Source organism: Carassius gibelio, chromosome A20 (assembly GCF_023724105.1).
Source record: "Carassius gibelio isolate Cgi1373 ecotype wild population from Czech Republic chromosome A20, carGib1.2-hapl.c, whole genome shotgun sequence".
Classification (NCBI taxonomy): domain Eukaryota; kingdom Metazoa; phylum Chordata; class Actinopteri; order Cypriniformes; family Cyprinidae; genus Carassius; species Carassius gibelio.
In genome coordinates, this window is record NC_068390.1 from 23,592,047 (window position 1) to 23,873,300 (window position 281,254).

A 281,254-nucleotide genomic window follows, 5' to 3' on the forward strand; every position below is an offset into this window, starting at 1 on the left:
TTTTGGAAATGATAGCAGTGATTGGTGCTTGATAGTTCATATTGAATGTCATTCCTTATACTTTATCCCAACCAGGCATGAGACTAAAAAAGCTAAAAGTTATAAATTACTTGTGTACGTTGCTAATTGGAGTTTCCAACCTGCTGCAAGAGAAATTGTGGAAAATCCTATTCTACAGCTGTATGTTAAACATCATATGCTCTGATTGCTGTAAAAGATGACTTTAGCAGATGTGTTGTGCCTGGTTAGAATGGAGTTTTATTAGGGTGCAATCAAAGGCAATACAACTGACATGCCTGACTGGAGTTCATTGAAAAAACTGTTCACTAGGAGCATGCTGGAGCTCTCTCTCTCTCTCTCTCTCTCTCTCTCTCTCTCTCTCTCTCTCTCTCTCTCTCTCTCTCTCTCTCTATCTCTCTCACACACACACAAACTCACACTCACTCACACACACACACACACACACACACACACACACAGGCACCACATTATAAAAGGGATTGTTCTGAATATTCTGACATCATTTTCTCACCCTCATGTCATTCCAAACATGCAGAAGAAATTATTATATTGTATTGGATAGTCTCTTTCATGAAGCTGCAGTTAATGGGGACTGAAGCTTTCAACCTTAAAAAGTACACAAAATCCATAGTAAAGTATCATAAAAGTAGCCCTTGTGACTAATTTGAAGTCGTATTATATATTCTCTTATTTTTATTTGCAAATGAAATGTTCTTTTCATTCTATTTTTTAGTCATGTAAAACCGAAATTTAGAACCTCTAACCAAAGTAATTTTCCCATGTCGGTTATTTCCTGTTAATACTTCCCCCTTAAAAGCATGTGTAGCCAGTCAGTGGCATAAAAGCAAAACACAGAGGTGAATGCCAGTTCAACACATAGTGATGGCGCGCGAGCGGTGAGCCTTGAGTCTTCACTAAACTTTGTCAGTTGCATTTATTTTATGGTTTGGACGTTCAAGCGATTAGACGATCGGATGTGTATTATTATATCGAGCTATCATGTTCACGAAGCTGCATTGTGGCACGAAAACTCATAGCTGTGAAGATCGCGCACACAGAGGAACGCAGTTGTAAGTGCTGTCCTGTGATTTATAACTAAAGTATCTTAGAATCTCAAAACTTATTATAGCATATTTTTCTACTTTTGAAGGAACTAGGCTATTTACAACCCCCAGCTTCACAATAATATAGAGATGGTATGACTAATTCACAAACTGATTAACTGAGTAGCTGGTTACTCGTGTGCTCTGTTCGGTGCACACGCGGAAAGAGAGTCGCTTCTCACAGACAGCAACACTGAACCGAGCTCTCGTTTGCAAAGTTCTCCTTTAAGTTCCTCCTGCACCTCAACGAAACAAAAACAAATCTCAGTTTGAACAAACAGAAAAGGATGTGTAAAAGCCCACTTCAGCACCACTGTGTTCTTGGTGTTCAGGCTCACGCAGAGAGAGGCGTCTCAAAACACTTGAACACCGAATTTGCCTGTTTTTGCTTTTGTACCGACAAATAAATAAAAAATATGTGAACATACCCATCTTGGATAGTATGTTCGAAAAAACTGTCAGTTATGTCTTAAGTTAAAGTAAACAGTTGAGAAAAAAATCGTATGTGTATTATATTGGATGCATTCACATTGTCTCTTAAAGTGACCGCGTCTAATAGGGCTTGGGCGCCGCGTTGCATTCTGAGACGTGGCGGGCATGTTGATGAACAAATAAACAGAACGAACATACAAATTAAACACTTTCAAACAGGGCTCACTGGTACAACCTGAACCGGGCTCCGCAAACCCCAACTATGGCCCTGTTTACAGTACAAACCTTGTAAGTGAACTATGAGGGCTAAAAAAAACAGACACAAAATAATCATTAATTAATCGTAATCGAGGTAAAATGTTCAATTAATCGAGGTTTTGACTTAGGCCATAATCGTCCAGCCCTACTACCACAATGCTAAAGAAATATTGTATTCATTATTTTATACTAAAATAATTTAATACACTATTTACTATACTATACTAAGCATTTATTAGTATTTTAATATTTTAATTAGTTTAATTTTATATTTGTAGTTTTTATTTCAATCTGAGTTTGTCCTTAGTAAAAAAAAATTGTCTTTTTGAGATATATATATATATATATATATATATATATATATATATATATATATATATATATATATATATAGCTTTATTTGAGTTTTAGAATTGCAGTGCTTAAATAAGAACTTAACTCATTTTATTTGTTTGCCAAGGCAACATTTAAATTTAAGGTGAATTATATTTAGAGTTTTTTTTACAATTAATGATTTTTTTTGCACTAATTTTGATAATTTCATTGAATCAGTGAATGTTATGATTCAGGCCCAATTTTAGCAAATAACTTCTGATCTTCAACTGATGTTTAAAGCTATCATAAACTACTTTTAGGATTCTTTTATGGTCCGTTTGTTTCCATTTGGAAGCTTAAAAGCCTTGCAATTGTGAAGTACACAAATCAAATTAATACAGTTTTGAAACAATGCAAGGGTGAGTAAATGATGACCGAATTTTCATTTTTGAGTGAAACATCCTTTTAACGTTGTTTTTCCAGAGCTTAAGAGAGAATGGTGTTTGTTCCTTACATCACAAGCAGTTCCTGACCCAGTCTAAACAATGTCATTCTGTTTGACCAGATGTTTCACTGTTGCCCTCATCTGTGTTCTATAACTTCCAAGTGTCGGTGATTACATGTGCATATATGTGTGTGTTCACGTGTGATTGTTAGTGTGTCTCGTTACTCTGCGTTCTATTCCTGTTTAGACATCCAGTTCTTCTTTGCTTTCCAAGCCATTCTTCTTTCAGTCTGCAATTTTCAACAGCCTCTCCCTCTGACACATCTCTTTCGACTCATTTTGATTTGATTGGCTGAGAGCGTCTGATGCTTCCTCTGCTGAGTGTTGCGAGCTTGATTTTCAGGGTGGGCGTTTGTTAGGAAGCGATCATTGAGAGAACCTCTTAAAAATGGAGCATCAAGCTCTCCCAACTTCCTTTTTTGTTTGCCTTTCTTGTCATCCTATGTAGCAAAAGCGAAAGAACGACAAATCAGCCACCCGATTCAGCAGCTCGGCCAATCTTAGGGCCAATGTGGAGGCTTCCGGGACAGGGAGCGGCCAGTCCCAGCCCAACCGCCTCGAGCCCATCCCTAACTCCCCCATTCACCAACTGGAGCCTAACACGAGCAAACCCCTGCCCCCACCAATCCCTCTCACCGAAGCCAAGAAATTGACGAGGTGAGGCGCACCTCATCACGGCAGACGCCTCGCTCTCTGCACCACAGGCCAGCGGACAGACACACCAGCACACTGACCGCCCACTCTTCTAGAGGCAGCTGTTGTATCCCTTTTATGTGCCAAGGAAATGCACACAGAAACTTCTGATGGTTTGCTTTGCGTTTGCATCTCCCAGGCTGCTCTCTGCCTAACAGAGAGTGTGAAATCAGGAATTACGGCTCCAGTCTCCTCTGAAACAAGTAATTAACTTGAATAATAAGTGCGTCGCTCTGATCTCAGAGTTGCTCTATGTTACAATTCTTATTTGGATTTGGTGCTATTTGAAGGGTTTGCTGCTTTTTGGGGTGACACATGGGATAATTTAAGCTGGTGAGCAAAAAGTTATTCACCTTGACTTTTTATTTTATTTCATAATCGATGCACTTGTTTGGAATGGAATACTACCATACTACACATGTTTAAAATATTTGTAGCAAGGAATATTATATTTTCCAAACATGTGCAGTATACAACAGAGCATATTATGCTGGGTGCTGTATCCCATCATGCAATGCTCTTAGTTTAAACTTTTCATTTCCATGAAAAATGTGTACAAATTTCTCTATTTCTTTTTAATAATTTCCATAATTGTATGGCATTTTACACTAAATGTTATTTTATTATATAGATTTTAATCATTTTATTTACATACTAATATAATATTAATATTTTTAATTATTTTTATATTTTTAATCTAATATATTATTAATATTTTTATATTTCTGTTTGGCTTTATTTTATTTCAGATTTAGTTTAAGTGACTTTAGTGCTTCAACTTTAACTTATTACAGTTAGTTGCAAAATAAATCATTTCTAATAATTAATGTTTTTAATTTCAAATGTAATATTTTATGTAAGCCTTATTTTAATTAACACAATTTTTATTAGATTTAGTTATATTTAGTTAAGAACAACACTGTTCTAATCAAATTATGTAATTACATAAAAAAAAGGTTTTATTAATTTCTGAGTTGCATACTGCTTGTTTAATTAAACATGCAGTGTAATGCAGTCATGCTAATAATGTAGCACTCTATATTCTAAATCATTCTCGTTGCATAGTGCATCCTATTTCATACTGTTTTCCAACAATAGTTAGTAATATACTGTGTACATAGTATGCAAGAAGCTAGAATTCCATTCCGAACGCAGCCAGTGCATCCACATCAGGCAAATAAAAGGGATACTTGAGCTTTTTTCCTAACTCTGATGTACATGTTAAATGTTATTTTCTGAAGTCCCATACTTGAGCTTTGGAAATGGCATTGGAATGCAAATGGGAGCATGTGTCCCCACTGTCACAGTGCATGCTGGGAGTTGGTGTCTGTCTCTGTGTTGTGTGTTCTGTTTGTGATGGAAGTTATATGACTCATCTGTTACGTAATGTCTTTTATTGTCTTTGAAGCCCACACTGCATCAGAGAGAATGAATATTTTAATTATTTGGAAAAAAATATTCATTTTCCATAATATACTGTTTTGCATCTGTGTGAACATGTAAATTACACTGTTTCAGGCTTCATAGATACTCTTTAAATACAAAATTTCCACTCTTTTTCAACAATAAAGCTTTACCTATGGCAGTTGGCATGTTTTGAGAGGTGACCGTATCATGCATGTTTTGCTGTCACTGTTACAGCTGCTCTTGACCCAGGAAGTATCATCTCATCTAAAGCACCTTTATGCATTTTTCCTTGCATGCTGGTGTGAATGTTAATAAAGTGGACTTATGCTTTTGTAATGGATCACTCATGTGGCTTTTACACACAGTTTATCCTGTTCAGTTCCTGTCAGGGTGACATATAGTCCACTTAGCAACTGAACAAGAGTAACTTTTTAATATTCAAGTGGGGTCCTTTCTTATATTCATAAATCTGTTGTCATTTTAAAAGAATTATGATTTAGAGGCCCTTCGCACTGGCACTTCAGCTCAAAATATATTTTTAAAAGTGCTCTTTGTTGAGTTTTGTGGCTTTAAGTCAATGGGCCCTATTTTAACGATCTGAAATGCAAGTGTCAAAGCGCGAAGCGCAAGTAACTTTGTGGGCGGGTCTCGGCGCTGTTGCTATTTTCCCGGCGGGATAAATGGCTCTTGCGCCCGGCGCAAATCCAAAATGGGTTGGTCTGAAGTAGCTTCATTATTCATAGGTGTGGTTTGGGCGTAACGTGAAATAAACCAATCAGAGTGTCATCCAACATTCCCTTTAAAAGCAGGTGCGCAAGTTCCATTATGGATTGCTATTATTATGGCGTAGCTATTTACCAGGCGCACGCCAGGAGCGGTTCACAGCCGAGGAGACTGATGTTCTTGTAAGAGCAGTGAAAGACAGACAAGTTGTGTTGTATGGGGATGGGAGAAACCCACCCAAAATAGCGTCGGTTAAACAGGCGTGGGAGAAAATAGCCACAATTGTTTCATCGATTTTTTTTTCCTGGTTCTTGACGGACAAACCAATTTGTCAGATGTCCTTATATACATATATGTCTTGCCACTATTGGGCAAACAGGTCTGATCCTTAATTACTACAATTAGCCTGAATAATTTGTAAGCTAGATTTATGCCTATTTTTTCACATCTTCGTGGCACACCACAATGATTTCCGTCATCTCATGTGTTAATATTTTTTTAGTGTAACAGTTTATGATTTGCAAAAATAACTGTTGCATCTGTGTAGATTACATGAGCAAAGTGTATGCGCGTTGTGCACGCTATACATTATGGTCAAGCATGCGCCCTTAAAATAGCATAATGAACAACGCGCAACGCGCCACTGACTTTAGACTAGGTTTTTTCTGGTCAGTGGCGCAATTGTTTAATGGAACAGCAAAATAGCACCAGGGATTGTTTGCGCCGGAACACGCCTCCTTTTTTGCGCTGAACCGCCCAGGGAGCGCAAGTTCATTCACTAGTTTAGCGACGTGCTTCTGTGGAGGGAAAAGCGCGCTTTGCGCGAGTGCAAAATAGGAATGACACATGCGTCGGTGTAAAAAGTCAATTGCGCTGGGTGCAAGATAGGGCCCAATATGTGTTTATATCCTTATGTGCTCCTAAAAGTTGACAAACTCACTTTTAGTAGACATTTGAAATGTACAGTCTGAGAAGATGGAAAAAATACTGATTACACATTTACTTCTAGTCAAATGCTCTCTCGAATAAGAATTAGGATATTATTTAAAATGTTTAATCAAAAATTTACTTTTTGATCTGCCCAAAGTCCTGTTTTTATAGGAAATATGTTAACAGTAATTTAATTTAATAGAATTAACTTTTAGTAGATATCAACATTTAAAATGTAGATAGAAACTACAAACACTGAATTTGTGTCTATTGAAATATGACGGATTTTGCGTACATAGTGCAAACATACACATGACATATTAATCAGTCCAAAGTTTCTAAAATTAATTGGCACTGTCACATAACATCAGATACATTCTAGATTCTAATCGCGATTACAATTAAGGATGCCACAATAATGCAATCGTTCAAAGATAAAATGAATTGTTCAAAGTCCATTTATGTTATTCTGAGTGCTAAAGTCTGTTTTTACAGATTATCTTAAGGGTGTTTCCATTGTTTTAATTTGAGTTGTATTAACGTTATAATAGCATGCATATTTTTACTTAATTCTGTTATTTAAAGAATAAACCAATCTGATGTATAATTAACATTTGAGGCATAATACCATGGAAAAGTAACAGTTTTTTTTGCTTCAGTTTTACTGCTTTCTTGTTTATAAAAAAAAAATGGCATGCAGTTGCTTCAAACAATGGAATAAACATCATTCAATATAAATTGTGATAAACGTAATTACAATTTTAAGAGAATAATCTTCAAACATGATATTTTTTGTCTTAATTGTGCAGTCCTAATATACATTCTCAAAATTAACCCTAAAGGGTGCATATTAGCACTTAAATGTTACATGTTATTTTTTGAATGGGTACCACCCCAGTGACAGCTTTTATACCTTTTTCTGAGTGTGTATTATGCACATTAACATCTTAAAACATCAAACCACAGTCTGATTAGCTTTGAATGATATCCAGAAGGCAGGGGCTACGGGTTTTGATCTTTTTGATTTCAGTTTAATTCCTGATTTTGAATTGTTTGAACAAATTCAAATTTGAATGTAAGGAGATTAAAATGAATTAAAGAGCCACACAGATGGGAAATCAAAAATTACCTGTATTACAGTGTATGATGTAGCTGTCCATCAGTGTAAACAATGTGCAAATAATTAAACCAAAAAGTACACGATTTATAAAGTTATTGGCTTCTAAAGTAAGGAGTCGACTCTGAATCGCTGAAACGAGTCGTTATAGATTTCAAATCTTTTGCCCATCTCTATGTACGTCACTAGAACACTTTGCATAATAATCTCCGCCTACCGTCTTGGGAGAAACGAACTCTGAACTGCCTCACCCCCACACACAGACGCTCTGGTTGGTGTGATAGCATCATGTCGAGGAGACAGTGTGTTTTTAATTGTAAAAGCAAGTTTGTTTTATTTTCAATGCCAAAGAATGATAATCAGAAGAACCAATGGCTAAAATTCATTTTCACCACAATACCAGAGCAGTACAACAAATTCCTTTTGTTGTGTTCACAACATTTCACTGATGACTGCTTTTCTAATCTCGGTGAGTACAAGGCGGGATTTTCAAAGCGTTTGGCCATAAAAGAGGGTTCATTACCAACTGTATTTAGACCAACGAGCATCTCCGAATCACAACTCGAAGTATGATTATGAAGTTATGTGTTTGTTTTCTCCCGAGCGTCTAATCAGTATGTGTGCTGTCTGCAGCCTTTCTCTGCGCTGATCGTCATGTACAAACACGTCATTAAACTGAAGTGTAACTCCGTGAATACTCAACGAAGATACATGAGAGAGATATCTATAGAAAGCTTGACATGTCTACTTTAAAACTAAATAAGTGCTGCTAACAGATATTCTGTGAAAGTAATCGATATGAAAACAACGCGATGTCTGTTTTTCATGTCTCCCTTCGTTATATCTAATGTGACCACGCCCCCGCGCTGAACGCGCTATTCAGATTCAAACTGAAGCGCGCGGCTTGAATACACCCACACAGAAGAAAAAGCAGCGAGACTGTTCAAGTTTTTTATTTTACTCTTTGGTTCGTGATGAGAGGAATAAGACATAATTCACCCCAAAAAGATGCTAACGCATTGTTTACCGTGAAGTTGTGTGCAGAACAACCAATCAAAACTGACTATGTCAGTTGACCAATCAGAACACAGTATGCTACCGAAAGGTGGGGTTTAAGGAAACTGAATCTTTTGAACAGCTTTGCGCAAACCGTTTGGGGATTTCTGAGAATTGAGGTAATTTTAAAATGATATTTTGACAAAATGACAATGTTTTTTAACCTTGGATGGATTTAAACCTGATGTACAGGACTTATAAACAGTGATAGGAAGCTTAGAATTTTCATCTTACTGGCTCTTTAAAGTTTCAAAGAAATCCATGTGACTTTGACTTTAAAGTTTAAAAATTTAAAGTGCCTTGTACCTTTTTGCAAGTTTAATGGGCTATTGATATCACTCTGTCCTGGGATATCACTAAAATAAAAACACTACACACACACAATAAAGTAAAATAAAATAGAACAAGACAATCATCTGGTTTGCTACACTTTTAAGTTTTCAAAACTGAGAAAAGCTGTAGTTTAGCCCAGACTAGTTAGCAGTGGTTTTGTAATTCTTTTGGTGTCTCTTACTGTCTTTTTTTTTTTTTTCTTTTTTTTTTTCCTCTATCTCTGTCTCTCTCTTTCTGTTTGTTTTTTCCTCAGCCCTCCTGAAGGAGAGGAATCACCCATCACCTCTCCAGACTCCCAGAGACAAGAATGGTTCGCTCAGTACTTCTCCTTCTGACTTTTGCAATTAAAGAGCATGTCGACCAAACCAAACAAAAAAAGACAAAAAAAAAGATATTATTTAACAAAGCATCCTTTCATTGATTTTTTTTTCTCCCCACTGTGAATGGGTTTCTTGTTTTTACAGTGATGATAGATATGTTTGACATTTCATTTACTGCAGTTTCTATAGAGTGGTGCATACGCTGCTAATTACTATTTGTTAAAAGAGAGAAAAACACCAACAACAGTATTGTCTCCTCTGTATCTAATTTTAGAATGCCACCGTAATGACTTTGTTACAGCTGCATTATCAATTTTGGTAGGATTAAACTGTTTGTATGGATGGCTCAACACAGAAATAATGATGTCTCACTAATTTTAAAATAAATGCATATTTTATATTTATATTACTGGTGTATGCGTAAGAATAAATAATTATTGTGACATTTAATGAAGTGTGTCTGTTATGTGAGTGAACTTTTACTGTTCAAGGAACCAAAAGCAAAGAACATATGATTTAAAATGCCTGTATTTTCATAAACATCAACACATATTGCTCTGAAACAAGGAAAAATAAACACTCTTATTGTCATTTGACTTTTTCTTTACAATAACATCCACAATGACAAATAGAAATTGGAGATGATAGGTGTGTGTGTGTGTGTGTGTGCGTGTGTGTGTGTGTGTATTATAATAATAATATATATAATGTTTATGATCTGCAGAATGGAACATAAAAGAGAACAAAAATAATATCATTATTTTTTTATTAATTGCATCAATTTAGTAGTAACAGTTTCAATATTTATTATTTTTGCAGAACCATTTAGGGTCATTCATTTACTTATTTAATGTTATGTAAGAATTTTTATAATTAGAATTTAAGTGAATGCTTTTCCCTTAAGATAGTCAAAAACACAAACATGGATAAGTGCATTATATACAGGATGTCATTTCATACCAACCTCCAAAAAACTTAAAAGGACTTTTATACTGGCGGCCAGTGGGCAATGCACATTTTCCCTTTTACTGGGTTGTACCAAGTTCAGAAACGGGGTGTATTATTTATTATATACTATATAATTGATCAGTGCCAAAAAAGACATAAAAGTGACAAATAAAACAGATTATATAGTATTATGCAGTGTTTAGAATGAGTTATCTTGTGCTAGAAATAGAAAATAATGCTGATTAAAGTCGTAGTTTTTGTTATTTTTGGACCAAAATGTATTTTCGATGATTCAACAAATTCTAACTGACCCTCTGATGTCACATGGAGTGCTTTGATGATGTTTTTATTACCTTTCTGGACATGGACAGTATAGCCCTACCTTACACACAGCTTCAATGGAGGGACTGAGAGCTCTCGGACTAAATCTAAAATATCTTAAACTGTGTTCCTAAGATGAACGGAGGTCTTAAGGGTTTGGAGCGACATGAAGGTGAGTCATTAATGACATAATTTTCATTTTTGGGTGAACTATCCCTTTAATTAATGCAGTGCCACAGCGCCGCGCTCAGAACAACTCACAGAATTTTACCCAATTCAAGACAGCAGTCCAACAGTTAATATAGACGTTCACTTCAGTTATTAACACAGTTTGCATTGATGAGTTTGAAGTTTTGAAGGTGTTTCACAAAACAGAGCAAACGGAAAGAGAAAGTGCAACCTATGGCTATTATTAGCTCCCTATATAAAGCATACAGACATAAAAATGTTGTGCGGTAAGATACACAATCTTCCAGTCTAGGATAAAGTCATTATGAACATTAACAATAATTTGGGACAAATATAATGTGATTTTATGGTAAAAAAAAAAATTAAATAAAAATTGTAAGTGGCACTCTGGTGCAGCAAGATTTGGAACAGCATCCTGAGCCACAACGGACAAACTTTAACTTTAAATTGATGTTGTTTAACAAATCAAATTTTAGGAGCTTACTTGGGTTTATGTCCCCACCGAAGTCAAACGCAAACCTTCGTCCTTGATGCCATGACCTTATTTGAGTGTTTTGATGCATTCCCCAGCCAGGTGCTGCTTATATTTGACAATGCCCTGCACAGAGTGGCCCAGATCATATCTCAGTCTTCTTCCTCACCGCAGGAGAGTTTCAAACTCAAGCACAATCTGCATGTTTGTATATCAGGTAAGCAAGTATAAGAACATCCACTCTTTTACAATGACACCTGTATCAGGACTCAACAGCCAGGATTTTATACAGTTTCTTTGTGTGTTTGTGCAACTTTCTGAACAACCTGAACCAACAACCAATAACATAAGTTTGGTGAGTTTTAGAAAAAAAACTGTTGTGAAATTATCTTTTCTGTTAAAGAAAAATACGTACAATACAATTACATCTTTCATTAACATGATTACATTTATATATATATATATATATATATATAAAACCTATAAAATTGTCTTAATATTGTGTTAACAATTATTAAATAATTAATATATAATAACTATATGATAATACTTTATGTAATGATTAAAGTTGTTTATAAAACTTATATTTTATTCTTAACATTTCTCTGTAAACTCTCAATTAATCTCATTAAGTAATTTTCAAAGCATGATTACATGATTGTTCCCTTAAATAAAACGTTATTATAGTGGATATCAAAGTATGTACATATTTAAAAATGTAAACGTTAAATTAAAAAAAATATTTTTTTTACTGACATTTTATATATTTCATCTATTGTATATATTCAGATAAATTAAGCATAATGACATTACCGTATTAGAGACAATCAGTGTTACCAACTTCACAATAATACTGTATGTATACTCCAGGGCATCTAGATTAAATGCTATAAATATTACAGCTGTAGCAAATTAAACTGTTAGGCCTGTTTATGCAGACAGTAAACAGTTCTTCTTTTGGCAATATGACATGTAACTCCCAGTGATCAGAAGTGGCTTGTATATGGTTGACTGTTCTCTTTGTGTAACTGGAAGATCTGTGCTGCTATAAAGCTGCAGAGTGCCTCTGACTGCTTGTTTCATTTGCTCATGAAGGCTTGCAGCCTATTAGTTTGTCAATGCAACGTAGAGGCTGTTTCTCTCTACAGGCAATTAGACCCCAGCACACCGTGGCAGACAGCTCGCTTGTCTGCCGTGAAACGTTATCTGTTATCATGGTCGCTTCCTCTGATCTAGTGTCGTATAACCTGCTGGATATGCTGATGTGTTTTTCTCTGTAACAACAGTCTCGTTACGCATCGGGATGCTGGCTCGCTGTGAGAGGGATCTGGAGAGAGATCAGATGAAGCTTTGAGTAGCTGGTCAGGTCTGAGTGCAAACACTGCATGATGTAACAACAAGATGAGCAACGGCTCTGCGGGAAGGGTATTGATCCGCATCTAGAGAGAGAGAGAGGACGTCTCATGTGAGAGAGGTCAGACAGACACATGAGCTGTCAGAGGAATGAACCGCTGAACGAGGCTCTAGAGGAATATGTCATGTAAATTCTGTCAGTATTTACTGATCAGACTATTCATTTACATTCAGACTGGTGCTTGGTGGCAACTAAAAATAAAATGTTTTTGCATGTTGTAAGAAAGTCAAAATTAAATATAAAGATGAAAATTTAAATAAATGCAATGTTAGCAATGTGGCCTAGGAAACTAATTGAAATTACTAAATGGAAATAAATAAAAACTTAAAACTGAACAAAAACATTAATTAAAACAAAAGACTTAAATCTAAAAATAAGGACAGCAATAATAAAAATGACAACGACTGCACATAAAAAAATTACCAAACATTTGAAAATATGAAAATAAATGCCATTTTAAAATATTATTAGTAATAATAATTAGTACTATTATTAGTAGTAATTATAACAACTACAAAAAAAATTAGTAATTATAACTATTAATAAATATTATTAGTAAAAACTATTTTTTGCCTGAAAATAAAATATTAGTACAAACTATTATTTGAATTAATTGCCAATTAATTAGCAATTTTATAACTAACATTATTAAACCCTAAAATTACTAAAATGGTCATAAATAAAAGTAAAATTAAAAATTAATTAAAACTAAATACTAATATAATATATTACAGCAATAATAAGAAATGACAACAACACATAAAATGACAAAAAAAAACAAAAACAAAACAAGACAATAAATGCTATTTTAAAATATTAGTAAAAACTATAAATAATAATATTTTAAAATAGCATTTTGTTTTGTGTGTGTGTGTGTGTGTGTGTGTGTGTGTATACATACTAAATACTAATATGAGCATTCAGGTTATATACAGAGACCTTACGTGGACTTCTCTTGGCGAGTTTGTAAGCAACTACATAGCAATGCACACTGAAATTGTTTGAAACAATCACATTGCAATATCATGGCATCACGTTGCTGACTTTTGTATGGGCAAGGAGCACCACTCATGTTAATGAACCCATGTAAATATTGTCCATCTCTAGATGGATGTAGCCAAGACTTTGACTGCTGTGTGTCAGGGAGTGTGTCAGCAATAATCAGCTGACTGACCTTTCCTGTTCCCTGGATGTTTTATCCCATTTGTGGACAAAGGAGAGATATAAATAGCCTGAGTGCAGACTCCACTCATAGATCCAGCGTGCTGTGAATATGAAAGGGGTCTGAAAATAGGACACATAGCCATAAAAAGCTCACAGAGCGTTGGCCTTATCACGATGAACAAGCACATCATGTGTCTGGATGCTTTCATGCTTTGGTGAAGGTCATTAGTCATTAATATTGTGCATCCAGGTGGTGTCTCTCAGCAAACCTGGTGGGTAAAATCATCTGTTGTCTTCCTGAAGAGGTGTGACATGCCTGTATTATAAAGAAAGACATTCAGTAAAGGTCAGGCTGGGTGGTTTAGCTGAAATATTGCCATCTTTTAGCTTTTTATATTCTATTTTTTTAGAATATCAAAGGAGCATTTCAACTGAATAATTGTTGGCAAGTAGATTAAACATGTTAAATACTATACAAATCTAGTTAAAAATCATTGAGGCATGTTTTCCTCTGTTTTTAATTAAACATAAAATATATAATTTTCATTTACATTAAAATATGTGCATATATGCAGCAATATTTCCCCACATATACTTCTGTTAAAAGGTTTGGGGTACTTTTTAATGCTTTTAAAATTAGTTTCTTATGATCTAAAATTCAGTAAAAACTGTAATGTTGTAAAATATTATTAAAATATTAATAATTTAATTTTAATATTAAAATGTAATTTATTCCAGTCATGGAAATGTTGAAAACAGTTTTGCTGTTTAATATTTTTGTTAAAATCATGTTTTTCTGGATTCTTAAATGAAAGTTTAAAATAACACCATTTATTTATTTTTATTTTTTTGTAAAAATGTAAGTCTTTACTCTCAATTTTGATAAATTTAATGTATCCCTGCTTAATAAAAGAATTTGCTTCCAAAAAAAAAAAAAAAAAATCTGAACCAACAATTTTAAACATTATTTATTTTTATCACTATTTCTTTTTACATGTAGGTAAAATATTATGGTAACACTTTACAGTAATGTTCCATTAGTTAATGTTAGTTCTTGTATTAACTAATATTGCTTAACAATTGCAATACATTTGTTACAGTATTTTTACAATATTTATTAACTTAAGTTAATAAAAATACAAATGATCAGTTAGTTAATGCCAGCTCAGGCCCATTAAACAATATTAATAGACAACTTTTAATTTAAATAATGCATTAGTAAATTAGAAAATTAACATCAACTAAGATTAATAAATGGATTAGAAGGGTTTTTTTCTCATTGCTAGTTCACGTTTACAAATATATTTAGCTAATTGAAAAGAAAATTAACCTTATTGTAACGTGTTACCAGCATTATTTTACTCGCATGTAAATAAAAATTGTAATGGATGAAAATGCATTTTTCAGTGATTATATATACGAGTTCAAACTTGAATACGGTTTGTGCTTCAGATGTTTAAATCAGAGAGACTGTTCCATTTAAAAATAGCCATTTCTAGCAATGGAAATCTTTCAGGAATTTTGTGTTTCGTCCGTCACTAATCTGCTTATCTAAAAACAGCAGACTGACGTAGAGAGGAAGAGTATGAAGATTGTTTTAGATGACATGTAGGCTGAGAGGAGAGGCTTGTGTTTGATCCCTGAGGTATGTGGGATGGATCGTATTGCATTGTGGTGAAGCCAAGTGCTTTTCTCTCGTGTCCTGTAGGAGATGATTGCCGTCTCCTGTAATTACACGCTCTTCATCTGTAGCCACGCAGACGTGACTCATCACACTTTATAGAAAACCCATTTTCTCCGCAGCCACTGCAGTCTATGTCTGTGGTTAGAGGGGAAAGAAAAACTGAGGGCCGTTTTATTGCCTAAGTAGCTTTGACATTTTTGATTGTTCTTTCTTTTATGTTTTTCTTTGATGCAACCATGCCAGGGCAGGTCATATTCAAATATTGAACGTGCTCCGATTAAAATTATTATGCAAGAAAGTGCAAGAGACTGTAACTCTGCTTTTGAACTTTTCATGAATGAATATGCAGCGCCATCTAGCAGTAAGAGACCATAACGTCCCAAACCAGAGTCCTAGAAGTCTGTGGTATAAATAACACTGACACCTAGTGTTTAATATAACTCCAATCAAGTACATTTCTTTTTGTCCTTGTTACACATTTGCAGGTTTACCTATGTGTCCCGAGCTGACCAGAGATCACATTCCTCAAGCTAGAGATGTTGGCCACTTCCTGTCCGTTACGGGCACGGTCATCCGCACCAGTGTGGCCAAAGTGTTGGAGTATGAGAGAGACTACATGTGCAATAAATGCAGGCACGTGTTCTCCATGCAGGCTTCTTTTGAGCAGTTTTACGCGTTCACTCCACCCACCAGCTGCCCTAATGAGGATGGCTGTAATTCTTTCAAATTCACCTGCCCCTCCAGCCGCCTGCAAGGGCTACCAGGAGATCAAAATCCAAGAGCAGCCGAGATGTTGTTGTTTATTCACAGGAACCTGAAGCATCTTGGTACTAAAGAAATAGTTCAGTTCAGATTTTTTTTTTTTTTTCAAGAGGGAGTTTGGCAGATTACGACTTTGAAACTCACAAAGCGCTGGCCCTTATGCAAGGGTGTAGAATTTAGTAGGGACACTATAGGGATAGACATAGTTTTGAATTGGGAAAAATGCAACGCTCAGTGTGGTCACTCTATGGAACGAAGCCCCGCCTTCTAAATCAAAGGATAGTCGGTAGTCAGCGCATCACTGCAGCTGCCGTTAGAAGTCCCGGTTGCTATGAAAACAGTCAGTGTAGGGTCATACTGCCCCTCTGGGTTAGTAGCTGCTAGGATGGTGGTCCTTGTGTCCAGTTTGCACACCATTCTACAAAAGAGGAACTTGGGACATTTAATGTGAAGCACACAAGCTTTTGGTTAATAAAAAAATAAATAAATGCACAGATTTTTTCTGTGAATTTTGAATTCATCGATGCAGCACAGGCCTCCATCAGAGAGAACGAGGGCTCCAGCCTCCAGGTGCCACTCTCCAGAGTCCTTGACCGCCGCCACTGTCAGACCTGACCAGCATCACAATCGTGCAAACTATGATGCAACGGCACAGAACTGAATAGTGCCTAGTATGTGTCAAAAATAGTATGTATAAGTAGAAATCTGAAGAGGACTGCAAACTGCACAGGGAGCAAGTGTACAACAATACTTAACTTCATAGGACATGGACAAAAAAAAATTACCCATTAGACACTGCACACTGAATTTTCTGCAGCCATTACTACAGTCTTACTACATGTCCTTCAAAACCATTCATATATGCAGGTTTTCGTACTATTACTATTTCGTACTATTTATGTAATGCGTCTTTAATGAATAGATATTTCAAAGTAAAATTTACTTGAAATAAAAAGCTTCAGTAATATTATAAATGTCTTAACCATCACATTTGACCAATTTAATATAATCATTTAAATGTATTTACTAAAGTATATTAGCTCTGGTTTACATTTTGAATGTGCATTCAGAAATTCTGCATACGGTGTACACTACAAATACCACACATGTAAAGGGATAGTTTGCCCAAAAATTCATATTTTCTCATCATTTGCTGACCCTCAAGTTGTTCTAAACCCATATGAGTTTCTTTCCTCCGTTGAAGACAAAAGAAGATATCTTTAAGAATGTTGGTAAAAAACATTTGCTGGTAGCCACTGATTTCCATAGTAAGGAAAAAATACCATGGAAGTCAATGGTTAATGTCATCTGTTTGGAAAATAAAACATTCTTTAAAATATCTTCTTTTGTCTTCAACAGAAGAAAGAAAATCATGAGGGGGGTGAGCAAATGACGACAGCAGTTTTATTTTTGGTGAGCTATACCTTAAGCAAAGTATTATGCTATTAAGTAAAGTATGCTTATTGTAAATGTTAATGAGATGGTGATGTGAGGTTCAGAAGAATGTGTGGGACCTGCATTAGTAGATCTGATTCCGGCGGTGAGCACAGAGCGTGACGTACTCCAAAAACTGTGACTTCCCAGTGCCTGGATCGCCCAAGAGCAACAGATGAGACTCTCCTAAACAGAGCGCATACTTTGATTCAGAGCTATTCCCATCTATTCACGAGAGCAATACACTTTTCAAGCACACCTCTGAACTTTGTTTCATGGAAGTCTGAATGTCAGACTGCCCATTACGTGGAATGTGAACCCATACCTCTCACCTTGGTTCCAGACGCATCTATTCTCTGTACCCCACCTGCCAAAACCATAGCAACAGCCAGCTTGACGACGTACATGCCGAACACCTGAGGGCAAAGACTCATCAAGATCTCATTCCTGCCTTCAGAATGTCAAGAGAAAGAGAGAGGGAAAGAACGGTCGGTAACTGAGTAGGTTACTATGGTGTTCTGAAATGTTGCTGGGTGGCTGTTAAGGTACTCTAAACAGTTGCTAGTCCATTACTACATGGTTCCCTACATTTTTCCCCACTTTTTAAAAAAAAATTAACCATGTTAAAATCATACATTTGACTATTTAGAAAAGTAATAAAACACTTTTGTTAAAAAAGCCACATGATTTGAAGTATTATTCATGCTCTCAGCACAAACGATACAGAATGAGTTCCATGCCTAAGTTTTATACTTGCAGTTAGGGATTTGTTCAAACCCCTAACCCTATAACCCTATGAGCAACAGTAGCCTAATAGTGATAGTGTGCCTCAGAAAACACCATTGTCAACAGATCACAATATGTTTCACGCTCCTAATCTACTGAACTTCCTCCACAGGGACCATAACTGAGTTTGGATAGCAATAAGAAAAAGAGAAATCTTTTAAATGCTGAGAAGACATTGTATTAAAAACCTTGTATTGTTTATTTGCACTACTAGACTGGGTTTCCCAGATTCTATATTTTAAAAAGACACCAACCAGCAATGGGGTCATGTTGGTGGTGACCGTCCCAGAAATCTTCAAACTCCTTCTGAATGTCTTCTAGCACCAGTGTTGTGGTGGATTGCTCATTATTGACCTTGACATAGTTTGTTTCAGCACAATCGCCACATCACAGTGGCAATACAGAAACATCGGCTTCCAGCGCTGACACACAACTCCATACACTGTGATGTCATCGCCTGCGAGAACCACATGACACAGCAGGGGTTCAGATAAAAAATCGGCAGCTGGCAGCAGGAAGTGGCTGCCATTGACAGCCGGAAGGCAGTAACTGACAGCTGGAAGGCAGTAACTGGCAGCCGGATGGTAGGCGGGACCTGCCATTCGGTGGGAGCCAATCAGTATCGACCAACGTGGGCGCAACCAATCAGATATAACTGCACCCAAACGCTTCAGTAATGGTTGCAATTGATCAAACGGTAAGTTCAGAAATTGGTCATCGGAGTAATTAATGTTTTTTTGCGTTGTAAGTTTGATTTTAATTGTTATCTTGGTGAACGACTTGGTAGACTTGGTGCCTACTTTGGTCTAATTGTTCAATGAAATCTAATTAGTGGTAGCAACGTTGTTTGTGTACCTTGTTAGGGGCCTACCATTAACTTCAAATTACGTTTGACGTACCATTAAATATTAACGTTTGTTAGCGTGTTAACAGTCTATTGAATAATATAAAAGAATGTTGTTTGACTGGAATGATAGAAGATAAATTTGCAACACTAACCATATATTTTTGCATGTTAAGTCTTTCAGGAGATTGTGTGATATACATTAACTTAAGAGTTCTTTTTTTGCACTATTGAGGTGTTTTCTCTAATACTATGCACGTGCAGAACTGTTCTGTGTACCAGTTGAAGTTGTAAGCATGTGAATGCAAAACAATTTTTTTATTTTATTTTATTTTTTTATTATCTATACAAAATATAATGGACCGGTTCATAATTCCTTATAACTTTTAGGTCTAGTTTCACAGACAGGGCTTGGATTAAGCCAGGATTAGGCTGTAGTTAAATTTAGAACATTGAAGTAGCTTTTGTAAACCATGCATTTAGAAAAAAAAAAAAAAAAACATTACTGATGTGCATCTTGAGACAAAACCATGGCACTGACACCTTTTTTTTTTTGTAATACCCAATAGTTGCCACATGCTGTCCTGTTGGAAATTCTTCTTTACGTGATCCTGGAGGAGGGTGATGCTACATTACTAAGTCCGTCTTTGGTTTGTTCCAAATTCAGAAGTCTGCTGTACTGTATACAGACTCCTTTCGAAAGAGGGCACAATCCAGCTGGCTTGACGGAGTATCTTCTTTTACATATTTGATTAGAGGTTTAAAAAGGTGCCATAACATTACATTTCTCAGTTGCCATGTCTGAATGTTTATCTTTGTAATAATGCTGTTTTCATGCTCCTAATCTCAATATACAGGTGGAACAAAATGGAGAACAAGTCTAAGCCATGTCAGGAATTCAACAAAATGTACACCCTGCAGACACTGCGACGAGGTTTACAACAACTGCTTACCAGGTGTGCAAATTATGCATGAAAATGTAATCACTGCTATGTACATGATGACAAGATGCAATGGGAATAATCATTAATATGGCTGTGCATGCATGTCTACTGTTAATAAAGCAATTTAGGTATTAATGTCACCATTTTCTTATGAATAATAAAATGCAGCAGCTAGAGTTCTTCCTAGAATCAGGAAGTATGACCGGATTAGCCCAGTTCTGTAAACCCTGTACTGGCTACCTATCAAACATCGTATAGATATTAACATCTTCAATTATATTAATCTGTTTCTTTCTTATTCGAAGGTCACTGCAGTCACCCGGATCGAGTACGTATCCAGACCAGATGGTGGATCGCACCTAGAAAGGACCTCTACACCCCTGAAAGACAGCGGCGCCCCAGATACAGATCCCCTGTAAAGACCTTGTTTTTTCTCCATTTTGTCACCGGTGGAGTTTTGGTTCCTTGTCGCCTCTGGCTTGCTTCGTTGTGGTCACTTCATTTACAGTGATATCATTGACATGATTGCAAATGATTCCACAGATACTATTTAAACTGAACCGAGCTGAAGGATGACATCACTGAATTGAATGATAAACTGACTACAAACTGAGTTTACTAATGTCCTTCTGCATTATTGACTGACACACTATTTTCCTATTTAATACTGTAAAGTTTCTTTGCTTTGATCTTGCAAGAGGAAAATGAGGAGAGATGCACATCCACCCTGGGTTTTACAGTGATTGGTGCAAGATGCTGGAGAAGTATCTCTGTATACCTCATCAGTTCTGATCTAAGAGTCTTGAAAATACCACCGGATTGTTGTTAGTGATTCTGATTGATATTTTAGTCTGCTTGCTTACTGGATATATTTTATACGGTTTACATTGTAAAGCACTGACTTTGACAACTTACTAACCCAGTTACAAATTTAACAGCTACTTTATACTATATATATATATGTAGTTGTTTCTTGAAATACTACAAATATAACCGCAAATTATGATTTTAAATAAAGGTCTCTGAGACTTCTCTCTTTTCAGTCATTTGTGTATATAGCCTATAATAAATATACAACATACACCCAGTAAGTGCCACTCTCGTATATAAATATAAATTGTTTTATTTCACACAAACAATGATACATGCATGCATAAACATTCAGCTGGAAATTAACGTTTAGCAAAATGATCTTATTTCTTTGTTTATATTTGATCAATATTTTAAATCAAATAATATACAATACTGACATTTATACTTATTTAAAAAAGTATTAAACATAATCATAAGTGTATATAATTATTTATTTGTCTTGTTGCCTGTCATGAGAAATCGAGTCCGCCCGAGAAATCGAGTCCGCTTAGGACCCCGAGTGATCCCATTGGCTCAACGAACATTTAATGGGTATTATTTTTTAGCGCCTGATTACAATTCCTGCTAAATCGCGTTTTTATTTTTGTCGTTTGAACTTTGCTATAATGACCATTTATGTACTTTAAATTACATGTTTCATAGGCTAGTATATAGCCGACGAGCTATATGTTGTGAAATCAAACATTTCTCGTTTTTTTTTTTTTTGTTACTCGCGTATCAGTATAGCATACAGCTTACTCGGTGTGTGTGTGAATTTATATTGTTAATCTAAATGATATAATATCGCAATTGCTTGTGCAGAACCGTGTTATTGTTGTATTATATACAAATATATTATTATTTTATGTAAAACGAATGTCATATTAATTTTACATGAAAATGTAAAAGCAGCCTCCTCCAATTTCCGGGTATTAGCGACAGCTGCCATCCGGTTTTATTGGCAGCCACTTCCTGCTGCCAGTGACAGCCACTTCCTGCTGACAGCTGCCGATTTTTCGCTGAACCCCCTCTCACATGACAGCATCGTACAAGGGGAAAAGAAACATGATGCTGCCCTGAGGAATGTTACAATTATTATATCAGTAGAAAAAGAACACACACACTGTGATTAAAAATTTACGGAGCCCCGCACATGACATGCAGGAAAAAATAGTGGGCTAAAACGTGGGTACGATCTATTTATTTTTTCTTGCATGTCATGTGCGGGGCTCCGAACATAATTTGATGTTTTTTGAAATATAATTAAAATACATTTGAATTTAAATTAAGAAAAATTCTACAACATTCTACAACAAATGTTATTTGGTCTCTATTTTCATCAGAACTCAGCATTTACCTGATTTGCAGCTGTCCACAAGATCATCCTCCAGGATGATGAGCATCGAGGGTTACTGCCCACCGACAGTTTCTGTAACCTGTTGAAACGTCAAATTCTCTAAAACTGTTAGTCAAGCTTAAAGGGATAGTTCACCCCAAAATAAAAATTATACACCATCCTAGGTGTATATATCTTTCTTTTTTCAGATGAATCCAATCGGAGTTATATTAAAAATGTACTTCGATTTTCCAAGCTATTTAATGGTAGTCCAAAAAAAGTTAAATAAAGCGCATCCATTCATAATAAAATGTGCCTCACACGGCTCTGAGGGATATTTTAGATATTTATATCTTTATTATTTTTATTAAAATATGGATATTTTGAACAATTTCCATATTCAAAACATAATAACATAATCTGAATATATATTTGTAAATCTAATAATTAAAAACTATATATTTGGATTTACATAGCATTTTTATTTATGTAATTCTATAAAATAAATAATGTAATTATTAATATTATTACAAATAAATAATTTTTTATTGAAATCCTTGTGTATTTTAGATATAGTTTTTCTATATTATTTTACATAATATATTATCTGGAAAAAAATTGACTTTCTACAAAAATGTTATTTTATTATTATTTATTTTTTAATTTATTTATTTGTTATTTTCTTAAGTGATGCCACTTTGATAGGAAACCCTGTCTCCTCGAGGGCTGGATCACCCCTCATTGGCTAAGGATCTTTTCGATACTGACTAAGTTAATGGTTGAAGTCTTACCATTTATTGCATATTTATAAAATATTCATCTTAATGTCTCTCCCTTTCTCTCAGTTCTCTTCCTTTGTGTTTTTCCCCCAGGAGCGCCAAATGATTCTTCATGTTTATGGGAGTATGGAGAAGATGAGGGCCTATTTCTGCCTGATCAAGACTCTTAAGTGTATGACACAGGAAGTGAACACTATCCTCATCAGCTGCAGAGACAGAGTGACAGCTGTAACGCCGCCCCTGGACGACCATCCGTATGCTGGAGAGTCTCAGCTGTCTCTCTGAGGGTCAGATACTCACATACAGCATAATATCTGAACTTCCTCCCTTTGCTTTTCCACAGAATTTCAGTTGTTATTTGCTAAAAGCATCTGTAAAAACTGATGCCCATCTGACGTCTCTCTTAGTGTTTCAGCTCATGCCAGGCTGATGTTCAGAGAGACAGTGTTGTTGTGGTGTCTGTTATGGAGTGCTCCATGCAGGTTTGTTTATTACTACTCCATCAACCGGAAGCTATGTTCAATTGCTGAGAACTGGATGAGCATGTTTTTATGTTTGCCTCTGGGGGGCGCCCTACTTGGAAATGTGAATGCTCTGGACACCTCGTTTCCTGATGACCCCTGTGAAGAGTATAAAACACAGTGTGAGATTGTGCTTGAGAAGCTGGGATTGACTGATATCCTACACAAAGAACTGCAAAGACTTTCAAGGTAAAACTAAAATTATAATTTAAAATTACACTTTATTATATTTGAAAGTAATAGTGTGTGTGTGTGTGTGTGTGTGTGTGTGTGTGTGTGTGTGTGAATCTATGCATAAGAAAGACATGTATTTTTAAATACAAAAAATACAAAATAAAATGTATTAATGTGTAATATTATTTAATATGTTGTGTGTGTGCATATATATGTATATATATGTATATATATATGTATATGTATATAAATATATGTATATATATATATATATATATATATATATATATATGTATATATATATATACGGTGTGTGTGTTTGTCTGTATAGTGTGTGTGTGTAGTAGTATTTTATATAATAATATAAATAGTTAATTTTATTTCAGTAATATTTATTTTATGCTCATATCTTTTGATTATTAACATGAATCAAAATATAGTCAAAAACAAAAGTTAATTTATTAATATTAATATAAATGCTTTAATATATGCATTATAATGTTAAATAATAAAATAGAACAATATATATACAATGGTAGACCCAAAGTTACGCCCTTGTATATATATATATATATATATATATATATATATATATATATATATATATTGCCTAAAATTCATCTGATCCCTCCTAAGAACAGCTTTTGTGTTCCTCGTTAGGCTAAAGAACAGAAGACTGGATTCCGAACCACGTAGTGACCACACTAGTGATTGTCCAAATAGTCAGAATCACAGTAATGTTAAGATGACCACTGATTCAGACACTAGTCTGGACTGGTTCCAGTTCTTATCCAGCTCGACTTGTACCGGCTCCGTGGTCCACACCTTCCCCATCATTACTTCCACACAGACGCCACCACGACACTGGCCACGACGGTGTTGCCTAGCAACAGCCGTTCCTTACGCCACAAGGTTTCTGTGTGGGAGAAGGATGAGGATTAATCTGCGGTTGAGGCTGTGGTGGAGAGGGGCTCCAAAAAGCTCAGAGCCAAACGGCTGAAAGAGATGAAAGCATCCCTCCTGCTGAACGAGGAAAGAGTTTTGGGAGAGACAGGCGACGATTTAGAGAAGATGTTCTCCCACATTACACCCAAGACAGGGAAGAAACCGTCAAAAAGGAAAAACACAGCCATCAGTCCCCTGTCATAGACCAGGAGGCAGATTCCAGAGCTTTCAGGATTTATGAAGCAAACTCACAGACTTCACATTCAAGCCCAGAGAGAGAATGACTCACGCCGATCAGTCAGTTGCGAAATCATGTGCCTACAACCTACTGTACATCAGATACCAGAAACACAGGGCAAAAGAGGGAATCATTCAATTTATATCATCCAGCAGAGGGCAGCAGAGCTCCTAAAACACTCCGGCTAGGAAGACACAATAAAACCAAAGAAGTTTCCTCTGAGGTCTTGAATGATGAGAGCACAGCTCAGAAAGGGACGCCTGAGGACACCGAACATCAACAACAGCTGTTGTCCAGACTGAACAGCCTCTCTACGGGTGAGAAGAATGGCTGCACTAATAATCACACACAATCCACACAAAGGACAGACCACCCAAAGGTGAAGGTGGCCAAACATTCCAGATTCTCTTTTACCGTCTCATCTGAGGAAAAGACCGGAAATGAAATAATCCCAGCTACACAAATGATCATAAACGGCAGTACAAGCAAAGTGCCAACGAACCTGCTTCCTGAAGAGCAGGAGAACACAAGCACACAGATTAGAAAAAATTTAACCACAGAGGCAAAGACCAACAGACAAGAAGACTCTGGAGAGAGCGCTACAAAGAAGAGGAGATGTTTTGAATTGGGCTCGTGAGGACTCCTCAAAGGTGTTTCACTGTTCAGCTCATCTATCATAGACGATGAAGATCTAGACGCTGACTGGAACTGGTTTGTTGAGTGTGTTAGAAGTGTATGTATTTATTTTATTTATTTTTTTTAAATTGAAATGCAGTTTGGTGTGTCAAACAGATTCGGATGTCACAGTAAATAGTCTCTATATCAATTATATTGTTTTCTCAGTAATAATTATGTTTGTTTTAAAAAAAGTTTTTAGCAGTTTATCAACACAAAAATAAAGCAAGATCATAAAAACAATTGAACTGGATAATTTTGTTCTTTATTTTTTTAAAATGATAAAGAAATCACTTATTTTGCTAAATGTACTCGAACTTATGATCAGAACTGTATATTAAGAGCACCCAATTTTACACTTTTATAGCATTCTGTCCACTTACACTGGTGAATAAAGTTTTTAACCTAAACCTGAAGTTTAATTTTACAAGACAATTTTTCATTCTCCTTCGGAGAATTAAAATCAAACATAACGTTTTGGCTGCTGCTCATTTAAGATTTCTATAATTAAATCACCTCTGTTATGATTGCATTGCCACTGTTTCTGCTGAATACCAGATAGGTTGTAAACAGCTGGGCGGTGGTTTTGACCTCACGACCATGATGATTTATGAAAGACCCTTTTTTGCAGCTTATTTTTGTAAATGGTCTGGGTGGAATAGGGAGCCCTACATTTACCTTGTTTTGTTTCAGAAAAGCAAGCACAATCCTTTTCCCACTTTAAGTAAACAACCAATTCTAAACATACAGCAAAACTGTGCAAGATAATCAGACCAGTTAACTTAACAGTGAATATTTGAACATTGACATGCAGTGATTTGCTGTTCAACAATAGTTGTATTCAGCCAACAAATAGAAAACCAGGCTAAATGTGTCTTTCAACCCATGAAACGACAAATAACCATTAAAACGGATGGTTTGATGCTTATTGGATGCTGTAAGAGATGTTTTCAGGTTTGAACAATTCATCTCTTGAGAGCAACGAATGATACCATGGTGAAGAGATGTTGTCTGTCGTCATGGTGAAGGATTGCGTTCCAATGGGAGTTTAGGGATGAAGGTACTGCATTCGGTGATAGTAGGAACATACAAGATCTCCTACCGTCCCCAAGGTCAAAATCATGGATTAAGGCCATTAAGTCAAGTACATTTTACTTGTTTGTCATTCAAACCTCTTGAAAAGCAAGAAATTGCTGTTTTATAAGGAAATGAATCATCGTTTTAGGCTCTATTATTCTACTGCTGTGTGTGAGAGTGTATAGTGTTTGTAATAATGCTGTATTTCTTAAAATAAGGACGTGCTTTTATTGATGCTTATGTTAATATGTGACTATAAGCTTCTGTTTAGTCTTGAAGCGGTTATTTCCAATAACTGAATGAGCTGCTAGTGAAGCTGCTAACCTTCTGTTGGAGAGGGTCAAGGTCTGTACAGCTTTAGTATTTCTCTCTGAGGAGAACTGCGGTAAAGAGAGGCTGAAGGTAAGATGAGACACTAATGGATCCAAAACTTCCTGCAGATGGATCACTGGCCTCATCAATAATAAAGAATTATTGATTTAATGTCTCTGAATGTGCCACCAAGGATACCCAAACTCACCATTACATCATTCATTTGGCATCTTGGTGTTTTAGAGGATCGAATTCTGGACTTTGGCCATTTTAAAGATTTTTTGCTGCGAATATGGATAGATAGATGGATGGATGGATGGATGGATTTTTTTTATATATATGTAACTAAACGAGGGATTTTCCTTTTAGGCCTGAGCTAGAACACACTTCTTTTAAGGTAAGGAGGGAAATCTTTGAGTAACAGTCATTTATACTGCAAGCTGTAATTCTGTAAAGAATAATAAGTGGTTTGGTTCAGGTAATACAGGCGGCATGATCTTCTTCTGTTGCACATGATCATGTGACTAGGACAGAGCTGAACATGTTACAGTTAGGGGTGTAGCTAGATTACATAAACCCAGAGGTGCAATATGAATGCTGTTTTTGCAAGTCTTCACCTGGAACGCTTCAGGGGAAAAAACAACAATCACTGCAAATGGCAGGTTTATGCCATGAAGCAATCGCTATTCTGCTTTAGAAAAAGCAATAGTTAGCACTATTTCTGTGATAAATATAATATATGTTTTTGACACGATAGGCGTGCATTTGTCACATTAAATGAGAGTAAAGTTGGGCAACACATCCTCCTACGGTCAGCCATCGCCTGTTAACTGGAAAGAAATTTGCTGATCAAGAAACACTGACTCACACAGAATGTTTGTGAAATTTGCAACATCTTCTGGATTTCTCAACAGTGTTTGGAACATTTACCTCATTAATGAAAGTTCTGTTATTAGTAACTAACAGCAAAAGTTTTCAAGAATCATTATAAAGCGTACAGCATCAAAAAATATCTTTTTTTTTTTTTTTTTTTTTTAATTGGTCACTTTGAACTGCTATTGGTTGCCAAGAGCTGTGAAGCGATTCTTGAAAAAGATCCTCATTTGTTTTCTAGTGAAGGGAAATCAAATGGGGTTGAACACAATAAGATTGGGAAAATGTATACAATGCATTCAAGTTCTCTTTTAGTGCCAGATAATTTACTTTGTGTGGCAAATGTTCTGGAAGAGAATCTGCTTTAGTTCCACAAACACTTCATAAAGGTCCCTCTGACCTAGACAGGTATTGATCTTTGACTATGGTTTCTAGCATAGCTGTTGAGACTGGACGCCTCCTGCTGTGATGTGTTTAACAAGAGTCCCACTAGAGTCCCTCTAAAAAAAAATATACAGAAGTCCTGACCTTAGCAGTTCAAACAGGAGGAAATGGGCATCAAACAAAGACCAATATTTTTTTCACAGGTAATTCAGGGAAGCATCAAAACCTAAGAACCAAATGAACGTGAGTTTTAAAAACCACATTTAAACCATGTTTATTCAAAAGTGTCTGTGATGCGTTTCATGTGATCTCATTGGCCGACTGAGTTCCCCACAAGGTAACGTACGCTTAGCAAACACCACTTCCTCCCGCTACTTCTGCATAATGTGCATTTCCCATGTCGACCAACAACTGTAAGTTTTGCACTTGTACAACTATATTTCTCTTTATAATTTAACTGTGTAAGTTTCTCCTTTCCAGGCCTAGTAATATGGGGCATTGCTATTTGTGTTGGCACTTGATCTGATTTAAATTTTAAAAGGCTTTGTGACACTTAGAAATGAATGCTGTATGTTTGTAGATAAAGATTTTATTAAAAGAATGAGAGTTCAAGAATCATGTTGTGTGGAATATGTGATTGGTTGATGCATATTTCACATTGAATTCTGCTTAAAATGTGTATTTTTAAGAAGCAAAGACCTCTGTTTTGATCGTCCAGGTATTGTAAGCAGGAAATTGAATATATAAAGCAATTATATTTTAAATATGAAATGTACATTACACCATATTGACCAGTCATACTATGGCCTGGCTGGAGGCTGGTCCAGTTTCTGTGGACAGCATATGCATGTGTAGTTCCACTGTGTTCAAATGCAGCCGCTGGTTTCCTGGCAGCGAGACAGGAAGTGGGGACTGGGTGCAGATAACATGCTCAAAAACACTGATTCTTGATGCCCTGGTTTGTACGTCCCACTCGCTCCAAACCTCAGGGAATTATTCATGCGGTTCTCTCTCAAACCAGCCCCCTATCTGTGGCAAAATACAGGAGTGAAATTGTCAACACTGGTGGCATGGTGAACAGGTCTCTCTCGGTCCTCTGAGAGGAAATGTGTTGTTTGGGTCGAGTAGAAACAGCCTTCATTCAACTCCAAGAGGGTCAAAGACCTTTGTTCTGTAAAAACATGATTGGTGGTTAGAAAAAAAAAAATGAGACCGATGTTTATGGAAAATATTGTAGAAATATTATCTCACTCTGCACCAGTGTTGATTTTAATCGGTGCCAGTTGACTGTATTATTGTATTGTTTCAAGTAACATATTTTCCACAAATGCTCTTGACATGGACCATTTATCTACAAAATGATTTTTTTATTAGCATTTTCTGAATAAATTTAAGTAGAGCATTCTCTTGCAAAACTCGCCTGTTAGTGTGATGTAACGAAGGTGTTCTGAGTATGTTAATGTCTTTCTACGTGGTTGCATATCTGGTTGCTGAAAGACCTGTTTTTCTAATGCTCAAGTGTTTCTAGGTGGTTGTCAGAGCATTGATTTGTGGTTGCTAAGGTGTTCTAGGTGGCTGGTAGGCCCAAGCTAAGAGCCCACAATGCTATGGTTTTCTATGTCAGTGTCAGGGTGTTGCTGTGTGATTGCTAGGTTGTTCTGGAAGGTTACCAGGGGGTTCCTTACTGGCCCAAGTTAAGAATCCACAATGCTATGGCCATGTTGGCATGACATTGATGCAGTATGTGGTTGCTAAGGTGTTCAATGGTGTTATGTTAGCATGTTGCTATGTGGTTGTCAGGGTGCTCTGGGTGGTTGTTAAGGTCCTGGGTGGTTTTATACTAGTTGCGTGAAGATCAAACAATGCTAGGGTTTTCTAGGTGGTTGGCAGGGCGTTGTTGCTAAAGTATTTAATGTTTTGTGTATGTTAGTATGCTACTATTCAAATACCTTCAAATCTCTATTTGTCTCTAGAGGTGTCTTTACACAGTTGAGTAACAGCTGCACTGCGCCTGCTCAAAATTTAGTGTAAAGATGTAATATTGCATCAGTGCCAGACTAAATTATGCCTGCTTGAACCCCAGACAGCAAGCAGTTTTAGCCCAGAACCGGCCCACATCTGGCCCGCGTGAAATCAATGCGGGCCAGATGTGGGCTGTATCTGGGCTGAAACTGCTTGCTGTCTGGGACCCACCTTAGTCCCCAGTATCAAACTATACAGTGGTAATTGTTGTGTTAGCCACAGCATGAAATGGTCTTTGGAAAGATGCTTACTTCAGAAGTGCTTCTGTGCCACCTGTGCCACCTGCAGTGTAAATTTGGCACAGAATGTTTAGGTCCCACCTTTAGTGTAAGTATATCTTTTTTAAACCATAAGTCAGATCACTCATGCCTAATTTAAACTGCAAAGGTGGCACAGAAGCTCTTCTGTCTTTACACAGACTGATTAATCCTGCTCAGAGTTGGTATACATTCATTTACACAGATAACAAATACAAATCTGTTCTTTGATACCCGGGACTGAAATGGGTCAGAGCAGGTTTAAATTTAGTCTGGCTTTTATATAGCATTATGTCTTTAGTTGACATATTCCAAATTTACACGGCAAAGGTGGCACAGAGGCATTTCTGAAGTTGCATTTTAGGTGTATTTACACATACTGTTTAATGCTGCTTACAGGTGACATAAATATATTTGATATAAAGGCTGAGATGAGTCAGAGCAGGCATAATTTAGTCTGTTTTTTTATGTGATATTATGTCTTTACACAGAATTTTGAGCAGGCACAGAGCAGCCTTAATTCGACTGTGTAAAAATGCCTCTAGTAAATTAATAGCACAACTCTCCTCAATAAACTGCATGAGCTGAGCTATCTTTCATGTCTGTAGCACAACAGCCCTGGACAAGTTGTGTGCTGAAGTTTGATGAGCGGTATAATGATGCTTGCCTTAGCAGAGATTTGTTGAGTGCATTTAGGCACTACCACACACCATAGAAGTTCACAGTGGAGTGTGAGAGCTCTTTGTGTTGTGAAGTGCTGCTCTGTGAATGGAGTGAGTGGGCAGAACTGTGGTTTAGAGCTTCTGTTGTTTTGGAGACAGGCCTCAGTGTCATCCAGTACCAGGACTCTGTATAGTCTGCAGGAATGTCTGCTCTGTGTCTTTCTTCACTTCCTCAATATGGTTTCCATATACACAGGTAGCTGTTTAGCAAGTCCCAGCACGTAGCAGAAGCCTTTTTCAAAGTGCAGTCTTAGCCTCAGAGAACACGCCATTATTATTTACTTACTCTTTTGTTCCAAACTTGTATGACTTACTTTCTTCAATAGTGCACAAAAGAAGGATTCTAAGGAATGTTACTGTTGATGTACAGTTGCAATGAATGTGGGTGGAAGCTTTCAAGCCTCAGAAAAAATTTATTTCGTGAACTTCTGAATTAGATTTTTTATTTTTTTTATGAATCGGTTGATCCAATTCACAAAACCAGTCTAAAAGATTTGTTCACCTATCAGAATGATTTTGTAATGAGTCACTGAAGTGGAAGATTATCAACATTTATTAACTTTTTCAATCACACAAAGCTATTTTATTTTATTTGAGTATATAATGAATACATTTTAGGGTGAACTGTTCCTTTAAGAAACTTTACATTTTAAATGAAGTGTAAGTCAAGTCCTTCCCTTGCTGACAGGACTGCTTTGTCAAATTGGTGACTTGTAACTGTATGCATAATAAATCTGATGAACTAGCCTTGAGAAGAGGAAATTATTCAGCTATTGTGATTGTATGTTTTGGAAAAGGCTTTTTAAAACTGATTTGAGCTTTATCCCTTTTATCTTTAAAAATATATATATTTTATTCAGCTGCTGTAGAATATGTATGTTTGCTACCATTAGGTGGTTGGTGGGACATTGCTAAGCAATTAAGCACCAACATTTTGAATAATAATAATAATAGAAGTATAAGGAATAGTAAAACTTTGAAAAGCACCACTAATTTTTTTTGAACATTTAAAACATGTTAATTGACAGTGTTGTCTATGAGGCCATTGCAGTTGAATGCATGTTCATAATTGTGAGATCATAGGCAATTTAATCAGGATAATACACTGTTAACTATTTTCTTGTATTTTTACAGTACAGTACTGGCAGCACGGTTGCCAGCAAGTTACTGTATTGTGATTTACTGTATTGTAATTCAATTTACAGTACACAAGGCCAGTACTGTAATTGTACAAAACAGTATTTTACTGTATTTTTACAACATTTTCTCATTTTAGTCTGCTTCTGCTGTAATTAATACGGTATTGTACTGCAATATCTATATTGATTCATTACTGCTAAATATTACTATAATTTTCAAAATAATTACTAATAATGTTAATATTATGATTATAATATGTAGTTATTTCAGTATATAAATATATAGGAAGTAATATTATAATTATACTTCAGAATACCTGTCCAAATCAAAAGACAACCCAAACAATGTTCTTGTCAAAAATGTTTTATTCAATCAATTAAAACTATTACAACCATTTCATTTAAAACCATTGAATGTTCAGTGCATCAGCACATTCACAGATATTAATGGCTTTTAAAGGGATAGCTGACACAAAAATAAACATTCATCCAACAAAAGGATGAAATTCATACAGGTTTGGAACAACTTGAGGGTGTGTAAACAATGACAGAATTTCCATTTTTGGGTCAACTATCCCTTTAAGTTTGCACAAATGTAAATGAAACAAAAACATACAAGAAAAGAGAACTTGAGGATTGTGTTGAGTAAAATAATGACAAATGAGCAATAACAACTTAAAACAACAACAAGTGTCCCACTAACAGTGGGTGGTGAGTGCAGGCTTCAGTTTGAAGTTTTCCATTCAAACTCCATCAAGGACTGAATAAAACTATTAACATGTGGGTTGATGGCTGTCACCTTCCTCTGCACCAATTCTTGGTCCTCTTGCTAACTCCCTGACTGGCAGTACACTTTAACTGTCTGGCATTTCCATCTTCAGGGTTGATTCTGACCAGGAACCTGTTAGCAATATCATACCAGTTAATAAATATGTTTAAAAAAAAAAGACTAATGCACTCAACCTTTTTCTCAAATTCCTCCCGTCCTCCAACTTTTATTTCTTACTCAACTGTTGCACACATTATTTAAATACAATACAAAAGTGTAATGCAGAAAGAAATTCACTTGCCTCTGAACAAGCTCTAGTGTACAAGAAGCAGACTCCTGGTACTCGATGTTGAAGATGTAGTAGCTTGCGAAAATCACTGCAAAGGCGGTTATAAATGTGTCACTGCTTTCCAGTGTCAAGATAATGTTTCCCTCAATTGATAGCATCCACTTGGATGCTGTCATAATTGAATGTCCTGAAAATGAAAGAACACAATGTTAATTACCTAAAATGTTTTATTCCAAAAACAACATTGTCAACAAAGTCCGTGAATGACTTAACTCCATTCTTAAATGTTGCAATTTATACATTACTGTTTGTACACATTCATAGAGTATAATAAAAGTGAATAAAAATACTTATGTTGATACAGCTGTGTGTGTGAGAGTGGGTGTATGAGTGTGTATCTGTGAGTAGATATGAGTGTAGCTGTAAAACATCTGTGCGTGAGTATGTACAGTATGTGTGTGTGTGTAGCTGTACAAACATCTGAGAGTATGTACAGCATATTTACGTGTTTGTATGTGTGTGTGAGTGAGTGGGTGTATGAGGGAATATGAGTGTGTATAAGTATGTATATGTATATGTGTTTATATAAGTAAGTTTTTGTGTATGTGAATGTGTGTGTTTGAGTGAGTGGGTGTATGCATGTGAATATGAATTTGTATATGTGAGTGTGTAGCTGTACAACTATCTGTAAGTATGTACGTGTTTGTACAGGGTACCCCCAGGATCCTCCAAATGAAATTCAAGGCTTTTTAAGACCTTTTTAATACCATTTTAAATGAAATTCAATGCCAACTTTGTACCCATTCTGACAGAAGTATGACGGGAAAATGTCAAATCTGTATAAATTTTCAACCCTAGAAAATAATTATGTACAAGTACTACTTGAATTAAATAAAACATTTTATTTAAATTATCAGTTATATTTAATACATACGCAACAGCGTAACACATTTGATTTGTAAAAAACAAATATATTTGAACTTGGTGTTGAACACTACAGTCTTCGCAGCTCTGCTGCCTTGGTTGCAATTTTTTCGCCCAGGCTCTCAAGTTCTGTCAACTTCTGCTTGTAGCTTCTTCTCAACGCGTTTGACTTGGCAATTAGCTCTGCCATTTTGCTGCCTTGTTTGTCCTCAGCCTCCTCTGCCATCTTGTCTGCATCCCTCCTCAGATGCTCCGCAACTTCCTGGATGGTCTGTCTTGTCTTTTTTAGCTGCTCCAACTCCTCTTCAATTATTCTTCTTCTTTGACTATGTGCTTGAGATTCTTTTTTCTTTCGTTCACTTTCAAGATGCATCCTGTACCTCACCCTTGCTGATGTGACTGAAGACAGGAGCTCTGGTGTGAGGGGCACCTTGTTAACACCCCCATGCATGGACACGTAATCGCACACAACTCTTTGTGCAATGACAGTGTCCTCTTGGATATTACAAGTTTCTACTTGTTTATTGATAGAGAAGCCCCTCTCCACTGTAGCCTGCCCATGGGAGAGGAGCAGAAGGTTTCTGATGAAAGCCCAGAGCTGTGGGTAGGGCTGACTTATATAAGGATGGAGGAACACATCCAGCCTCTTCTCGAGGGGCTTGAAAGACAGGAACTTCTCATTCCTCACCTCCAGGGACAACAATTGTGAAAATTGCTGAATGATCAGATCACCTAAAGAAAGAGTGAAAGAAAAAGCACTCACATCAAATGTACACGTGTTTCTTTTGTAAATTGTACGCCTAACGTCAGGACTTAATCTTATATACCTGTAGCAACCCCATCTAACTGCTTGTCTTGAAGAAACCTTTTGACTAGACACTTCATCTGGCCCTGACACAATTCTGGATTTGAATACATCACAGCTGGGTTAAGACAAGTCATTTGCCTTACAGTTGGGAATTTCAAAGGGCTCTTCTCTTGAATCTTCTTCACAATTTTGGACAGACCCTCCATGCATTCCTTTCTGAACTGGAGGACAGAAAGCTCCTCAGTGGATCTACTCTGCTGCTGACGTTCCTAAGGATGAATGGGGACTAAATTAAGTAAATAGCTTCCTCTCCCTCCTCTTTCCTTCTATCCAGTGAGTGGCTGAGTAGACGGGTCTAACAACAGGGACAACCAGGAGCAGTCTGGTCACACATTATGTATTTCCTAAATACCTTTATTGCAGCCTCAGCTCCAATGCCAATATCAACAGCTCTAAGATGAACTCTGGACTGCATGTCACTAACATCAAGCCGGACCAAATGCTGAGGTGTGGCATCATTGAGAAGTTCTTGTTTGATGAATCGCCTCAGCAAACTCTATGAAAAGACAAAAATATAGATATTTGAGAATATAAAATATTTTACAATACAAAATAAGCACTCTGACTTTACAATGTTTCTTTTCTTCGGTATTATTAAATGAGCCTAATTTATCTGACTATACAAAATATTTGCATTTTCAACTCATTCAGTCTTAGCTGTTGTCTTAGCGTAACTGTGAACGAGAGGAGATTTTAAAATCACTATGACAATAAAATGAGAAGATTCACCTCACCTTCAGCAGTTCAGCCAAGTCATTACCAATGAAAGGCAGCACAGGCTCATCAGTCTGGTATCTGGTGAGGAAAGGTGTTACACTTCGACACACTGCCATGAAAAAGTGAAGCTTTGCCAGAATGAGAGGGTCTTTGGTTGCCGCCGCAATGGTATCATAGGAGGACGTCCCAGGGTTAGGAAGCTTTTTGGTGCTAACAGCCTCCACATACTTCATCATGTCTGGCCAGATGACAAGGGCCCTCTCCGCCACAGGGAGGTTCTCGACCCAGCGATGACCACAAAAAGGCAAAGCAAAGATTTTGGATTTTGTTAGATTACAGAAATCCTCCCTTCTTGCTGGCACATTGTGAAAAATTGTATGCAGAGCTCTTAGGAACTTCTCCATATGCCAGTCGGTGAATCCACATTTGACAGCATTATGGAGAGTATGCAGGCCACAACTCCCCACCACTGCCAGCTGCGCACCCCCAAAATGCTCTGCATGCTCCTGCTGCAGCATCTCAAAAAAACGCCAATTAACATTGGGTCCATCCATAGACACAGAGACCATCTTCCTCAAGTCAAGGTCACATTCACACTCCTAAAAGACATGAAAAGCAAAGACATTTAAACAAAGACATTATACAGCCTACATAATAGCTAGTGTGATGGAGGTTGGGGCCTCAAGGTTAAAGGTCTAAAGACATGCAAACTCACAACTGGGAAAAATAGTGACATGTTGTAGGGGGGTCTGGGGAATTATCCCATGAGACAATTTTTATGATTTAAACATGTAAATGAGGCATTCTGGTGCCTTCTGACAAGGAATTTCCTTCAAGTAAAAAAAAAAACAATAAAACCAATAATCAAAACAATTTGATATCATATTAATTAAGTTGGGGCCTATCAAGTACAGTACATAACAAGAATTAAATATCTCACTGTAAAGTAAACCATAAGGATCCCCAGATGGTACATAATTCTAATATTAAAGGTTTAAAATTATTTATTTGTAAGCTACTTCCATTTAAATTACACATAAGGAAGTTTTTATAATAATGTTACAATACATTTTTAATGACATAATATTTTTCTACTTTTTAAATAATGTCTGTCATAAATAAATCAAATTTATTTTGAAGCAATATTCTCATCAGACTTTACATACTTAAATCTGCATAATTCTGATTTTTACACCAGGGCATTATTGACTTTTATAAGGACAGTTTTTAAACCTTACTATATATGCACTCTCTTTCCTGTCAAATTCTTAAATTTGATCAAATTCAGTTTTAATAATAAGGCTGCCGTTATCAATCAAATTAAGTCATTTACACTGCAAAATTGCAACTGTAATAAATAATTTTATGAGATTGAGGTTTAAACAAATAATATAAAAACAATGATTCTTGTAAACAATAAACCAATAGGTGGCAGCAAGTGACCGTCTTAATAAATGAATAATTGAGTCATTCATTAAAATGATTTGTTCAAAATGCTGAATCATTCAATAACAGAACACAGCACTTTAGTGTTGCTTTTCTTTTGTAACTATTTTCAATGTAACGTTACATACAATGTAACATTTGCAATCGTGATATTTTAGAACAGCTCACTTGGTCGTGTTATGTTACTTTACTATATCATATATTATTTATAAATAAAAAAACTCAACATTTTGAAAATTCAGAATAAAAACTTACTTTGAAATGTTTGAGCAAGTCCACCGCCGTTGCATGACCCATGAACTGCGAGCCGAAGTATCGTGACTGGACGTGGTCGTCCACCCAGTAGCGAATATGAAGGTCCAACTGCTTACTTTTCGTCATCTTATTGAGACTCTCGTCAAACATGATCACAAACCCGTTGGACATATTGACATGGTCAGTCAGTTCTTTCGTTATGAAGGGAGCTAATCCGAATTTAGTAATATATGCCGTTTTGTTGCTTCCACACGAGAATGTAGCTGCAACCTCGGAGTCAGGAAACATGATTTTAAAAATCTCTGTAACGTTTTCATTTGAAGTGTAAGAGTGGTGCTCAGAGACTGTTTTAAGGACCCACATCACCTCTGCCCGCAGAGTTGGTGTCGAGCCACAGTACGATAGAATGTTCCTTGGCTGTGGTGGCATTTCTATTGTAGAAATGTCTTCATTATTGATAGTCAGAGCTGTTTCAGTAACCGAAGAGATCCGCGGTGCACAGAACGGGCCAATAGGTGGTTGGTGCTGGCGAGCAGTGCTACACGCGGTGTGTTTGGCACCCTTCATATGGGAGTCCAGGGCCGTAACACCCATTGTCGCTAGCTTAAAAGATTTCCTGCACCAACAGCAATAGGCCTCGCGGTCATTTCCTGGCACAGGCTTGACCCAAGCGTAATTCGGATTCCTTGTCCACAGCGGATTAAACCGACACTTTCCCATTTTAGCCGACAAACTAGGCTAGCTACTATCTTGTTCTGTAATTTACCTCACTTGCCTAGTAACCATAGTAACGGGTGCGCGAGCTTTCGCGCTTACTGCTATGACGTGGAGCGCGAAGTGCACTCGACATTACGCTGCATGAATTTTTAATTAGCCTACAATAGTAAAAGTTTATTTTGTTATGGTATGAACTTAATCCTAGGAAAAGTAAAAAAAATAAAAATAAATAAGACCTTTGTAACGAAATCCAAGACTTTGTATACCAAATTCAAGGCTATTAAGGCCTTAATTTTATATAATCAAATTTAAGACTTTTTCAATGCTTTTAAGACCCCGCGGGTACCCTGTTGTATGTGTGAGTGTGTGGGCGTATGAGTGAATATGAGCATGAATGTTTGAGTGTCTGTGAGAGTGTGTTTATTTGAGTATGTTTGTGTTTATGTGAATGTGTAAATGGGTGTATGAGTATGTGTGTATATGAGTGTAGGTGTACAAACATATGTAAGTGTGAATACTGTTTGAGTATGTTTGTGAGTATGTGTAAGTAAGTGAGTGTATGATGGTGAATATGAGCTTATGTGTGAGTGTCTATGAGAGTGAGAGTGTGCATATATGTAAGTGTGTGGGTGAATGAGAATGAGAGTGTCTGAGTTTGTGTGAGTGAGTTTACAAAGTGTGTGTTAGTGTGTTCCAGTGTGTATGATATGTTTGATATGTGTGTGTGTGTGTGTGTGTGTGCATAAATAATTAATTGTAGTGAAAAACCACATACTTACCAAGCATAATGAGCCTGGGTGTGTCTGGTATCACCTGCTGTGCCTCAATGTCTGCCTGGGTTGCCGTGACCTAAACATATTAAAACAACATGAATCAAAGTGCAGAATATGAAGTAGCTACTATACATAAAACATGAGTATAATGAGTACAACTTGTCAAATATTGGCAGTGATATTTTTCTTTCTTAAAATACTTTTCAACTGCTTATTTATTATTTAAATTTCCTATCTTAATAAAAATATTTAAAATATTGTCATTGCACAAAAACTCAGGGGGAGTACAAACTTTTTCATGTCCTTGTAGGCAAAATACAGTACATCTGCCAGTATGAACAGGGATTCCATCGCCTCCCTGAAGAAGGCCATCAAAAGCAGGACAACTGAAGTCGCCATCAGATCTTGGTCTTGTAGGGTTCTTGAGTCATTCTCCATCTCAGTCAGCAGAGACTGAATCTCCCCTCTCCACTTCAACTTCTGATGCTGGAAGAAGTCTCAATCTGTGTAAAAGATGAACCAAGGTCTTAGGGGTTTGGAGAGACGTGAGGATGAGTAATTAATGACGGAATTTTCATTTTTGGGAGAAGTAACCCTTTAAAACATTGTATTAAAATGGCTAATACTTACAGAAAACTCATTCCCAGGCTGCAAAAATAAGTGGCCCACACTGTAGAGCTGTAAGAAATCAAAATACATTTTATTCAATTATACGTTACTTGCCGTGGATGTATAAGTTAACACATCACTGTATTTCATTCATTCCAACAGTACATCTAACATATAGTAAAAAATTATAAGCCTCTGTTTCTAAATTTTTTTTACATTTTTACACTTTTTTTTTTTTTGGCATGCATGGGTCTTTGTTGACTAATAGATCATTATTAACTTTGATAAAGGCAATTTATACCTTTATTCATATTTTTAATTAATCATTATTTGTCATTGCAATCGCAATGCTACAGAACTGGGTCTCCCGCCTAAATTAAATGAAATCCCTGAAGCCCAAATCACATATTTAGGTTGCAGATGAAAATAACATATTTTTTAAGCCTTTTTTAGATGATTTTTTTTTGTTTCTGAACGACTTATTCAAATAGACCGCGACGCGCTGCAGCACGTCATCCGGGAAACAGTCACAGACTGCAAATCTGTTTAGCAGTTGGAGCACAGTGTCTATTATAATACTATAATTTCTTGGTGACAGGCTCGGATCGAACATTATGGAAAGGATCCCTACAGAGACATATTAGTTATTAATCCTACCAGACTCCATTAGCAAATATAGTAATTTTACCTCACAGACCATCGTAAAACACACTACATTCAAATTTGACATAAACAAAATAAAACTCACATTAACCATCTTCAACATTCACTAGGTCTGGTTTGGTCGAAATAAATCAGGTATAATTCGCCAAGTTAACGTTAGATGAAAATGACGGGACAAGAGGGAAACAGCGAGTAATGTTAGACATCTAAAGTTAACTCTCTAACGGTGTTTTTGCAACGTTCGCTGGCTAAACTTCCACTGTCATTTCACACTAAAAGCTATGTACTCCTTAAACCTAATTACAAAATTTTAAATAAACTTACCAAACTTCCAGATTTCCACAGAGAGAGACGTTCAGACATCTGTAAGTGAGCTGTCTGTGGCAGTTGTGTTGTGACGTCGTCTGTCAGGTGACGCGCTGTTTACAGCAATTCTGTATTATTGCCTGGCATATTACAGCCAAGTTACAGCTAGGTTACAGCAACACTAAAATATTCTGTAAAATGTTCCCGCTCAAACAATATTACTCAGAATGCAATGCAAATTACAGTATTTTACTGTAATATAAAAATGAAGTATTGTACTGTAGGTTTTTACAGTAATGTGCTGCTAAATCTACAGCGACATTTAACAGTGTACAATTGCTGTCTTGTTTTCTCTCTCTGTCTGAGACAGTTGATGCTAGACTCAATCAGAAAGACGACTGACCATTGTTAATCTTCCTTTTGTGTTGTGTGCAGTTTGACACACTTTAATAAAATTATGTGTACAAAACATGCATCATTTATTTTCTCTCAAGTTATTGTTAAAGCATGTTATGGTGTTGAAGTACCTTGACTTAAATACACATTGCAATTGTTTCCACAGCAATCGTAATAATTGTAGATGTTATGCAGTATTACACATGTGTAATGAAATATGGAAGTTGTGAAAAATCAGAGCAGCAATTCTTATGTTTTGTACATTTGTATGTTGCACAAGAGACAAAAGCAGAGTTTACTGCAGTGCAGACTTAAAAACTATCAATTTGTTCTCTCAGACTCTTGTAAAATGAACTGAAGTTCTCAACAGGGTAAATAGATGTGAATGCTACAAAGGAATGTTGAGAGAGGAATGGCCCATTTGGGCAGCTTGGACAATCACTCTAGTCTGTTAAACATGTGTGGAGTGGGAACAGTCCCAAACACCCTGAAATATAAATAGTAGTGCTGTGTTTCCCTGTGAAGGAATGTGCCATGTGAATGGGGGTGAGTGTATTTGTTGATTTGAACCATGGGCACATTTAATTTTATCCACGCAAGACCTTGGCAACAAATACCACTCTGTATCAGTGTAGCATTTTATAGTAATTTTAAATCATCAGAAGCATTACAGAATATTTACAAGATCCATTAAAATTATTAATGGATATTAATTATAATATTATTAGTTTTAATTAAAGTGAAAAATATAAAGTGAAAATAAAATGAACTTTAAATCATATTAATAATGCATTAGCTTATTTTTACATCAACTCCATCCATACTGTATGGGAGATAGATATTGTCACACTTTTAGTCCAGTATATGCTTTATATTTATTTCATATACATAAGTCAGTTTAACACATGACATATACATTTAAGTAGTTTTTTTTATTACATAAAAATATTACATATACAAAAGTTACATTACATGAGGTATGTTGTCACAATGGGAACCTGCCTTTAAAAAGCCCATTGGTAGAATTTTAAGCAAAATTTAAGCATTATATATATATATAAAAAAATAATAAAGTTTTTTATTTTAATTTTTTTAAAAGGTTATGAAGTAATGTTTTAAAAATATAGATAACATATATAGATAACATCCATTCTGATTAAAAAATGTTTTTTATTTAATTTCTTCATAAATCCCAGGGAAAATAAACTCTGCAATTGAAACTATCAGTTAATTAATTTTCAGACTTATTTCAGAGGAATTCTTGACCAATAAAGGGTTAAGACACTTTTCACCCGTGTGACAACTAGCCCCGGTCTTCTCTTCTAGCCCCGTGTCTTGGCTCCGCGTTTGGTGGGAGGAGTCCGTGTCGCTCGCCTGGATTGTGATTGCGTTTCTCCGCGAGGAGCTGCAGGCAGTGAGGTCACATCCTCGCGATGCATCTGCCAGCGAGTCAGAGAGCGATTACTAGTCCATAACTCCGGCTCAAATCTGCGACATACGCGCCAGCCTTTCAGGACTACGGCGTAGTGGCATATAAACGCGTTGATTTTAGATTCTGTGCGCAGGTTCTTCCAGTCTTTGGTGGCTATGGAATGCGGTTTCACTTAAATAGCTCCCGCTCTTCTTGGTGGGCTCGTGCATTTTATCTCGGCTCGTTGTGTTGGATCTATCCGTTTAGTGTGTGAAACCGAGCGCGATGTGGACCAGGAACGATTTTGAGGACGGATTCGACGCTTATAAATTAGGTAAAAGCCTAGCGCTTGTGTAATGGCACACTGTAAGGCAGATATATGTTCACAGGAACAGCCATGTTTGATGTTAGACTGGCGCGTGTAACGGAGCGTGTATTGTTCCGCGCGCGCAGCCTGGGATAAATTAGATATGTGATGTTCCGTTATGAGCGTTGTGATGTTATTGAGCTGTGATGGTTTGACAGCATCACTCGTGTCACCTTCAGCTTTGTCTTTGAATCAGATTATGGACACAAGGGACTCTAACGTGCTCTCTCTTTATTGGAGGGGTCCTTTTAATGCAGTGTTGTGGCACCTAGATGTAGCCTAATATCTGTGTACCACATCCCTGCATATACACATATATATATATATATATATATATATATATATATATATATATATATATATATATATATATATATATGAAGCAAATTATTATTTTATTTGTCTAGAATATTTATTTTGTTTCAGGTTTGTAGCTAGTACTATTAATGTTAATAATAAAAAATAAAATAGGAAAAAAAAACTGATTTTATTTAAGTATTTATAAATGTGTTATTTTATTTCATTAAAATATTTATGTAGGCATTTTTATTTACATAATTGTAGTTTTTTTTCTTATCAAATATTCAAATAAACTGTATCTTTCTTTCTTTTTCTTTCTTAAACAATTTTTTAAGTGGTGACTGTAAAATCCAAACAAACACGTGTTCAGTATTTAGTAGCTTGTGTTTTTACACTTTCTGTTTTCAAAGTTGTCTAGATACTAATGCCACAGATTCTGACAAGTCTCTCTGCCAGTGTTTTTAATAATTCATATCATGTTGCTTAACTGATGGTGGAAGTTTCTGGTGTCTCATCAACAACAAACCCTGTGTTTACCCGGGATATTTACAGATACAGATGACTCTGTCCCGATGACGATGGCTAATGTGGATCACTTTCATATGAACTGGTTTGAACTTGAGGTTTTTCTACCCAGGAATTATGGAGACCTATAATTTTGGTTCTGATCTTTTCAGCTGGATCTTGACTTCCAGCTGAAAATCTTGAACTCTTGTAGATTTGAGATTTTTTCTTTCTGTATTGCTGTTTCAGGGAAAATTGCTTCAAACTCAGTTTGTGCGTTTTCCATGATGTATGGCACATTAAAAATGAGTGTGGGTAGATTTTGCTGACTGATCTTGAAAAGAAAAGGACAATGTTGTTGCTTTCCAGTTTCAACTTCCAAGAAGTTAATGATGAATTTGAAAATATATTTGTAGTAATTTTTCACCAAAATATTGTATTATGAATCAATATATATATATATATATATAAAAAATGATCTGCTATTTGGAAGTATCAGCATGTTCCGAGATGTTGGCAAGAGAGATTAAATATCCCACTGCCTAAATGGATTATACTTCAGAATAGATTAGGTGAGCAGATATTGGGACGAGCCCTCTAGGGCAAGACTGAGCGTTCAGTTCACTGAACTTCACCTTGTTTCAGTGGTTTAGTAGTTTTTGGCCCACAAAATAGCAAACATGTGAGAGGTTGTATTTGTCATGTATAATTAATTTAGTTTGTGTATAGTTTACCATTCAAAAGTTTGAGGTCAGTATGATTTTTCTTTTTATGTTTTCAGAAGAATCTTGTATACTCATTTATTTGTTTTAAAATACAGTAAAAACGTCAATATTGTGAAATATTATTACAACTTGAAATACAAGTTTATTATAATATATCTTAAAATGTAATTTTTCCTAACAAAGCTGAATTGTCGCAACTATTTCTCTAGTCTGATGATTTTGTGTTTAAGAAATATTTCTTATTATTATCAATGTCGAAAGCCGTATTCTTTGATGAATAGAAGGTTCAAAAGCTAAGCATTCATTTGTAATGTTATAAATGTCTTTACTGCGACTTTACATCAGTTTAATATGTTAGTGCCAAATAAAAGTATTAATTTATTTAAAAAAATTACTTACCCCAGACATCTTAAATACAATGTATATTTAAGTGTATAAAATACTAAAACAAAACTATTAATTTGAATAACTATTAATAATAAAACATACTATTAATATGAGTTATATAGATTTAATTTCGATGACATTTGGTTTGCTTAGCAGTTCTTTTTATTTATTTATTTTAGAGCTGAAAGAACGAATCGATTTAATCGATTAAAATCGATTATTAAAATAGTTGTCAACTAATTTAGTAAATCGATTCGTCGCTAAATAAATTTTATTTGCCATAAGCGGCTCATTTCGTGCATATTTCAAATCTGCGGTGACCAAAGTGTGGCAGTAATGAGCCACCGGAGGTTTTACTCAGCCAGTACAGCAGGTGAAGTAGCGAATAGCCAATAGCTGGCCTCGTTTTATGTCACGTGCTTCCCGAACAGCGTCTCTGCAGCATTCAGCGGGAAGTGGGAGTACTTTACTTTGAGCCTTCAAAATGAAGAGTAACCTGTAAACTCTGCACTACTGAACTGTTTAAGGGGCCGTTCACATATCGTGTCTTTTGCGTGCTCAAGTTCGTTATTTCCTATGTAGGCGCGCAGTATGCACTCTCATAATGGAAGCGACGCGGTCGCGACACGCACGCGGTGCGATGCGGCCGTTTTTCCAGGCGCGTCCACACCGCATCCAATTATCCTTTGCTGAAATTTCCGGGTCTTCATGGAGAGGGCACGTCATGGAGAGAGCACGTCATGGTTGCTTAGCAAAGGCAGACGCCTCAGGGGCGCTTCTGCCCGAGCGCTTTGGAAAGAAGGAGAAAGCGGCGCGACTAGCGTTTTCCACGCGTTTTTAGGTGCGATATGTGAACGGCCCCTAAGAATTTTATTTGTGCAGATTCTCCAGTACAAGGTTGTTTGCAAATGTTTAGTCGTAAAAGCTGATAACATTGCTTTTTAACAGTTAACATTTAAAGCTTTACAAACATGTTATGTGATCAGTTTGTCGTTTACCAGTTCATAATTCAGACTTGCAGCCTAATTATGACTGAATGAGAGAGGTAAATGTTTCAGGTTTCATGCCATTGGCACTTTTTTTCGAAGGATTGTTTACAATTTCACAGCATAAGCTATAAAGCTTTTTCCCAGTAAATAATAAAATACAATGCACTGCAATTTTATTCTGTTTTATCCTTATACTTCGTGAAAATATGTTCTCAAAGATTCCTTAAGCTTTGTTTGGGATGTTAAACAACTTTAGGAGCTCTAAGGACTGCCATGGTGAAAACAATATTTGAAATCTCCTTGTGAATTTTGCTAGAGTATGGGTCAGTGTTTTGATTGCAGAAGAGTTCGACAAAGGATTACTAACATAATAAAACAACTCCAGGTATATTTTTGATGAGGATATGAAAATGCAAAATGGTTAAAATCTCTTAAAAATCTATGCTGAATGATAAAGACCCTTTATTAATAATTTACTTGGGGAAAAAATGGAAAAAACTAAAATATAAGTACATAAACCGATTAATCGATTAATCGTAAAAATAATCGACAGATTAATCGATTATCAAAATAATCGTTAGTTGCAGCCCTAATTTATTTTGTTATTAATTTTTTTAAGATTCTGAATAAGAACGAGCTGTTGATTCTCAACCCTTTGTTGGTTCACGTTCATCTCGTTTCATTGATGACGTTATGTGTTTGTAATGTCTGTCTGACATTTACAGCCTGGAGAGTTGCTGTTTGCAGTTTGCCGTTTCTGAATGCTCACGTAACTAAATGACTTTCACTGTGAATAAACAAAGTAGTTTAAATGCTGATACAGTTTGAAATCATGTGCTTGTTGGATATGACATCCCTCTTGTTTGTCTCCTCCTCTTCCATTGTAACCCTGTTCTGTTTGTCTCCTAGGTTCGAGCACGTCCTCTCCTGGATGGGTCCCAGGCTGCGACTCGGCATGGCAAGCTTCCTCTTCTGCCACTGGAATTAGCAGCCGCGGGCGACGTCACAGCGCTGCCTCAGACAGTGGTGATACCGGCATCGGAACCTCGTGTTCGGACAGCGTAGAAGGTACAAGATGCTTATGACGCAGCCTACTTTTGAACAAACCACATGTGGCCCGCTTGGCCCATCTTAATCTGTTTTTGTGAGGTGCAAAACGTGTCGCAGTCAGACATTTTCTTGCAAACTCATTACAAAATCAGCCCAAAATCATGACCCGTCTCCTTATGCTTCGCTTTAGTCAGACAAAACTTGAAATAGGATTGGCTCTAGTTTCGCATTGACCAACAAATACAGAGATTTTAATGCTTCAGCAAGATCAAACTGTGGCTTTCTTCCTGTTATTTGTCGACCACTTTGATTTTTGAGAAGTTACCTTGAGCAAGCAACGGACTTTAAAAGCCTCTAGAAATAGGTCACGCTTCGGTGTCTCTTATATATATGTAGGCCAGTGAGTGCAATGACTTCTGGGTAGAGATTATAAGATGATGAGTAATGTGCAGAAAATTCTGCCATGCCAAATAACGCTAAGTAGATTTTTGAATGTTCAGAAGAAAATGTGATCACAGCTTTCCTGTGGAAGCCAATCTGTATGTTGATATTCAGTTGCTAGGGTATTCTGGGTGGTCAATGTTGTTCTGCTTGTTACTAGGGTGTTGCAAGGTGGTCAAAACACGCCTCTATTGTTTTGTGGTCACTAGAACAATTTTGTTGTCTCTCCTTTAATGGAAATCTATGAGGTTTGTTCATCCCTGTTTTATAATCATAACTGATAGATTTGTGCTATGATACATCATGTGTTTTCCAGTGTGAGCTCTCAGTTGGAGGCACACGGTTCTGCCCTACATTTCATCAGCCAATAGCAAACATCCTTCTCTCGCCATTCTCACCCTACTTCCAATCCCACTGTTGTCTAAAGAGAGTTGACGTTTGCCTGGCTTTAGGAAGATGGAATCAAGCCTGTCCATCCTCGTATTGATTACAGCTCACTGCTTTAATTTATTACTTTATCATTAGCACAGTAAATACACCTCTGCTCAGGGCTCAAGTCAAGGTCAAGCACAGAGCCACAGGCTGTTCATTCATTCTATTGTGATTTTGGCTTTTACGAAAACTTGCGATTTCATCTAAATGCCCCAAATGGTACAAGAGTGAGTCTAGTCAAACATGATCTCAAGAGTTTGTCTCAGTGCCGATCTAGATGCAGGCAGCCAGTACGAGTTGGCTCCAGAAGTAGGGCAGATCTGACATGGAAACATCTGTAATCGCTGTGTAGGATGAGAGCCGTGATATCACCGCATGGTAGAGAAAATAACTATGACCACCCCTGCACTGCTAGACCTGATGACTAATCTCCAGAACTTCAGCTTTCGAAGCTGAATTTTAATGGCTGTCATTCAAAAGTTTCCATTGCCTGTTTGTTTACTTTGATTATTGTTAACATCTGATTATGCTTTCAATAATAATTCTAAAGATATTCCCACAAAAAACAAAGAAAGTTTGCAATTTGAATCATTTTTGCGCGACTATTTTAACAAATGGAATTGCGAAAATAAGGACTGTTCTCAAACAGGTTTCCTGAACACTCCCTTCAATTTATATTGGTTGGTCAAACAGATGTTCCCACCCCAGTCTTTCACCATTGGTTGAATCATGGTTGTTTAGGGGGTAATCAACCTAGAAATGTCTAATTAATAGTTTTATTTACACATTAAGTTTGAATATTTTTATCATTCTTCTGCTTTTTAATGATGGCTGTTTTAATGATCCAGCTGCTTTTTTTTTACCCTTTTGCACTACACATGGTTGAGCCTGTGAACAAGTTATTTATTGTTTGTGGTTTATTTTTGTTTAATACAACCAAGCTGAAGTTTCTTTTAAAGTATCACTGTTTTGCTGCAGTGAGACCAGTGTGATTTTACAGGCAATGCACTGTCAAGCTGAGCAGGACAGAGTAAATCTGATAAAGAAAGGCTTAAGAATGATTCTCCAAAATAAGCTTCTTTGTTTTAATCTGGCTGTGTTGTGCTGTGCTGAAGAATGGTTTTAAGCAGACCCGAAGTCGAAGTTCTTCTCTCCTGAATGTATTCTAATGAAGACTCACTGGCTGTAATCTACATGAAAATGAATACTATTTTGGGAGACTCACTATATGTAGTTTTCGGCGTACAATAGGCTTATTTCATTTTCACTCTATAAAACACTGAAACAGTCTAGTCTATTTAGCCATGATGTAGCTGACAGTTGGACCCTATCATTTGTTGACCTATTTTGATTTCATGAGCTGAAAGAGTTAACACATATGATGATGATGACAATAATCTGAAAGTCTGAAATTCCCCCTTATGTTTGGGTATCACTGATCTAGTTTTGCATGTCTATGCTATTGCTAACTGCTAATCAAAGGACTTAGCATTTGCTGTGTTTTTATACTAGGGGTTAGCTCTCCTCATGTGGATTTCATAATTAGTAGACGGCCTCATTACGGTTCATTAGAATGTGCCATATATCTGTGAGCCTGGAGACATGTCCTGCATTGAGGACATCCTGTCATATTGTACTCAGTCACTCTGAGCACATGTGACCTTAGATGCAGAGTCACCATGCCTCAAGACAACAGGCTTAAAAAGGCTTATGAATTCAATACATTTAGGTTTAGATACAATTTATAGGGAGATTTTATTTATTGCATTTATTTATGTAGTGGTTGATATGAGCTATATTGAGATTGGAAGTTTAACTGTTCTTTCTCATTTCTGACTGTTTTTACATTTAGATACATTTTAGATTCTATATGTGTCATCAGCTATCATCAAAAACAAGAATAATTTCATTATGTTTAATGTCGTCTATAAAATACCTAAACTAATAACTGTGTAATATTTTTTTAATTTTTCTATTGTTAGAACGTTCTTTAGCCTATAGCATTTAAAACTATTGATTTTATTTTACAAAGAAAACCCTTTAAAGTTTCTTCTGTTGATCTGTGAAGTTGTGTATATTTATATACATACATATATATTAATTTTATCAATCTAATGAATTAATTGTAACATGTTTGAAGGAAATTAGGTCGAAAGGTTGCTTGATGGTTATTATTTGTCATCTTGTCCTTTGGCCCCTGATGTTCTCATGACTTTTCCCTGTAAGATGTCTTCATTGTCAAAACCCTTTCCTACCAAGTGTCAGGTTTTCCTGTGACACGTGTTTAACCTTGAGAAAAGATGTCGCCTATTGAAGATTAATTTACCTACTTTCATTCACCTAAGGATCAGAATTTCCTCTTTCCCGAAGCTTCGTAATTTCCCCTGTGGGGCTCATGGCACCTTTCGTGGACTCCATTCTTGTTTCAACAACCCTTCCATGGGATTGATTTTATGACATAGCTTGACTTAATTCATCAAGAAACATGTTCATTGCCCCACTTGCCATACTCCTGATCTGTCTGAGAAATGATAAATTATCAGTAATCAAATGAATGCCCTTGATCCGTAAACATTTGTCCTTGAGCGTTGTTTTTACCAGGTACTCATGCATTTCCATGGAGCACTTACGCAATGTAGTACAGGACGGTCAGTGTCATCTTGTTGTGTGAGGATCAGCTGTGTCGAAAGGAAACCTGAGTCACTTGACTTATCAGCCAAGAATAAACACAGAGGTGCCCCAAGACTTGCTGGAAGGGATGCCTTGGATGCCACTGAAGCACCCATAAATACACAAGGAGCGACCTCAACACAGTGTCATGCATACTGCTGTATTTGTGCTGCTGTGCTTTTGCACTGTTTTTAGCCTTTTAACAGCACTATGTCACACATCAGTGCTTATTTATAGGAGTGAAGCCATTATCTGTGTATATAATGACAAACATATATATCTGCATTCAGATTAAAACTAAAAGGGTGTAAACTAAAGTCCCATTTAAGATGTAGCGCTGTTCCATTTAATTTCCATGTTTTAAATTTGCATTACATATAGTGCATAAAAGTATGATTTTTAATGCATATTTTTGAATGTTAAACCAAAAGTCTGTCAGAACTTAATTAACATCACATTTTTAGGTGTAGCTTTTTTTCCCTCGCTTTTTTCCATAGTGCAAATATGCATTATATATTTATTAAATTTATATCTTTATTTATGCTTTTTCAAAATAAGTATTCATTATAGTTTTTCGACTCTGAGCAGATCCCTATAAATACGGTTACTTTATTGTTCTGTTTCACATGGGTTTCAGTTTATCTATGGTTGAATAAAAATGTGAGTATATATTTACATTGACAGGTGGTAGTTTATTATTGTAATTGACAAATTAATAATCTTTATTATTTTTCAAAACTGGTTAACAATCTTATATAAGTTGCTCTGTAAAAGAAAAACTAGCATCAATCCAATGGTATTAACCAAATCGGTGTCTTCAAATCTGTGTGATCTTCAGCGAACATCTTAGTCCCAGGGAAATTCCTGGTCAAAATGTTACCCTCGATTAGATTTGGCCTAGATTAGCTCCTGGTATTGTCTGATTAGCCAGTTGAGACTAGCGTATTAGCATTTGACTAAGAGTTGGGTAATGCAGTTAGCATGATTAAGGGAGTATTGTTTGTTCAAGGCTTTCTGTGCCTTGTAACCCTTAACCCCATCCCAAAACATATTTCATATCCCAGCTGCTCTGAAGCCATCGCACTAATGATGGCTTAGACTCTGAATGAGGAATGAGATTTTACATTCTCTTCTTAGTTTACATGAGTGCCAAAAGCGTTTTCCTTTTAATTTTCAATTTAACTTTCAATTATGTACATTTCATTAATCATTAATCAAATAATCATTATTCATCATCTTTTTGAAAAATATTAAGTTATTATAATTGGAATAATTGTCAATGACTGAATTAATGATAATTAATGCACACCCGAGGTGGTAATACAGCCACAATGTGAAATGTTTTTTCAAAAACTAAAATTTCTTGATAAATGCCTAACAATCTACATAATAAAGAAAGCTTGTAGACTGTATGACTTAAGTCCTTTTGGGTCATTCTTAAATTCTTATTTTTTTTTTTTTTCATTTTTTTTTTTTGTAATGTGTGATGTTGTAACTTGTGAAGCCCTGACTTCCAGAATGATTTTTCACTGGCATCTGCTTTGAGACAGCTGGCATCTTCATTTACTCATCTGACATATTGTGTTGTTGTGTTGAAAGCTCAGTGTTGTCAACCAGTGTAAAAAATCCTGCCAGCTTTGGGTCATCCAGAACTAACCCACCGTTTCACCTTTTGGCAGAGGCGTCAGGATTTTCAGTTCATGTGAACGCTGGCTCAATCAATTCTGAATTAAGGGTCAAGTCTACCCAAATAGGATTTTCCATCACAACTTCATAATTTGGATAACCTAGTTTGCGTTGTATTGTATGTAAACGTTCAATAAGATGCCTTGTTTTTATAGATGAGAGCAGCGTGAAAGGATGGAGGTCTGTCTGTGTGAGGCTTTCTAATTACATTAGGAGTGCAGCCACACTCACTCTTGAAAGCTTCTGCCCTACCCTTTTTCATTTATAATCTCTATGGGTTTTAACCACACAAGCAGCATGGGCTAACTTCCAGTTTTTACTCACTGTTGAAAGCAGATCTGTTTGGTATCCAGCATATCTTGATCGTAGTATGGAGGAAAGAGAAATGTAAGGACTTGTGAAAATCACACAAAAAATATGCTTTTGTAAGGAAAAGACTAGTCAAGGTCAGCATTTGGAATCACATGGTAGACTCACTGTAGCTGTGTTTATGGAAACCATGCTCTTATTGGTTTAGTATCATTTTGCTTTTCTAGACATTTTGATTTTTTGTTTGGTTTGAATCATGAACAAGACTCTTAACTCACTTCTCGTCGATACTTAGGTAACTACAATAAACCACAAGTTTCCAGTAGCTTCTTAATGTGGTTTTGTCGTTCTTCTTCATTATTAAAGTGATTCATCAGTATTTTTCCATCAAGATTGGTTGACTAGATGACTGTGTATTAGTCGTCCAGCCCGCTATTTGATTAGTGAGCTTGACTATAGATTTTTTCCCTTTTGTTTTTCTACAAATTCATCTTTATTACAGCACCATCACAATCAAAGTAGCGCTTGGTTACAAATTCATCATCTTTAAAAATATATTTCAAGACGTGTTGTGAGTCCAAATAGTTTTAAGTGGAGATTCATGTTTCAGGCTTTTGTCTTGTTCTGTGTTGTTGATGTTGTTGCTCTGTGCCATTGCAATTAAAAAAAAAAAGTAAAAATGTTTTTTATTTATTTAGAGCTTTCTTATGACTAACTAGTTGACTAATTGTTCAGACAGTATGCAGACTAATTGATTTTCAGCATCCCTGATCATGGATGTAGAAGCAGGACTTTTGTTTACTTGTGAAACATGAGTCATATCGCCACCCTCATAGAAAACAGGACTAAATCTTGTAGAAAACAGTACATCATTCTATGAAACACCTCCTCGCTGAGACTGGGTAATTTCTCTAATTATGTACTAAAGGCAAGGCTCGCAAAAGTAGGTTAGCACCTCATCTGTAGAACATATAGTTTTTGACTGTTGAAAGATCACCAGTGCACTTTAGCAATTTAACATTATCCATAATTACATAATCTTATGAAACCTGTAGTCCCAGAGACCTTGCATACAGAATGATTCATGTTCAGTTCACTAAGAGGAAGGAAACTATTTGGGCTTAAGTGGCTCTTTCCACAAATCCCAAACCAAGCTTTGCTTGACTTTGCTTGACTTTTCCATAGTGGAATTCATTGAAAAAAGTAAAGGTCAGGTCTCAGTTATTTTATGTAATGTTGTTTTGCTGATTTGCAGACGCATTTCACACTGTTAAACTCTGCATTTTTGGTTGTTGTTGCTCAAGTCCGCTAGATACAGCAGACAGTTGTTAGTCAACATAGTTGAAGTTGAGCGCATTAATATTCTTTAAAAAATATTATGTTTCTGCTTAATTTTCACTACTGTTCAAAAGTTTTAGATTGTGCTCACTATCATTTTATTGAATCAGAAATGTAGTAATGTAAAATATTATTACAATTTAAAATCACTGTTTTCTATTTAAATATAATTTAAAATGTAATTTATTCTTGTAATTCAAATTATTATAATTATTATTATATTCAACTTATAATAAATTAATATTGAAGACAGTTGTGATCCTTAATAGTTTTTGTGGAAACAGTGATGTTTTTTCATGATTTTTGATAAATGGAAAGTTAAAACAGCATTTATTTGAAATGAAACTCTTTTGTTACATTTTTTAATATCTTTACTATATCATTTTAATGCATCCTTGCTGAATTAAAATACTAATTATTTGCCTTAAAAAAAAAAATCTGACTCCAAACTTTTGAACTCTAGTGGAAAAAGAAGTTTTTTTATAATGAATTTTAAGCTTTTTTAGTCTGTGAAATTTGTAGCTCTTTAATTCATTTGAGTTTATTTGATAAAAGACCTTGAATGTAAAAAAGAGAGCGGCTTCTGAATGAGGTCAGAAGCTAATCCTCTCTCTTCTCAACACCAGACTGGTTTATTCTCATCCAGACTGGGCTGTTTTACCATTTTATCCCAAACTGTTCCATATGTTTTCTGGCACAGCTTAGTCATAAAGGGACCTTGTACATAGAGCTTCCTTTATGTTGACCTCTTTTCATCTGTTTGGGAATCACATGTAAGCCATTACGGCTGTGATGATGGTCCTTTTGTGTGAATGTGATCCTGTGTGTTAGGTCTCTGTTATTGTGCTCCCCGAGGGCTGGAACGTCTGTCACCAGGCTCCAGCTGCAGTGCGCTTGACTGTGAGGTCTGGAGTGATGTTTGTGTGAAAACTGTATGATAGTTGCTCTTTACTTTGCAGGTCTGGCCAATGAAAGCTGGGCAATTCTGAGGCAGAAAAAAAGAAAAAGAAACAGACGAGAGACCGATCTTTGCATATTTAGATCTATCAAGTTGGACGACCATATTAGAGAAAAAATAATGCATGTTTGCTTGCGTTAGTTTATTTAATTATTACTTTTTTGTACATGTTTGCAGTAGTTTCTTAATTGCTACCTAATACTATAATCTTGTGTAATTGTTCTTTCATCATCTGCAGTGTTTTTCATGTGAAGGTCAAAGTGCCGCATGATGCTTCTGTTGAGAGGTACGTTGATATAAGGGCCTTTTAATTTTTCTCTTTTTATCAGTTTATCAATTTTTCTTATTTGTTGGTAGAGGAAAAGCTTAAATGTCAGCCTTTTTGGTGTGATTTTATGAAGTGGTCAAACAGTTGAACAGTTTTATTTTGAACAGCTGATATAAAAAAAATTAATATCACGTTTTCTTTCATAATGTTTACTATGTATAATGGCATATTTATATCCAGACACATAATAATTACATTTTAAATGAATGAAAAAGTAATTTAAAACTAAATTAAGACTTTTTATAAATGTTTAAAAAAGTTAGTCAAATTAATACTATATAAAAATAAAAGGTACTATTTGTTATATTTGTTATTGAATTATTGTTACTTTTATTTATACATTAACAAATGAACAATTAAGTCATTTTAAAATAATAAATAAAATTGAGTAATTCATTAATTAGCTTTTTTAGATGTCTCTGTGTTAACCTCATTAAGATCCAAAAACAACCTTTATTTTGATTGCCTCTCTTGTCCTGACATTTTCCTCACCCCGTATAGTAAGGGAGAACTCATGAATGAAATAAGACACGCTGTGCAAGGAGAGAGTGTATGAAAGAACATGTATGATGAATGAGAAACCACATGCTAGTACTATATTACACACTTTACCTCGAAGGAAGGAGGTAAACGGATTACACCCGGGCAGGATGTAACTCAGTTAGTGGGGCTTCACAGACTACTGTACAGTCTACTGGATAAGGATGTACTGTAGATCAATATGCATGCAGCCATAATGCTGCCTTTGCTTTAAAAGAAGCTGCTAATGGAAGGATGTGAAAAACCACACAGGAAGGGATAGTATCGTTGATGCTTTAGAGAGGAAGAGGAAGAGATGGAAATGGAAGAACTGGATCATGAGCATGAGCTGTCATTTATGTTTTTTTTTATGAATGTGTGTATATATGATTTATATAATTTAAAAGTTTAACAAAAATTATTTTAGGGCCCTATGTGATCCATTTTGTTTTCCAAAGTTATTTTTATTTTTTTATTCCATCTCACAATGACCCCTTTTAATAATTTCTGTATATTTTGATAATCAGATACAGTGTCTGATAAGTCGAATTCATGACTTATTAAAAATTTTATAATTTATTTGCAATTTATATGGTGATATGAGATTTAATATTTTAGAAATTCTGTGTAGTGTCTTTATTTGTAGTCCTTTTTTTAGTATTGGTACTTTGAAAAAGTACATTCTGCCATACAATTGTAATATATTTGCATCACAATTTCTTCAAATGTAGTGAATCCATATTGCACAATTGACATTTCTTTTTCGACAAGATCAAGTGGCATGTTAGCAGTCATTCCTTTGAGTACGTACAAATACATGCACACAGACACCTTGTAATGGCTCAGCATTTCTGTTCCCAAAGCTGATAATTAGCCTCACCGGTTTGAAAACACACTCTGCATCATTCCCAGTCCTCATTAATGCTCTGCTGAGGCCTGTGTTTTTTCAGCTTAGAGTTGAACTGCTGTGCTCCTCCTGGTCTTACCATTGTGACCATGTTTACTACTACACTGTGTTAAATTAATACTAAAGGCTAGAGGAGATTACACACTGCCATCTGTCTGTCTGCTCACTAACACCGTCAACAACTTTACCAAGCTAGCACACAGTCTCCAGTTACTTTTAGTGTATAGAAAAGGTTGAATGAGCTGGCAGTGTGAATATTCTGCTAAATATCTCCTTTTTTGTTCCATGGAAGAAAGACGTTTGAGGGAGAGTCAATGACAGAATGTTCCTTTTTGGATGAACTACCACTCTAAATGGTATACGGAGTGCAGATCTGGAGGGGTTTCTGTCAGTAATTGGCTGTCTGGAGCGGTTGAGCTCAGATGACATGTAGCCGTATTGCTGCACAGTGCTGCTCGTGTTTCTGGAGGATTGACCGTGACCTCGTCTCGGAGTCGTTACATCAACTCTCGTGTGTCACTGTGGAATTCTGAGCAGCTGATGATGCAACAGCAAGCTGGAAATACTGACTGCTGACAGAACTGACGTGTCAGGAAGAGCTTTCCAGAGCCTTGGCTGAGTAAGGATGTCTTCCAGCACATCTATCTATCGCTCAATCGTTCCATCTTTCTATCATTCTATAGTTCTGTATCTACTGTTTTATCTAGCGTTGTATCTAGCATTCTATAGGTCTACTTATCTATCATGCTATCGTTTTATCCATCTATTGTTCTATGTTGTGTTCTATCATTCTATCTGATGGGAATTCCAGCCAATCGCCTGTGATTGTCACTGTGCGTCACACCGCAGGCGTCGAGAGCGCCAAACTGGCCGGAAGTCTTCATTTTCAATGTAAGCCGGCGTCGAGCAGCGGCGATGAGCGGCGCTGCGCGACTTGGCGATTGAGAGCGTCGAGGAGAGTTGAAATGAAGGCAACTTTATGGTAATGAGCTATGACGAGGTTGGGCAGCAACCAATCGGAACGTAGAAGTCCACCGCTTGAGAGCATTCCAGAGAACGCAGCTCCGACCACATTAGATCCCAAGGACAGGTTGATTATTACTGTTTCCGGTTTGCAATAATCTATTATGTGTACCTGTTTGCGTATTATGATTATTTTCTGATTATACTTAAATTAAGTAATGTTTATACTTGATTATATTTACTTAAGTAGCATTTTCAATCCAAGACTTTTACTTGCATCAGAGTATTTTTACAGTGCTTTAAACATTATTAGGTGAAGGATCTTAATACTTTGTCCACAACAATATTTAATGAGGTTAACTTCTAACGTTACCCTCCTTATGGTTAGTCTGCACAAGATCAACAAGCTTGTTTGCTTTGTGGACGATTTAAATACAAAATAAGCATTCGATCTACGTCAGCGCCTGAGCGCTCACGAGTCTTTCTGCAGCGTCATGAGCAGAGAGCGGCCAGAGTGATTTTTGACGCTCTCGACGCCGACGGTGTGAACGCACAGTCATGTGACTAATTGAATGATGTCACCTGGGTTGTGCAGTGCCCAAATATGTTGTGAACCAGTAATAATCACTGTGCCTGATTTGAACTTGCCATGTTTGTCTCCATATTGCTGTTACCAGAAACCATCACTGATTCAAGAAGCACCCATCATGTCATTTATTTTTAATATGCCTAAACTTTTATTAGACGTGCCTTGGCCCGGGGCCTTTACCAGAATTGCTCTTGAGTTCCGTGTTGGTCCCCAGCAACCGTCTTTTTGGCGCCGGGCTAATGGTGATAGACTTGCCAGTGAAATCTAAGAGCAGCTGTTAAATATGTGCTAATGTAGTCCAAAAGCAGGCGGCACACGCTTGACACCTGATGTCAGAGTGTGTTGTGACACTCTAGATATGGAGTACTCACATGTACGCTTACTCATAAACATGTGCAGTTCTTCATTAATGTTGAGCGTAAATGAACATTATGTGCAACAGCACCATTAATTTAGCATAAAAGTGGAACATATGACTCATGTGCTACATTTCAAGCCATCTGAAGGGTTATGGCTGCAAAACAACATTTAACCTGCTTTAGGTTTTTATCTCTGAGCTGTGAAACCAAATAATTGACTGAGTTGAACTTGAGATTCAGATCAGCCAGGATCAAATGAACAAAATCAACCGATTTGTTGAATCAAAGTTTTCATTTGAAGTTTCACTTCAAACCAATGATTCGTTAATGACCACAATTTTTAATTCATTACAGTTTTCTCCAGGGGAGAATATGAAAAATATGTTTAATAGAGGAATCCTGTGAAAAACGCAGTGATCTTGATCTCATTGATCTGTCATGCTGTCTTTCTTTTTTTTTTTTTACCTCTCAAAGTCGATTTTATACTGTTACGTAACAATTTTGAGAACGTTCATTTTTAGCAAGCACTTAATAAAAAAATAAACGCATGTATTCCAGCTGTGAGGGGTTGATTGACTTGCTGAGAGGGCAGCTGCAATAACAGAACTTTCTGCTCACTCTGGGTCAGGGAGATGGAAGTGAAATCTAAGACACGTTTGGACACAGATTGCAGATGTTTTCTGACAGTGTCCGTGTGGACGTCATGCTAATTGATGTCACTGAGGAGGATACGGGGGTGGAGAGCTGTTGTGATGGGACTCTTATGACATAAGGGTGTTAAAACGCTGTGTGTGTTTGTGTGTCCGTAGCATTTCACTTTGGCGAGTTAAAACTCTATTAGTGTAGCCACAGAAGCAAACCAAATCGATCAACAGGATATATCCATCTGTCTGTTGTCTAACATTCTGTCTGTCGTTCCATATCATTTCATCCATCCATCAGCCTATCTATCTGTATTTCCGTGAAAGTATTTTTTTTTTCATCTGTCCATCCATCTTTTATTATACCACTTTTTCTTACTCTTCTATTACTAAATAATTACTATATATATAATATATATATATATATATATATATATATATATATATATATATATACAGTGGGGATCGAAAGTTTGGGCACCCCTTGCAGTATCTGTGAAAATATGAGTAATTTTCAAAAAATAAGAGAGATCATACTAAATGCATGTTATTTTTTATTTAGTACTGTCCTGAGTAAGATATTGTACATAAAAGATATTAACATTTAGTCCACAAGACAAAAAAAATGCTGAAATTATTAAAATGACCCTACTCAAAATTTTGGGAACCCTTGGTTCTTAGTACTGTGTTCTGTTACCTGATGATCCTCGACTGTCTTTCTGTTTTGTGATGGTTGTGCATGAGTCCCTTGTTTGTTCAGAACAGTTAAACTGAGCAGCGTTCTTCAGAAAAATCTTTAAGGTCCTGCAGATTGTTCAGTTTTCCAACATCTTTACATATTTGAACCCTTTCAAGCAGTGACTTTATGGTTTTGAGATGCATCTTTTCAGACTGAGGACATTTGAGGGACTCAAACACAACTATTTAAAAAGATTCAAACATTCACTGATGCTCCAGAAGGAAACAAGATGCATTAAGCGCTGGGGGGTGAAAACTTAAATCAGGTACGGAAAAAAAGTCAAAATCAAAAAAAGTTTTTTGATGATTTATAAATGGTTTGATCTCAGTAGGAGGAAGAGCTTTGTAGATTTGGGTGACCCACATTTCAGTCTCACAGGTACAAACACACACACACACACACACACGGCACTGCATTTATCACAGAGCATCTGACAGAAACATGGCAAGAAACCCAAATCACACGAAAGTGCACAGACTCTGTTCATTGACCTAAACACATCGATTCAGCCCTAGTGAGACGTCGACCAATCATAGATCAGCCCACCCTGATTCTCCCTCACCTTTGCTATGAGCTTCAAAACCAAATCGATTTCATTTGAAATCTTTTGAATCTGCCCTTAATCTGTACCATGCTAATCGATTTGTGTAGACTGATCTCAAACATGGTTGTCACATTTACTCAGCCCTGATAAATAGCAGATGCTCATCGGTGGGTTAGCCCCCCATCTCTCCCCCCCCACAGGGAGTTCTGGGAATGGAGCACCTCTAGCCCAAGGCTTCAGCAGTCCTGGTTTGCTCTGCCTCCCACTTTTCCACTCCAATGTAAATTGGAACCAGATGAGGTTATTTTGGGCAGATTAATCCAGCCTCTCTGGTATGGCCCGTCCATCCCGTTTTACGACAAGGCACTCCAAATATAAGGGGGTTTAGAGGCAACTTGACTATACAAGGATAGAGAGTGAACAGTTTTTCAGTATGAAGTCATAGTGTGTGCATAAAATAGTTCATTATGTCAGGTTTATGTTATATGTTTTCCATTTCCAAGAGCTGTTTGTGTGTCTTCCACATAACCCCTCAAGTCGTAAAGGTGAACAGATGTTTGGCTCCTCCACATTTGCTCCTTCAGAAATCAGCAGACAACTGCATTTGTATGTTTGCATTTGGTGCTATATAAACTAGAAACATTTCTTAGCTGTACTCTTGCAGTTTGTCACGGTTTCATATCGGAGTAAATATACACTGCACAAGTACTTTCACTTCTTTCTTTTGGTTTCACTTTACCTTTTCTAAGAGATGGTGAAGAAATTATGAAACCATGCCATAAAATTAACCATTTTCAAGGTCTTCGCTTGTTCATTAACATTGCATTTTGAAGGCTCAACAAAGACCTAGATTTAAAGGCCTTGAGATCCTCATTTACACCTGATATCAAAATACATCTCATCCATCTCAGGTGATCTTTGTGATCCAGTAGTCAGAAACACAAGTTGATGGCGTTGCATTGTAGTCAAAATGTGGTTGTTGCACTGGAAGCAAAAGCGAGAGTAGTCTTGTCAGTCTGGAAAGTCAGGTAATTCCCTGTGATTTGTTTAACAGAATACTTTGAGTTTACAATGCATGTGCAAGAGCAGCGTCTCTTCTGTAGAATGTGCCATCTCCGTTCTCCTTGGGGTCCAGCTGGTCTTCTGTTGGCAGACACTTTTGTGCCAACAAAGAGCCACATTGTACAGACCTGTGTAAAGATGAGCTCCAGTTTACTTTAGCATAAGAAGTTGGTCAAGAAAGTTGGTTATGTCTTAAAATTGATATCTAGAGTTCATTATTTGAGTATGATCACTGAAAGCATGTCAGGGCTTTCTTTGTATTCTTTGTATAAACATTATTATAAACCACCTTTGTGAGATAACCTAACATTGGAACATATAAATGAACTGATTTTATAAAAGTCAAGAATATTCATTTATTATTAATGGATCAATATGATGACAGTAGATTACACCAACTGAAGGAAAGCGTATTATATATATATATTTTTTGACAATTTTTTCATGAAAGTATTAAAAATATTAGTCCTCTTTTAATCAGCTTTATTATTAAAAACTAATAAAAATCGTTAGAGCTTTAGTAGAATAAGTATAGATTTAAATTTGCTGTCATGTTGTCAATTATGTAGAGATTTAGGAGAGTAAATAGAATAAGTATATAATGAAATTATAAAATATTTAATGGAATGAAGCAATAAATAAAATTGCTGTAAAAAGTAAGCATATATATATACATCATACTTTATTTGTTTATTTGTACTGACTTTTCATTATGATTATTTATTGATGTAATATTTAATTACATATTTATTTGCTCTGTTATGTGCTACATTTTACCTCAAGGTGTTATTTTATTTTGGATTTTGTGCATTTCGTTTTAAAGGATATTTAATGTGGTACTTCACATACATTATGTTTCCATTTACTAAATTAATTTACATTACAACATTCTATATCATTATTTAATTTAGTAATTTAAGTCCCTCCAAAGACTATTGTCGGATCTATGAAATAATAAATATAACATTCATAAAATTATTATTTTAAAATATTTATTATCGTTTTCTGCTTCAGCCATATTGGTGCATGCCTTATAAATGCAACTTAAATAATATGTGCAAACGACAATATATATGTGGCTCTGAATCCTGTTTTCATAGGTTTGAGGTCTGATGAAGAATTGTATATTTGATGTGTTTTTCTCCTGCAGTGACTCACAGTCAGATGAGTTCAGTCACTGTTTATCATGACGTGTTTGCTCCCAGTGTTTGTGGTCTGTTTTTAAAGCATGAAAGAGATGCTATGTGATTGGGAGAATCCCCAGTGCATGATGGGATATTGGAGGACTCTGGGCAGGGACAGTATTAAATTTCTTTCAGTCATTGCAGTCTCTCAGGAAGAATAAGAGTAGAGTGTGAAATGCTTCATTTGTGCTCCAACATGTCTCATTTCCTGAGATCATCATCACAGGACTGTGTCACTCCAAACTTTTCTGTCTGATACTTTTGGACAAGGGTTTGGAAAACAGTTCTGGGGGGTGGAGGTCAAATAAACGATTAACTTTCACTCGTCCTAATGAGACTTTTCTCTTTTCATTTGACTGTGAGAAGCATTTGTCTCTGATTCACAGTATGTTCAGTTTATATCCATATTACTGCTTGATTTAACATATGTGATCTCCTGCAGAAAGGTCAATAAATAAAGTTCATACTCAGTTGAGTCTTCATACTGACTGCAAAGCCATGATATCCAGAATGTGTTTACATTTAAATTAATGTTCTGTTTTCTAGTAACACCTGACATTAGCAGGAGCATTAACATTGTGAGTTAAGCCTAAAATGTCTAAATTTAGTGTCCCTTTCTGTCTGTCTCCAGACCACTCCAGCGGCACATTGTCCTTCCAGCCTCTGCGCTCACAAGGTCCCATCCCCACGGCCCACGTCATGCCATCTCCGTCCAGCTCCAAACTCAGTGTGCCCTCGGCCCCCACCAGCCCCTGGAGCAGCTGCCAGCTCCCTTCTCCCCTCGACAGCCCCCTGGACATGAAAGACCCTCGGCCAGTGCGCCGCTGGTCCTCCCTCACCCGTCTTACCAGCCAGGAAAAGTCCACCCCTCCCACGAGACCCTCGTACCGCATGGATCCGCATGGATCCCTGGATCGAGGTGTGCTCTACGGCTACAGACAGGACCCTGTTTATTCAGACGGCTTTCTCTCTGAGAGCCTGCACAAACTTTCCACCAGCTCTGACTTTACTAAGTATGACCTGGGCAGCAGTAACACCCTGGGTAAAACGAACTCGTCTTGCTCCTCTCCGCTCAAGCCCAGCACATTAGACCTCTCCTATAGTGCCTTACCAGAGAGCAAGACGCCGACGATGGGCCAGGCGGTGCCCGGGCAGAGAGGTCCCACACTCAGGCACCAGGCCGTGGGAGGGTCGCCCATCCAGCCAGCCGTAAGGACTCAGATGTGGCTGAGCGAGCAGATGGAGTACCGGCCGGGACCGGAGGGATGTGGCTCGTGGCAGCAGGAACAGCAGCAGCGAGAGCGAACACGACAGGAAGGAGAACTCCCCCAGGTCAGTGTGCGATTGCTTTGACAGGAAAAATGGACTGCAGAATTGATTTTACCGTACAAATGAATAATGCCTTGTAAAAGTAGGTTCATAGCACCCTCTGCTGGAGAGACAAGGTAAGGGCAAAGAAGCATAAAAAAAATGTTACGGCTTGCCTAAGCAAGTTTGCTTAGTTTATCAGACTCCTGTCTTTTTTTCAAATACCACATCAGTTTTTGTTTAAGGGATGTTCCAGATTTCATCCACACCAGTGTTATTTTAGTAATAATTATATACTCTTATAGCATTTATTAATTTTAGATTTTCGGGTTTTATTTTCATTTTACTTTAGGTTTTATTATTTTTGCTTACTTTTGTCATTTTCATCTTTTTGCATTATTTATATTTTTAACGTTTTGATTTAGATTTCATTTTATTTTATTCAAACTTATTTTATTATTTAAACATTATTTCAGTTAGCTGCAAAGGCAACATTTCTCATTTAATTTTGTATTTATTTTTTGAAGTTTTGCATCTAATATTTATATTTTATTTTATTTCAGCTGTATTTCAATACAGTTCATCCCTTCGTTTGTAAAAACAAACACTTACACCTTCAGTGGATGTCAGCTGGGCAGTCAGTGCACCGGAATAAACGTAAAAATCCACGCAGTTTCAAAATATTTTGAGAGGACTTCAACATTATCTGTGAATATGAGGCTAGTTTGATACAATCACTAGTGAACCTTGTTCAGGTTAAACAACAACAGCAAAATTTTCTCTCAGTTTGGCTAGTAGTTCAAATTTCTAACATTTCCAGGCCTCCTAACATTTTCTTAAATAGTGTCTGTTTTTAGTAGTAAAGACTTTTAGTGTTTGTTCCAAATGGACTCTGCGGGACTTGAATATATCTTTGATATTCTTTGCTCGAAATTTCTTATTCAGCTCACAAAAGATACACAAAAGCATATTGTCAACAGTGCAAGTGTTTTATTTGCAGTGCTTGCTTTATTTGTCCAAACTGCCTGCACTGCACAGTTATTCCTTTCCATTTATGAGTATTATTACATAAATATTTTCACACAGATATTAACAACAACACAGTGATTGTATGAATAATATATAAAGATTACATCTTTGGATTAAATTATAGGCAGACCAGTGTGTATTCTTATTAAAAGGACAACCGTGTCCTTCAATTTATGAAATACATCTTATAAGGAATGCACAACTTTTATTTCTGAAAAAAAAAGTAAATTGTATATGTAATAATCTATAGTGTCAGTGGTGTTGTGTGATTTGAAAGCTCACCTATATTTTCCACTGTACTTCATTTAACCATGTACTTAAATCTCATGGGATTGTGTTGTTATTTTTGAACGCAGTAAGAGTAAGCGACCACTAGAGGGAAGCAAAGCATGCATCTTCTTCCTCTCGCTGTTTTAAAGCTTTAGATTATTTTGAACTCAAATATAGCAGCATTTTTGATCTGTTATCAAGTTTTGAATTTTAAAGAATGTTTTACTTATTTGAGATTGATGTGGTGGCAATCGGTTTTTAGTATTTCCCTTACTCCTCCATTAAGCTTGAGCAAAGCGTGTATTGTAGGTTAACGGTGTTTTAACTGACCATTTTTAACACCAGACTTTCAGAACGTCCCTACTATTTGATTCAAATGAGCGAAATATATATTGTGTAATACTAAGTGCTTTACACCTTCCCAGAGACTTGTAATATTTCAAGTCTCTGTGACTAAAGCATTTAGTAAAATAGGGAACTACATCAGGAAACTAGCCAATCAGAAACGTTCTCTGCCTGTCTGGTGTGGAAGTCAGTCTAATGTCATGTAAGGCACCTTGAAAATGGTTTTGAAGGTCGAGAGAGTAGGAGTCTCTGAAACATACGTCTCTCTCATACCCATTACTCTTGTTTCTGGCCATTTTGGCATCACATGAGCTTGACCAGAATGAGCATGAGCAGTAGGGCCACTACAATAAACAGGAAGTTGAGCAGCAGGTTTAGTCCTCGGTTATTGATCAGATCCATAGTGATGGGATGGCGATTTGCAGGGTTGTCCGTGTTCAGCTGTGGCGTCGTGTGTTCGGCCCCAACTGGAGGTGGTTCTTGTTTGCCAGTGGTCTCTCACATGCCGTGGAAGGAGCTAAAGATGATTGACAGACTGCATGAGCTTTGCTGACAAGGCAGAGTCATATAAACACAACAATATCTGGTTCTCTTGGGTGTTAGGTCTCATTGACTATAGGAAACCAGCTTAATACTGGTTTCGATTGTTTAACTGAATTAGCTGAACTGAACTGCACACTTTTTATTGCACACAGATGATCGTGTAATGTTTTTATTAGGCAAGAATTCAGTTCAGTTCTGCACAGTGTGGAACAGAAGACGTGGCTCAGTCGAAATCCCTCAGGCCGGCAGGTGACATGCAGTGATGGGATGCTGACAGACACAGGGAGAGACACTTGCATGCAGCATAGGTTCACAGTGAAGGCTGGGAAATTCTTCAAATCCCCAGAAAATGGACCTCCAATCTTGTTTTACTAATTCCTGTACAATAATGTTCAAAAGTTTGGGGTCGGTAAGATTTAAAGTGCCCCTATTATGGCATTTTTAAGGTTAGCAATTTTGTTTTATGAGTCTTCTAAAACTGCTTTACATGCATGCAAGGTCAAAAAAATAGATTTAATTTGACCTCATTTCTAAATGATTCGTAAACGGCCCGTGCAAACCTCTTCCTTGCGTGAGCCTTCACTGCTGTGATTGGTCAGATGGCGCAGTCCTTTGTGATTGGTCTACCGCGTACAGCGTGTGTCAGAAACCAAACACTCATTGCCATGACAGAATGACAGCCCTGGAGACTTGTCAATACATAGAAAAGATGGTACCGATTATACCTCACCAGTTCGAGTGGCTGATCGACACGAGACTGATTCACAATCATGACTGGAGCAGGATGTTTCTCAGTGGTTAGTGTAATGTGTTTGTGGTAATTATAAGATGTGATCAAACTAATTTACTCTCACAGCGTAGGAAACAGCATCTTCTCAACATGTTAACGTTAACCACACGGAAATTTTACTGTGTTTGAGGGAAGGCAAGTTGGTGACTTAAAACATGGGCAGACATTATCCAAGAGCCGTGGGAACAGAAGCGAGGCCGGTGGAGTGATTGGAAATGAGCGACACCTGCTCGACCCACCGGTCACAATGGGCCTACTTTTCGATAGGCTAAATATGTCTGTAGGTGTGTAGTGGTGTGTGTCAATGCGCCCAGACACACACACACACACACACACACACACACAATTAATAAATTTTAAGCCACACAAAGTCAACATGTTGGTATTTCTTGCTCTGAATCTGCCATATATTGATTTTTAAAAAGGTGTACCTTTTAATGCGTTATTATGCTGTTATCATTATATTAGTTGAAACTGGTCTTAGAACGACAATATTATCGTTTATCACAATAATTTCTTGGACAATTTATCGTCCAGCCAATTTTTATCGTGACAGTCCTAGTTTCAAATACCTGACGACTCGTTTAGGCGATTGCGAGTTGACTCTTTTTTTCTTTTTTTTTTGATAGACAATAACTTTATTTATCGTGCACTGTCGGCTTCACAGCTTTGCCGTTAGTTTATGTTCACATACAGCTACATGACACATTGCATGAAAGGTAATAGTCGAAAAGGCATAATAGGGGCACTTTAAAGTCTCTAATGCTCACATATGTTGCATTTATATGACCAAAAAACAGTAAGAAGTAATATTATGAAATATTATTAACATTTGAAATAACTGTTTTAATATATTAAGCAAAATGTTTTGTTTTTTTTTTCCTATGATGACAAAGCTGAGTTTTCAGCAGCATTACTTCATTCTTCAGTGTCACGTGATCCTTCAGAAATCATTCTAATATGCCGAGTTGGTGCTCAAGAAAATTTTTTATAATCTGTTGTGCTGCTTAATATTTTTTTGTGGAAACAGTGATACTTGAAATGTCTTTACTGTCACTTTTGATACATTTATTGCATCAATTAAAATTAAAAATAAATTGAAACCAAACTTACTGACCTCAAACTTTTGAACAGCAATGTATTTTTGTCAATATTTTTTGTTAAATTAAATATTTGTTTTAATTATACTCAGTATTTAAATTTACTTCATTAATTTTAACTTTCTCACAATGGTACAGTGCATTTACAAAATTTGGCTTTTCCTGCTTAGGATACATGCATTTGGCCCAAATTAAATTAAATGATGTATTTAAATTGTGAGAGGCATTATCAAATATATATTTGCATTTTAATATTCTGACTTTAGTTACTGAAATTGGCAACTTCCGCTAAAACCCACAGTGTTTATACACTAGTTTATATCAGTATTTCCTTTCTTGTGTTACTCTGAATGTGCTTTTTATTAATAAATAGTTTAGACAGAAATCATGCCGTGTACGACCCAACTACTCAAAAACCTCTTTAAAATAATAAATAGCCCCGCCCATCCCACCCTTCAACGCGATTGGCTCCTCTGTACAGTCCTCTGCCCTCATTGGCTAGAGGGAAACCTGTGGCCCCTCCCGCTCACATTAGCAAGACAATGATGTAGATGAGCAGCAGGCAGATGAGGATGAGGCAGAAGTTGACGAAGAGCTCCTGTGTGTTTTGCTTGGCCTGCTGGGGGACCTCCATGATGGACGCCCGCCGAATGGCCTCCCGTGTCATGTGCTGCACCTTCTCCATGCCGAGGCGCAGTGGGGGGGACGATTAGTGCAGAGAGAGGAGAGAGGAAGGAAGGACAGAAGAACCGCGAAGTGAGGAGAAAGGAGTGCTAGTTGTTGTGGTGATGAAGGAGGTGATCCGGTTGCCAGTGGATGTGGAGGCTGAGGGAAAGGAGCAGGAGATGAAAGAGTGAATGTGCATGCAGATCCACACGAGACATGCAGGTTTGGTAGATGTTTCAGAAGATGTTGACACTATATACCGTATTTTTTGGACTATAAGTCCTACGTCATGACGAGGAAAAAAACATGTATAAGTCGCACTGGACTATAAAACGCATTTATTTAGAACCAAGAGAAAACATTGCCGTCTACAGCCGCCAGAGGGCGCTCTATGTTTTCAGTGTAGACTACAGTAGCACTGAGCAAAATTGAGCGCCCTCTGGCGGCTGTAGACGGTAATGTTTTCTCTTGGTTAATTTCTCTCGGTTCATGTCAAATTAATTTTGATAAATAAGTCGCACCTGGCTATAAGTCGCAGGACCAGCCAAATTATGAAAAAAAGTGTGACTTATAGTCCGGAAAATACAGTAGTGTCCTTAAAGCAATAGTTCATCCTAAAACTAAAGATCTATCATCATTTACTCACCTTCATGTTGTTTGACTAACTTCGGGATCATTAGGATTTTTTTTAAAGGAAGATGTATCTTATGCTCAACAAGACTGAATTTGTACAGTAAAAAATACAGTAAAAGTAGAAATATCGTGAAATATTATTGCTATTTAAAATTTGAATATACAGTTTTCTATTTAATTTTAAATGAACAGTTGTGCTGCTTAATATTTTTGTAGAAACTTATTTTTTTCCAATCCTTTGATGAATAGAAAGTTCAAAAGAACAGCATTTATTCAAAATAGAAATATTTTTATAACATTATAAATGCTTTTACAGTCTCTTGATTGCATTGAAATGCATTTTTGATGCTTAAAGCGATACATTTCTTAAAAAAAAAAAAAGAAGAAAAAATCATACTGACCCCAAATAGAACAATAGTGTGCACGATGTGACTTTTCTGTTGGTCATTGGCTGTGATTTAAAAGGTCAGTGGTCAAAGTAGAAATAGTTTGACTGATGCACACTGTGGCTCACACTTTTTAGCATTCAGTTCATTTGTAAACTTTGATGCAAGTCAAATGAAATGGTTTTAGTCTCAAACTAAGCATTTCTATGCCCTGAATAGTTTCAGTTTCTAATGTGTCACCTAAGGCAGATGCTTGACAGGTTCCTCAAAATTAAAACCCCAGGGGTTTCGGTTACTCTGGATTCTTCTTTCAGAGAGGATTTTGCAGTCTTCCTCTTGCTTTTACACCCAAAGATGCACTTGTACAAAGCCTTGGTCTATCATACTTCGAGCACAACCATTAACTTATTATTATTATTATTATTATTATTATTATTATAAACGCTTGCAAAATGAGACTTCAGCAGCATCTATTGTGTCTTTATGTAACCGCCATTGCCGTGTAGGAGTGAGCTTATTTATTTTCTCTGAGTATAAAAAGAGGTGGCTTCAGAAAAACATTTTATATTGGTGATTTTGCTTGTGTACAAAAGAGCCTAAATCGGGATTTAGCACTTCATCTCTGAAAAAGATTAGATGTAGCCCTGTTTTCAACGAGAAGATAAAGTGGCCTTGATGATAAATCTTTGCGTATTAGTGAGGCTCTCGTCTTAGACAAGCTTATCTCGCTCTTTCAGACTGCTGCTCATTCCAGTCTCCCCAAATCTGAAGGGAGTCCTGTCTCACGGATGCATGGAACATCCCGGACATGGAAGCACCTGTGTCCTGTGTTCTCATTGGCTGCTGTGTTGCATTATCTGCTTCACCCCCCAGTAAGGTTATTCTTAGGAATGACCTTTGGTGGTCACAGTATTTCATTGAAACCGTGGCCAGGAGCTTCATTTTGTTCACTGATTGAAGAAAAGCACCTGTAAAGTGTTAGGAAAATGGTTTGTTTCAAATGTTAATAATTGGACGGTTTGCATTGTGTATTTTCCTCACTATAAGTCTTAAGAGTCTCATCTCAATTTGAAAAGTCTTCAGTGTTCTTTTCAGCTGAATGATTGACACTTAGCTACAGAAAGGTACAACCTACACTTCCCCACTGCTTGCTTTCATATTGTTACTTATGTGCAGCTGACACTGAAGACCGATGTTAAGTGTGCGAGTGACTGACAGTGAAGCCTGAAGTAGAGCAGTCCATATGTCAGGCTGAACGTGAGACAGTGGAGATAAAGGCGCTGCTGGTGACGATGGGCTCTGGAGAGATGTTTGTCAACACCACAGGTCTGCAGCATTCCAGCATCCTAGTTAGCTAGCCAGGAGTCATGTCCGCCTTCACCGCTGGGAATGATAAGATCATTAACAATCTCCTTAGGAGGGTATCGAGCAGGTCATATGTTTAAGAGACCCTTCCTCATATGGCTATTCTGAGCAGATTTGTATCAACTCTCTCAAGCCATTCTTTGGGAAAAAATACAGCAACACATCTTCACTGAAATGCTCAGAGAGAGCCAAAAAAAGTTGCAACAAGTGGAGCAAAAATAAGATGGCACCAAAGAAGGAAATCATCTGAAAGGCTGGCTGGCTGGCTGGGAGATTTCCCAAGCCTGTGTATGTTTATGTGCATTTTTTTTTACCCTCTGCTGTACAAATAAGTCGACGTGAGGCTGAGCTAGTGCACTCAGTTGGCATCAACGCTGAACTTTCCATGATGACATACTGGAGCAATGCAGTGGGGTTTTTTGTGGCTTGGTGAGGGCATGACTCTTAACAGGTAGGACAGTGCCTGTTGAACTGGCTTTAGGACAGACATTATTGGCCATGCACACTAGGGCTGTGCTGATATAGTCACATATTGACATTTCATATTTATTTTTGTCACTTTATTGCTTTGAAGCTTCAGATCTTTCAGATATAGTATTAATATAATTTCTTACAGTTCAGTGAAGAAGCAAAAGTGGAAACTCTGAGACTAGTGTTTTAGAGATCCAATACTGGACAAAGGTGAATAAAATCATCATCTCATGTTCCAGATTCATTCTCTCACTGAGAGAATTTTTCATGTACTGCAGGTTCTTTCACAGCAGTTAAAAAATCGTGATGCAGAATATAAATGGTCACTTATGCTGAAAAAAAAAATCCAGCTCTTTCACCCTAAAAACTTCAGTTGCTACCTTAAAGTTTCTTAGGTGATAAAATTAACTTTGTTATGCAAGTCATTTTAACTTAGTATATATAGCTCTAAAATAAATTATATAAAATGTATTATATCTAAAATGTTTGGTGTGAAAAAAAAAAAAAAAATATATATATATATATATATATATATATATATATATATATATATATATATCATGCTTTATATGAAATTATAAAATAAATTATTAGTTATCAAATTAATAATAAAATTAAATAATAAATGAATGCTACGTTTATTAATAAATTAATAACAATAAATGATGCAGTCATATATTATGATGGTAAACATGTATTTGTAGAAGCCAGTAGCTACAAATGTTGGTACAAATACAAATAATGTATTTAATTTTTGTGTAAGCATCATAATTTCTTTCGTACATCTTTATTGCTTTGATCTTTGCCTCAGTCCTATGCAGAAGCCAACACAACTGAATGTGTGCAACCTTTAGTGTGGTTCCTGCTTTAACAGTCTTCTGTATGCAGCTAACCGTTCCTCCTCTGCAGGGCCGCAGTGGATGCAGCGAGCTCATTTGTGCTGAAATGAAGGGCTGTCAGAGTGCAAATGTGGGGTGTTGTGTATAGGTCAGAGTCAGTCTAGGTCACGTCTCCCCGATTTGCGCTGGGAGAAGAATGTGTCTGGCTCGCTGTTTATCGTGAGCACACAGAGCAGCTCTTAGAAAGACCAGCGGACAGATCCAAACATCAAAACTCAGATTAATCTCTGAAACGAGTCGTCCACTGCTGTGTAAAATATGAAAATAAAAAAACAACGGGTAACTGTTGATTAACCCCTTTAATTATTTATCACCAAATCGTCTGCATTCTCGCCTGAAGAAGTGGAAATGCATATGCATGCCTCTGTTTTTCTCAATGAGACCTTAAATCTTAAATAGCCTCGTCAACTAATTGATCTTAAGAAAGCCCTGTGATTTAAGCTGGTTTCAGATTCACAGATGCATTAAAAAAAACCTTGACATGTCCTAAAAATGCCATGAGATGCTCATCAAACAGCACTAGACACAATAGTCAAATGTGATAAATGTGCCACCCATTGTGGGCCATCCTGAAACTGATACAAGAAAATATTACCTACCTAAGCTGTAGATGGAGAGGATTGGGGTTCAGTCCTGTTGCTCTGGTTTTAGAGGAAAGAAGGGTCTGTGGCAGCAATGTGGTGTTCGGAAGTTTATGGCAGAAAAAGTGGAGGGGTAGAGTATAGGAGGAGAGGGAAAGAAAAGAGATGCGTAGGAGGGGTCTGAGCTCTCGCTTTCCTTCTCTCATTTTTTTTATTTGGAAGCAGATTTACAAGGTTTTATCCTCTCATAAGAACAGCATATTAAGAATAGGTTCTAATGGATAGTATTTATAATAGTATATCCTGCATTTGGATGCCAAATTTACTGTCAGTTTTAAATGATAAATTAATAATATTATATATTTATTTATTTTTCGGGTCAAATGTTAAATTTGAAGCAAGATTAAAATAAATGTATCCAGGTTTTTAAAAATATTTATTTATTTATTTATTAAATTTAAATATTTATTAGTTAATAGAGTATTAGTATTATTGTGTTATTGAAGATTTTGAAGGAAACTACAAAATGAAGGAAACTAGATTTCAAAAAAGTGTATTTATTTAATTTATGTATTGATTAACTTAGTTTACTCCTATTTTAAAGGGGTCATGAAATGAGAAACCAAATTTGCCTTGATCTTTTGGAATATAAGAGGTCTTTGTACCATTAAAACGTCCTGCAAGTTTCATAGCTTAAGACGTCCTCCCCATTATAAACGAGCCATTTATTTAATCAAGCTCTAAATACAGCTCGTTCTGGATCCATGGTAAGAAGTGACGTCACGGTGCGAAGTGACGTTCCAACCATTTGCATATGACCGCCTCCAGCACAAGACAACTACGCTCATTTCGGATCGTTGTCGCGCTGCGCGCCTCACAAGCGTCTATGCTCACAAGTGTTCAGTCGACGGACAGCGAGTGGGTCTGTGTACAGGAAAATTACAATGCCACGCAGATGTGCTGTTCCTGGCTGTGGACAAACAACATCTTTGAATACGCTGCCGAAAGATCCTGACGTCAGGGAAAAATGGATGCAGTTTATTTGTATAAGAGAATCTTGAAAATATGTCGCCTTTCTAGTAGGCCTACATGTAATAGAAGATTAAAAATGTTGCCTTATCAATGCTGCATCTTCAAATATGGCCTGTGCATGCATTTTTGTCCGCAGTACACCCTATCATTTCATTGAAATTAGGTAAATAATGTTGAACTGTTAGCATATTAAACTATAGAATAATTATGCAACAATAAACCGTTTTCAAGTGTCTCGGGTTACAATTTTTTTATTAATTCAAAATAGTTTCACTTTCCATGTGGACACGGGCTGATCCAGTCTTCGTTGTTGTGGTGATGGTTCATTTTCCTCTGATTCCTCATCTGATTCCGGCTCAAACATATAAGGTTTTATCATTGCAAGAGCCATCGCTTCGAATGCATCACTCGCTACTAAACAGTTACGCTCAATCCGCAAATGTTCCGTCAAATGTCGTTAGCCAATCATAACAGTGGGCGTTAACACTGAACTCTTAAAGGGGAAACAACCCAAAACAGACTGTTTGAATCAAAGGATGAGAAACAGGGTGGGAAAATGTCATAATTCACTACATTTTAAAAGTTTTTTTTTTTTTAACTATAGTAATACTATAATTGCACCTAGGGGACCATAATAATAAAATAAAAAAACCCATGTCATGACCCCTTTAATTTACTCCTGTTTAATCCTATTAAGATTTGAATGTACATGAATTAATTGTGCATGTATAAAAATGTATGAAATTTATACAATTTACTTTCTCCAAAGAAAAAGTGTTAACTTTAAAAATGTGCATCTCTTACTTAGAGATAGCTGTGTATCATGGGCTTTGTCTAAATTGAATGTCACTTGACAAAACTTGTGCATTTATATTAAGGTGGTGACACATTCTGCTAAGCTTTTTTTTCCTGCTGCACGTGGAAAGTAGGTTCACGAACATCTCAACAAGCAAAACAGAAATATTGGCAAACCATAATTGTGCTTAATATATTGTTTTTCTTGCATTTGCACACAGTTCCCCATTACTGAACTGTTTAGCCCTGGTTGAATTCCCTCTGTAACTGTATCCTGCAGCTCCAGTCGCTGGATTAATACAGATATTCTCTTGATGTTGTGGCCAGAACAGCATGTGTTCTAGATGACCGGTTTCATTGAGGAGATTGTCTATGAGACCTTTAAACTAATAGACTATTAACATCTTCAACCTGTGGTTTAAGAGCATCCTCAGGGGCTCTGTGAGCTTTCTTGCAGTTTTTAGCTTTTTTCCTCATTGTTTAAGTTCTATTTTGAGATGAAATCATCCCAAAGCTCTCTTCCTTTTAAGGAGCTGTAAGAGCTTGAAGAGGACATGAGGAATGGAGAGGGCATTGTGATGGTATCCGATTTCAGCATAGCCTTCAGCCATTGCCAAACCGTTTTTGGTTAAGTCTGGATGATCACCACTTGACCGAAACCATGTCAGTGACTAAAAAGTCTTTAAAATGCCAAATTTTTATGGTTGTGTTGTTAAGAATGATGTCCATGTGTTTCTACCAGACCTATGCTTCATCAGAAAAGGTTTTGCTGGTCTGCTTCTAAACCAGGATTAAACCAGTACTCCTTCATAAACCAGTTCCTCCGATCTTTTTCAACGTGCATTAGTTAGTGTGTTAGTTGTTGTCACTGCCATAATCCCAATGCAACAGGACAACGTGTGGCGTTTGGCTTGGTAGACGTGCTGTTCTTTTTGGACAAGCTCATTTAAAGGGAGGAGGTCGGTCCTCTCTGGTGACCTTGTCCGCCGTACCTCGTTTACAGAGTGTTTATGGCATGTAAATGCCTGGTTGCCATGTGCATGCATACACATTGTCCATTTGCCTGTGCCATGCCCTCTGGCCAGTGCTGGAAAGTTTGCTCGTTAGGTGCAATACATCCATGTCTTACCTCATCGTTCAGCTTAGCACACCGGCTCCCCGGATTCAACAGCTGTCACCAGAACACATAAACAGAGGTGCCTTTGGGTCCTGATGAAGTGTGTGTGTGTGTTTATAAAGTGATCCCCAAAATGGATTCAGACACTCAAGTGACACTTAAACTGTCATTTCATTACACATAAGTGGCATCTGTAAATAAGTGCTGCATGAGTTTTTCTCAGAATTAACTTTTTAAATTGCAATTTAAATGCATGTACTTTTAACTTTATGTACTTTTCAGCCATTGAGCCAAGTGGATGTATGAAGTAGTTTCTTCTCATGATTAAACAGTTGTTGAAGTGAAATATGTTTTAGTTGGTTTTCATTTTGGCCAATATGAAGGTCTTTCTCTCAAATAGACATCACTTGGTTCTGATTTCTTGCTAAATCTAATCTACAGTATGTCTGTGCAGTTCCATTTTAGTGTTGCTTAACTGACCATATTTTTTATTATTATTATTTTGAACGATGCACAGAAAAAATAGTTTATTACAGTAACAATTTCCGCTCAGTAAATTACAAAAAGAAACAGCAAGTAACACTGCATTAAACATGACATTTTGCCGTAGAAAACCTGAAATGGTATTTTCTTGTAAAATGTGCTCCCGATAATCTTTGTTTTATTTACTTTATATTATTTACATTATATATTTGTTGTTTTGTCATTGAAACTTTGAACAGACCTTTTTATAAATATTTTGCTGTCAAAAGTGTGCTTTTGCAATTTTCAAAATAAATATTATATCATTATGCTATAATAATTGTTGTCAAATCTAATGCCATGACATCACACATTTCAAGTGTCCAAATAAATTTTGTATTATGGACATTTTATATGTTGTTTTAACATGTGTATATATATATAAAAAAAAATGTTTTTATAAATATAGTATAATATTTATAGTATATGATATCATACATTTCAAATAAATATCACTTGGTTTTTAGTCCAGTCCAATGAAATCCATGTGAATTAAATGTCAAAATAAGCTTCATCTTTATTTTGAACAATGCATCTGTTGTTTAATCATTTAAACACCTAAAATGAAAGGTGTGTTTCTGCTATTTCTTCTTTCTAATAAAAATCACTTTTTTCAATATTTTGTTAGTTGATCTGATGCCAAGACATTTTTAAGCATAGCTTAATTGTCAAAATAATTTTTTGGCAAAGCAGTATGTTCAATTTTATATTTTTATATTCATAGTTTTTTATGCAGTGAGTATTCTGACTCTAGCTTTAAGTAAATACTTCAAGATATGACCTACCTGTGCTTAAAATGGACAGGTGATTCTCATATACTGTAACACACTGCTCAACTCCCCGCTGCATCACAGATGGCCACAGCACTCCCTTTATTGGCAATTCTGAGTACCGCCACCTCGAAAGGAGTCAGTGTGTCTCCCTTGTGTTGTCCCAGAATGCCAAGAGGTTGATGGACGGCTGTCTGGAGGGCCTCGGAGAGAGCGCTGTGGCAGGGTGTGATAGAGTTCAGGGAATTGGCACCAGATTAGCTGTGCAATGTGACGGAGTGAAACTGTTCAAGTGCTGTAGCCGAAAGGCATCAGACCTTTCCTGTGCTCTTTGCTGCATTTGAGAGAGTGGATCTGACTTTTATACTGTTCACCAAGGGCATCCGTCCTCTGTGGGAGAATCGCTCTTTTTAAAGGCTACCAGACTGAGCTAGATTCTGAGAAAGTCATATTAAATATTTTAGATTTTGCATCTTTTTTTTTTCATGTCTGATAGCTTTGAGGAATTTCTGTTGCTCCTAAACAATTAACCTATAGCTGAATTACATTTTTATTTAATTGTTTTCATTTTTTAATTTCATTTACAAGGGATGCACAATACATTTACAACCATATGTATTTTTATATATATATATATATATACAGTGGGGATCGAAAGTTTGGGCACCTTTGCACAATTTGCGAGTAATTTAAAAAAAAAATAAGAGAGATCATACTAAATGCATGTTATTTTTTATTTAGTACTGTCCTGAGTAAGATATTGTACATAAAAGATATTAACATTTAGTCCACAAGACAAAAAAAATGCTGAAATTATTAAAATAACCCTACTCAAAAGTTTGGGAACCCTTGGTTCTAAGTACTGTGTTCTGTTACCTGATGATCCTCGACTGTCTTTCTGTTTTGTGATGGTTGTGCATGAGTCCCTTGTTTGTTCTGAACAGTTAAACTGAGCAGCGTTCTTCAGAAAAATCTTTAAGGTCCTGCAGATTCTTCGGTTTACCAGCATCTTTGCATATTTGAACCCTTTCCAGCAGTGACTGTATGATTTTGAGATGCATCTTTTTAGACTGAGGACATTTGAGGGACTCAAACACAACTATTAAAAAAGATTCAAACATTCACTGATGCTCCAGAAGGAAACAAGATGCATTAAGAAAACTTTTGAACACGATGAAGATGGCCAAATTTGTCTTATTTTGTTGAAATATAATTTTTTTCCATTTAGTTCTGCCCTTGGTAAGCAACAGAAGATACTTGTATGTTTCCCGGTACACAAATTAAGTACAATTTACCTTGATCTTCAAATTCCAAAAGTTTTCACCCCCCAGCTTTTAATGCTTTTAATTGTATTTTATTTAATACTTTTTTATTTTATATTATTTCATATATATATATATATATATATATATATATATATATATATATATATATATATATACATTATAATTTTTATAATATTTTTACACAAAATACTATAGAATTGATGGAATAATTGTTAGAATTTAGAATAAGAATTATAGATTCCAGTATTAACTATAACATCAACATAATTATCTGCTTATTGGTATTGAAGATTCACTATATGTGCATCTTCTCCTGGAATATTGACCAAAAGCATGAACTCCTCGGTATGTCCTGCCCAAACCAGTTTCAATAGGAAGTACATCTGCGCTTGTATCAAGTGATTTATTGTGGTGTTTAATACAGACTTTGTTTTATTTATTGAGTTAATATGGTAGTTGTTAATAATAGAATATGCAGAGGAAGTTTATCCATTCTCATGAGAAGACCTATTCAAAGTTGTTGACTCTGCGGGGGAACGAGGACCAAAGGGAGTATAAAATTAAAGACACAGCATTTCGTATTTTCTGGCTTCAGTCTTCTGTAATGAATGAGGTTTCTTCCTCAAGCAGCTGTTCCTGTCTTAGACTATTTAAATGGCTGTGTGGAAGAGAAAAACAGTGCTGTCGCATGCTGTGAGAAGCAGGTGGAGGAACAAGTTTAGACTAACTCCTAACTCATAAAGCTTTTAGTTTATATAATAGCATAAAATTTGGTAAAGTTAGACATTTATTCCCAGTAGGTGCCCACTTACCAAGAGGACAGACGCTATGTTTTTTGTGCTGTCAGTGGTAATTATCTGCTATGATGCATGCTTTGTAGCTTGTTTAGTTATTAATAAGTAATATGTATCATAAAAAACACTGACACATTTGATGCCATTAGTCAGTGCAGACCTCTAACAGCCTGCATTTATGACAGATTTGTGGAGGCCTAGGGTCAGCAGGATCTTATGTAAGTGTAAAGGTCCTGGTCTTGATAGGAATGGTGCAGTGCTTCTGGCATGTGGTGACAACACCCTCCGAAGAGACAAGCTGGTGGGGAATGACAGCTATGTCCTGGCCTACACGCTCTCCGCTCTTCAACGTAAAGCCTGCTGGTCAGATGCATGGAGATGTCACAGGCCTGTTGACTTTCATTTGGTTGAATGGTTGGTCTATTTCTACCTGTCACAGTTGCTTCAAGGAAGCCAGTTAATATTATTAATCAAAATTAGGTTATTAATGTCGAAGTTCTTGTAACCCTCAGATACCCTGTCAGACTGCTCAGATTGCTTTTGTGTTTGTGTTAAAGGATTTTTTAATTAAAAAAAAGGGAAAAAAAGCATTTTGCCATTTAAGGGCAAAATAAGACATTTTAATGATGTGCTGGTCGGGCTTTTATGAATATTGTGCTATCTTTTTTTTTCTTTTTTTTCTTTTTTAGTAATAAGTTCTTGGTTTCATATTTTTTTGCCAAATCCAATGCAGTGATATTCATACATTTGTTAGTGTAGGTCCAAGCAATATGATCATTTGAAAGTGAAAAAGTGAAAGTGAAAGTGAAGTGACATTCAGCCAAGTATGGTGACCCATACTCAGAATTTGTGCTCTGCATGTAACCCATCTGAAGTGCACACACACACAGAGCAGTGAACACACACACACACACTGTGAGCACACACCCGGAGCAGTGGGCAGCCATTTATGCTGCGGCGCCCGGGGAGCAGTTGGGGGTTCGATGCCTTGCTCAAGGGCACCTAAGTCGTGGTATTGAAGGTGGAGAGAGAAGTGTACATGCACTCCCCCCACCCACAATTCCATCCGGCCCGAGACTAGAACGTACAACCCTTCGATTGGGAGTCTGACTCTCTAACCATGTGGCCATGACTTCCCTTTTTCCCATTGGAAACCTTAAAAAACATTAAAGAAACGTTGCTTAAAGAGTGCTAGTGCTGTCTTTCTTTAAAATGAACGTCCCTTTTTTTATATCATGTAGCTAAAATTAATACGAAATTAATACGATTGAGGCATTCAAGCTTTAAAAAATACTTTTTTGATTCCTTTTTCAAAAAAAACTTTTTTGATTCCAAGAATCAAAGTATTCAAGTGATTTATGTTGTTTATTATAAAAAAATATAAACACAAAATATGATTTAATATTTCTTAATAAATAATTTAAGACGTTGCTTTTATTTCTTCCATTTAATTTCATTATGATTATATTAATATAACTTAAAGAATTTTGGTATTTACATTTAGCGGACACTTTTATCCAAAGCAGCTTGCATTGGAATACATTCTTTATCAGTTCTTACTTTTACTGGGATTTGAACCCATAACCTTGCTGTTGATAGATCTATGTTCTTCTGTCTCCAGCTACATTAGGGTTTGTTTATTTAGTTTATAAGTTATCATAGACCTTTGGGAATTTCTGAATGATTAATTCACGAAGGCACTAGCTCAATAGCAACTTTACTTTCTATCTGTTATTCACTTAAATGTAGCTGTATAGACTACTTTTATGAGGTTTTTTTACAGTGGTTTTGCACCCGTTTTATGCAGAAAGAAAGAAACCCATTCTGTTATTCTTTTTTTGGGTTAAGAGAGAATAAAGCGAACCGCCTACTCAACTTCTCCCCATCCAGTCTCTGTCATCTGCTTCCCAGCCTGTGTTTTTTGTCGCTGCTGCCAACCACCCAACTGGTTATGGGCTCCTTCTGCACAGCTCCCTTTGTGCGAGTGGTTGGTGATTCGAGCGCACACACTGTGGAGATTTAAGCCAACTCATTGTGTATACCACACTCTGACTGTTAAATATATCTTCAGCTATGTGAAGAGGTGAGGGAGGCCTGGCAATGAAAGTGGCACCTGCTTCTTATCACTGTGCAGTTTGCTGCTGGGACTAAAACCTCTCCAGAGGCAAATAAAGGCATGTTTGCAGGCTCGAGTGCGCCACTGATATGTGTCACATTTGTGAGCCAGGCCAGGGAAACAATATGCACTATTTTAAAGAGTTATTTATGTAAATGAAGTTAATAGATCTGATATCTGGTTGTGTAACTGGCATCTTCTGTTGCTCCTTGAATGCATAGTCTAGTGGACGGCAGCCATTGGTCTCTGTGGATAAAATGTACCATTCCACATCCAGTATCCAGTGCACAAGGGCAGGACTCATAGGAGTTGTTTTGGTTCTGAAGAGTTTCTTGGATTTCAAAGAATCAATAACGAATGACTCTGGAGGCATCTTATGATTAAAGTAAAATAGGGAATATTTTAATTTATATTAATTGTTAATTATTTAACAAATTTGAAAAAATGAAATAAAAATAATTCAAATAAGTATAATTTGACATTAAAGAAAATAATATGTAAAATATTTTACAGTTTCTAAACTAAAATGAAATGAAAGTATAGGTTTAAAAAAAATAATAAATAAAAAAATAATTGTAATTATTGTAGTTCATTTGAAAATATACATTTCTGAAATTAAATAATTCGTTTAAAATTAATAAACTAATTTCATTACGAAAACATGCAAATCCTGAATATAGATATATTTATATTATATCAATAAAGTAGCAATTGTATTTTTTGGAAAATCTATTAATAATTTATTTATTTATTTGATCATAATATATCAATATTAGTAGTGATTAAAATATATAGTATTAAATAGTATTAAATACTAAAGTATTTAAAAATGTTTTTGTGTGTGTATATAAATATATATATATATATATATATATATATATATATATATATATATATATATTAGGGCCGGGACTCAATTAAAAAAATTAATCTAATTAATTAGAGGCTTTGTAATTAATTAATCGAAATTAATCGCATTTTAATCGCAGATAAATATTTGACCCGAGAACAGTGAGAAGTAATTTTTTTCACATGGATTTATAGTATACCATTGAATAATGACTGAATACATAAGCTTAAGCAACAAAATATTGTTTATTTTTGTTCAACCAAGTCTAGCAGACCAGTGCAATTTTTGCCATGAAGTGTAGCAATAGCATATTTAGAAACAATTTAGAAATGGTACATTTCAGAAATTCAGGAAGCTTATAGGTGCTGGAACCTTCTGTAAGGTGTTTTTTTTTTTTTTTAAGTAAAACACAATACTGTCAAGTACATTCAGAACATTGGAAACACTGACTATTAGAAAACCTCTCTCTGTAGCTTCAGAGGCCATAACATACTAAGTCCAACTCTCAATAACCTTGGCCAAAACAATAAAGAGTTCAACATAAACTGTTGCACCAACAAAATAATACATAGTTCAACATAAAGTGTAAAGTCCACGCTAGCTGCTATATGTTTTGCGTTGAGGCTCGATGTGCTGCTGCGGTGATATGCGAACGCTAGTTGGTGCTCCAGTATTATCGGTCCGCCGAAACTCATCCAGTGAGAAATGTTCCGCGGTGCAAAAATAAGTTATTAAAAATGCGGGAATTTTTTTCCTGTAATTAATTAATCTTAGCTGACGCGTTATTTTTTGTGTAATTAATTAATCTCAATTAACGTGTTAAAGTCCCGGCCCTAATATATATATAAAACATAAAATTATATCAAGTATATTTAATATATACACGTTTTTTTGTATTTGTATTATATATATATATAAAATATATAATATATATATATATATATATATATATATATATATATATATATATATATATATATATATAAAATATATTAAATATATATATACTAAATGGATATTAGATATGGATGTTTTATTACAATTATTTGTCATTCAGATCACATACTTTCAGGGAGTCACGCAGTTCTTCAGAAGAACCATGCAAGTAAAGTTATAAACAAATGCATAATTAGATTCGGTAGCCCAAAGACTCGCCGTCATCCTCGAGGCGGAAAGAGACCTTTACAATCCCCCTGGAGTTCTTCACTCGCTTTGTTGCTGGTGGTTATTATGAAGACAGAGTATGCTAATTACAGTGTGCTTACCATAAGTACACGCTAGCCTGACCCCGTGTGTTTACCAGATGAGGATTTCTAATGCTATAATTGATGTTTCACGCAGATGCTGGGTGGAACGTCTCTCCCTGTCAATACCTTGGTAAAGATTAAGGAGGGACTCCTGAGGCAGAGAGAACTGGAGATTGACCGGTGAGTAAACAAAGACATTTTTAGTGCTCAGTTGTGCGCAAAGAATAGGTAAATATTTATTCAGATGGAGTTAAAAATGATGCATGCATAGATAGTCTAACAATTTTTAAAAAAATCGCTCACCCTAGCCAAAAAAGGCAGTGTCACTTCTTTCACACATCATTTCCCGTCAAACAGACCTATACTGACCTCCCACGTAAACAGAGTAATGGATTCATCTGTTTTTGTCTGGAGGTTTGTCATTAGCTCCTGTTTCTGAGGAGGGGGCAGATGCTTCATTAATTTAACACGACGTTGGCTGTGTTCAGGGCTGTGACCCTGTAGTGACTGCTGTGACCTTGAGCAGTTGTAATTTTAGTATCACGCCGTCACCCATAGCGTTGCTTTGCTTTAGGTGAGCTCTGACAGACGGGGCAGTGCCACAGAGCAGACGGACACTGTCTGTGTTCAGACACAAACATAACGCGTATCTCTGCCAAGAATTACACATGAGGAGACGCTTGAGAATGCTTTTAGCTGGCCATCAGTCTGCTTTTGCTCTGGCTTCCACATCACACGACAGTTTTGCTGTCTGGTTGTGTCTCACTCGTTTACATTTTTATCCACTTTATTAAAGGTGCCGTAAGCAATGTTTGAGGAACTCCTGCCAGATTTAGTCACACCCCTCTTTTTCCAAAACCCTGCCCTACAAAGTTAAGTTTGAGAGAGGAGCAAAATAGAAAAAGCAGTAGAAAAAAATTAGTACAACAGACTTGTGCGAATATGGCATTAAACCTGAATAATCTTTAGGAACAATCACACTCACAGCTTCCTGTTTCACAAATATGGACTGCTCTGTGAACATGTGAAGTGATTGACAGGTAGAAAGCATCTCAGAGGCTTCAGATTGGTCTAGCCATAAAATATGAACACAGGTATATATTTTTCATGTGTAAAGACTGTGTGAGAATGATATTATATGATATTAAATAGACAATAAAATAATTAGCTTTTTATGTTGCCATTGTACTAAATCCTCCAAAAAAAAGGTTTATTTGTTTTTGTTATTTTTAAAAATGTATTAATATTTGCATTTTTGTATTATACACTCAGACATTTTCTCTGAAATAATGTCACATTCATTAATTAATAATATTATTATTATTATTATTATTATTATTATTATGCTATAATTATATTTTTAAACTTGTTTCCTCTTACATTATTATTATACGTGTATTAAATAATTATTTATTTATTTATGTTAGATATTACATATTCTTTGAATAATTTATTATTATTATTTTGCTTTTTTAATTTGTATTTTATCACAGACAGATATCTTTCAGAACATCAAATTCAGTGATTTCCGTCAGGAAAAAGGGACATTTTCCCAACAAATAGCTTGCAGCACCTTTAACTGTCTTTGCAATCAGTTCTCTGATTTTGCTGGAATTTTATTATGCTGGACTAAATCTAGTAATGTTTAACAATAACCACACACTCTTATTTGGCTCAGGGCAGAAAATATCCAAACCAAGTGTGATAACCACACTTTAAAATGTCATTACAAGTGTAAAAACATTTCTTCCGAAAGTAGTTCACAGCAGCTGCCTCCAGCGAGCATGTCCTTCTCTCAAACAGAATTTTTCAGTGTGCTTGTTTTTAAAACCACTTTCTCTTTTGGGGCATGCAACCCCAAAGAAGTGCTCTGAAGCAGCGCTGTGCACCAGACTGTGAATGCCAATGTCTTACTGAGTTGTGATTTCTAGGCAAAAGCAGCAAATCCTCCAACTTCATGCAAGGATCAGGGAAAATGAGTTAAGGGCGCAACAAGTCCTCCAAAACAACAGGGGGCGCTATGATGACTCATATCTGCTCAAAGCTAAGGTATGTCTGCTTGAATCAAATCATGCAAAATACTTTCCTAATGGCAGTAAAAAGGTCACTTACCTACCGCTGATGCCTCTTTCCACTTATTTAGGACTCTCCGTATGACAGTCCGGTATCCAGCCTGAGTCCGAAGTCCACGCTGCCAGAGCGCGTGAGTCCCCTGTGCTGTGAGAACGGAGAGCTGGGCCGGAAACTAGCTGCGGCAGAGCTGGAGGTCATCCACCTCAGCGAATTTCTCAAACAAAACACACAGAAATTCACTGAAGATATCAAGAAACTGGAGGAGAAAGTGAGAACTTTTCATTCAAGACATGTGAATGAGCATTGTGTGTAGTACTAAATATTTGAATAATTGCATGGATTATTATGCACTGAACAATTTACTTCATTTAACAATAATGAATTTGCAGCGACCTCATGCCTGAAGTTAGTTATTAGCATAAAATTCACCCAGACCATCAAAACTGATTACAGACCTCTCATTAGCCAGCTGTACATTATGCTATATGAGAAATATTATATGATATTGACAATAAAATAACGATAAAATGATTTGATTTTTTTTTTTATATGCATATTTATTTCTTACAGTTAAAAACTAGAAATAAAACATTTACAATTAATCTCACGATTTCAGATAGAAAGAATTTGTCACATTCATGGATTTTATATTTTTATTTTTATTGTTATGTAAGCATTTACACTTTTCAGAAATGTTCTTAGAAAAAATGTGACGTAGATTAGTATTTATTAATTTTTTTATGTAATTTTGACATACATGTGGTTTCAGTTGTTTGAACAACACATTTTAGCAGGAGAGTTATCTGTGAATTGTGATTTGTTTGTGTTATTTTTTATACACAACTAAATTAGTTTTTCCTCAGACATTTTCTCAAAAACAACATATTATTATTATTATTATTATTATTATACAGGCCATCTAACGCATGTGATTTTGGCGTATGTGTGGTTTCAGTTGTTCGAACCTTTTTCATAAATGTAAAGTTTATAAAGTTCTTGGTGAATTGAGATTTGCTTGTGGAAACTTTTGTACAGATTTCACACACAAATTTGTGCGTACGTAAAGCATTTGGTAAATGAGTAACAAGATGTGTTTTGGGTCCAGATGAAAACACGTGACCGCTACATCAGCAGTCTGAAGAAGAAGTGCCAGCGTGAACAGGAACAGAATCAGGAGAAGCAGCAGCGCATCGAGACGCTGGAGAAGTACCTGGCAGACCTGCCCTCGCTGGACGAGGTCCAGACGCAGGCTCAGCAGGTACGGGCCGTCCTCCAGCTTTAACTGCAAAACTAGCCATATGTTAGCCTGGTTTCACAGGGTTTTGTTTTTTGCTGATACCTCAAATGTCACTTTTTCCTAATTTATCACCATCCTGTTCAACCTTAAATCTGATTGTCCGCCCCAAACATCTAAAGTGATCTTAATCAAGTTAATCAGGGCATAATTAACGTCTACATTCAGTGCTAAACCAACATCAGTGTCAGTCCCCATGGCGTTCTGCTAACAGATAAGTGCAAACAGCTGCTCATGTGACAGTCGCAATCTTACTTGTTTTTCTTAGTTCATTGTCAAATAGTTTTGTTATTGCTATTTGCTGTTATAGTGTTCCTGTGGCTCAGTGGTAGTGCATTGTGTTAGCAGCGCAGAAGGTTGTGGGTTCGATTCCCATGGAACATGTTAGGTAAAAAATGTTAGCATGAATGCATTGTAAGTCGCTTTGGATAAAAGCCAATTAACAAGTAGCTTTTTTTTAAGAAGTGAAATAAACACATATATAAAATATACTAATTTGCTAATTTACTGACAAGTGGTGTCATCTTTTCTTCTCAATTAAATGTTTGTACCTAATTAAACACCAATTTTAAAACAATTCTTAAAAGCAAGAAAAAAATTCTGATCACGGCCAAAATGAAATTTCACATTTGAGTAGACATTAGAAAATGGTGATTATAAATGTCTTTAAAGTGGTGTGTAGTAGCATTACTGTACTCCTCTCTGTCTGTGTTGTGCAGTTGCAGGAAGTGCAGAGGAAGAAGCAGGCTTTGGAGGATACCGTCGCCCAGCTGGAGAAAACCCTGGAGGAAAACCGAACCCTGCTGCGGGAGAAAGATGCCCTCATTGAGACCCAATCCAAGCGGGAGATAGAGCTCATGGCTGCTGTTCAAAGGTACTGCACTTACACACTCACTCTGTTGAGACGAGCTCACAGCCAGAAGCATTGCTTTTGATTTGCTTCCTTTCTGAAAGCCACTTCTTAAATATAAAGTGCACAGTCCTTGTTAAGTGAGCTGAAGATCAAAGTGCCCAGTACTCTTATTAAAACATAGAAAACCTGCCGTAAACATGGGAATGAAATCAGGCCAATCATCCGCTCGGACTGAAAAAATAATGGAAGGCCACAGCTGCTTTGATATAAATAATGAGGATCTGTTAGGATTTTCTCTCTGTGCCTTGTTTCATTTTACTGAACCAATGATAAAACTTCTCTTTGTAGCCTACAAGAGAAAGTGGAGAAGTGCTTGGAGGATGGAGTACGGCTGCCCATGCTGGACCTGAAGCAGCTGGAGAGGGAAAACACTGGCCTGCTAGAACAACAGAGCCAAAACAGCCTGGTACTGATCTCCCATGATGCACCTAATGACGCTTAAAAATACATTATTGTAATCATTCGCTGCTTTTATTTCCAGATGTTTCTGTCTTGGATGTCTTATAGTACATTATAATTAATAAATCTCTGGGAGATTGCATTTTTATACTAAATACAGAACTTATAAACTACTGGTCAAAAGTTTGGATTTTAATAATGCTGCTCACGAAAATACAGCACAAGCAGTGATATTGTGAAATATTACAATTTAAAATTGTGTAGTTCTAAAACGAAAACTGGCTAAATGTTTGGAAACAATTCTATACTGTTAAATATATCCCACCTTTTAGAACATTAATGAGGTTATAAAAACCAGAAATTGAAATGAATCACATTTGGAAACCAGTTGGCTGCTTTTTTTTTTTTTTTTTTTTTTGCACACACACAAACATGCATATACAGTATGTACAATACTGTATATGTCTGACTACAATACTAATTTCAAGCATTTAAATTAAACCATTTTTTAGATAATGTGGAATTGTTTCCAGATTTTTTGGCTAATACAGAATGTTGTCTAGGTAGAATGTTTTAATACAAAAGACACACACTTTAAACAGTTTTAAACTAAAGTCATGTGAGATGATTCACTCTGTGATTTCTTTTGTTTCAGCTGATCGGCAATCAGAAGCAGCAGATTGACAAACTCACTCTAGAGATGTCGGTAAGACGTTATATTCTAGCTTTTGTAGTGGAAGCTTGAGGATAAAAATCCTGATTTGGATCGGATGGATGAAGTGGTGTCTTGAACGTTGATGATTATTTTAAATTGTGCAATCAGAGCATGCTTGCTTAAGACACACATGCACTAAACGCCCTTTGTCCTCTTGCAGACCCTGGAAAAGAAGTTGCAGAGGGAGAGGGGAATCACGCAGGAACTTCGCAAGCAGCTCTTGGAATGTGAGGAGGAACTTGAAACCCTCTCCAAAACTCTTCAGCAGGTATGACACTCCAATCCACCCACAAAGGGACTCTAAAGTGCCGCATGAGGTTTTTTCATCCTAGTAACGGAAGTTAAAATCTTTTTGGAAGGCTCATTTTTGTGCCATTAAATTCCTTGCCCTGCTTTTCCATGGCAGTCGAGTCATGAATAACCCAACCGGCCCTCGTTAGAATTCAGGACATCATTTTTCACCACGCCGTCTCAAGGTGAGGGAGAGCCGCAGTCATGCGTGATACAGCCGCACTGATCCACAGAGAGCCATACATCACACCGCTGCCACAGAGAAACCAGATTATTAGCAGAGATGCTCTTACTTGCCTTCTCATGCGAAACCCGCCGAGTATTGTTAAGTTTGATTACCAAGTATACAAGATCCCATGTTAGGGATGCGTGTTTGGTTCCCTCGTAATACAGTTCACAACTGCTTTTAAAACCACAGAACCTGGAACCTTAAACAAGAAGTATTTCATTTCCAAGCAGCTGTTACATAAGAGTAGTTTTACAACACATTCCTAACATTTTTCGGTAGGTTTATATTTTATAATCAATTAACCAAGTCTCCATTGAACACAGAAAAGTCTGCGGTCGGTAAGCATTTTATAGTCTTATGCTCACCAAGTCTACATTTATTAATATTTAAAAATACAGTAAAAAAAAAAAAAAAAAAGTAATTACAGTAAAAATTAGTTTTTTATATATATTCCATTTGAAAATATTTATTAATTTCTTATTATTATATATACTGTATGAACCTATTTTTGTGGAAACCATAATTTTTGTAAAAAAAAATTGGATTCTGTAATACAAAAGTTCAAAAGAACAGTTTTTTTTTATAGTGTTTTTGCCAATTTAATGCATCCTTCATCTTGAATTAAAAATATTATTTAAAACTTGTCTTACCTAGTTTTAGCAGCGCAGCACATTCTCAATATTTTTTTCATATTTTGTTTATTTGCATTATAAGTAATCCAACATAATCCTGTTTGGCTGTAAATTAGATATTAATATCTAAAAATTCTGGGCATCCCTAGTCAATTCATTACTCTTAGTATTGTTCATATTTAAACTTAATTTCATATTTTAGTTGTCTTTTCACATTCTCTCTCCAAACTTTTGAACAGTCGTGCAGTAGCGTGTGATTTCAGATGTAGCGTGTGTTATTCTTTGATTACATTTTAGTTTTTGTAATGTAGTGTCTTTTTGTTGTGAATGTAATTAATAGGCTTTAGGAAATTTGACAAGCTCTGGCAATATATTTAGTTTCAAAAATCACACTGCAGCGTAAAATGCTGCATTAACACATTCTTTGTGTCCGTAATAGCATTTGAAGGTGAAAATAACCATTCTCTCAAATCTCCAGTGGCAAATGTGACAAACCGGGGCTTCTTTGTACTTCCACAATTTAAAATTAAACTCTGAACGTTCACTTGAAAGGCTCTGTCCTGGTTCACCCTGCTGCGAGTGTTTAAAAGGGTTTTTCTTTCTGTATTTTTATCTCCACAGAACCAAAGGCAGGCAGACGAGGAGACGCTGAATGTGAGCCCCGGGCCCCTGTTGAAGGAGATGTCCCTGTGTCTGCTGGATCTGAAGGGCCTGTGCAGTGTCCTCACACAGAGAGCTCAAGGCAAAGAGCCCAACCTGGCCCTGCTGCTTGGCATCAAATGTAAACACTCATGCATAACATAGAAAACTCTGCCTTTGCAACACATTATCTTTTTAAAGTAGTCTCTAATATTCTCTGTTTATTTGCATTATTAGTAAACTTGTTTGACTTTAGATAAAATATTATAAAAATTATAATTCTGTGCATCTCTAGTCTCAAAAATGTATATTGCACTTTTAGTATTATTAATTAATTAATGCATTATTACTCATTTCAATTAAATATTGTAGTTGTCACTTTATATTTAAATGTTTTTTCTTTTGGTTTAAATGTTGCAAGTCGAATTATACATCACAACATTAAAATGTACAGTTTGAAAAACTGATATTCCTTTAAGATTCGCGCAAGATTACATTCAGCAGTGTTTTTAAATTTAAGTTTATTTTATTTATTTGTAATTACTTTTCAGCAAGTATGCATTAAATTAAATTAGAACAGTGAAGACATCTTATAATTTATAACAAAAGATTTATACTTTAATGTTGTTCTTTTAAACTTTCTTTTCATCAACAATTCTATTCATTCAAAAATTTCCACAAAAACCTTAATAATTGATACATTTTTTTTAAGCAGCAGATCAGCATATCAGATATGATTTCTGAAGGATCATGTGACACTGACTTCTCCCATTTAGCTTTGCTAATATAATGTGAAACATGATGATGTGTGACATTAACATTTTCATAATTAATTATAAATGCACTTTATAATTGCAGCACCAGTAAAGTACCCATATATAAAGTCATATATCAGCCAATAGAAAGAAAATTTCCATTTGTGACACTCATTTTTTTTCCCCAGCTATGAGCTCCTCGGCGGAGGAGAGCGAGAAGCCGCCGATGGAGGACGGCTTGCGGGCCAAGCTGGTGGAGGTGTGCCAGCTGAGGAAAGACATTGACGAGCTGAGGACGCTCATCTCAGACCGTTACGCACAGGACATGGGTGAAAACTGTGTGACGCAATGAGGCTTATATTTCTGGCTCGTCAGGACAGACGGCGCTCTCTCAGAGCTCTTAAAGGGAAAATAAAGTCAACCTGATGCAAACAAACAAGGTCTTTCTGACTACTAACGGTTTGACCAAGCTGTGAATCCAGTTTACAAGGACGTCTTTACAACAAGTTTCTTGTTTTATTTTTCTTGTGGTTGTTGAATTTAAGGCGTTTGAATGTTTTCATGTATTTATTGAGACTGTTTGAGGTTGAGTTCCTCACACTGTTCCTGTCAGTCGTCTTTGAGCAAGTGGTGTCCTAAAGTGCCTTGTGTTCCTCTTTGTGTACCTCCAAACTTCATGGATGTCAGTGATTTTTTTCTTTTACCCAAAGAAGCTTGTCCTTTCTTTACCCAACAGCTACAGGTCGCAGGTCGACGTTCAGGACTCTACACATCAATAAAATAAAAAAAACAGGACAAACAGCAGCATTTGAAAGGTCCTTCATCTCCAACATCCTGCACCTCATCTGAGTTTTTGGTTTGTTGTCTTTTAGTATATTTGAGCTTCCAAAGAAGCTAGCAATGTTCCATTTCAGAATAAATGACAGCAGAGGAATCCAGGTGAATCTATTCAGGACACCGATTAACTATTTTTAATTAGAATAAAATATGAGCTGCTTTTCTAATGCTGCGGCACAGTTCAGTTCAGAGCAAGTTGCACAGGTTGAGTTCCAAAGGCAGACAGGAAACGGAATGTTCTGCACCTTCGGTTACTTCCTAACACGCTCATGACATTTTATATACTCCAGATAATGCATATAATGCAAAACTTGTGCACTCAGGTATTTTAAGAATTTCTTTTATTCGTTGTTCTTGATCTGAATGGTTTCAGCAAGTTCATTTTGACCCCAAGCTAAATTTTTTATAGTTGATCATATAAAGTCGAGCGATGCAGTCATGTCAAGCATACATATTTGCTCCAAGGTGACGAATGTTTAAGATATTTACAGTACAAGCGTCTATATAGTGCTTATTTATCGTGACTGTACTCCCATTGTATTTAAAGTATATTAAGCATGTTTTGCATTTAAAATGGAGGTTTTGTCATTATGTGCTCATAATACCTTGTGCACGTGCTTAGGTTTAGAATTTATTTTTATTTAAAGAAGGGAATAGATTAAGGTAAATAATTAGACTTATATTGCACTATGCAACCTTCTCACGTTAACCAGCATTTATCAGCAGATATGTAATATTATTCTGTGCCTTTACAAATCTATGCAGCAGATCCACAGACTGAAATCGAAGGGTATTTTCCATAATTGGCAGAGACATGGTTTATTTCATAAAGGTGCAGATGAGCTAAGCCATATTCACAAGCAATGCATATTAATTCTCAGGCAGAGAGCTGCTCATAACCTGATGGAGAATGTATGTGGAGCTGTACAGTGTGATCGCTGCTAGCATGACGACTTGTGTATATATATGAATAGAAAAGAAACGTGCACTGACTGACATGACCCACTCACTGCGCACTGAAAGCCACTGGTTGGTTTGAATTTCTCATCAGTCTTTGAATTCTTAAGCTTTTCATTTTCCAGCTAGATTTTACAAATGCCAAAGGTCTATTTATGTACAAAGTATTAACTATTTTTCCATTTTGTAAACTGCTTTTCATTTGTACAAATGTCAAATAAAGTATTTTTCTACATTGGTTTCTTTAATATTTTTGCTAATAATAAAAGGTAGAAAAATTGGTTTTATTAACTCAATATACAGTAGGTTTTACACTCAAATGTACTTTTTAAGTGAAATGGTCAAAAGAATGGTTTAAAAAAAAAAAAAAAAAAAGTACTGGTAGTAATCAAGATTACTTATTATTTAGGAATAAAGTTTAAAAGCGTAAATTAAAAAAGTCATCAAGTTACTGCAGTTCACTTAACCTTTTTTCCAAAACTATGCAAACATAAAATGCATCCTCTTGAGCAATTTAACTAAATATATATATATTGCACTCAGTTGTATCTATACTAGAGGGTTTTTTTTTACTGAATTTTAAGGAAAAATTATGAGACGTAAGTGGAGTGTAAAGGTGCTTAAGGTTAATCCAAGTAAAAAAGTCACATGATAGTTACAATAAAAGCATCTTGAGTGGAGACTAGTGATCATTTGGCCTTCTAAAACCAATAATTAAAATTTTTTTAATTAAAATTAAAAACAATTATCAAAATTAAAAACAATTATCATTGTATGTGCACTGCATTTACTCAGACATAAATTGAGAATGAATGATTGTGCACTAAAACCTGAAGACTAACAACTAAAAAGTAATTAAAAAGAAAGAAAATGGAAAATCTTTTTTAGGCATGTTATAAAAAGTCAGTTAAAACACCAAAGGTTTGGCCGAGTGTATGAGGTCTAGACCACAGGCACTTGACTGACCTGAAGACTGTTGAGATGGCCGAGACTGTCCCGAGCGGACTGCAGCAGCATTCCCTTCAGCGCCTCCAGATAGAGCCCCTGCCCAGAGCTCAGGTACAGCCATACGAGTCGACTGAGCTTCACCGTCAGACAGTGCCCATGTAAACTCACTGTTCAAACAAAACACACATCAAGGCTATGAAGGTGACCATCAGAAAACAAACAAATCTTAACTTATTCATTTATTCTTTTAAATTGGCAATTTAGATTCAGTATGTAGACAGCAAGGTGACCGATATACACAATACAGTTTAAAAGGGTAAAAAATGTACACAATTGCAAAAAAAAAAAAAAAAAAAATTATATATATATATATATATATATATAAATCATAAAACATTTTAAAATCTAAAGTCTAAAATTGTAAAATAATTTACACATGCAGTAAAAATATTTTTACTGTATTAAAGTTTGCATTTTTATTTTCATACTACCGCACGTAAATCGTTAATGAAATTAAAATAAAATGCAAGCAGTATTTTCCCCCATGCTATGGTATTTCTATATTATTCATTTTATTAAATGTTTGGATTTTTTTTTTTTTTTTTTGGTATGGTCCTTAAATTTAGTCTTAATTGTTTATGTTTTATTTATATTTATTTATATATATATATATTATAATTAAGAAAAAAAAGTGGTTATTTCATTTTTATATATTAACAATCTAAATTATAATTTAATTTAACAATTGGGTCATTGAAAAAAATTGTGCAAGTCATTTCTTTTCATTACATTACATTAGTCGATCACAAATTAGCAATTATTAAAACAGCCATCTACATGAAACTTGTAAGAAAATTTGATATGAGAGATCCTTTAATAAAAGTGCCATGGACACTGTGTGGTCCTGACTTCTCATAGAGGACTGGATTAACACCAACAAAGACAAAAATCTGCTGAATAAAAAAAAAAACTTGACAAGTTGCATTTAATAAGACAGCATCAGCTAAAAACAAGATGTTAATGAGAGGATCTAATAAGAGCAGAAATACACTAAACGCAGCAAAAGACTAGACCTGAGGGTCTCAGAAGACTGCAAAGCATTGCAAAGCTTACAAATTGAATATGGAGGATTAATCACAATATAAACCACTGAGGAACTGGATTACATACAGTTGTTCTGCAGTCATTAGATCGATTCAGGCTCTTTCACATGTTAGCTGAACCTACCTTGAGAGAGCTTGGTGTCAAACTCCAGCAGTGTGTAGAGCGATTCAGGCAGCAACTGTCTCGTCCAGCTGCTCTCCTCCAGGTAAATACAATCCCGGATCAGCCTCTTTCTATACAAGAAACCTTGCACATGATCCAGGTATACCGAATTACCAGACACCAGATACAGCCTTTAAAAAAAAAAAAAAAAAACATATGCATGAGCTGGAAAGCCATTATCAAAGCAGCTACACAAGGCAAGGCAAGTCTAATATTTGTCCTTTTCATTAGCTTGGGAAATAAGACAACATTTATTAATAGGCCACCATGAGAATTAAAAACCAAAAACAATGTAATCGCTTTTGTGGGGAAAGTAATTTTTCCAAGCACTTCTGAACAACGAGGCATTCATCTTCACAGCCTCTTGAGATTTGCTCCTGTATAATGACTGTTACAGCTTCAAACAAAACACCCAGGAAGAAAAAACACTTAAGAAACTCAATTTGTGTTCAGCTAACATACAAACACACACTCAGACACACAGCTCCTCTATTGTGGATTGTAGCTAAACTTAAAACCAGCCAAGCAGGACTTATGGTTTGAACGCTAATGACCAATTAGACAACGAAATCAGATAGCAGGGAAGTGCTCCACTACATAACTACAAACATTTTACTTGCACAAAAAAAACTCAAATTAAAACTAATAATAGTTAAAAATTATAATCATATATTTATAATTATATAATTATAATTATAAATATTTTTTTTTTCTAAAAATACAATTTACAGTGCCATTGCATGAAAAAAATTAATTAATAATAAAATAAAAAAAACTTGATTTTAAAGTGCCATAGCATGAATATGTTTAATTGTCCAGTATAAGAATCATAAAAAAAAAATAAAAATAAAAACATTTCTTCAACTGAGCACTTTCTCACTTCAGTCACTCACATATCTGCTTATGTAAGATGATCTTAATGTCAAGGAACATCCCACTTCACTTTCACTCTACTGTTTTCTGATGCTGTGGGATCAGGCAGACTTTAGAGTGGAGTTCAGTGCATGCTCTTTGAGATCAGTCGCCATACACTTCAAAAGATATCATCGACTGGCTGCAGATCTCAGACCGTACGTTACTGCAGGTTATTTGTTTGAAGCTGCCAGCGGTGCTCGCATCTCCACCCAGTGCACTCTCCAGGCTTCAAAACCCAGTCTGAAATCCAACCACTGCTAAAGCTCAACGCTTACACAGCTAGCTTTTAATGGAAACAACAGCAATCCCAGTAATAGAGCAACATTTTACAGCCTGAAAATAGTGATTGTTGGGAAACGCTAAAAGCGAAGCTCCTATGTGTACTGTACCAGCAAATAAGAGTATCACTAATTTAACAGAATTGTGACAGAGCCTCATTTAAGAAAAATGTTGAATCAGTTCGGATTCATCAAATAAGCTTTAGAAAGCAGTTGCTTTGTGCACAATGAGCTGAAGACTATAATCGCCAACAATAAGCATGGCATATAATTAGGCTGCTTAAATTTAAGTTTGTTTTGTAAAATAGTTTATTTTAATATAAATAATATAAAGTTAGCATTTTAAAATACAATTAAGCTAAATACATTTTTAATATAAATAAAAAGTTAAGAAAATTTCTATTTTTTGTAATTTGAAGTAAATTAATTCAACTTTAGCTCAATATAGGATTATTTGTATGTATTTAAATACAAACTAAGTACATGTAGTATCAAGTAAAAAATTTTGCTAAAATAAAAAAAAATACTATTAAATAAAATATTTTTTTATGTTAAAATACTTCTTGCTAGATTTTATTTTATTAATCTAAAATAAAAAATAAATCTTAAATTAAGTCAACATTATTTTAGATTAAGAAAGAAAAAAACTAGGTATTTTACATTTTAGCTTGTATTTAAATACATAATTCAATGTACGGCTCTTATTATTTTAGATAAAATATAAAGATTTTAACTTTTACATGTCACATTTTTAAATGTTAATGCATAATGTCAGCATAAATGCAAGTTTTAAAAAAATTAAACATTCTTTGTATTTAAATATATAAATTAAATTAAGCTCACATGTAAAATAAATGTTTAATTATTTAATTCAAATAGTTATTCTGTATCCTTTGGGAGAATGAGAAAATGAGACAGACAGTAATTGAACAGACTCAAGCAGGACTGACAGAATTCTAGTAGGGGAGCGTCTCAATCATTTTCCAGTTGACATAATTTGCAGTCGTCTCCTCCAGTGTACAGACACGGGTCATCTGGACTTGGGCTACCTGCCAGAAGCGCTCGTGCTCTATGAGCATCTCCTGCATCTCACGTCTCAGCAGAAGATACACACCCTCCAGTGTGTCTTCATAAACCTGCCAGTGACACATCACTCCATCAGCAAGCAATATTCTACCTGACCTTGCTCCTGAAAAAGTGCATGCGTAAGGGAACAGGACCAAATTTGCATATTAAACAAACAAAATTAAAAAAAATTCCCTTTAGCATTTCAAATAACTGAAAAAAATCCTGATATCCCAGTTGAAGTAAAACAATAAATGCTGATATCAAGCATGCAGGTTATGCAGAGCACGTACATGAAAACCATTAAACAAAACAGATTACATTAACTTTTGTTGAAAAATAAAAAGGACATTTAATGTATTTTCTGTGTCCTTGGATGGTCACATGTGCTATAAAACCATATATAATGGTAGGAGAGTCTGTATGCTCAGACGTGCGATGTAATTGACTGGGACATGCACCGATACATCTATAATTCATTTAGGCAGCCATTAGATAGGAGCGTCTGCTCTCGCCGTGACCTGTGAAATCATTTTCCCTGGCTAATGAAATTCAGAAGATGAGCACTGCTGGAATATTTAAGATCACGTCCTCTCAGGGACTTATTTGTTTTTTTTAGATGGGGACAAGAGATATCAGTTGAAACAGAACAGGGAACAATCATGTGTGAAGAAAAGTTAGTCCCTGGAAAGACAGCGTGTTACATTTATTTTTCAAACATCACACCTGGGAGAGAAGACTTCATGTCAATGGAAAACAATTTTTTTAAATATTTTTCAGCATCCTGCATGTATTCCATAGACGTACGTTTCTTCGCTTCAGTCGGCCCCAGTCGTGTCCCAGGATCCAGGCCACAAGAGACTTGCACGTGGAGAAGTAGTTTCCAACAGTCTGATTCCTGATGGAAAGGAACACATGGAGTCAGAACATGAGATGATACTCCAAGAGACTGGAACAGCAACATTTGATGTGCAGACGGTTTTCCTGCCAAAAGACTAGTACAGGCACAGTTCCTCAAGAGACAGCACCACACAAGACCGGCAAAGACATAAAACACAACCAAATACAGCAGGTTATGCTGGACTCTTCAAGGGTTTGCAGATCAAGCCAATTCTTCAACAGAGGCTGACCAATAATAGATTTAGCAAATGTCAGTAACAAAGGTGGGGGGGGGGGGGTAGCAGCTTTACAAAAGCAAAAAAAAAAGGAATAATATAAATAAACAAAACATGCTATTATAACAGCTAAATTAAGAATGACAAAATACAGGCTTTTAAAAATAAAACCGCTAAAATAACAAAAACACATTATAGCGCTAATAATAATAATAATAATACACAATAATATTAAACATATTGGGCAAGGCAAGGCAAGTTTATTTATATAGCACATTTCGTACACAATGGTAATTCAAAGTGCTTTACATAAAAGAAAGTAAAATAATCAAAAAAAAAATAACAATAAACAGCTAAAAAAATAAAATATGCTATTAATACAAATTATAATAAAGTAGCTAATTATATAACAGCATGCATTGTTTGTAATACAAAATGCATACAATATTGAAATGCCAGGTGAGGCTGAACTGAGGGTGAACTAGCAACGTTCACATCAAAGGTCCATCACAGCAGTTTGAAGTGATTCACCAGTGCCATAAATTGGATTACTACATCTTTTTTCAAAAATCCCATTACTTTTGGAGGTGGAAAGGAAATGAATACAGTAAAAACATAAAAGGTCAACCAGACCAATGAAAGCACCCAGACATCCTCATGCCCTTTTTTTTTTTTTAAAGATGCCAATACAGTACAGGTGAAGTGAGCCAACCATAAACTTGTTTGCCATTTTTCTGAGTTTAAATGCAAAGCAAAAATGCCAGAGAACAAATTGCATTTGACTGGATTCACTCCAGCACATACAGAGGGTTAAAGGTGATATATTGCATAATATATTATATTCTTTTGGTAATATTTAATCACAAGATTCACAACATTGTTTTTTATTTGGCAATTAAGCTTCCTAAAGACCAATCTAGCAAACAAATTTCACGAAATGGGATGCAGATCTCTCACCACTGTTTTGGTGCTGGCTGAGAACATGCTGGAAGACCAGAGACACTACCATGATACTTCAATGCAAGATGATCCAGCACTGTGAGCGTGATTTCACCAAGTACAACACGTTCCTGAACCAACATTCAAATCATCCAATCAGAATTGAGATAACTTTTCAGGAAATATCTGTTTTAGGCTTAAAATCAGGGTTAGGTGCTTCAACGCCCTTGGTAATCATTTATCATTTCCAAATGATTTAAGGAATAATTTATGGGTATGGGATGTGCGTCCTGAACGAGACTCGGGGCGACGATGAACGCCTCGCACGGGTCTGTGAACGAATCAGGCATCGCGCTCTTAAATATGAATAATACATTTTAATGTATGCATTTAGCAGGCACTTATCCAAAGCGACTTACAGTGCATTCAGGCTAAAAAATTTTTTTTACCTAACCTGATTATCTGACAGAACATTCAACTGCATTGGCGACACATACAATGACGTTGTTGAAATTCTTAAAATGTATGAGATGTTTTTCTCTATAACTTGCTCAGCGTCATGCCCAACGAACAGCCTGGATGCATGATTCAACTAACGTGATTCACCTTTAGCACAATATTCACTATTCAACACCGACTCGCCTAGGTATGCATCATGCATAAAGAGCGAATTCAATAATTTAATAGGTTCTACTCACTGTGATAAATCAAAAATCTAATTTCCACGCAAATTACCTGGTAATGTGTGTGTGTGGTCCACAGAGAGTTACACAAACAAACTCGGAACAAGCTGCTTGTGCTGCCGAACCTCAGCAACGACACCGGGTCCAAGTTCCTCAGGATATCCAGGAGATTAGGAGAACTTCATCACTTAATGCAAGAAGCACGTTGTGTTGTCGCTGCTTTCCGAAGTAATATCTGCTGTATTCAGATGGGACTCCAGCACACGCTCCCAGGTCGCGCTGAGGTCTGCCATACCTGTACCGGTGTCACCTAGCTGTTTCCAGCCACCTCTCAGGTGTTAAAGGTTAGGATGAAACCACCTGACAGAGGTTGATAAATCTCTAGTTGCTCATGAATATAAATGAGGTTACGCCGACGTTGCATGGCAACATATCTGCTTAAACTAATTAACATTCACACGGCAAGCGTTTGATTCGACAAGCCAATCAGGTAGGCATTCTTGTAACATTACGTAATAAATATTCATAAGTTAAGCACTTCGTTTCCCAACAGCCATGACAAAATAATGCATGTATTATTTTCAGTGTTTCTAATGCTAATTTATTCTAAGCTCTGTCTTGAAAATATAAAATGTACAGCGTTAAGTTAATTTTTCTTTTGATGTTGCTGTTGTCCTGCACCTGAAGTTCTCCATGGGGTCAATATAATATTTTTGTCTTTTCTAGGCATCTTTTACTCAACCTCAAGTTGTTCTAAACATGTATGAGTTTCTTTCTTCTGTTGAGCACAACAGAAGATATCTTAAAGAATGTGAGCAAACAAACAGTTGATGGTATATGACTTCAATGGAAGTTAACGACTACCGTCAACTGATTGGATACCATTTTTACAATTTCTGTGTGTTCATATAGGTTTGGAACTACATGAGAGTGGGTATGATGACAGAATTTACATTTTTAGTTGAACTATCCTTTTAAATTGTAGTTTACACCATTACGTTATCAATGCTTTGCAATATCAAATACACTTTTCCCAGTATTGGCCATTCATGTTTTTTTGAGTTTAAGACAAATATACTTTATTTTAAGCAAGTCAGACACATTAAGAATTTCCAATATTTAAATGACAACTTAAGAATGAAAAAATTAAATTAAATAAAACTCAACAAAATTCAGATATCGGTTCAGAATAGCTTTACATGTATTGGATTGGATTTTATCCAAACAAGATGATGCTTTTAACTGCTTTTAAAACAAAGACAAGTGCAGTAAAATAGTTTACAAGTTTACAATCAATTGCTATTACACAGACTTTTATATTTAATACAAATGCATGTTCCCTTGGCATAATTTAAACAAAATATGACAAATATAAAAAATGTATATGGTATAACAGTTAAAGAAAGGTGTAAAATCCCCCCCGTATTTCAGACTGACAAATTGAAATATTTATAATTTTTGAGCAGATATAATACAATATGCAATAATGACATGACGTCCAGTATTGATGACACTGTTTTTGAGTCATGATTTCTCATTGGCTAATGTAACCCACAGTAACATTACATGGCAAGGCACTGGCTCAAATCAGCATTGTAAAACTCAGAATGAAGTTTTGCAGAGATGTCGACAGATAGATCTCATTTAAAATGTACAATATTCATGAAATTGTAGTGAAACAGACCATGTCAAGCTTTCAAATACAGTGAACCGTTTGTGCTCGTATAAGAAAATAAAACATTCACAATTGAGCACTTGGACAAAACAGTCAGCACGAATCCTTCTAAACACTTAATTTGCCGTTGGGAAAGAGGCAATGAGGTGAAATCATCTCTATACATGATGGATCTGATATCTCAGATATACAGAAGTCACTGCTACCTATTGACAGTTCGTGATCACAGTGTACTTGTTTGCTACGTGGTTAATTACATCATTCAGTGATCATTATCATTCGTTTTTCTACATACTGCTGGGCCCGGCAGTTGATGATTGGTTTTGAGAGACCACGCCCCCTTCAGGCTACTCTTACGCGAGGCTCCTCCTCTATTTCCTGACCCAGGCTCGTATAGGTCACTGAAGGCTCCAGGGGCCCCGCAGTGGGCGTGTCTGTGATAGCGTTTCCTGTGTTGCGGAACTGTTTATAAACGCGAGGATCTTGTGCCACGTAGGTAGAGGAGGATGAGTAGAAGACCAGTCCCAGGATGATGATGAAGAAGGACAGCAGGTAAAGCCCTGAAAACTGAAGATAGACAAACAACATAATGAACTAATGTGTCTGAATAATTTAAGGTTTAAAGTTTAGAGTTGAATTTTTTTCTAAGTAAAAACACTGATTTAAACTGTGAATTATTTAATACTTCTAAACAGAACACTTAGAATCATAATTTACTTTTCTTTTAAATAGACCACGCATTTAAAATGGTAAATCATGATTTATTAATTTAATCTAGAACACTGATTTAAAAATGTTAAACGATTTATTCATTTTTAAATAAAACACTAATTTAAAACCTCATTTATTAATTTATGAATTCTAAATAAAACACCAATTTAAAACTTCAAATCATCATTTAATACTAAAGAACACGGAGTTTAAACTGTAAATCATAATGTATTATCTCCAAAATCATAATTTACCACTTTAAATAAAGCAGTGACTTTTTAAATTGTGATTTATTCTAAATAGAACACTGTTTTGTAACTGAAAATCATAATGTATTAATAATCAATCAGATCAATCCAAATCTGCATGCTGTTATTTGTTCTATGGAACACGAAAGAAAAATAAAAAAATAATTGACAGTCAGAGTCACAAGTGTCTGTAAGGAAAAGAGTTATAAAATATCAAGATACAGATTGGAACAAAATGGGGGCGAGTAAATAATAACAGAATATTCATTTTTGATGCTCTTCTCCATACGGTCTAATGACAGCCATTGCAGACATTGTTTGCTTAAAAGAAAAACTATAAATATGTCACATTAGGGTCATATTTCTTTAATGACCATGAGGGAATCAGACATGCGGGCCCAACAGGAGAGATTCCACAGAGAATGAACTAATGAGCAAAAACAGCAGTTGTGTTCGAGATGGAGCGAAGCACGTCCAGTGAAATGATTCACTCTCAGACTACTGTTCAAGGCAGGAGGTCTGTGATTGTAATGATGATGGCAGTAATAATTTAATAAAGGTTTAAAATGTAAAATTTATGTTGCAAGACCAAAGGGCAAAGCATGTTCATTAATGTGATTTAATGTCATGGGAATGCTTATCTTAACTTTAAATGGTCATGGAAGAACACTTCAATTTCACAGAATGCTGTAATTTATCCCAAAGTCTTCCCAAGCCCAAATTACATGACAGGTTTAATATGGGAGATGGAAATTCACACTCATCAACTGAAAGGGAGCCAAATCTTAAATTCTAAATTGAACCATGCTTTTTCAGTCTTAGAAAGCTGCTGGACTTTTTTTTTTTTTTAAGAATAAACCTTTATAAACTTTAACAGCTATGGTATTTCTAAAGAAACAAGTGCCTAAATTATATCCTTGAATGCAATATAAAACAAATTGCACCATTGACAATAAATGCCATTTTTGAGCACTGCATTATATTTTGCTGTGCCTTATGGTCAAGCAGGGACTCAATACCCTTGTCAGCGCTTTGAAAATAGCAATAACAATCACCACTTTGAAAACTAAAATGTCAGTGCTTCACTTTATTTCGCCGTCACTCAATCTCCAAATCACATCAATAGTTTTTCATCCGTTGGGTCTGAAGTGTGGATGAGCATCACAACGATCTGTTCAGGGAGTAGAGCTGTGCTATATAAAAAAGGCCTCTCAGCTTGATCGTGGTCCATTTTCGAGCCACGTTCTGCCCATCTATAATGACTGTGATTAACAAAGTGCTTCTAATTACATGCGGCCTTCAGCTCTGGCTTGAGTTAATAATGAAAGAAAGAAAGAAAGAATATATATATCACATGACATCTAAAAGCTCTAATACACTGTGAGACCATCTGCGCTTCCCGCCAGACTGTGGCGAGGTGACTCTAGTGTAAAAACTACATGCATACACACACTCATAAATATTTATTGGCACATACAGTACACTCTGTCCTGCAGTGATTGACATTAGGCTTTTGAAGTCTAGAGAAACTCCACAGAGAATTGTAAATAATCTTAGACACTTTCTCTCAGTTTGCAGCCCTCTGCTGCCTTTTCCTCCACAAGCATCACAGCAGAATAAATATTTCCCATAAATCAATAAAGGCACACTACGTCCTGGTGAGGCTTTTGTGCATATCCACAGTTGCTTTTCATAAAATCAAGTATGTATAAATCTGTCAGCATTTACTTGGTTAAATAAATTAATAAATTAAAGACGAAAGACGAGGCCTGATGCCATTGGAAAACCTTTGCAGGTTAGTTTATGATACTACAGCAATACTTAAAAAACCCACAAGGACTTACTTTTCCTCTGAAGATACTGTATCTCTTTCCTCTGATGGTATCTTGAACTATGCAATGATCTGAAGAACCTATGTAACTTCAAGAACTTTTTAAAATGCCATATAAACAACTTGAGAACTGAAAACAGCAAAATGGTTTATGATAAGGAAAGTTATTTGATAAAGAGTATTTATATTATCAATTAGAACAAGGAACCACACCCTTTTTTTGCATGTTTATATCACAATTGCAAATGTATTACGAGTCACTGTTATTATATATATGTTGCAACTTTTTTTCGTGTAATTTGAATATTTTCTGAGAATTGTAAAAAAATATTATTATTATTATTATACAATTATTATTTCTTAGAAATGCAACTTTGACTCAAATTTGCAACATTAAATCTGATAATTGTTTTTTTTTTTTTTTTTCAAAAAATTGAATTGCATCTTTCTCACAATTTCAACTTCATTACTCTTAATTGTGATTAGATATCAAAACTACAACTTAATTTATTTTAATATTAACATACTCACAATTCAGACTTTTTCATACTTGCAACTTTATAACTCAAATTTGGAAAAAAAATAAAGCACACAAATGTCATTAGCTCAAGTGCATTTTGATTTAACAATTGCAATTCCTTTACTTGTAATTGTGATTAAATATAATAACTGCAACTTTATTTCTTGTCATGATTTCATATATTCATAATTGTGATTGTTTCCCACAACTGTTACTTTATTTTTCATAATTGTGACTTTAAACTCACAATAGACAATTTTCCCAACTGAAACTTTATTTCTCCAAATCGAGACTTTATATCTCACAATATGACTTTATATCTCAATATTACAGCATTATATCATACAATTGTTAGTATTTCTCGCAAATGCAAATGTATTATTCATAATTCTGATTACATCTCACAACAGCATCTTTATTCCTTGAACGTGTTACTGCTTTTCCAAAATGAAAATAGCCGAGGAAGTTATCCCGCCTGTTCATTTCCAACTGAGGTTTTTTAAAAGTTAACACACCTGAGAGTTCAGACCAGACCACAGTAGAGAAATTAGGCAGATGGTTCTGGCAAACATATGGAAGATCGAACCCAGCCTGAGTGGTTTCCATTACTGCAAAGGTAAAGGCAGCAAGAGTAATATCTGCTGGAGAGGAATATATTCTACTTACATCGCCAGTGTGCCGGGTTGCTCATTTAAATATATCAGATGGTGCTACATGCCAGCATGACTATGATAAAGCACCTGCTATTTCAAGCCAGGCACATTGTGCCCCCTTTTTCCTAAGCATTAGGAGAGAAAAGAGTTTTCAATAATGGTACAGTGATGTAATTACAACCTGTAAAAAAATATGCCATTCTTGCAATAAATCATACTGTAATATGCAAGGTGTACTGAGTGTCATATTTCAAAATGAAAGTTATGAACCTAAGATGGATTTTACTGTCCCAGAGACAAACAGCCATGTGTTGAAGAAAGGTTTGCAAAGAATAAAACTTGTCTTTTGTTATTCAATCAATTTGTTTTCTTTTCATTTTACTTCCTTTCGGAACCTCAGCTAATGCACCTCAGTTTTTAAATGAACATTGCCAAAATGATCACTCAGTTTTCACTCAAAAACTGAGGTGCATAAGCTCAGATCAATGAGGCCTGGGACCAGTCAGTTGAAAGCAAGTGAAATGAAAGAAAACAAGTTGACTACATGTATGTTACTGGAAAAGCTACAGTATTATGATACCAGCTGCTGTCTGTAAATAACTACTGAAAAACTGTCTAGTTATTAGCAACACTGCATTTTGTTAGTTATTGTACTCCCTAAAACTATATCAGATCTTATTTTTGCTTTCTTATTGTTCTTTAATGTAACTTTTACTTGCTTATCTCAAAACATTTCCAAATTCAGTGAATATGTGACATTTTTTAATATTCTTAATATTTAATATTTTCATTTTAATGTTTTAAAAAATAATCAACAATTAGTGCAGCATCCATTTTCTGAAGTAGATTTTTAATATTACTTGTAATTTTATTGTTCAATTTTTTTTTGAATTTGTGCAATTTTATTTTTGTAATTTTATCAAACTGAATATTTGTGGCATATAGTGGCACACAATCTAACTAATAAAAAGAAATTGCTACACTAAAAATTTTTTTCAATACAAAAATAATAAATAACAAAAAAAAATTAATTTAACTTTAATTAACATTTAATTTAAAAAACACATTTTAAAACATCTTGATTAGAGAAAGGGAAAAAGAAAGAAACACTGGAATATTTCCGAATAAATTTCCTAAACAATACTGGTTTAAAACATTTTGATAGAGAAAGGGAAAAAGAAAGAAAAATTGTGTATTGTCTGGAGATAAAGTGGCCAAATCTGCTCAATCTATAGTGAAATGATCCATGTTAACCTATATAAAAAAAAATTATAAAAGGAATCGATTTTATTTATTCTTACTTAATGTTATTTAATGTAATTTTCACTTGCTTTTCTCAAACCATTTCCAAATTCAGAAAATCAGTGGCTCCTCGACTATAGAAATTAAACTCCAAATGCAACATGAAGCTGTACTAACCAAGCAAGCTGTGCAGCGTAGACCATCTTACAAAGAAAAACAAGTCTTGACCCACTAATTACGCTGGAATGACCTAAAATGACCATAATAGGCAGAAAACGGACTGTTGTCAGCATGCACGCTTTTGTAGCCACATTTAAAACGTCATATTCATTGATTTCAACGAATAAAATTAGTCAGCTATTAACACCTGTCCTCAACAAAGAAGGCATGTTTACAGGAGCATTTAAAATCACACGCTGGCCTTGGTGTGTAATGGCTGAAACAGCGTCCCTCCCTGCTGCCGCTTCTCCTTGTGAAAAGAAACGGCACAGCCATTAATGCAGACAAAAAAGAGCTTCCAGTAAGAGCTCCAAGCCACGCTTTCAAATCAATGCTAACAGCCTTCGTCTGGAGCAGGCTACCTCTGAATAAATCAATAGTTTGATTAGTATTTCTCATTCATTACTAGACTTAATTATCAGCATAAAGGCTGTTAGTGTAGGACTACTGTACATGCTAATGAACAACATTGATTTCAGGCTGAATATGGAATGCAGTACCTACAATATACAAGTCATTCCTATTACGCATTGCCTTCTGAACTTTTTTTGCAGTTTAGAAAATGTATATGCTTGTGCAATTTAAGTATTTCTTTAAAAAAATTTGCAAGCCCACACTCAAATATTATTTATAAAATTAACAGAATACCTAATAAAATGTAGTTTAAAGTACATAAGGATGGCATTTTGTTCTGTCACCACCACGTTTCCAGTAAAATTCTCACTAACCGCCTAAACAATTTCATCCGGATCCAACAGCTGCCAATAAGAAGATATATCCAACCTACATTTCCTCATGGAAAATGGTCCAAACAAGCCACAATGTGCAATTCAAAGCCTAACTACAGTGAGAACATGCGTCTGCCACACATCCATGGTTTTACCAAGATTTCAGGAAATTGAGCAACCCGTCAAGATCAGAACTCTATCATTACAGCTCATTTTTTTCTGAATAGGCTCAGCTGAACTGAACGTTGAAGGCTATTCAAATTTCAAACACACTCTCGTCTACTTCTGTCTGACAAGCGGCAAATCACTGTGAAAAACATGCAAGCACATTCTAAATGGTCTTAGCCAAGAGCGGATATATGCCAGTATCTGTCCGTCGCAGATATGGATTCATATACAGTGGGATCCAGAAGTCCGAGACCACTAGAACAAAATGCTTCTATTTTGCACATTTAATACATTTTGGATTAAATGTTTATAATACTGTATATTTTATATACCTATAAAATAGAATTATAATACAAATATTTATTATTATTATTATTATTAATGCATTTTTATTTTTGCTTAAATGAGACAGCAGCACTCAAGTTGTATAAATAAATTCTGCATGACTTTATTTTAGTATCAGTGAAACACTATTATAGTTTTTATTAATAATGTTTTTATTTTCCATTTTCATTTCATAATTTTGCTGTATTTTGTCATTTTTAATATTTTGGGGTGGTAATATGTCAACATAGGTTTTTATAATTTTTTTATTTCAGTTTTAAATTTAATTATTTTAGTAAATCAAGTTAATCTAAATGAAAATAAGAAATCTTACTTAGCAACTATACGTAAAAAAAAATTAAGTTCAATATTTTTCATACAATATATTTTATTTAATTTAATGTTTATTTTATTTAAATAATTCAATTATATATTTTTAATGGTTTTAGAATCAGTTAAATACTATTATAGTTTTTATTAATAGTTACATTTTTTTATATTTTCCATTTTCATTTTACAATTGTAATAATTTTGTTGTGTTTTTGTTTAGTTTTTTTTTTTTACGTCTACATGGTTTTTATTCATTTTTATTTCAGTTTTGAGCTTTAGTTACTTTAGCAAATCAAGTTAAACTAATTAAAATTAGAAATTTTCCTTAGCAACAATATGAAATAAAATAAGTAATGTTTTATGTAATTAACTTCTATTTAATTTCAAAAATACATGTTTAGATGTTTCTAATGGTTTTAGTTAACTATAATAACCTTTATTTAAGATGATCCAAAGAGTGTGAAAGCAAAAACATCTGAATGTCTGTACTGTACATTGCATGTCACAAATTAGCTTATTAGTGACCTACAAATAGTGCAGAATCTGAAATATTTCTCATACCTTTTACGTCCTTTCTTATTCATTTAATGACTTAACTGTAGTCTCAGACGTTTAGACTCCTCTAAACACACACAAGGACCTTGAGTTTGAGTCCTGAGGATGAGCAGAAACCAGGTTTCAGTAGACATAAGTCCAGACACAAAAATAAAGGAGATGAGACTGCAGGTGTAGGCTGCCGAACAGCAATAACAACAATGTGCAGAGAATCTGAGAGACATCTGATCACATTACAAATGGCTCTGGCATTCAGCTCAGGGCTGGGGAGAGATTCATTTGGAGCATGTTTGCCGGCTTCCTTTCACACTGATGTAACCCCTAGCCTTTATGTGTACAGCACAATGACCAGAGAGAAAAGAAAATGCTCTTTATATCATACCAGATATAACCATCAGATAGTAAAAACATCACATCACATAATAAAATCAGTATTACTTATAATGGTTATGGCTGTCAACGTAATGCATTCATTTAGTTACCATTTGTAACTTGGCAAAGCATTTAAAAAAAAAAAAATAATTACAACAGCCAACTTAAATGCTTATAAACAAATACCAGACGCAATATGACAATTATAACAAGTTTATTAATCTGCCACCCTTAATATTACTTAATATGGGTGCTTTTTCCAGCATATATTGATAAAGCTAGATGAATGACAAATTTAATTAATCAGCATATCATGTAATTAATTTGATAAAGAAATGTAATGATTGACAGCTCTGCATAAGGCTAATTATAAAATAGTTAAGGCTCTCAAATCTAACTGAGCTATGTTTATAGCTGTGGTAAAAAGCTTATGTGCACATTTTAAACACTAGGAGTGGGGAAAAAAATTCTACTAACTTCAATAAACAGTTTTTTCTAATATTTGTTTTTTTCTACTAATACAATTTTATTCAAAGGTTGTGTACTTAGTTACCAAGAAAATAAAATAAGAGAGAAGAAGGGAAAAAATAGTGTCATCTTAATAAAATAAAATAAAAACTCAATTATTTCTGTATGTTCCTGTATCTAGTGTATGTAAAATACCTAAATAAGCAAAACAAAACCTGATTCTCATCTTGCTCATTACAATATTACAAAAATAAAATGTATTTCTGAAATATATTACTATTCTGTATCTATACATATTGCTGAAATTAAGTAAACACAATCTTCTTATGTTATATTTCTACATTATATTATATTATATTATATTATATTATATTATATTATATTATATTATATTATATTATATTATATTATATTATATTATATTAATGCATGTCTACATGTCAATCAAACATTAACTGAAATTCATAATTATTTATGCATTTCAGAAAGAGACAGATGACAGCTGTGCTGAGCCTCTTCACACAAGGACATCCAAAACAATTCCAGAGATGCTTTAGATGTCATTACAGCTTTTGTTATCACTAAAAAACGCCGCTCTGCTCAGACCCAATCAGATTTTGTCGAGCCACTTCTAACTATTCCCAGCGAGCAGTAACCCGGAGCTTTCTGCCGAGGCTGGTTTCATATCCATCACTCTAATTGTATTTCATGAATCCTGAAGCTCAAAAACATGGTCCTAATACATTCACCTTACAAAAAAAAAAGTCAAGCAGTTTTATTCACCAGCAAAACATCCTCCGTACTTCCATACTTTACTTTAATAGCACCATGACCATTAAAACGAATCATTGTGATACTCCATATAATAATCAATTCAAAAGAAGCAGAATCTCTTTTTGTCCTCCAGACAGTGTAATCTGTACTAGACGAGAGGGAGTTTAAAACACTATGCTCATTGTACAGTATGACTAATGGCTTTAGTTGTAATGGTGGTGTTTAGAGATGAAGTCTCACATTGGGGCTGATGCCAATGTGCCTCTGAAATTCCCTGATAAATCATCTAGTGTGTTAGTGAAGAATCCTTGCTCGTTCATTTAAAGGCGTTGTATTATTGCATTGTGGATCTGCTTCAATTCAATGCTGCTTTTTAAAGAGGTTCTTACTGAAGGATGGAACCCAAAGGAACCCAATGGCAAAATCACAAAGAAGCACTGCTGTGAACAGGGTTTGAAATTAACCTTTTCACTCAACAACCAATTTGGTAACTAACCTTTTAAGATACCAGCAATTCAAAACTTCTACAGTACAAGCTAAAACTAAAATATCAGAAGAAAACCAGATTATAAGACAAAAATCATGGCTTAAATGTAAAGTATATTTATTATTAAACATGAATTGAAAGTTTTCTGTTTTCGACAGTCAATCGTTGCATAAAAAAAATACATTATGCTCTCAAATAAATTAACTCTCATTGACTTTACATATGAAACAAATAGAACAATAAAATTAGTTTCAACGTTAATTTTTTATTTTTTTCCAGAATATTAGAAAACATCTGAGTTAGAAAGTATTTGAGTTTTAAAGACAAGCACTTCATGTCCAGTGTGCGACCCTCTTTTCACTTGTTTTGCATATCTTCTGGTTGGAGAACATAATTTATTTTGGTAAGTTTTAATAAGATAATTGTTTGTTTTTCAACTGCATTTGGAAAGTTGAAAGGTGTTCATTTCAAACCCTGTCTGACACCCAAAACACCATTGCACTATGGACACTTTTATTTTCCTATTCAATATATTGTCATTTTAAACACACACATCTGTTTTTGCTCATCCTACCACGGGAAATTTGGTCATGCAAAACCAAATTTTTTTGGTGCAAGAAATCTTGTATATTATAAATATTCTAACCTTGTACTGGAACAGGAACAGGCCACAGAAGAGGCTGTACAGGTCGGCTGTCAGCAGAGAGAGGTTCACCGCTGTGGCGCTGGTTCTTTTAATTACCACTGGCATGAAACTGTACAAGCCAAACATGCACGCACTGAATCCAATGTACAGCAGCCCTAAGAGGACATAAAGAGTTAAAACCACATCAGTCACTATGAAAAATAAAAGAAAAATTCTTTCTTTTTACAAAAAATTTTTTGCTCAACAACCTTAAACAACCCTTAAAATAGTTACAATATAAAAATAAATATAAAAGAATTCAAAAAATGTAAAGTATATATTTAACTAAATCTATATTCATAGAATAGAAGAATAAAATAGTTTTTAATTTATTGTAATGTAATGATAACAACTATTAACTATTTAATAGAATGTCTTTTATATCACTCTGAAATCTCTTTCTTCTCACAATTACAGCTTAAATCAATATTTCATATGAACTGCACTATCCACGTTGCATCTGGGTCTTGATCCGATTTATTTAGCAATAATCACTGTACATTATCTCTTACTTATAATGCTTAACTATTCATGGCTGTGGACTTAAAATGTATTATAACCATGGTTACAATTTTACATGCTATTACGAGTACCTCTATATTATGCATTATAAGTACAGAGTTCATAGAAAACATTATAAACAACTTCTAATATATTACAGTACAGCATTATATTGAGGCTTCATGTTGTAAAGCGATACAGAGAAAGCCAGTGTGGAGTGTAGCGCAATATTCTTCTGTTAGCAGCATTCAGCTGTTTATGTCACAGAGGACAGAAAGTCAGCAGCTGTGATATTCTGCTCATAATTCATCCAGCACAATCATAATGGAATTGGATGGCACAAAAAAAATTTCATTATTCACTTGTGTTTTCTCAGGCCATTCATTTCAAAATGCGTTCGTAAAGGACACAACTTTTGTCCCAGCAGATGGAGATGCACCAGAAATGGAGACAGATAATGATAATTTGTTTTGAAATGAAAAAGCAGACAATACTAACAAAATCTGCTTCCCGTCTGGCATCCTACCAAGTCACCAATTTTGCTTTTGTAGGTAAATTGCATTTTTTTTTTTTTATGGGTTTTTTTTTTTCGGCTTGGGAAATATAAGGGGAAAATTCAGGATCTAAAAAATAAATAAATCATGAATTGTCCCATTACAAATATTAATACTGAATTAATACTGTAATGTTCAAAACAAGTATATTGTATATTTAGTTAGCCCTTTTATATTATCTGTACCATGGTATTCATTTACATTACATTGTACTACTAAAAACATGATATCACTATGATACCATTAAGTATCACAGCACTTTTTAAGAGTCTTTTTGTTAATGACAGTGCAGCTATCAAAGAAAAACTATACAGGATGTTAGGATTATATCCTACTATATGTTTCAGAGCTCACTGCTGTTCACACGCAGTTTGTTCTCAGGCTATGAAGATTCGGAGCTGAGCAGAAGGTTTCATAACTTATTCAGATGCCTTGCTAACACTATTTGGCGATGTAGCACATCAGAGAATTATAAGTTGTCACCTGCTATTCAGGGGAAGCTCAGATCTATGTGTAGGTGAGGATTTAATGTGACTCTGCTAACAAGAAAAAGAAAAAAAAGATTGAAATAAACTCGTAAAAAACAAAATATAATTAACTGGAGGTGATAACAATATTTTTAGAAAAATTTCAGTGTGGATCTGACAAAAACAATTAATTGCATTATATAACAAAACATGAAATGACACCACCGTTTTAGTATTTAAAAACTTTTATGTGTAAAAAAAAGTTGTGTGTAAAAGTGTTATGCTTGAAAACGCTTTAATTACCTTAAAATAAAAGCCATAGTTCACCCAAAAATGAGATTTTGCAGAAGATTTACTCACCCTTAGGCCATCAGATATGGAGAAATTTAGTTTTACATCGTTTGCTTACCAATGGACCCTCTGCAGTGAATGGGTGCCGTCAGAATAAGAGTCTAAACAGCTGATAAAAACATCATAATAATCCACAAGTAATCCACACAACTACTGTTGGTAAAAACTGTGCGTTTATAATAAATTTATAATCAAGACATTTTTTACTTAATTCATAAGTCCGTAAATCATAATAACATCCCGTAGTCTTCTCACATCAAATCCACCAACATATTAGTTTAGAACGGTTTTTGCTTGTAATTAGTGTTTTCATATTTCTCTCCTGATTCAGACGAGACAACTGTTTCACTGGATAAAGCAATATTATAGATAGAGGACTGGTATTTTAGTTGGAAACAACAACTGAAGTTACAAAACATCTTAATAATGGATTTGTCTGTTACAAACATGCATCTTAATTGATGGACTGAAGTCATCAGCTGTTTGGACTCTCATTCTGACGGCACCCAATCACTGCAGAGGATCCATTGTTGAGCAAGTGATGTAATGCAAAAATTTCTCAAAATCTGTTCTGATGAAGAAACAAACTAATCTTTGATAGCCTTAGGGTAAGTACATTTTTATAAAATTTTCATTTTGGGCTAAACTATTCCTTTAAGCACCAAAATGCTTTTGAAGCCACCACAGTATTTAGTATAAATATAATAAATGCAATGGTACACAAAAATAAATAAATAAAATTCTCATAGTTTTTCTAGGAAAGTGGCAACATAACTAATGCATTGTATTCAACATGCCCTCGTTATTTTTCAAGGGCATCACAGTTTTGGCGGGAGATGTTCCTTTTTCTGGCATAAAGCGCATGACTTGCAACAGCCCTGACAGTTAATGACGTTGCCCCCTCAAGCGACTCTAGACTTGCTAATGTCCCTGTGACAAGCCAGCATCCTCACGGGATCCAACCCAAACGCTGCCTTTGGCACAACCTCTCAACACTTCATCAAGCCGCACCGGGGCATCAATCTGGATTAAAATTAAGTGACTTCAAGGGTCATAAAATACACTGCATTTGAGAACACTAGTTTTGCCAAGTCTCACCTAAATGGGATTACAAACCGAATAATATTTGTAATTATTTCTAACAAGATGCATTTAACAGTAACCATGGTAAAATTACTGTAACGCACTGCCTGGAGTGGTTTACTGCTTTTTTGTGTTTGTGCATTCGTTTTCTAAGAAGATGTGAGTGGGCATGTGTATTCAAACATGGGGTCGCAGAATGCATAAGCAATTAATTTTGTTAATTGTCTTTTGTCAACAGTTTAAATATGCCTGTTATCATTTGTGAGGAAGTCAAATTGAAAGTCACATCGTGTGGTTATGTTGCCGCTCCAGCATCTCTCCCTGAGCTCAGCAGCACGTGCACAGCAATATTTAATCAGCCCCATCCGTTCACAGCTGTCTGGTGTTGTTTCTAAGGAGGTTTCAACACCAGACCCGTGTATATATGAGGGCAGTGCTATGAAAGCTGTTTTCAAAACTTGGTTGCACACAAGGTCCCTTGAAAGCGGGGGTCTGGATTGTGGTTTAGGCACTTTGTGATTTATATTTGCAATGAAAGCTATCCAGCCTAATTTGAGGAAACAAAGCGCTATTGATGATGCATATTTTGTTATATCTGTCACAAAGCATTCCAAAGATAAACGGAAAATGCTTACTGGTTGACAAACTAAATAGAATTCTTGTTAGAAATATGATCAGAAAAACACATGACTCGATTAATTCTTATTTTAATATATTTTAACATGTAATTTATTCCTGGGATGCAAAGCTGAATATTTAGCATCATTACTCCAGTCTTCAGTGTCACATGATCCTTCAGAAATCATTCTAATATGCTGATTTGGTGCAATAAAAACAAAATACCCTTATTTAGTGTAATATAAATAAATAAAAGTGTAAACTCATATAGAAGTACTTTTTGAAATTTATCCTTATGAAAAGAAGCGATAAAAAATAAAATTCTTAATGTCATGCAATTAATTAATTAATGTAATAAATCAAAAATTATCGTTGCCTTCTGACCAATACAACAATCTGTTATTTAAAATTGTAATATTTTTTCAATTTTACTGTATTTTTGATCAAATAAATGCTCTTTTGGGAGCATAAAAGACTAATAGCATTTAAGATAAAATTTCAGTGTCAGTGGTACATTGTGAAAGGAGACCAAGGGCCCTATTTTAATGATCTAAACGCAAAGTGTAAAGCTCATGGTGCAGGTGCACTCAGGTGTCCACATCCACTTTTGCCATTTTAACGATGGAAAAACGGTCCATTTTTGAAAATGGGTTGTCCCTATTCTCTTAATGAGAAATGGGTGTAACGTTCAATACACCAATCAGAGTGTCATCTCCCATTCCCTTTAAGAGGGAGATGCGCTCGCGCCATGGCGGATTGCTATTTACATGGTGGAATTTGTTGGCAGAAAAGCTGAATGCTTCTCAAACGAAGAAACCGATCTGCTCGCGCGTGAAGCATCTACGGGAAAAGCAGGATTCCACCAAAGCTCTGCACGATGAGTCATTTAATTTATATGTGTGTGTATTGGCACGATTGTTCAATTAATTAGCCAATTTCATTCATCATTATAAGTAGTAATAGGCTAAATTGCAAATAGGTAGCCTAATTCTAATACACACAATGACAATCCATCATTACATTTTTATATTTATGAAGCCTACACAATAATATTATTTTACACTGTAATCCTTTTGTTTTTAATATTTGGCATGTTTGTGTCATGCGCATCCCTGTGTGTAATAAGCAAAGTCAGCGAGCACTGTGGACCCGCCCAAAGGCGCGTTTTCTACCAACGCGCTCTTTAAATGACAAAAGCATTTTGCGCCATTGACTTTAGACTTTAGACCAGGTTTGAGCTGGTCTATGGTGCAGTCTATTTTCAGCTCCTTAAAATAGCAATGCGCCAGAACACACCTCTTTTTTAGACCATGGGCTCAAAAATGAGCGCAAATGCATTTGCTAATTAAACGACGTGGCGCTGGACAGGAAAATGTGAACGGCGCCAGACTGAAACTAGCAAACACACTTGCGCTGCGACAGGGCCCCAAGTGTTTAAACAGTCAAAATCACCAGCTTACCAATCTGCCAGTCCCACTGCACCTTCAGAAGTTCCTTGTGCTCCATAATGGCCCTGAAAAACAGAAACACAGCACAACTCCCATCAGCCACAGGTGAGCACAGCTGAGCTAGGGAAAAACTAGAACGTCAATAAAAGATAAATAGCGACAGCGCCGAAGTCTCAACAGCATGCTTCATTTTGACAGGTGGCCGATTTCGGCAACAATGGGCAGTGCGATAAATCCACCCAGCCTGAGCAAAGAGCAGTCAATCTCCCCTGAAGCCCTCCCGAACAGTCCGAGGGATTCTTGTGACACTCAGCCGGTTCTGTATGAGCTTTTCTGACTTACTAACAATGACAGGTCACCCCCCCCCCCCCCCCCAAAACAATCCTCTGGCCCTGTGTGACACCTCTGTAGAGCCATCACAAGGCTGCGCTGATGTTCTGTTGCCAAGGCTACAAGTCTCATCGTCCGACAGCATCTAAAGGCATCAGCGGGAGACCGTTCCTGAAGCCCTGAAGCCTTCAGATGAAACTATTTGATGCAGGCAGAGAGAGAATATTCTATATCCAGTGAGGTTGTCACTCTGCTTCCTCCAGAGCCTTTTATGAAGCAGTCAGACTTTAAGTGGAAGCAGGGTTTGACTGTCGTCCATAATTCCAGCCTGCTGTCAGATATGAATGCCTTTCAGCATAATTACACCCAACTGGCATGGGTAAACAGTGTCGTTGGCATTTATGTAAATACGCCACAAATATAGATGTTAAAGCGCATTGAAGCTCCGGCACCGGGGGAATAAAGGTGTTAGATGAGAATGCGACTCCAGCTGGAGCTGCTGAATGTTTGCTGCAGGACGCAGGCGGTCCAAATGGGCCTCGTTTGCAGATGGATAAAAAGACAGGAGACGAGAACATTCCAGTTGGCTCACGCTTGGAAGTAGCTGGGATGTGTGGTGCCGGAGATCCAAATGGCTCTGGTGGAAATGATAATTAAACATGCAGACTGTGTAAACGTCAAACTGTGAGGAGGATCTGAGGATGACTGCAATCCAATTATAAAAATCATTACATTCCTATGAAAAACGTGTGAAGGTGATGTGCTGTTAGAACATTAAATAATCATGGTTAAACAGTTGAGAGGGAATCCTAAGGAAACTTGGAGAAAAGTGTCTTTTTTAGAGTTCAGTGGTGATATACTATAGCGAGCAATAGATGACAGCAATTTTCATATAAATATAAAAATAGGAGAAATGAGAAAGAACAATGAAATATCTAATACTAGCTGATATATATATAAACTTTTGAAAGGTAGTATATATTGTGCATTCCTAATTTACAGTCATTCAAAAGTGGCCAATGCCAATATCACAGACAATGTCATTTTATATAGCAATTTCGATTTCAATTTAAGTGTAACTGTAAATTTAGCCCTGCTGTTTAGCCCCGCCCACCAATTCACGCATGCAGAGTAAATAACGAGAGAGACGAACGCAGGTCTACACAGAAACTAAACAATAAAGATGGCTCAGAAGACAACAAGATGCTGTCCAGTGCCAAGCTGTGCCAAAACAGTCTTTGCATTGAATTTCCCTCTGATGCCAACATTAGGAAAGAGTGGATTAACTTTATTATTAATGTAATTCCAGACTGCGTCAGTATGAACTTGGTCCTTTGTTCACTTCAAAAAACATGATTTAGATGTAATAGACCATTTTCTGTCCTGCTTTGACCCCCTCATCAGAACGCTCTGTTTGAATAGCTGTGGTGGATTGTAGACTCAGGAGTAAACGCCCACTGCTGTGATTGGCTAACAGTTGTGTATGTTTGTCAGCCTACATCCTTAAATGGATGCTGCTGTGATTTAGGTTAAAAACGCGTAAATACTCAGTACATATCAAAAGATCATTATAACAGACCAAGTAATAATTACTCACACTTGTATGTCGCAACATTTCTGTCGGATCTGATATAGTCAGTACAAAATAAATACAAATAATAATAATAATAATATTGATAACATTATAAGTGGACCTCAGAGAACAGTAGATAATAACAAAGGCAGTTCATGATCCCTTTAAAAGTTCATAATAAGAGACTCACAGCTGGATACCACTGAAGAAGGAGCCAAAGAGACCCATCATTCCCAGGAATTCGACCCGGCTCAGGTTTTTTACGATGAACTCCTCACATACGTTGGAGATGCCGTAGAGCGTCGCACCCGCAAGAACCAATAAATCCCCCATGAGTTTATGGTCCCCTGTATAGATCAGACATTAGTGTTATATTAGGTCATACACCTTTCAGCAGAAATATATATTAAAAAAATGTACTCGAATTCAAACTCAAAACTTAAAAAAAAAAAAAAAATGACAATGAAAATGTTATTTTAGTTTCTGTAGCTTAAAATCAAAGCAATACATATGTAAGAAATCTCAATTCTCCGGAAACACAACACACATACTAATAAAACATATACTTAACACTGCAAGTCACTCTGAAAAAAAGCATCTGCCAAATGCATAAATGTAAATGTAACATTCACTCAGTGGTAGGTACATTATTCAGAGACAACTCAAACAACAGTAGAATTGCTGCAAATTAGTGTGATTTTCATTAGACTGCCCTGTGGGGAAAGCTGTGTGTGAAATTGTAAGCACAAGCCCCTACTGTCCATTCATATTTAATAAAGTACTCTGAAACTGAATCAGTCCGCATGAGCCAGGATTCTCAGGAGGATTGGGCAGTGCTTTACTCTGATGTAATGTCTGGACTATGGCTGCATGTGATACAAAGCACCACCCAGGGGAAACGAGAGAGGGTTATTGTGTGGGATAATATTCAGAGTGTACCACGGCATTGTGAAGGGACGGACTTACCGAGGCCTTGCTGTCGGCCCACCATGACGTCTGCGCCCACCATGCAGCCCATGCCCAGGAGACACACGCCCACACCCACAAAGTGCAGCACTTTATACCTGACTAACAAGAAGAACCACGACAGCAGCAACACCACAGGGATCACGAAGCAGTCCAGCAGCTGTGGAATACATCGAAAAACTGTATTCAATAAAAAAAACGGAATATGTTTTGACATCCCATATTCATGCAAAATAACTCACAAAAAGCATTTTTAAATTCAAACTCAATTATAGAAGATAAGACGACAGACAGAATGATAGTTGATCGATAAATAGAACGACAGAACAATAGAATGATTGAATGATTGATAGAATAGATAGAATGACAGATAGAACGATAGTTGACTGATAGAATGACAGAACAACAGAACGATAGATATAACCATAGAACGATAGATAGTATGACAGATACATAGACAGACAGAATGGTAGTTGACTGATAGATTGATAGAATGACAGATAGAACGACAGACAGATAGATAGATAGAACGACAGAAAGATAGGTGATAAATGGATAGAATGACAGGCAGATTGATAGAATAGAACGATAAATAGATAGACAGAATGAAAGTTAACTGATAGATGGAACAACAGACAGACAGACAGACAGACAGAGAGACAGAGAGACAGAGATAGATAGATAGATAGATAGATAGATAGATAGATAGATAGATAGATAGATAGATAGATAGATAGATAGATAGATAGATAGATAGATAGATAGATAGATAGATAGATAGATAGATAGATATTCCTCTAGTGTGGTAGAAAAGACATTTCATAAGGCCTCAATGACTGAAGGACACACAAGAGATATAATGATCATAAATCACAATCATAAAATGCATACTACGCCTCCATTTATGCACCATAATCAGAGACATTTGTTCAAACAAAATTTTGGGCTTTAAAATGAAAAAAAGAGAAAAGGAGAAAAAGGAGAACATATAAGCAGAAATAGTCAAGACATTTGCATTCTAGACCTCAGCCAACACCATGACCATCTATAACAAGTAATCATCTACCTTTAATGGGCAAATGTTTAAAAGAGTGGCTCCATCGCATGCTTCGGCATGACTGCCTATTAATATTGATGAGCCACTGTGTAACCTCATTACTGTCTATATAAAAATGTTAAAATACACTTGTTGTGAACCACGGGGGAAACAGCACGCAAAAGTTTGGGAGGTAGGAAGCATCTCTTTCACAGTGAAGAGATAAACATGATACGCTCCCGTGTGGGATGAGCAGCAATCCGACTGACCTCAGCAAACAAGCTGTCGAGTTAGACTAGAAACCTGAGAATGTTTCCTGGGGGCTGTTTCATGAAAGAAGTTTACCAAATAAGCCAGGCTTATTTTAGTTAGTCTGACTTATTTTCACATGATTTGGTTTCATAAAGCAAACTTACCATAGCTCAAGCTCAGTCACTCTGGCATGTTGGGAAACTAACCTGGTCCGGAGCAGGCTAACTGTCAGGCTAAGCTGGGCTCCTCTAACACTGACCAATAGGAACGCATTGATAATACAACCGACCTAAATTAGACATAAATACAATAATACATTGTCTCTCAATTCTGAGTTTATATCCTGCAAATTGCGAGATGTAAACTCAAAATTTGTAGAAAAGTCATCAGAAGTGCCAGTTGTTTATTGCGAGAAACAAGTCAGAATTGTGAGATGTAAACTCAGAATAGTGAGAAAAAAAGTCAGAATTATGAGATAAAAAGCAATTAGCTTCTTTCTCATCCTGTGGCAGAAACAAGCTTCCATAGGTTTCTCATCTAACACCACCAAAGCGTCGCTCATCTATAGTATTTATATTAAAGTTGGTTGCACACCAATGCAGTAGTAATTTGTAACTCTGGTGGCATGCTCCAGGGATTCGGTGTTTGATTGACCTGCTGACGCTGCTGTCTCCAGTGGTTCTGAGCTGTATGAACTGTACCACAGTGAGAATCTAATTCTCTTTTGTGCTTGGTAGAGAACACAGAGACAGATAACACACACAGGTCAGGCTGCACAGGCACCAGAGTAGTCCTGAACTGGCTGTACCTGCTGATTGGTCGCAGTGCGCACGTTCAAAAAATAAGACTCTTGAAAACAAATCAGTGCATGTGTGCAGGGACATCATGCACCTATTATTTTGAGGTAGTTTTGGCTCACTGGATGCCCTAGGCAAGATAAAACATGACCCAAACAATATGGTAGTTCTATGTACAGTACATGTGTAAGACATGTTGAAATAATAGTAATGTTGCCTGCAAGTGGACGAGTTTCAGATTCTGAGCAATTATACAGTATTATTGTGTTTAATAAACTGAGCTAAACTGCAACTTGACTTGCAGTGATCATGCAGTTTCAATGTATAGATTAGAGCAACTTTGATATTTTTATAAAAATTCTGTTCCACAAAAAGAAATCATATTTGAAATTCACAATGATTACGCTGTTTATTTGCATGCATTGTCTGCTTATGTTTTCCCCTAATTCACTAAAGGAAAAAGTTAATTGCAATTCTTGTGTCTGATTAAACTTGATTGAGTGTGGATTGTGAATAAGATGCACATTTGTGCACTTAAAAAATCACATACGTAAACTTAGCAGTCGTTTAGTGAATTTGCCTACCACAAAAAATATTTAAACAAGTATGCAAAGTACTTGACTGAAACTTGCAACTTGATTAAACTTGGGTTGTAAATAAGACTGGAAATATTATGTGCAAAAGCATCATAAGCATACTGAAAAAAAGTACCTTTATCTACATTTTGAAAAATATGTACCAAAACATATCTTTTATTACTGTTGTTCTAGCTGAAATGAACACTGCTGGCAGTGTTCCAACAACTTTTGGGCAGAATATAGACTAAAAGAATTAACTTTTTTGCAGTTTTTTGCAAAATACTATGTTATGACCTGAAAACAGTTTTACCATAGTGCATCATTTGTAAACTAATACATTTTGAGCTTTGCATCACATAACCAGCTTCATATGTATAGCTTTTCTGATGTAGTAAATTTGCTCTATAGCTCACCCGATAAATATTGCACTTGCAATACAGAGTCATGTAAAACACAAAAAGAGCATTAAGCTTTTAAGCACCACTTTGGACAATTTATTTCCAAAATGCTGTGACATGTTCAACAAGAGCTTAATAAAACATTGCCATATGGATAAAATTGAAAGCACTTTTATTGCCACTCACAAGTGTTTTGAAACATGAAAGAAATGTAATGTAATTTTGCAGAAATAACAAATGTTTGATTTAACAGAGTGACGTATATGATAATACAATTTCTAATTTAAAGCAAATAATCTGTGGAAGGCTCAATTCAATTTGACTCACCAAATTTTGCCATGTAAATGGGTGATTTCTGACACTTTTAAAGAGATTATACGTCAAAAAATAAAAAGAAATCTGTCAATAATTACTCACCCTTATGTCATTCCATACCCGTAAGATCTTCGTTCATCTTTGAAACATAAATTAAGAGCTCTCTGACACTCCATTGACACCAAGGTACAGTAACTACCACAGTCAAAGCACAAAAATGTAGTAAGATCATTGTTAAAATGGTCTATGTAACATCAGTGTTTCAACCATAATTTTACAAAGCTACGAGAATACTTTTGGTGTGCGAAGAAATTAAAAAATAAAGACTTGTGCTGTGACTTGTGTACGAGCAGAAGAGAGCATGCACATGCATTGTGTAACTCTCGATAATGAAGGTAGATAGTAACTTGGGGGAGAAGAATTGATAAAATAAAGTTATTATTTTTGTGTACAAAAAGTGTTATCATAGCTTCATAAAATTACGGTTGAATCACTGATGTCACATGGACTATTTTATCAATGTTCTTGGTACCTTTCTGGGCCTTGAACGTGGCCGTTACCTTGCTGTCTATGGAGGGTCAGAAAGCTCTCGGATTTCATATAAAATATCTTAATTTGTGTTCCCAAGATGAACGAAGGTCTAACCAATTTGGAATGACATGAGGGTAATTAATGAGAGAATTTTTTTTTGGGTGAACTATTCTATACAAGCAAACTTCACGAAAAAATAGTGCAAATAGGGGTTAGTACTTTTTTACAAGCTGCAATCAATACCCACAAAAATCTGAAAGGGCATGATGCCTTTGTGCTGTTTGTTTGTTTTTTGGGGCAGCATCTGTATTTACCTATCATAATGCTATGGGCTCTTATCACCAAAAACAAATCTATAACACCACCGCACAGTCTTGTTTTAAGATGTACTCTGTTGTGCACATTATAAAATCCTTATCGATCAGAGCTGATTCTCTCAGTTACGCCTGCAGGTCTGATAAAAGCCTGTCTGAATGTCCCTTTTAATGTCTAATGGTAGGGTAGGCTAGACTAATACATGACAGCATGCCAGCACATTTGCTAACAAATAGTTGATGACAATCTTTGCATCAACAAGGGCGCTTGTAATGACCATCGGTGATGGCAATAGAGTGACGAAGTGAAGAAAAATCGATCATATTCTCTGCTGGAATCTCTAATAATCATAGAGACCTCCTCTGGCCACTAATCAAACACCATTAGCAGTGACGTGAATAAGGCTCTTTCAGCACTAACAGCGCTGTAATGAAGATTAAATGACAAGTGCAATGTGAAGCAAACAGGCAAGATTTAACTGCCAGTCGGACAGACCCAATAAAAGCCTCAAGCCACTGCCTTTTTGCTTCTTAGGTTTCATAATCTGTCTTTTCTTTCCTTCGCAAGGCACAAACACAGACTCGTAAACATCTTAATATACCTGAACGCTGGTCAGTGTGGTGTACTGGTAGGCTTTGATGACCAGGTAATTAGCCTCTATATCAATCAATCCCAGAATCATGTACTTCCACCATCTTCTTTTCAGTATCGCCAGCAGATTCTCTTCTCCTGTGGGAAAACGTGAAGTTGCATGGTGAATTCACTTATTAAGACAGTCTCCTGTGCTATAATCCATTTTGTACGATCAATACAAACTTGTATGTGCAAACTGGTTGGGAAAACGATTAATTGTTTGAAGTGCTTTGAAGTCAAGCAGGTTGAAACCTGCTATTAAAATCATCCATGTTGTGTAATCCAGTTTAAACAGAACATTATCCTGGATCAACCCTCTTTTGCTGATCATCAAAATACTTGACCAGATATTAAGGTTAGATTAGATTACAGCAGATGGTACCATATGATAAATCAAAAATTACTCCAAAATAAATAAGTGATTTGTTCATACACTACCATTTTTGGGAAGAAATTCTGTTATTCAGCAAGGATACATTCAATTGATAAAAAATAATTGACAGTAAAGACATTTATATTGTTCAAATATATATTTTTAAATGAAATAATACTCTTTTGAACTTATTCATTAAAGAATCCTGAAAAAATGTATCAAACTTTGCACAAAAATATTAAGCAGCACAACTGTTTTCAACAATAAGATATGTTTCATGAGCAGCAAATCAGCACATTAGAGTGATTTCTAAAGGATCACGTGACACTGAAGATACTGAAAATTAACGTTTGTATCCATAGAAATAAATTGGCTTTTAAAATATTTTCAAATAGAAAACAGTTATTTTAAATTGTAAACATTTTTCACAATATTTGCATTTTTACAGTACTTTTTATAAAATAATTACAGCCTTGGAGAGCATAAGAGACTTCTGATGTCAGAGTACAACTTAAATTTTCCACAATCCATATTTTGTAAAAGCTTGTTTGTCAGTTTCCAAGAAACTAAAGATTAATCAAAAACAGCTCTTGTCTACCGATCCTACGGTGAAGAGATAATATACAACAGCCAGTTTTCTTTCTGCACAGAGGGGTTTTATTAAAATACTGCAGCAATCTCTTGACACAGCAAAGCTGCTTCTGAAATAAATAGGATTTTTCTATAGGATCCTAACGGCAGAAGCACTGAAGGAAAAAAACCAAGACGAATGGAACTTAAGAACAAAAGTCTTTGCAGATTCAATTCAATTCAAGTTTATTTGTACAGTGCTTTTAACGATACAAATCATTGCAAAGCAACATTCAGCAGACATTCAGTTTCCCCATTATGCATATTATTTAAATTAGGGAAGTGGAAATGTGATCACCAAGTTTCTCTTGCAGTCTGTCCTCCTCACTTGTTTTGATTTTCTAACTGAACACAATCTCTCTGGAGTAAAGATACTTATTCTTGACATATTCCAAAAACTTTTAACGGATGATGGATTGGATTTTTTTGAAAGCCCTTAGAAGTTCATTGATTCATTATGCCTTTTCAACATGTCAAACTCTCGAGGTGTTGAAAAGCAGTGAAAAGGCGATATAGATAATCGCTCTAATCTAATCAAACACAAAACAAATGTTTTGTTCTTGCATCCTAACTTTAATTAGGAAATTAAAATTCAGGACAACTGGTAAAGTCAAGAGAACATCTGCACACCAAAAAAGCAAAATCTCTGAATGAGCCGATGGTAGAGCAGCAAGAATATAAAAAAAAATCGTATGTCAAGTGTTAGCTTTCATCTGTATGCTGTGATTGTAAAAAAAATAAAAAAATAAGAAGTGAACAATTAATTTTACTGTATGTTTCATTACCGGCCGATGATCTTTATTTATATTTATTATTTATGTAAAACCACATTAACTGAATTAACAACAGTAATTAAGCTTTTAAGTGTGACTGTTAAAGGGTTTCAAAGAATAAAATGACTGAAAAATGACATGAGAATCTCATAAGAAAAGATGAAATGAGATGTTACTGTACACGCAAAGGCAGATCTAATTTTTTATATTCAATGACAATCAAATCCTGCAGATGTCACATCCTTTCGCAAACATGTAAAGAGAAAGCATGTCTCCCCAATCAAACATTTTAATACAGATTACAGTAACCGGAGACCTAATAACATTTGCGGATGTCTCTCAGTGGGGTCAGATTTGACAATCAGGAGAAGAGTCATTTAAATCCTCTTCATCTGTAAGCAACAACATAGGATAAAAGCACTGGAAATATGATCGAAGCAGCAGATTTAAAATCTCTCAGAAGAGAGAGTAGATATGAGCACAAGTTGTGACTTATATAATGTCATTATTATAAAATATTTGGTAACACTTTCGTTTAGGGACCAACTATTAACTACTGCATATTAGCATGCTAGTATATTGGCTGTTAATAAGTACTTATAGATCCCTTAATCCTACCCCATACCTAAACTTAACAACTACCTTACTAACTATTAATAAGCAACAAATTGGAAGTTTAGTGATGCAAAAGTAGTAGTTAATAATGAAAACTGGTCCCCAAACTAATGTGTGACAAAATATTTATATAATTTAGTATATCAGATCATATTTTTATGTATTTACTCAGGGATATGATGCAAGCAGACAAATCCTCTAATAAAATCCTCTAATCTTTGGTTAGATGACATTCCAGGGCATTCTGGAATGGAAAGGAATGAAATTAAATAAAATGCAATACAATAAGATAAAAATTAAATATCCTTTATATATATATATGTATCTGTATATATATCCATTTTATAAATATCTTTCCACACAAAAGCAAAGATAAAACAGTTATAGAAAAAAAAAAGAGTTGGAATGACATGTTGGTGATTAAATGATGACAGAATATTTTGAGTACTTGCACTCTCCCTCTCAGCTTTATTATGATATATGACACAGAATCGTTCATCGTTCTCCATGAGGCATATCATTTTGCTTTTGAATCATGTTATCTATTAGCACCTCCCATTCTTGAGAATGTTAATGGTGTGTGCCATTATATTGATTTTAACACAATTCACATTGTCACATTCAGCAGCTGTGACAAAGATTTCATCATAGTGCTTGTTAAAGGGACTGACTGCGGAGAGCATGCTGGTCAAACAAGGAAGAGAAAATGACTCTTAAAGACAGGTCATTCTGAGAGACCATATAATAATCCCATTCCCAGAGAGGACTGACAAATCCCACTGTGTTCCCAGAGTTTCTAAAACTGGCAGCTGCGAATGAGACTGGCTGCTGGTTGTTCTTACATTTTAAGGAAACATTTTAATACTATATATTATAAACAAAATGTAATGTAAATGTAAACAAAAATGCTAGGATGTGATGATCAAAAGTGACAGGAAAGTCATTTTCAATGTTACCAAAGAAAAATTTATTTTGTATAAGTGCTTTTCTTTTGAACTTTCTAAATCCTGAAAAAAGTATCATGGTTTCCACAAAAATATTAATCAGCATAACTGTTTTCAATAATAAGAAATATTTCTTGAGCAGAAAATCCGAATATTAGAATGATTTCTGAAGGATCATGTGACACTGAAGACTGGAGTAATGATACATTAATTTTGATAAATTTCAGCTTTGCATAACAGGATTAAATTACATTTTTAAATATATTCAAATAGAATATAGATATTTTAAACTGTAATAATATTACTGCTTTTATTACATTTTTGATCAAATAAATGCAGCCTTGCTGAGCACAAAAGATGTCTTTAAAAAACATATTAAAGGGGTCATATGATGCGATTTCAAGTTTTCCTTTCTCTTTGAAGTGTTACAAGCTGTTCGTGAATAGATAAGGTCTGTTAAGTTGCAAAGACTAAAGTCTCAAACCCAGAGAGATATTCTTTATTAAAGTTAAGAATTGTCCACACCTCCCTAAAACGCCTCGTTTAAACACGGCCCCACGCCTACGTCATGATGTGGGAAGATTTGCATAACGCCGCCCAAATGTTCACGCAAAGAAAGAAGGCTTAACTTTGAACAGTTGTGTATCCTGAAATGTATAAATCTAGATGTGTGTTTGTCTGTATTTATATATGATACATTAAACATTTATTCTAACTTCCATACAGTACATACTGTACGCAGACATCATTTTAAAAATGGTCTCTTCTGCATCATTTAATAAAAAACTGTTGTCATTTTCAGTAGAAAATACACTCAAATGGGATAGTTCACCCCAAAATGTCATCATTTATTCATCCTCAAGATGTCCCAAACCTGTATGAGTTTCTTTCTACTGTTGAACACACAGAAAAAAATATATTCATGAAACTCATGAAATTCAATGAACAACTTGAAGGTGAGTAAATGATGACATCATTTTTCATTTTTTGGGGGGGAACTATCACTTTAAAAAAAAATTAAACTTTACTGCCTGTTGCTAGTTAGTAGTAGACTAAACTAGACGTGGACATCTGTGTTGATGCTATGATGTAGAATAAACCCCAAAGAAAAGCCTGAAGCTATGCAATGCATTAGTCAAGACATAACAGCTGTACTCACATAACACAGAACATAAGTCACTTATGATAAAAGCAGCCGTTAAATCAATAAATCATGCAGAAATCCTCTGTGAAGCCTATTTCCAGGTGGACATCAGAGACTGGAGACTGATTTCAAAGAACAGATTCAATTAATGAAAATGATGCATATTATGTATATATTATATTGTTCAATAATTCTTGTGTTCTGCACAAGAAAGAAAATTGTACGGAATTGTAATGACATGAGAGTGATGACAATTTTAATTTTTCAGTGATCTATTTCTTTAAGATCCTCCCTAAAGAGCTCACATATGGCATAGTAAATACACGGCCAACAAGTAAAATTAGTATTTAAAATATTAATCAGTGTGCTACACTGTTGTCAAACAACTTCATTACATTGTATACTTAATTCAGCAAGTGATGTTTGGTTTTCATGTGGTTTGTTTGCATTTTAACCATTTAAAGCTTACTGTATCATATTTGATACACAATCTACTAAATGCCTTATGTCATCTGATTGATAGTTCATACTTTTTTAACAAGTAAAAGGCCCTTTATTTCCCATTCAGACTGTATATTGTATTACTGTGAAAACCATACTGCTTTTTATCACTTAAATCCAAGAATAACTTACACTGTTGGTAAAATTTCAAGATGAAAACTTACTGGACTGAAGCAGCTGTGACCTAGATTATCCATACATTTTGGAAAATCTTGTTAAAATGAGAATATAAAATACATTACAAGCAATCAAATTTTTCATTTTACTTTAGTCTTACACAAGAATAGTCAAAGTGAAGTTTAAAAAAATAGTAAATATTAACATGGCCTTATAAATATCAGCAACTACTTGGTTTGGGCATATAAATAAAACTCATGTGAGCTTCATATTCTCTTATATCATATACTGTATATGAGTCTCAAAAGCCTGATGTAACAAATATGATACTCGTATATGCAAACTTAATTTGTTTCACTTTTCAGATTTTGTCTAAAGGCTCATTAAACTGTTTCTTAAAAAAAATCCAAGTTAATTTTGCTACCATTTATTCATCACATTGTAAATGGATGCTCAAAATGTATCAATGGCAAATGTAGTAAGTAGGTCATCCATGCATACAGTCATACTGTGCTTCATCTACATCTAGACATTTTCACCTAAAGCAAAAATTATGGAAGCGTGTCAAATACACACACACACACACACATAGGGGTGCTTTTGTGAAAAGTGGGGACATCCCATAGACGTAATGGTTTTTATACTGTAGAAACTGTACATTCTTTGGCCTTACATCAACCCTACACCTAACCCTAACCCTCACAGGAAACTTTGTGCATTTTTACTTTCTCAGAAAAACTCATTTTTTTATGGTTTATAAGCGTTTTGAAAAATGGGGACATGGGTTATGTCCTCATAAGTCACCCTCTCCTTGTTATACCTGTGTCATACCCATGTCATTATACAAAGTTGTGCCCTGATATGTCACAAAAACATGCACTCACACACACAAATAAAATACAAGTAAATGCATATGTTCATTTATTTATTAAAATTTTTTTTTACAGTTTTTGAACTGTCCTTGTGAAAACCAGTGTTATTATGCTCTGAATTCTACATGTTTTAGAGTGCATTCAAGATATATTTTATCCGTAAGCGTGTTGTTCGCTAGGAATCAAATCCATGACCTTGGCATTAACAAGACCTTTGTGAGTTTAGCTACAGAAATATGATTGTACAAAAGCAGTGTCTGTGCCAATGCAGACTCACTCCAACAAAACATCCAAAAAATTGCATTGAATATATGAGTGTGTGGCCGTGAATGGCTTATTCACACTCAACACCATGCCCCATCATCGTGTGGACACAGTTTATTGATTATCTGTCCATGGGGGGAACAGGATAGAGTCGAGGTGCTGTGGCAATGCAAACAATAAATCTCTTCCCTCAGTCCTGCCAGCTCAACACTTCTAATCTGTGTCAGTAAGAAGGAGTGGATACAGCTGGCAATCTAAAAAGCCAATAAAGAAGCTTTCAGGGGTAATCATCAACGCAGAGGACAAAGCACTGACCTCACACATTACCCAGCAATCCTAGCACTCAATTTTGCAGGAGATAATGAAGATGGCATGATGGATATGCTGCAAACTGACTACAAACACAAAGCAGAGACCACTTCATAATAACCTACAATTTTAAAAGAATTTCAACAGGATGTTTTAAGCTACTGAAATGCATCTGAAGGCAGCGTAAGTTGGACCCTAAAACAGATAGAATCACAGAATCCCATAATGAAAATGGAATTTAAAGTTTGACATAGAATGGTGCAAAATTTGGATGAATAAATCAAAAGTAGGACTGTACACTTAATCAAATTGTGATATACCTTTATTCACCCCCGTGGCCAAGTGGGACACTTTTTATGATGGATGGAAGCGCTTTATTGGACTTCTTCTGTACTACTAAAAAATAATACCCATTCACTGCCAATTTTAAAGCTTGGATTTTGGAATTTTCATTTTTGGGTGAACTATCCCTTAAAACTATAGTAACTAACAAATTAACTTGGGTTTTTGCTACACTAACTTTGTTTAACCATGGTTAAGTATAGTAAAATCATGGTTAATTTTCATAAGGGTGTTTATAAGTCAAATTAATTTAAAACAGGTCAATTCAACAGGTATGAAATATGAAAAGGAAAAGAAAAATACTGTTAATGAGGAGACAAGTGCTGGACCTCAACAGGTTAGCTGGGAAATATATTTATTACTCAGAATGTTCCCAATGTCACAAGGTCCCAGAATGTCCCAGTTATTTTTCAAATCAAATGGATGAGACAAGCTGTGAAAATAAAAAACGGACTGATTTTGCTCTTGCAATCCACCAGGAAATCAAGCTCCAAAACATCTCAAATATGATTGCGCCCTAATATCAGTGATTCAAAAGTTCCCTGATGCCAACTTTCCAGACGTGTAGATGGCAGCGTAAAAACAAATCCCATCGGCATAAAATCAATATCAGGGGTAACATATCAAAATGCATAGCATATTGAATTCAGCTCTTTAGGGGAGAGTAACAATTGCTTGTTGTACAAAAAGTTTTACAAGCCTCTAATGTCAAATGGTTGCGATGAATCTGAGGAGGCGGGGCTCTTTACCACCACGCCCCCAAAACTCAAGGCCAATAGGCACAGAATCTATTGGAACCGGTCCAACATTCTAGCGGTCTTGGCCAGTGTTAATTTTGACAGCAAATTCGGATTTAGTCTTAGTCTTAGTCTTTTGAATAACACACCATTTAGTTTTAGTCACATTTTAGTCATCTGAAATGTTTTAGTCTTAGTCTAGTTTTAGTCGACTAAATATCATAAGAGTTTTAGTCTTAGTCTAGTCTTAAGTCTTTTAGTCTTAGTCTAGTTTTTTTTTAGTAGAACAAAGTCAACTTAGTTGACTTGACTAAATGTTTCCATCAGTCTGTTATGGAATGGTATTTATAAAATAAACATAAGGCCTGCTCTCAATGAAAAATATACATGCTCTCTGAAAAAGATATGCATTCCTCCTGAATGATATGCTATGCATAAGACATTCTTTCAAGATGAAGTACAGTATTATTGAAATAGACAACCACCTATATTATATTTGTATTATATGTTCATTCTATTTCTTTATTTGTGATATTTACACAAAGTTTACATTTTTTTAAGTTTGTTTTTGTTCATTTAAAATAGCACTGCATAGTCATCACTGTAAAATAAAATACACAATCAAACCAAAATGTATTCAGACACCTTCAACGTTTCTTACAATATCACAGTTTATTTGCTGTAGTTTAGAAATTGGTAATAAAATATGACAATAACTCAGGGTTAAACTGTGTCAGAACAACAAATTCATCTTGATAATGTCGGATGCAATGCTTAATTTGGTTCAGTCTGTGGTGTGAAAAGGTTGCATTAGCAATTAAAGAAAGAAACACTTAAGCAAAACATGCTCAGGTCCCTAATTATTTTATTTTATTTTTTAGTCACTAGTAAAACAATATAATCTATTCTATCTGATTTTTGGATTGACTTTGGATAAATTCTTGTTAAAACTACAAAGTAATTCAATCAAGAGCAGTGAGTGATTTACTTTCATTTTCATACATTAAAGACACTGACAGCAGAGCTAGTAAATTAGGCGCGGTCACTTTAAGAGACAAATGCATCCATTATAAAGATACACATCCGATTTCTTTCCAACTCTTTACTTTCACTGAAGACATAACTACAGACTTTTTCGAACACACTTTCCAAGACAATATTTAGTATGTATTTGTTGTCGGTACAAAAGCAAGAAGACTTTGAGACGCGTCTCTGCTTGCTCCCTGAACACCAGAACACCACGCTGCTGAATTGAGCTCTTTCACTTTTCGCTCTTTTTCGTATGTTTATTTAAAATGCGATTTGTATTTGTTCGTTCGGGTGCAGGAGGACGCAAACGTCCTGAAGGAGAGCTCGATTCAGTGTTGCGCGAGTAACCAGCTGCTCAGTTCAACTTTCCCGCATTGCGGGGCTGAAGCCAACTTGATGTGTTGAATGCTCGGAGCACGTTATAAAGCGTATTCTTAAAATACACATTTCTGTTTGAATAAATGCTCATATTAAAACATAGCATTACACATAAGTAGGTACAAAAATAATCAGTGATACATTTACGACCCCATAAAAATTTGGGTCGCAATGGCATTTCAAAAGGTCGCAGTGTAGTTCCCTGTGTAAACAACTAAACTGTTATGAAAACGTCCGCGAAACTGTGCGAATTTCTGCAAACTCATCGTTGTTCTCTTTTCTTTGTAACTGCTGCTTTGTTTAGCTGTTGCGCTTGCATTTGCCGCGGCTTTTTAAAATGGCTCGGCAGCTTCTGCATAGATCAACCTACCCTCAAAGATTCGCTCTGATTGTATCTCTTCTCCATTCGTCCCTCCCATATATTTTCGTCTCATTTTTATTCGTTGACTAAAGTGTCAGTTATATTTCGTCACGTTTTTCGTCATCATATCTGACTTTTTATTTAGTTTTTATTTAGTTTTCGTCCGTGAAAAAGGTTAGTTGACGAATATTTTTCGTCATAGTCTTCGTCAACGAAATTAACACTGGTCTTGGCTTACTTAATACCCATGAAGAACAGACAATTTAGTTAATATTTCTTGATGTCAAATTCAGCCATTTTAGGCTATATTACTTTCTAATGAAATGCCATTTCATTTTAGTTGCAAATTATATTTTAGTTGATGATAATTTGTAAAAAATTAGACACATATCAAACTGTAAGAGACAATACTTTAAAGTTTGACTCCAAACCCTGGGGTTGTGGGTTCGAATCTCGGGCTGGCAATAACACGACCCTATGGGTCGACCCTTTCCTTGAGCAAGGCATTGAACCCCCAACTGCTCCCCGGGCGCCGCAGCATAAATGGCTGCCCACTGCTCCGGGTGTGTGTTCACAGTGTGTGTGTGTGTGTGTGTGTGTGTGTGTTCACTGCTCTGTGTGTGTGCACTTTGGATGGGTTAAATGAAGAGCACGAATTCTGAGTATGGGTCACCATACTTGGCTGAATGACACATCACTTTTTTTTTTTAACTAAATGTATAAATATATATTAATGTAAACATAACCAATTTAACAAACAAAATAAAACATACAATTGAAAAAATAAATGCATCAGAAAAACATTATTCTTTTAAAATACATTAGGGTATAGTTTAATTAAATTTAAACCATTAACTATTAAAAAAAATTGTTACTTGAATATGAAAAAAAAAAACTTATTTTATTTCAGCAAGTTGGCATTTAATTCTAGTTGCTAGAAATTACATTTTAGATTATGGTAATCTGTACAAAATGAAAGAAACACATCAAACTATTGGAAACAATATTTTTTATCAAATATATAAATATCAGAAATTATTAATTAATTTGTTTAATCTAAAAATGTAAATTTGTAGAGACAATGTATATAAATAAACATCAATACAACATCTTGTCACCAAAATAATTTGAAGGTGGCATTTAGGACAGCACTAAACCTTGAGGCATGAACAAAGCCAAGGCAGAGTGCAGTTTTCACACATGATTTCCTCAATTTTTCTACCTCACAGCAACTGTTTTCAGTGTCTTTTTTTGTTATTATAACCGTTATTGCCATGCACTAGTCGTTTCCCGTTGCCAGCGTCCACTTGGCAGCCTTGGTACACAACTGACAGATTGGTAAGAAGAATTTTGGCATGCATTACATTTGTTTTCTATTTCTGCAACAATACTGTAGGAGAGAGAGCCATATGCTGGGTAGCCCCGTCCTGCTGGAACAACAACTATTCTGACTCTGTTTGTGTCCTCACACTGGGTAGACAAGTTATTCTCATACACTAATGTTTCTCCCATGCTTTGGGAGACTATTATTTCATTTTTATCTTTCAATATTAGTGAACCTGATACTAATGTAGCTTACTTGATACAGTACGCTATCAAAAGACCCTTTATACAATGAAAGCAGTGTCTAAACAGCTCAGAAATTTACATCTGAAACAAACAGATGCATCAGAAAAACACTATTCTTTTAAAATACAAAAGACATACCGTCGGATCAAAACATGATCGCTTTGGTCCATGTTCAAATGTTCATCAAAGCTTGAAATAAATTAACTGAAATAAAATATTTAAAATAAATTTATTTTAGTTCAGCTAGTTGTCAAATAGAACATTTAGCATTTTTATTTAGTTTAACTTAAAATATGAAAATAACTAATGCTTTAAATAAAATAACTGAAATATGTAATAATTACATTAATTCTGGTTGCCAATGCAATATATATAGATATATATTAGTTTAGTTTAACGTGACATATTAATATATCTAATCCTTGAAATAAACTAACTGAAATAAATTTTTACATTTTTTTCAGCTTTAATATAATTACTATATCTATAATAAATTAACTGAAATAAAATATTTAAAAAAATGTATTTTAGTTCAGCTAGTTGGCATTCATAATTTTTATTTACCGTAGTTTAACTTGACATTTAAAAATAATTAAATCTTTAAATAAATGAACTGAAATATTTTTATTTTGTTTCAGCATATACCAAGCCACCATTTTTATTTAGTTGACCTTGATGTATTAAAGATATATATATATATATATATATATATATATATATATATATATATATATATATATATATATATATATATATATATATATATATAGAAGATATGTATATGTCAAATATATATTTTTTTAATCTAGTATTAAATCTGTATATTTTAATCTAGCTGCCAAGGCAAAATGAATTATTAACATATCGTTTTAATTTAGTAATTTTAATTTCGACATATATAAATAACTAATACTTGAAATAAATTAAGTGAAATAAATAATAATAATAATAACAATAATTTATTAATTTTCAGATACATTTGTAATTTTTATTTAGTTTGCCTTGATATATTAATGATAACTAAATTAACTTATAATAATAATAACAACAACAACTAAATTAACTAATAACTGAGACTGAAAATAAAATAAAAATGTATAAAAACTGTAAAGACATATAGACAAAGCTAATAGAAATAACAAAAGCTCACAATACAATTTACAAACTAAAATCAAAATGAAAACCGAGAAATATAAATATAAAAATTCATAAAAAAATATCTCAGTGATACTAAACTAACACTGCCTCCGAGGTTTGGCTGGCTTAAGCAAATGAAAGCTTTCTCAATTTATTAAAAGTTAGACAAGGTGTATTTAAAATTGCCTCTGATCAGTGGAGCGCAGTGTTCTGGAATTGCCATAATATGAATCAGGCTTAATATTGCAGGGCAGAGCAAAACGTTGTCGCTTGAAATGTTTCTGTCAGCCATCAGCATTTGCCCCAAGTAATTAATAATTGCCTGGCCGCATTAGTACAGGAAAACACATTATGTCTCACCGGTAAAAAGTGATGCAGTTTTTACTAGAAAGAGAGAGAGAAAGGCTAATTTCCCTCCTTAGTCCTTCTCCAGTTCTGTAGTTATGTGGTTTAAATCCACTTTGAACGGAGCACAAGGGTCACAACAGCTACAAGCTACACAGAAGAGGTGAAAAGAGATGACAGGAAGGGAAGGAAATGAGAAAAGCAAGTTTCACTTTACCCAAGCTATGGTAAGATGACAGCCTCTACGTTGTGGGACTATAGAAGATGAGCTGGAGCTTGTGGACACAGACCGGCTGACAGGGAGCTGCTCTTATTGCCCTCTCATTATCCTAAAAACACACAGTACCTGCCCACTTTCTGTAGCGTGTGGCCGTGTTTACCAAGGCTGCAGACTCAACTCCTTGGTCACTGGAGTAGAACAAAGAGACTGTGCCGGTTTGTCAGGGGCCGCTGATGGCTCGCTCAGAGCGTCGTGCTTAAAATAATGAGTTTGTACGCAGCCTTTGCGTCCAATGTTTGCATGCTTCAAAATACAGTTCAGCAGTTCAGTCAATTAAAATGATGCATTATGGGTGTAAAAAGAGCTACGATTAAAAGTTACTATGCCAAACTTTTACTATTCAGATTATCACATGTAAAACAAAAAAAATACTATCTTCACCTATTATTTAATACTAGCTGATATATATATATATATATATATATATATATATATATATATATATATATATATATATATATATATATATATATATATATATATATATATATGTCTATGTAAAGTCTCCAAAACTGCAAAGGATAATGATAATAATCATCTAGACATGTCCATTTATTGTACGAACATATGACATCATTACTTACATGATATGTAAAATTTGATAGCCTGAATGCACTGTAAGTCGCTTTGGATAAAAGCGTCTGCTAAATGCATAAATTTAATTTAATTTAAATTTTTGCATTTTCATGGAAATATTCAATTTCAAATAACAAATACTGAGTTTAGCAGCATTATACAAAAATATTTGCTTGTTTAACCAATCTGAATCATACTCTGTGTGATATTTATAGTATAAAAGTATGATATGCGATTGTATCGCAGCAAAGATTCTCATCCAAAATAATTTACGGTCCCGCTTAGCTTTCAAAAAATGACTCATGATCTTAAAGGAGCTTATTAGAACAACCTGATTTCTGTATAAAAGAGTGTTAGTCAGGGAATCACATGTGATCTGATATAAATAGACTGTGAGATGGCATATTTCTCAGCTCAGAACACGACTCTTTTCCATTTCTATTCTAAGCCTGCTGAAAGTGTGCCAGAAAACATTGTGCCAAAACACCAAGCTCAACATGAAATCAATTATGAACTAAAACCTGAGGACAACACCTGTAACCTGACTAACCATCTAGACACACAGTGAAAATGCTTAGAAATATGAAACGTATGCCTTCTACATCAACATTAAAGCAAGGTTTATTATGCACTCCTATGTTTCATTTAGAACTATAATTAAAGGACAGAGTATTTATCCACATTTACTTAGTTCAGTCAATGCTAATTTGACATTTTACAAATAAATGATATTTAAACAATTTATAATATATGCTAAACTAAACACAATTTTCGCGTTTACTTCAGAAAAAAATGACAAAAGTAAATTATGATGCATTTATGTTTTTATTAATTGAAATATAGGAAAATAAGAGAATTTGTCTGTAATTGAACAATAATATTAAAATTTAACTTAGTTAAAAAAAAAAAAGCATATGAACATCAAAGTCAGGACTCTGACTGACATATTTCTGAATAGAAACAGGTTAGTAGTTTTGAAAGTTTCTGCCAGAGTCCCAGAAGAGGTCACAAACGAGACAGAAAAGAGACATTTTAATGAAAAACTTCAAATAACCTTTTTCTGACAGTCTCTCATAAAAAATATATGTGGTCTTATCGTCACCTTGTCTTACAGATAACCTCACGTTATGTTTCCATTTGACAGTGTTATATTAAACTGCTCAGAAACCTCAAGGAGCCACCTTTACCTTGCCTGACTGCGAGTGTGGTGGTGTAGACCAGGAACAGCAGGATGTAGTTGAGAAAGCACTGGAACACGGGGGTGTTTGCGTGGTAATCATCCGCCAGATATTTGCTGGTCAGGCCAATCCCACAGATGAGCAGTGATAAGACCTGGCCGAGGGCCAGCGTGAGAAGAAGTTCCCTGTCAACAGAAATCCAGGAGTCAGTGCCATATCACACAGATTCACATAGAAACTGTACTGTAAGTATGTACTGTGTGACCTTGACCCTGACAGATGGGCACATTAAAGGAATAGTTCACTCCAAAATTAAACTTTACTGAATGATTACTCACCCTGAGGCCATCTTAGATGTAGATGAGTTTGTTTCTTCATCAGATTTGGAGAAATGTAGCATTACATTACATTCTCACCAATGGATCCTCTGCAGTGAATGGGTGCCGTCAGAATGAGAGTCCGAACAGTTGATAAAAACATCACAATAATCCACAAGCAATCCACACGACTTCAGTCCATCAATTAATGTCTTTAATGGACTGGACTGGTGTTGGGTACTTGTGGATTATTGTGGTGTTTTTATCAGCTGTTCGGACTCTCATTCTGATAGCACCCATTCACCACAGAGGAACCACTGATAAGCATCAAGAAACAAATTCATCAAGATCTTTGATAGCAAATTTTCATTTTTCAATGAACTACTCCTTTAAACGAATAGAGAATTATAGAACTAGCTAAACTGTGAATGTTTAAAATGCATATAACGGTGCAACTTGTGCAGTGACCCAAGGATAAATCTCAACAACCTTGGAGAAAAATGGGTTTGGAGAATAATGGCTCCTGGTCCAGCTCTTCTTCTCACCCTTATCATAAAAGGGTCTAATTTGTCTAAATTTTACCAAGTGACAGATGAATTTGAAACATAAGAATGGGTGTAAACAACTTCTGATGTCAACAACAAATGACAAAAACAACAAAAAGTGGCTTCTGTATTTTTTTTTTTTTTTTTGCAGCTAAACAAGATTATATTCCCCTTTGGTTCGTATAGGTGTGTTGTGTGCAAGTTGAGATAAAAATACTCTAACAATTAAGTGTGAACAAATCGAAAAGTGCTATTACTTTGAAGACACAATATGTATCTCTGTGAAACGCTACCAAGCTTTTCAAGAGAAATCATTCAGCTGCAGGAGAAGACACATTTCTTTCTTTAAATGCTTCCCATCAATTAACACTTAATTTCTTGTTGAAGCACATTAAAACTCTTATAAACAGTTTGGTCTTAACAGAGTGGTTCCTACAGTACGATTGTGTGTGTTGGTAAATAAGTAAAAGTACAAATGAATCTAACCTAAAAAATAATTAAAAAAAATAGTTAATGTTTAATGTTAAACTGTTTGCACTAAAAAAAGTTAACTTACTATGTTAAAAAAAAATTTTTTGTTGTTGTTTGAAATAATTTTTTTATGTTTCTGAAAGGGTTCTCTTGCTCAATTTATATTTTTTTATATATATATATATATATATATATATATATATATATATATATATATATATATATATATAAATTGAAATTATAACCATTTAATATAAGTGTTTTCTAAATAATAAGTGTGTACAGTAAAAATTATATTAGATTTAACAGGTCAAGACCGTTACAGAAAAATGCTGTCAAATGTATGGTGTCTGAATACCATATATTTTATGTTAAAAATAATGGTAAAAATGGTCTATGTTAAACTAAAATATATTCAGTTTTACAATAAAATATTGTAAAAATTTATTTAAAAAATAAACACCATCTTATTCTTAATAAATATATATGCAAATGCAAAATATTTAGCTTCTGATGTTCAAAATGATTGTTAAATAATGCAATTAACACATTTTTTGTAGCTTGAAATGTATCAATTTTTTTCCCAAAAGGACTGACTGTATTTTAAATAATTAGTAGATTAGCTTTGCAAGTAACTTTCCAACACTGGTGACCTCCCATCAGCAAGCCTTTCAAGAGCTGTTTGTCACATCTTTCTCGTCGGATTTACATGGTGATAAAATCACACCAAAAAACAAACCAGCCTCCTGTAATTCATCAACACAGTTAGTCCGATTTGCCATTTTCTGGTTGGTGTCAGATGGTTCGTTACAGGTGATGGTAAGTGGGAACTGACTAGTGGAATCCACTTCTGACAGTGTGATAGGACGTTTAATTACGGGTGCAGTATGTATATGTGTGTGTGTGTGTGTGTGTGTGTCTGAGTGTATGACAGTCCAATTGGTGGGATCAGATTTACAGAAGGAAGGAAATACAGGCGTGTGGAACCAGGCGAGGGAATTAACTGTCAATCAACTAGGCTTAAATGCAGGGGGCTTGCCCTCTCTTCAAAAACCCCATCCAGTTCCCCAGTAAACACAGTGAATACAAAAACAGCCAGTGCTCGCTGCACCCACATGGGTAACGAATGAAACACACATACAGGTTAGTTCCAGAGACAACACGTGGCAATATGAAAGAGCAACCGCATTATCAGAAAACATGTGCTGCACTGGTACACCGTCAAAGACAAGGTGGAAAAGAAAATAGGGCAACCAAAACAACGTAATGTGTTTGTCCTACTTTTCATTAAAATCCTCTTAGTCTAGTACAACAGAGATAATATGAATGTTGTGCTTTAGTAGGTAATTGAAAAGTGGATTAGAGGCAACCTAAAAATAAAATCCGATATAACTACAAGAAATCTGAAATGTTTGTAATGCATTTTGTAACACATGCATATACATTAGTAAAAATTATTTTAGATTTAACAGACCATTAAATAAAATGTAATTATATCAAATGTATGGTTTTCGGAAATAAAATGTTTGAATACCGTATAATTATGTTAAAAATCTATTGGAAATAATTAATTTGAAAATCCATTAATATACAATCCATAATTCATTAAAAGAATAAATTTTTATAAATGTTCATTAAGAGTTCAGGGTTTGTGCTGTGTTTGTGCAACCAGTGAAGAGAAATATTACAATAATATTTACAGTCGTATTATTATTTACGGTACACAGTATTTTTCACATTATCACATATAATTCAGACAGCAAGCTCATTACTCAGAAAAAATATAATTTCCTAGCTGTAGCCCTGTAGATTCAGTAGCATTGCAGAAAACTATGCTAAAGGTTAATGAGATGTGCTTACAACAAAAATATTCATCTATTCAGGTTCAATTTCAGAGCCAAGTACTGCAATTAACTACAAACAAAACAGCTTTGAGACTTGGAAAACGTTACTAAAAACTTCTGTCTTTTTTTTGCCGTCACATTACAAAGCTGTCCTCATACAAGACAAAAGCTTGTATTATTGTTCACATTTAAAGACTCAGTTTATTGATTTCTTTTGTGTTTTTCACATTATGGTGTACACTTTACACAATTAATTGCAGTATAGGACCCTGTCCAAAATGGCCTCATTTAAAGTGATAGTTCATCCAAAAATGAAGATTTTCTACATATTTACTCACCCTCAGGCCATCCAAGATGTTAATGAGTTTGTTTCTTCATCACAACAGATTTTGAGAAATGTAGCATTCCATCACTTGCTCACTAGTGGATCCTCTTCAGTGAATGGGTGCCGTCAGAGTGAGAGTCCAAACAGCTGATAAAAACATCACAATAATCTACAAGTAATCCACACAAATCCAGTCTTTCAATTAATGTCTTGCGAAGTGAAAAACCTCATCAAGACATTTTTTTTTTTACTTTAAATTGTCATTTCCTAATTAACAAGTCCTCTATCCATGATATTGCTTTCTCCAGTGAAAAATGCATCATGTCTGAATCAGGAGAGAAATATGCACAGGTCGAGGACCATCTACAAGCCAAAATAATCCTAAATAGTTCTAAGCAAATAGTTTTTATCAGCTGTTTGGATTCTCATTTTGACGGCACCCATTCACTACATTAGTTAGGAAGTGATGTAATGCTAAATTTGTCCAAGATTAGTTCCAATAAAGAAAACAAACTTCTACATGTTGGATGGGCTGAGAGTCTGGAAGTAAGTAAATATTCAGCAAATATAATTTTTTAAGCGTGTCTGTGAAGTACATGAGAATGTAATATTTCTCATTTTCTATTTTATTTCTGAAGGTTGTCATGATTCACTTTTAACCCATTTGTGATTGCTACATAGACAAATACATTAACTCTATTTAACAACAGAGAAATATTACAGAATTATTCAACTGAAGCCAAGACAAGGAATATAAGGATGTGAAATTGTCACATTCAAGTTTACAACAGACACTAAAAGAAAAGTATCAAATACTTGAGGTTAAACCAAGAGCATTTATTACCACAGGCGACTCTAGGATTTCAGTCTTAGGGAGGCTCAGCCTTTAATCTGAGCATGAGCTGATGTGACCCAAAGGAATATTTCGCTTCAAGTGCGAGGGGTCAAATCTTGCTCCAGTGATCATTTTTCAAATAAATAAACAAATTAAAATAGCATCTGTTTGTCAGTAGATGTAAATCAGTAATCATGGCCTGTTTTGGCTGCATTAATGTTGTGATTTCACTGGAGTGAGATGGATGAGAAACTTTAAAGTCTTTTAATAATGCAATATCCTCACATAGCTTACTGCAGACACTGTTTTCAGCAGACGTCAAGACAGATCAAATCATCATTTTTATTTTTTAAGCAGGACTGGCAGCTGAAGTCCTAAATAGAGTCAAACAATGTTTGTTACCACTTCTTTTGTCGTGAAATGTGAGGGAATACACATCTTGTTTATGAGACTGAGATTAGCGAAGGTCCGATTAGCTCATCAGCTCTTCACCGGTTCTGACAATAATTGAGCGATGGGCAATTTCAAGATAACAGTATTGAAGTGATGGAGCAGATATCCGACATCTCTCATCTCTATCCCCAGGGCTTTTGTGGCCATTTTCTAATTTTCTCAAAGACTACAGGCTTTTGCCAAAAACATCACGGTCTGCAGGCAAATGCTTTGAGCTCCACAGACTGTAAAAGCACTCAGAAATGACAGCAATGATCAACCATGCATGACAATAATTGTGTGACTTGAGTCCTTTTTTTCTTCAAAATATGTAATTCTGATTGAAAATTGGTAACAAAATCAAATCAAAAAAGCTAACAAAATACAGAAAGAAATAATTATCATATAAAATAAAGATAAAATAAAAAAGTCGAATTAAAATATTATGTATTTTATTGACATTGCTGTCATTTTTGAGTGCTGTGACAATTTCAGTCATTTGTGACAATAACTGTGACTTGATGTTTTTCTTCAAAATATTTCATATTGATTGAAAACAATAAAATCAAATAACAAAATATGATAAAGATTATATGAAATTAGGTAAAAAATATAGACACTATTGTAATAATAAAAATACATATGATTCAATAATAAAATAAAATAATTGTAAAAATCACATAAAATAATATATATTTTTTTAAATAAGACAAAAATTGTACATGCTTTAAAAGTAAATTGAGGCAAAGGTAATAAACTCCCAAAAAATCATCTCCATGCTTACATTAAAAAAGCCTTTTCCATAAAACAGTACAGCATGCAGCAAATATTTCAGCATATATCATTTCAAATCTCTTTTTAAGAACAGACCGTCAATCATTGATGATTAAATAGTGAAATGTCATACATGACTGAGGCCTTGCATGTGTCTCAGAAGGGTCCAAAACCCACATGCATGAGCTCACTTCACCAACAGTACCACAGAAGTACAAATTTGCATTTAGATAGAAACCAATTTGCTTTTCTCTAAGGCAATTGTATTTAGGATGAAATATGTAGAGTTTATTTTTTATTTTTGGTCTATGTAACATTGCCCCAAGGGGAATTACCTGGCCGAGAGTTGAATTGAATTTGCTTTATAGCTCCTGTAAGAAGCTCTCTTTCATTATGGAGGAGAAAGAGTGACAAGGACAAAAAGAAAATGATGTTAAGCTCATATACGCTTTACTGTCCTTCACATGTACCTGCTTTGCCTTCAGAAATATATAAATAAAAGCAGGCTGCCAGCTGCAAAGCATCCACACAATAAATGCTCAGAGTGATGGATGATGTTTGAAAAGTTATGATTGGTCAGTCCAGTCCTCTAGGAAGCAGATATCTTCTTAAACTCAGACTATAAAGGAGCTTGTGTGTTTGTACAATCAGCATTCATTGCAACCAGTGAAAGGATTCATGCTGTATTTGTTGATCTCTACTGTTCTTCTCAAGGACAGGGATGCGATGAGGACGAACAGGGGAGCAAAACAACAAGTGAACTATTTATCTGCTGAGGCAAACAGAAAAAAAAGAGGTTGACACAATGGACCTCGGCCTCTGTTACAAAAGTATCCTGTTGTGTTGCACTGCTGGGCAATAAAAGACATTGTTTTGAGACCGAGTGTGAAAAATGTATGCCCTGTACTTTTTCAGGGACGTTTTCTATTCAACAGACATTTCATGAAAAAGTCATTCAGGGTTGACTTTCTGTTCTTGAAAAGATAAGAAATACATTCCAGAGAAGTATTTTACTTTAAAATGATTTTATCTATAAAAAGGTTTAATATACATACATGAATTAATTAACTAATTAAGCCCACTAGTACCATTAAATAAGCACTAAAAACAAGCCAGCTCTAATTTAAGATTTGGACCGAGTTATTCCAGAGCCAGAAACATCAGTTCTACCAACTTCACGAGAGCCAGCAATGATTTTTTTCTTACTTTAGAGAACCTGTGAATTCAGCGTAATTGGGAGGATTGTGGCACTAAAGTCTGTTATTTAAAAAAAAAAGATGACGGGGTGTGTGTGGAGTTGTAAACAACTTCAGATCTAAAAAACAAGATAGTCTGCAGGAAGATAGAGGCAGACAAGACAGGAATTTATCCAAGGTATCTGATACTCACTTCCAAGCAGGCTTATTAATCTACAGAACAAATTGGGAGGTGAGGAAACATATCTATCATGCAGCTTTCTTGGTCTTCAGTGGCTGAGGAGGAGGAAATAAATGAGATTTCTACCTGAAATATGACTAGAATGCATTTTAGAGCTGTGCATGGTCATCACTAAGATTTTAACCATGAGATAAATCAGAGGATTTAAAATTAAAGCCATTTTTGGCTTTTGACTAAAATGACATTCAATTTAGCCAATGTCATATTCAATCAGCAAATGAGACCAGTTACAGTATTGGTTATCCAAATTCTTCAAAATATCTTATTTTATATTCAACAATATATTTTTGGAGTTGAACTATCCCTTTAACTGATTAAAGGGCAAAATAAATAACTAAAAAATGATGAAGAAGAAAATTACAGTATTATATATATATATATATATATATATATATATATATATATATATATATATATATATATAATAAATATAAGTATTATATTATATTATATTATATTATATTATATTATATTATATTATATTATATTATATTATATTATATTATATTATGTCATGTAATGTAATTTGTTGCAGGGCTGTTGAATGCTTTAATCTGATGGCTGGCGAATGTTCTAAGGTATGCAAGTATTTTGAGGGAAACGCACGGCTAAAGTAGCTCCAGACAGGTCTTGACCACATTACATGTCCATTATTTCAAAGGCCCTTACAGCCTACAACAGCAAAATAACCAAAACCCACAATGACACTGACCAGGCAAATAATACAGTAAACAATAAGAGAAATATGAAAAAAATGGTTTTGACACTAAATTACATTTTATTGTGTACAAAAAACACATACTCTCTTTCTCCCGCTATCTTTCCCTTACAAAAGCACAAACATACAGTATACAAACACACACACACACACACACACACATACATGCAGACAGAAACATTTTTATTTTCAGTTACTTGCATGTTGTAGTATTTTATTTGTCTAATCACTCACAGTAATTCTTCAGACTTACTTCAAGCTCTGATTTCCAAAAGTCTTAGATCAAATGATGCTTAACTCCAATGGATGTCTTGTCAGATCAATAGACTTTATTTTACAACAAAGACTTACCAGCAAACTCCACCTTAACAACTGAAGGAAAAAAGCTTCGAAGTCAATTTGACAAAAGTGGTCTCTGTCTGTTAATCTATTCTGACAGACTCTTTGAAAGAGTGAAGTAAAACGCGACACACTTTATTTACGGCGTTACTCTGGGCTTCTCAGTTGCTCTTGTAGAAAAGAAAGAATGTTTAAAGATTTATAATTTTATTGCTTTTGTATCTCCGGGCATCTCTTAATCAGGTCTACACTAACTCTTAAGTCCCAATCAAACATAATTTTCCCTCAAATGACTCAAGTCCAGATCAATAAGATCAGACTCAAGTGATTAAATCTTTACATATGATAACATAGATTTCATTTTAAACAGCATATATATATATATATATTAGTGCTGTCAATCGATTAAAAAAAATTAACTAATTAATCGCACAATTTTTTAAAATTAATCGCGATTAATCGCGATTAATCGCAATTAAAAGACTGAAACTTTTTGGATATGTAAATGTAAAATGTAAATAATTAATGTAAACTCAAGACAAAGAAACTATTTAAATTCAAAATATGATTGTTTATTGGAATTTTTGTTTAACTTGTAACACAGATTTTCTCATGTAAACAACATACCTGCAATAAACCATCAATATCCTCCAAATTAACTGTTGGCTTGAAAGCCATATTTATTACAGAAATAAAAGCTTTAAAACAAAAAGGGGACAAAAAGATCATTTTGTCTTTGTGCATAGGCTATAGATTAATTAGATAAATGAATATCTAAATTTGTGCCTTGTCGTCTACGGTATTTTTTTAGAACTTAGAAAAAAGATGCTGCAGCCAATGAGCAGCCAGCGGGGGCTGCAGGACGACTCAACCTCCGCAGACGGTTTTTAATGTTTATCAGACAATAAATACTCAAGATTTTGCTTTAGTATAACTCACAACGAGTTTCACACACCTTCTCCGGCCACGTTGAGTTGTTGACACTTAACAGTGGGAAAGCGACACATGCGCTATTCACTTGTATAACTTAAGGGTGAATGGGTAATGTAGTTACTGCTCTGGGTGGGATGAATTAGGAAGCTCACATTGTGAAGGGCGCTCTGAAAATCGGCAGTGCAGGTAAAAGATTAAAACCTCTATTAAAACAGATGTCCAAATGAGCGTACCGGTACGCTACAAGCACGTTCTGGGCGCACGGAGAGGTGGCGGTACGCTCAAGAGCTATATTTGGAAGTGGCGGTACTGAGTACTGGTGCTCTGGCCCACTTCAAGCACTGGCAATGACTATACTTTGGAATTTTTTTGCAGTCCACTTAGAATTCAACATGGAAATTAGAATTCACTCATGGAAAACATTAGAATTCAACATGGAAATTTTTTATTGGCATTGATTGTTTTGAAATTCAAATGGTACTTACATGCCTGTGTTTTTATTTCTGTAATAAATATGGCTTTCAAGCCAACAGTTAATTTGGAGAATATTGATGGTTAATTGCAGGTATGTTGTTTACATGAGAAAATCTGTGTTACAAGTTAAACAAAAATTCCAATAAACAATCATATTTTGAATTTAAATAGTTTCTTTGTCTTGAGTTTACATTAATTATTTACATTTTACATTTACATATCCAAAAAGTTTCAGTCTTTTAATTGCGATTAATCGCGATTAATCGCGATTAATTTTAAAAAATTGTGCGATTAATTAGTTAATTTTTTTTAATCGATTGACAGCACTAATATATATATATATATATATATATATATACTGTTTAAAAATGAAATCTATGTTATCATATGTAATGATTACATCTTTACATATCATAAAAAACTAAAGTGGCTTCTGCATCTATATGGTGGTGGATTTCAGGAGACAGAGCAGAGAACACACACCCATCACCATCGACAGGACACCTGTGGAGCGGGTAAGCAGCTTCAAGTTCCTCGGCCTTAACATCAGCGAGGATCTCACCTGGTCCATACACACTGACGCAGTGCTGAAGAAGGCACATCAATGCCTCATCTTCCTGAGTCAGCTGAGGAAGTTTGGAATGAGCCCCAGCATCCTCGGAACATTCTACACTTGCACTATAGAGAGCATCCTGACGGGCTGCATCACTGCCTGGTTTGGAAACAGCACCGCTGGCAACCGTAAAGCTCTGAAAAGGGTCGTGCGAACTGCCAGCCACATTATCGAAGTGAGCTTTCCTCCCTCCAGGACATCTACACCAGGCGATGTATAAGGAAAGCCCGGAGGATCATCAGTGACTCCAGCCACCCATCCCACGGACTGATCTATCTGCTGCCCTCAGGAAGACGTCTCCGCAGCTTCCGATCATGCACCAGCCGACTGAGGGACTGCTTTTTCCCTCAGGCTATCAGACTAAAAAACAGCACCCTCCCACAATATGGTATGCCACACTGCACTTTAACTCCAACAGTTCAACACTGGACTACACATACACACTGCTTTTAATACAATACCCTACCCATTTCCACTGGATACCATCCAATGCACATCCATGGCATTTCTGTATCCATTTCACATACACTCTGTTGCACCTTAGCATATTTTTATGCTTATATATGTTTACATAATGTGAAACGTGTACATTCTGTGTATAGTGTATAATGTGTAGTGTCAACTGTAAGTATGTCTAATAGTACACTGTGTGTACTGACTATATGTATGTGCATATTGCACATTTTCACCTGTTGAAGTCTGTATGGTTATATGTTAATTGTTTCTGCAATTTCTGGAGCAAGCTCAAAATAATTTCAATCACCAAGGCACATGTGCTGTGGTGATGTGACAATAAAAGTGACTTGACTTGACTTAACTTGACTTGGATCATGTGACGCTGAAGACTGGAGTAACAAAAAGTAGCTTAGACCACAGAAATAAATTACATTTCACAATATACTCACATAGAAAACTGTTGTGTTAAATTGTAATATTTCACAATATTACTGTTTATTCCTTCCTTTTGATCAAATAAAGGCAGCCTTGGTGAGCAGAAGAGACTTCTCTGAAAGATGTAATAAATCTTACTGACCCCAAGCTTTTAACGGTAGTATAAATTACAAATATGATGTTCCACCTACTAAAATGGTACTGTGGCATGTGTATTCCATTCTAAAGAGACTACCTGTTCCACAAATAATACTTTTACTAAGGGATCACATGAATCATTAAACTGATTTTTGAGAGCATTAGTTGCAGTGTGTTAATTTTTGTTTATTGATTGGTGAAGTGTATCATGTGATTGAGCACCTGCCTAAAGTTTTTGGATGTGCCTTTATTAAACCTACTTGTGATCAAATCAGATATATAGAGAAAAATAAGCACAAATGGGGGCAGCAGCAGCTGTGGTGCTTGGCCTGTAGTGAGGTCACTAAATTCTAATACCAAGAATTTATCAAAGTAGAACTTGGGGTATTTTTCTTTGAAATAGCCTTCCTAATAATATTTGGGGCTCGGGCACACTTTTTTTTTGTTTAAATTAGATTAAAATACATAGTTTAGCATTCACACAACACATCTAATAACCATGCACTCCAGTTATATGTGATTAAATACATAATCTTTTGTCTGAAATCATACGAACAGCAGCAGCAATGCTTAACTTTCTATTTTTTATTTCCTGTTTCTATCTCAGGATGCCCATCCCAAGGTTTCTAGAGATTACAAGAGCTCCAGACTGAATCCAAACTCACTTGTGAAGACTTCAGATGACACCAACGCTCACAAAGACTACAGATGACGGCGACTGTACATGAACACACAAAACATTGAACACACAAAACAAATATTATCCTTATTTTGCCTATAAGAGTAAATTTGATGATTTTTAACCCGCTTTATTGCAATGTCTCTAATATCTGTAAATAAACAGTATTTACTCTCTCTGAGTTATGTGGACCTACAGGTCCCCTTTTATTTGTAAGCAGCACTCTGCAGGATGATGCAAAATTAAATGAAGGGTTTTGAGAAAATGACCTATTGCAGTATCTAAATGAAAACATGCTGTTTTGCATCAGTTTTGCAAGCAAATAAACTGTATTTGGGAGAAATAAATAAACATAGTTCTTTTACAAATGTTATCAACATTGTAACAATGCAAAATGGATTATATATATTATAACTTACCCTTGAAAAATGTTGAAAGACAATGTTAATGTTAACTGAACACAAAACTAGAGACTTGTTTAGTAAGATTTTTACTAAAATCATTTGAGTCAGTTCGGAAGTTCGGAGCGGGATCGCGAATCATTTGAGTCAATGTCGGAGCTGAATCACGAATCATTTGAGTCAGTTTCAGAGCGGGATCGCGAATCATGTGAATCATTTTGGGAGTTCGGAGCTGTTTCGCGAATCATTTGCGTCAGTTCAGGAGTTCAGAGCGGGATAGCGAATCATTTGAATCAGTTCAGGAGTTCGGAGCGGGTTCGTGAATCATTTGAGTCTGTTTGGGGATCGCAAATCATTTTAATCAGCTCGTGAGTTCGGAGTGGGTTCGCGAAAACATTTGAATCAGTTCAGGAGTTCGGAGCGGGTTCGCGAATCATTTGCGTCAGTTCAGGAGTTCAGAGCGGGATCGCGAATCATTTGAATCAGTTCAGGAGTTCGGAGCGGGTTCGCGAATCATTTGAGTCTGTTTGGGGATAGCGAATCATTTTAATCAGCTCGGGAGTTCAGAGCGGTTTCGCGAATCATTTGAGTCAGTTTGGTGATCGCGAATCATTTTAATCAGCTAGAGAGTTCAGAGCGGGTTCGCGAATCATTTGAATCAGTTCGGGAGTTCGGAGCGGTTTTGCTAATCATTTGAGTCAGTTTGGGGATCGCGAATCATTTTAATCAGCTCGAGAGTTCGGAGCGGGTTTGCGAATCATTTGAGTCAGTTTGGGGATCGCAAATCATTTGAATCAATTCGGGAGTTCGGAGCGGATTCGCGAATCACTTGAGTCTTGAGTCATGTTGAGCTGCTGCAAGAGCTTTTGAAGCACAGCAGCTGTGGTCAAAGAGTTCTTGTGTGTTCTGATTGGTGGATGATGATGATGAGTGGATAAAGACTAGAGCAATCAAATAGTGAGATAGTGATCTGCTCACCTGGTTATGTTCGTGGATGTTTCGATGTGGAAAGCAGTACGGAATGGAAATATTGAAGCTGTGAAAAGAAAATTTTTAAGGGCTCAACACAACAGCTTTCATGATGTAGACGCCACTTTAGTTTAATATATTATTCAGGTGTTTTGTTATTTCAGAAATCCTTGTGATATTCATTTTGTGCTGGTCTGACTTAATCAAAATAGTGTTTAAAAAAGCGCATAAAAGTGCATTAATGGGAACATTAAAGAAATTTCTTTAAAAAAGTAAATTTACTTTTAACAGTAATGCATTACTTTTTGGTGTAAGTAATCAACAAAGTAATTGAGTTACTTTTTGAATTAAGTAACTATTAACTGTAACTAGTTACTATTTCTTAGTAACTAGCACTGGTACACACATTAGAGAAGAGAGATCTAAAGGGATTAAATAAACAATAGTTTAATGAGAACTAGGTCATGTCCCACAGGAAAGAGATCACTTTATTTGCATTTGTACATATAAAAGTTACCCTGAAACAAAACTAACAGTACATTTATTCACTGAATCTCTCAGAAAGGGTTTGATCTCTCCGTGGATAGGATTTTTTGCTGATATCAAACAGCCAGTAATTATTGATTTAGGAGGTCAATTGATTTGTTAAAAATGAAATAAAATTAAAGGTTTTAAGCAAATTAAAAATATCACATCATGATTAAGTAATAAAATTGAAATATGTTTATTATTTCCACATATCAATATTTGCTGAGAAAATTTATTATTAATACTTTTTTAAAATGAACATACATTTTATTAACTATTAATACAATTTCAGATAATTGTTTTATATTTTAATATATTAAATATATATATATATATATATATATATATATATATATATATATATATATATATTAGTTTTTTAGGATTTTTAGTGATGATTAGAAAGTTCGAAAGAACAGCATTTATTTGAAATGGAAATATTTTGTAATATTATTCATGTCTTTACTGTCACTTTTGATGCATGCTAAATAAATGTATTTCTTTCATAATCTTACTCATTCCAAAAACTGTAAATGGCAGCATATATCAAACTTAAGAATACAGAATTTTAAAATCATGCATTATCAAAATGTTATTTTAAATTCTTGTTTTCTAGTGCAATACACCTTTAGATAAAGACAAACTACAAACCACATTATCGCGCCCTGTATTGCATAAAATTTCCTTGTCCTAAAACAGATGCTGGACCACCTACTGTAGTGCAAGAGTTCACTAAAGCATACCACTGAAATCTAATATCCTGCCAGAGAGATCACCCTCTGGTGTAATATACATCGCTTCCAGATGCAATTAAGGATCTAATGGTTGGGTTCTGCTCCTAGAAATCAGCCCTGCTTATAATTTCTTGAGTGTTTCACTTGATATTTTTTATCCCTCCAAAAAGCAGCATGAAACTAACACAGCCTCCCTGTCGGGTCTCTGTAACCCCGGCTTTCAGACCTTTGCTACATGCATCAGAGAGCCCATGCTTCATTTAACTAATTTGCAGAGGGATCAGGGAGAGGACAAAAGGGAATTCTTTCTCAAATGAAGGGAAGTTGTTTCATCTGAGAGTTGTCTTGCCGTGCTAGGGTAGGGATGGTCTCACAGAGGGGTTTTACTCAAGGGTTTAGTCACCGTGAGGTAAAGCATGAATTTGATTACAACATTGGGAAATCTGGTTTGAGGCCCTCTCTCATCCTGGAACATCGAATCAGTTTTCTTCAACAGGACATTCTGCTGAACAGATTAAAATCATTTGATTCTCTTTGAAACATGCAGTTTCAGATTGAATGAGCCATGTTAAATAGTTCAGGGTCAGTATGAATTTAAATGCTCATTAAAGTGAACATTTATGCTCACAGAGGCGGCATTTATTTGATCAAAAATACATTAAAAACCGTAATATTGTGAAATATTACAATTTAAAATTGTTTTTATTTTATTTATCATATTTATCTAATTTTCAAATGTAATTTATTCCCGTGAAAGACAAAATTTTCAAAGCAGCTGTCACATGTCACATAATATTCCAGAAATCATTGTAATGCTGATTTGGTGCTAAAAGCATTTCTTATTAAGAAACGAAGTCAAAATAAAACATTTGAAATATAAATCTTAATCATAAATGTCTTTACTCTCACTTTTGATGTTATCGCATACAGCACAAATTCTGAACTAAAATATTCCCCATTAACACTAGTTGTGCTAATTAACTACTAAATGGAAGATGATAACAAGACAGAAATGTGTCAGTTTTCACTGAAAATACCAACTTTACGGTTGCTGTTTTTAGTTTCAGACCTGCTTTCGAGTTGAAGCAGGTCAACATTCCTATGGACTACTTTTGGCTAGCTTTCATAGCCATTTTTTGTCCTTTAGGACAAATATGGTGACTATGACTATGAACACCCATCGTATGTAATAGAGATGTGAAACTCCTTAAAATAATAAGATAAGTTTGGAAAGTACACATCATGTTTGTTTCATTTTTGTGTGAATTATCCCTTTAAACTCTTGTTTTGAACTACAACCACTTGATGATTGTTATTCAAATCAGATGCAAATGAAGAAATGCATCGCAGTTGTTACAGGTTAAAGGTCCAGTGCCAGATGGTTGGTTGACATTACATGCTTTTTTATGTTTCCAGGGTGCCATACACAGTTAATGGGATGTAAACCTACAAATATATATTATTGCAAATCAAATAGTTCAGAGTTTATGGAAAATGTCAACATGAAATCAAACAGACTTTTTGTTCCTTCTGGTAGATAATTTCAACTTCTCATGATTCCACCAATAGAAAGAGCCCATTCATTCTAATTGTAATAAAACGTCTTGTTTCACGTAGAAATACTCACATAAAGAGCGTAAAATGGGTTGTAAATGTAATTTAAAGTGTATTACATATCAAAATGCTTTGAAACTGAATCTTTTTGATATGTAAAGTCTGATATGTGCTACAGAAAATTAGCTGTAAGTAAACAGATTTGAGATTTTTGTGTTGAAGCAGTCCTTTCTAAATCAGGAAATGTCTGTCAAGGGCATTAGGAGGTCAATATTGCATAAGATACTATTCATACAGAATATATTTTAGTAATGGTTTCAGTGGCACAAATATTTAACATAATTGTAAAAATGTTCTTTTGAAGTCTATATGCATTTTCATAACCCCACACTGACAATATACTGGAATACAACAAATATATATTAATAGACTCATTGACATATTTCAGTGTGAAGCAAGACATTCCAAAAAATAATTATAATAATACAAAACAGTGCTTATTTTTATCCAATGGAAACTGATTGGAACGGGGCATATAAGAAGCCAAACTAATTGAAGTTAGCTAAAACAATGTGCAAACTGCATTATCTAATACAACTAAAACTGGTTAATAACATCTCATACTGATGTTAAACAGTGCATAATAGTGCATATGTCCCTTGCGACAAAAGAAACCTGACTATTCCCTCCAGACAATCACACTCCCCACATTTCAGAAAGCCGCAGACAACATGGCCTGTGTTCAGTTGGCATGCTGGGTAGCAGAGAGCCATTGGGAGATCCAACCATAGTGCCAGAAAACAACTCAATGGTCATTTCACTCAGTACAGAGCTGTAGTCATGAAATAAATCATCCTTCATATACTACAGCACACAAATAACCACTATCTTCATGCACGGGGTCATTACTCAAATGGAGCTGGTGCTTTCAAATCAGTTTCTGGAAAAATACACGCTTCTCTACACCCATTTTGTAGTTCTTCTAAAGCGAAAGTGCCAATCGATCAGCATAAGATGAAGAAGTTGATTTTAGTACTCATGCATGCTTTAAATCAGTCACTGGTAGCCAATTTACATGCTTAAAAAATCTACTTCACCCTAAAGAGAAAGTATGCACTTTTTAGTTTGTACACGTAGTTACAGCAGACCTGTATTGAGACAGCCTACTAAGATCTCTTTTTTATTCATTGTTAAAGTAGCTTTCAAATGATTATATTTTAAAGAAATATATGTTTCTTGTTTAGGGTGTTTTATATAAATTTTTCTGTTATTTCTGTTATTTAGTGCATTATTTTAGTGTTGTGTGTTACCTTTGTGTTTTTGTGCACCATCCATATACATCTATGGCCTAGTTTTATAGTAGTTTTCAGTACATTTAAAAAAAAAAAGCTGATTTTTGTAGGTCAAGTAGTTTGATATATTAACATTATATCACTTAATAAAATGTATGGCTAAAAGTTGTAAATTAAACCGGCAAAAATGTATCACCCTATAACATCAGAAACATTGTCACAGTATTTTTTGGTAAATTTCCACTGTGATTTGTTTACATTTAAATTTAACTGGTTATTTTTTACAGGTTACAAGTAAATAAAAGACATAATAAAATTGAATCAACTTCCAAAGCATAAAAGGTTATTCGTAATATTAGCTTAAACATGATGCATAAATGCATGATTCGAAAATTCATTGTAATTAGTATTCCATTCATGCACTTTTGACATTATATTTTACTGTAATCTTGTATACTATTACCGTACAGAATTTTTTTTTTTTTTTTTTTTTTTTTTTTTTTTTTTTTTGCAAATTTGGATGCAGTCACTGTTGCAAAAAGAAAGATGTTGGCAGGCACTTTTATAACACAAGTTAAATCATAATGAGCTTCATATCGGCCTGATGGGAAAAAGATGGTTAAAACAAGAGACTTGAAGTATAATGGTATGCCGCAGTGCTTCATCAAACTTAATTAGGTTCTAAAAGACAGAAATACTTGGCTGTGCACCAAGATGAGGTGTCATGACCAAGTGCAGAAGGCAGAAGACAAGCACATAAAACTTTTATCTAACTATTAATGCACGTCCCGCAGAGATGCCAGTCAAATGGCACAAAAAATGAGCAGTGATCACAGCTATGTTGTCAATCAGAGACCTTCAGCTAGCAGCACGACTACTTAATTGGTACCATCACAGGGCATACTGATGAATACAAATGACACCGTACAACTAGTCATTGTTTAGTAGTTGTGCTATGCAAATTCATCAAGTTCGAACTAGCAATTTAGCTGACACATTCAGTTCATGAATTACAGGGACAAAACTTCTGAAGTAACTTGTATGAAGGTCTGTTTCCGCCACTGAATAAAAACAAAGGCAACTGCAACTTTTTATCTCACAATTCTAAGTTTATATCTCCCATTTCAGACTTGTCCATGCAATTCAGCATTTACATTTCCCAATTCTGAGTTTGCATTTAGCAATTCTGTGTTTTTTATCTATAGAATTCAGTTTTAAATCTTGTAATTCTGAAAAAAAAAAAAAAAAAATTGAGTCTAAATTTCACAATTGTGAGTTTTTTTTTCTTTAGAAATTTTGAGTTTAAATCTATACTTTCTACTGCCTTGTGAAAAAAGTCTGGATTGTGAGATAAAAAAGTCAAAATTACCTTTTTTTCTTATCCCATGGCAGATACAAGCTTCCATAACTTTAAGACCAGAAATTAGTCAAAACGTTAAAAAAATACATTCTTCAAAACTTTTCCTTGTGTGTTCCACCAAAGAAACAAAATCATACAGGTTTAACCACAACACGAGCGTGAGCAAATAATGACAGATTTAATATTTTAAGGTGAACTATTTCTTCAATCGGGTTCGTAATGATTAGATTTGAATATGATTACCTAAATTAACATGGAAATCCCAGCAATTACCTTCAAGATTAACATCATCATGACCTAATTAATTATGCATTAGCAGTAACAGACAGTTACTATCATGTACTAATCAAATCTATGTTCATTAGTGACATCATCCTTTCATAACGAATGCAGAAACTCCAGCGGGGTCCTCCATGTGAAGTACTACTAATGAAGATCATGCAAATAAAAGTTAATGATAAATGCCACTAAAAATACATAAGGCTTGATGGAGAGTTTCATGAGGAACATCTAATCAAGTGAATAACAGATTGGGTGTTTCTGTTACAATCAATATAACGAGCGCCGCACCATTTATCCTGTGATAATGGCATTTTGATTATTAATGACAATGGCAATTAAACGTAAATCCAGTAGGACTGTTATTCACGTCGGCACTAATGATGTTCAACTTCACCAGTCAGAGATCACTAAAAATAACATTAAAAGGTGTGTGAACTTGCCCTCCCTGCTTACCGTGGTGACAAGATACACAGCATGACTGTCATCACTCAATGGCAAGTAATGGCCGCAGAATAACATAGGCTTCATAGACAATTGGACAAGTTTTTGGCAAGACCTGACCTGTTGAAAAGAGATGGTCTTCATCCTTCCAGGGTTGGTGCTGCTAAATCGAGATTTGTTTAATTATGAAATATTAAAATTAAATTATAAATATTGGCTACATACCCAAATCTACTATGCAGATCACCTTGGCCCTTCATCCAGCAATTTAAATATTGGTGCAAAAACTGTCAACACAAGTAGACCTGAATCAAATTACACAACTGACACTTTTCTCAAATACTTAATTGCAGCAGCTAGCAACCAACTCAAAACTAGCTGGGCCGAATCGTCTGTCACAAAGGTACTATTGAGATCAAAAGCGTCATGCTCTAAAGAATTCAATACAATTCAATGTATCTGAAGGGTGCACCTACTCCAACCCTCTATAAAAGACGAGTAATTACCTCAGCGCCTCAGTTCCCCAAAGCTGCTGGTTATGATAAAGACAACCTATCTGAACAGAAAGGTTGAGAATCTCTTTACGTGGACGAACAAAAGTGCCATGATACTCCTGCATTTCTGCAGCTTCATTTATTTTCTTATTGTCAGAGAAAGCAGCTGCTCCTAGCTGAAAAGAATATCGATGAGCAGGATAGCTGCATCCTAACCTAAAATCTATTTTCTTTTTCATAGAGCACTAAATCACAAACCTTATTTTACCGTTTTTGGAAATATAATCTAAGATGTTTGTTTTATGAACACCTGCTGTTACAAGGTAATAAGGAGTTACTCAGGCATATGCTCTCATGAATTATTCAAATCAACAGTATACTTCTAATATCAGAGAAAGGTGGCCTGATTTTACTGTTTTTTCTGTGTATTTTGTGGCTTAAACTCAAAGAATTACACTAAAATAATACAGTATATGCTTCTAGAAAGTTGCAAACACGTTGCAATCCTTGCTGACTGGAAACAAGCTAGTTCTGGCTACAATCACTGTTTCGGTCCTCCCAGAGAGGCTCTTGAGAGAAGCACAGATCCTTACACGTTCAGTCCATCTTGAACGAGGCGGGCCGCTTTCCACCTTACAGTCTCAACAACACACATGTTAACCAATAAGTCCATGTGGACTCACGCCCACACACAATATGTGCTCATGACAGTGCACACTTAAAGAAACAGTTCACTCAGAAATGAAATTCCTGTCATTATACTGTATCTACATCCTTATTTTGTATGCTGTTCATTTTTTAATGTGGAATAAAAACATAACTGTAAATAATTGTTATACAGCTATTGTTATTCAACGTATAATGTTATAATGCTTATTATAATACATACATACACTAATGTTTACATTTTTTGGTGTTTTTTCTTTTCATTTCATTCAGCAAGGATGCATTACATTCAAAAGTGGTCTTATATTGTTACAGAATATTTATATTTCAAATAAATGTTTTTCTTTTGAACATTCTATTTATTAAATAATCCATGCAAAAAAAATGAATTTCCATAAAAATATTCAACCAGATGTTTTCAACATTAATAATAATAATAAATGTTTCTTGAGCTCCAAATCAGCATATTAAGATGATTTCTGAAGGATCATGTGACACTGAAAAGTGCTGAAATTCTGATTTGCCAACACAGGAATATAAAAAAATACATATAATAAATGAATAAAAATTATATTAAAATAGAAAACCACTACTTTAAATTGTAATAATAATTCACACTATTTCTGTTTTTACTGTAAATGTAAGAGCATAAGAGACCGTTTTCAAAAAAGTTTTTAAAAAAATCTTACAGACCCCAAACTTTTGAACAGTAGTATAAATAAATAAATAAAATGTTGTCTTTACTAGTGAGTAACGGACCCATTAAATTGATTATTCCATTCGAAACATTGATTCACTCAAGAACGAAGCAAGTTTATGAGTGTCTCATTGAATCATTCATTCAAATGATTCCATTTAAACAATGATTCAGTCAGGGTTCATTCAATAACTTTTGCCATTACTGTGCTGCTTGTGCCAAAGTCCAAATCACAGATGCACAGCTATTCAGAACAACATCTTTTGCTCATGTGACATGAGTTTAATACACTAATTATCATATTATATACATCATAAAAGGAGTCCAGTTGAAAACTTCCAATTAAAGGTATAATACAAGTTATTATTCATAGATAATCTTCTCATGCAGGTTTTTTAATTCAAAACACCATTTTTTTTAAAGGATCCATGAACTACCATAACCAATCACATGCCCTGTCCATCTCTGCACACTGACCCCTACAGAAGAGCATTTTTAACATAAAAAGAAATCTTTATTGAACAGTCAACATAATCAGGCAGCCCTGAGTCACAGGACAGCCACCCCTACAGCTGAAACCTTTAACTGACCTTGCAGCTCATTTCTTCTATGAAAGCCATGCAGCCTACTGATGCTGATCGGTGAGGTTGAATTATTTATCAAAAACACCAACGAATGAAAACCCAGAGTAGGAGCCGGTGAAGCTGGAGTTGTGTCAGCTCAGATGGGAATTATACTGCCCTAGGTCATTCAGCAGCCCATGGATAATCATTCTTCAAAATCTCTACAGATGTCTTTGGAATGCAGCCACTTTAGCACCTCCAAAGAGGCTTCGGCCAGCAGGAGCCACGACTAAAGAATTGACCAGCAGTACTCCGGTTTGTCGGGAGTGCTACCTTATTGAAGATGAAGCGGAAACGAAGGAACGCAAGCTGGGAGGTGCACAGCCCTTGGCATTTTGTCAAAACAACTGAATGTGCAAGAAAAAAAAAACTCCTGACAGGATGTGTATATGCAAATTGGTTTCGGGTTCTTTTTTTTACTTCCTCTTAGTTAGCACCGTCAGTGAGGTGACATACCACCCCCTAAAGAATTCAGCACAAATCTGAGGCAGGAAAAACAAGACGCAACCATTTTATCTGTCTTCCAGCAAAGGAATCTGCCAGCCTTTCCAACAAGCAACGGCTTTTTCATCAGACAGGAAGTTGCATGCCATGATAGAGGATGCATCAGTGACTCCATGCACAGCGGTGGGGCCTAACATACTGGCTTTGAGCCTAAAACAAACCCTGCAGTTCCTCAATACCCCATCAGTCCTCCAGGCAGGCACTGAGCTGTCAGATATGAGGACACATCTATGCTGGCAGAGACCTTCATCTCCCTACCTGCTTTGACAGATGCATATTTAAACCAAACAGTTTTCTTTACAACACTTACAATTCTGCAATGGTAGATCAGGGAAAGTGCATTTATATCAGGGAAATTCAGCAGCTAATACTGCTTTGATTTCTGCAAATCCTGACATTTTGGATCATGCTATATCATTTTACATAAAGCAAATACAGTCTATGAATGAAAACCCATTAATGTGATGGAAAATGGGTCCCCACACACTACAAATAATGTTGTAATATATTCTAGCACCATCAACGTGTGTGTGTATTATATATTTAAATATATATATACATATATATTTGAATATGTCTTAAAATGTAATTTATTCCTGTGATGCAAAGCTGAATCTTCAGCATCACAACTCAAGTCTTCACTGTCACATGATCCTTCAGAAATCAATATAATACGCAGATTTGCTGCTCAAGAAACAGCAAATTAATTGCAAAAAAAATATAAATAATGCACTAAATTCACACTTTTGAACGGTGTACTGTATATGGTGATTAAAACCGCTGAGCACATGTTGTGAGATACGAAAAAACAGCAAGTACATAAGTAGATTAAAAACATATCATAACTATCATAAAGCAAAATCTAGAACATGCCCCAACAGCCCCTAGTACCATACATAACATGTGACTTTACTGCCTCTCCATTACATATGATATGATGATTAGCACTTGCTTGAGAGTCCATCTCGGGTCAGACTTATCTGGTGATAACAATCCTATCCGTTTTCAAATCATGAAACTAAATCATGTTTAATCAGGATTCAGAAAGGCTTTTGATTTATCCTCAGTGATCCAGCATTAATCTGATGCCCAGAGATAACATGCAATCACCTAGCACATCCACAAAAAAGAGACGTGTTTCAGGACAATTTCTCATCATACAAAATGCTACTGAATAAATACAGTGCATATATGATCCACACAGCTAATTTTATATTAGAAATTAGCATTATTTCATATATATATAGATGTATGCATAAATGTATACATAATGTATAACCAGTATTATATATGTATGTATAAATATGTTTGCTGCATCTTGTCTAATATCTCAGCTTAATATGCAGAGTCAGTTATAAGCCATTCATAAGCTGTTCCCCCCATTTGACCATTAATCAACAGCATAAGTTTGGGCTCCCAGAAAGTTCTCCGGCCTAAAAATATCCGTAACTGATGGGTCTTATGTGCGATGACATCCTCTTGCTCACATGCACAGAATGTCTCTTTGTTCCCACATTCGTGACCCCACAAGGAGAGGGTTGATATTTCACAGGATCGCTTCCTCACAAACACATCTATTCATGAACCATGTGCACAGCATGTCTGAACGGAACAAGCCCTTATTGAGCAAGAGGGTGAGGGGCTAATGCCTCGCTCGCTCCTTCCTCTCCATTTAACGGTTTCTCTCTTTTAAAAGTGAAGTGTGTAATTAGCATCACTAAATGGAACTGCAAAAATAATGACTGTTTTCATACAGGTTTCCCACTATTTTCCCTCTAAATGGTCTCAACCCAAAATCACAGCAGTAATCCGAATGTTCAAATCATAGATTTTTTTCATGCATTGGTCACGTATGTTGCTGCTTCTCTCACTCTAGTGTAAATAAATCATAAAATACACATTTAAGTGGTTGCAATGTATCTATTTGCATGTGTATATTTTAATTACCATACATATTTTTTTGTCAAAAATCTCCACTTCAGTAGCACTTACATATACCAAACTATACCGTTTTATTCCCATATTTTGAAATGTTTACAGTGAGGTATGTTCACATATCATTTGCCTGATTTGATTTGAATATTTTATTCCTAAAAACACAGTGATTATATTCTTGGGGTTGACTGTATTTTCTGATTGATGGAAAAATATCAATTTTCCCTCTGTAAAAACCTTTAACTCCAACTCAAAATGTTTTTGTCCAAAGTTTTGATATCTGGAAATATATGCAAAATAGTGCATATCTAATTAGATAGTGCTGCATTTACATATTTAAATATAATAGTTCATAAAACTTGCATTACAAACCTTAACCTCTTAATGTGCTGTAATTGATCTACTGGAGAAGTATGACGTCATCTATTAGCTAAAAATTTTGACCCTATTCACCCAATGTATTTTGCCTTATTGTTAAGCATTTTAACATAAAAATGGATTTCAGATTCAACAAAACAGATAAAATTATGGCCCCACTAAATTTCTTATGTCTCTGCTCTCTAGCCCACTTCATGAGTAAAATGATGGATATTAGTATATAAATATATTCATAATATTTCATCAAAATCTATTTTTACTTTCTGCTCACATAATCGAGGACGTACGGTTGAAAAACAAAATGAACCAAATAATTTAATGGCCTAATTCTGAGCTGATCAAGACACTGTGCTAGCAAATAAAAGCAATTTGTCATAAGAAAAGACATTCCTCACAACCTTAAGTTGCAAATAAAACAAAAAGTAGTGAACTATTTGTCTTTCTCCTTTTTATCATTTGTGAAATTTACTAGCAATTTCTGAGTGAAAATAACTTTTTTTGTGTGTAGTAAATGACGTTCAGTTTAAAGACAGATTGGTAAGCAAGCTAAATCAGAGGTGAATTGAAAAAAAAACCTTAATTCCATACTTCCCCATATAATGTCACATTTTTTCTCTCTTCAGTTTCCCCTTTCTGTCTTTTTCCCCGTTTCCTAGTCTTCAGTCTCATTCTCTTAATCTATACCTTGAGGGACTCTTTCACATTTACTCCTGAGAGCAGATGAAGGTGTTTAGCCATAGCTCCTGAAGCCTGACCCAGTTAGTCAAGCTTAAACCACATTAACCAGTGATGGGATTTTATGGATCCATTCCATCAGAGGCATCAGGGCTAAAGAGAAAAACCACAGAAGAATAATAATGTAGTTTAAGGTTTGCCAGGTGCGCTAATGAGTTCCCACAAGTCAATGATCCGACCCCCTCGTTCTGCCCATAGATCCCTGTTCATCAGTGAAGCCACGTTTACAGCCCTGCTCCGCTTAGCTTAGCTGCTCTGCTGGGACACGGCTAGCAGAGTCTGGAGGGCTCAGCGTGCATGCTAAGTGCATCTTGGGAAAACTTTCAGGGCCAGTGATGTCAGACAAAAGGGTTTAAACATCAGAATCCGGAGTAAAATGTGCCTAACAACATAAAGACAGCAGTATGCACAGAAAAGCTCCTCAGGTCTTTCATTGCATAACATGATATACTGCATGAGACATATGCAATGTTTTGATTTATCAAATGCTAAACAGGTAAACGTGCAGTATGCTGGCTCTCTATCATGCATGACAATCATGTAGTTTAATAAAAACTTAACCCTAAAAACAAACTACTTCATCAAACTACTTCATCAAATATATTAAATCATTTAAATATACTAAATATATTTCAATATAGTATTATATAAAAATGTTTTTGAATATAAAAAATAAATATATTTAAATATAATATTTTGTAATTTTGTAAAACCTAACAGATAAAGAATAATTTATAAATACATTTTATGTAAATTATCTTAATTTTTGGCTGTCAAATGAGCTGTATAATGCATAATATTCCATCCGGGTACTCCATGCATACAGGAAATTTACATTTTGTGCACAATTTGCATACTTCATAGATGCAATTTCGAAATACTAGTAAGACTGATAAAATAGCATGATATTTTATTAAAAAAAAAAAAAAAAAAAAGTGTTCACAACTAGTCAAAAATTCAAAAATCAACACTCACACAGTGCTTTATTGCATCTCATTAGGATGCATATGTTGCATATTTTGAAACAAAAGCAAATAATAGGGGATTTAATAGATATATTTTGCAATATTATCAATAAATATTGCAATATGTAAATAGTATAGACACATAAACACTCCATTTTCTTTAATTTGTCATTGAAAAGATTCATTGAAAAGTATATTCTGTTCTTCCAGTGTGAACGTTTAGTCTGCATGACTGCTGGAAGTGTGGAGAAAATGTTCAAACAGCCCCAGTGCGATCAATGCCTTGATTATGTGAGGATGCTCCTTGCCTTACATCACTCCTTGGCAGTCAAGAGGACACCGCTAAATGGTTGAACAGGGACAGAAAATCCTCTCTATAATGACCTTTGACTCTGATCTCAGAATTTCCTGAGAGACTGGACTTGGCAGGGTGTTTTTAAAGCTGATTGAAATGCTCAAATGTGTCTGACATAGAATCTTTATTCTCTTCCAAGCTAGGAGCACGTTTGGCCCTGTTGACTTTTAGAAAAGAAACTATTTTACATTTAAACACTTTTCAAGTTCTCAAATTAATGTAATTTGTCCAAAAGTGAACATCCATGCATCACAGAAGGCAATTTTTCTGAAATATAATTTCCACCTATCTCAAAAGTATTGTTTTCATTTCTCACAGTAATAGAAATGACACTTGAAATATATATTTTTAATTAAAAGGCCAACTCCTTTTTCCTTTGCTTTGATATAAACTAATTTCATAGGTAGCATTTTATGCATGCTAAATTAACTAAATCCAATAATATTTTCACACTTTTTAAAATATTAAATGAAAAGCATAATATAAAATACTCAATATATTCTGATTATAAGTCATCCTTACCATTGCAAAAAAAAAAAAAAACATTTTCACATGATAAAAATAATATTATTTCTAATTTTATATATATATATATATATATATATATATATATATATATATGTGTGTGTGTGTGTGTGTGTGTGTGTGTGTGGGTGTGTGTGTGTGTGTGTGTGTGTGTGTGACATTACTACAAGAATTTATATTATCATGTATTTTACACTGAAAAGTTTTTAATTGTATGATTATTGGAGTATATTTTAGAAGAAAATAAGTTTTCACTCTTTCTACTTCAAAATGACACATTTAATTCAATATGTTAGTTGACGTTTCCTTGTTCATTTATTGTAAAATTTACTTGAAATTTCAGAGTGAAAATTGCTTCTACTTCAGTTAATTAAGATTGAAAGTCTAGAACTAAGGTACAAAAATGTCATCTAAAATAAACATCAAGCCTAGGACACCTAGGACAACCCTGAAGAAACACCTTGCAATATCCCAAAAACTATGCGTTCACGCATTAAAGTATCCGAATACACTCTGAATTAGATTTTACATATCCTTATTGCATTGACAGTATGTTATCTGGCAAACTTAGGTTTTATCATCGGCAGATATTGACTAATGGCACTGAAATGTCTTTGGCGTAATGTCTGTTTATTGGACACTAGGGGACAGGAAATGGAAAGTGCGTTCCATTTCAGCACAAGGAAATGAACACGAAATCCTTGTGTCAAGACAAACAGGGACAGTCCTGGCCTTTAATTAACCCCTAAAACATGATAAATCTCTGAGTCTTTCATTCTCTCTTTTATTCTCTTAGAGGTGCATTTCTGAGGCTCTACTTTAGCAGCTTGAAATGACCAGATAACTGTTTTCATAATGGTAAAAATAAATTCTCTAGACACAATACCATCAGGAAAATCCATGCTTTAAGAAAAACCGAACTCTCATCTTGCACTAAATCAACACAATTTTGCAAATTTTTGACCATTATTTCATATGTCAGGCTTTAAAGGGTTAAAAATAACATTTAAGGTGCACAATTTCAGGTGGTACAAACACAGGCGGCGTCACCGAGATATTTCCTCTCCAAGTATTAGACTTGACCATAAAAATGCCACTCCAGTGCACTGAAATAACACAAGTCATCAGACAGGGCAGTTCAAGTGCTTTCTAGCAGAAGGAAGTGTTGCATGACAAATACTCAAGATTTCGAGTCACAGTGATGAAAAGTGTCTGTCAGTGTGGATTATGACCAGACGGGACGTGTACACATGTTGCAAATCTGTCACTGACCCCTTACAAATATACAAGTTGTAAAAATGCAGTTTTTTTTTCACATTTTTGCAGATATTCCAAAGAAAACTAAAAGGGCTAATGGTGCCATGTTAACCAGCAAAATCCATGACCTTTGGGGACTGTGCTTCATTTATTTAACTTGCAAACAGGACAGCCATTCACAAAGGTCAAAGGTTGAATACTGTATATGGGTTCTGTACAATTGTTTAAGGTTTTTTAAAGTCTCTTTAGTTATTCTCAGCAAGGCTGCATTTATTTATTAAAAAATACAGTAAATATTATTACAATTAAAAATAACTGGTTTCTACTTGAATATATTTTCAAATGTAATTTAATCCTGTGATGCAAAGCTGGATTTATCAGCCATTATTACATTCTTATGTTTTACATGATCCTTCAGAAATCATTCTAATATGATGATTTGGGGCTCAAGAAACATTTCCTATTAATATCAGTATTGAAAACAGTTGTGGCACCTAATAATATTGTAGGAATATTGTATTTTTATACATTTGTTTTGGTCTTTGACTTTCTTTATATTTGAAATAGGAATCTTTTGGAACATTATAAATGTCCTTAGTGTTATTTTTGATAATTTTTAGGCTTCCTGGCTGAATAAAATTATTCATTTCCTTACTGACCGCGTCTTTTAATAGGTAATATATAATAGCAAAAACAGTCAAAGGAGGGTGAAAAATGGGTGAAGTTAAACTAAAACTTTGTTTTTAGGAACATGAAACCTTGACTAATGTTATAAATACAGGTTCTGCAACAAAAGCATATGATATGTCCCATTAAAATATATGACTGAGCATGCCATTGTTTTTGAGTTGGGCAATATGAGTGGAAATCAGACTTAGATTCTTCATCCTGCATCCTTCCTCCTATCAAAGCACCTGCTTCCCAGTGACACATGCGGAGACAAATTGAATCCTGGGCGTCCTTCATTCACCGGCAGACTGACACACTCCTGAATTCACCTCGATTAATCACGTTTCACTGGAGAGAATCAGACGTCAAGTGAATGATGATATTTGACTTTGCTGCAACAGTGTGGGGGCAATTAATTGAGGGGAAAGGATTTTTCTTTCATCTTTTTCTTGGTTATGTTCGATTTGGCTGTATTGTCAGAAGCCAGCTTCCCTGTCACCTCTTAGCACAATCAGAATAGATCCATTAATGATCTTAGGTGTTCACATGTCTGGGCAAAACACTGGCAACACTCATCGCTGACACACACGCAACTCCAGCGCTCCAAAATATTTACTGGAGAAACCAACTGCTGAGTTTGGAAATGGCAAGATTTTCAGTCATTTTCCACTCTCCTAAGGTGATGATGGGCATGTGTGAGATTTGATTATTCTTAGACCACCCACAAACACAGCAAAGGAAAAAAATAGCATAACCCAGTCATAAATATGTATGCACAGCTCCTCTTCATGATATACAGGTACATGGAAATGGAACATAATTGAAGACACTGTAAGACTTTTATTTTGGGGAACATTTTTTGAATGGTTGTTTGAAAATGGGCTTTGAATGGCAGTAATAATATTGCCTTTTTTTATACATATATTTACTGAACTTTTGAATAAAACCGGTGAGCATAACCATCTTATTTAAAAAAATAATAATTTATTTTTCCGTCATGAATAATATGCATTTATTATTTGTGCAGTGAAATAAAGGTTAAAAAAAAACCCAGTTATATTTACATAATGCAGCACAAGTCATATGAACTAGCCTACATTTGTGATGCTTTTACAAATCCTTATATCTCACTTTAATAGCATGGAAAAGAGTACCAAACTACAATTCAAAATTTTGGTAGCACTTTATTTTACAGTCCTGTTCCTTATGTACATACTATGTACTTATAATATCAATTACAATAACTATGTAATAAATAGGTACTAACCCTGAACCTACCCCTAAACCTAACCCTACCCCATGTAGTTACCTTATGTTACCAGAACTTTCTTAGATAAATACACTGTAAGTACTCCGTAAGTACATGTTAGTACAAGTACTGTAAAATAAAGTGCAACCAAAATTTCTCCTTTTGTGTTCAATGGAACGAGGAAAATATATAGAATTGTGACTATTCGAGGAAGGGTATATGATCACATACAGTAAAGGAAACATGATCATTGTAAGTGCATACATTTTAATGCAGCACTTAATTCTGTTCACCACTAAAAAGTGATAAAAATACATTAAACCACACAGAGGAAGGAGTTAAAGGGTGTCCTGCTAAGCCTAAATAAAGCTGATTAAGACGCCTGGATTAAATTGTTCATAAATGTTCCACAAAGCAATAAATGTGCATTAAGCTGCGAACAAAACTATGAGTCTCATTATCGGGAGAATTTCATAACAAAGACTGAATGTTAACTCAATTTTAACAGCTCCTGCCAAGTCAAGCCATGCGAGTTCCTCTGACCCGATTACCGCCACATGATTAAACAGCCAATTACATTGCAGCAAAAGGCCCCAGAATAGTCATTCTGGGAGCAGAAATCACCAGATCTGCTCCACTGTTATTCTGAAAGGAGAAATACTGGATCAATGAGTTCTGGGCTTTAAGCAAAATGTCAGTATTCTTCCAAAGCTCACTAATAAAAGCATGTCACATAGAACAACTAGTTTGCAATGACATTTGAAAGCTTATCTGATTAATCATAATTTAGAATAATTTCTTAGAATAAAGAACCAAATTTAATCCGCTTTCAAATCTTTGCCTAAGACGGATGAATGGCACGTTTCATTTAACATTTCTTTTGATTTCAGCTGTCAGCCGTGCAGTGACTGTGCCACAGGAAATGAGAACAAAGTTGCGCTGTTAGACCCAGGAAGTCCACACAGCCCTGTAAATGGCTTGGGTGCCCCAGAACAATAACATCAGCCCACCCACTCCTCAAAGAGCCACCCACATTCCATGCATTATCTCCTGCGTTGCTAAGAAAAGGAGCCTCTTTCTTACAGAATTACATTACGTCTTAACTCTGACAATGGGAAAAACTCAAGTACACATGACTAGAAGAACTCGTTGGGTTCAAAGTGGCTGTTTGATTGAAACATTTTTTTTTTTTTTACCAATTATTGGTATCTGCAGTCTGGCAGTATTCATTGCTGTCTAAATGGTTGAAATCATTGTTTCAGGGCAACATCTGAAACATTTTGAGGAATTTTCTTTTTTCGTGTGTCTTTAAATGTATTTAGCAGATTAACACCGAAAACAATTAATACATGTTATTATTTTAGTATTAGTGTTAAGAAAAGTGTAAAAAAAAAAAAAAAAATTAGGAAGATAACTGCTGCATTTGTCTAATGATTTATAGGTTGTCCCAAACCTATATCAGTTTATTTCTTCTACTGAACATGAAAGAAGATATTTTGAAGAATGTGTGTCACCAAAAAGTTACTGGTACCCATTGTCTTCCATAGTGTTGGGGGGGGAGGGGAATAATATGGAATATGGAGGTCAACAGAGACCAAAAATTGTCACATTTTTTCAAAATATTTTTAATTGTGTTTAGAAGAAAAGAAATTATGCAAGTCTGGAACAAATTGAGGGTGACAAAATTTTCATTTTGGGGTGACCAATCCCTTTTTAAGCCCAACCCCTCCATATGCTACAGAACTAGCTGGGACTGCTGGGTAGATCAGATTCAAAGAAATATAATCCATTGTAAAACATTAACAGTTTCCCCCAAAACAACTTCTATCCATTCATAAACATTATTAGCTGTAATGCAAGAAAGATATCTTAAGCAAATATTTCTGTGCCATGTGAACCGCATGGGTTTTACGACAGATGAAACGTGATTAGATTTAGCTTAGCTGTTCTCACTATCCATGTGTCAGAGAAAAGAACTGCTTTTTTCCCCTCACAATATTTTTTGTTTTTATTGAGTTCACTGTTGACTGGCACAATATTAATTACTGAAACAAAAGAATCTGATTATCAATGCAAACACATTTCCAAAATCAACTCATTTTACCCATGAGGTGAGGACAAAAAAGTGCTCTACCGAAGGTAATGGATTTTTTAATGCTCCTCCTAGCATGCCATGGGGAATTACTAGATGTTGCATATTTTATATCTTATTATGTCACATTGTTTCCACAACCCTGTTGCACACTGAGAAAAGCAGTAACATGGCAGGTTTACCCTTGGTACAAGTTTAAAGATAAAACAAAAAAGGTTTTGGCATTATATACTCACCCTCATTATGTTCCTAACCCACATGCTGTTTTTTGCCATGGATTACACATTTTTGTAAAATCATTAAGCTGCTCTTGCAATGCAGCAGTTACCAGATTCTCTCTAGCTCCAAAGAGCACAAAAGTTTTGAACAACATTACAGCCATTTTACCGTTTACGTGAGCTACTCCTTTAAGTGGTCACTATATCAAATGGAAGACAATCAACCAAGGGGAAAACAACCTTGAGGGTTATTAATGTAATCTGAATCTGTCCTTCATTCATGGGCCAATTAAGCTTTATATACCATTGCTTTAAGGACCATAAATACAATATGACATCAAATCACAAAAATAAGTATGACCTTCTTCATCCAAACAAGTACAACCTTTTAATTACTGGGATTTGGAATGGAAAACAGACACAGAGGACATTAAGCATGATGGATCAGACCAAGCTCGTGATATTATCTGAAATAATGAAACATACACATTATATAAGTGAATCTACATCAAAATATATCAAGTATATCACAAAAAAATATCCCATGTGGCCAGTCAAAAATGCCACAATCCATTTAACAATTCAGAAACTCTGATTTAGTGAATGCATTATAAAATTAGTTGAATATGGTATTTTGTTTCCAATATGCTGTATATGCTCGCACAAACTTTGTGGGATGAGTTACAAACCACATTTTAATGAATAAGGGTATATGCACTGGAAATAGTGATGCAGCACTAAAAAAAATTTAATTTCTATACAGTAGCATCCAGCTGATTAAAGGATTCCTCAGCAAGAATAGGCCAGCAAGAGCAGATTCTAGATTTGGCAGCTTCACAATGGGCACTGAAGCACCCAGCGTGCAACCCGATCTGCCCCTGCACAGATTCCACCTCCTTGGACATTGTTCTGGGTAATAAAGGCAAGTGGCGCGAATAGAAAGGACCAGCAGATGGCAAAGAGAGAGAAAGAGTGGGCAGCCTGACTCATCTGACCTAGGAGTACCAGCTGTCATCCTCTCTGCATAACCACACACACAACTGGAGCTGCTGAACCCTCCCGTCCAGATACCCTTACACACACGGACAAACAAATTACCAGACAATTAAACAACTCGAACAAGTCAGAGGAACGCTTTTGACACATTTAATGTTAGAATATCCCAATTAATTAACAAGGCCTTGAGGCAAATAAAATGCTATACTTCAATATTTAAAATATGGGAGGAAAATGCTTTTTATCTTTTATCAGTACACATAATTAAATTTATCTATATATATATATATATTTTTATTTTAAACTTATTCATATTCTTAATTAGTAATGTATTCATTGACTGCAGACACTGTACACTGACTGTAAACAAAGATTTTTAAAAAGACGTTTTTACCAGAAAATACAATTTCAGACTCTCTTCTTCAAGAATGCACATTTAATTTGGTCATTTTTTCATTTCTTTGTAAATTTGTTACATTTATTAACTGAAAAGGTGAAAATGTTAAATTTCCTTCAGTGTATTGACCTGTAATTGTCATTTGTTTATATTCAGTCTTAAATGCAAATTTTGTGCCAAAATAATGTTTTTGGATGCAAAAGACTAAAATCTGATCTGAAAACACTAAAAATATATGTATTTATAAAGGTAAAAAATACTTATAAATCTATTTGAAGAGGAAAGTTCCTTTCTGACACTGACTCCCACCCAAACTAAACCAAAATCTGGCCACCTTAGAACCTGAACAAGAGTAGATCTTCAGACCGAATTTGTTCAGATCACAGTTTAATTGGGCCAAATTGTACACAACCGTTTTTCTGCGGCCACACTTGAACAGGCGTTTGAGACAGAATTCTTGTGGCGCCAGCATGCACTTGTGATTGATGGACGTGCACACAACACAAGACAAAAGAGATAAAGTGTGCATTTCTCCTCAAGACCTTTCCGTCACCGTGATGAAGAGATTCCTGACTTGTACAAAAAGACAATCAGTGATGCTCACTCCAAGCATGCAGTCAGATGAACAACATACAAGGGATGTTATATAGGAATACATTTAAGAAATTACAGAAAATGGCATAAAATTTATAATATTTTTCTAAATCTATGTCCAACTGAATAGTAAAAATAATGACAGAAGAAACCTGCCCAAGGCTTATTGATATAAAAACAGGGCTTGCTTCACATCTCTATAGATTAAAATAAAGGTTTTGGAACAGCCATCACAAACATCACATCTGTATGCACTATTGGGAAGTCTAACATGTGCATTAAAACCGATTGCTTCAGTTTACTCTGATGTAAACACGGTTGAGCAAACCAAGTGCGAATGCAAAATAAACATCTTAATAAATGTGCACAGCATAACAAAGTTGCATTGACTTCTGCTAGCGTGGAAGAGCAAATCCAAGCGTTTCCTGTAGTTTCTCTTACCTGTTAAACACTTTCTTCATCCTCTGAAACAGCGATGGGGATGCGGTGACTGTCTCTGATGGAATGGTCTCAATAGTGGTGACAACATGGTTCTGGTGCTCGGGCATCATCTCTGAAGCTGAAAACTGAAGCGGTCAATCAGTAAGCAGTGATCATTCCTAAGGCTTTGGTTATTCCGAGCAGCTCTAGCTCTCCATATTGCAGGTGAGAATAAACAGACAGGTGTGTGTATCTCCAGTAAGTGATGTAGGAGGAGGGATGCTGGAGGCTCCTAGAAGTCGCTGGGTGTTACAGATTCATGCGCGCGCGACGATGCACCTGTCCCCTTGTTTGCTTTCGGAGCTGATGTTTCCCGGTGATTCGGTGCGCATTTTCTGAACGCCAGAGCAGGACTGCCGCGATTATTGGGAGGCGGTGCGTTTTAGAGAGAAATACAGTTTGACCGCTAGAGGCCGCTGTTTCAAACAGTACGCGTCAACCAATGAGAAGGATTTAAAAATGACGCTCATTAAATAAAAAGAAATGTAGGCACATTTGTTAAATGTAACAATAATAACATGTAATCATAATTAGTTAATCGAAGTAAAAAATGCGGTAATAAATAAATGTAACCACATTCATAAGTGAATATAAAATATTTATACAATATAAAAAATAAACCACAGTGATAAATGTAAGCATATTCATTAATTGCAAAAATAAAATATTGAATAATAAATAAAAATATAAAGCACATGAATAAATATATGTAGCGAAATAAAATAAATAATAAAAAATGCATACATGAATAGCCTACTTAAATGTAAGCTGATTTATAAAATGTATAACAAGTATACTCAAATAAATATGATCCTATTCAGTGAATGTAAGAAACAATATGTAAATGTAAGAACATTAATAAATACATGTAAAGAATGAATAAAAAAATTAAATAGGCCTACATAAATACATACATTTAAGAGTATTTGTTAAAAGTAAAATGTATAAAACAAAAAGCAAATAAATTATGATTAGACATTTTATTATATTATACAATACATATTTCATCATGTTCAAGTGTCTATGTTTCCTGGGAATCAAACCATACTAGCATGTTCAACATGCACAAGCTTTATTCAACTCGGGTCGTAAAACTGTTACTAGACAATTTATGAATTTATTTTTGTGCAATGAAAGTTTATTCACTTATTTATCTAGCTGTCAGTAATGACAGATCTGGGACAACACAAAGATATTTTTCCATTTCTCTTATGAATAATAGGAAAAACAATAGGACTGATTCAGTATCTTTCTATTGTTGATCCACTTTGTCAGTTTCTGCAGTCGGCTGCATTCAAAATGACTTCCTACAAGCAGTTGTGTGCATTTTTCTAATATAAATACAACAGTCATGCTAAACATTTATAGAAAAACATTGTATAAATCTAGATATATAGTCAAATCCATAAAACCTGCCCCATTCAGTGCTGAGTAGTTACAAAAGACTTGAATTTTGACTTGACTTTGACTTGTTGATTGAACAAATATTTGTTTTAAATATTACATTTTATTTTGGAATTTAATTTCAGATTTTTTTCATATGTGTATATATACAGAGAGAAATTAAAATAAATTGTTGCGTTTAATAAAATAATGAAATAAAGTAAAATAACTTTAAAAGGGGAAGAAAAAAACAATAAATCAACTTTCTATATATAAATGTAAATAATTACAATAATAATGTTTTTTTTTATAACATATAGCAATACTTTAGACAATACTGAGAAGGAAGAGCAAGGAGAAAGAAAAAATCATTTACCGGTTGCTTTCTGCTTATTAATTAATCAGGTGTAGGGGAAAGGAACCACAAATCTTACATATAGACGAAATGAATAATCTTACATTAATTTAATAAAACTAATTTCAAAAAATCTTAGTAAAACTTAATTTTGTATTAATTTTTGCATTTTCTTTCTAAATAAAGAAATACAATATTAAGCATGTACTGGACTAAAAAGTCTTCCAGAGGAAAAAAAAAAGAAGCAAAGAAACAAAGGCAAAGAAAACTGAATGAATTCTCTAGCTTTCTCTTCAGAGGATGTAATCTTGCCATGAGTAACTTCAATTCCCTGTGCAGCAAGATGTCAAAACACAAAGCCCACGATCACTTACTCATTCCTAAAGGGCTGCACATCTAAACCTAGCTGCTTGTTAGTGTGCCAAAACCCAACAGTTATGGATGCTCCAGGCTGAAATCGATACATGGATTGCATTTACTTGCAGTACATCTTAATGTTTAATGGGTGCGCTTAGAACTGTACAACACGTAAGTCATGATTTAAAGCTCTGTTTTAATTTGGTTTGATGCAAAATGCTTTGAATTTAAATCAACATCCACTTGATATGATAGATTAGGCCGTTCAATATCAGCTGGTGTTTAGGTTGAGAAACTACTGTTTTCATACAGGCTTTGACAACCCATCATCCCTTAGTTGTCATGGAAACCAGTGGCCAGCATGCTGAACAGGATTGGCGCTCATACTGCATGTGTGAGAAAGCTCAGCATAGAGTGTATTCTCTGTGGCTGAAGCGCAGAGAGAGGTCACGGACTCACTCAGAGGGACTCTACAGACAGCAGGTGCAATCATAACCTACTGGGGATTCTTGTGTTAGAGAAGCACATCTATTCGTCAGTCCGTAAATAAAAGTGTGTCTAAGTCTGCATTATAAAACTGCAATATTACTCAATGGCGCTGTTATACAACAGAGCACACCGTGTGCAATACAACTGACAAATGAAATCCAAAATATTTCATGAGTTTCCAGATTTTCTAATTCTCCTGGTCCGTTCATCACAAAGGAAATGGAAGGTCAAGTTGAGTGCATTGCATTGTGGGATTGATGATACCTGGCAGTGTGCTTGCTTGTAGACTGCCCAAATTGGTCGTAGTTCTTCATGCAAACAGAAATGTATGCAGTGTACATGATAGTAGTTAGTATGCTATTCCAAACACGGCAAATATCTTCCAATTGATTTCTTGACTGAAAGACTATCAGATGCAAAATCCATTTACAATTTCATGCAGCCTGAAGAATGCCTTTTCCTATTTCCTTTGCTGAGTGCCATGACTGGAACATGACTGCTTTGTCGAGCGGCAGGAGACAAACACCCTATTACAAGAGAACGACCTGATAACGTCTGTACTATAAATAGGCACAAATTCAAATCAATAAAACGAGGGAAGTGTAGAGCTCATAAAGCAGGTCCTTGAGTGGATTTATGTATCCGCTAATGCATCCTGACTGTTGTGTGTTCTCTGAAACAAACTAATGAGCATTTAGACTTTGCCTAATCCGTTACAAGATGTTATTTTTGTAGGCAGGTCTGAATTATGCTTTCTAAGCACCTCAGTTCAATGTGCTCCAGTGATCAATTGATTTGTTTCTATTCTAGGTGTTATTGTGCTGCAATATTTACCTTATTAACCTCGGGGGGTGGATCACCTAAAGCGGTGGTCGATGCCTTTCTCTGACTGAATGGAGGTCCACACGGACTTGTGCTTTATTGGAAACATGGACAATAAAAAAAGAATAAAGGGTTTTTAACAAAGAGCTCCATAAAGGTCATTCAGACAGACACAGATACGTTCTTAATCCACTATCAATAAGTACACTCGTATCATGCTCTAAGAAATGTGAAAAATTGTTGGCTTGCTTGGTTTGATTTTTCAATTTAAGTAAAACCGTGGGAACAAAAAGCTACAAGACTTATTTGGATACTGTATTCCTTGACTAAGCAAATTGTCTACATTTCATTAGACCGTGAAGAAAGTTGTTTTTAGGGAATGATGCAACAAATAATATAATAAAAAGACAGATATATGATTAAATTAAAAGAAAAAAGAATTAAAGTTTTATTGGTAAAATGGCTTAGATTGTCTCCATGCATATTTGAATGGGCTATATACATTTTTCTGTTATTGAATTTATAATGTCTGTCTTTCACTCAAGTTTTTTCTAAAGAGAAGCCTTCAACCCCGTTATGACAAGCCGCCCTTTAGAATATAAGTTTGACCTTTCATATTTTATCATATTATCCATGATATTTTTGCATTGACCTGATTTGTAATGTCCAGGTTCTTAGGGATAGGAAAATATGATTTTCTGAAAATTCTGTTTTAACCTTATTATATAAAAAGAAAAAGAAAAAAAATTCGTACTGATGTGCAACTGCTTTTAGGTCTTAACGGAGTATTTGGAGAAATTTATGATTACATCAGTTGCTCACCAATGGATCCTCTGCAGTGAATGGGTGCCGTCAGACTAAGAATCCAAACAGCTGATATAAACATCACAATAATCCACAAGTAATCCAAACAACTCCATTTCATCAATTAATGTCTTGTGAAGTGAAAAGCTAAATTTTGTAAGAAACAAATCCATCATTAAGGGGGTTTAACCGTCGTTTCCAGCCAAATTACAAATCCATAATCCATAAAAATGCATGAGTGCCTAAGGGGAAGTACATTAATTTTGGCTGAACTATTCCTTTAATAATTCTGTTGCCTTGTGCCCACTTGTGCAATGATAATAAAATTGATTTTAATCTAATCTAATATGGAGTTTTAAAGGAAACAAATTTTATATAACTTTTTATAAAAATATATAACATTTCCAAGGAAACAAATACATTTAATATTGCTTTAAATGATTTACATAACAGACTCAACATCGCTCATTTGATAACAATGCAGCACTTTACACACAGTACAGCAAGTCTTGCTGCTCATTTTTATTCCTAATTCAAATCAATGGTGAAATATGGATTTATTAATAAGATTAATTCTATATCAGACCTCGAATTTACTCCGCTACAACAATTTTATATATCTTGTATACAAGATAGAATATTATTTTCCCAATGTTTAGCTGCAGATCACAACTATATGTTCTTCAGATGCTCCCAAACATCTTAAATGTTTTCTCAGAAGAATCCCTCAGTGCAGCTATCATTAGTTCAAAGATGTGTATTTCATGTTCAGCCACTTACATGAAACTCACACTTTTATTTACTATTTACACACACACACACAAAGGGAAGAAACTAGATTCTGTAAGAGGTTAAAGGCAATAAACTCTTCTTGCTTGCATGTGCAGTTTGTGAACCAAATGCTATGAATTCATGTAGAAGACAAAAATATGAATAAAAAAATCTAAGTGATATGAAAAATAGCAATAAATAAATATGGAAAAGCTTTTCCAAATAAAATATGCAATACATTAAAAATGATAAGGGAGATGCAAGACTGAATTTCAAACTGCATCGAAAACCTAAATTTATGCCAAATTTATGTTAATTCCCAGCATTATTCTGTCGTCCTGAGGCAAATATGCTTTTAAAAATGCAACCGAACATATTTTCAATCCCAGCAACAATCCATAATGAATAATACGACACTGAAGACTGGAATAATGATGGTGAAAATTCAGCTTTGGCACCAGAGAAATAAATGACATTTTAAAACTTTCAAAAATAGCAGTCATTTTAAATTGCATTATTTCAAAATATTACTGTCTTTACTGTGTTTTTAATTTATAAATGCAGCCTTGGTGAGCCTGAGAGACTTCATCAGTACATTCCAGCAGTATATGTGAACCTATTGGACGAAAAGCTGAATCATAGGTTGAAGAATTATTTATGATGTAGCCAGCCAATATACCAGCAGAATTCCCGTGACTGTTAGAGCATGTCACTAGAAATGCCAAAGCCATGAGTTCAAGTCCCAAGGAACACAGTGAAAAAATACATAGCCTGAACACAAGTCACTTTGGATAAAAGTGGCAGCCAGATGAAGAACTGTCAGATGAAACACACACACGCACACACACACAAAAAAAGACATACCTGCCAAGTGTGAGAGTGAAGCTGCAACAGAAAATCATTCCTCTTTTCGAGTTCACCTCAGAAGAATCAATGCCACTCTCAATACAACTACTGTTAAAGGATTCCAGTAACGTTTATTATACATTCACACTGGACACTAGCAAACCAACCCTTCCAATGGCAACCCATGAATTACATATTTAAGAGTTTTTGTGCTAAGCAGAACGATGAAAAGCCTGGGGCATTTTATGAAAAAAAAACAAAACAATCACGGATCTCACAAATTATTAATGTGAAACATTTCTGATGCATAGAGACACTGGCAGAGAAAAATAACAGACTTCTGAATGAAGCGATATTTACCGATGACAAATAAAAATCAAATAAAAACATAATTAGCACCAGAATCCATTACGAACGGCGAGAGCTTTCGAGGGGAACGATGTAGAGCAATCAATTTACGCACTTAGAATAACAAACTTCAGGGCTTAAATGTTAATTATTGTCATTTGTGGCACGTACGTGCACATTCATACAAAACAATTACCAATAAACACACATAACCATTTAAGAGAGCTTGTTATTCCTTAATGGGAGCATGACATTACAGTAAGACAGATTCGGCATGCAGAAGATCCGTCGAAAAGAAAGCTCTCGCACGTCTGAGTCGTCTGAAAGCAGCTGTGCAACTACAAGTGCATTTCTCTCTCCAAGGACTCTCGTTTGGCAAGACGGATGACTTTGTACAACTTCAGTGCACTTTTACGAACTGCCACCAATCCAAAGTGTCCAAAGGTATGAGAAAGTAAAACCAAAAATGATGGTAAATATACACCATGTGGCTAACCAAGTTCCTTGAGCGACTGGCTTGCTGGTGGGCACATCGCAGGGTAGCGCTTGCATCCTTTTCTGAATGTACTCACTCATGAGAGACTCACACATACACAAACTCACAAGTATAATCACACACATACACACAGAGATGACCCAGGCAGAGCAGAGAAGAGAAGAGCAGCAGCAGTGGGTTGCTGGCGCTGAGGCTCCAGTGCTTGTACTGTAAACATGAAGAGAGGGACGGACCCCCTCCATCATTCAGTTCCTTCTGTTCTGCTCTCTGCGGACTCTTCCTCACTTGCCCAGCCGCTGCTCACACATCGCATAGCGCTGCAGAGCACCAAACAGGTCGTCGTAAGAGACGTCTACATGGGACGGCATGGAGCTACAGGAGGAGAGAAACTTTAAATTACATTGAAATAAAGAAAGACATTTAAAAACAGACAACCTCTCCTATGCTGACCAAGGGTGCATTTATCTGATCAAAAATACACATGAAAAAATTATGCAAAGAATTGCAATTTAATAGTTGTTGTTTTTTTTTAAATATTGCAAAACTTTTTTTTCTGTGGTTTCCTGCAGAAATCATTCTAATATGCTGATTTGCTGCTCAATAAACATTTCTTCTTATCAATGTTGAAAACAGTGTTCACAAAAATATTAAGCAACAACAATTTTTTTTCACGATCCAAAAGAACAGTATTTAGTTGAAAATAATTTTTTGCAACATTATAAATGCTATTTTTGATCAAATTAATGTACCCTTGCTATACAACTACTCATTTTAGTCCAAATGCACACATTCCATTTTCGTGGAATGAACATAAGACGTGGTTTCCTCAGGGTAGCTGAGATGATATTATTAAAATGTAGCTAATTATATACTTGAAATGTAGGCGCATAATTGTAAATCAATTCTGTGCAATCAGTTAAACTTTTATTTTAATTTCTTTAAAACCTCCCTGATTAACAGACTACATGTGTATTATCAGGTACCAGACAAACACCATCCAAGGCGGAGAAGACCATGAAGAGCCAAACAGGGAATAATTATATAAAGCCTGAGTCTGATAGGTCTGATAAGTGATATGCACTAAATATGCTATAATTAATATAATACAATATCTGCACTGATACATGTATACATGATTTACAGGCATTCTGTTTTCTTTAAATAAAAAATCTTCTGTCTACTGGCATGTCTGATACTAAAGACAATTACATTAAGATGTAGAGAACAGCCTATATATTCAAGATTTGCATTTATATTTTCAGAATAACTATATCTTCATGAATTATATATTATATATTCAGACTTGCATTTACATATTGGAATTTACATTTATATATTCAGACTTCTAACTATATATTCAGATTTACTTCTATATATTAATTATTTACATTTATATACTAAGATTTTTTTTTGCATTTATTTATGTATGCATTTAGCAGATGCTTTTATCCAAAGCGACTTACAGTGCATTCAGGCTAACATTAATATAAAATATTAATATTTTAATTCAGAAAGGACACTTTAAATTTATAAAGTTACAGTAAAGATATTGCTACAAAAAAAAAGTTCAAATATTTACACTATTCTTTTAATTTTTTTTTTAATTACCAAAGAATCATGAAAAAATATATATCATGGTTTCCACAAAAATATTATCATATTAGAATTTCATTACATTAATTCATTATATATATATATATATATATATATACACATATATATACATAAATACATATATATACACATACATATATATATACACATACATACATATATATTAGTATACAGATCTTGATATTCTGCACGTGTACTTTTTACATTGATTCAATTGTATTGTGATAAAACATTTTGATTTTCTACATTTACAGATTTTACAGTGAATCAGTGCAGTGACACACTGCCATCTAGTGGAAGCTCAGAGAAACACAAAACCCGTACAGTGTTGAACAATGCAATTTTGCAATCATCACTGAAAAGGAAAAATACAGGCTTCCTTCTATATTCCTTCTATATATTATAATGGGTACAGCGCATTTATCATTTACAGTCTGATATGGTAAAAACTGGTGTTTAAAACAGTTAAGATGGAGTCTATCACACTGCAGGACGCTGACGATGGTTGTATGGTGCAATGCAATGAAAGTCTGCATGTGTGCCGTGATCTCACACTGCTGTTCACGTCATCACACACACTTCCAAAGCTTCCAGAGATAAGTGTGTCAGCATGGACAGGTTTAACTGTTAATCTGTGCTGATAATCACGCGAAAGGATTTAAGTAAACTCTCCAGGCAAAATGCCACCGTACACACTGACACACAGTGAACGTAATTATGTCAAAGCACACACTTCTACCAATCCCTCATTTTTCAACAGAAATTATTTTTGTTGTACACTTTTGCTTTATTTCAAGGTTTAAATTAGATTTTAAATTTAAGACATCTATTGTGGAGCTTTGAAGGCCACTGTATTTTAAAAGAACCCCTTCTTGATCTTGTTGGAAGCATGAACTCACTTAATTTTCTTCCATGTCTTAGTCAACAAGATTGCATTTTGCATCTAGTAGGTGTATTTCGATTTAAGGCTATTACGATATTTGTACTGGAATTTTTTTGCAATGCATGCAGACATTCTGCTCCAATTTCAGACATTTTTAAGGCCTTCATTTGTGAATGAACAAATTAAGAGTTTAAGACGTGCAGAAAGGCAGAGGAAAGGACCAAAAAGAAGAAAACATCAAGTGTTCTGTACAAAGCAAAACACGTTTTATGGTTTAAGAACGTGCCTGTATTCTGTACAGTTTGTGCTTGCTCAATGACATCGATGCACAAGCATACTCACATAATCTCTGTTAGTCTGATGTGCCAGGGAAGAAATCCAAGTGTGCTTTCCACAGGGCCGAACTTCAGCACCAGGTCTGGGTCTGGTATGTTCTTGGACTCTGCATGGGGCGGGGGGGGGATGGGGGTGGACAGGCATCAGTGGAAAAATTATTCTGAAGATGAATAATGAGAACACTACAGGCTCTTTTGGTAACTGAGAAGATGCTGGAGACAATACAAAAAGCGAAAAAGGTCCTAAATAACAGAACTATCTCTCAATACAACATATCCAAATACAATTTAGTATAAATAAAAATTTTTATATTATTAATATTTAATCAAATGAAACAATATTTATAATACTGTCAATCTACAAGAGTGAGTTTAGTGAAACGGCTAAATTTTATTTAATTGATTCAGTCACAAAAAAAAAAAAGTCTATAAAGAAATCTATAAATATATGTAAAATTACCATATAAATAGTCCCATAAATCATTTCATAAGACCCTCCTTAGGCACTTTGAAAACATTTTTTTTTCTCCTTTTCTTCACTTGTAATCCCTATCGACATTCGTTGAAGAAAGGAAAATAATTGATCAGATCCTTTATTTTATTTATTTGTTAAAATACTAGGAAGCATTTTTAATTATGCAGAAATGATTCTTCTAATACAACCTGTGGTTGCACTATTTTTTTTCAAAGACTAACACATTTGTCCTTAATCACTTCTATACAAAATAAAAAAGGCTCAATGCGCATTGCACGTTTGACTGGAATCAAATTAGAGGACTAAATGTCAGATTTATCTGCTGGTTTGTGCTAGTCAGCTAACAAACATGCTGTAAACGCACCTCTGAGTAATGAGTCCAACACAGTGACGTTAATGTCTTGGGATGTCTTTTCCTTCAGCTCAACGTCCCGGCAGAGCTGCTGGGCTGCCTGGACGATACTGAGCCGCCCATCATCTGGAGATAAGACCTTCACCACCGACTGACAAGAGAACACTATAGAAGACAGTAAAAATGACTTTAATTTACATTAAGTAAAATATGGACAACATTTAATAAGACTAAAGCACCCAGGTGATGCAAAGTCTATGACAAGTGACTAAATATGAAGTCTTTCCATGAAAGTCAGATGTGTGTGATGAGACAGAGCTAAATACATCTTGTGAACAAGACTACACAAAGTTACAAAGCTGCTGATTTGGTACTCAATAAACATTTCTTATTATCATTAATGGTCGGCCGATACGTTTTTCTGCTAGGCCGATGTGTTCAAGGTGAGAGAAATATGATTCCCAGTACACACAAACTTCCTAGAAACTGCTATAATAGAGTGTCCTCTAGGTTACAGTGTTTACTTTCATTTTACATATTATTTTTATGAAATATTTATTTGTGAAAAATGCTGACATCTAAATTTATAAGCATCTTTCTTTTACCCATTTATTTTGTAATCCAATGTAAAATTTCTTAAATATTAATAATAATAATAATGTAAAAAATCATATCGGCTTTATATCTTCTATCGGCCCCCCTGCTTTCCAAGATATTGGCATCAGCTGTCAAAAAAACATATCGGTCAACCACTAATTATCATCAATCCTGAAAACAGTTGTTTTACGGACCACAAACTTTTGAAAAGTATAAATATGTTATGACATGAACAACTAGTCCAACTGTATGAGCAGAAAAGTACTTATTGAGTTCTAATATATCTATCTATCTATAGATAGATAGCTTAGGAGTAAAACAATAAGAAAAACAGGTTTTCCTATGTATAACTGTGTCACTCTGGATTGGGTTCCATATGATCCTCAAAAGATGACTTGCTCAAGGCATATTTTGAAAAATAAAACCAATTCCTGAGGTCAGCAGCAATATTTTTTTTTTTTTACATTCTGACAAAAACTGCATAAAAGTTTCTCAATTTTCCCACAAAGCCTGTATTGAATTAACCTGCTTTTCCAAACCCAAGCCTTGAAAACAGATAAAAAGGTATAAACAACTAATCATTGTGATCCATTTCATAGATCATGAACAAAAACCTTCAATCATACTGGACTAAATATTCTGATTCGACCTGTTTGTACAGGTGTCCACCCACAGTGGGTGTCTCAAACAAAAAGCAAGTCATTTTCTCAGGATTTGAGCCTCACCTTGATGCTCCGGTTTATCTGCACCATTCTTCATAAACTCCACCGAGTATTTGGAACGGTCCATTCCCAAAAGCTCCTGCTGCTGTTTCAGGATCTCTTCCATGAGTCTAGAGTTATTCCTCCTGAAGACACCTGTAAAACCAGATGTCCCACACCCATTAGACACTATAGTTTCAGAGAGAAACCTCCATATTCCTCATCCTTTAAAGTTGTAAACAACCATAAAACCCAGCTTAGACTTCAGCATCTGTTATATCAGAAACACCAATCTAAAGATGTTATCAGCAACCTCACACTTTCAGAAGACAAGTTTAGATCCTCAAAACTCGAGGCTAATTGAGGAACATGTCACACTGAGAGAACTCAATTTGCTGAACTCGACAATGTAGTTCAAGATCAGTGGCTTTCAACGGGTGGGAAACAGTGCTGTTCTGACAGGGAATAATCACTGTTAAATAATAAAACACAACAGAGCAAAATTAATATAAGCATCAACTTTTAAAAGGGAGGAGAAACCACTCAACAGCTGACATCTTGTTTTCTTTTCTTCCTAAAATTACTTAGTCCACAGTGGAATGTATGAATAACGAAGGTAATTTCTTGGCGCAAAAAAAAAAAAAAAAAAAAAAAAAGGATGACCTTTAATTGATGAATCACTATTGACAACATGATTCAGACCTCTGTTCACCCTTACCATAAATTTCTCAGTTATAAAATATCTGTCAAAGGTTAGAAGCTAAATATTATATCAGACACTTCTTTACTTCCATTGAGAAATATATTGAGGTGAAAGAGACCAGAAAGATTGTTCAATTATAAAGATGAGAATAAAGGTCTGATTAATATGCACTTCAAAACCTTCAAAGGGTTCAAAGAAAACTAGGTCACACTTTATTTTAGGGTCCAATTCTTACTATTAACTAACCATTAACTATGACTTTTGCCTCAATTAACGCCTTATTTGCTGCTTATTAATAGTTTATAAGGTAGATGTTAAGTTTAGGGTATTGGGTAGGATTATGGATGTCATGCATTATATGTACTTTATAAGCACTAATAAACAGCCAATATGTTAATAATAGACCTGCTAATAAGCAACTAGTTATTAGTGTGAATTGGACCCTATACTACAGTGTTACCGAAAACTATTAACGAAAATAACGGTATTATTAACTCTAGTTTTATTCTTGAAGTCAAGGAATAAAAAGGTTTTGGTGCAAGTCAGATGTTATTTATATATATATATATATATATATATATATATATATATATATATATATATATATATATATTAATTAACTTAAATTAATATCAATTTGTTAACAAGAGGTTTTTAATCATTTAAACATATTAAATTAACAAACATACTAAAATAGATATTTTAGCAACATTTTGTTTTATGCGTTTTAATAAGTACAGGTCAGAATGAGTATGTGGTTTCAATTTTACATAAATATGTTATGCTATTGCTAAATGACGAATGAACATTATTTCACCCATATTTTGACATTTTATTTTCACATAAGTCCTTAAGTAGACACTTTAATCAGTTCACTGTATATAAATGTATACAAAATCACATGTACGTTTAATTTGATACGGAAATAAAAATGGGACTTCTCGTCTTTGACCCATATAATGAACAGATAACCATAACCATACTATCCGACATCAATATCAGCGAAACAGGTGAAGCTTTGGCATAAAGGCAATCATATGTGAACACAAAGTAAGTTACTCCACCAATACATTCACATCTCTTTATTCAATGCATAAGAATCTTACCTTGATTATCATAAACACTGACATATGAGATGCCTACTGCCATGCACCAGACCACTAGATTGGCGATGTCCGTGAACTGGATCTCCTCCTCAGTGATCAATAACCCCACATGAAGAGGCAGCTTCTCTAACGTCCTGCCATCGGCTCCCCAGCGAACCCGGCGGCTGGGCCGTTTGCCTATGGGTCCAGTCTTTTTCGGATTATGAAAGCCGAGGGCAAGGGGCAGTAACAATCCCAGTACGGCCCGTTTCCACCTCCAGATGTGGACTCGGAACCAGTCGAGCAGCGCGCGCTGGACATAGAGCAACGCGTGCAAAAACCGCCACACAATCTCATTCAGTAAAGCCATGCTTCAAGGTCTTTTAAACGCGTTCCAAGTTGAATGTATCTATGGGATTCTTCATATTAAAGTAATCTGTGTACTTGGGAGCGACGTTCTATCGAAAAAAAAATTGCCATTTTGGTCAATGCCAACACCGCAGCGCGACGGCTGCCATTTTTTCATCCTGCAAACCTTTCCACTCTGAACCCGCTGCTGTGTGACATGGAGCTCTCTGATTGGACGGCTGACAGAGCGTTTGTGCGTCACTCTAATCGCTGGTCTGGGATCGGTTATGACGTTTTCTTTGCAAGTGCTAAGGCAGGAGAAGAACATTTGACAGCTGATTTCAGATCAAAATAAATCAAAATTCACACTTGCGCGAAATAGTTAAATGTGATTGGCTTCTCTACCGGTAAACGGAATGTGCGTAAATCCTCAGTATTTTATGTTTACTTCGGATATACATTTCAGATTTTACTTAATTTAATAGAATATATTAAACGTTTTTATAAAACAAATATAAAATCAATATTATATTGTATTGGAGTGTAAAAAGTGTAAAAAATTATATAAATTATTAATATTAAATGAACACATTCAATATATTTATATATTATCAATTTAAATGTTACTATGACAAAAATGGCTTTTTATGATTTCTTTCTAGAGGCTAATGAAACAAAGGCATCTAATAACCATCTTTTCCAATACAAATACAGTTTATTTTATTTTAACGTGTCCATATCACTGATGGTGACCAAATTGGACAAAACACTACAAAAGTGATCATTTATTGTTCATTCTTTATAAACATACAGAGAGGCAGAAAAACATTGCAGTTGTCTTCATATGTAAGGATTACATTTTCGAATCATAATCATCGCATTCCTCTATGTGTTCAGTTTTTCTCTCCAATAATAAGTCCCTGGTCTGCTTCTCACAGATATCTTGTGCCAGTACATAAGCTTGCCATTCATCAAGAGATTCATGGACAGGCTCGCTGCAGAAATCAGGCCTGTGCCAAAAGGGCCTTTTTGACCTCAAGGAGTCCACAGCTGCACTGCCATGGGTTTCTATCCAAATATAGAAGTTTTAGTTTTGGTAGGTTCAATGCAGGCCAGGTGGAGAGTTTGATTTAACATCTGCAGTCGCCTGAGAGGCTTCAGCTCACTTTTATGTATCGTATCAATGTTGTTTCCTTTCAGATCCAAACGGACCAGTGTCTCTAGGCTGGTATAAAAGAATATTAAAACAACTGATAAAAAAAAACAGTTATCAATAGTTATCAAACAGTTATTATTTAACACGACCAATTAATCACATCATATTCAGTCTGATAAAATCAAAAATAAACAAATAAATGCAATATGAATAAATATAGTAAATGAGTGCATGCATAAATAAATATATAAATGCATTAATAAATGGGTAAATAAAATAAAAATAAAATGTTCATTACTTAACTTAAGTAAAATAAAACATGCAATAATTTGTTTTATTTCAAGTATAGTTGCCAAGGCAATGTTTCTCATTTTCATTTAGTAATGACTTGATGTACTAAAATAACTAAAATAAAACAATATGACTGTAAAAACTATACAAACTAAACAAAAAGGCAAAACATACCAAAATTACTAAAACTGAAGTTAAAATGAAAACAGGAAAATATTCATATGAGTCATTACTTAATATTAATCATATTAATTAATGTTAATATCAAAATGTTCAAATAAAATAAAAACTATTTTATTATTTCAATGACACTAAAAAACACAGACTGACTTTACTTCAGAGGAAATCTAATTAATATCAATATGTTAAGCAGAAGGACATAGCAGAAGGCAGATTCTATAGTGCTAGGCTGGTTAGTTGAATGCAGTTTCTCAGGGCATTAGCTAAAAAGTTTTGGATGGGGTCGTTTTCCAATAAGAGATGTTTCTGTAGTTTCATCTCTGCTAGTTGCTGACGAGACTTCCTGGATATTGTTTTGCCTGCAGTCCGTCCAGCTGTTCAAGTTTAGGGGTCAATCTAGCAGACAGTATTCATAGCTGGTTTCCAACTTTCACGCAGAGAAATTAGGCCGGTGAAGACCCCCGTCGACTGATACTAGCCTGTTAGAGTTGACAGAAAGGGTAATGAGGTTGTGCAGCTGGGACGTGTCATGATTCCTCAGTGATCGGATCTGATTACTGTCCAAGTTCAGATGAACCAGAGACAGAGAGACTTTGGTGAAGCGGTTTGAAGACAAATCTAATGTTTTTAGAAGCTGCAGTGAAGAGAAGAACACTGGTGATATGAAAGAGATCCTGTTACTTCCCATAATCAGCAAATTTAGAAAGGGCAACCTGGGGGATCCATGTATTGATTTTATCTGATTTCCATCCAGATAAATACACTCAAGGTTTTTAAGCAATGTTAGGGTGTTTGTGCGCAAGGTGCTAATCTGGTTATTCTGGAGGTTCAGGACCCGCAGCTTCAGGGGCGACATTTGTAGGCTGTGAATCCTGTTGTGGCCCAGATAGAGGATTTCCAGGCCACACTCATTGGGGTTCTATATAGAACCATAGGGTTCTTTACTCAACTCCAAAGAACCTTTTATGCTAAAAAGGTTCTATAATGACAAGAAAGAACCCCTTTGGCACAAAGCTTCCTATTATTCATTCATATATTACATTATTCTGCAACATTTTGTATTTTTAATTAAATTATTGTTTGTAGTAACTTATCACATTTTAATCATGCTGATTTTTGGAGAAAAACTGAAATGGCACTTGTGGCAGACTGGATAAGTTCCTTCCCCTGTAATTAGAACGACAGCCAGAACATGGTATTTGTGATATAAAGGCTGCAATTAGGCTACCTGGGATGCGTCATTTGCTAGCTCTGCCCTTGGTGTGTGTGGGTTCTGCTTAAAGGTATGTTGTTAGCCGTTTGGCTAATATTGTAAAAGCTCTGGCATATCAATTAACTTAATTCATTTATTGTAGCTGGAATTTCATCTGCTTTGCGGTGGTGTGTAAGGCTGCCATTATTCCCGGCTGGGTTTGAGTTTATTCATCTTCAAATAAACAGTTGAGAATTGTGCTGTGAGCAACTGTATAACTTGTGTCTCCTGATGACCAAAATCTGGTATGTATAGATTCACTCTTTATTAATGAGTGAATTTGACAAGTTAATGAATCACTGTTTTAGCAGGACTATCTTTGGGAGCATTCCGTCCTGTTGGGGGTTGGGGCAATCACTTCCTTCATAAAACAGGATTACGACGACGTTGCTGTTTTGCTGTGTGTTTGTGTTTATTTGTCCTTCCCACTCCTGGTTGTAGCTGCTCCAACTAACTCCACACTGTTCGTGTTGGGCTGGGTGCTTCGGCCTGCCCTCCATTCTAGAATTACCAGCTTTGTATAAGCATGTTTGTGTGGTTTCTTTGGTTTTGGAGTTTGTCTGTTTCCTTTATACTGTTTGTGTATTGTGTTTATTGTATTGGTTTCTTTATTTATTTGTTTCTTGCTTCGTTTGATTTGGTTTATTTTGTTATTTACTTTTAGAATCCCTCTGTTTGTGTATCTTTTTATTAAGTGACAATTGATTTTCAGCTGAATCTTGTTCATTTGCAATTTAAGAATGCCATGTCTCCAATCAGGCTCTGGTATAACTTTGTTTGTATTTTGATTATTTGTTTTCTCTTGTGTTTTAGGCTTCTGAGCAGGGAGGCTAGTTCTAGTACCCTGGTGGTGGTGTTTGGAGCACAAAGTGTGGATTGCCGTGTGTGTGATCACTTATCTCACAGTGTGTGTGTGTGTGTGTGTGCGCGTGGGTCAAGAATAATCACTCTACGGCTGGCCTACCCTGCTACAGTTAAGCCTTAGTCATTCTAGTTATGTATGTGGTGTACTGAGTTGTAGTTGTTTAACCCATTGAGTAATATCTTGGTCATTTTAAAGTGTCTTATCTGATTATTGTGAACCTAATAAACATTTTTGTATTATGATGCCCATGTCTCTGCCCTCCATGGTAACGAACCTATGTGTCCGTGTTTAGTTCCCCCTACTTGAAAGGGGTGGCGTAGTCAGCATTAAATTAATTCTTGTTTATTATTCATTGTGCCATTTTACTCCTCTGTGGACATGCTACATTCTCTTTGTGTGATATTGTTTAACTACATAAAATGATATAAATATATAGCCTACATTTTCTAACCCCTCTTGAATGTTGTGATCATTCACATGCATTCATAAATGCATTTGAATACATTGAATAACGCAGTGAAAGAAGCACTCAAAATGCATACACGCCACACGCACTAGTATGACTTCATCATGTAACTTTACATTAGCCTAGATGAGTGCACTTTGTAAAATGATTTGCAATCCCCAAACTGACTCAAATGATTCACGAACCTGCTCCGAACTCCCGAACTGATTCGCGATCCCGCTCCGAACTCCCAAACTGACTCAAATTATTTGCGATCCCCAAACAGACTCAAATGATTCGCGAACCCGCTCCGAACTCCAGAACTGATTCAAATGATTCGCGAACCCGCTCCGAACTCCCGAAATGATTAAAATGATTCGTGAACCCGCTCCGAACTCCCGAACTGATTAAAATGATTCTGCCAAACTGACTCAATCGATTCATGCTCTGTACTCCCAAACTGACTCAAATGATTCGCGAACCCGCTCCGAACTCCCAAACTGACTCAAATGATTCGCGAACCCGCTCCGAACTCCCGGAACTGACTCAAATGATTCGCGAAACGCTCCGAACCATAGACATAATATACGTAGACGCCTCATAAACTGACGCTGCCTATTGGAGTGGACGTATCAGCACGGCGCCATCTTGGATGGGTCCCCAGTGCGCCGCCCCCCATATTTATTTCTACTGAGGAAGGTGTATCCTCAACTACAATGATCATAACTCCCCGAGTTTTTACCGGATGTTCACACGGTTTGGTTTGTTACAAACGGCAGAGACTTAGTTATAATACAGGACGCTGTCACACATTGAAAAATTCTGCTTTCATGTTGAAAGACTTTGTATTACGCTCTTTAACAAAGAGATATGGTAGACTACAGCATATTGATAAATGTATAAATGAATGAATTTTATATTTTAATAAAGAAACAAGTTTGTTCATTTGAATACATTTCTCTCTCTCTCTCTCTCTCTCTCTCTCTCACACACACACACACACACACACACACACACACAATGGTATATTGATAAATATATAAATGAATGAATTTTATATTTTAATAAAGAAACAAGTTTGATTGTTCATTTGAATTTATTTCTCTCTCACACACACACACACTCACTCACACGCACTCACTCACTCACTCACCTTCTGTAACACAAATACATACAAGTTCCCATATATACTATACCAGCTCAGAATTTTTTTTTTTTAAGGCCTAAAGTGAACGTTCTTATTCCAGGTCATTCCAGCATTTCCCTGTCAGCGGTCACTGGATGTCACTGGATGTTCAAAGAAGGTTTTTAACGGTTCATGGGGGTTTCTCTTTAGCTGACACCCAAACTGGTTGGACATGTTGACATTGGAGGCATGTCCATCCATTGTCATGCACACCACTTTTAGAACTCCCACCTCTTCTTCTGTGGGTTTTATTGTTCTGGGTCTGAATTAGGGTTTCTGGGGTCTCAAAAAAGAAACATTTTCAATCTCCAAGGTGAACGTTAAGACAACACACTCTTAGAAAAAAAGGGTTAATTGGGGTTCTATATAGAACCATAGGGTTCTTTACTCAACTCCAAAGAACCTTTTCACGCTCCATACTCCCAAACTGACTCATATGATTCACGAACCCGCTCCGAACTCCAGAACTGACTCAAATGATTTGCAAACCTGCTTTGAAACTGACTCAAATGAATCACGCTCTGAACTCCCGAACTGACTCAAATGATTCACAATCTGAAGTTCCCATCCAAATCAAATGACACCGCCAGAGCTACTATTGGCTTAGTTCTCTAATTTCTTTATAAGTGATATTAATGTAAATTTGTAGATTTGTAATACTTAATGTTCTGAAATGTTGATCTGAATTTTAATCTATGTATTCACATTCTTTATGAGTGATAGTAATATGAATTTGTAGATTTGAAGTACTTCTATATCTGTATATTTCCATTGTGAGTTATATTAATATGGATTTGTAGTTGAGGTACTTGATGTTGTTCTAACCCTGATGGGAATTTAGATGAATCTATATTTGCATTATTTATTAGTGATAGAATAATGTAATTTTATAATGGACTTATTTTGTAACATGTAGATGTAGGTGAAACTCTATTTTCATTTTTTATGAGATTTTTTAAATGGTTGGTGTTTTAAGGTTGATTTATACATTTAAAGCCTTGAATATTTGAAATTACAGTAGTATTATTTCAGTAATAGTAATTATTTTTGTTAATATAAATAAATGACTAGTTCTATGCACTTTGGGTGTGCTTTTTTTCAGTATTCATGGGACTTTTTTATGTGTATTACATTTTTACATTTTAGGCTCTTGATGTTTGTCAATTATATGAAATATTTAATCCAGAAAGGACAAAAGAAATAATCATGAATGAACCCTTAAAAGGTTCCATATAAAACCTTTCTCCTGGTTACAAAGAACTAAAGGGTTCCAAATACGTAGTGCCTGATAGAACCTTTTAAGGTTCTACATAGAACCTTTTCTTCTAAGAGTGCAGAGGGCAGGCCACGGTGAAGCTGTCTCACACTGTTATTTATTTTTTTAAGGTCCAGAGTTCTTAACAACATGTGAGATATGAACACACTGCATAATCTACTCGATCCCACCAGATGACAGAACTACTTCTTCAAAGCCTGGCAGACCTGAAAAAGCTCTGACCTATAAATAACATAATCTGATTAAAATCTACCAGTATAATAGGCAATAAGAATACATGAATAATAATCATTAAAACTTTAATGAGATGGTATCGATAGATAGGTATCATAGATGGTATGATGATAGCATGTAAATAGCAGTGTTAGGAAAAGAATCACATAGTACAAAATGTAAAACATTAAACTAAAATTTCAAGAAAATGAATAAGAAAAACAATATTTCATCCACCAGGAGTGAATGAATTGATAACTGAATGAATTGATGATAATGATGATAGTCTATAGAATCTGCTTAGACACATATGGACTGATTGACGGACGGATAGACAGATGGATGGATGGATGAACAGATGAACAGATGGACTGATAGATAGATATGGTTAGACAGACAGACAGATATATATATATATATATATAGATAGATAGATATATATATATATAGATAGATAGATAGATAGATAGATAGATAGATAGATAGATAGATAGATAGATAGATAGATAGATAGATAGATAGATAGATAGATAGATAGATAGATAGATAGATAGATACACAGAAAAAGGCAGAATATCATCATTCTGAGAAAACAGCTTCACACACAGCATGAAATACCTGAGCCAGATTCAGTGAACAATGGCTGAGATCATCATCTTGGTAAGAAAACAAAATTTGACACCAGCAAGGAACTGACTTCTCAGCAATAGAGTGACCTGTCTGTTTGCAAATGTTAGAAACTTGCTGATAAAGTATTCACAACCTATTAGTTAAACAAATGCATTTCATCCTTAAAAATAGTTGGTGTCAGGAATATTAACTTCACAAAAGGAAGTTTTAAAACCAAAAATGTATAAAAATGTTGTATTTTGGACTACTGGCTTAAAAAAATACTAATATGAATGACTGTATTTTATAACATAAAGTTTTAATTTCTAAAACTTTGTGTAGTTTTTATATATAAAAAATATAATATATATTTTTCAGTTTTAGTTTTGATCAAATTAAACTAAATTAATTCATTGGATTTTTATTCAGTTAACCTTTATTTTATTACAAGTAGTTAATTATAATAACCCTGATAATAAGTCTAAAGGTATTATTATTTCATTAAAATGTTCTCTAATACAGGCTTACATAAATAAATATTACAACTATTAAACAATATTAGCAGCGTGTATGGGCATTATTAACACTTGCAAATATATTATAGAGTTCAACAACTAATAAAAGGATAATAACTACTGTATTTATAATACATAAATACAGTAGTTATTATCCTTTTATTAGTTGTTGAACTCTATAATATATTTGCAAGTGTTAATAATGCCCATACACGCTGCTAATATTGTTTAATATGCCACAGACGGTCTGCTGTAAATTCCCACGAATCGATTCGCTCGTCTATCGACGGTCTCATCGTGTGGCAGGCCAAACTAATCAATCCACGCTGCTGACTTGTACGATGATCTCGGATTTCCTGGTCAGATGAGATAACACGGAAAACACATAAGCAAATCATCACTCTCACTCAATCTCATCAGACGTCTGTTGTTAATTTAACTTAGACGGCCCGGTGATCGCACCGAGTAAAGGATTAAATTCAAGTTATCAGTGTGTTGTCCCTGTATCCGTGTTAAAGATGTCTGTGTCCGCCGGCGGTTCTGTATCTCCGGGCTCGGGCCTCTCCTCCGGTCCCGCCGCGGCTCCCGGCTCCGGTATGTCCATGTTCCGCTGGCTGGAGGTGCTGGAGAAGGAGTTTGACAAGGCGTTTGTGGACGTGGATCTGTTGCTGGGAGAGATCGACCCGGATCAGGCTGATATCACATATGAGGGCCGTCAGAAGATGACCAGCCTCAGCTCGTGTTTTGCTCAGCTGTGTCACAAATCCCAAACCATCTTTCAGCTCAACCACAAACTCGAGGTGAGGAAAAAAGATGGATATTTTGTAAAGTTGTTGTTCTTTCGTTTACTTACTTACATTAGAACTGTATGTATTTGTCTTTTGAATGTTTTGATCTGAATGTTTAGGACTGACCCACTAGTAGTACTTTGTGTCTTATACTTTATGGCTGTATAAGTCTTTAATTATTTTATTTGGAAAAATAGAATATAAATAGGTTCTCTGAATTTTCAGCTTCATGTTTCAGATGGATTTCGAACTACAACCAGTCTAAACTCACTGAAAGTACCATTTACATATAGCTTTGGCACATAAATATAGCATTTGCTACCATATTCATGGTACCTTTTTGAAAGGGTCAGGATTCCCATGGACTTAGAAAACTTGGAAATATCAGGGATTTTTTAAGCGTAATTTTCACATTTGGAAAAGTAATGGAAATTCAATATGTCGTGGAAATGTCCCTACGTGGTTTCAGTTTTGTAATACACTGCAACATTTAATTGACTGTCAATTTTGAAAAGAAAAAAAAAACACTGAAATGAAGCCTGTTCTATTAAAAGATTACATGGATAGATGTCAACAGTGCATCATTTGCATTCTGAATTATTTATTTGAATCCTTGTATTCTGTTTCAATAATGTTCTCTCTCATTGTGTAAACAAGAGCTTTTCATTCCACGTAGCAAGCTTTTGTGCAACTTAAAAGATGACTAAATTTGATACGTAATAACAGTTTGGTGCTTTTGGTCAATAAGTAAGGCTTACAGTACAGTTAATCTGGTTATTATCGCACTATAAACCCAACAGGGTGATCAAAACACCTACGCAAAGCAAGATGTCATGATGGACATGACTCTTGTACGTCTTGTGGATATTTACAGCAAAGGTTTTACATTTGAATGGGAAAAATTTGGCAGTGGCTCAAGTGTTAGAGCAATGCATAGCAGCGCAATGTTGTGGGTTCGATTCCCAAGGAACACATGTTAGGTAAAAACTGTTAGCCTGAATGCACTGTAAGTCGCTTTGGATAAAGGTGTCTGATAAATGCTTAAATTTAAATGAGCTTCCTTGTATTGTCAAAAAAACTGGATAGCTGGTTAACTCATGTAATTAAATGGCCTGTTATGTTGTCTTCAGTCAGTATGCTCGTCACTTCATGTAGGCTGTCTGATAAATAATGCATGTGTCCTTAGAAATTAATGCACTTGGTGTTTTGTTTATTTAATTTTTCTCTGGACACACAGATGGCAGTATCTGGATGTCAACTGCAGAAACAAACAATATATGTTGCCAGTTCAGTAGCAGGTTTCTTTATCCACAGGAAATGCTTTGCATTTGGTGCAAATCATGTTGGTGTAGTCACAAAACTAGGTGGACGGCTGTCATATAAAAACCTGTTAAACCTGTTTAGGCAATACCAGACTGGCCATTCTCCTATTTAAACTAACTGCAGTGTATCACATAACTGATCCCTTAACTTTAACAACAGCATAACATTTACTTATGTGCCAGAAAATCTTTCACAAGTGAATCGTCTTTGCTGTGGAGAAATCACTTGAGTCCTGCAGATAATAACAGGCTGAAGTGACTAGTGGTCGACCGATAAAAGTTTTTGCTGCCGATATCTTGGAAATAAAAGAAATAAAAAAACAACAACAGGGCACTCAGTATTCTGAGAAGTTTGTGTGCATTGGGAATCATATTTTTTCAAATAAAGCCAGGGTTATAATCATTTTACAAACAGCACACAGTGAAAATGACATGAATATTACAGTGGTCAAATGCATAAAGCGCAGCATAATTTGAAATCACAAGTTTAAAGTTTAAAACCTTCAATTCACACGGAACGACCATCACACAGAGATCATGCTGGATAAAAATGCACACTTCACAAGATCTCCCAGCTGTACTTTTTTTTCTCTCCAGGATTTATGATATTAAATGTTCATTATTCATTTCAAAGATTTGTTTAAATGATATATATGCATATTTGCTTAATGCTGACGGAAAACAAGAAAGTATTATAATGTTTCCCTATTACTAATAAAATAAAAGCAATCGTTATAATAGTTTTTGTATACATTAATTCCTAAGTTTAAACCGTTTTATCTAATTATTAGACAGACTTCCATAACCGTGTAAGACAGAACTGCTAACGATGGTGAATAAGAGGGAGAATGTGAGCACTGTGTGCTAAGGTGATTATCGGTCGATACCGATATTTGCAAAATGGCAAATATTGGCCGATATTACGGTCGACCACTAGTAGTGACTCACCAGTATAATTGTGTGGGAGGCTGAACTTAAAATAACTCCGTGGTGTTAACATTGTACTAGTCCAAAACCCTTAGCATTGGGGTTCCAGAAAAAAAAAATCTTTGTTAGAAAATATACCAACATTACTTCTTATAGTCAAAACGAAACTGCATCGTCATCCCGTAATGTGATGCCTTGCTGAAAGGGATTTATTATACCAGTTAATTTTTTGTCATGTCGAATTATGTTTTTAGTGGGGGTCCCTTAATAAGTGTGCTTTGCATTATCTATTTAAAAGTTTTCACAGCAAATATATTTCTGGAAATGTCGTGTTCGGAAATGAATGCCATTTAAAACATTGCCAATACAGAAATTAACATTCAGATAGAAGTTTTTGCTTTTTCTGCGTCTTAAAGTTGTGCTGAAACAGAAGCAGCAACAGATTTTTCTTCTGAGTTTGTGATGCACATTTCATAAAAAATGGATTATTAAAAAATAAAACAATAAAAAGTAATGGTGCGGGCCATGGTTCTATCCGTTAGTTGTTGACTGGATGCAGGCAGATCTGAATGTGAGCTTGTTGACGAATGTAAAAATGGACCTGGTTTACGCAGACTATATAATTTGAGAAATCCAGCAAACGTCGCCAGAGAGTGAAGTCTGTAGTTTCACAGGAAGATCAAATTTGTTCAAAAAAAAAAAAAAACCTTGCACGGATGACTTTATCACAATTAGATAAAAAAAAAACAAGCATTTAAATGTTCAGAATTCATATCAATGCTGACTTTAAGTGATAAATCAGTCTTAATAAATTTTGGTTTCGTGCTGACTTCATCTGCTCCTGTGATGTCATTTTCCAAAGGATCCACCCAAATATCTGAACCAAACACCCTCTCTGAAGGCTGCTACTGTATGAAAGTTCTTGGCTTGCAACAATGAGGCATTTTTCTCTAGTCTTAGGCTGCAACGCTCACACTGAACTCCCTTGAGGGACTTTGGTGCCATCGTTTCGAGTCAGACTCAGTTGCATTGTTTAGTTCAGGGAAGATATTTTGTTTCGCTAGTAGAAGTGTTGTTACAGAGTATATGGAGTTACTAGCATTTTAAAGTAGACTACGTCAGTTTTTATTGGGAGGGGCTGCAGTGGAAATCTAAAATATTCAGAGTGGTCGTTGGTTTCAGATTCACTTCTCTTGCTGCACTTGTTTCAGAACAACTACTGACAGATAATTGAACCTTCTCTGCTGTGTTGCTGCTGAATATGAGAGTCCCTCAGCTAACCTTGGCTATCCAGCAGAGACGGGGCGCATAAATAAATGAGTAGTTCTTTTATGAGAGGACATTTATTTCTGTTCTTCATGCAGCTTCCTTACTTAAGCTGATTGAGCTGCTGTCTAATGGCAGACCCTTGCAATGGGGCATGGGATGTCATTATTCACCAGGGCTGCGGTTGTTGATGAGCGTGTCAGATGAGAGTATGCTCTTCTGAAGGGAAGCGGAAACTTAATGAACAGTTTTGGAGAAAAAAAGAAGCTTGTTTATGCTTAGGATAAACCTAGGATGAATGAAATGTGACTTTGTACAGATTTGTTGGCATATCAGTCTCAAATCTTATTGGGAAAGTGGATCAGAAAAAAATTAACTCAGTCCAAACGACATTCATACGACATTCACAATTTTAAATCTAATTTTTCAAATGACTTTCGAACAGTGAGATTGAATTTCAAGTAGTTTCTTGTATCATTCAGGACTGTAACGTCATATGCAAATTCTCAATTAATGTACTATGTAGGGAATGAACATGCATGACTGTGTAAATTATGTAATGCCTCATAAGACAAAATGTTCAGTTTTCCATCCTCTCATTTTAAAGGAATAGTTCAAACAAAAATAAAAGAAAAAATACCAAAAGGTTTACTCATACTCACTTCATCCAAGATATAGATGAGTTTGTTTCTTCGTCAGAGCAGATTTGGAGAAATTTAGCATTACTTGCTCACCAGTGGATCATCTGCAGTGTATGGGTGCCGTCAGAATAAGAGTTCAAAAAGGTGATGAAAACATAACAATAATCACAAATAATCTACACCACTTCAGTCCATCAGTTAATGTCTTGTGAAGTGAAAAGCTGCATGTTTGTAAGAAACACATCCATCGTTAAGATGTTTTTCAGTAAATTTTCATTTTTTTAATGAACTATTCCTTTAAAAGGACTCACTGCGAGCTAGGATCGAACTAGAGTCGTTCACATAGCTCAACATGCCTGAAGACTTGCACTAATTGCTAGTCCAGAGTCTAGTCGCTCAAAAAGCCACAAATTGCAGTTTGATTGTTATAACAAAATTTGTCTCCATTTTCGTAAATCTGTAATCTGTCTGGATTGGAGAAAGATGGGTCAATACTTCATATGCAGACAGTTCTTGAATCTGCACAAGTATGATTTGTGTGTGTGTGTGTGTGTGTGTGTGCGCTTCAGGCTCAGTTGGTGGACCTTCGGTCGGAGCTGACAGATGTCCAGTCGGAGAAAGCTGTGGTGGAGGAGGTGGTTCATGAACAGCTTCTTCAACTCCACGCCATGCAGCTCAAACTCCAAGCCAAAGGCGGACAGGCGGTCGACTCGGACTCCATCAAGGACAGGATGGTGAGTACAGCAACAGATTCCTGCACATGTAGCAGAACCAAGACATTTGTTGTTGTGAGATTAATGGAGGAATTTGCTTCCATTGGGGGATGTCAGTGAGGCCTCTGATGTTAGGAGATTAAGATGAACTAGTTGAGTGGGATTTCGAACAAGCCAATCAAATTTTTCCATCTCACAGGCCCATCTCAAAAAAAGCATTAATTAATAAACCATTAGCCTGGTTTGCATACAGTACTATTATCATGCCGTTTAGCAAACAAACCACAGTCTATCAATGTGTGCTGTAGGTTTAGTTTTCTATTCACTAGAATCAATGCCTCAACCATCTCTATGTGCGAATATCCATATTCCACAGTATGAACATATACAGTACAGACCAAAAGTTTGGAAACATTACTATTTTTAATGTTTTTGAAAGTAGTTTTCTGTTCATCAAGCCTGCATTTATTTGATCAAAAATATAGAAAATATAGTGAAATATTATTACAACTTAAAATAATAGTTTTCTATTTGAGTATACTTTAAAAAACAATTTATTCCTGTGATGAAAAGCTGAATTTTCAGCATCATTACTCCAGCCTTCAGTGTCTCATGTAACATTCTAATAATATATATTCTAATAAAATATTTTCTTTACTATCACTTTTTATCAATTTAACACATCCTTGCTGAATAAAAGTAAAAAATGACTGACCCCAAATTACTGACCAGTAGTGTACATTGTTATTACAAAATATTTATATTTTAAAAACATAGCTTCTTTTTTTTTCCCTTTTTATTCATCAAAGTATCCTAAAAAAGTATCACATGTTCTGAATAAATATTAAGCAGCAGAACTGTTTCCAACTTTGATAATGAATCATCATATTAAAATGATTTCTAAAGGATCATGTGATAATGATCCTAAAAATTCAGCTTTGCATCACAGAAATAAATGATAATTTAAAGTATAATACATTTAAAAACAATTATTTTAAATTGTAATAATATATCACAATATTAATTTTTTTTTTCAGTATTTTTGATCAAATAAATGCAGGCTTGATGAACAGAAGAACCATCTCAAAAACATTAAAAATAGTAATGTTTCCAAACTTTTGGTATGTACTGTACTTTTTTGCTTAAGATTACATTTAACAGTGTTACTAAGTTATTAAGGTAATGGCAAATGTAATCGTACACTTGTATGTCTTCAGGATTACATGGATGTATGCTTCAGTTTATTCAGCCATAAACAACGGGGTGGCTATAATAGCCCGGTCCACTTATCATCACATGTGTCTAGATACTTTTGACTGTGTAGCATAGCTGTGTCATTTGATGGTCTTGTCGTAATTATGGTATCTTTGTATAATCAGCTGTAATGAACACTAACAGGCTCTGGTTGGGTTGGCACTCTGCTCTGTGTCTTCCTGACTTAACCCTACTGATGTAAGGATGAACGATGATGCTTCTGTAACCGGCCTTCCTGTTTAACCCCACTTCTCTAACCTTTGACCCTCTGTTTTTCTTCTCAATCTTAAGCATGTTCCCTCAGTGGAGGACAAGGTAAGTTTTGCATTGTTTTGAGTCCGTGTGTGTCCCGTCTAACTCCACTCTTCCCCTCTGTTACTGCTGCCTGCTTTAACCATCCCTGATGTACAACTGTGATCTTTTTGTGTACTAGTAGTTTAACAGCTAGAGGTGAGAGATATATTGGTGGCCGATATATTATTCGCTGAAACCTTGGAAAATTGAACCAGCTGATGGACTGGAAAAATGAAAACGATAAACAACCAGTATCGCCCACCACAAGCTGTCGAGTGCGGTCATTTTCTGGTAACGGGTGAAATTTTGTGGGCAATATCCAGTGTTTATTTTAAATTGGAATCTGGATGATCGTGAGTTTCACATGAGGGCGAAAATGTTTCTTTCCTAGATTTCGCCTCAAGTTCAAGTTGGTCACACACATTCATCACATTGATTAAGAGAAAGCTGCTTGGTTTGAAAGTGACTCGTGGCATTTTTGCCAATAGACTTTTTTTGCCTGCGAAATTTCACTTCAATATCAGGAATGAGACCACACCTTTAGTTGGTGCTTTAGTCGACCGATATCAGCCCTGAAGTTCAGTTTTGGGACATGGCTAACGCTAGATGTGTCTTTTTTTCACTCCAGGAGTTGTAACAAATGAAGAGATGTCATTCAAGTGGCTTCATTTCACACTATTGGTGAACTCGTAGTAATTATGATGTTAAATCTACATTTGTTACAATTCTCTTTTCTGTGCACACATTTAGTGGTACGTTTAAGCTAGAGTGTTTGTTTGTCATGTGATCTCACCTGGCCTGTCATATGTACTGTTGTGAAGTAGGTCTACTGTTTCTTGTCTTATTGGGCAACACGTTGGAAAGGCTGTTAATGACAGTGATTTCATGCGGCTCTGATGATGGGATGACTTTTGGGATGTATCGATTCACTCAACTCGCGATAGAATTTCCTTGGTTGCTGCTGTAAACAAAGTGCTTATGAACACTGCTTTAATATGAAAATGAAAGTCACATGACATGTGGCCAAGTACGGTGTCCCATACTCCGAATGTGTGCTCTGCACTTAACCCATCCAAGTGCACACACACATCAGTGAGTAGCGAACCCCCCAGAGATTCATTCATATAAAGTTCTACCCCACAACTGTATCACGAATGGTGTTATATCTCAACTGATTAGAATCATCACATGTTTGTATCGATATTTAACTGGTTCACTGTGCATCGATACATCCCTAGATGAGTATACGACATGGTCAGAAGGTTTGGTGCTCCACTGCTCACCTCTCGTCTTTGGTTGATTACATGTCACAGGAGAAGGAACTGGAGGCCAGTAAGAAAGAAAAAGTGAAGGAGGCCAAGTTGGAGGCAGAAGTGAAGATGTTGAAGAAAGAGAACGAGGCCCTCCGCAGACACATTGCGGTACTACAGGCTGAGGTGTACGGAGCCAGACTGGCCGCCAAGTATCTGGACAAAGAGCTGGCTGGGAGGTAAGAGAAAGCATTGTTCATCTGTTCGGATTGACCGTTATCTGGGTGTCATGTGGCGATTTCTTCCACATAAAGAGCCACGATTGGCACAGAGTTCTAGCTGTCAGTTTAAACCTGAATGCTCTTTATTTTATTCAGGGTGCAGCAGATCCAGCTGCTCGGGCGAGACATGAAAGGACCGGCTCATGACAAACTGTGGAACCAGCTTGAAGCTGAGATTCACCTGCACCGCCACAAAACAGTGATCCGAGCCTGCAGGGGGCGCAACGATCCCAAAAAACCCTTGCCATCACCTGCGGGGCATGTAAGACAACACATTCAGTTCATTTGTGAGTTGGTAAAACTGCATGCAGAAGGTGAACTTGAGGTACATCAGAGGCAACTTTGACTAGACAAGTGTATGATGTGCCTTCAGGGAATTTCACCCCAAAATCAATATGAGAAGTAATTTTTTTAATTTATTTCAGGGTTATTATTGCTAACTAAAGCCATAAAAAACATGAACAGAAATACAAAACCTAAATGAAACAAAATAGAAAAAAAAAAATCAAAACTTATTTCCAATTAGGTGCCATATCAACATTTCTTATTTTCATTTACCGTACTAAAAGAACTAAAGCAAAACAAAATTTAAAAAAAATGAAAACAGAAAATAAAATTTGTAAAATAACAAAAACTGTAGTAGTATATCAATAATACTGAAATACAATTGATTTTTTTTTTTTTTACAAGAAATTTTGCATTAAACAATCAAATAAAATGAAATTATTTAATTTATGATATTCATTTCAAAATCTGTCACCACTGATAAACTTCTACTAAATATATTGTAGAAACGTAATTTCTGTAAAGTTGTATCGTGAAAACAGCTATACAAATAAACTAAAAAAATAACAATATTGATTTTAAAAATAAAATGTTACGGCCATTAAGATTTTTTGCTCTAACAATCAAAAATCTTGAAAATTGTATTTAAATGTTAATATTGACTTACATTTAAAAGTATATTATATATTTACATGTAGAAGTCTTTAAAATGTTATATTTAAATTATTAATATATTTTGGATATATTAAATATTAAGATTTTTCAAATATTGACAGTAAAAATTACATTTAAACTGATATAAAATGTGTAGTCTTTAGTCTTTTATGAAAATAAATACACTTAAATATAATAAATATACTATATAATGCCAGTCACGAGAAAATGAAAATAATGTCATAATATTAACAATACACTAGTCTATGTAATAAGCGTAATCATTTATATGCTATTTTGTGTGTTTGATTTAGTGGTGAACTATATTCCTGTTGTTCGTTCCTGATTCTGTATGTTTATATATGTATATTTGCCTCTCCAGGACACAGATTCTCTAAAAAAGTCCCAGGGAGTCGGCCCTATACGCAAAGTGGTATTGACCAAAGAAGATCATGAAGGACTTGGCATCTCCATTACCGTGAGTTCAACCGATTTGATATTATATGCATGCTAATTCATCTGGATTCAATGGATGAATCGAAGATCAAAGTCCTGATTTGATGTTTGCATTGGAATTATTACAGGGCGGGAAAGAGCATGGCGTTCCCATCCTCATCTCCGAAATCCACCCCACCCAGCCTGCAGAGCGCTGCGGAGGACTGCATGTGGGAGATGCCATCTTAGCCGTCAACAACATCAACCTAAGAGACGCAAAGCACAAAGAGGCCGTGACCATCCTCTCACAGCAGGTGAGAGACACACTGCAGTTCGCAGCCCGGCGAGGGGGCTGTCAGATCAGGAACAGCACATCACCTGTAACTTATTATTACAACCATGTTCAAGTCCCATCCTAACACCTGCAAAGAACCTCCCAAAGGTTAAGACGTTCTTTAATTGGGCTTGTGAGGTGTAATTACTAATGGTTTGAATAAAACATAACCGTTAAAAGAATAGTTCACCCAAAATTGTCATTTCCTCATGTTATTCCAAACCCATTTGACTTCTTTTCTGTTAAACACTAAAACTGGTCACTCTTTCCAGTTTAATGAAAGTGAATGAGGACTTAATAAATCATTAGTGGTTTATATGACTCATGCACATGACTTCTGAAGTCATATAATAGCTCTCTGTGAGCAACCAAAGGTTATATTTACCTCCCTTTACAAACACAACTGACATGTTTACACAGATTCACAGGGTTTATTTTCTCTGCAGAGGGGGGAAATCGAGTTTGAGGTGGTTTACGTGGCTCCAGAGGTGGACTCTGATGATGAGAACGTGGAGTATGAAGATGACAGCGGTCACCGCTACCGTCTGTACCTGGACGAGCTGGAGGAGGCGTCAGGAGCCAGTCACAACAATGGCACTGCTGACCCCGCTCCCCTACAAGGCAAGTGCACCAATTCATTAACAGCTTTTTACAGCATTTATTAATCTGTGTAAACTTATAAGTATACTGGTGTTCATTCTTTGTTTGCTCACAATATATTAATATTGCACTGTAATTTATTTAATACATTTTGTTATTTATCCTTAATACTAAGGCTATGAATAAATAATTAATGCTACAATAATATTGATGTTACTTTAAAACACACATTTAAATCTATGTAAATTAATAAATGTGCCATTGTTGTATTTCAGCTTATACTATTGTTCATTGTCAATTCATGATGATAATTTTTTTATCAATAAATATTTTTATCTTTCAAGCTAATATAAGGCAATAAGACAAATAAGAATGAATGAATAAATATTATGATATATAAAATAATGCTAACTAGTAATATTAAAGTTAATTTAAAATACAACTTGAAACATTCAAAATTTATTATGTCATAAATTATAAGTTATACATTTATAAAGTCATATTAACCTGTTATTTACTGTTAATTAAAAAATATATATATATATATATATATATATATATATATATATATATATATATATATATATTTAGTATCTTATGCTCTATAAGGCTGCATTTATTTGATCAAAAATATTGTAAAGCAGTAATATTGTTTTAACATTTTAACAAAACTGTAATATTGTGAAATATTATTACAATTTAGAATAACATTTTGACTATTTTAGTATATTAGGAAATGTTATTTCTTCCTGTGATGGCAAAGCTGAATTTTCAGCATCATTACTCCACTCTTCAGTGTCACATGATCTTTCATTTGCTGCTCAAGAAACATTTCTCCTTATAATTATTATTAATGTTGAAAAATGCTGTACTGCTTAATATTGTTCTGGAAAGTGTGATACATTTTTACTATTCTTTTATAAATAGAAAGTTTAAAATAAAAACATAAATATATTTTTTTCACTTTTGAACAGTTTTAATAAAAGTATAAATTACTTTCCCTCAAAAAATTGAATTCTTAATGTCCCAAAATGTTTGCACTGTACTATATGCAGTGATATTGTTATAGTCTATGCAGCAGTTTAATCATTAAAACCAAAGCCTAATGGTAAATTGTGAATCTGATCTGAACTGACCAATAGTTTTCTTTCTCCTCACAGCTGTAGGGAAGCACTTAGTGAACAACAGAACAGAGAACGGAGATACTGCCTTGTCCAGTGAATGTCCCTCAGACGACAAGACCTCCAAGACAGCAGAGACTGCAGAAAGTTCCTCTTAGAGCTCCAGACAAACAGAAGGATCCTGGAGATGAGAGACCAGAAAGAGATCAAGTCTGCACGTGTATAATATGTAACATACCAGATTCTTCTTTGTTTCTGCCGTTTGGAGAACAGACTACTTCAGCGTCCACTGGAAATGGATGAACCACTGAGAGAAGAGGACATAATGTTACTCAGTGGCCACAAAGGACTGTTTGCAAATGTATGTCACCATCTTGCTTTATGGTTGTAAAGAAACTATGACAATTTACACAGACGAGTAAAGTGATAGGATGGAATTATATAATATAAGAGTTGATTTCCTCTTTTATGTAACCTCTCTGTGCATTTAATAACCTTCCATAGGGGAGCTGAATATGAGCTCTAATGTAGGGCTCCGACTTTAATGATTCACTCTTCTTCTCTTGTATTGAAATAGATGGATATAGCAGTGAGTTACTGTTTGCTCAGAATGTATGCACATTGTTTTTAACCTCTCTGTTTTAGCCTGATGTGATCCTGTACTTAGCTGTCCTCTGCTCTAAACTAAAGCAAAGGCAAACAGAAGGATGCTGCTTCCTGATTTGCTCACATGGTGGTCAGTAGGTGACGGGGACAGAAACGACACCGCATTTTTTACTAATAGTAAACATCCATATGCTTTCATTTTTATGGTATACTTCAAGAATAGAAGTGGAGAGGTGCCATTCAGTTGGTCCAAAATAAATGTTGAGGTGGATTTCATAGAATCCAGGTCTTGCACCCCCCCATGAATATATTACTTAATGCAAAAATCTTTAAAAACTTAATTTTCTGTGGCAGTTTTTTAAATTTCCAATAAAGGACATAAATCAGGATCAAATTTACAATGTAACTCAGTTTCAATAATTTAATAATAAAAAAAAAAATTATACTGAAAAGTGAAATTTAAAGGTTAATCCGCTTATTTCGATTTGAATAATACTTCATGGAACTGAATTAAACTATTTTCTATATTTAAAAAATAATAAACCTTTTTTTTTCGTATTTCAGGACAATGAAACACACTTCCCTCAAAAACAAAAACAAAAAAAAACATTGTAACATGCTACTTTTTAATTTCATAAAATTACGTAAAAAAATAAATAAAACAAAGTATGACATCCAAAACAATGTCACAATGCAAAAACAAAAAATACTAATAATTATTGTTCCTAAAATTAAACATTATTTTCTTCATTTAATAAAAAAAAGTACCTTTTTTTTTCATTTTAATTTATTTTAGGGTGAAATGTGACCAAGACATTTCTTGACAGCTTTCATGATATCCACCCTTACATGTCTATAGAGGTATTTTTAAACCTCTTTACAATGTCCATCTAGAGCTGATCGTGCCATTGAACCTACTGTATTAACAGTGTCTGTGGAAAAGATACGGATATGAACTGATTAGGGAAGTGCATTTTTATTCTGTGAAATAAAAAAACATAAGAGTAAAAAAATTGAGAATGAGGATTCTCAACAACTACCTTGCCCTATATTCATTCTCAGTAGAGTTGGCTGTAGTGCCTCAAAATCTGTGAATTGTAAGATTATTACTGTTAGAAGAGTTCCTGTAATCATCAGTGTTGCTTTCCTACCATTGAGTTATTGAACATATCACTTTCTCAATCTGTTCTCTCACTAGCATTTTCAGAAAGGTGTTTATCACATTCTCGCCATTTAATGCTCCCTTCTGAATGTCTGTACGTTGATTACTCTATATTTAAATAAAACATATGGGCTGCATAGCAATAAAACATTCCCTAGACAATTGCTGTAATTGTCTCAGGTGTTTGTAGATGTTAGGCAGATGAGGGCAGTCGGGACAATCAGCTCATTAGCCGTAAGGTCTTTTCTTATTAGTATGTTTGCTGGTTCAGTGGACTGTTGTAAGTTTTATTTTCTTGTTACTGATCTTGGGAGATGATTTGTGAGATGAAATGCTTCCCACACTGCCAGGGCATGGCACCGCACAGATAAAACTTTGACGTGGAGGAAAATTTCTCCTTTTTATAGCCAGTCCTTTTTTGTGATTTCTTTTCTGTTAACTTTGTTTATCCAGTGTCATGGGAAATATCATAGGGAGATTGGGAATAAATGTTCCACATGTAGTTATTGTATGACATGCAATGTTTCAATAAACCTAAATTGATTTGCCCAGATCATCGTGTTTTGTTGGGGTGCAGTTGCAGTAACTGATTTAAACGTGAGGTGGCAGTACGTCTTGACATAACGATGGACTGTATAAAAACAAGTACGAAACACTTAAGCCTGCTGTTATATTCGATTCGTAAAATTGACGTTCATCTCGCAATTATCGTTTTACATAAGTAAAAGTCTGGATGATAATACCGCGTAAAGAAAGTTGCGGCAGAAGCTATGCGCTCATGAATATTAATTACGTAACGTGACGTAAGGCAGAATGGTCGCGAGGCAAATGGAATATCCAAGTTAACTTTAAACTTTTATTGACTATTTAATTTTAATATATGTATTATAATATAATATATGACGTTGCGCCTTGTAAAGGCAATGAAAGCAGCGTAATACCGACCTTATTAATATTCATAATCTAGTAGGATTCGATATTTAACGCGCAGGTGTGAACTAGCCCACCGAAAAAGTCGCGCTTCCAAAAAAGACCTGCATACAAAACACAAAGCTGTATTGCGAGCCTTTTAGGTTTATGACAGCCTCTTCTCAGTGCTAATATTTGATATGCTAATATTTGATAACGCATAATCTTTAAATACAAAGCTGCCCGCGCAGATGACTAAGATTTTATAATGTAATAATGTTTGTTTGTTACTAAACTGTTACCAAACTGTCTGCATGTCTTACATCTTAATATAGGCCTATATATTTACCATATGTTATACCTGTTCTTTCCTTCCTGTATGATTGCATTTGCACATACCACAGAATCGGATACACATGGACTCATATTAACATTTGTTGCAGTCGGACAGGCCTGGGATTCACTGCTGTGCTTTAATGTTACATACTTTGGGTGTGAAATGTGATGCAGGGCGCCTGAACGGTAGATTTAAACAGCAGGGCCACCATCAGCTGCTGCCCCATAACTAACACTCCAATGTTACATTCCTGATCACTGTCCCATAGGGATACCTCATGTGTGACATCCAGCTTTCACCAAATATTTACATAATAATGACGAATACTCACTTTTTTAGAAGACATATGCATTTTTTTTTTTAAGCAAAGCACCCATCACAGGAAAGGTTGAACTACTGGTGCCTTTAATCAGGGTTTAGACAAGCACAAACACAGCACTGAGATTCTCAGTGGCGAAGCACTTGAACACACCAGCATGACCAGATCCTCTTGGGCATTTCAAACATTAACCATCAGTCCCCAAGCACATCCCCCAAAACATTTCACAGAAATTAAGACCAGTCAGTAATCTTTAACAGGGATTGTCCCTTAAACAGCAGCAACTAAGAGGTCTTCTGAATTCTTAAAGGGACAGTTCATCTGAAAATGAAAATACCTTCATCGTTAACTCTAATCCATTATGACTCTCTCTCTTTCGGGAACAAAAAGAATTGTTGAAATCTCAAAAATGAACATTTTTACATTTTGTTTATAATTTCTTCTCATGTTCCACAGAAGTCAGTCAGTCAGTCATATGAGTTTGGAATTAAATGAGAATGAAAAACAACAATTGTTGAGTGAACTGTCCCTTTAAATAATCTTTGATAGCGAAAAGTAACATATCTTTTTGTTTTTTAACTAAATATACATTTCAGACCTGTACATACAAATGTATACTCCTATAGACAGTCCAAATAAAGACATTATGAAATAAGCCATTTTAGTCTGTTATTGCTTTAAACAGCCAGTTTTCACATGGAACAAGGCGAGTCCAAAACAACAAAGTGAACACAACAATACTCTGCATGGAAGAAAGATCAAATCCTTTGAGATACAACAATGCAATTGCATACAGCAGAATGAGAGATGAAAAATGATCCAAACGGCTGAATCTAACGTAAGAATATGACCCTTACACCCAATATACACTTGGAAAAGAGCATCACGTCAAACCAGATCATTTCTAGATCATCATTTTGCTTGCATTACGGAATTGAGCAAATTTTGTTGCATCGACACACAGCTTGCTTCCAGTTTAGATGTGTTAGGCTACTTAAAAACGCGTTTTGAATTAATTTCATGTGCTTTGATTGGTGAAGAGACATGAACGTGGAATGGTTCTAGGTCACATTTTAGGAGACAGATTCTGTGTTACTGCAGTTCTCCTAGTGAGCTTCTGGTCCGCTTGCTGTAATATCTTATTTTCTGCCTGTGGACCTCAATGTAATGGTTAAAGGAAACTTTTTTTTTCTTTCAATATTTTCTTTGTATTGTTCAAATGCTGGTAGCATATGCAAATGTAAAAAATGTATACTCTTTCTCCATGTTACCTGCACCCAAATATACTAGTTTCTGTCATCAAAAGTCAACATATGACACAAAACATCACCTGGCTGTCAATAGTATTTTGGTGACAAATAAATAGGGAATTAACATTGAACATTTACATAACCAACATTTTAACAATGCAAAGATGGTTGAAAATCAGTGAAATTGTCCTTTAAGGATATCTGAAGCAGAGTCTGAAAAAACTGAGATTATGGTCACATTGTAGAACACATGAAGATCTGGCTCGCATTCACAGTTTGTGTCCGATTAGGGAATGAATGCATTCGTCCCCTTCAATTTTCTGCATTAAAAAAAAGACAAAGTACATCATATATAGAAAAAAAGTTGTCCCTCATTCACAAATAAGTTAAGTAGTCTGGAGGTGATTTTGTTGAGTCAGGTAAATCAGGCAACATCACAGTATGGTTCTTCTCAGCTTCCTTCTGAGCTGCTGCCCTCTGGGTCTGGCCTGAGTCCGGAGAAAGGCAGTCTGACGCAGTCTCTGGGAGTGGAATAGCACTCTTGAACCTGGGATTTAATCTGGGTTCTCTGGTTCTCCGAGCAATTCCCATTCTGCATGGCAGGCTTCTGAATTTTAGGGCTGTCGTAGATGTCTTCTGGGTAATTCCCCCTGTCCGCTTTGACGTGGGCCACCTGGTAGCCCCCGGCCAGCCCTCCGATCACTTTCCTACAGATACTGCCCTCCACCGCTCTAAACGACGGGCTTTTGTTTAGTACAACGCCTGGGACGCTGTAGCTGGGATCCAGAAGGAAGGGATCTTTGCGGAAGGCGTGGCGCTCGATGATGGGCGTGGCATATTCTGGCTCCTGATTGGTCAGTGGCAGGGCGTACTGGATGCCCGTCTGCAGTTGGTCGTAGTGAGAAGTTGCCTCGATGTCCTTGTCTTTGGCCTCGGTTTCCATGGGTCTGAACGTCGAGCCTTTTCGGGACACAGTGTCTGTGCCGAGCATGAGAGGCTGCTGGTACTCAGCTGAAGAACGAGAAAACGTAAATCGTTAGAAAAAGAGTTATTCTAAAATGCCGTAATTTTACATTCAGGGTTATTTTAGTATTAAATATACAATATTGTAGTATTTATTCATTTTTTGAATGTGATTTTATTTTGACATTTTCCGTTAAAATTTTTATTCAGGTTTTTAGCAATTTTGTTGTATATGCTTTTGTCATTTCTTTAAAAATATATATATATTTCTATATAGCTTCATATGATAATTTAGCTTTAATTTTTTAAATATAAATTTAAGTACTTCAAATTTAATTTCAGTTAGTTTAGTGGGCGACATTTCTAATTTTCATTAAGGTTTTTTAAGCTTAAGATTTCATTATTAAGTTATTAAGATTAAGATCTAATTATTTATTTTCTGTTATTTCAGCTCTATTTTAATTACAATCTAAAATCTATTTAGAATTTTTAATAGTTTCAGTCAGGGCAAATCATTAAAAAATATATATTAAAAAACTTAAACTTGAAAAATGAGAAATATCGCCTTGGCAACTAGCTAAAATCAAAATCAAGTTTAGGTAATGAGACTTTTCCTGACTAACATTTTTAGTAATAAAAAACTAAATTTGGACAAATAAATTATTAAATGAATTAAATCAATGAAAAACTTTCAGTATATGTTCAAAGGGGCTCCAAGTCAAGCACCAGGCTTGAAATCAGACCGCCTGTAATCTGTCTGACGTCTTGCACAAACCTTGAATCATCAATAATTACAGCCCTGGAGGAGCGTAGGGGGAAAAGTGCAAATTAAATTTTAGCAGGCATTTTTATCTGGCAAGGATTCAGGCTGTTACAACTATTTGTAAAAGGTTATTTTCCTTCTTCAGCTCACTGGAGGGCAAAAAATTGCCTTACAAGTTGAACCCCTATATCAGACAAAAAAAAAAAAACTTCAGTTGCAGCAACAAAAATGAAATGCTCTGGTTTTAAATCCATATTTCCACATGAATTCTTAAAGGGATACTTCACCCCAAAATGAAAATTTTGTCATTAATCACTTACCCCGTCGTTCCAAACATGTAAAAGCTTTATTTGTCTTCGGAACACAATTTAAGATATTTTTGATGAAAACCGGGAGGCTTGTGACTGTCTCATAGACAGTGTTGGGAGTAACGCGTTACAAAAGTAATGCATTACAGTAATTTATTACTTTTTCCTGCAACGCAGTAGTGTAAGGCATTACTAATTAATTTTCAGTAATATTTTACTCTGTACATTTTCAACAAAGCGTGCATTACAAAAAAAAAAAAACCTTTGCGAGACCGCAGGATTTCATTAATCTCCCTCTTGTTGGTGTTACTTTGTTATTGCGTAACATAGTCCAGTGAAGGCGGGTTTTACAGGAGTGACGCGAGGCATGATTTCGGCCCCTGCTGTGCTCGCGAGTTGCGCTTGCCAGTGGAAAAGCGGCTAATGAAGATGGCAGAAGACGACTGTACATTCACGAGTTGGTAAGCAGTTAGGCTTTGTTTAGCCTACATGTTCAGTTCTGTGGACTAAAATGACTGAGGCTAAGGGGTTGGTCCTCCAATTGCACTTTATACTTGAGAAAGCACAGCCTAAGCTATGTTCATCATGTGCACTTTGTGCATGACAGTTTTGTGTTGTGAACCTCTTTTTTTTTAATAAAGTAAAACAAATGTGCATCTTGTCATGGCATTAGAGTTTACTTATGTTGTGTCTTATATTAATAGACCCAAGCTATTCACGGATATTGCCAGATAATTATTTGACCTCTACCATACTTTTAACAGACTTTAATCATTTGTGATTTTGTCTGTCATTCTTTTTTTGTCTTGAGCCTTCACTTTGCCAATCATATGCAAATTTTGTTAGTAGCCTGGATAGTCCACAGTCATTGTGGAACATCAAATTGCCTTCTACTGGATGTAAAATGCTCTGTATTACATTTTGTCATTTTAGAATTTTAAGTTCTACCAGTTATTTTCGTGAAAGTAACTCAAAAGTAATACAGGAGTAATGTAATGTATTACAATTCTGAGACAGTAATATTGTAAGGTAAAGTATTACATTTAAATAACAGTAAGAAGTAATCTATAATGTATTACAGTTTGGAAGTAACTTGCACAACACTACTCATAGACTGCCAAGTAAGTTACACTGTCAAGGTCCAGTAAAATATGAAAAGCATCGTCAGAATAATCCATCTGCCATCAGTGTTTCAACCGTAACATTATGAAGTGAAAATACCTTTTGTATGTGAATAAAACAAAAATGACGACTTTATTCAACAAATCAATTCAATTGTCAATAGTCTCCTCTGTGTCTCTCCACATCACTCAAACTGTCTACGATCTTCTATGTTACCCACACCACAAGGATGCGCTGTTTCTACATTTATTTATTATCTCATTTGAAAGAAAACACCATATCCTTATTTTTGTTTTCTTTGCTTATAAAAAGTATTCTTGTCACTTCATAACTTTACGGCTGAATCACTGATGGCAGATGGACTACTCCTGACAACGTCAGAAGACAACAACAGCCCCGGAAGAGAAGACAATGCTGAATAAAGTCTTAATTTTTGTTATTTTTGGACCAAAATGTATTTTCGATGCTTCAACAAATTCTAACTGACCCTCTGATGTCACATGGACTACTTTGATGATGTTTTTCTGACCTTTCTGGACAAGGACAGTATACCGTACACACAGCTTCAATGGAGGGACAGAAAGCTCTCGGACTAAATCTAAAATATCTTAAACTGTGTTCCGAAGATGAACGGAGGTCTCACGGGTTTGGAGCGACATGAGGGAGAGTCATTAATGACATAATTTTAATATTTGGGTGAACTAACCCTTTAACATACTATAGTTTTTTTAGCAGCCTCCTCAACACAGGGTAGCAAAATCCTTGCAGCTGGATGGGACACTGTGTAAATAATAAATCAGTCAACATTACCTGCCATTGCACTGGTTACCAGGTCCAGCTTTTGGATGGGGTCCTTCTCAGAGCTGTACTTGATGGTGAACTCTGTGGACTGGTGCCTGGCAAACGGCTGTTTTATCTGTCCCCAACAGCCTGCAGACAATAACCTTTCAACTGTCAGCCATTCTGTGAAAGATGGTTTTATCTCTGTGTGAGTTGAGCAACTACGTATATTTGGTAGAAGAGGTATGTCATGAAGACAAAAAACATTTGTGAAGACTATGAAGGTTAAAAAAGACATTCAGATCATCCAGATATGGTTAAGTCGTGATTTATTCATCCACAGTGCGCATTAATAATTTTATGTATTTTATGTCATTCTAGAAGCATGTTTTGATGAAAGCAAAGAAAAAGTTGCTGCTATTTACTCACTCTTAAATCTGTAGGATTCATTTCATCGATGTAAACCCAAAACAATACATTTATTAAAATGTTCAAGCAGATCTTTTACCAACAATGAAATAAATGGGGAACAGTGGCACCAAAAACAAAAGCATCCTAAAAGCAACCCAATGCTACATTCTTCAAGTTATTCCATAGCTTTATATGAAAACAAACAAAAATTAAGTAATTATTCATAAATAACAACAACAAAGTCTGTTTCATTTACGAAAAGCTATCAGTTGGCATTAGAAGGACACATTTTCAAAAAACAGCAGCTTAAATACTTTTCCAAACAATCTTCTTTTTTTGAGAGAGAGAATTTATACCATATACAGTACAGACCAAAAGTTTGCACACACCTTCTCATTCAAAGAGTTTTCTTTATTTTCATGACTATGAAAATTGTAGAGTCACTCTGAAGGCATCAAACTATGAATTAACACATGTGGAATTATATATGGAATTAAATACATAACAAAAAAGTGTGAAACAACTGAAAATATGTCCTATTCTAGGTTCTACACCTTTTGCTTTGATTACTGCTTTGCACACTCTTGGCTTTCTCTTGATGAGCTTCAAGAGGTAGTCACCTGAAATGGTCTTCCAACAGTCTTGAAGGAGTTCCCCGAGAGATGCTTAGCACTTGTTGGCCCTTTTACCTTCTGTCTGCGGTCCAGCTCACCCCTAAACCATCTCGATTGGGTTCAGGTCTGGTGACTGTGGAGGCCAGGTCATCTGGCGCAGCACCCCATCACTCTCCTTCTTGCTCAAATAGCCCTTGATGCCTTCAGTGTGACTCTACAATTTTCATAGTCATGAAAATAAACTGTTTGAATGAGAAGGTGTGTCCAAACTTTTGGTCTGTACTGTATATGGTGATCTTTTTTAGGCACCACTATTCCCCATATATTCTTGTTGAAGGAAAAAGTGCTGTTTGAACTTGCTTTGTGTTCCACTGAAGAAATTATAACATCTTTGGTGTTTATAACCGGTTTTGAGGATTATTCCTTGAAATGTTCCGGCCAGTTCAGTTAAAACTAATGTTTTACCTGTATGTGTCTCCGCAGAGCCATATGTGTTCTCCTTTGTCTTCTTACTGTGGGACAATGAAAAACATCAACGTCAGAGACACAGGTGGCAAAGTCTAGGGTCTCTGACCACCCTCATCAGTCTTGAACAACAGAAGACGCCTAACAATTCCCTTGAAACACCTCCATAAGAAGTTTCCATTCATTCATCCTCATTTCCCCCCGTCACTGAGCTCTCTCTCAGAGGACTAAAGCAGCTGGCACATCTCCTGACACTGACCTTTGACCCTCAACACAGCCCTCAATCTCTCCATTCTTTATGAATTTAAACACCACTGCAATGTGTTGCTGAGGAATCACAACAGGCCACACGAGGTTTGCTCTTTTATTGACACCGGTGGCTGTGATATCTATTAGGGCAGGCTGGGAATCACTGGTGCATGTTCATGTGCAATAGTGAGACTGTCTGCTGTGTTTGATAACAGGGCTAGAAACAGCTGAACTGAGATAAACCTGCTGTGCTCTGAATGCTAACATATCAGACTCTACCTCCGTCTCACGTCAGACACAACAAGGAGAATACAGACAAAATAGTCTTAACAGTCAACATGAAATCAAAACGCACCCATTTACTTTGTTATGATTGCCTAACCTTCAATGTGCATTTGGAGAGGACTTTTACATCTCAAAGGGGTATGGTAGCAAAAATACTTCTGGGAAAATCATAATAAAATTGACTTACTTGTATAGCATTTTAACCACGTAGATTCCCACCAGAAGCAAGACCGCAAGCAGAATGGTGGGCACAATTATTACGACCAGATTAACTGAAAATAAAAGAAAAATACAAGATATTTTTTCATGATGAAAAAGAAAAACTAAGAAATATCCGTGTACATTTACATTTTTGAACCATGACATTTTAGAGATAACAATATAATAATATAAAAACAAACAAGCATATATTTCTATAAAGGAAATTAATTAAAATTTATATTAAGATAATAATAAAATACTGCACAAATATAACAAATAAGGTCAGGTAAATAAGTGTCATTTAAGTGTCATTGATGCATTAATACATTTCATAGTAATATTTTGAATTACAATAAATATTTATATTTTCTGCTTTTCAATTTTGGTCAAATTTTTACTTTGCGTTTAATAATAATAAAAAAATGATATAGTTTTTATTACGTTTAGTTCTAATTATTCCAGTACTCCAACTTAATGACAAATCTTAACTGACTTAAAAAAAGCAATTACATTTATTTTTATATTTTACTTTATTTCAGCTGTTAATTTTAAGTAATTCACTTTTAGGTTATAGTTAATAACAGTAAACCCCTGAGGAAGACAACAAATAACAAAATGTAGGGAAAACATTTTTTAAGTTGAAATTTGAAAAAGGTTATGGAAAAGATATTTGTCCAGTACATCTGTAAAATAATCTGTTATAAAAGTGATTTGCTCTGAAAATCATACCAAGATCAGCCTGAGAGGCCACTGGTTTGGTCATGTCATTGTGAATGGGCTGTGTAGGCTGGGCCTCCTGTGTTACCAGAGATGATGAATTTACTGCTTGGGGAGAAACAGAAGTTTAGTGAACAGTTTGGATGATAAAAATGTGGTTTTAAAGCCTGTATGTGTCAGAAATGCACCTGGGATGGGTTTAATATAAGGACAGCCCAGTAGCTGCACTCTCATAGCGATTATCCGGTGCCACTGTTGAGGTACGACTCGAATGCTTCGTGCTACGATGGAGGGATGGAAAGTGTTGCGTGTTTGGTGGAGGCTGTCAGTATTTCCTTCAAAGATCTGAGGTAAAACAGATGAATGATGCACAGACACTTAAAGAATTTGTATTACTTACTCTTATTAAACATCTCTGGTCTTATTGCGTGTGATTGATCAGTGCCATTATTGAATTTAGTTTTTTTTTTTTCATAAACTCAAAGAACATTTTTGATGCCATTTGGCAAGGTAAAAACCAAATCTCTCTCTAGAATATATTACTATTATTATGTCCTACTGTTGGCCAGGGAAAAACTATGATAAACAAAAATAACATTTATAATAATTCAATAAAGTTAAAATTTCAATAAAATTTCTGGGTTGTGTTGAACATGATTATGTAGTGATATAAAGACAAAGTCTTACCATATCATCAGAGTTATTATACTGGACAAATGTTCGCCAGCGACTCTTCTCTTTGTACTGGATCTTGTAGTTTTTTACAAAATATCCGAAGCCTGCAATAGTCAAGCCTGTGGTCAGAATACCTATGAAAGAAAAATATTTTTCCGAATGATTACCTTATCAAACTACAGTTTATTTCAATGTTTAGTCACACAACATTTAGCCTCAAACGCTCCTGAGGTCATTCTCCTGAGGACAGTGATGCAAACGCTCAGCAAGCTGAGGAATGTGACAGCATGTAGACTATAGACTTCACTTCAGAGTGCGTCCGGCCTCATTCAGCTCCTGAACACATTCCTGAGGGAAACACTCAAGTGACATGTTCCCAGCAGACACAGAAAGACCCAGAGGCCTGTTATTACTTTCCAACATGAACTACATCACGGGCATGAGGACGCCACCGTGATCAAAGAAGCAATTCAAAGTGTGAAGCAGTGAGATTGAAGTGTGAGGACTTGAAAGTTGAGAAAGGAAGTTACTCATCATCAAAGTGAGGATACTATTTAAAGCAAGTCAGGAAAGCTAAAGATTCAAAGCACTATTTTCTTTATTTAAAAGACACTGGCGTCCCTTTTTGTGGCTGAAGATGAATACATTGATAACTAAACAAGCAGTTAAGGTAAATTATAAAATACATAATTGTGGTTCTGACTGGATGAATCATGCATAACCCCATAGTTCTCACACCTACAATGTGGAAACTACTGCTGGGATAGCACTCAGACAACCAACGCTGGTGAGAAGCAGGGTAATTATAGTTTAGCATTTTTAAATTGGTTTTATTTTAATATGGGTTTCACATTTATTTATTTTAAAATATTTATATATTTTAAAATTAGCTATAATATTCAGTTTAGTTTTTAATAGTTTCATAATAATTTAGTTAGAATGTCAAAATGAAGTGTGCAAGCCATATTCATATTTGAAACACATGATAAATGTGTGTTGTGATATTTAATATGAAAAATAAAAATCATCTGGTCAGATCTTATTTAACCACAATCATGATATTGTAACTGTTGTGTCTTGCTTTCTTTCCCACGAACAACCGCGCATAAATCTTAACTGGGGCTAATGAAATTCAATAACGGCAGAGCCTCAATAGTGGAATGTTGTTCAAGTTCAAGTCATTTGCGTTGCAAGATGAATCACTGACTTCAATTAAAAATACACATGATCCTTCAGAAAGCATTCTAATATGCTGATTTGCTGCTGCTAAAAAATAAGTGAAAAAACTTTTCAACAACACTGTAGGTTAAAGTGACTTTACTTTCATTAAGGGTGATTCTAATATAACACTAACACTAGTTTCTTTCAGCTCATTGCTTTTATTACCCTACTCTCTACAGCAATGAATAAAAAAAATAATAAAAAAAAACATGAATTTTTCATGCCTGTTGACAAAAGCTTTCTCAGAGAAAAATGCAGAGTGGCGACCCCCATGGATAAAGAAATGCTTTTTATTTAGCTTTACAAATTTTTATGTGATCACCACAACAATAACAGAGCTTCCTCTTTGAGAGAAGCCGGTTTCACTCAGGGTCATCGTGTCCAAAAGCACAGATTCCCTCTAGCAGACAAAGTGAGCATTCTCCTTCTCCTTGAGCTGGATGAAATTAACTTGGTTGTGCTGTCTACACACAGTCATGCTCAAAATAAATGCATGTCCGGAGTGTTCCTAAATTTAAATGTGCTTTTGTAAGAGGGTTTGTATGTGTGATGAATGGACACAGAGAGGGCCTTTCTGTGTTTTTATGCAATACCAGGAACTGTTTTGCAGATACCAGTTAGCGGTCAGGGAGGAGTGAACGCTCATGTGCTCAAAGTGTGTAATGCTCGGCACTCAGAACTGGTTATGAGAAAGACCTTTTATGAGGATAATTACACCCTCTAGGACCAACTTTGGGTCTTTCTGCCATGTTTGCGTGTTTGTTTTGATATAATACCATTACATTTCTCCCTTTAGTACAGAAAAACTACTACAGGAAAGCCAAATCTGCACACTGAGATATAAAAAAGGGTAAAGCCAGGTGACCCAGAGACGAACATTCTGAATAAACAAACATATAAATGTGATCAGGTTATGAAGGCTAATGGTATTACCTGTGATCCTCCTCTTTTCTCCGAGGTCAATCTGGAGCCATTTTGGATGGTTGTTGTTAAGGTCATCAGAGACACCTGGTTGGGTGCTGTTAGAAAACCAGTCGACTTCAGACCCGTCGGTGGAGATATTGTGTGATGACAAGCTTGTAGCAGTGCTCATAGGTTGAAGAATAGTCTGTTGACTGCAATCTGTAAAAGAGATGACTCTCTGGTCAGAAATACATTTAAAATGAAACCTTTACACTACAATTTAAATGTTTGGGGACTGCAAAATTTGTGTCCAAGAAATTAATACTTTTATTCAACAAGGATGCATTCAATTAACCAAAAGTGACAGTAAAGACAATAGAAAAATTGTTAAATTCTATTTTCAAATAAATGCTGTTCTTTTGAACTTTATCAAAGAATCCAGAAAAATGATTCACACAAATATTTAGCAGCACAACTGTTTTTAACACTGCATCAAATCAGAATATAATTTCTGAAGGGTCATGTGACACTGAAGTAATGATGTTGAAAATTCAGCTTTGCCATCAGAGAAATAAATTACATTTTAAAATACCGTATTTTTCGGACTATAAGTCGCATCTGAGTATAAGTCGTAAAAGTAAAAAAAAACTGTCATGATGAGGAAAAAAACATATAAGTCGCACTGGACTATAAGTCGCATTTATTTAGAACCAAGAGAAAACATTACCATCTACAGCCGCAAGAGGGCGCTCTATGCTGCTCAGTGTAGGCTACAGGAGCACTGAGCAACATAGAGTGGCCTCTTGTGGCTGTAGATGGTAATGTTTTCTCTTGGTTCATTTTTAGCTCGTTTCTCTTGGTTCATGTCAAATTAATTTTTATAAATAAGTCGCACCTGACTATAAGTCGCAGGACCAGCCAAACTATGAAAAAATGTGTGACTTATAGTCTCATAAATATGGTACATTAAATTACAAAACTGGCATTTTAAATTGTAATATTACTAAACAAAATGACTGCATTTTTGATTAAATAAACTTTTCAAAAACATATACACATCTTTTGAATGGTAGTGTAAGCGATTCGTGCCACACGTGCAACTATGGTGACTATTAATGAATTCCAAATTCACCAACATCAACAATAAAAAAACTTCAAAAGAGAGTAATGTTAGTTCTACTCATGTCTAGTGCTTGGCATTATAATAGAACACACATGTGGAGCAAAAACACAGTTACGTATACGCTGACTCAACAGGAAGCCCTGAGCTCTTAAAATACCCAACCGTGTGTACAGTTAAATGGAAACGTATGTGCTATGAACACACTATTACAATAAAAGATGAGGGGAAAGACCCCCAATTCTTTAAAGAAAGAAAAACAGGGCCAATACATCCTGTTGTTTAGTCCCGAATTGGCGAACACCATCACATTCCACACATTGAGCATATGTCGGCAGAGGAAACTCAGGAAGAAGACAAGGACAATCTCAGCATGAGGTCAGAAAATATTCCAAGACGAATTTCTGCATACTCTTTTTTTTTTAAGCTTTCAATATTACTTAGAAATATCAAGTAGTATTGAATATTTATTAATTTCACATCATGTTTCTTTCTTTTATTTATTTTTTTCTAAATTAGAAAACTGTTAATTTACAGTTTTAAACAGGATTTTTAAATCTTGGAATTTCAGCAAAAACTGGACTTCACTGTAATTATATTTGAATATTTAGTAAAACATAAAACTTCATAAATTGCATATTAATACTTCGTGTCACATACTGTTTTTTGACTGTTAGCATCTAGTTAGGGGGTTGATGAGGGTAGGATGCTCGCTTGTTGGTAGCAGTCATTGCTTTAAGCTAATTGCTTTAAGCTAATTGGATTAATGGGAATCAATTGACATGGATCGATTGATGTCCACACATCTATAAACTCCTGTAATCAGAAACTCGTGCAATACATCAATCATGCACACTGAACACAAGTCTACTTCTGACCAGAAGAGATTAGGGTCATATCAGGAAAGGTACTTTCAAAAATCTGTAATAACAACTGACTAAAGCTTGTGGGTGTCACTCAAGTAAACAGTGAACAGTCAATGAATCCAGGTTTTCTGTAGGAAAACATTTTAAAAGTAAAGGTTGTTTTTTGGCATCCATAGTTCCATGAAGAATATTCAACATCCATAGAACCTTTCCATTACACAAAAGATTTTTTATAGTGGAAAAGGGTTCTTTAGATTTTAAAATGTTCTTCACACTGAATGGTTCTTTTTAAGAATTGTTCACTGAAAGGTTCACTGGGGAACCAAAAATTATAATTCTGGGTGCATATTTTGAAAAAAAAAACAAAAGTATGTTTTGACCTTTCATGCATGTAAACCCATTGTAGGAGACTCCTAAAAGAATATAAGGAACCTTTAAAATGGTATAATAAATGACAATAATTCTGAAGAACATTTGTTAGTTTTTTTGTGATTAAACTTTTTTTTCAAGTCATTTTATATCTTTCAAGTTCAATTAAATTAAAGTTAAATGAAAATTAAACCAAATGTAACCAAACCAAAATGAACCACATTGTTTTGCATAACTACATCAAATGTTAACATAAAAATTTAGATCTATTAGTTAATTATTATATTGAGTAAATACAAAAAATATTTTGTGTATGTGTGTATATATATATATATATATATATATATATATATATATATATATATATATACACATACACAGTATTTGCATTTATATAACTCAATAATAATTATACATTAAATACAAAAACCTTATGAAAAACATATTTCTTGATTTCATCCCATTGTATTTTTAGTTTCTCAAACTTAATTGTTTACTACTGTGAGTCAAATTCAGGAATTTGTGAGTCATTCTCCATTTAGCATCCTGCACAACCGTGGAAAGTAAACCTTTGGAGCAAGTGTTGGCACATGTACAAGTTTGGCAACCGCCGTGAGAATTTGATTCATCAGCTTCAGCAGAGCTGCACAGGTAAATAATACCGGTCTGTGCCAGACTCAAACAGCCGGAGAAAAACTAATTCACACGCCTTCCATTCACCTTGATAAAGAGCAAACAGGGCTTCCTTTATACGAACTGTTGGGCTGGCACAAAGTGATTAAGCTACTTCCTTTTTTGCAGAGATGCAAATATACCAGTCAAATTAAAACCATAACACACAGTGGCAGCAGGAATAACAGCAGGTGACAAAAACTAATCATGTCAACATGGTTCAAGAAATAATAGGATTAATCCTACACCAATATGTGTACTCGATTTACATCACCATTTAACCATAAAACAAAAGTACTTACCGTTTGTCACAAATGTGAAGAGGGTTTCAGACAACGAGCCACTGAAAGACATGAAAAAACAACGATATCAGTGAGCAATGAGCGTTTTAGACACAAAAGATCATTATTACAGTGATTAATTAAAGCCCTGTCTTGTGAAAGTAACGCCTTCAGGGGCGCCAAGAGGGAGATTCCCATTGTCAACCCAGTTGTGTTGCCAAATTCAGAGGACCTCCCTCACTGCATCCCGCATCTCTCCCTCTGACAGGAGAACTGGGGTACAGCTGGGGTAGTGGAAAGAGCAGTGTGCTGGTAATTAGAGAGGAACAGGCTGGGAAATTGCATCTCTGTCAGCCATTACTTAAAAACCTGTCATTATCACAGGCTTCCTGGATGTGATTACTTTTTCAGCACTTTTATGGCAGCTGAGCAAATCATTTCAGAGTTCAGGGTATGAAGTGGTTTACGAGAGCGTGAACGAACCGAAATAGGATATAGCGAGTGGTGAGCCAAGAACAAAAAAAAAATGTCTGGAGGCTGGGAATACAAGCAATAAACTGCTGGTGACAGAAATATAATCAAATAAAATCAACGGAAAAGTGAATCAAGTGCTGATCAGAGTCGCTAGACTGAAATAACCATAAAAGTGCATGCAATAAAACAAGCCTGAGATCAAAACCCAAGCAATTTAATTACAGGAACTGATATTGATTGTCGTTATGCAGTTAAAGCGGTAAAAGTAAACCCTGAGGACTGTTATATCATCAACAAAATCTCCTTAGAGTGGCCATGATGAATTTAGTTTGACTAATCAATTGGTTTGTAAAATAAATGGCTAATCCACCACTGCAACTTCGCCAGCTTCATATGCATTGCTATTTTTAAGTGCTTTCTAAGACAAGCAACAGTAATATTACTTCTCATAGTTTGGTTTATCAAAAGAATATAATGAAATATAAAAGTGATAATTAATAATTTAGTATAAAAAAAAAAAAAAGAAAAAACCAAATATATATATATATATATATATATATATATATATATATATATATATATATATATATATATATATATATATATATATATATATATATATATATATATATATGTATATCTCCAGGACACCCCAGCAATCACATAGAAATGCACTAAAAAACAAACAGGACACCCCAGAAACTATATAGCAATGCTCTAGCAAACAGAAACAATATAACAACACAATAAAATCCATTCAGAACGCCCAATTACTGCATAGCAATGCCCTTATAAAAACCCAGAACACACTGCCATTCACAGTTTCCAGTTCGCCCAACTGTGACCCGGCCTGAGAACCAGGCTCAGTACAGGAACCATGCTGGTGGAAAAAAAAAAAACATTACACCACATTAAAAACCAATCAGCGGCCTACATCCCAGTAACCGCATAGCAACTCCCTAGCACCCTAGAAACAGCACTAAAATCTGTCCTGTGGCCTAGTGCATGCGCATGACACATTTAGCCGTGCTGGTCATTTGGCTAGTTTGAGTCTGACTTAGATCATTTCCTGATTCCCCTTTCTTCTTCTCCTCTTTTCTTGTTTTTTCCTACTGTTCCCATCAATAAATGGTGACATAAAAGACAGAAAATGATCTTAATCTGCATGTGTTCTGTTAGGCTTCACCAGGTTTTAAATGACTCTAGAGAGCTGCCTGTTGTCCTCCTAATAAATCACTCCTAAATGGACACTTCAAACACTCCTCAGAGACTATAAGAAGAGCCAATCTTGATTTCTTTCTCAACCTGACCCCAGTTCCCCGATGACAAATCTGTGAAACCGCAACAGTCCAGACAGAGTGTCTGTGACATTAAGTAGTACCTGAACCATCCATCATGCAAAAGAAGGCAGGAATCACCTCTTCATAATAACCACTGCACTGCTGGAGAACCTAACAAGGTCACATTCAGACATAGCCAGTAGATGAAGTATCCGGAATAATACATGTCGTGACTTGTCTGGGGGAACTTGTAAGGCAGACTATTTAAATTCCTCAAACTGTAATCTGGAAAAAACGGTTTTCCTGGCAAACTTACAGTAAACACATATGTTGACAGAAATCTACTCAAGATGGAAGTCGATGAGGCAACAGTTGCATATTTGCCCCATAGACTTCAATTGTAAATGTGTAAACATCAACATTTCATTCCTTTTTATGTACCGGGAAAGCCCACACGCTGATGTCTGACTCACCTAAGAACATAAAAGCATTCTGTATCACAGATAAAATCTGAGGCTTCAAGCTTCTGGCACAAAGATAGACCACAGAAACCACTGCAGTAACTCACTCTTTTGACTGGATGCCATTGGCTCTGACCGCAGGGTAGTGACTGAGCCCTCGGCGCACCTCCACTGTGATTGGTCCTCCAAACTGGTCCATGATAACCCCAGCATGCACCGCTGATTTACACAAAACTGATGTCTGAAATAGAAAATAGAAAGCACTCAGTCACAATTATAAGAACTTTTAAGCAACAGCAGAGAATTTAATAGGCTACGCTGATCGGAAGACCGGAGATGAATGACTCACTGACAGCAGGTGGCGCTTATGAACAGCAAATGAGACAGTGTTTCCTGGGTTACCGCTGTAAACCAAGTAGGGTTGCACTTATGAACACTACTTTAATATGCATTGTTCAGAGGCAAGAGGAAAATAAAATACCTTCTTCTGAAAATAGTCAGTTCCCCTCAGAGATACATTCGTATAAACTCCTACTCCAGTTGTATCTCGATTTGTTTGGCATCTTAACCATTTTGAATCATCACATATTTGAGTCGACACATTTTTTTGACCGGCTCGTGGTTAATCATTTCATCCCGAATATATAAGCATAATTTCATGTTGTGAGCACAGACTCGGCTACATAAAACATCCATATGAACACTGCAACAACAGGCATTCAATTGAGTTTGCTCTGGTATTTCATAATTACTAAGACAGACCTCCATTTCAACATAAAACATGCATGTTTTTAGTCTCAACATAGATTAATTAAAAAAGTTTCAGACTGGGAAGGGCTTTATAATTTAATTCTGAGGGAACAATTACAGTAATTGAAGCCGCCAGTGGAAAACATTCCTCATCTACCACAGCGAATGCTAGTACAGAAAATGCCTTCGCATGAATTACCTTTCTAAAGGATCCTTTGCATTACAGGCAAGGCCAGGTAACAGTCATAATGGGATTTGAACACTGAGCAACACTGAGCTTTGACTCTGACAGCACATGCATGTTATCTAAATGCAGATGTTTCTTATCTAGATTATGCCACTTTTCACTTGCCCATCTGTAATATAACAAAAACTTGCTTCCTTTTTTTCCAGAAATGATGAAAATCGATTGTTATTTAAACTAATGATCAGTACAACAAATTTCAAGTTATTACCACAAAACATGTTGAAATCTTTAAAATACCATGTGGATAGTTGATTGCCTCCTAAATTAACATTTACCACACAGTCAGTTTTTATAACATTTAAAAACTTAAAAGAACTTTTTACTTTGAATCTTAAAGCTGAAGATAAAAGTAATCAGAAAAAGACTTCCAGAAGCAAGCCCACTTAAAAAAGCTTGAGCAAAATAACTGACTATGGCAGAAAAACTAAATAAAAGTGTACGGTCTCTGGGGTGGTCCGGTGTTTTACATTGAGCCCATTAGCTACTAGCAAAATCATTACTGTGTTGAGGTAACAGAAGACGTATTGTGTGTTATCAGCAGAAACAGCTGCACTGCATTCAGACTGAGATGCTTCATTAACCGGAACATGTCCTCTCCAGTCAGGGCCATAAATACAGCCCTATTCGACAACTGCAGTGTTTACCTTTGATTTATGATGCATAAAAGTTGTGCTACCCCATGCAAAACACTACTGCGATGCCACAGTGCTCTATGTGGTTGCTAGATTGTACTGGTTTCTTACTACCCTATGTTAAAAACCAAAAAAAAATATATATATATATATTTCCAACATGGCAGTAATGTAATGGAACAGCCCTTAGCCTCTGCTAAATGTAAATTACTTATCATAATTACTCATATAACTCCCATAGCTGTGTTTAAAGAATAGGATTTTTAAGGAGAAATGTTGGTAATTGTCACTTTGCACTTCTAGTTTTGATCAATTTCATTTGTCTTTGCTGAGTAAAATTATTTTTTTCTAACGGATTTCATTCAGTTGATTCATTCAGTCTTTCAAAGTATTGATGAACCTATGAGGTTAAGGTGGCAAAATAATGAATCAATGTGTGTGTGTTGGAGTGACTGCTGAATGGTTTTGGAGGGCAGATCTACTGTGCTGGCATTATCTGTCTGTAATCCCAGAGTCCACTGCTCCACCCAACCTACACAAAAGCAAATGTGAAGTAATCAATTGCTCTGGCTCTTTCCAAAGCCCGCCACGCTCGCATATCAAAGCAGACAGAAGCAGGGTTGAAATGCGCCCCTTTGTCCTCCATTGCTGGTTAAGACCCTGTTTTGTGAGTGCTCAGCCTGGAGCCGTGTGTCTGTTGTCTTTCTTGAAAATCTGTGATCCGTGATGGGGGTTAGGGCAACTTAAAGCAGAAAGCGTTCCTCCTACCATCAGGTTAGTCTATGGAAATGTAGCATTAGTAAAATACAATACAGAGAGATAGTCACGCTCTGATAGACTGGATTTTTCCCACAATCAGAATGTGCATTTTCCAGTTTCCTTCTGTTTTACATTTTTAGTCTATTTCTGTTGTAATCATTTCCTAAATTCTATATATATTTTTTGTTTGTTTAAATTACGAAAAAACTGTATGTTTCTCATATGTAGCAACTGGTGTAAAAATTCTATGCATATTATTTATCACATTCTGGATATTTTTTTAGTTTTTAAAAGTCTTATGCATACCAATTCTGCATTTAGATTTATTTAAAAATACAGTAAAACAGTAATATTAGGGCATACTATAATTTTAAATAATTGTTTTCTACTAATATATTTATCAAATGTAATTTTGTCCTGTGATGGCATAACTGAAGTTTCAGCATCATTACTCCAGTCACACACAATCCTCCAGAAATCCCTCTAATATCCTGATGGTGATTGAGAAATCTTAGAAAAATTAAATATTTCTTATTATTATCTCACAATTGTGCTGTTTAATATTTAACTGTGATGCATTTTTCTCAATTATTTGATTAATAGAAAGTACAAAATAAAAGCATATACTTGAAATAAACTTTTATAAAAGCTGTGTCGTTGCTAAATAAAATAAATAATTTCTTTAAAAATATATATAATGATAAACTGATAAACTTTTGAATGGTAGTGTACTGTAAAAGTATTAAACGTTTTAATTACTACAAACTATTACTATAAACAAAACATGTATTTTTTAGATCATAACTACTTTGATATTTACACTTTAGCTTATTTTTCATAAGATTGTTGGGGTCCAAAACTCTTGGCACCACATTTTAAAGTACAAAAGAAAGCAGCTGAAAAGTCTGATTTTATTACCTGACACAAAAAAAATGCTCTTGGGAATGAAATCCAGCTGATAATATAAGAACTTGTAAAAAAAAAAAAAAAAAAAACCCTACTACATTAAGTTAGAAAACCTGCAAAATAGAAGTATTTTCAATTCATGGTCTCAGACTTCATTTTTGCTTTAAGAGGTTCAGCTACACTCATGCAACAAACATCTGATTCAAATGAAAAGAACCTTTCAATTACCCTCACAAAATTAATGCTGTGACACACACAAAGCTCGGCCAGCTTAGATTTCACAAACAGGAAGAGATTTTACCACAATGCTAAGCCTTCAGAAAGAACCTTAACTTGAGTTATAGCTCAAAGCCCAAGCACATGATTCTCTCCACATCAAACTATCCGTTGCTGCTTGGTCAATCATTTGCATAACCCAAATCTCCTACTCTGATTCGCTGGAAAGGTTTGCACAATTACATAAACGCCTTTCATTCTGAGTTCACTGACCACTATAAAGTGACCAGGGAGAACAATGTGGGCAGCACAAATGATCTGTCACTGCGTATCCTCAGGGGTGTCCACACACACACACACACACACAAGCCCTGTCACAACAAATGGGTGTCAGACAATGGGACGAGCCATTAGTGCATTCCACCCCCGACTGCTGGCCTGCTTAACATTCCCCGTGAAGGCCCTTGAGGCCTGAGCACCTGTGGGAAAATCTGCTTAGAGAAGCTGCTTTTCCTGTCCGAGCCGCTGCATCTGAAACCTCTTCAGGAAGCGCCCCGCTGAGCATCTGCTTGTCTGCATGTCGTCCATGTAAATAAACTTGCCTAACAATCTCCCGCAGATGCGGAATGAGCCGTGACATGCTAGCCACACCTGAGGAAAACAATGAGACGCTACTCACATGTCTGTAGCCCAGGGAAATGTCCCCAGACACGTCTCCTGTCACCGCTGCACATCCGGCCGGACAGTACTTCCTACACGGGACGAGAACAAAGAGAAAGATCTGCTTACACCACGTCAGTTAATTATAGCCGACGGCTCGGGAGAGATAATGCTGAGTGAGATTCAAAATTTATAAGCATCAATTAAATGAGATCTAGTCTGGAAAACTGTGACTATTACCTAGAGTTACTTTTTTATGTAATGTCTTGTAGCTTATATATATTTCAATTGAATAGCTGTAGAGTGGTCTGAGCATTACATATTAGGGGTGCTCCGATCACGATTGGCCGATCGTTAATGCGCATCTCGTCAGTAAAGCCGGTTTTCTAATCAGCGGTTAATTCCATCAGGTGCGTGATTTCACATAGAGCAGCTGTTACTACACAGAGAAAATGCACAAATCCACCTCATTTTCAGCGTTTATTGGTGCATCTTCTCAGTTAACAACGGCTCTGTGTAGTAACAGCTGCTCTATGTGAAATCACGCACATGATGAAAGAAACCGCTGATTAGAAAACCGGCTTTACTGAGGAGATGCGCATAACGATCGGCCGATCGTGATCGGAGCACCCCTATTACATATTGAATATTCTCAATAAATCTACTATACTTATGGATATATTCATGTATATTTGTGCTTTTGTGATGATTTAAATTCGATTTTACTTTTATTTACATTAAGAGTGCTTTCGCATACCTCATTCCAATTATAAAAAATATTCTACAATTAAACTCTAATTTATAACCATAAAATAAACAATAATAATAGTTGTAATAATAATAATAATTGGGTCAAAGATGAGACATCCCATTTTGGTGTTTGCATCAAATTAGATTAAAAAAACTACATTTATATACATAGAACACATTAAATGCTAATAAATCGTGTACTTTAATGTTTAAAAACTTTTGTGGAAATTAATTGACAAAATATGGGTGAAATAATGTTCCAGCGCAGCAGATATATTAATGTTAAAACGAATCAACAAACTTCATACTTTTTCTAGATCTAAAAAATGTTTGGTCTTTGACCCGCACACTTTTTTTATAAGACTGAAAAAAATATGAAGCTTTATCAGCCAGCTTGTGTAAGTGTAACATTTTCCTGGCTTCTCTATCCTACAGACATATTCTCACCTGTACTTAGACTGCCTCGGGAAATGACTGCCTTTGTCCAAGCATGTCAGCAGCTCTGAGGAGGAAAGCAGAGGAGGCCACACAATGAAGGTAAAAATGGAGCAGATGTGAAGTGTCTCCACAAAGGAAACAGGCCCCCAACTCAACAACAACATCAAGAACAACAGGACATGAGCATCACAACAGGATGACAGACCCACTTCCTGCACTTCCATGTATAGGACTGAAGCATAGAGAGAGAGAGCATGTTCCACACCAATTTTGAATAAGCAAAAGGTTTGAAACTACACAAGGGTAAGTATATTATGATATAATTCTCCTTTTTAGATCAAATATCCTTTTAACAATTCTTTGCTTTGTTCAACAAAGTCATAAAAAAACATCCCAGGATCTTTAAGCATCCAGATGAAGGAAGGGGGCAAGCCACGACATGGGGCCATCATACGTCGGTTATTATGAGGGTCAGCCAAGAGACAGTAAGACATATGTACAATGTTGTGATTAAATTAGACACACTTTTTTTTAAAAGTAAGGATACCTTTGTGGTTTTCTGTGGAGTATGAAAGCAGGAATCCTCTTCCAGATATATGCTGGCTGCTACGAAAGCGAACGGTCAGTTCGCTGGAGTCCGTGTGAATCGGTCCAGGCTTAGGCATCAGACCACCACAGTACTCCCAGGAAACTAGACGAAATGCAAGTAAACTTAGTGAAAATATAACCCTAGATAAGGAATTAGATTCATATTGAGTTATTATGAAACCAAAAAGGCTGAAATAGTTTGTTTCTGGAAAGTTTATGACTTGTCTACTGATGAAAGATAACACCCTGAACACTGATGAGATTTTGATCAGCTCTGATGATTATCATAACACTTTAATATGTAAAACATTTGACCCAAGGGTCAACACACCAAGAGGTGTGAATGACAAAACTGCACCAAAACAAAGCTTTAGTCATCCAACATCACTCAACTGCTGTTTAAGAATCACTCAGAATGGAATTCCAGCCATCCTGCTGCAGGACGCTTTGATCAGTGGATGTGGCTGAGGGTCGACTCGGACACCATAACAGCGTTGACTTTTATACATATCTGAGACTTGTTATAGCACTTATATATCATTGCTCTTTTTGTTGTTTTTGATTGCTTCCACTGTCCTCAATTGTAAGTCGCTTTGGATAAAAGCGTCTGCTAAACGAATAAATGTAAATGTAATGTATGTATAATGCATATGAAAAACAATGCTATTATTGACAATAAATGACATATAAAAGAAAACTGCCTAATGTTACTGAGTGAAATGTCGATCCAGGATGTGGCAAAGCACTGTGCAAATTTTGGGGTGTTGATGGAAGCGATCTACTGGATCTTTGTTTTGATCATCCTATTGAATATGATCCAGATGTAGTATTTGATAAAAACTTGATTTTGCTCAAAATGATGATTTAAAAAAAAAGGAGTGGCTGTTTTCTTCAAAAAAAAAAAAAAAAAAAAAAAGAGTTAAACAGCCACAAAACAGTATTTATTGTTTGAATTTTTTACAAAATGACAAAATTTGAAAGTTGAGACTTTGTTTTACACCAAAAGTTACCTGCTCTGTCTTGTTTGTCAGCGTGTTATCAGTTTTCTCTTTGCTCCACAATGTATTTTTCACAGCATGAGCACATGATGTGTTGCGCGAGTGCAATGGATTGTCGGACGTAACAAAGGAGGACGGGTCTTTGCAAAGGGTCAATTAAAAAAAGAAATAAATCCTCAACTCTCATACAATTATGCCAATATAGTGCAAAAACAGCAAGCTCATTTGAAAAAGAAAAATATCAGAAATGGTTGAGTACATGTGACAATATCCTTCAAGAAACAGGAAGAATAAGAAACATTTCACCATAACCTCTATCCTCTGACACACTGACTTCTGTGGTTACAGTAAACTTATCAATGTGTGACTGGTGCCGACTCATGAGAGCATTCTGATTTACAGCGCTTTACTCAGGTTTACTCACAGTAATGTGATCTAGAGGAGTTTAAACGGACTAAAGATCATATGATCAACTATATCACAATATGACTGCACAAGTACAACCAGACTCAAATTAGATTTATAAATACAACAGTTTTTCCTACAGCATTTAGCCCCACTCAGCAACATTGGCTCAACCAATGGTATCAGTTTGGGGCAGGACTGTAACCGTTTGTCCGACCAAAGGACGTTTGGGAAACCTGTTTGAAAATACACATTCGGTTTGGTGCCACACTTCAATTTTAAATTCAAATGCAGCTTTTAAAATGTCCTTTAGTCTAACAGTCCTGAGCAGCAAGACAGTTCTTCTTCTTGAGAAATGCACTAAAGGTTCAAGAAAACCACTAAGACAAAAACTACTTTTTCCACCACATTTTCTTCATTAATCAAACAAGAAAGACTTGTTACTGTGAAAAAAGATGCAACTGAGAACATCTGGTTTTCATATATTGTTTGACCCCAATGGAGGATCTAGTGACCAGTAGGGAAAGACTAGATAATGGCTGAGAAAACAACATTATGTATGCACCATGTACAACACATGACTGATTCAAAGAGCTCACCGATTTCTGCCCCATATGATCCTTTTAGAACCTTCAAATAGTCAGACTCACAGTCCTTCTTCTCCATGTTCAGGTCTCCAAACTTGAGGACAATCGTGTGGCCAAGTGGTACGCGGATTCGCCATTCACACCAGGAGTTGTTGGGGTAAGTTCCCGGGTAGTTCTCGGAGGACAGAACACCACTCTCTTGCCCAAGGACATAATGACCACAGCCATCATCTGTCAAAGAAAAATGAGAGTTTGTTGCACAAAAACAAAAGTGTATTTTTATGCTCAAATTGAAGACAATCATTGACTGCGTTTACATGTACAACATATTAGATTACAATTCAAAGGTCAGAAAAATGTGTATATTAAGACATTACTTATAGCAATGATGCATTAAATTGAGTGATAGTAAAGACATTTATAAGGTTATAGAACAATTCATTTCAATTAAATGCTGTGTGTCTGAACTTTCCATTCAGGATCTTAAAAATAATGCATGATTTCCACAAAAATACTATGCAGCACAACTGTTTGCAACTTTGATAATAATAAGACATTTTTCTTGAGAAACAAATCAGCATTAGGGTTGTGACGATAGACAGTATCTTTGTTTATCTACGATAGTCAGAGATATTAACTGTGGCTGATGGCTTGGACAAAATCAAAGAAATCACCTTAAATTAAAGCTTTGAAAGCTCATTCCTTAACTTTAAAAAATCAAATAATATTGATTCAAGCCCCAGACTCATTAAACTCATTTTAGATACCAAAACAGCTATCCAATCTATTATGTAACAGTAGGACTCCAAATGCACAAGAATGGCTGATTCTGTTGCAACAAAAGATTACTTGAAACCAAATAAGCCAAAGCACGCCAACCTAATGTAAACCAAATAATACTATATCAGCCAGCAGAAAGTTGAAATTACTAATTGTTTTAACATGTAAATGACCCTAAGACAAGTCAAAAAACACCAGAAGAAGTCTCAACTTAGATCTAAGTATAAGTTTTGTCATTAAAAGCTGATACAGCACCCTTATTACAGAAGAAATACAATGTTCAATCCTCACATATGCTCATTGATCAGTGACAAAGGTGGTGTTAGAAACCATCAGCTGCCGGACACAAGTCTTATGGATGATCCTCGGGCAAAGAGCTCCCACGCTGAATATATGAGCATTTGTGCAAGTATTGTCAAGAACATTACTGTTCACTGATATGTTGAGGCTCCGTTACGCCACTGTCTCTCACCGTAAAGGCACTCACACCTGTGATGGCACCATCAGACAGCTGAGTCTCTAGTAGGCAGGCAAGAACTTGGCGCTGATGTATGTGCATTACAGACTCTGAGACCCCAGAGTTTTGTGACTTTGATGGCATTCTTAAATGACACCAGGAATGAAACGGGACCAATGCTATAAATAGCTCCGGTGTGTTTCTAAGGGAACATTCGGCTGCACTAACCAGAAGTGCTTTCTTTGACCTTACATGGTATTACGTCAGTGCTAAATACTGGCGGACACACAGTGGCCTTTGTGGTGGCATCTGAGCTCCATCCAGATGTAGGGTTGGGTCGGTGCAAAAAAAACCCCCCAAAAACGAATGGACGGAAACCTTAGGGCAGGTGGTGGAGGAATGACATCACATTAATCATGACCATGCAAACAAATTAAAATCTACAACTAAGCTTTTAAGGCAAGACAGCCCAAGCGAACAGGGTAAAAAACATTTTTGTATTACAAGCTTTCCGAAATGTTATGTTTACATATGCAAATCAGACTATTAAATAAATATGCAATAATTTTCATATATTTACAGAAAAGAAATCTGAACACTGGATGAAACCAGGTTCAAAATTGGTTTAAAATTTGTTGAAAATTAGAGGCAATGGTGTTTACTGAGGCAATATTTCTCTTTTTATATTTAAGAATCATACAGAAAAATACTGTCATCAGCCAGAAAAATATAAACTTTCACCACGTTTTAGTTATAAAATGTTTTTTTATTTTTTTTTATTAAATCAGCCAAATTCATTATGAACAAACTGCTCTGTAAAAACCTTCAGAATATAGGAATAAAATGGTAAAAGTGGGAAAGAATTCTGTCTCAGTGCATGAGAAAGCTCTTAAATATATGTACAGTAATTGAAACATACAGAAGCAGACAGATAAAGCACAATAAAATACTTATTGTATTTTGGATGTTTTCGTTAAACTAGTCTGAAACAACATGTTATGAAAAGCCAAATCTCTAAATTGACCAGTTTATGAAAAACATGTTTTAGCCTGTAGTGTCTTGCCTTGAAGAATATTCAAGATTAGCTAACAAAAACATTTATTTAAAATGACCAAAAGCGGTTTGAGCGCTCTTTCCCATTCATTCCAACAGAGAAGAACACAAGAGAGCTTCAAAACCAGCTCTTTCAGCATGTTGAGGAACACCTGGCCATCGTCTGCCCCGGGGTGGAAGACAAATATTCACAACAGAGAGAGTTCTGCATGTACAGACAATCCAACTGTCTCCTAACATGCACCAAATAAGGGTTCTTCTCAAACTAGTTGAGGGTATTCCATTTAGCCTGTGGTTTTGCAGCAATGCCGTAGAATAAACCCAAAGAAACTTTCAGTGAACAGTTCATAAAATAACCTTTTTTTCTTATGTAAAGAACATTTTATAAATCTGAAGACCCTTTACCACTATAAAGAAACTTTTGTGTAATGGAAAGCTTCCATGGATGTTAAACGTTCTTCATGGAATCATTGATGCCAATAAAGAACCTTCATATTTAAGAGTGTACAATCAAAAATGTGATGTTTAGCAAGAATACTGTCAGTATTTATGTTAAAGCAATAATACAAAAAGAAATAACACGTCAAGGGAAGTGTTACCATACAGTAAAGAAGCACTCCCTTATCTATCCAACTAGAGCTTGAGGGTACTACCGTTTTCTAGATTAAAACTAAATTCAAAAAGGTAACATAAGTGACTAAGACTGCTTTAGTGAGTGAACTAAATCATTATGCATTCCTGCAGCTTAAACATTAGAGCAATGCCAATGTCATGGGTTTGATTCCAATAAGATGTATCCTTTTATAAGGATAGTTCACTAAAGAAAAGAAAATTCTCTCATCGTTTGCACACTGTTATGTCGTTTTATACTCTTACGAATTTCATTCACAAAGATATTTTTAATGAAACCTGAGAGGTTTCTGTCCCTCCACTTAAAGTCAAAGTACCCAAACTTTTAAAAGATTCAATAAGGTTATAAATCTGTTCATCACATTAAGAAATTATCTCTTCACAAAACTTGAATCAAAGCGCTCAATTCAGGTGGACTCATTTTATGACAAACTTTTCCAAAACCTATGAAAAATCTGTGTTTCAAAGATGAACCAAGGTCTTATGGGCTCGTTACATCATATATGGGTAAGTAAATCATGTCAATTTATTTTTGGGTGAAATAACCCTTTCAATGAGAGCTTCGGCCAAATGCATTAAGGCAAATCAACCAATTCATTGGAAAGATCAGCAACTTCTCTCATGAAACTGACATGGAGAGCTTGTGCAGATGTGAAGATGTTCAGTGACAACTTATACTTCGGTCTGTTTAGCTAATATATGGTTTTAAAAACGTGGAATTATATTGCACGGGTCATACTGATACTTTTATATGTTGCTTCAAAGCTTGAAAACCTCTATCAACCAGTAGAACCCTTCAAAACGTCTCTATTTTTGAACCACAAAGGAAAGTAATAAAAGTCTTAAAAGTAAATAACAACATTTTCACTTTTGGCTTTACTATATCTTTAACAAATAAAGGTTTCTCCAGTTGTTTTGTGTCAATGTGTGCTGCAGCTACTTTGGATATGGTCAAATGCAGAATTAATACAAATATCCCAGCAGTTAAAAGTCCTCAGTGCAGCATTTAAATCCCAAAAGTGATGTGTTTCCACACTAAAGATCTGATGCTGCTTTGACCATCCAAGCACTTTCTGACTGCAATCCAGTCCCACTTGTGATTCGAGGGAGAGTTGTCCTCATGGACAGAGTGTCAACTGCTGTTGCAACACAGTCAGCACGTTTTCTAATGATACCAAATATCTTAACTACTAAGTATATGAACCTTTTAGGTATTAAATCTCCAGGTCTACGAGTTGGAAGCAATTCTACAGTTTCATGGAGAAACATGGAACAAGTAAGTCACTGTTCCTGAACACAGGACAGTATGCTTAACACAAACACATGTCCAGGTTAAACTGTAATCCAAGACTATTTCTACAATAAGTCAAACCCACATAGCTTTACAGGATCAACCTGGAGCTCGTGTAACAAAGTTTGAAGCATTATGTCTCCTTAAAACAAGCTGCACGTTCACTTATAACGATATAAAGACACGCTACGTGCAAACAACTACACAAAGTCCTCCACCAGTAACCTCTGACGCCTCAGCAAACAGCCCCTTTTGTTTCCGATCATCTGTCGTGTTTTTGTTCGCTTACCCGGTTTTTCGGAGAGCACAAGCGGATGAATTGAACATAAGAGAATCAGTCCATGCAGTAATGTGTTTCCAGGCATCTCCGCTTAAAACCGCTGCGAATGTGAGTAACATTGGAGAATCGTCACGGGAGCATGTTTACCGGGAGAAACTCGTGTACATGTGTCCGCGCGAATCCCCAAACGCCTTGAATAAACTCTTCTTCTTCCGTGTTTCTGCCACAGGCGGCACCAAGCGGTTATTAGACCAGTCATACAGGTCTGGCTTGTGTCAGGCAGTGAGTAATATGGTATGGATACAAAGTGATAATTATTGGAGATATAAGCGATACATAACCGGAGTTCTCCAGCTTCAGTCACTTTTATGCCTCAACACTCGATTTTTTTATTAGATTATTACTATTAGATTTCAACGTTTCATTTTCGTCATAACGTAAACCTACGTCACATTTTCCCTATTTCATTATTATTATTATTATTATTATTATTATTATTATTATTATTATTATTATTATTATTATTATTATTATTATTATTTTACTATTCTTCAAATGTTTTACTCTTGTCCCCCGGACCCAGAATTATTATCTTAAAAAGCGAAATTTTTCTATATATTACATAATAATAATATAATAATAATAAGAAGAAGAAGAAGAAGAAGAAGAAGAAGAAGAAGAAAATCAATTTATATAGGATATAAGTGTGTGTGTTTTATTTATTTATTTTTCATTAAACTTGCTTACGGAAAACAATGTGAAAAAAAAAACATATTCCAAGGAATTGAGCCAAGTTTCATGGATAGCAAAACAATACATAGTAAATAAAAATTCAGGAGAAAGAGCGAAATGATGATGATGATGATGATGATGATGATGATGATAATAATAATAACAACAACAAAACAATTACAAATAAACGGATAAATTAGTGGTAACAAATTAAACAGATCACATAGCAATAAACAAAACAATCTTTTCTACAAAACATAAAAAGTATACAAAAATAACAAAAAGTGAGCATACACTCAAAGTTTAACCTGCCTTTTTGTTACAGGATTAGATAGATTAGATCTTGATACCTTGATTAAAGTGATAAAAATGGGGGAACTTTAAGAAATATTACCTATCGTATTTATAAGTTTTGATGTAATTTCCACCACAAACAACAATTAAAATATTATTGTATTTCTAGCTACTAAGAAGAAAGCGTGGCTACTTGAGATGAGGTGACATAGCCTATGTTATGGAGAAAACAATATAAAATCAAGGTAAATAATATATATTTTTTATTGTGCTTAGGACTTTAATTTCGTCAGATAAAGCAAATTATGTAAAATAATGTGATTTAATTGTGTGTATTTAGAATACATACAGTTTTTGCTATGAAATCAGTCGTAGCCATACAAAACTGACATTTTATTAAAAAAAATTTACAATTTAATTTGCAACACAAAATGATTAAGATGATGGATTGAAATATGGTTCACGACTTGGTTCAATAACAGTCTTCCTGTGGTGGGTGTATACACTTTTAGACATTGTCAGATGGCAAATAAACGAGAGAGAAAGACTGAAAAGCATGTTTTAGGAAAAATTCTAAACAGTCATCTGAATAAAAGCGATATTTGCTGTAATGCCAGAAAGTGACCGGTGGATTTGCAGTAACATATGGCCATTGATAGACTCCACAGCATATGACACATAATCTGTGCCAGGACAGCACAGGCCTGTCTTTAACATCCTGGGCCATTAAGTTTTATGACTGTCATTATGAAAAACCCTGCAGACCGGCACTGTGCAAAGATCAGATGAATGATTAAGGTTGTAAAAGGGCAGATTTTTGCATGTTTTTACTTCTGCATTTGATATAACATAGCAAATTATAGTAGATATACAATTTAGTACAATTTATTACGTTTATAGCTGCAGCCTTTGGACTTATAAAGCTATTGCGCTCTCTGCTGGAGAGCAATTAGTCTACACACAGTCTACAGGTCAGTACAATTATTTCATTTAATTTTGCAATAACGTTTTATTTTAAATCCAATAAATAAATACATGCAACAACGTTATCTTCTCATTACCAGATTATATGTGTATTATATTGTATTGCTATATTGTATAATGCTGATGGGGATCATTTAGATCGTGGTCGTGGGCCCTGTGTTTCACCTAGTTGTCTGTTGACGGCAACATTGCCCAAAAAGTTGCCCCATGTATCATCAGCCTAAGGGTCATCCTTTAATTAAAAACTGTCTTGTGAATTTAATTATATTCTACTGTATGCGTACAGTTTGTGATGTTTTAATAACAAAGAGTCACTGCTCTCAATGCTGCAGTAATCATGGCATGAGAATAACTAGTTTAACTAAGAAAGAATTATTGGTTATGATGGAATTGAGAATCTTAATTTTAAAATGAGATTCTGTGCCAGTTCAAAAAACCTGTGTAACACCTTAAATCATAATTTGATCTTTAAAATGACCATAAATGTTAAATGCTCCAATACTGACACAGTGAAATCTAGTATTAAACGCTAGATGGTGCTGTTGGATATATTTATTTGACAACTTAACCATTCTGAATTCTTTTAATGGATATCAAAGCAGTTAAGAGTATTATATAATTGAAAGTAATTATAAACAGTGCAACAGTACGGTTTGACTGTCTGTTGTAGTAATGAAAACATATGCAGTTATGCCAAATCTGATTTAGCCTACAGATGAATGCAGGTACCTGAGATGCTGGACAGAAAAGTGTACTATGAGAGAATTATGTTCAAGAACAGTTTGAGTACTTAATCATTTCAGATCAGATCATTTTGGCACCTTTATGGTCATAAGCACAAGTGCAACTCATAACTGAATCATCTCAGACAGATGGTTTGAATGAAGAGCTGTAATGTAATACAGAGACTGTACAGCATTGTCCCTTTCACAGGGTCTGAACAGGGCAGAAACATCTTACTGTTAGTAATTGAAGCGCTTACTCTAAAATTATTCTTTCTTTCTTTGTTTCTTCCTTTCTTTCTTTAGTGTTTCATCTCACATACTACATCAAAGATGAAATTTTTACTTAACTTTGTGTGGTCTTTGACTTATTGGCACCACATTTCTCACATACTGTACATTTAATTTAACACAATCAGCTGCCTTCAGATGATTTTTACTTGGACGGATATCTTACTGTATAGAAATTGTAGGCTGGAATACATTTTATAAGTAACAATGCAAGACTTAGACTTATCAAGTCAGAACAGAGACAGGAAAGTAAAAAGTGAACAGAACTGGATGTGTTTATTTGCCACTGGAGTATTTGAGATGCATTTTTTCCTTAATTAATAAAAGATTGCTGGAATACCTGAGAGATTTCATCTCTAGATGACAAAGAAAGAATGGTGAGAGACCTTGGTAGCCCCATTTTACATGAAGGATAGGCTATTGACTACACTTCTAAACTGATGTCGGGCTTTTCTGCTTTTGAGAACACGCTGCCGTATTGCAATTCGGTTTATAGGAGCGTGGAGTGATGTTAAGTGTTGGACGATGTGCCAAAAAACACTCCTCCTTTTTTGTAAAAGAGCAATTTAGAAGAATGAGGCAGATTTTACTAGAGAAAGGCAAGGTTATATTTCCTTATTTAACAGATTTTTTTTTTTGTATGAAATTCATTCAAGTCATTTAGAATTTTTTTTTTTTTAATGCTCTGAATTCTTTTGACAATACAAGCCGTGGTATAGGTTGATCAATTGAAGTGACCTTGTATGTGACTTTAGGCTGAAATAAAACCCTCAAATCCCCTTAATACTCAAATACACAATTGCTTATTCTTAATATACATAGGCTATGCTTCCTCCAACTTGAGTTGTCACTTTTTGTCACTTCACAATGAATTTCTAAATAAATAGGCCATGCATGGTGTTTTATGTAAATAAAGATACAGGTGTCTTTCATAAATGTATTTGAATCATTATTGAAAAAAATAACAAAGCAGCAAGGCGAAATCCTACAAACCCTAGCTTTACAGTTCATCTTCTTTTATGAAATACTTTCGTGTTTTGTAAGAAAAAAAGCTTGAAAGTGTACAAGGAGGATAACAGATTTCTGTTTCAAATAACACGAGAGCGAGAAAGTACTGTTCCTTTAATTGTCTTTCAACTTTGTTGCTTTATAATGGACTTCTAGAAAAGGCTTCAAAGACACCAGAAACACTTTTGAAAAAAATTGAGAGGTGATGGAACTTGCTTTCATGTTTTCTGAGGCACATAGACTCCATTTTCTGAAACCAAGCACATGCTGTGGCGCTTTGTAAAAATCACTATACCTTCTTCTACTTCAAGGTTTCTGAGGGATAATAGCTATTCTAGGCCGACAAAGGAACTGTATGTCTAAATCGTGTCTGAGCTGATACGGCTTTAGGGTGACCATTTTAGACACTTATTCCAACACTGGACTGAAAGATGAATGTAGGAAGAAGTCCAAGGATACTTTGCTTACAGTTCTGTTCTGATGACCCTTTATGTCCATGCAATTCTTATAAATCCTTAGGAGACATTATTAAAGAAGGAAATGTTACAGATGGAGGCAACTGACTTAAACGTCAAGTGTAATAACGGTTCTTTTAACTTAGTCAAATCAAGGAAATGGTTACATTGATTAAAAAAGAAACTGAATCAAGAGGGATGTATAGAAAAAGTTTATGTCAATGCAACTGTGTCAAACGTATGATTAAATCACACAAATAGCTTATTTGTTGGTTTCAAGGTGCTGAAAATGTAGTTTTAAAACATTGAAATGTCGTGCACTTTCTTTACGCTCTGCACCTCCAAATATGTCTAAATGATTGATATATAGCTGTTTTGTTTTCTTCTTATTCTTTAGCTTGGGTTAAAATAATTAATTTTACTTTGTTGGAACAGCAGCTATGCTAATGATGTCTCTATTTGTTTCTCTGTTTTGCCACGGGATTTACACAAGCTTTGGATCCAGAACACCTGAGAAGAGATGATGCTGACCCTCAGAGGACCTCAGATGATGCTAACCCTGAATCAAAAAACAGAACTAACAAATATTGCTACAAGTGTGACTGCATCATATAATAATTGCTGTAAATAATGTTCATCGTTTGGCTGACTACGTCTTTTATACATTTTTCTGAAAACTCCTGTCATATGCACAGAAAACTGACATTAACCATTTATAAGCTACTACTGAATATCGTAGAAACTTAATTTTCTGTAAAGTTGCTTTGTAATGTAAGCTCTGTAAAGCTTTGTAAACTTGAACTGAATTGAATTAAAACAACTGTGCACTTTTTCTTTTCAACTTTGATTTGAGCTAGATGGAGATTTTATTAAACCTACATACGCTCCAAATATTAGGCCCATCTGCTGGGATACACCTTCTTGTGCAACAATATCATAAAGTAAAGGTAAAAATGGCTTTCTGAGTGAACGATTCAAATGACTCTTAAGGTCAGTGTGATGTAGTGTTATATGCATTTATGGTGTAATTGCATATTGACTCCACTCCACCTTGGGTTGACTTAGTGGGGGTTACGGTGTTAGACGAGTTAGACAGTGGTTTTCATGAGCGGGTTAGCAGCAGGAGCTGCTTGTGTTCTATAATAAATATGTGGTTCTGAGTTATAACTCTCTGTGTACGTAGTCTACTGGATACACTGCAACAGAAGAAACACTACATGGTGTCAGAAGTGGGAAGGCAGTTTCACCGCAACAGGCGCCACCTGAGGAAAACAATTCACAAGCCTACAGAAACATTTAATCCAGAAGTTGAGACCCATGACGATACACACTCTCACATCCCAGAGGCACATGAAGTGACAGATCAGCCTGTACAGTGTGTGCCAGAGCAATCTGTATGTAACAGCAGCACCACAACCACCAAGAGTGGTCGGGTTGTAAAAGTTCCTGTGAGGTTTCAGGACTACTGTATGAATTGACTGTATATTTACCTAGTAATTAAGGTGAAGCATTTTTAAGCTCTGAACTGCTTAATATGCAAGATGTTTGCTATAAGTAAGAAAGAAAATGTTCCTGTTACGAGAACTTTAAGATCTATATCCAGAGTTCATATCCTGTTTATTGCTTGTATTGTTTTCTGTGAAAAGGGAGGATGTGATGTAGTGTTATATGCATTTATGGTGTAATTGGGTTGACTTAGTGGGGGTTACGGTGTTAGACGAGTTAGACAGTGGTTTTGCATGAGCGGGTTAGCAGCAGGAGCTGCTTGTGTTCTATAATAAATATGTGGTTCTGAGTTATAACTCTCTGTGTACGTAGTCTACTGGGTACACTGCAACAGAAGAAACACTACAGTCCGTAACTTGTTTCGTTCTTGAATTAATAATTTTTGAAGTAATCAGTTCACTTAATAATTAATAAAAACCTAATGTTGTAACATTGTAACCTAGTCGCTGAAAACTAAAAATAAATAAATAATTAAACTAAAACTAAAAATGGTTTAATAACATTTTGGTAATTAAAATAAAAGTAGAATAAAATAAAATATAAATATTAGATGAAAAAAATAAAATAAAATTATTGGAATAAAATAAAATATAAATATTAGATGGAAAATAAAAAAAATAAAAAAACTTGAACAAAAAATAGAAATACATCCATTTCAGTTAAAGTACTTAAAGTACTAAAAACATTTCCGCTTAAATAATAAAACCATTGTAATCGCAGTTACAAAAACAAAAGCACATAACAAAATTACTAACACCTTAACTAAAATAACAAAAATAAATAATGTTCATATATATATATATATATATACATAATAACACTGAATGAAAAAAAAACTTATTTTTCACTAATTATAAGTTTGGACTATTGTGTATATATACATCTTATGTATCTTAAAGGAACCTTTATTTCCACTCACTCTTCTTCCACTATCAAGATCATCAGTAGATTTTTATATATCTATATATATATCTATATCTATCTATCAATCTATATATATATATAGAAAACAGTATTATACTCTTATTAAGGTGAAAATGATGGCCTGAATAAGTGATCTTGGACCCAAACTGACTGTAGAATTTGCAGGGATCCAGTGTGTCCCATCCCTGTAAGAGACAACACATCTCCCTTCAGTGCAGCACAGCTGTCTGTGGAGAAAGAGAATACCCAGCAGCACCATAACCGCTCACATCAATCTCTGCCCGCTTGACAGGCGCTATGCCCACCTGTTCGTGGGTACTGCTTTCCAGGCCACAGTTTGGGCTACGTGTGTGACAGTCACTGGTCTGGCTGCTCGGCTTTTCAAGCCTCAGATTACGTATGTGCTCTTTTATGACATCGGTTACTGTTTATGCAACAATCGTTTATATTTAATCTGCTATTGACATTATATTTCAAGCAGTAACAGCAATGTGACACAGTATGACTTGCTTAAAGGTATTTAAAACAATATTTTTACATTTGTATATCATTTTGTTAAATAATTTATAATATGGAATAATACGAAATGTTATAAACTATAGATATACAATTATATTTTATTTTATTTTTCATATAGTTTATTCAATTATTTATTTGTAATTTTAATGACCTAATAATGACAAAATCCTTCTTAATTTACTCTACTATTTAAGTGACCTGCACATCATTTAAATGGTTAAATATTTTTTAAATAAATGGTGACTTGTTACACCATCTAAAATATGTGTTTTCTCTTATGCATTCCAATTTTTCTTACTGTATTCAAAGTGGACATAATTAAAATATGAAATGGATCTTACATCACTTACTATGCACTTAATCTGATTTGATAATTATGATGGGTTTCAAGTGGAATCTTTTGATTTAATTGCATCATCTCTACTCAAGATAATTATAGGGACAAATCTGATTTGAATGCATGTCTGATGAAATTACTTGAAACCTCATGCTAAAATCGTAATATTAGTCATCAGGACCAGACATATAAATAACACATGCAACAACTGCTCTGGAAGTGTGATCTGGGATCCGTCAATTCGCATGCACTTATGATCTGATCACGACATTAAGTGTGCTGAATAATTTTGACAGTTTAAAATCGATTAGTGATTCATACGCATTCTTACACTTCTGTGGTGATTAAACACATGTGCTGGAGACCTTCTCTAGAGGTTTACCTTCTCTAGGTAAAGCAAACCAGTTCAGTTTCACACTACACAAGTCACCCCTCATTCTAAATCTCTTTCCTCCATCCCTTTACCCTTCAGTTGCTGCTTTCAGCGTAATGTATCTGAAGTCCATTAGTAGCCCCCCAGACCTCTCCGCCTCCCCCCATCCCGTAAATCCCCTGCAGCCTTAAGGCATGGCCCTTAAAGGCAGGGGTGGTTGGAAGTGAGCTCTTAACGGATCCACAGCAGGAAGACAGTTGCTCTCATGTTACCTGGACAGGTAAGACAATGTTTGTTTACTTTTTTCACTGTGAGTCCGGAGGTCATGGAACATCAAGACGTGCTGAAGCATTAGAAGGTGGAGGCTTGATGTTGAAAAGGCTGACACTCAATCCTGAGATCCAGGACTGAGATGAACACCTCCCCAAAAACAGTCATATATGTGGACTGATAGAGGTTCTGCCTGGGCTGTGCAGTTATATATTAGATCTTCTGATCTTTTCTACAACCTAAACAAACATGTGCCTGCAATCATGTAAAAAAAAAAAAAAAAAAAAAAAAAAAACACTGGTCATGTAGGTGGCAAGCTAAAGCAGAGAATTAAATACCTACGTCTTAAATTGACTTATATGCAGGCCTACATTGCACAGTATATATACTATATTGTTTACAAGTTCGAGGTCAGTAAGATTTTCTAATGTTTTTGAAAGAAGTCTCTTGTACCCACCAAAGCTGTATTTATTTACTAAAAAGTATTATATTGTGAAATATTATTACCATTAGGAATAGCTGTCTTCTGTTTGAATATTTGAAAATTAAATCTATTCCTGTGATGCAAAGCTGAATTTCCAGCATCATCACTCCACTCTTCAATGTCATACAAATCTTCAGAAATCATTCGAATTTTTGCCGATTTACTGCTAATAAATTATTTCAAATATCATTAAAATATTTATGAAACCCTTTTTTTTTTTAGGATTTCTTATAAATAGAAATTTAAAAGAACAGCCTTTATTCTAACCCTGGAACGTGATGTCAACGTTCTCAAAGCATCTTCTGAAAGAAAAATGAATTGAGTATTTTAATTAATATTGTTCAATGATTTCATTTGATTTTTTCAGTCTTTTAGGACCAGAATCAATAATGTCTTGATGTATACCACTAAAACAAAGCAGTATGTTGCTCCAGAAGCCAAGTGTGCGGCCTTCTTCAGGGCTTCAGGAATTGCAGTAATTAACAGCTTCTCTTCCCCTGATCTCTTCCCCTTCTCTTTCTCTATTCACTGCGATTAACACAGAGAACCTGACGTGTGAGAAAGCAACCGTCCAACTGTGAGCAAAGCAGCCCTCATCCGAAAAAAGACCCAAGGCCCTCGGTACGAACATGCGAAGATGGTTCTGAAATAGGAATAACCCCATGAGCACTATTTACCCTTTCTGTTTTTTAATGTTCTAGAATGTTCTGCTCCTTCAATCCGTGTGGTTAGTGTGCAACACGCTACTTTAAACGTTGCCTTAGATAAGTGTGACATGTACATTACAAACTATTTTGCTTATTTTATGACAAAATGTCTTGCTGACAGGAAGTAATTGCTCAATGATTGACTCTTCATTTTCAGGTAAAAGTGGGTATTTGGGGCTTGAGGTTATTTAGTGTGTCTGATCCTGCTATGCTAAAAAAGCATTAACTTATTATTGTGTGCTTTGTTGACATTTTACTGAATAAATGAGATGACGTTGAATTAGCCTCAGAGAACCATAAAGAAAACTCACTCTACTGCATGTTTTTCTTCTACGCCACGGTAGACAGTTTTGACAGCAGGAACTTGACTGTTTTGGTCTCTGTTTTACCTAAAAAGGTCTATGTTTCCAATCAGTAGTTGTAGAAGTGACAAAACGCTTGCACATTCTTGGATTGGTTAATGTAAGCTGGCAATGGATTTGTTGATGCTTGTATTTCAGCAGTGAGCTTTGGGTTCTGTGTTTACATGTGTTCTCACATTCATTTAAAGTCTATCAAGGTGCACGCACTGCCAGGGGATGATGTTAATTTATAGCACGGAGATGTTAGTAAACCTAAACACAGTTGTGGAAGAGCCCTGTTGAAATCACATATTTGTCCAAGCAGGCTTGTGATTATTCATCCAATCTATCCTGCTTTTAAAATCCTTCATATGCCACCTAACTCTTTAATGAATGCCTGCCGTGAACAGAACAAAGTCCTATTTGAATCCAAAGGCTTTGTGTTCTCCATCAGAAGAACTGTAGCAAAGCACAGCAGTTATGTGAGGAATTCCCAGCTCTAGACCTTTGGATTCATTTGCTGCTGTAAGGTACGTTCAGCTTCGGTGAAAAGCCAAACACTGTGCACTGGAATGAAATGTGATATCTAGGCTTAGCACTTCAGACACAACATCGCATTGATGCTTAAAAGTAAAAGTTACGCTTCATCTCCATACATTCAAGGCCGTTTGAGTTGGAATTTGATTACAGTGAAAACCTTTAAGCAGAGGTATTTTAACATATGCTGAAACTGATGGATTAGATATAATTTTATATATTTAATTTGTGCCTATAGTTTTTATTGAACATGTTATTGAAAGTTTTTATTGATCGTTGTGGTACAGTCATGGTACACAGTGATACAGTACCATTATACTTATTTTTATACTATGGTATTTACAGGCATTATAAGGACGTTTTAACAAACACCAAAACCTGAACATATTTTGCATGTTAAAGTATAAATATAATGAGTTTTCATAATGTTTATACTTTTAACTTGAATTTGTAATTGTAAAAATTACTTAATTTTGTTGAAAGCACAACATTTTTGTTGAAGGTGGCAAAATGTTTTTTTTTCCCCCTTTCAGATTATTTCTGTGGTTATACGGATATATTTAAATATATTTGTAATATAATATAATATAATTAATTATAAGTATATATTTGTATAAATTATGCAACATAAAAGCCCCCAAATTTTAGTTTATTTATTCATTATTTCTAAAGTTATAGATATATAACTTCTGAAATATATTTACAATATAATATTATAATATAATTATATTTTTGTATGTATTTGTGAATTTTTATGTGAAGTTATAATTTAATAATTTTTATAATTGTTTTTTTATTTTAATTCGAAACAACATTGTGCAGATCCTATAACCTAAAGGTCACAAAATACTGTTTCCGAATTGTTTATTATAATTTATTATGTAGATATACTGAGATACTTTATTTTAAAATATTTTATAATATAATCCTTATATTGGTATATATAACAGACATCAGTAATATTAGTAAACAATGGTTCTTTCACTATTTATGGGACATTAATCAACACTATTTCAGCAACATTTAACCTTACAAAAGCTCTGTGTTTAAAGCCAAAGGCCTGATGTTTGTTCAGGAGTGTGTCGTCCGTCCTTCGCTGATGAGTGACAGCCCCAGGCTTTGGGGTTTAGGTTAAAGATAAAGGTTTCACAAACCTGCTAGTCTTAGAAGTGGGATCAGCGACATTCTCCATCCATTAAAGCGTCTCTGCAGCTCTCTGACCTTAAAGAAGTCATTACCCTCATAATTCAAATTGTAACATCAATCCTGTTACATGCTCCAAATTATTTGAACATGATTTTGTGCTAATTAATTGACAGCATTAGCTCAGAGCTGAGGTGCAGGGGTAATGCCCTTGACACAGAACCATACCATACCATAACAACTTTATTTGTTAAGCACATTATAACAACCAAAGTTGACCAAAGAGTTGTACAGGAAAAATAAACAAATGTACAATTAATAACCACACAATAAAAGCATTCAAAGTAACAAATTAAATCAAATAAATAAAGTCGACAGCTTACGAGGTGTCAAAAGCCAAAGAGAAAAGATGGGTTTTAAGAAGGGTTTTAAAAACAGATAAAGAAGAGGCCTGCTTAATATGCAAAGGCAGATCATTCCATAGTTTAGGAAAGGCCACAGTGTTCCCAGGAACATAGCTGAGTCTGTCCTGCTTTATAATTAAAGTCAAAAAATAACAAATTATGCAAATCTATCTTTGTGCTCTGTACACTGAACCTGTGCATTAGACGCTTTTCAGATGCTTACTGCTTATGTTGGCTAATGTGAAAAATACCACCAGCAGTGGTGTGAAAATTAACAGCCATGTGGCACTTGTGGATGTTCTGAATGTCATATAGAGCTTGACCTTCAGCATTAGTGAGGTTCACATTCCTCAACCAGCATGTGAGATGTTATCAACATCTGCCTTTTCTGCCTGTAAAGAGAAAAAGAGAAAAACCACCACCCTCATCATTTAGTCAGTTGTAACTGTTTCAGAAAGTCCACACAAGAAAGAGGTGACATGCTCAGTTGGTTGTCATCAGGGTACAACATGATATCTTAAAGGTGCAGTACAGCTTAAAATGAAAATTCTGTCATCGTTTATTCACCATCATGTCATCCCAAACCCATATGATGTGTTATTTTCATTATATATTGAAAGTGTCAAGCTCCAAAAATGAAAAAAAGCACAATAAAAGTCCCATAATAGTAGTCCATATGTTCCAAGTCTTCTGAAGCCATATCATTACATGTGTGATAAAATGTATAAGCACTCAAATCTAATTCATGTTCAAATATATTTACATAGAGGTCTAACATCATATGTTATTGTATGTCTTTGTAACTGATGAATGTATGCACATATTTAAATAGCACATACACATCATTCAAAACTTTGGTTTCAGATATAAAAAAAATTAAGCAAGTATGCATTAAATTGATCAAAAGTGACAGTAAAGACATTTACTGTATAACGTTAACAAAAAAAAAAAAAAAAAAAAAATTATAATTGCATTTCTTTTGTAGAGAATCCTGAAAAAAATTCATGAATTCCACAAAAAAAATTTTTAAGCAGCGCTACTGTTTTCAACATTTATCATAAGTTTCTTAAGCATATTAAAATGATTTCTGAAGCATGTGACACTGAAGACTGGAGGAATGATGCTGACAACTCAGCCTTGTCATCAGAGAAATAAGTTAGAGTGTAAAATATATTAAAATAGAAAACTCTCTTAAACTGTAATAATATTCTACAATATTAATGTTTTACTGTTATTTTCGACCAAATAAATGCAGCCTGGTGAGCAAAAGAGACTTCTTACAAACATTAAAAAACCTTCCCGAACCCAAACTTAAGAGATTTACTATCCTGGAGAAAAAGATAATAATTATAAAACAACTTCAATAATGATCTGTAATATATACTACTGTTATGGTACTTTTATACTCATTGTTTGTTATTTTTGGACCTTGGAAAAAGCGCAGCATTATACTACCTAACATCTCTTTTTGTGAACTATGCAAGGAAATTTTTTTTTTGTGTAAAATACACCTCTACAAACCAAAGGTGGTCAGTGTTAGCAGAATAAAGGATATATTTTAGTATACTCACTCATCTCTCAAGAACGATTTAGCATTAGGCTTGAGTTCTTTTATTAACAGTAAGCTTAGTTGTGGCTCAGAGCCCATCACTGCCTGCAGTGTTTGTGCAGCTCAAAGTGTGTGAGTTTATTCAGAGGCTAAATAAAAACAATTCCCTCTGTGATTTGGCCAACACATGTTTATATTCCCATCTTGACTATTGAGATTGGATTAGCTCAGGCCATACACTGAGATTATGTTTGGTAAAATCCTGATGACAGAGCTCTGGTCGCTTGTTACTGAATAAATTATAGCTGGAAGCAGTAATGCTTTGTCGTTGAGTGCATTCATTAGGACAAATGAAGGAGAGCTAATGCACGGCAGCATCCAGAAGTTTCATGCTCATTCGGACGGCATGTGCCTCTTCAGATGTTCAAGCCAAGTAGAGTTTAAATACAATTTCCAAACAAAAAAAGAAATTAATCTTTTGATAATTAAGTTGTAATATTAAGTGTTTGTCAAAACAGCTGGGAAAGTAATCTCATATGTGTCTGTGTGTGTGTGTTTGTATAATATTTTACATAGAAATGTATATATATGTGTGTGTGTGTGTGTGTGTGTGTGTATGTTTTTGTGTGTGTGTATATGTGTGTGTGTATATGTGTTTGTTTGTGTGTGTGTGTCTATATATATATATATATATATATATATATATATATATATATATATATATATATATATATATATATATATATGTATATATATAGACACACACACACACACATAATTTTTTTCAGTTTTATATGGAAATATTTATATGGAAAAAACAAGATATATATATATATATATATATATATATATATATATATATATATATATATATATATATATATATATATATATATATATATACATTTATTTCTATATATTTTATATATGATGTATGTGATTTTTGCATATATCATGATACATGCATTTTATATATTTTATAAAAATATAATTTATCAATTACATTTTTTTATTTAATAATTCGTTTAAGTAATTATATTTCTTTTCAGCAGAACTCGGGGTTGTAAAACATTGTAAATGTGTTAAAAACCACAGCTCAACCGATAATAATTTTACCAGGCAAAGCATAACAGTTATCACATGGTCATTTAATTTAATTGCTTGACTGATAGCGAACATTAGACTCAAGCTGATTAAAATGCCAGCGGCCTGTTGATGTGCTTTTTAAAGTGCGGGTAGTTGACCTTTCACATGGCTGAGGTCGGTCCCTTCGCAAAGTGACAACTGGCTGCGGATTCCTCGACACCACGCCAAAAAAAGTACACGGGAGTTGCGTTTGAATTTTTGGTATGATGTGACTGACAGCTCGGCAGTTTATGAGCTGCTGCCAGGAGATTATGCATCAATATCAGAAATCCTGCAGTCAGTCGGTGAGATGAGATGACGCATATCGAGTGCGCGCTTGTGCTGGTCCGGTGCGCGCGCGCGGCGCGGCTCGAAATAGTCCTGTCATGCTAGTTTTCTAATATTGGCGCTGAGTTACCGGGCAGGGATAATGTGACAGCTTTGCGTAAGCATATATTTATAGATTTATGACCGCATTACCATTTGTATAGCCTATCTACTTTATTGTATGTAATGTTTTATTTTTCTATGGCTAACAATGATTAACAATACTTACCTACTCTTTCACACTGTAATGTAGTCGAACTACACATATTTTTTTTTCACTTTTTGTTGTTGTTTAAAACAACTTTTACATTTTTGTGATTTTTGTACTCTAAACTAATATTTTTGAGATGTAACCAGCACATGGCTCATATTGTGGTACAACATGCCCCACTAAATGTAAAACAAACAAACAAACAAAAAAAAAACACCTTCATACTGAAACTGACCTTCAAAAATAAACTGTGACAACCCTGGTCTCCTCTACATTTGCAATGTAGACCAATATATAAATTGTATTGTATATATATATATATTTTTTTTTTTTCTTCCATATAATTTATTTATTTTTGTTCATATAAAACCTAGTGTGGTTCATTGTCAGAAGTACTGAAGACTTTAGTTGTACATGTTTCAATAGTTGTTTCAATAGTAATAATTTATAAAATACCCATACTGTACTTTGCTGCCTGTCACAAGAAAAAAAAAAAGTTAGCACAGAAGTAACTGCTCATAACAGTTAAACATTTGAAATGTGACTTAATCTGCCCATGATCTCCTTGAGTTTTTCATGCACCCCAGCATTTTAAGACGCTCCTCAGTGCTCCTTAAAAAAAGAGGCCTTTGTTTTACACATACTGTATAAGCAAGAGAAACCCCTGGCCACACATCTCTTGTCCATCATTACTGTTATCATAAGCCAATATTAATCTACAGCTGTCTGGTATTCACAGTGAACACAACCAAAAAGAAAAGGATCAAATGGCATGTGATAACATTCACTCTGCTGCTTTCTTTCTCGCTCCCCTTTTCCTTTCAATTGGCTGACTCTATGGCTGAGTGAACAAAACATCACGTGCATTAAATGTAGCCCATATTTACATTCCTTCTCATGTTGCGAAAATTATATTGCAATAAATAATTGAATCTCTGATGACCTTGCTTTTAAGGTTCTGGAGGTTGCAGTGAATTCTTAAGAGCCTTTTGTCTCTTTCTTAAAAGCCCAAAGCAAGCAGAAATACATTTTAAGACACTGTCTCGTATGAAAAGATGCCACTATACTTAAGTGTGCATGAACAATTGTGAGTTACATTTTTTACAATTTTGCAGTTTAACAAGATTTCTCAAAAATACTTAAAAATATAAAAAAAAAAACGTGTGCACCGTCTGGTTTTATTTCCATTTTTGTTTCGAAGGATGAAGATAGACAGCTGGTAAAAACCTCCTTCTCCTCAATGCACTGGAAAAATACTTTCAAAGGTAATATATTACATACATTCAAATACATCATGGTGAGACGTCACCCTATAGGCTGACGGTGACTGAAAGTGGTTGTTAAAAAAGTACAAATGAAAAAATCTATATTTCTGTCATGCTGTTTGCTCCTACTTGTAGCACTGGACACACTAAGACACATAAAGTATATACACTACAGCTTAATGGTGTTTGTATCTACTTCCAGTAGAACCCACCCCACTCCTCACAAAAAAAAAGACAACCCAGTTGCTCACTTTCGCCGTATGTCCAGATACAACAAAACGCCTGTTTAATGAAATCCAGGGTGCTCGCTCGGTCAAACGGCGCACAGTGCCGCTCTGTGCGCGTCTGCTAAGTTCCACAACAGTTGTCGGTGACAGGTGCTGAAAGCAATATAGATAGAGTCAAGTGGCTTCAAATAGCTGCTCTCTGTCTTCAGCAATGATAGGGAATGCAGCTCACGCGTCAGAAAATCTTTTCATATAGCCAGTCCATCTTTTCTGCTCTCAAATGTCCTCTTAAAGTAACGTTTGTCCTTTCTCAAAGCTTAATTTGGGTCCGTTTTGCTGAGGGTCAGTGCCAGAGCAGCTGCTAGTCTCATCACTACAGTATGTTTGCTTCTCTTTACTGTCTTTCCTCAATCGAGAGAGAGAGAGTTTTGCATTCATCCGAAGGGTTCAGCTTAGGATGGTCCCGCTGCAGAGGGTGTAGCGCCGAGCTGCAAGTGAGATGAGAATCTGTTACACTAAAGCCACAGAAAAACAAGCCAGCGGAGAAAGAAGCGGCCACAGGGCACTAAAACCAGAACAAGTCCTTGCTTTTATCCTGGCTCTGTAGACCTGAGAGGAGGAAGGAAGAGGAAGAAAAAGATAAAGAAATGAGGAGAGGGAAAATAAGCAGCAAATATAGAGAAGTGAGAAGACTCGAGGCAAAGAAAGCATTAAAGCCTTAAGAGCGAGGGTGAAGAGTGAGGAACGAATATATATCAGAAGTGCAAAGGTCAAAGTCAAAAAGCTTGGAGATAACTAGATTTTAAAATCTGAATAAGTACTTCAACAAGCTCTTGAGACATTATTATTTTGACATTATATGTTTGAATTTTTGGAGCTGACTGATTATGCTGCGATTTTAACCTACGATGGCCCTAAAAATGTATTTAGATGCTTTAAGTCACTCTTTAAAAAATCGAAATGTCATTGCATTATATAACAAAGTATTAAACTGGCTTTTCTCTGAAATAATTTCAGTTTCTTCACAATTATCTGCACTCAAACTGATGTCAAGGTAATTTTAGTGGATGTATGATGTCAGTTCTCCTAATATTCACACAGGCACCCTGATAAAACTGTTCAAAGATTTTTTTTTTTACAAAATTAATACAGAAAGAAGGCATTCAATTGATCGAAATGACAGAAAAGACATTTATAATATAACAAAGAAATTATATTTTTTAATGAATGCTTTTCATTTAAACTTTCAAGTCACAAAATAATCCTGAAAAAAAGATATCACAGTCTCCACAAAAATAGCAAATCAGAATATTAGAACGATTTCTGAAGGAACACATGACACTGGAGACTGGAGTAATGATGCTTTGCATCAGAGGAATAAATTACATTTATAAAATGTATTAAAACAGAAAAGGTTATTTTAAATGATACGAATATTTCACAATTTGACTGTAATTTTTATCAAATAAATCCAGGTAAGCACAATCTTACTGACCCCAAACTTTTGAACAGTAATGTTCCACTAACATCTGACAAGCAGAAGGTGTCACAAAATGTGGTCTTATTTATTATTTAATGGCAAAAAAGAAATTAGTGATGTGTTCTTTTCTTTAAAATAAATGCTTTTTGGTTTGATTTTTTTTTTTTAAATGCAATGACATCCATTTGATTTTAAGTGTAGCTCATGTGAATAAACACTTTGTGATTTTTCTGTATGTAGATGGCATGCTGTTCACACCTGCATCCATGTTCAGGCTCATATCAGAGCTGGCTGCTGTGAAAGCTCCAGTCCACGTCGAGCTGCCCGGTTCACTCTTGCTGATATCACACGGCGAGGCTCCAGGTGCGGGAACCGTGGCTGGAGGAAGTCTATGCGGCCGCACCGAGGGCACGAGCAGAGAGCTGTAACGGGGGTCAAAGTGCGTTCCGTACATGTCGTGCATAGAGGGCCGGGGGTAAGCAGACCCCTGGGTGCCGATGGCTCCGCTGAGCGAGTAAGGGTGATGGTGGTGAGAGGGGTGCCAGGGCTCTGGGGTGGCTTGGTGAAGATGGCTGTGTAGAGACGCGGTGGAGTACGGATCCGGCGGGAAGGGAAGGTCTGTGTGGGAGGAACCCAGGGCGCTGCCGAGAGATGCTGTCACTGACGGCTGATACGCGCTGTTCCAGAACGAGGGAGGGAAGCTTCTCTGGCTCATAGGGAATGATCCGTCTGTGGAGGGACACATTTATGTAAATGTTCTGCATATTAATGTGGATCAAAGCATATGATAATTCAAATATACAACAACTTGAACCTTTACATATTTTGAGATTAATGCCCACACCTTTGGATCAACAAAACATAAATGCAACAAACTGACTGTAAAAATTATGTCCTAATTATCTATTTCCTAATTTCCTGTATTTAACTAATTTGCATTAGTTTAATATATATATTAATTAGGACATCATTTTGCACAGATATTAGGAATGACAACAGACACAATTTTACTTTATTGTTTTGCATTGTTTCAAGATCAATCGATATATATATATATAAATATATCGATTGATCTTGAAACAATGCAAAACAATAAAGTAAAATTGTGTCTGTTGTCATTCCTAATATCTGTGCAAAATGATGTCCTAATTATCTGTACTGTATATACTAATTTAAAAAAAAAATCTATATATTGATCATGAAAAATAATAATAATAAAATTGTGACTGTTGACATTACTAAAAAAATCATCATAAAGGATGCAAGGAAAAGATATTAATTAAAATTGTCTTAATTGTCTGTATATCTTAATTGAATTTGTATTATTTAAAAAAAAAAATCTATCTATCCTAACAATGCAAAAAAAAAAAGTAACAAAAAAAAAGAAAGAAATCATGACTAAAATCTGTGCAATCAAAAAGGATGCAAGTAAAACATATATTAATTACAATTTAAATGAAAATGTAGGTTGCATCAGATTCCCACCTCTCCAGGATGATGTGCCTCTTGCTGTCTTGCTGATGGTGGATCCAGTTGCACAACTACTAGACTGACTCAAAGCCCGACTGAAATGTTCATCCACCACCGAACTGATGTCCCCTTGGAAATAAGTGAATAGCACACATCTGGAGCTGATGTATTCAGCCTCCGGCGGGTGATCTTTCTCCCGGGCACAGTCCTCCTCTTTTATGGATGGCCCGGAAAGGTTGGAAAAAGAAGAGCTGCTTCCGCTCAGTGGTTCTGGGGATTCTTGCATTTTGGAGTAAAATGCCAATTTCTGAAAGCATGCAAAAAATGGCAAAATCAATTTACATTAAACTCTGATATTTACATGATACAGAATTGAACATCAGTGAGTTTGGTTTTGCACAATTTGTGGTCCTGTAATGTTTCCAAACTTATTTTCAAACACTAGCACATACATATATACAAAGCTGTATATATAAATATATAAATTAAATCATAAAAAAGAACGTAATATACTCTCCACAAAGCATTAAACATGCCAACAGCATTTATATTGCATTCATGCTAACAATATATGTGTAAAATACAGAATTGTTTCTTAAACTTCTTAAAATGTTCTTAACTCTTAAACTGCTCTTAATAAAAAGCTCTCATGGCCATCTTACTATGTAACTTATTTTAAAGTTTGTAAAACTATTTGGTCAAGAACTCAGAGAAAGTTTAGCGCACGAATTCAAACAAAACCAAAATAAGGAAATCACTGCTTTAAAATACATTTAAAATAAATTGAAACACAATAGAAGCGTAATGCAGTTAACGTATACATGAACATACCTGATGGTGATATGGTGTGTATGCTGCGGCAAAATAAGGTTGAGGTGGACCATAAACTTGATACATGACATCCAAGCAGCTCATGGCGAAGATAGCTGTTATATCACGTGTAAAAACTTATTAGCGGAATGAGAGGACGCTTCATTTGAAATAAAGCGCTGGCTCAGCGTGTACAGACAGAAAATGAAGCTCCGTGTAGAGTCCGGCTGAGGCGCACTGAGCAGCTTTTATGTTCTGTACTCTGTCTTTACGCGCGAGTCTGATTCACTTTAGGGATTCGGTTCATTTGAATGACAAGTGGTTCAGTGAGTTGATTCATTTGAATCATCACTCAAAGTGCAGAAGTCCTTGAGTTATATGGTATAAGCTTGAAGTAAAATAAATATTTAGTCAACAATATAATCTCATAGAGTTTACAAGATTAACTAGACCACATATACCATGTTTTCTCAAGTTTAGATGTCTTCAAGTCTAATGTTGTCATCTCAACTAAGATCTTAGCTTGCATGCTCTGTTGTATGTTGTCTTGTTTTGTATGTTGTAGGGGGAAAGTCTAAAATTGCGTTGTGTTTGTTTTGTTTCTCTGTTGAAGTTCGTGATCAGAAACATTGCAGATCGGTGAATGAATCGCTAAAATGAATCTGTTCAAATAAACGACTCCCCCGCGAATCAAACCTCTGGGAAACGAGGCGTTTTGTCTTATACGCCTGAGATCAATAACTCCTTGTGATTATGAATCGTTCCTACATGTAGCTCAAGTATATTTAACCATCAAACTGTTCTGGTATTACAAATAAAAATATATATTTGTTTTTATTTTAGATTTGAGTGCATGTTCACAGCAATACACATCTGCTGATATATCTACATAATGACATTGTCTGGTCTCTTCTGTCTCACGCATGTTAGCCAAGCTGTTTAAAAGCAAAATTCAAAAAGCTTTCAAATAATTTGAATAATAATAATAATAAACATAATTCAGAGAATGTGGAATATGATTTTTTTTACAAACTAAACAGATACATTATTGCTAAATAAATGTGCTGCCATTGGTCTATTTAAAATGGTGCAAGTGTCAAGGGGCATTTTTCTGTCATTGGGACCCTAAAAAAATCAACAATATACTGCAACTGAGAAAACACTGATACAGTGGAATCAATGCTTCGGAATCCAATACACTTCAGATGAGCAGCTGAAGTGGTGTCATCATGATTTTACTGGGAATTTAACAGGAATGTTTGGTATTCTGTCACGTATAACCCACTTCATGTCTTTCACATATTAAGCAAATCTAGCGCTGTCCAGAGTGCTGGAGGTGAAATATTCCAGTTATTTCTCAACAAACACCAATAGAATTATCTGAGGTGTAAAGTGATCCTCACAGTTGTAACTTCTGAATTTACTGTAGTTGTATTTTCCCAGGATTTGTACATTCTTGTAGACATTCCCAATAATTTCCTAAGCGCCCAATGATACAAATGATTTTATTAAACAAAAAAACACTCACATGAGCCTGGAAAATGTCCTTAGTTTGAATCAAAAAACAGTTTAATATTTTCCAGAAAGCCATTAAAATACAGAAACACAGCAAAAAAAAAAAAAAAAAAAAAAAAAAAACATTCATGCAAACAACAGAAAATATAGTGTGATTAATTTTTTTAAGTAGGAAATAATGGTTTTAAAATAAAATAATAAAAAATGTTATTTATAATCATTTATAAATATAAAACTGTAAAAAATGTAATGTATAATCATTTATAATTTAAAGTAAATAATAATTATATTAAGAATTATATTGTTCATAAAATAATTTTTCATAAAATATATTTAGCTATGAATTCTAGAAATATAAATTATATTGCATGGAGAATACGGTGATAAATATGGCAATAAAAAGATACTAATTGCTTCTAAATAAACTCAAATTCCCTGTTCACGCTTCAAGTTTAGCTCTTTCACACCTGCTCGCAGATCGAGTTACGGCGTGCAATAACTCTCCATTTCTGATTTGACAGCTCTCAAACAATGGGGGTTTCAGACTGAGTAACCTGACAAGGTTTCTATTTCTACCCAAATAGCTTAAGGACAAGGAATTGTTGAGTGCTAACACCCAGCTAATAGGACCTAACCTACTGAAACAACAGTGCATTCAACACATCTAATGAATCAGAGAAGATCAGGGCACATCACGTACAGCTTTAACTGGCCTGCAGTTTTCAACATAGGCTCTTTCCTCTAACATCTGAGAATAAAGGAGTCTCCTGGCTTTGTGCCTCTGCTGACAGAGGAGACCCTTGGCCCCCAGTCATGCATTTGCAGGTAATCTGGGGGGCAGGAGATGAGAGAAAGAGAGCGCAAAGGCATTGTCACGGCAAGTTGAAGAGAGAATGGAATGTAAACATGTACTTGAGTAAAAGAGGAAGAAATATTTTGACCAAATGGTGACACACTGTGATTTTATGGTAAGCCCAAATGGCATTACACTCCATAAGCAGATTTTTTATGAAATAAGTCATTCAGAATAATATGCGGGTGAGTAAATGATGATAGAATTTTGGACCTTTTACAAGAAAAAGTGTAGGCAACCATGACAAGAAGTGATTTTAGTTGGGCTGCAATCAGGGGAACAGTTGAGCTCCATGTGCTGCTGATGAGGCAACAGAAGCCCTGGTGAATTGTGGGTTTGTGACATGGAAGTGAACCGCTGCATTCAGTGTGACCACAGCAACTGTTGAGAGAAGTGTGTGTGTGTGGGGGGTGGTCTGCTGTGCAACACGAAACAGAGACTGTCTGTTTTAGGAGAGCTGGAGTGGCACCTGTCCCAGCCGCGGAGAGACAGCACATCGTATGGACAATATACTTCAGGGTCTGTAGATCCTACAGGAAGACCACCACATAACTTTTTGTCTTAATAGTTGTTGTGGAGGATATAGTCAGATTTAGGAAATCCAGCTTATATTAAGACCTTCCAATTTCTTTATTGAAATTCTTTGCTATAGAATAAAATACATTTTGTTATATACGAATAGAATATACAATATTTAATTAAACAAATGCCAGTAGTCATGACGCAATCAGATTTTTGAATTAGAAATCTGAATCGATTCATTTAAAGCAATTCAAGCTTAGAAATGGATCAAATTTGTGAATTAAAGGGATAGTTCACCCAAAAACGATAGATAGATAGATAAATAGATAGATAGATAGATAGGTAGATAGATAGATAGATAGATAGATAGATAGATAGATAGATAGATAGATAGACAGACAGACAGATATATAGATGGATATATCCAGGGAGAACAGAAGTTTTCTAGAAGCATTAGACACACCTGTTGCTGTTTTCGTCATAATGCCACTCATACGTCTCTATGTTAAACAGGCCTTGGGCCAGTACATTTCTGCTATATTGAATTTAAAATATGTTTCACATTATTGCTGAATTGTTTGTAATTGAAAAAACCCTTTGAAATGGCAATGCAGAGGTTGGTTATTATAATAATATGTGCATAAGACAAGACAAAATTCTCTCTATTCAGAGATTAGATGAAAAAAAAACCTACATCAACTCTGCATATTAACTTGAAAGAGATATGTGCCAAAAATCATCACGGGTGATTTTTAATTACTTTTTCATTCACGGCTAACTTTTAATTACAGAAACTGATTATTCATCCTTGCCAAATTCTTCTATTATTGTATTTGGGCAGTGTTAAAACGTCCTTTTAGAAAACACTTTCTCCTTCTTCATTGTTAAAAATAAGCCACTGCCCAGACATTCAAATATCAAACTCAATAGCCCATACAAGTGTCATTATGTTTTGTAAAATGCAATTTCCATAAATTTTTTTAAAGTTATTCTTACTGTTAAGAATCGCAAGGCCAACTATTTAAATTGATGTTTGAATAAACCAATGGTTTGGTGGAGTTATTTGGCCATCCTAGCTGGTGCAGAAAGGGCTAATGGAGAGTTTCTGCAGTGAAGACCTTGAAAGTTCAGGGACTTTCGAATTGTTAATGTGCTTCTACTGAAGAATTACTGTACCAATCAATTTGAAATCTCCTGTTTGCTCTCTCAAACCACACATGAAGTCAGTCAGTGTGGTTCCTTTGTTTACTTGTGATTTTTATATATTTTTTTTAAGAGAGAATTGACAAGGGACAGGAACGTCTTTCAAAGATATCATCAAGGAAACCTCAGGTTTGTCACTTGAGATAAACAATGACCAATTTGGAAAATTTACTTTAGCTCTCGTTCACCATGCATTACAGTCCATCTGAGGTTAATGTCTTAGTGTACTTTGACTGATGCTCAGGAAGACGTTTTCATTTTTGTTTGTTTCTTTTTTTTTTCTGAACAATGCATTGAAAATTGCTCTGTATATAAGCACCAACATCCAATTAGCTAGCTCTTAAAAGAGCGTATGTCTGAGATGCTTGTTTAGACCATGACTTAAAATAGACCATTTCATGGAAGAAAGTGCGTTCTCCTCCAGTTACCTATTTGGAAGAACTCTTGAGTCTTTACCTCATAAAGACTAGAAAGAGATGCTGCCATTTTAACATGAAAACAAATAATTGAAGTGTTTGCAGCTCATACAGCACAAGGTCATGTTATGGTGTTGTATATAAAGTACATAGAGAATACCATTTATGACAAAACTTATTTTATTCAAATATTACAGCAGTTTGGTCTTCCTTTATACTTACATATTAATTGTGTCATTTGGTTGTGTATTAATACGTGCAGAATGATTGTAGTAATACTATTGCACGGTAAAATGATGTTTAATAAAATCGTTTTATTCTATAGCACAAAAATACACATATAAATGACATATTTTCAAACATTAAACCATGGAACCTTTATTTTGACAGTTTGCCTGCAAATAAATGTATTCTCTGTGAAGTGTGGCACTGTTCTTTTGACTGTGTGCTGTTTATGATCATCACAGTTATTGAACCAAACCATTCAGATATACTGTTATCATGAGTTGCATGCATGTAATCGATCACACTTCTGTGCTTTAAACCCACAGCGCATATAAATTAAACCATGGCTGCTGTAATTTGACAGTTATCCATATCTCACTATTGATTTTATCTTGATATATCGTGCAGCCCTACCTGAGAGAGGAAGCAGCATCAAATCTGTTAAATTACCAAATAATTTACCCCAAATGCTTTGCATGCTGATTTCGCTGAAAGTATATGCAAATCATAATGCAATGCAAAGAATCAGCTTCCTTTTCACAAAGTCTCTCCTTTTACACCATCCTGACATTATTTCTGACTGTGCCCATTCAACTGAAGAGGCATTTACAGTTGTGGTTGTGGTTAAGCCACAATTGGGGGAACTGCGATGTGGAGGGGTCAAAAAATGGAGGAGGAAGATATTAGTGCTGCATTTTCACAGTGGTAAGAAATTCCACCCGGCTCGAATGTTTTTTGTCTTCAGTCCTGTCTCCTCGTCAAACCCATGACTGTCAGTCGGTGGGCTATTCCTGGCAGGGACTAGGATCCAGGCAGGGCTGAGCCCATTCAAAGCGGTTAAAATTAGGGTGGCCCGCTTGTAACAACACACACTCTCTCCCAACAAAGGCTTGCGTCGATGAGGATAGCGGAGCAGTAGGGTGCAGTGTCATGGTCATGTGCCGTCCATCATCATTGGGTCGTGTGATTCAGGAGACAGCTGAAAGTGAGGGGAGCGGGGGGCTGTTTGTGAGGTTTGGGGTAGTGGAGGAGACCCTTAGGCCAAACCTTTTTGTGCAGTTTGAAGTCATGAATGGGGTCCTAAAACATTATCAGTGTTGGTTCAATGAAACTCACTACCGGAGAGACTACTAACACAAGTGTTCGTGTGTTTAGGATCAAATGGGTTAGCTGACAGACGAAGCACTATCTTTGTGTTTTTCAGCTCTGATGGGGCGATTAGGGAAGTCAGCACAATGTAACATGATTTGATTGTGCCTCTGAAGAACACAGTGGCAGATGTGTCCTTGGTCTCCGAGTCCTCTATTGAAGTTTTTGTTTCTACGTCTTATTTATAAGAGGACATTAGGACTGTGGGACAGCACACATCTCTGAAAGAGATTTGTTTCACAACGACAACAACAAAAAAAGATCATTTTAAATTAAATCTAATGATTAGTATTTAGCCTGTATTCATTTTTAAAACATAATATTCTGCCCTTTGTAAAGCAGCTTTTTTTTTTTTTTTTTTTTTTTTTTATAATGGAAATAATGATTTAATGATTTTGCTGTTTCAAGATTTAAGTATGTCCAGTTTTTCCCAATGCACATAATTTGATTGTACTGTATGACTAGTTGAAAGTGTAATGCACATTTCTCTGAATGATGACAGCCCTGTGGAAGCTATACCTTGCTGTACTTCTTGGGGGCCATTTGCACATCATCAGTACTAATTATTATTGGATGTCTTTGACTGTTAAGATCCAGTGAAGTAAAAGAAAAGGTTCAAATAAAGTTTATCGAACATCTTTATCATTAGTATTGTGATTAGTATTTGTAGACAAGTTGTCACTGTGTTGGTAAAAAATTTTGTTTAAATTGTCCCTTTAATGTTAGTTTTTAAAAGTCTTAAATTGTCTGATTTTCTGATGTTCTGATTACATTAAAAGATGTTCAAATAATATGTAGGTTATAGCTTAGATAGCATATTATTAATAATATTAAACCACATCACTACATTAGTGACATTATAATTTAACATTCCTTGAATGTTATTAACTAAATGTAAAAAATTGTTTGAAAATTTTAGGTCGGTAAAATCAATTTATGTTTAAAGTCTCTAATGCTCACCAAAGCTGCACTTATTTGATCAGAAATACGGACAAAATTCTGAAATATTATTAAATTGTAAAATAACTGCTTTCGATTTGAATATATTTTAAAATGTAATTTATTCCTGTTATCACAGCTGAATTTTCAGCATCATTACTCCAGTCTTCAGTGTCACATGATCCTTCAGAAATCATTCTAATATACTGTGCTACTTTATTGTTTTTGTGGAAACTGTGATGCATACGGGATTCTTTGATGAATATCAATTTCAAAAGAACAGCATTTTATTTAAACCAATCTTTTATAAAATGTCTTTACTCTCACTTTTGGTCAATTTAATGCATTCTTGCAAAATAAGCATTAATTTCTTTTATAAAACAATTGCACTGAACCTAACCTTTTGAACTATAGTGTATTTGTTAGGGAATGTTATTCTAACATTCTGCACACATAAAGAAGACTACACTGATTGGTCTATACAGTCATTCTAAGGTCCACGATGCAGTAACCATGTTGCTTTAGTTTAACATTTAATAATTAGAAGTTGCTTTTAACAATATTTTATTTACTGTGTGTATGTGTTTGTTTGTTTGTTTCATGGCGCCAAGCAGACAAATAATGTGTAACGAGGAGAGACAGCTGATGACAGCGAAATCAGATTAGCAGAAAAACAAGTGTAAGGTTTATATACTGCAGGAACACCTAAAGCCGCACAGTGCCTGCAGTCTGACCCCGGTGGTGACAGAGGCAGCTGGCCTGTCTTTTTTGCCCTTCTCTGTGACCATTAATTTCCCACAAAGGCCCTCAGTGACGGTTCCTTCACAGTGGCCATACTTGGAAACAAGGTGCATGACACAATTTAGATCAGTGGCGGCTCCAGACAATTTTGATTGGGGGGGCAATGGGGGGGTCCTGGTCTTTTCAAGGGGGGTCTCATGAAAACCAACAAAAAATACAGTGGACATGGCTAATAACTGCATATTTCTGCTACTAAACAACAAAAACACCTTTGCAATGTAAACAAATGACAGGCTAAATTTGTTATTCATATCCTTCACACTGCACTTTCATGTCAGGTATATTATGCATTTTTATTGACATTGCTATTTTTACATTTATTTCCAGATAGATATTATTGAGTTTACAGGCTAAAGTGGTCTTGCTGTTGTAAACACTGTTGCTTTTGTAGAAAAAATATTTGCATCACATTTAAAATATAATTATATTTTAATTCATTTCTGAATTGTTTTTATTTTTATAATGATAATTCAGAGAATGAGAAAATCTGAATAAGCCTTACCAGTGTTGTGATAATTATTTTTACGTGTTAAAAATAAATAAGTACTGTAATATAATAAAAGTTTATTCAAATAACATAAAAAAGACCAGACCCCTCGATGCCTGTGAAACTTTTCTCCCTCAAACAGCACGCTAGCGTTACTTCTACACTACAGGCTACACACAGCAATATAAACAACGTATCTGCATGTTCTCACATCACATCGTTCTTGTAAAATAATAATAAGTAAATAAACACCAAAATCACTTCGCTGAGAATGAAACACCACTTACCAGCTGCCACGATGTTGAAAATATCCTCTAGCAATTAAAAAATGCGCGTGCAGCATGAGGAATCTTCCCGGTTGGATGAGGTCATAGTCAGGTGAACTGTCATCATGTTGGTCATTTTATTTACGGCTAAATTATTATTAATAAATTGTACTAATATTATGATTGGGCGTGGGCAGGCATTCACAAAAGTTTATGTTATTACAAAAAAAAATTGAGGAAATTTTGCTTTGACAAAAGGGCACTTAAGGGGCAAAGGAGCAGGTGCTCAAGTGAACCGGTTCTTTCAGACAATTCGATCAAATAAACCAGCTGAAAAAAAATGGTTCACCGGTTCTTTTGCGCTCGATGTAATGCCGTCATTGGCGATGATTGCCCTTCATTCAAGCCTTTGGTTTACCCGCGCTTATAACATTAGCACAGAATCCGTTCAGAATCAATCACCAAAAGATTCAGTTCGGTTCAGATGCGCTCTGTGTCAGTCTTCTTCGCGCTGAATCACGCATGCGCAGTTATCATCAGCTCATCGGTTCTCGAATCGGACGCGTCCGACAGAAACGGTTCTCGGTTCAGTGTATGAATAAATGTCGAAATAATTATTATTTATTATTGTTCTGCATAGTTTGAAGAGAAACATTTTTGGATCTTTATCCCGAATATATATATTTTTTAATCAGGAAGAGGCTGGGGGGTCAAATGGGGGGGTCAAGGCATTTTTTGGCAGGGTCTTGAGACCCCCCAAGACCCCCCCTGGCGCCGCCGGTGATTTAGATGCACAAAAACAGCCGCTGAGGGACCACAGACACCTGGAAGCAGAGAGAGAGAGAGAGAGAGAAATATTCTGTTAAATCATGACTTCTTATAAATGCAGTAAAAATTATATATATATATATATATATATATATATATATATATATATATATATATATATATAATTGCTGAAGTTGAAGCACCATTATTCAAGGCTTCAGTGTCACATGATCCTTTTGAATCATTCTAATTTTTAATGCTTAAGACCATTATTGTCAGTCTTGAAAACAGCTGTGCTGCTTAATTTGTTTCAAGATTCTTTGATTATAGGAATTTCAAAAGAACAGCTTTTATTTCAACTTGGAACTTTCTGTAACAATGTAAAAGTCACGTTTAACCAATTTAATGCATTCTTGCCAAATCAAAGAATTAATTTTGAATGGTGTAATATTTGAGTGCCTCACTTGGCAGTAAAGCTGCGTGTGCAATATAATGTGCCACAAAAACATTAGTGTATAATTTTGTCTTACTACTTATTTTATAGCTTTTTACTGGAAAAGCTAGACTGTTTTTAAAACAGCTACTGTCAGGCTACATTTGTTGCACTGCTAATTTAAGTAGTAGTTTTTTCTTAACATTAAAATGCATAATGCAACAATTTGACATACATTTATGCAGTGATAAAGTATTTTAATAATCAAACATAATATCAAGAAAATATTTGTAATGTTTTATGCATTTATATAAAAAATAATTCTTGATATTTTCCATTTCAGTCCACCAATTATTTTCCTCCAATTTGATCTCATACATTATATTTAAAAAAATTACTTTGAATTCTCACAACATTTGATTCAGTTGAAGTGGATGATAAACAAATGTTAGATTTCATGTTGCATTTCATAATCTAGAAAATAATTGTGATGAAATCAACTTTTTGTCAGAGCGAACATTAGAAACACTTCCAAAGAAATTTAATAATTATAAATCGTTAGTAAAGTATCTTTTGCTATGGTTTCTTAAGGAACCATAATCTGTCTGGTTTTGGCTCCTCAGGGCCCTAAATATTGCTCCTCAGCTATGTAAATGAGATATGTTAATGAATAGCTTCTTTCATCACATGGAGTGCAATGCAACTATTCTGTCTATGTGTACCTAGGCTTGTGTTTATCAAGAGAGTGTGCCAAGCACTCAGAGTAAATGAAAATATACACTGGGAGAACCATCTCAGGCATCTCCTATAACAAGCTGCAGAAACTCTCTAAAGCATTGCTGCTATGTTGTGGGGAATCTTGAGAATCTGAAGCTTAAACCACTGTGCCTTCAAGCCTTCAGTGAGACCCCAGGGGTGAGGGGGTGACTGTGGATCATCAGCACCCACTCATATGATTAAAATGATTTTCCAGGATCTGGGCCACAGAGGTTTATGTCAAGGACAGCTGGAAAGTGATTTGCTAGTTTTAGTTGAATGAGTTGTGCATCATTATATGGTCTTGACTAAAACCTTAACTTACGCTGCATATGTCTTGAGTGATAAAATATGAAAAAAGCACAGCGAAAGTGTAAATATTGGGTGCTAAATTAAGCAGTGAACTTAAAGAATGCACACTTTTTCAGCATGACACCTTGGGAAACATGCTGCCAGAGTAATACACTTATTCCTCTAAAAAACACACTGGTAGCATTTACTTATGGATCATGTTCCGCATTGCAGGAATTCCTGATTCTTGTGGCATCTCAATAAAACCAAATACAGTAAATAAACATAAACATAGTATTAAAATGCATCATATATTGCTCAATATAAAGTGGCAAAAAGTCAATCACAGACATTGATATAGATGCAGATAAATGTCATTGGGCCTCATTCATGTAAAAACAAGCAGAATACATTTCTGCAAACATTTTTCCATAAATAAAACACATAAAACCATACATAAATTGCAGCTTTCAATTCAATATTTTACGAAGGAATGATTTTACAAATAATTAATATTGTTATATTAACATGTTATTTTTATATATAATATTTAATAGATTTAACCAGGTGTTGGAAACATTCCTCATAGATTTTGGTCCATACTGACATGATAACATCACACAGTTGCTGCAGATTTATCAGCTTAACATTTATGATGCGAATATCCTGTTCCACCATATCCCAAAGGTGCTCTATTGTGAGCTTTGTGTTAAGGTGCATTACTAAAATATTATATATTATAATGCATTACATATCAAAATCTATTATTTAGACTCTCTCTCTCTCTCTCTCTCTCTCTCTCTCTCTCTCTATATATATATATATATATATATATATATATATATATATATATATATGTTATGTTTTTCAAATCATAACTATAAATATTACATATTTAAGAACTTTTGTACATTTTCTCTCATCTTGTCTTACCTTGGACAACCATTTGTTATTGACCCCTAATACTTCTCATGTAACTAATTATTTCTATGTCCTGAGGAACCCAGCTTCAGAAATGGCTGTCATCACTGTCATGTGTACACATCATAAGTCTTCAGTGTGACTTTTGCTTTGTCTTGATCAGGTTTCATTTGAGAACTTAGAAAAGCACTTTTAATACATTAGCTTGGGTCCTGTGACCAGCAGGGCCATCATCTTGCAGTATTTCAGGATGAGGTCACAATCTTTTTCTTTACTCAGGCGCTCTGCTAGTTTCTCGACACCTGGCTCGGGACTGACAGCTCTATGGGTGTCCCCATGAATCACCAGTCATGTGGTGGGGCCTTCACACACTCAGACAGACACAGAGTTATAAACAGCCCTGTAACCCTAGTAGGACAGCTGAAAAATAGACAAAATAAGTGGCCAAGAGTCAAGAGCAGGAAAGATTGGTTGTATTGTGTCGATTTCAACGTGCTGCTACTTGCTGTTACTTAACCACATTACATAATAATAATAAACTTTATTTTATAAAGCGCCTTTAAAAGAAGTATCTCAAAGCGCTTTACATAAATATAAAAAATATTAAGTTCAAACATACACACAACAGTACAAGCGGTACAGACCTCACCAGATTTAAAAACACGAAGGGATTCTGCATTTCTAATCTCAGAGCGCAGGGAATTCCACAAAGAAGAGAAAGCCTGATCACCCATAGTTTTAGCCGAGTTGTTTGAAAAGTTAAAAGACCAGCTTCAGAGGAGCCTAGAACAGGTGTAGGGGTGTAGAGGGTTAAAAGCTCACACAGATATTGAGGAGCCAAATTATTCAAGGCCTTATAAGTAAGCATGAGAATTTTTTGATCTATACGAAAGCTAATAGGAAACCAGTGCAATTTTTCCAAGATAGTTGTGATGTGCTCCCTTGCACTGGTTCTAGTCAGAAATCCAGCAGCTGAGTTTTGTACTAACTGTAATTTTCTTAGGGTGGCTTTAGAAACTTCAGCTAGCAATGCATTACAATAATCAATATGCGGAAAAACAAAAGTGTTGATTAACTTTTCAGCTACAGAGAAAGTCAACATGGGATTTAATTTGGTATTGTTTTTTATATTAAAAAAAATGTTTTGACTGTGTTATGAACATGCGGATCAAATGTTAAATTGGCGTAAATTAGCAACTGGTATGTTAAACCAATAAGCATCACTTCAGTCTAGTCTCTGTTCAGACAATTTTCAGAAATACATTTTTTTTTAGCAGAGCGCCTGAGTAAAGAAAATGATTATGACCACATCCTGAAATACTGCAAGATGATGGCCCTGCTGGTAAAACATAGATAAAAAGAAAAGACACAGGAATATTGACATCAGGTTTTAAATGTATGTAGATCTGAGTGTCATCAGCATAAAGGTGAAAGTTAAGGCCAAATGTTCCTAATAGTTGGCCAAATGGAAAAATGTAAATACTAAAAAGTAAAGGGCCCAAAACTGATCCCTGGGGAACACCAGAGTGCACCACACTGACCTCAAACCTGCAACCACCCATCACAACAAACTGCTTGCAATCAGAGAGATAGGACTTTAACCACTTCAGTGCAGAATGTGAAACTCCAAATATAGTCTCTAACCGGGTACATTAAAGTACAGCGATCTATAGTGTCAAAAGCGTCCCTAAGATCAAGAAGAATCAGTATAGATAGATGGCCAGAATCAATCTATCTGTCTGTCTGTCTGTCTGTCTGTCTGTCTGTCTGTAATGAGGTGTTAATCAAACTCATTCCTCTTTAATCTATGCCAACCGATATGAGATGCCTGAGGAGCCCATAATTATCTCATTAGTAGTGGTATTTCTATTAATTAACATCTACATATCGTTAAAACCCATTACGTATGCTGATGTCGTAGAGGGGCGCAGACGTGTGTATCTGGCCCCGGTCGGTAGCGGAGACTTTTCTGAGGAATACATAACAGTTGCCGTGGGTTCAGGTATTCATCAGCTTCAAGTCAGACGGGTCATTCATTCCGCGGCTATAAAAGGCATCCTTATACAGCTTTAAATACACCATTTGAAAAACATTTCTCACATTTTAGCTTTGCTCCATTTGGGATCATTTGAGAATTTGTTCATTGACGCATCGATATCGCTATCCCGGCATCACCTTAATTAAACATCAAGACATATCTCCTAATTAAGACCCTTTTCAAGCCTTTTCAATGTCCTCCTGGAAGAAAAGGCCTGTTTTTCTTGTCCGTCTCCTCCCCAGCATTTTTCTGCCTCCTCCTTAGAGTTTAATTGAATGCTCATATAGTGTGTTTGCTGTATAGGTGAGCTTGAAAGGACAAAAAGCAGGGCAGACGAGGGGATGAAAAGGATGTCGCCAGCTTGAGAAGCCTTTCTACAAATGTGCTCATTAACAGATGAAAGATCTACGCTCTACATATTCCTCTAATTCACGCCACAACAGGTGCAAATCAAAAAATGATTGTGTCTTGGTGATATGACTCTTTGACCCTGTTTGTTGGTACTACATTCTCAAAGGGCTGTTTTATTCTTGAAATGTTTGTATGTGGGTGCAGGGCCTTTGTGTTTGTGGAGATTTTATGAAGTATCCTTAAGAGACAGTTGTGCATTGTTCAAATACATCAGAGTAACTAATGTACTGGATGTATGTTCATACATTTTTGAAGGGAAGTAGGATGGTTCATACAATGGAGTCTGGAAGCACATGGCTCCTTATGAAGCCCAAAAATACAGTAACAAAGAAGGTCCAAGAATAAAGCATGTCAATCTATTCTCCCACTTTTCATGTAACTTGGAATAAAAGTTTGCGCAAGGCGGTCGACTGATAAAAAAAAAAAAGCAGGTAATCTTTCCATAGAATAAAGCAAGTACATTGAAATGTCAAAGACAGAAAATTTGATTTCTGGAGAACATATGATTTGTGTTCTTGCAAATGCTAGGGTGTTTTGGATTGTTTGAGTGCATGTCTATGTGGTTTCTAGGGTGTCCCTATGTGCTTTATTATTGGGCGGCTTTCTATGACTTTCTGGTCTTCAGTTTTATTGTGCATATCAGTTCATAAGTCCAAAATATAAGACAAACACCTCTCCCCAACAGGCCAAGTAAATGTAGGTATAATTAATGTTTGTAGCCCAAATGTTTGAGAAAAGTCCTCATATTTAAAGGGTTAGTTCACCCAAAAATGAAAATTCGTCCATGTTCTACTCAACCTCGAAGCATCCTGGATGTATGTGACTTTCCTCTTTCAGAATAATCCAATCATAGTTATATTAAAAACTGTCCTTGCTCTTCCAAGCCTTTCAATGGGAGTAAAACAGTTCAGAAGACGTGAAATAAAGTATGCACACCTGTCATAAAACGTCCCTCACACGGCTCCGGGGGGTGAATAAAGGAAGATAAATATCCAGATTTCAAATGTAATATACACTTTTTTTCTCACTTCTTCTTACTGTGGGGAACCGGAAGACATGCAGGCGGATGTCATAGTTCCTCAGCGCAGCGTAGTTAGTGACGAGCTCGGAGAGAGAACAAAATGAAACGCTGGTCACGAATTATAAGCACTAAATGAGGATTTGTTAAGGAAAACATTGGAGGATTTCGAAATAAGGTTTTTCATTCTCATGTGAGCTAACCCTTTAATGCTTCAGTTTAGTGCTTTGGAAAATTTGCCTTACCAAATGCCTCTAATAGTGAGCATCTCAGACTTTGAATTATCTTACCTCCTTTTATTTATTTATGAGACATTTTATTCTTATTATAGTAAAAAGAGGAGAGGAGTTCAGGGAGGAAAGAGAATGGTAAAATTTGTCATTTAAAAATAAACTTGCTAAAATTTATTAATTTCTCTTTTATTAAATATATCAAAAAGTAAAGCAGAGTAACTTTATTTTAACCTGTACCCATCTGGAGGTAGATGAAAAGCATGGTGTTCTTCCACTACAGTGACTTTATATTGAGGAGGACTACAGGAGAGCAAACATGTCAGACAAACTGATTGTCATTAAAGTATGTGGCACATTCTGGAAGTCATTTCTTTTTCCTTCCCATTGTTAAAACGATTCATCTGTAGCTGAAAAAATGCTGTAACACAAGAAAGTTCCTTTTTAGAATGCTATTGATTTCCCACATATATAGAAGACTGTTCCCTCAAGGTCAAACAGGAAAAATAGTGCCCCTCAAAAGGCTCCAAATGCTTAATTAAATTACATCGTACATATAAAGGCAAGCACAGTGTTTTTATGGTTTCTATATAATCTTAGCATCCAAGTACATCTCAAGAGATCTATTAGTGTTCAGAGTATGCTAGAAAGTAATAGTGAACATGTCAATTATCTGAAGTTATTTATTAATTAATTTTTCTTAATCCAATTATTTTAAAGCAGCTTTTTATTTTTTGGTGGAGGTCTTTAAAAAAAAATCCATTGCTGCATTACTTTTAAGCGTTGTGTTAATATTTTGAGATATTTGTCTCGGCACGTCTTGCCCCATTGAAAAGAACCCTGTCACACCTGGCCATATTCGCCCAGACATCACATGTCTTGCCTTCACTGAACCTCATCTGGGCTGCCATAGAGACACGGGACGTCCTCACAAAAGAGACACTGACACAGGCCAGTGAGGCAAAGGGCCGTAACAAAGAGACAAGGGGGATGGGGAACGTTCATTTAGCTTGACATACACAGTCAGAATGCAATACCGAAATATCAAAAAGCTACACAGAGCAACAACAAAAAAACCTAATGTGATTCTGCACTGCATCAGATTCAGTCAGCTGCAAATGATATGAACTTCAAGGAGGATGTTTGCATATTAGGTTTCAATAATGTTTTTACCTACGTTATTTGGGAGATTTTGTTCATATATCTTTTGCTTCTTGATGCCAAAGCATGAGCGTGGAGGGATATATTCATTTGATTTCGTACATTTGACACTTTCATTCCATTTGCATCAAGTGGCCCTCAATGGCATCTCACCTCCCACTCTAATTAAAATGATGTTATGAATAGACTCCTTTCACTCCACCCAGCTAAAAGATAAATGTGTAAAGACTCCATCTCCAAAAGACCCTCTGTAGAATGGAGATCATACAGGGGAAAAGCAGGAGAAGAACCAGCTGGATGCTCAGTGTCTGCATAAAGCGCATTAGGGTTCACGCTAACAACTGCAATTATTTTTGATTTAAAATGAGGGATAAAATAGGGTGCACAAAGGAGGTTAAGCTGTGTTTGGCCAACCTGATAACCACAAAGACACTTTGTAAACATTGTAAAAGAAAAAAGTCAGAATGATAAAAGCAAACATACAAAACAATTAGCATTTTGACATTTATTTGGATAGGTTTGTAGATGAAATTAACTATACACTTCAAATTTAAGTCTTATTTGAACAACTAGTCTACATCTATTCAGTTTTTTAGATCAATCTAAGATGATGTGTGTGTATATATACATTATATATTGTGACACGTGTCCCAAGCTTTCATCAGCGTCGCCCTGGAAACCAAGCAGTCACACCCGCTCCTGCTCGTCACGGGCTGAGCGGCCACACCTGAGGATCATCAAGAGCTGCCTATTTAAGCACAGCAAACGAACACAGAGGTGAGAGATGTCTCCAGGAGAGCCAGCTAATCCTAACTGTCTGTAGTGCTTTCAGAGAGCAGTGTGTGACCGCCAGCTCCACCGCACATGGGAGAGCACAACGGACCCACACCGCCACAGAGGAAGCTGAGCACCCTGCACCGGACCACCTCATCGCACCGACTTCTGCCACACTATTTATTAATAAAATCCACCCTTCGGGGAGCTCACCACCAGTACTTACTCGTCGTGTCCTTCTTCACCCCGCCACTATATATATATATATATATATATATATATATACACTTTTTTTTTTTTTTTGACACTGATACTAATACAATAGTTCTGTGAATCTTAATACCTCTAAAAGATTTAACATTAATCATGGAGTGCTTAAAAGGTTCCCTAATTGACCACGTAAATGAGACCTTTAAGATTAATATGCTTAAGAGATGTTGATCACCCCTAATTCTCTTTGAAGCATATTCCTCATAGCCTCTCTAATCAAATAGGTGGCTTGAAATTTTTAACACGTGATTAAATATATTTCTAAAATCCCCCATAGATTATCCGCATTTCATCAGCAAGATCTTCTTTTTTTACAAATTGTCACAATTTTCTTCTCAAACTCCCTTCATTTGGAATCATGATAAAAATGATTGACCATTCTGGGAATCTTTATATATATATATATATATATTTGATTTAATTACTATCAACGATTGTTTTTCTTTAATGTTATTTTGTATAATGACAAAAGCAATAAAGATCTGGAATTTATTGTCAAACTTTTTATGGTAATGGAACAATTTCATATACATAAACAAAAATATATGAATTCATCTCCTATGTTAAATTTGTTTTGTATTGATTCTCCTTGTTATATTTCTTCAATAAGTTCTCTAAGTTCTGCGTTGGCATTGATACGACAGAGAACATGGACATTTACATTACCTCTGTGGTGCGTTAGAGAAACGCATTGACATCAGCCTTTAAACTGAAGCAAAAGAATGAATGTAAAGTACCCAAGAACAGGTAAAAGACATTAAGTGGCACATGAACCTCTGTGAGCTAAACATTTTTGTCTAGATGCACTTTAAATTTTTAGTTAGTTTTTGTCAAGCATCCAAATAAAATCATATCATCCTCTTTAACTTTAGAATTTATTATATGCACTAAATTATCTTGCTGTCTGTAGGGCTGCAGGAGCATCTCTTGTCCGGGAGCCCATGAGAGATTGTCCCACACATTTACCACCAATGAGAGAAATGCCCACAATGCTCTTACTCCAGGTTAGGACACACGCAGTTGTGGAATTCTTGGGCTTCCTGTTAGTCAGAACCTTTGAAATGATAGACAGCCTGTGGCTGTGACGAGGTAACTGTGGGGAAAAATATAAAGGCCCAAGGTAATAAAACTTATTTGATAAATAATTATAAATATAATACAATTTTATGGGTTTCACAGGGTTTTTTTCCAATACGATGAGAAAATGTATATATTATCTAAAAATAAGTCTTAAATATTTTATAAAATTTTGCTTCACAGGTAAATGTTTTACTGCAAAACAAGCAAATACTGTTGATCGAAAATACACATTTTTGGCATTTCCTTTTTGATCCACTAAAAAACAGTACATTTACATTTGTTTATTAAGCCGGTGCTTTATACTGTACTAAGATCTTTACAAATGAGCAAATGTATATATATAAAAACACACACTTTGGTGTTAGAACACACACACACACGTTTAACATTTAATGTTAAAACAGTGATTATAATGTATGAAACTGCCAAAGTGCTCCTGAACAGGTTCATGATTCAGAGCCAGACATTAGTCTTCAATCTCCTGCACTACACTGCCTCTATGTGGACATAAAGCACCTAGCACTTACTACTACTCGAGCAGAAGACATCATGATGCTTTTGGCATTCATCGAGTCATGAATTATAAAACAAGAATTAGACAAAAAGATGTCTAAAAGATGGAGAAACAAAATGAGTTTCTTCTCGCCATATACCAAAATTAATCCAATTGAGAGTAAAAGGTCTGGTGATGTTACTTTAATCATTTTTTTTAATAAACAAAAAGTTTTTCACTTCACCATATGTTAATTGATGTATTGGAGACATGTGGATTACTAGTGGATTATTGTGATTGTGTTTGTTTCAGCAGTTTGGATTCTCATTCTGACGGCACCCATTCACTGCAGAGGATCCATTTGTGAGCAAAGTGATGTAATGCTACATTTCTCCAAAACGGTTCTGGTGAAGAAACAAACTAATCTTTATCTTTGATGACCTGAAGTAAATCAGCAAATTTACATTTCTGGTTGAACTGTTCCTTTAAGCCATACCCTGTTATTGGTCAAGACTTATTATATGTTATGTGTCTATACAGAAACTGATTTAAAGGGACAGTTCACGCAAAAAGTTATCTTGAGGCCTCTATTACTCATTCCATTGGCTATTGATGCATAGAAAGATATGTGACAACCTGTTAACAAAGCCCTATTGGGAAATCTAGCCAAAAGCCTGCTCTGCAAACTGTACACAGTGATAAAGTTTCTCCATGGATGTGTTGCTACACATGCTGTGTAGGGTTTTTTCCTCTCAACCCTGAAATCTCAAGTGT

General features: G+C 35.4%; 9 protein-coding genes, 3 long non-coding RNA genes and 2 pseudogenes across 22 annotated transcripts in view; 5 read left to right on the forward strand and 9 right to left on the reverse strand.

Moving 5' to 3' along the window:
• The window catches only part of LOC127938403 (protein FAM184A-like), a 113,099-nt gene extending 103,295 nt beyond the window's left edge, over window positions 1-9,804 (forward strand). The window contains exons 18-19 of one of the 2 annotated variants that reach the window (XM_052534989.1): window positions 3,083-3,291; window positions 9,147-9,804. In XM_052534989.1, the coding sequence (XP_052390949.1) occupies window positions 3,083-3,291; window positions 9,147-9,228 (291 nt within the window). In that variant the 3' untranslated portion in view covers window positions 9,229-9,804. The remainder of the gene's footprint in view (window positions 1-3,082; window positions 3,292-9,146) is intronic. The other variant, XM_052534990.1, reaches the window with a different exon arrangement.
• A 1,402-nt stretch (window positions 9,805-11,206) lies between these two features.
• Window positions 11,207-27,914, forward strand: LOC127938579 (DNA helicase MCM9-like; annotated as a pseudogene).
• On the reverse strand, window positions 16,612-18,054 carry LOC127938249 (uncharacterized). Its single transcript, XR_008148652.1, has 3 exons — window positions 17,927-18,054; window positions 17,682-17,787; window positions 16,612-16,835 (listed from the first exon to the last, which is right to left on the reverse strand). It is a non-coding gene; the product is annotated as an uncharacterized LOC127938249 (long non-coding RNA).
• LOC127938248 (uncharacterized) lies at window positions 19,806-21,206 on the forward strand. The gene is made up of 3 exons (XR_008148651.1): window positions 19,806-19,999; window positions 20,089-20,187; window positions 20,481-21,206. It is a non-coding gene; the product is annotated as an uncharacterized LOC127938248 (long non-coding RNA).
• A 749-nt stretch (window positions 27,915-28,663) lies between the features above and the next one.
• LOC127938407 (centrosomal protein of 85 kDa-like) lies at window positions 28,664-93,499 on the forward strand. 2 transcript variants are annotated; one of them, XM_052535003.1, is made up of 13 exons: window positions 28,664-28,754; window positions 46,806-46,964; window positions 63,247-63,947; window positions 83,625-83,710; window positions 85,462-85,579; window positions 85,674-85,871; window positions 86,709-86,861; window positions 87,617-87,771; window positions 88,099-88,216; window positions 88,865-88,915; window positions 89,085-89,192; window positions 90,698-90,857; window positions 91,659-93,499. In XM_052535003.1, the coding sequence occupies exons 1-13, from the start codon at window positions 28,739-28,741 to the stop codon at window positions 91,820-91,822; spliced, it is 2,187 nt and encodes a 728-aa protein (XP_052390963.1). In that variant the 5' UTR covers window positions 28,664-28,738; the 3' UTR covers window positions 91,823-93,499. The 2 variants fall into 2 exon arrangements, with proteins under 2 accessions (XP_052390963.1, XP_052390962.1); XM_052535002.1 differs by lacking the exon at window positions 28,664-28,754 and adding an exon at window positions 42,579-42,958.
• On the reverse strand, window positions 34,251-35,631 carry LOC127938408 (uncharacterized). The gene is made up of 2 exons (XM_052535004.1): window positions 35,291-35,631; window positions 34,251-35,195 (listed from the first exon to the last, which is right to left on the reverse strand). The coding sequence occupies exons 1-2, from the start codon at window positions 35,475-35,477 to the stop codon at window positions 34,534-34,536; spliced, it is 849 nt and encodes a 282-aa protein (XP_052390964.1). The 5' UTR covers window positions 35,478-35,631; the 3' UTR covers window positions 34,251-34,533.
• On the reverse strand, window positions 64,894-73,182 carry LOC127938410 (cardiac phospholamban). 2 transcript variants are annotated; one of them, XR_008148713.1, is made up of 3 exons: window positions 73,020-73,182; window positions 68,453-68,825; window positions 64,894-66,084 (listed from the first exon to the last, which is right to left on the reverse strand). XR_008148713.1 is itself a non-coding variant. In XM_052535005.1 (3 exons), the coding sequence occupies exons 2-3, from the start codon at window positions 68,683-68,685 to the stop codon at window positions 66,066-66,068; spliced, it is 174 nt and encodes a 57-aa protein (XP_052390965.1). In that variant the 5' UTR covers window positions 68,686-68,825; window positions 73,020-73,182; the 3' UTR covers window positions 64,894-66,065. The 2 variants fall into 2 exon arrangements, 1 of the variants encoding a protein (XP_052390965.1); XM_052535005.1 differs by having other exon boundaries at window positions 68,531-68,825.
• A 3,957-nt stretch (window positions 93,500-97,456) lies between the features above and the next one.
• On the reverse strand, window positions 97,457-100,847 carry LOC127938844 (uncharacterized). 2 transcript variants are annotated; one of them, XR_008148824.1, is made up of 3 exons: window positions 100,526-100,847; window positions 98,544-98,634; window positions 97,457-97,807 (listed from the first exon to the last, which is right to left on the reverse strand). It is a non-coding gene; the product is annotated as an uncharacterized LOC127938844 (long non-coding RNA). The 2 variants fall into 2 exon arrangements; XR_008148823.1 differs by lacking the exon at window positions 97,457-97,807 and having other exon boundaries at window positions 98,418-98,634.
• Window positions 100,848-101,652: 805 nt separating this feature from the next.
• On the reverse strand, window positions 101,653-178,352 carry LOC127938740 (solute carrier family 35 member F1-like). The gene is made up of 9 exons (XM_052535569.1): window positions 178,257-178,352; window positions 174,800-174,924; window positions 139,693-139,868; window positions 125,178-125,305; window positions 120,355-120,514; window positions 119,579-119,735; window positions 117,498-117,550; window positions 112,425-112,579; window positions 101,653-102,715 (listed from the first exon to the last, which is right to left on the reverse strand). Exons 2-9 carry the CDS (start codon window positions 174,907-174,909, stop codon window positions 102,491-102,493), a joined length of 1,164 nt encoding a protein of 387 aa, XP_052391529.1. The 5' UTR covers window positions 174,910-174,924; window positions 178,257-178,352; the 3' UTR covers window positions 101,653-102,490.
• Window positions 178,353-180,776: 2,424 nt separating this feature from the next.
• On the reverse strand, window positions 180,777-188,807 carry LOC127938741 (dehydrodolichyl diphosphate synthase complex subunit nus1). The gene is made up of 5 exons (XM_052535570.1): window positions 188,276-188,807; window positions 186,491-186,622; window positions 185,181-185,333; window positions 184,349-184,448; window positions 180,777-181,881 (listed from the first exon to the last, which is right to left on the reverse strand). Exons 1-5 carry the CDS (start codon window positions 188,622-188,624, stop codon window positions 181,791-181,793), a joined length of 825 nt encoding a protein of 274 aa, XP_052391530.1. The 5' UTR covers window positions 188,625-188,807; the 3' UTR covers window positions 180,777-181,790.
• Window positions 188,808-190,445: 1,638 nt separating this feature from the next.
• LOC127938580 (nephrocan-like) lies at window positions 190,446-196,122 on the reverse strand (annotated as a pseudogene).
• A 755-nt stretch (window positions 196,123-196,877) lies between these two features.
• Window positions 196,878-211,076, forward strand: LOC127938734 (Golgi-associated PDZ and coiled-coil motif-containing protein). 2 transcript variants are annotated; one of them, XM_052535560.1, is made up of 9 exons: window positions 196,878-197,390; window positions 202,104-202,268; window positions 203,793-203,816; window positions 205,109-205,284; window positions 205,423-205,588; window positions 206,648-206,743; window positions 206,850-207,014; window positions 207,481-207,655; window positions 208,795-211,076. In XM_052535560.1, exons 1-9 carry the CDS (start codon window positions 197,109-197,111, stop codon window positions 208,911-208,913), a joined length of 1,368 nt encoding a protein of 455 aa, XP_052391520.1. In that variant the 5' UTR covers window positions 196,878-197,108; the 3' UTR covers window positions 208,914-211,076. The 2 variants fall into 2 exon arrangements, with proteins under 2 accessions (XP_052391520.1, XP_052391521.1); XM_052535561.1 differs by lacking the exon at window positions 203,793-203,816 and having other exon boundaries at window positions 196,890-197,390.
• Window positions 211,077-212,157: 1,081 nt separating this feature from the next.
• On the reverse strand, window positions 212,158-241,190 carry LOC127939020 (discoidin, CUB and LCCL domain-containing protein 1). Of its 5 annotated transcripts, none has more exons than XM_052535996.1 (15): window positions 240,975-241,190; window positions 236,538-236,705; window positions 234,444-234,587; window positions 233,906-233,960; window positions 232,728-232,800; window positions 228,646-228,779; window positions 226,345-226,385; window positions 223,046-223,234; window positions 220,904-221,025; window positions 220,405-220,561; window positions 220,229-220,324; window positions 219,486-219,570; window positions 218,765-218,811; window positions 217,305-217,457; window positions 212,158-214,349 (listed from the first exon to the last, which is right to left on the reverse strand). In XM_052535996.1, the coding sequence occupies exons 1-15, from the start codon at window positions 241,048-241,050 to the stop codon at window positions 213,790-213,792; spliced, it is 2,100 nt and encodes a 699-aa protein (XP_052391956.1). In that variant the 5' UTR covers window positions 241,051-241,190; the 3' UTR covers window positions 212,158-213,789. The 5 variants fall into 5 exon arrangements, with proteins under 5 accessions (XP_052391956.1, XP_052391951.1, XP_052391954.1 ...); XM_052535991.1 differs by having other exon boundaries at window positions 236,487-236,705; window positions 240,975-241,189; XM_052535994.1 differs by having other exon boundaries at window positions 217,305-217,424; window positions 236,487-236,705; window positions 240,975-241,187.
• Window positions 241,191-257,370: 16,180 nt separating this feature from the next.
• On the reverse strand, window positions 257,371-261,686 carry LOC127938864 (transcription cofactor vestigial-like protein 2). 2 transcript variants are annotated; one of them, XM_052535763.1, is made up of 4 exons: window positions 261,482-261,686; window positions 260,666-260,957; window positions 259,439-259,909; window positions 257,371-258,188 (listed from the first exon to the last, which is right to left on the reverse strand). In XM_052535763.1, exons 1-4 carry the CDS (start codon window positions 261,563-261,565, stop codon window positions 258,148-258,150), a joined length of 888 nt encoding a protein of 295 aa, XP_052391723.1. In that variant the 5' UTR covers window positions 261,566-261,686; the 3' UTR covers window positions 257,371-258,147. The 2 variants fall into 2 exon arrangements, with proteins under 2 accessions (XP_052391723.1, XP_052391722.1); XM_052535762.1 differs by having other exon boundaries at window positions 257,371-258,309.
• Between the last annotated feature and the right edge of the window lie 19,568 nt (window positions 261,687-281,254).

What these genes read in the sequence shown, in the direction of transcription:
- LOC127938741 (XM_052535570.1), bottom strand. Translation starts at nt 188,624, where the DNA reads ATGGCTTTACTGAATGAGATTGTGTGGCGGTTTTTGCACGCGTTGCTC. An exon ending in AGATAAACCGGAGCATCAAG is followed by an intron (nt 185,334 to 186,490) that starts GTGAGGCTCAAA and finishes TGTCTTCTATAG; the next exon opens with TGTTCTCTTGTCAGTCGGTG. An exon ending in GTTGGACTCATTACTCAGAG is followed by an intron (nt 184,449 to 185,180) that starts GTGCGTTTACAG and finishes CGCCCCATGCAG; the next exon opens with AGTCCAAGAACATACCAGAC.
- LOC127938408 (XM_052535004.1), bottom strand. Translation starts at nt 35,477, where the DNA reads ATGGAGGGTCTGTCCAAAATTGTGAAGAAGATTCAAGAGAAGAGCCCT. An exon ending in GTTAGATGGGGTTGCTACAG is followed by an intron (nt 35,196 to 35,290) that starts GTATATAAGATT and finishes CTCTTTCTTTAG; the next exon opens with GTGATCTGATCATTCAGCAA.
- LOC127939020 (XM_052535991.1), bottom strand. Translation starts at nt 241,050, where the DNA reads ATGCCTGGAAACACATTACTGCATGGACTGATTCTCTTATGTTCAATT. An exon ending in TGTGCTCTCCGAAAAACCGG is followed by an intron (nt 236,706 to 240,974) that starts GTAAGCGAACAA and finishes TTTCTTTGACAG; the next exon opens with ATGATGGCTGTGGTCATTAT. An exon ending in GTGGTTAAAATGCTATACAA is followed by an intron (nt 218,812 to 219,485) that starts GTAAGTCAATTT and finishes ATTGTCCCACAG; the next exon opens with TAAGAAGACAAAGGAGAACA.
- LOC127938864 (XM_052535762.1), bottom strand. Translation starts at nt 261,565, where the DNA reads ATGAGCTGCTTGGATGTCATGTATCAAGTTTATGGTCCACCTCAACCT. An exon ending in AGGCACATCATCCTGGAGAG is followed by an intron (nt 259,910 to 260,665) that starts GTGGGAATCTGA and finishes GTCCCTCCACAG; the next exon opens with ACGGATCATTCCCTATGAGC. An exon ending in GAGCCTGAACATGGATGCAG is followed by an intron (nt 258,310 to 259,438) that starts GTGTGAACAGCA and finishes TCCTCCTCTCAG; the next exon opens with GTCTACAGAGCCAGGATAAA.
- LOC127938740 (XM_052535569.1), bottom strand. Translation starts at nt 174,909, where the DNA reads ATGATGCCCGAGCACCAGAACCATGTTGTCACCACTATTGAGACCATT. An exon ending in GGGCCGACAGCAAGGCCTCG is followed by an intron (nt 119,736 to 120,354) that starts GTAAGTCCGTCC and finishes TGATCTATACAG; the next exon opens with GGGACCATAAACTCATGGGG. An exon ending in TGTTCCTGTTCCAGTACAAG is followed by an intron (nt 102,716 to 112,424) that starts GTTAGAATATTT and finishes GTCTATCTTCAG; the next exon opens with TTTTCAGGGCTTTACCTGCT.
- LOC127938407 (XM_052535002.1), top strand. Translation starts at nt 42,910, where the DNA reads ATGTGGACCAGGAACGATTTTGAGGACGGATTCGACGCTTATAAATTA. An exon ending in GTGTTCGGACAGCGTAGAAG is followed by an intron (nt 46,965 to 63,246) that starts GTACAAGATGCT and finishes GTCTGTCTCCAG; the next exon opens with ACCACTCCAGCGGCACATTG. An exon ending in TCTCCAAAACTCTTCAGCAG is followed by an intron (nt 89,193 to 90,697) that starts GTATGACACTCC and finishes TTATCTCCACAG; the next exon opens with AACCAAAGGCAGGCAGACGA.
- LOC127938734 (XM_052535560.1), top strand. Translation starts at nt 197,109, where the DNA reads ATGTCTGTGTCCGCCGGCGGTTCTGTATCTCCGGGCTCGGGCCTCTCC. An exon ending in TTCCCTCAGTGGAGGACAAG is followed by an intron (nt 203,817 to 205,108) that starts GTAAGTTTTGCA and finishes TACATGTCACAG; the next exon opens with GAGAAGGAACTGGAGGCCAG. An exon ending in TGACCCCGCTCCCCTACAAG is followed by an intron (nt 207,656 to 208,794) that starts GCAAGTGCACCA and finishes TTCTCCTCACAG; the next exon opens with CTGTAGGGAAGCACTTAGTG.
- LOC127938410 (XM_052535005.1), bottom strand. Translation starts at nt 68,685, where the DNA reads ATGGAGAAGGTGCAGCACATGACACGGGAGGCCATTCGGCGGGCGTCC.